Source organism: Panthera onca, chromosome D4 (genome assembly GCF_046562875.1).
Source record: "Panthera onca isolate mPanOnc1 chromosome D4, mPanOnc1 haplotype 2, whole genome shotgun sequence".
Lineage (NCBI taxonomy): Eukaryota > Metazoa > Chordata > Mammalia > Carnivora > Felidae > Panthera > Panthera onca.
The window spans coordinates 21,744,096-22,032,453 of record NC_138351.1 but is presented as its reverse complement, the minus strand read 5'-3'; the positions used below and the strand labels follow the sequence as shown (position 1 = coordinate 22,032,453).

Genomic DNA, 288,358 nt, shown 5'->3' with positions numbered 1-288,358 from the left:
AACACCTTCATACAGGTGCTCAGATCTTTGACTTTCCAGCCTCTCTTCTTGTCTAATGTACACATCGAAAACTCTAATTTCCCTTATAAGCATGGCTTTAGTTGTATCCCTCATGTGTTAATATATGATGCTTTTATTAATGACCAGCTTAAAATATTTCTAATTTCCATTGTCATAACTTTTTCACCTTTGGTTTATTTTAAAAGAGAACTGCTTAATTTCAAATATTTGAGGATTTTCAAGATACCTTTTTACTATCAATTTTTATCTCTTATAACCAGAGAACACACTCCTTATTTCAATCATTTGTTGTTGAGACTTACTTTACGGCCCATATGGCTTTACATAGTCAATTTTGGATAATGTTCCATGTGTACCTGAAAAGTGTCGCGTTCTATGATTGCTAATTGGGCCAAATTAGAAAATCATGTTGTGCGTGTTGTCTCTGTTCTTACTGAATTTTTGTGTCTATACCGTGTCAGTGAAAACTTCTAGCATGATAGTGCATTTGTCTCGTTTTCACTCTAATTTTGTCAATTTTGCTTCATACATTTTCAGGTGTCGCTATCTGAGTTATTCCAAATTGGAATTATTATATATTTCTGGCGGTTTGACTCTTTTTCATCACCGTGTGTTCCTCTTTTTTCTTTCTAACGATCCGTATTCTTTGAAGCACACTTTACCTGTTATTAGCTGTACTAACGTGAATACAGCCCACCAGCTCCTTCTGGTCAGTTCCTCTACACTTCCATTCCTTGTGTGTCATATATTAAAGTCATGTAAAACATATTTGATTCATTTTTGACCCAGTCTGACTATGACAGTCTTTTAATTGGAGTGTTTGTTCCATCTCTATTAAAGGTAATTCTTGAAATATGTCGGCTTAAACCTCTCTTATTTGTTTCCTGTCCTTTATTCCATCTTCTCTTCTTCTTGCTTTCTTTTGGATTTATCAAGTAGCTTTTATTATTCAATTTTTCCCCTTTGTTAGCTTTTAGTTATGCCTCCTTTTATGATTCTTTTAATGATTACCCTAATTTTCTCTCCTGCTTTATCTAATCTCCTGTTAAATCAATCTATTGAGTACTTAATTTCAGTTCATAAATTTTGCAGTGATAGAATTCCCTCTGCATTATTTTTTATAGGTTGTAATTCTCTGGTGAAATTCTCTATCCACCTATTTCTAAAGATATTAATTCCAGTACCTGGATTACCTGTGAGTCTATATCTTTTCTGTTTTTCCTCTTGGTTTTCAGTAAGTAGTCCTCTTGGCATATCAGGTAAATTTTTTTGAATGTCTGACATAATGTATCTTTAAAATGTGTAAGTTTTAAATGATGTTTTCTTCCTTCAGAGATAATTTACTATTTTTCAGACAAGCAGTTGAATGAGGAGTTGATCATCTTTATCCAATCAGAGATGAAGATGATTTGGAATTTGGTGTCAGTTTTTGGAAGATGGAGTCTATTTTCAGTTTATCTTTATTCTGAGACTTTAGCCCTCAAGAGACTCAATTTAAAGCCTGGGGCACTTTTCAGAGTTCCTCATTTTGAAGAGCAATGAATTCCAATTCTTGCCTTCCGAGCACCATGAAACTGTCAAAAGCTCTGTGCCTCTTCTGTTTGAGTTTATGCTTTATGCATCCCTCCAGATAGAACTCATGTTTGTTTGTTTTCTAGATGAGCCTGGCACTACTAACAACCTGGGATTTTTCTAACTGGTGAGTTTTTCCAGCTATAATGGTGAGTGTGCCTTTTTTCCCCCCCAAGTTCTCTGAGAACACTATTTTTCTCATCAAAGACAAAACAGGCCAAGTCTCCTTATGAAGGACATACACTTCCTTAAGGTACCAGGTGAGAGTTTTGACTTCAGGTTTATGTCCAAGGTGCTGATCTTCCATCCCATTCTCCTTGGATTACAAGCCTGTCTCCTGTTCCCCACATATGGAACTTCAGAACCTAGGGCCTAGCCTCCAGACTTCAGCAGATAACCTCAGGCAAAAAATATCAGCTCCAGTTGGCCCTTGTTTCTCTTCCTTCTCACTGACCGTTAACTCTAGTTATTTTGCATACTTTAACCCCAGCTCAGTCATACATCTTTAAGAAAAAAGAAAAAATTTTAAACCAGTGGAAATAGCATTTTTTGCATTGTCTACTGTGGAATGGACTAAAGCACAGCAACTGTTAATACCAGTTATTAGGGAAAGGGAAGAAAAGGAGAGTAGAGAGAGAGATTACTAAGTGTTTATGTTACTTTGTATTTTTTTCTATGTGTTTTATAAATTTGGGAGAGAACGTTCATGAGGTCTTTGCAAAGTATCTATAATATAGAGAAGAAAAGTTTTTAAAAGTATTTATCCAACTTACTGACTTTTCTAGGTACTTGTATCCTTGACGTAAGCTGAGCTACTGGAAAGGGACATTTTGGTACACGTTAGGGCATCCCTAAGAGAGCAATGTTTACCTTCAGCTTTTATCAAATCCCATCATATAGGCAAGCCATATGAAACTTAGTGTTTTATAAGTTATAAAAATGTAATTGAGGTGTTTATTACATCATTCACTGCCCTCAAGGAATTATATAATGGCTTAGAGCCAAACTCACACACCAGCTATGGCAACAAGGTTTGAGTCTTATGATGTGTATAATTATGCTTTTCTTTTTATCTGATCCCGGTATTTTATTTCTTTCTGGTTTGCTGTGTTACAAGCTGCCTTGAGTCTTCAAAGGAAAAAGAAAAGCAAATAGATTGTTTTAAATGCAGAAGAGCATTCTGGATTTCAAAGTTAAGCCTGCTAAAATATTATCAGGCTGAGAAATAATGATTGAACCACTTGTCCTATGAGTCTCTGTGGGTTACAGAGAGTGAAGAAAATTCAAGAAAAAAGTATTGATAAAGCTTTAATAAAAGATACAATTCCATGTAGGTAAGAATTCTGGATAGGTGAGGAAACGCTATGACAAAGTCCGTATTAATTAAATTTGGGTTTAGAAACAAAATTATAATTAATATCCTCTTTTTATAAGAAAGTGAACATAGTCTTAGATACAAAAGGTAGATCATCTGTACCATTGCATTTGTCTGACCTGTCATTCAGTTTTGGTTAAGATTTCTATTCATTAAATAAAAGATTAAAGGCAAATTATAAAAATAAAAATCTGTATAGACCAGAATGAGCATTAGTTGAATTACTTGAAATTTTTCCTTTTTTCTAATGAACTTTGAAATTAAACCTCAAGGAAAGTCAAAGTCACAAACACATTGAGGCATTATTGTCTCCTTTACCATCACTAATTTCATATTTCATATAAACAATTGGGAAGCAACATTTGTGCATTAAGTACTGTGAATCCTGATTACAATTCCTGGGTTTGAAAGACGGCTTTGCCACCCGCTACATGGGGAATGTGGTGCTGTTTACTCAGTCTTTCCACATTTCTGTTTCCTCACCTGTAAAACAGGGGTGCTGGGAAGTATCAGTATCATAGGATTGCTGCAAGAAGCTAAAAAGTTAATATTTGCATAGCACTTAACACAGCTCCTGAAACTTAGCAGGCCCAAAATAATTATTAGTTAGTAAACTACTAAAATCTTTCCATCAAAAAGTAGAAATCACTAAATATCATACCAGCGTTCTTTGAAACATTTTTCCTCCTTCTGCTAAATTAACCTATAACCTTTACCCTAACGACAAAGTTTGATTGAAATACTTAGGAGTGAGGTATTTATTATTTAATGTGGACTTCCTTATAAGGGGGTACAAAAAGTCAATACATACTCAAGGAAATACTATAAAGAAGACAATTTGTACACAATTGCCAGTTCTGAATTAGCTACAGATGTGGACAACTCATGTAACTTGATTGTGCCTAGATTTTTTTCATCTGCCAAATAGAAAAGTAATCAAAGTAATCAAAGTCTGATTTTTCTCCTTCACAAGATTACAGTAAAGTAATACACACACACACACACACACACACACACTCACACACACACACACACACTACCTTTGAAAAGACTGTACCAATTCTCTAAGGAAAGGAAAACAGAACTTACTGTTAATTCTGCTAGATGTTTCCTCTACATTATCTTATTTAAAACTGCTCGGGGCGCCTGGGTGGCGCAGTCGGTTAAGCGTCCGACTTCAGCCAGGTCACGATCTCGCGGTCCGTGGGTTCGAGCCCCGCGTCAGGCTCTGGGCTGATGGCTCGGAGCCTGGAGCCTGTTTCCGATTCTGTGTCTCCCTCTCTCTCTGCCCCTCCCCCGTTCATGCTCTGTCTTTCTCTGCCCCAAAAATAAATAAAAAACGTTGAAAAAAAATTAAAAAAAAAATAAATAAAAAAATAAAAAAATAAAACTGCTCTGCAACCCTATCAGATAAATACTATTATCCTCAATTTTCAGGCAAGAAAACAGAAGCTCAGGAGGCTTCGACGCTTGTCCACACTCACATGGTCATTAATCAGCAGTGCAGGATTTCAAACTTCCTCCATGACAAACGACTAACATAGTCATCATACCTGGCGAAGGCCTCCATAGAGGAAAGCGCTCAGTATATGTTTGGGGCCTTATTTATTGCTTAATACAGAAGCCAATGCCTTGAGTGAATCAGTTATTTATGAGTTTCTACTGCGCAACAGACAAATCTTGAAACTCATGTCCTTTAGTGGCTGTTCACCAGACTAAGATTTTAAGGAGGAAGGACTTCAGTTAATGTAACAGTTTCTGGTTGTTGCCATGACTACAGTCTAAGAAACAGAAACAAGCTTGTTACCAATCAAGGCAGATATTGGGTTATTTCTCCAACTACCCCTCATACAAAACGATTTTTAACCCTGAAGTTTAGGAAGCCAAGGAAGAGTTTTAACATTGGGCTCCCACCATAGTTTCCTATTTAGAAGCTGCCTTGTGAGGACTCATAGCAAACCTCATGCCAACCATCCCCAGGTCTGAGAAGACCCCTTCGCCTCCCCTTGCCTTCCTAAAGGGCAGGCGTGGCAGACAATTAAAAACTCTGAATGGAAAACATAAAAGAGAGTTTAATCATTGCCGAGTGGTAGAAATATCAGCCACGAGTGGTAGAAATAACAGCCTTGGAGCCCTTTTGAAGCAAAGCCAGGTGAGAAAGCCAGCTGGCACCAGCAGGAGAACATGCAGAGCCCCCATCTCAGTCCTCCATGGGAACTCTTTGCTAAATCTTTCTAATAACATCAAGCCTGAATGTTTATTCTGATACAAGAGCTTGAAATCAACTCGTTGTCAGGCAACAGACAGTGATAGTATTTGTCCCTTGTGTCCCCAGGAAAATGGTTAAACCCTAAAGATGTTAATAGCTCCTATTGTTTTTATTTTTTTTAATTAGTTTATTTACTCTTGAGAGAGAGAGAGCGAGCATGTATGCATGAGCAAGGGAGCAGCAGAGACAGAGAGAGAGAGAGAGAGAGAGAGAGAATTCTAAACAGGATTTGCACTGTCAGCTCAAAGCCCAAGGCAGGGCTCAAACTCACGAGCCACGAGATCATGACCTGAGCTGGAATCAAGAGTAGGACTCTTAACCACCGGAGCCACCCAGTCATCCTGATAGCTCCTCTCCTTAATGGGAAGGTTTGGAAAGCACGTTTTTATGCACATGGCGGAAGGAGAGCGGTGAATTCTGAGTCAGGCCAGCTCTGTCAGGAACAACATTGCTTCTAACCCTGCCGAAGCAGACAACGCGATTGTATATCCTCATTAATGCTATAATTGGTATCTGGAATCTGTTCAAAAATGCCGATTTCCTTTGTAACAGAGGATTGTGGCTGAATTTGGAGTTCTTTATGGTCTGCAGATGCTTGAGAAATTCAAATATAAAAACTGTCAGTTAAACATCTCATGAAAAGCTGTACCTTATACTAATCCAAAGGGACATGAACAAGTGCTTGAGGGGATAAAAATCCACTGTTTCGGTAGCTAACCACTTACAGAAACATTAACATTCTTGGACAGGGTTGCTCACTGAGTTTCTAAAGTAACTTAGGAGCTATCAGGATTCAGTTCTTAACAGACTTCAACACAGTAGGGGGAAAATTGTCAGTCACCAGCCTCCAGTATTTATGAATTATTAATGTTGGCTTTCTGGGTATTTTTTTTTTTTAAGTTTTGCTTTTGTGTGCGTGTTCAGCTGAGTAATTCAATAGACTGATGGAGACATGAATAGATATGTTAACTAGCACCAGGGTTAACCTTTAAAGTTCGTTAAAGCTGTCAGCTTTCAATGAAATATTTTCACGTTCTTTTTTTTTCCCCTGTGAGCTGGAATATAAACATTATTTGTACACTGGGATCAGAGGTGCTTGGGAGAAAAGGAGACTCCACCCTGTCATCAATTTTTTTTCTTTTAAACCAAGACTACAATAATGGATTCATCAGGAAAGGCATCGTTTAAAAAAAAAATTCTCGTTTACAAACCATGACACCAGAGTACATCCGTGGCCTCGCTTTGTTACAGTATTTTTTAACCAAAAAAAAAAAAAAAAGTGGGGGAGGGAGGATGGCATGTCCTTATGGCTACAAAAACACTTGGGGGAGAAAAGGTTTGGATCTGAAGAGGACAAGGCAGGGATTTTGGAGAGAGAAAATGGAGACCAGGGTAAAGCTGATGTAGACATCAGCGTGCAGACCGCAAAAGGAACAAAAACCACACCTCACGGTCATGGTGAAGATGCCATTTAAAGCTGGTAACCACCTTGGATCAAAACAAGGATTCTATTTGGAAGAGCAGAGCAATGAGAGGGCCCATCTTGAAACCAATTGTAGAGTTTCCAGTATCTTCAAGGATTTTGTAGCCACATGGGCTGGACGAACAAGGCTAAATAATAAACCCTCCCAATGGAAATCACCCTGCTCTGAAATCTTTCCTGTTACTCTTTAGCTGTAGAGTGTCCTGCTTTTCCTTGCTGAGGGTTGGCTACCATTTGGAATCATCTGCCACCTAATGTCACATGCCAGCGGTTTCCTCCTGCTCCGTCCACCCATCCAATGACTGTGTGTTCCTAAGACCTCCTTTTATCTCAACCCCCATCAAAACTAGAAGGGGAAAAACTGGAAAAGGGAGACTTGCTTCTTTTCAAAGTCTTTAACCGCCCACCAGTTTGCAAGGGTTCCTTTACTACGATATAGAATGAGAAGACTGCCTGATGTGTGACAATAAATGATGCAATTAATCAAATATCTCAATCTTTTTCTAAAGGGATCTCTAGTCTTCATTTTTTTTTTCCCTCCACTGCATTCCTTTAAGGTCAGCAAGAAAGATAAGAGAGTGATTTACCAAACTTTGTAAACGTGAAGAAAAATTGAAGCAAAGAAATGGGATTACTTGCCAGCATCCTAAGACTCCTAGAAATACTTGAACTCAACCCTGGAGTCTCTTACCAGGTCAGAGACAACCAGCTCATAGTGTAATCTACATCTAATTTTCAAAGTTTATGTCTACCAATAGGTGTACGATTCAAATTAGGGCACTAAAATAAGGCATAGATATTCTTTCTCAGTGTATATATGCTTTTAGGATTGCCCCTTGGCATTGCAACCAAGGCTGAAGAAACCAGTTTTGAGGGCTCAGAGTTTATTTTTTACTTTTCTTCCCCTCCTTCAAGGCCATTTTCTTTTTTTTCTTTGTATTTTCTGATACCTATCTTTTATTATCATTTATAATATAGCAGTATATATTAGAGACAATTTTTAAATTATTAATGTGCTTTATTTGTTTTGCAACTCCACGTCCATGTCTTAGAGAACCCATCTGCTTGGAGAGATGTGTTAGAGAGAGAAAAATGAAAATAAATACTGATGTAATATTCAGCATCTGACATCCGAAATAGGATTTAGCAGAAAGTCAATAAGCTTAAGAGCCATGCATTTTTTAGAAAGAAAGGATTTCCCAAACGCTTTTATTTCCTCCTTTGGTATATCAACAATCAATCCGGGAGGACCTACGCCTGTTGAGTTCTTGTTACTGTTGAGAAAATTCCACTTCCACCCGGGAACGCAATGGTGGAGAATCTCTTGCTCAATTGTAGAAGGAGATCAAAATGTAGGCAAAGAAAAACAAAAACTTCCCTATTTCCAGCTTCAGGATTTATAGGGAGCAAAAGAGGAAGAAAGAAACCAGATTCAAGTGTTCGGTCCCGTGTCTCTTGATGTCCCCCTGCCAGACTTTTACTCAGCGAGGGCGATTGCCCTATATAAGGAAAGAAACCTTGAAGAGAAGGGACTCTTGCCTCTTTTTCTCCACTTGGGAGTCAAGAAGGAGGTGACTGTGCAGAGAACCCCACACCAACATACAGCCACTCGGCTTAATTAAGAAAGCACACCATGTGGCTAGAGAGAGGGTGATCTGGGTTGACACCTCTGATCCCCTTCAGTCTCCATGGCATGTGGGCATCTGAGTTGAGAGCGAGCCAGACTGATAGGCACCTGCCATGTTGGGACATAGTGACATAACAGTAGAAGGTAGAACTGGGTGTCCTGGCCACAGGCCTGGGTGAAAGGCATGGTAGAGAACAAGGGTCTGAAACCAGTGTGCCTGCTACCACAGAGACACCTCAACCCCCTCATATACCCATAAGCCATCCGAGGAAGGAAAATAAGGGGAGATCAGTCCCAAGCAATTTTATCTACACTGAACACTACCTAAAGGAACAGTTTAATTTTTTTTTTTTTGATCAGACTAAACTTTATTCTAAATTGGATATTTTGTCACATCTCCTTCCTCACTCTCAAGAAGAGTTTCAGAATTAGCTCCTCAGGCGATTTTTTTGTATATTAAGCTGAAGAACCCTTGTCCAGTGCTCGCTTCGGTAGCTCATACACTAAATTGGAATGATACAGAGAAGATTAGCATGGCCCCTGCACAAGGATGACACATAAATTTGTGAAGCGTTCCATATTTTTGAAAAAAAAAAATAGATACAAACAGAGAGGGAGGGAGGCAAACCACAAGAGACTATTAAATACAGAGAACAAACTAAGAGTGGATGGGGGGTGAGGGGGGGAGAGGGGAAAATGGGTGATGGGCATTGAGGAGGGCACCTGTTGGGATGAGCACTGGGTGTTGTATGTAAGCCAACTTGACAATAAATTATATTCATAAAAAAAAAAAAAAGAACCATCGTCCAACTTTCTGGCCATCCTTGCAAAAAATAAAAGCTAAGTTAACCTTTGGATTCATTGATCATGAGAAGAGCAGATATTCTTGGTACTTACATTAGTTAGAATTTCTCCCTAAGGACCACTTAGCAAAAAATCCCATGCAAATGTTTTCAGTAGCAACCTTTCAGTAGACACACAAATGCACTTCTGGAAACCCTTTCTAGAATATTCTTCGCTCTATTTTGATGATACCTCAACAAAAAGTCATTTATTAAACACAATCTAATGTTGAACCAACATGGGGCGCCTGGGTGGCTCAGTCAGTTAAGCGTCTGACTCTTGATTTCGGCTCGGGTCAAGATCTCACAGTACAGCTCGAGGCCTGCTTGGGATTCTCTGTCTCCCTCTCTCTCTGCCCCTCCCCTGCTAGTGCACTCCCTCTTTCTCTCCCTCTCTCTAAGTAAATAAGCTTTAAAACAAAGTGTTAGTATTGAACCCAAATTACACAGCATAGGATAGAGTTTGCTCCAGAGGTAAGCTTTAGAATATCTGGTGGAATTCATGAAATAAATGGCTTTTGAACAAACTTCCCTTCATAAATATTATTTCAGCTTGGTTTTTGCTAAATGGTGGGTGGGTCCCAAGTTCAAGAGTATGCTTATTGTGGGACTAGCTTATGTCACTTATTACATAGAGACATATATCTAAGCAGGCAAGAGAGATTGTTCTGATATCCTTTTATAGAAATTGAGTCATTTAATAAGAACTCACAATGAAGTTTTAGTTTTTAGGTTTGTCATAACAAAGTACCACAGACGGTGTGGCATAAAGGTCAGAAATTCATTTTCTCACAGTCTTGGAGGCTAGAAATCCAAGATCAGGGGCTCAGTGGGATTGGTCTTTACTGAGGGCTCTCTCCTTAGCTTGCCCTAGAAGGCCCACTGTGCCCTGTGTCTTCACATGGCCTTCTCGCTGTGCAGCTGTGTCCTAATCTCTTCCTCTTAGAAGGACGCGTTATAGTGGATGAGGACCCACCCAGATGACCTTATTTTACCTTGACTACCTCTTCAATGACCTTATCTCCAAATACAGTCATTCTGAGGCACTGGTGCCTCGGATGATCTACAGGAAAAACTGTACTCTAAACACCGAGTGTCTGACTTCAGCTCAGGTCATGATCTTGCAGTCCGTGAGTTAGAGCCCTACACGGGTCTCTGCACTGACAACTCAGAGCTGGAGCCTGCTTCAGATTCTGTGTTTCCCTCTGTCTGCCCTTCCCCCGCTCACACTCTGTTTCTTCTCTCTCAAGTAAATAAGCATTAAAAAAAAAAAAAGATAGTCATTTCTTAGCCGAAACACTTCATATTTTGTACACTTGATATAGTTTACACAATGAATTCATGTGAGTTATTACTTAAGCATCCAGTCCTCCTTCAAGATCTGTAGGACCCGCTTCCTTCTGACCCACTGTGTGATACCCAGAAGACTTCTGACCCTGCCCACTTGGGCTTTCCACAGTCTTCATTTTTACCAACAGTGATAGGAACTTTAAAGAGGTCAGCTCTAACCTGTTTCCACGTTGATGGGATGGTGGGGTCTTCTAACATACAATGTAAAATATCCAGTCACAAGGATTGGTTAAACCCATTTTGATTCGTCTGTATAATGGAGAACTATTTTGCTTTTACCACTGATATCATAGAGCGACATGTTTAATTACTCAGTACTGTGGTAATTGAAAGAAAGCAAGTTACAAAAGAAGAGAGCCTCATTTTTGTAACCCACAGCACATATGTGTGATGGAACTGTCCACACGCAGAGCAGTTGCCTCTAGGTGCTTGGCTGAGGTATTTGCTGCTGGCAGCTGAGATTCATAGGAAGCAGAGGCACTGAGTGTACGATACGAGCTAACTTGGGAACTTGGTTTGTCTTTGATCCTTCCACTCTATTTGGCTTTAAGAACTTCAAAAGCTGCAAGACGCGTAAACTTTATCTGGATTATCTTGTCATTTGGAGCATTCAAGTGTCTGCTTCAATATGCCTTAGAATCACGATTGCCAAATGAGAGCGATACTTTGTGCTTCTCACATAGCTTCTTCCCAAGGATCCCAAAGCACCGGAGAAGTGTTACTTTTGCCTCCCTTCACTTCTCTCAAGAAACTCAGAATAAAGTCCTGGACAAGTTGACTCCTAAAAATTATCAGTCAATCCAAAGATAAACTGTTAAGGGCCTGCTTCCTCAAATAGACATCTTCTTCTTCATTCATTCTCTGATAACACATGAATCCCACAGACTACAAGAGGGATATGGAAATTAATAAAAATTCACTCCAAACAAAGGGCACACAAGGACACAGGAGAAGAAGTACTCGTATCTGAGAGAAAGTTGCCAAACTTCTTGGGCTCCTGTGGAACATACCAGACTTGTTTTTTCTTTCCATATCTTTGTGTTGGCCTTTCAACTTTTAAAAGCAAACGATAGTCCCTTTCTATTTAAGTTCATAAGAGGAATGCAACCAGAGATAAATGATTTCCCTAAATACAAGTCTGTACTAAGCTCTGTGATGCTAATTTATATCAGCTTTAGTGATTACTGGGTGGAAGCCATTTTTCTTAGCCCCCATCTTCCACTCACCAACGTGAGGCACTCACATGGTGCACATCCTGCCCAGGCTTATTGTGCAATCAAGTGGCAGTGACGAAGGGAAAGACTTTGGTCTTCTTGCCCTCACTCTATTCTGCTACGTAACTAAGCTACTTTTCTTTGTTATTTTCATTCCCAAATTACGATCTGGTCATACAGTTTCCTAAATATATATTTACTTTATGTAAAATCCAGGGCATTTTGAAAGACTGAATCATCTTCATTTATAGTCCATACTTTAAAGCCATTTTTTCGTTTGCTTCTTGATGCAATATAGTATTTTGTAGTTGATTTTGGCTTCTATGAAAAATTTGCTTGTTTATATGCGTGACTTTAAGAGCCTCGGAGATCTAAAGAACCAAGCATTACTAACTGTTATCTGGACATGTTTAAGAGACCTACTCACTCATTTAGCAAAATAAATTATAGTAGAATTTTTCTATGTATGAATGAATATATGTTATATTTTAAAAACTTGGATTTTTCTCCCTAGAATGTAGAACTTTTTGGTTTTATTTTTGTTCCACACATTTAACTTTGAAATAAGCGGGTTGCTACATACCATAGTAATTGTGGATGGACAGGGGTCACCAGGAAACAATAAAACTGTCAACACAAAGTAATGACAACTGAGCACAGGGTAGCAAATAGGACATGAGTGTTTTATGAGGAAAGGTCAGGAGGTACGAGTCACAGGGAAGAAAGATGGGTTTTGCCATCCAAACTGAACACACTTTACAAGTTAATTAGGCTTCTAGAACTTGTTCCAGATGGTGGAGAAATAGAGTGTGAGACAGATATATGCCAGCAAGAGAGGAGTCAGGGATGAAACGTAAAGTGAAGTCTGGTGTCAGGGAGATCCGGGAACAAGTAGGAGATTAGGGAGAGAAGGCAACAGAGATGTGGGACGTGGAGCAGCGAGAGATGAGGCCAACATGAAGCCAGAGGTGAGGGCTGAGAGACGGCACAGAGGACCAGGAAAAGGGAAAACGCTCAGTGGTCTCCCCTCACAGCATGGCGGTCAAGGCCGCAGCTCCTGCAATGAACTCCTTCACCAGCTCTTTGTGGCCAATAGACATGGAGACCGCAGCTAAACCTCAGAACCAAACACGCTGCCGTGCGGCGGGATTTCCCAGCTAAGAGACGTTGATTCAAAAACTGATGCGTCTATATGCTCTATGTGTCTCTACCTGCTGACTCTAAATTACGCCTACTTTACAGTTTTAAGGAATCCATGAATTCAGATTAATTTTAAATTAAAAAATTAATTTGAGTTATATATATATATCCCCAATTATATATACCAAAAATATATATCACATCAAGCAAAATGTTTATTAATAGAGTATACATCCTATATACACTCGAAATACATTGCAAACATTTCTTAACAAAGCTCTGTGACTTATCGCTACATCATGAGGCAGGGCTGGGACAAGGTGGGGAGAGTTCAGCCTTGACTTTGGGCACAAAGTTTAAGGGGGTGCCAAAAATTTTAGCGATCCAGGGAAATTATATTTTAATGCAACATTTTTAAACTCCCAAAGTGAATTTATCCATGATGAACAAAATATCAAAATTTTAAGTGAAGACAAGAACCCACCTTGACCTTGCAGGGCTCACCCTCACTCCCTCGTGGTCCTGTTGGATATAGATAACAGAGAGGGTGTTTGTCTGTTTGTTTCATGAACTTTCATAAATTTTCCATCTGAAGGCAGGTGTCTCATTCACTTTTGCCTCATTCTACTTCTGACTCTGGTGTGAAATCACCGACAAAAGGATAGGCCATCCTTAGTCCTCCTAACTTTCGCCCTGTGATACCCCCGAGCATTTCTGCAAAGCTGGACCAGCTGACGAGGCAGTCTTTATACACCCTCTGGTATCAGAGTCCCCTCCAGACTCTGGTCCCTGGCTGAGTTGAGCCCCACAGATCTAGTGACCTCATTCCAGAGAAAGAACAGCCAATATTTGATTGTGCTGATTGAACATCACCCAAGTCCAGTGTTCTCCCAACAGCCCATAAATTCCAGGGGCACTGGGCCCCTCTCCTTTTATTCTCATTATATCACCAGCATCTCCCACAGCTCCTGATACACAGCACGCAGCCAAGAAACACTTGCGAAATAAACAAGGAAGTCCTCCTTAGATTATACACAGAGGTAAATAAAAGCAGAGACAAAACAACCTCCAAAATAAAAGAAAAAGCTAACAGCAGTTGAAGAAATGAATTAGCAGGGCTGCCTAAATTGCAATTTTGAGATTCTGGATCCAGAAAATATGAAGAGCTTAGAAACTAAATCAGCCAACACGTAGATGTGGCTAGAGCAGGAGCTCTTGAGCCAAGGTCCAGGAGGGAAGTTGGCTGTGAAAGTACAGAGCCCTTGAAATTGACTGCAAACTGTACGAGCAGGTTTGGTATTGGGAGGTAAAAGACTCGTGCATCTTTAAAAGTCTTCTTCACATCTGGTTGATAATCACTCCTCCAAAGACTGTTACAAATGGCAAAGCTCATCCTGGACTTGGCCCACTGAAACAGTTCCTATAAAATACCACTAATTATGATGCATTCCACTTGAACCCAGTGAGATTTGCATCAACCCAGGGTTTTTTTGTTTTGTTTTGTTTTGGTTTGGTTTGGTTGGTTTGTTTTAGTAAAGCTGATGATACTGCTCTTTAAATTCCATTATTACTACCAGGCCCAAGTACACCTCTGTCCATAAGTGCCCTAAGAAAGTCCGTTTGCTCAGCTTGCTTGACAGCCTAGAGACCTGCCAGAGATGGAAAGAAAAATCATATCAAGTGTCCCCACAACAGCCCTTGTCTCTAGCCCTGCGGCAACTTCATCAGCCCCTGGTGGAAAAAAAAGGTCTGCGTGTGACCTCTGATGGTCTTTTCTTTACCTCCTCCCACACACACACCAGAGAAATATCAACGTTCTGCATAATACCTAATTTGGGGGAAAATACGGTTAGCATTACAAACGTGTACTCATTTCGCAGGAGAAGAGACAAAGCATTAAGCCGTTATATGACAAAAGACTCAGCAGTCATGCTAGAAGTGCAAGTCGAACTGCCTTAAAGTGGAAGAGAGGTGGAGGCATTTACTGGTTTATTAATCAACAGGGTTCCAGGGATCATTGGCTTCAGGCAAGGCTGGATCAGGGGCTCACACAGGTCCCCGGTACTGGATGTCTACCTGTGGTCCAGCTCTCTCCGTGTTGACTTCACTGTGGCTGCCAGTTACAGGGAGTCTTGGGCACACCCCTGTACCTCAGCAGCTGCAAAAGAAGAACATAATTTAATTGCTCAATACTTGCAAATTAAGTCCTGCAACTGAACCTCATTGTCCAGGTCTCTGATATATGTCCATGCTTATACCAATCATTGTGGGCAGAGGGCATAGAACATACTGATGGAGCAGACCTGAGTGACACGCCCTCATCTAAAGCTAGCACGCTACAAGGGCCTCCCTGGAACTGTGGGGCCTGAGACTGAGGAGTTAGCATGTCCTCAGAGGAAACTCCAAGTGCTGTCAGAAAAAGAAAAGAATATGATGCTGGGCTATTTAAAATAAACAAACATATGAAAACTACATTTGCAAATGGAAAAAAATTAAGCAATATGCCCAAGGTCAAATGGAAGTCAAGAGTGACAGGGAGTATGAAAATGTGTGTTTTGTTACTTCCAGCCTGGGTAGACATTCATTTGCTAGAGGGGCCGGAACAAAGTAGCACAGACTGGGTGTCTGAAACAATAGAAATTTTGTTCCGCGTGGCTCTGGAGCCTGGAAGTCCAAGACCTCTGCTGAGGTCTCTCTCCTTGGCTTATAGTAGCCATCGTCTATGTCCTCATATGGTCTCCTCTCTGTGTCTGTCTGCATCCTAATCCCCTCTTATAAGGACACCACTTAGATTAGGGCCGAAGGTAATGACTTCATTCTAATTTAGTTACCTATTTAAAGACCCTGTCTCCAAATACAGTCACATTCTGAGGTCCTGGGGGTTAGGACTTCAACATATAAATTTAGGGGAAAGAAGCACAGTTGAGCCCATAATGGTGGGTTTCATTACACCAAGTATGTTGGATGTAGTTTATATAAACACGTGAAGGTAAACCCACAGAAAGTGACCACGTGCACAGATCTGCCAAGATATGCACAGGGGGGCCATATGTGTGCCTTCTGGACCCTTACTGAGTGTGTCGGCATCCAAGGTGACCTGATGGTCAATGACCTTGTTCTATCACAAATTTCACAAGTAAACCTTATCTGGAGCCATTGCAACCTTCCCCCCACCCCCACCATCGAGTCAACCATTTTACAAAGTAGCGAGTTCTTGTGAAATTTTTTATCAAATAAGATAACCCTTTTACACCATTTATACAAATGTCAGTTTCAACATTATCTTTTTCACACTCCTTATGCATAGGGCAATAAGGAATGGAAAGTACAGAGATTAATTTAGGTAACAATTACCATAATTCACAATTGCATTAGCACCTATTAAGGTTCATTGTTCTGTGGAAATTTTAATGATACATTCCTGAGTGAATAAAAGCCGAAGATGATTGGAAATAAAATTGTTTCTATGTATGCTGACGGGACTGCTGAGTGTAATTATACATTTCAGAGGCGACCTGTTTTGGAGTTTACTCCATAATTTTATGTAAATGTTAAATAACTTTGTGTGTTCTTCCTCCCGGGTTAAATGCTAATTTGTGTTATTTCAACACAGGGAGTACTGCAAGGTTATTAACAGACTTGCTCTGCCAGCGAAGCCGACTTTGGAAAAATGGCTCCGCATACTTCAAAATGATAGAGGTATCTCTAGTGTTTCTTCCTTTTGCATCCTATAAGTGGGTTGCCAAACTTGTCGTTCTGAAAACAGCTATTCGGTCTTAAAATTTGTGGCGAAAACCCAAGACGTGAGGCATTTTCTCCCTAAAGGTAATCAAGTTCGTTCATAACGTTGGTTTGCATCAACTTGTTCAATCCCAAAAGAAAACAGGTAGAGGGTAACAAACCTTGAGACTCTCCAAAGTATGATCATTTTCATGTGTAGATAGGAGTGGCTCTCTATGTCCAGATTTCTCCCGGTTCCTAGAGACTAACACAGAGCCAGTACATAGTAGGCATTCTTCAGTACATGCTGACGGGAGGAAAATCCCCAGTCTTTACAAACCCTCAGGAAACCATCAAGACAAAAATCTGCTGAAACACAGAGGGCCTATTTTGCTTCTGCAGAAATGCTCACCCTATTCCCCACATATATATGCCCCCAAATCAAGAGAGGACCAGAACAGGCACACATAGAGAAGGCAGGGGATATAAAAAGCAACAGATCCATGTATGAGGGTTGGAAAACAGTAACACTTTCCCCTACAATTTCATTATCAGATCCCAAAGTCAGACAATCAAAGCGTTCCACTTTATTATGACAAGACTCTTTGGCGATGAGGTCAAGAAAGAGTCAAATTATTTGCTTTGGCCTCTAGTGCCACACAGAGGAATTGAGCGCCACAAAGGGATGTGAACTTTTGAAGGGGCCTCTAAGGTCGTCTGGGGAGAACAGACGCCCGGTGGTGTGAGAACCTTTACCAGATTCACAAAGCCAAGGCAATGCCAGCACTGGACGCCTGGGCTGCCTGACTCCCAGACCCGTGTCCTCCCGCCTCCCTGCACAGCCCAGCCAAGGGTGACCAGGCTGGAACATCCCTCCGGCTTCCTCTTTGCACCATGGAACGGTGTTGTAGGGTAAAAAGAATACCCGTCTCTGGTTCCGATGAGTCAGGATGAGTCTCAGCTCTTTGGCTTACGTTTTCTGTAACGTGGGTCAATTACTGACTCATCTGAACTCTATCAGCTCTTTAGCAAAGACATCTGAATGATCAATAGGATTTTCTATTATGAAATATCAACAAGGATCTGGGAAGCCCAGAATAAACTGAAAATGTGGGGATAGAGGGCTGCAAAGAAAAAAAAAAAATCCTGTCTTTATCTGCTGAGGATCTCCTGGGACTGGTTAATCTGGCCACAGAGGAAACGGAGAACTCGTAAGATGGAGAATTATCAAAAGGCTTAACATTTATTTGAGTTCTTAAAAATAAGACGGTGGTTGTGCAACATTAAATGTATGCTAACTATATTGTTTCATCCTTGTGACCATCTACCCTGTGATTTTCTTTCTTCATCTACACAATTTTTGGTTCTGCAAAACTCTGGAGATTAATATGTTACACTTCACAATTACTTAGTTATGTCAATTATTTCTCTCTTAGATATGTCAGTATCTAAAGTGTCAGTCAGCGTGTTGATCTCCCTATTGGCATAAAAGTTGGTCAAGTCAAGTCCCATTTGGAGAAACATTCTTCACATAAAATGTCATCACGGATATTGTCATCAAAACCACCATCAACAAACTGATCTCCTCTACCAAGGGAAAGCCTTACTCCCGAAGGAGACTTTAATCTATTTGCTGGAGACCAAAAGCCATGATAAAAGTCGATGGCCGTCTGAACTCCCAAGGTTGTTGCCTCAGTGACATTTCAGCTCCCGACTTGCATTTTACTTTCCCTTCTCCAACATCGCTTCGCCTTCTCTGTTCTCTCTATTCCAAACATGCTTATGCCTCCTGTTCTCCTAATGCAAAAACATGTTTCAGAGTTTCCTCCATCTCAAGTTTTGCCAACTTCATCCCAGTTTCACAAACACATATACAGAGATGTCACATGTAGTGATAACATGGCCTCGAGTAAGATAAAACATAAGCCAATAGTGGATAAATTTTAAAACAAGGCACTATTTTGGTGATTCAGACAGCAGATGTCAACTCAGAATATATAGTGACACATATCAGGAGGCAACTGCTGTTGAGAATTTAGGAACTACAAATAACTATTGAATCATTTCCCAAACAACTCACCATGCTAAGGAAAAAGTCAAAAATAGAAGTACATTCAGTACTTCGGTTTGTCTCCAAAGTTAGGGGCACTGATTATACTTATTTCTATTCTTATACGCTCTTTTACCAATAGGAGCTCATGTCTGCTTATTGTCACCAGACTTGAACGTGTCCTTCCTATCAATATCTGTCTTCTTGCTGCTTTTATTTTCCAGCAAAGTACGGAAATGCTTGAAAGTCTACTAAAAATTTATTTTTCATGCATCTGTCTCATCCATTAGAACCAAGCTGAATGAGAGCAGGGACTGCCTCTGATCTGTGATTGCTGTATCTCTGGGTCGAGAAAAGTCTCTGGCATGCGGTTAGACGGTGGATAACGTTTTTTGAAAGAATAGCAGATGTGTGCACACTGTGTGGTGGCAAAAGAGATGGTTAGATGATCACCTGCAGATGTCTGGCATCAGCTGCCTGGGACAGGCAGAACCTTCGGGTGACCAAGGAGTTGATGTCATTTTGGTGGAAATAAGGAGTATCACGGATCGGTTAGCGGTTTTTAAGGAAACTAGAGAATTTAGGGAGTAAAAATGATAAACTCAGGGCTTTGAATTTCTAGGTCAACATCTTGATACGGGACCAGAATGCTTCTGTGACTTCCCTACAAGTAATCTGTTTTTGTTTTTTTTTTCCTATAGACACAGGGCCAGAAGTTCTGAAAAACAAATTCTATATCAAATCTTTCTGGTAGCTGAATTACAAGTCAAATTGAATTCACATCCCTGAAGGGTTTCTGATGTTAAAGTTCCAGTGTTGGTTAAGAAAAAGCAGCATGCTAAAAATTGGACACATCCCGTGAAGCTGGAGACTCCGAACCCCCAAATTCCACTGAGGCGCCTTTGCAGGTAGAGGCCCTTCCTCCCTGACTGGTGTTAGTATTCATCTGCCTAAACGTGCCACAATGGCTTCCTCTGAGGTGTTTGCCTTGCAAGGAACCGCTGTTATTTCTGAAGACCCACACACCCTGCCTGTCCTTGCTTCTAGACTTGCAACCAGACCCGAATGCCACCAGACCCCAGAGCATGAGTTACAAAGTGTGAACCAGGAGAAGACGAGAGCCACACCAAAATCTTACAGGATTCTGTCAGCTTATACAGACAGAAACCCGACGTACGTGTATGGAAATGGATGGTAAGGGTGTTGGAAGAAATATAATGTTGGACAAAATTGAAATCGTGGATACGGGAGCTTGGAGCCGAGATTCTGAATTCGATGTGCCAGCTTGAGTGGCTCTAAGAATTTTCTTGGTTACTTAACCGGAACTCAGTAGCCTACGCTAAATGAAGACTAAATGTCAAGACCTCCTTGGTAGGTCGTAAAAGACAGTATCTAAGGCCCAGGGAAATTGGAATGCCAGAACAGATTTATCATCTAAGAATTGCTCACCCACCCCCTATCTATACCCAAAGAGGATCCAGAAGATCCTTCACCAAAGCAGAGAGAAATACCATTGTAAAGGGAGTGATAGCATCCTGGGAAAGCTCTCCGGTGGCTACTCTCTGCGAGCCAGTAATGCCTGTGGTAACCGCTGCTTCGGAATGAGGCTCCCTGAATTCAATGCAGATGCTGGAATCCAGGGTGGGAAAGAAGAAGCCGACTGCGGTCACCGTAATAGGCAGGGAGCTGAAGCAGCGATTTGATGGTTTCAGCCACAGAGATCTCTGTCGTTAGCCGATTTCTCATATATCCTTGGGACCGATTTGATTAAGCACAAAAGCTCTTGGTGCGGTGAATCACCACAACAGACATTCAAAGGCCCTCAACAAATTTCTTGACTTGAGTATTTTTGCACTTGCCTCCGCCCTTATTTGGCATCTTTCAAGTCCTGAGTCTGCTGGGGTTCTATGGGAAATTTTTAAAAATCATCTTGTTCGGAAATAATTGCAAAGGTACAGCAACATTACCAGAATAATAACGAATGGCCCCAAACTCCTCACTTGAATTTTCGTCTTTTTAACATTCTGTCAGGTTTGCGTACTCTGTATGTGCTTACATACATGCATATATACTTATATATAACATATATACATATATATAATTATCATGTTTTCTTTAACATTTGAGAATAAGTTGCCTACAACGTGGTACTTTACCTCTTAGTACTTCAGAGTATATTCCCAAAAGAAAGATTTTTTTACATGACCACTTCTTTACGGACTAAAGTTATCGACTTCAGTAAATGTAACATGAATACAAAAATTGTATTTATCTTCTCTCTGTATTTCAATTCTGTCAATTTGCCCAGACTGCCGGACTACCGGATCTGGCACGGTATCACCCACTGCATTTAAATATTATGTCTCTGTGGTGTCTTTTAATATTTAAAATTTTCCATCTCGGAATAGGCTGCAATTTACTACGGCCCCCTCTTAAGGGCAGCACTAGAAAGGGGTCACTTATTCCACTGTTGCCGAAGAAGACCTGGGACAGATGACCAGTGTGGCCAGCAGACTTCTAAGATGGCCCCCGAGATTCCCCACCTCGTTGGTGTCCATTCTGTCTGCAAGCCCTGAGACGGTGACATGATGGATTTTACTGCTGTGACAGCTGCCGCAGGAGTCAAAGCCCCCTGAGAGGGAGTGAGAGGGAGTGACAGGGTGGGGCAGAGGCAACAATGGAAGATAGTTGCTTCCAGGGGGATTGGCCAAAGAACCAATTTGTATAAAACTTTTCCTTAACTCCCGAAACTGTCCTTCTTCCTAGTCAGCCCCTACCCCCTCAGAAACAACCACTGAAATGATTTCTGCCATCGTTGATTAGATTTTCCTATTACCGTAGAGTGTAAACATAGCTTTCGTATGCACGGGAGATAAAGTGGGGTGGCTCGCTTTGTTGCCATATTGGCTCTATTGCAGTGGTCTAGAATGGAACCCACAATATCTCCAAGGGACACCTGGGGATGGCATAGTCTCTCTAATGGGGCGCCTGGGTGGCTCAGTTGGTTAAGTGCTGTCTCCTGATTTCAGCTCAGGTCACGATCTCAAGGTTCGTGAGTTCAAGCCCTGGCCTCCGGCTCCGCACCGCTGCAGGGCCTGCTTGTGATTCTCTGTCTCCCTCTCCGTCTGCTTATTCCTGCTTCTTCCCCCGCCCCCTTTTTCCTGTCTCAAAAACAAACTTTAAAAAAAGAAATATATGACTCTTAAGTTCTTCTATTTATTTGTTAGTTCAGTAACTTGAGTCTTCAGTTGAAGAAGAATTTGTCCACTTCACTTACACTGTAGAATTTATTGGCAGAAAGTTCTTCACAGTACCTCCAAATTTTCTTCTTAATGTCTCTGTGACACATCAGGGTATCGTTCCCTCTTTCATCTGTGATGTTGCAACAGGTTTTCTTTCATTTTCTTATCAAGCAGGGTTTATCAATTTTATTCTGTGCAAAGACTAAACTTTTCACAGAACTAACTTTTGGCTTCACTGATTTTCTCTATTCTTTGTCTCTTTTCTATTTCATTGATTTCCACTCATTTCTATCCTATGCTTTCTTCTGCTTTTAGTTGTATTTGCATATTTATTTATTTATTTATTTGGTGGCTTGCTTCTTACGGTAGATACGGGGCCACTGACTTACCCTGTTCTTTTCTGATACGTGAATTTAAAGTTATAAGTTATCTTTTAAAGAAAGCTTCAGCAGCATCTGGGAATTTTGATAAATTGTGTTTTGGTCGTCATTCAGTTTTGAATGTTTTCCAGTTTCTTTTGTTACTTCTTCTTTCTCCCAGGAATTATAAGTTACTGCATTACTTCATTTCCAAATATTTGGCGATTTCTGAGGTGTCTTGTTTTTATTAGTTCTAGTTTAATACCATTTTAGTCAGAAAACATACTCTGTAGAATTTTAATCACTTGAAACTTGCTGGAGCTTGGTTTATGACCCAGCTTTTGGTCTGTCTTATTCAATGTTTCATGTGCATCGGAGAAGAATGTGTTTTCTCTTTTTGTTGGATATGCTATTCTATACATTTAAATTAAATCGAATTGGCCAAAACATTTTTCAAATTTCTGTATCCTTACAGCTTTTTATCTGCGAGTTCAATTACTGAACCTCCAACTATGATTGTGGATTTCTTTATAGTTTTCTTTAGTTCTATCAATTTTTGCCTTCTGTATCTGGGGGCTTTGCTTTGAGTGCCTATAATGACTTTCTAGTTATGCCTCCGTGGGTTTTTTTTTATGGACTGCTTTACAGATTATAATATGATTTTTAATTTATCAACATTCCAGTTCACTATTTTCTTTCTCCATTTGTGCTAATCTGTTGTTTAAACAAGACCTTGAGAATGTTTTGACAAATACATTTTTCATTTCTAAAATACTACATGGTTTCTTTTAACATCTGCTTACCTGTGTTTATTATCTCTCCTTGCTTGTTTAAATTTGTCTTACTTCTTTTATTATTATTTTTTTAATCAGAGTTACTGCAATACCTTACATCTGAAATATTTTTTTAACAGAAGTCCTTGGGGGATCTGCTTCTGCAGATTTTCACTCTTGTGGCTCATGTTGGTGTAGATTGCATGACTGTTGGTTGTGAGTTTATATTTGCTTGGTTGACACTGATCAACCTTCGTTTCACCTTTGTTTCTACTAAGGGGGCACTTTCTACTCACACTTTCACAGATGCTGGTTTTAGGCAACTATGGGTTGCCTGGGTTAGCCTGATGTTTCATTCACCTGATCTGATGTTGACATGCGTATTTGCCCTTTGGAAGATCCGTCTTTCCTTTGCTGGCCCCTCACTGCTCTGGTTTCAGCACATGAATTTTTGCCTCTGTTTACTTAGAGGGGCTTCAAGACGTCTTTTCTTTCTTGGAAGTCCAGCACTGAACCCAAAAGAATATTTGATGCAGCATGCTGTTGATTTCCAGCAGGAAGGCCCTTGAGGGTACTTGTCTCACCATACTTGAATTTGAAGCCTGACAACATTCTACGTCTTCAGTCCATGAACATTACTACTGAATGTGCCACTGGGGCCCAATGCCTGTGGAGGCTCTGATGCCAAAGCTCCTCGTTTCAGCGTCTTAACACCCAAAAGCCCTCATCATCTGTCTCATTGTCTCCAGCATTTAGTTCCCTTTCATTTTCTGGTCAAGTAGAATGTCCTACAGTAGAATGGTTAAGTCCCCCCCATTGAATTCTCCTAGTTGTTCCATCCAGAATCCTCTGGAAAGAAAGCCAACCCCAGTAGAAAGGTTTGGTCCTTCAACACCACAGTTCTTTCATTTCTCCCCGCAAAGCCCTCTTTTTAGCAAAGTGTTTAGGCAGTCTGGGAGGAAAGAATACGGAGTATATTCAGTCACAGCCTGACACTATACCTAAAGTAGAGAGTATTTTTGTGACTCTCTGAAATCTGACTTCCATGATGATCTTTCCAGTCTGCTCCTCTGTCTAAATCCCAATAATGATGATGTCCAGGTTCTCCTTCTTGAGTGTTCTGGACTCCCAAAAATCAACAAGTGTGGCTTTTTAATTAGAAGCAACGGTACTCTTTGCCCAATCATATGGAGGAAATTTAGAGTGGATGCTGGTGACCTATGACCTCAGTTCCAAATTCAGCTAAAACTCCCTCGTGCACATAATTTTTTGCCCAGGGCCATAAAAAAACCTTCCTGGTAGTGATTAAGTTCATAGGGGCACAGGAGAATGTTTCAGAATGCTGGGATGCTAGCAGTTTTGTGAATTGAGTCAAGTATTAAAAAAATACTTTATTATGCTCACTCCCAAGAATGGCATTGAAACTGGGCAACACAAGTGCCATAAAATGTAAGTATTTATAAGCTACATTGATTATTGGGGTATATAGCCACATGAGCGTAATGATGCTATGGTACAGGTATGTATTCATTTTCCAATGAATACATTGTATGTATATACAGGTGTGTATTCATTTTCCAATGAATTATTATTCATTATCCAATATTATTCCTTCTCCCTCTTAAGAAAGTTTTAAATATCAGAGTAAAATAAAGTTTATACGAAAATGAAATACTTCAAAATCAAAGTAATTGTGTATAAACAAATTTCTAAAATGAATCATTAACCCTCACAATTTCACTTACAAATGTTTCAGTACATTTTTATAGTGAGCAAAAGTCTAACATATTAACGTTCCCCTTTTCTCTTTAACAGTAAAATTGGATACACAAAAATTCAATTTATTATATTTTTAAAAATTCATAAGCATTATTTAAATCTTTACAAGTTTCTTGCATTTTGCAAAACCAGCATTTTTGTTAAAAAGGCATTATATATTAACCTGAGACTTTTACTACAGCTTCTTACTGGTTACAATCTTTTTAGAAGGAAAGAGGACCTACAAATTTGGTAACTTTATCAGCAGGAATTAAAAAGGTTTCATTGTGATTATATTTCAATCTAAACATCTCTGTTGTCAGCAATGAAAACACAAAATGCAACTCAATAAAGTGTATGCTAAAAATTTTTTGCCCTGCACATTAAATTGACTTAGTAATATTCTTTTAGGAGGGTGTTTTCTTCTTTCTCTTTGCTGTACTAAAATCCGTGATGTTAAATCAAAACAAAATTCCAAATGAATTTTTAAGTATTCTTATGTCCCTACCCATGACACCATGATCAAAAGTCATATGTTCTGAGCACTTGGGTGGCTCAGTCGGTTGAGCCTCCGACTTCGACTCAGGTCATGATCTCACGATTGGTGAGTTCAGGCCCCACATGGGGCTCACTGCTGTCAGCCTGTCAGCACAGAGCCTGCTTCAGATCCTCTGTCTCTCTCTCTCTCTCTCTCTCTCTCTCTCTCTCTCTCTGCTCCCCCCCAAAATAAATATAATACCATTTATTTGCACTCTTCCAAAATATAAATAAAATATTTTTTAAAATATACGCTCTTCAACTGAGCCAGCCAGGCACCCCTGTCCCCAGCAGTTAATAGGTAGGTGGAATATAGGACAATTCTAGAGACCAGCTTTTATTTTTTTTTAAAAGAGCCCTAAACTCATGTAATTTTAGTTTTTTAATGAAGAAGATTCATCAGATGTGATTTGTTTTATACATTTGTAAGACTTCTTACATAAATATATTCACAAAGCAGAAAATAATCCTTTGACAAACCATGTTCATTGGCTTACAAATTATGACCCCCTTCCAAACAGGGCCAATCAGAGTCACTTATTATCACTTAGCAAATAATTATTCATCCATATTTCTTATAAAATGCCTCTGCTGTATTCATATAAAGCTTGACTTTTTTCCCCCAAGCTTATTTATTTTTTTAGTAATCTCTGCATCCGACGTGGGGCTCGAACTCACGACCCCGAGATCAAGAATCCCACGCTCTTCTGACTGGGCCATTCAGGCGCTCCTACAGCTTGACTTTTAGTAAAATTTCAAGGATGTTTCTAAACTGGGCTTGGATATCTTAGTTGGAACCATATTTTTGGTCTGCCATTTAACTGCCTGGAGTTCTGGTATGTGGCCCCTTAATAGCTCCGATATGATCCTCTATTGCCTCACCCATTTGCTTTGTATCAGCTTTAAATCTTGTTTAACTAAAGATCAAAACATCAGTGGCCACTCCCATCTTTCCCAATTCCAACATGAGCCTTAAAGGTGAATACACTGCATATTGTCTTCCATTTTGTTCACTTGAGGTCACTCATTTGATAACATATTGATCTTGGGAGGAAATAGTCAAGAATTATGCAAAGCATAGGACAAACTTTGAAAAATATCTCTTTATCGTCTATGAAAACACCTCAGCACACGCAGGCACAAACACACGCCCAACGTCTATGAAAACACCTGTGCACATGCAGGCACAAACACACGCCCAAATCATCACCTTCTATTACAGCAAATAATTAATTGTTTACTTTAGTTACCTTTTCTTAAAGTAACTCCATCAGATACAGGCAGGCTCCCATGGGCAGTTAGCGAAAACTCGAAAAGACCATTCCTGGTCTCCTGCAGAAATGAACAATGGGCCAGCCCATAACGCTAAGCCCATGTCCCCCAAAGCATGTTCCACACAATTTGCTGTTAATAAGTGGCAAGGGGCCAAATGATGCGAGAAACACTGGAGTATCAAAGTTAAACTGTTTTCACTGCAGGGTTTTTCAGAGTCTTTCATGGGCTCGTGAGTATTGTGAGTCTGCAAAAGCGCTTTGAAGATGTAGCGTTTCCCTGCTTGTCTTACTTTAACCCTGAGCATCTTGAGAGTCTGAGCAAAGCTCACTTTGGGAAAGGATGGATTGAATGGACTTTCTGGGGTTAGTATAAGAATTAGATGAGATAACGCACATAAGTGCTTGTCACTGAGCCTGGCACAGAGAGAGTGCTTAACAGAGTGAGTGCATAACAGACAGGTTTATGACAAGCTACACCATTTCACATTCATACTAGCAACGGGTAAGGATTCCAATTGCCCCACGTTCTCATCAACACTTTATTCAATTTAATTTTATTTTTATAACAGTCCTAGTGGGTGTGGAGTGGTATGTCATTGTGGCTTTAACTTACGTTTCCCTAAGAATTTGGTGATGAATCGGGGCGCCTGGGTGGCTCAGTCGGTTGAGCGTCCGACTTCAGCTCAGGTCATGATCTCGCGGTTGGTGAGTTCGGGCACCCCGTTGGGCTCTGTGCTGACAGCTCAGAGCCTGGAGCCTGCTTCGGATTCTGTGTCTCCCTCTCTCTCTGCCCCTCACCTGCTCATGCTCTGTCTCTGTCTCAAAAATAAACATTAAAAAAAAAAAGAATTGGTGATGAATATCTTTTCATGTGCTAATTGACCCTTTGTATATCTTCTCTAGAGAAATATCTATTCAGATCCTTTGCCCATTTTTAAATTGAGTTTTGCCTTTTTACTGTTGAGTTGTAGGAATTCTTTAAATGTTCTGACTACTAGGGGCACCTGGGTGGCTCAGTCAGTTAAGTGACTGACTCTTGATTTTGGCTCAGGTCATGATCTCATGGTTTGGGGGTTTGAGCTCCACGTCAGTCTCCGCGCTGAGAATGTTGAGCCTACGTGGAATTTTCTCTCCCTCTCTCTCTGCCTCTACCCCACTCATGTTCTCTCTCTCTCTCTCTCTCTCTCTCTCTCTCAAAATAAATAAATAAACTTAAAAAAATGTTCTGTCTACTCGTCCCTTATCAGACATATGATCTGCAAATACTTTGTCCCATTTTAGGGGTTGTATTTGCCCCTTTCTTAATAGTGTCATTGGATACACAAAGACTTTAATTTTGTCATGGTCCAACTGAACTATTTTTTTCTTTGGTTTCTTGTGCTTTTCAGAATCATCAGATTTTACAGTCCTTCCTCTCACGCTATCCTGCTATTTCTAAATGAGATCCTCTATGTAAAGTCCCTGCCACAGCATCTGACACATCATAGAATTTCAATAAATTTTAGTTCCTTCTCTCTGTACTCAAGAAGCCAGGATGATTGGATGGGGCAAACGTCTTAACTCACATAAGTTGGGAGAAATGTTCCAAACCCAAAGTGAGATCCAAGGGAATAGATTGGTTGAATCAGCCAAACGCAAAGGCAGGTTAGACATGGAGTGAAGGGACAGTCAACATTGTCATCAAGTTTTCCTGACAAGACACCTGGCAGAATGGAGTGATTATTAAAGGACATGAACTTAAGATAGAGGTTGGGATGTTAAGATGACGATACCTAGAGGTCTTGGTTTTACCAATCAGATACAACCAGGGAAAATCTGGAAGTGAGTGGGTGTCAAATAGAAGATCATCTGGCACTCATGGGGGCAGGAGTAGGGGGAGGTCTTCCTGTGGTAACTGTCGGGGGCTCCTGGCACCCAGGCTCTAGCACCTTTGGTGCTAAGTCGGGACAGCCAGTGGCATTCTTTTCCTGGACCAATATGGAGGTGCCCTTGGGCATTTTGTCTGGCTGCAATGTTTCTGGCTGTGTCGCTCCTGGTAGTCTCCCATAGAATCTATAAACTACCTAATCTCCTAAATAGTCTAGGAATATTTATTATCTTATAACACATATTATGATGTAATTTTATCCTGTTTATGTATTTGTCAGCTTTTAGACTTGAGACTGCTGATTCTCAAGTGGGGGTGTCAAGGGGACATATGACAATGTCTTACAGATACTTGGGATTGTTACCACTGGGGTGGGAGAATTGCTACGGATATCCACAGGATAAGGGTCAAGGATGCTGCTAAACATCCTACAATGTACAGGACAGCCCCCCAATCACAATGGATTATCTGAGCCAAAATGTCACTAGTGCCCAGGTTGCTCAACCTTGATCTAGATCACTTGAGGGCAGAAATCATGGCTTATTGATCATCATATCTCCAGAATAGTGTCTGATAAATCCTTGGTAAAAGAATGGAAGAACATCAAAGGCAGTTCTCTAATGAATATCATCATTTAGGGAGTGGGGGAAAGAGCATCCACGTCTTCATCTGAGTTTTGTCGTTCACAAGTTGCTTCTCCCATCCAATCCATTACCTGTTCATGTCCCTGAGGATTCTCTCCTTGGCCATTTTCTCTCGTCCTATTCTCTTTGGGGTCTTCTCTTGCTCGTAGATTTCCTAAATAATCTCTTACATTTGCACAACTCTCTCCTAATTATATGTTAAAAGACCACAGAATTTTGTTTTCAGCTCAGACGTATCGCCAGGCCTCCAGAACTGCCTACTAACGTGTGGATGCTAACAGACACCTTCCCCACACCAAACTTGCCCCCCACACACCATATGTGAGCAGAGGGCACCCAAATTCCATCTCCTTCCCAATCTGCTATTTCAGCAAATGAATAACTGAAAACCCTGTTACTCAGATCGGGCAGCTGGACTTCTCTCTGGCTCTCAGCCATGAGCTGTGAATTCCCTTCTTGAGTATCCTCAATAGATGGTGAATTTACACCCTGCTCTCCAACTTTACTCCTAGAAACACACTTCGGACCTGGATATTTTTTTGCTATCGCTTAGTCAGCCTTCTTGTCTATAGTTTTACCTCTTCTAGTCTTTTTATATAGGCACCTGCTTGATGTTTCTATAATGCATCTCTTGTCATATCCCTTTCTGTGTTAAGTCCCAAGACTTCTCTCTCTGGATAAAATTCAAACTTTCTTGCTCTAAAATGCAAGGGGACTTATGATGTTGCCTCTGCCTATTTTTCAGTCCGCCTTGGTAACCTTTTCCTTCTTTGCTCTAAGTGTCTTCTTCCAATTCCTCCTTGCACGTGCTGTTCCCGCTGTCTGAAATGATGTTCCCCTCACATTCACCTGGCTGTTGGAGAAGGGTAGACATTCCTCCTTACTATTTGTGATGATCATTTTTATGTGTTAAATTGATCAGATCGGTAGTACCTAGTTATTCAAACACTAATCTAGGATACCATACATACACATACATCCTACTGGTTCGGGTTCTCTGTCGGAAGTCTGACTGATATGCTAGCCATGCCTGTCAACCTGGCATGCTTTGTGCAATTCTGCACAAAGGAGGAAGTCTTATAGGAAACACTTAGTGCCCCCCTCTTCTGCCTCCCCTCTGTCTTCTTTCTCTAACTTCCTCTTCCCCATAGGAGAAGTAGTGCCCAACCCAAATAGAGCCTGGTATTCAATGGCTCATGTTTTACCAATAGTGGAATCACTCTGTCTTGTTATTTGAAAAAAGACCACACCCTCTTTCAAACCCCATGCCTTGGCCTGCACACCCTGTGGCCCCACAACCTGTCTTTTACAGCAAGCTTCTAGTCCTTGCCTATGGAGCTGTTTGGGTCAGAGGGTCAAATATTCATTTCCCCACATTAAGTCGTAACCAGAATTGCCATGTTCTGTAGCCTGAATGTTTGACCCCACAAAATCCATATGTTGAAATCCCAACCCCGAAGGGGATGGTATCAGGAGGCGGGGCCTTTGGGAGCTGATTAGGTCACGATGAGTGAGCCCTTATGATTGGGATTAGGGCCCCTAGAAAAGAGACCCAAGAGAACTAGCACATCCCTTCCGCCATGTGAGGGGATAGCAAGAAAACAGCTGTCAGTGAAGAAGCAGGCTCTCACCAGACACCCAGTCTTCCAGCACCTTGATCTTGGACTTCCCAGCCTCCGGAACCATCAGAAACCAATGTCTGTTGTTTATAAGCTTGCCAAAGGTAATTCACTGTAGCAGCCCCTGCAAACTCAGACAGAAGTTGGTACCAAGAGTGAGATGCTGCTGTAACAAATACCTAAAAGTGCGGAAGTGACTTTGGAGCTAGGCAAGGGGTAGAACCTAGAGGATTTTGGGGTGCATGCTACAGAAAGCCTACACTGCTGTTAAGGGTAATTCTGTGAACTGCAAGAAAGGAATGTTTACTGTTTATAAGCCACTCAGTCCATCTCTCATAAGTTGCTATAGTCCCAGTGGGCTAAGACACCATGCCTCTGAAGCAGAAGGCGGGCCATCAATTTCCTATTTCATTTCTCACAGGCTCTGGAGAAGCACTCACTTCTTTCTCGTTCCATCTGTTATGGTGAACGAGATGCAAGCCACACCCCCCTCCCTCCATCCACCTCCTCTGCTTCCTTACCGGGTGGAGAGCTAAGGCGGGTCTGGGAAGGCAAGGCCAAGGAGTCTGGACTTGGTAATCACAGGACCTAGCAGTTGAATATCATCTGAATCTGCCAGGCATCCTCAGCCAGGCAGCCACATGAGGAATCAGCACTAAGGGAGACTCACTGTTGATTTGGAACCTCAGAATGAATGAGTAGGGATGTGGTCAAGAGCCAAGATGGAGATTTCTCATCTGGCATCAGTAAGATCTTTTCACTTCTCCAGGAGTTCAGGGGCTCACAGAGTCTTTGACAGACCCAAGGTCCTAGAAAGAGTAGGGCTTTTCACCGATCTTAGGAGGATGTCTTCAAAAGGGTCCGGGAATATGTGCGGAGGTTTGAATGCACGGCAGTTTGGGAGGGCTGGGCATAGGAGCCACAAAAGATTATTACTTGGTTTCTCCCATTGGCCTGCAGCTGTGAACTTGATGCACCAGGAAGTGAGTGCTTAACAAGGGATCTTGTGCCGCCTCTTAAGCAGTTAAATTTATTCAAGGCGTGGGGAATTAAGGGGGAGAACATGAGAAAAGGGAAAGATTTGGGGTCATTATATCTCAGGGACCGCTCAGGCACGGGTTTGGGGGATTCTGACAGCCCCACACAGAACTGAAGGAACCCAGAGCTACTGCAGGTTTTGGGGGTGAAGCACACAGCAGACAGAGGTCTTTGCTTCTCCTCAGGATTCTGAGGAAGAAAGTTCCAACAGTAGTAGCTCAGACGAGAAGCTTTGGCCTTATGTAAGGCATATGGCAGTATGTTGAAGCTCATGATGGAACATTTTCCCAATTGAGTTTAAGTGAACATGTTGTATACTCCAGACAGCTGGCATAGAGTAACTGGCGTTCTGGCAAATCTAGAGGCAAGATGAATTTTTTCCTTCCTACTTTTTCTCTGTGTTACTTCCTCCACCAACTCTCAGCTTCAATCCATAGCTGGCTCAAGACAGAGGAGAACATAGCTTCTATTTGTGAAATGCTCTCACTGGGGATCAGACACCATTCATCTTCTGTACGGGCCCGGGGCGCTGATCAGTCATCTTGAGAATCGGGTTGACTTGATTCTTTGGAGATGTGGGACGCGTAAGAGTTCTGAGGTTGGATGAATCCACTCTTAGCATCGGGTGATCACCGTGGCAGCCCAGGAAGACGGCCCCACCTGCAGCAGTTGGGTGAGACTATCCAAGTCTGAGCAGAATGGGAAACGTAGGAAGAAGGTATTTTAGAGTTAAGTGTCTTTGGTTTACAAGAAAAAAGGAATTTGCACTTTTATTTCACTTCTAAACTCTAATTTCTTCCAGGACTTTAGCTGTGAAAGAAGTGATCCATTGTTCATATTTAGGGAATCAGTATTGTGCTAATTTGAATCTAGTCCAGAATCCCTGGTGAGCTATTCTGGCTAATGGGCTTGGTATAGTTTGAGATAAGAACTGAGTCTAAAATTCAACTCGGCCTTTGAAATGATGTCCGTATAGGACCGTCCTGTATCCTCCTGGCGTAAACGCTGAACTGCCCAGCTCCCTCGTGGCAAGAATGGGTTCTCCGTGTCCTGTTGGGTATTGGGAGTGGCACAAAAGGGACACGGCTGCTTTGACACTCTTCTGGCCCCTTCTCTCCAGGGACAGCCTCATTCTTCGTCCAAAGGTTTGAGAAGGAACAGAAAGCTGAGGAGAATTCAGGAATTCCTTGCCACCTCTTCCTCTGTTCATGCCTCAGGCAAAGAGGAGGGAGGTGCTCTGTCTCTCCAGGTGGGAGAGCGCTGGCAAAGGAGACTCTGTTGCCTTCTCCACTCCTGTCTTTATCCACTGGCCCTTCAGGGAGGGAGGGGATGTGGCCAGTCTTAGAGGGGAACTTGAGATCCTCAGCCTCACTGCCCTAGCAGGTGCAGTTACTGGGCTCACCCTACCTCTTCCAGCGACACCAGCGTGGTGGGTGGTGGGAAAGGCTAGGAGAGTCCCGTGCTCCCAGGAGGAATGTCGTTTCACTGACACTGTCTACAACCGTCAGCATGTGATGATAATAAAAAGCAGAGGGCTTTGGGTTGGTCGGTCTTGATATTGTTTACAGAGAATGCACCGCTAATTGGATGGATCGCCAACGTGGATCACTCCCAGCACCCTATCTTTATAGACTCTCAGGGAAGGGTCCCCTGGGCTTCCCTCGCTTACACCAAACCAGAGAGCTAGCTACTCTCTAGCTGACACCATCCCTCCTGCGTATCCGGGAAGGGCTTCCTCATACCCTACCTGCTTCTTATCTGCCCCTTCGACCCCATTTTCCTCAAAACGGCTGGAGCAAGATGTTAAAAGTCACTACCCCCTCCCATAATTTCTCATCAGACTTAGAATTAAACCCAGCCTCTTACCCCCAGCCCTCAAAGCCCTGTCCTCCTGGCCCTTGCCTGGTTCTCGAACCCTCCTTACTGCCTCCCGGTCACGAAGCTTCGGCCACACTGGCTGTCTTGGTGTGCTCAGGCAGATGTCACAAAACACCACAGACTGGGTGGCTTAGACAACAGACATTTATTTTCTCACAGTTCTGGGGGCTGGAAGACCAAGATCACAGTGGCAGAAGGTTTCTTCTAAGGCTTCTCTCTTTGGTTGACAGACAGCTGCCTTCTGGCTGTGTCCGCATATCCTCCCATAGCCTTGCCTTTTAACATCTTGTTCCAGCTGTTTTGAGGAGAATGGAATCAAAGGGGCAGATAGGAAGCAAGAAGGACATGAGGAAGCCTTCCCGGACCCCCAGAATGGATGCTGTCAGCTAGAGAGTAGAGATGGGGGTTGAGAGAAGTAAGCAGCTTTGGGATATGTTTGGTGTAAGTGATGCCCTCATTAATGCTAATTACTTCTTTCACGGCCCTGTCTCCAAACACAGTCACATTGGAGGTTAGGGCTTCCACATTTGAATTTTGGGAGGATGCAGTTCGTGCTATAACACTGGTCCTCCTGCCTGCCCCAGGACCTTTGCCCATGCTGTGCTCTTGGTTTGGAGGGCCCTTGCCAGTTCTTTGATTAGCCACCTCTTTTTTTTTGTCATTCAGTGTTCAGCCAAAATGTCTTTTCTTCAGAAAGACTCTCTGGCATCTTACCTAAATGGCCCTTCAGTCACTCGCTATCCCTTTACCCATTTTGGTTCTGCCCCAGGCCTCGTCACCTCCTGCTATACATCATACATCTGATCGTGCCCCTGCTTGTTGTTGCCTTTGCCCATTAGAATAAAAACTCTGTGAGAGCAGAGGCCTTGCCTGTCACGTCCACTGCTAGTCGCTCTGTGTCCCCCACTGTGTTCCCAGTGGCACATAATAGATGCCTAATAAACATTTACTGAATGACTGCAACAGAATGCCCATAGTGTTAAACCAGTAAATCAGTCCAGTATAAGGTAAGTCGGACAGCTTTCCACACTGAAAAATGAACTATAATTAGTGCCTAAAGATCTTCCTCTAATCAAATGAGCAGAGCATAACTCAAGGCCAAGTGACAGGGCATCGAGAGTAAAAACACCAGCAAAGCTATCGCTAATGCTCCTGCCAAAACAAGTGATGATCGCTCACACCATCATCAAAAGTGTGTGCCCGTGCTGGCTCCCTGCCCTCTCACAAATGACCTGTGGGATCAAATGTAGGAGTATTTATCAACTTTACAGGGAAAATGCTATCTGGTTTTAATTTTCAGTTAGTGAAGGAGTGAGACTGAGTAACTGTTCTTTTGCTCACTAACCAATTGTATTTCTTTTTCTGTCTGACATGTGTTCCTTTATTAGTTTTAGATTTTTTATTCACCTTTTACTTATTGATTCATAAGAATACTTTGAGCCTAAAATAAAACATGTTATTTACCGAGCTTACAGAAATGCATGTACTCTTTGACCCAGGAATTACGCTTGTAGGAATTTCACCCATAAACAGATTTGCCTTACCGCACAAAAATAATGCTCAAGGACATTAACGGCACTTTTGTTGTAATAGTCTCAAATGAAAGCCATTTAAATGTTAATAGGGATAGGTTATATAAATTATTCCATAAGGATACACAGAACACTGAACAGCTGAACGAAAGACTATAGTACATTTTCAGGTCCAAAATCCATTCAATTTGAAGCAAAGTGGCAAAACAGTATTTATAGGCTGATTCCATTTGTGTCTTTTGAAACAATGTTTTCTAAGCCTGGAGAAGAAATGGTTAACAGCAGTTAGTAGTAATAGTAACTAACACAAAGGGAAGTGGGTAAGAAAGGGATTGACGTTCCACTTTAAAGGCAAGTCCTGGGGGCGCCTGGCTGGCTCAGTGGATTAAGCGTCCAGCTCCAACTTCGGCTCAGGTCATGATCTCACCATGCGTGGGTTCGAGCTCTGCATGGGGCTCCCCAGTCTGAGCGCAGAGCCCGGTTCAGATCCTCTGTCTCCCTCTCTCTCTCTGCCCCTCCCCCCACTCCTACTCTCATAAATAAATAGATAGATAGATAGATAGATAGATAGATAAATGTAAGTCCTCCTCACAGGTTCAAGGGTTTTCCGGTTGTCATCATATGTTTGCTTTCGTTTTGCTTTGTTTTATTTCTTAGTTCAGGCCTTGGAGAAGCAAATCTTTCTCTTGACCCTGCAGCTCTCCCCAGATACTCAAAGTCGCCGGCAGCTGTCCAGAGATTTCCTGCATTATCCACTTCCTTGAAAAGCCCACATTCTTCTTTAAATTCTTCTAGAATCAATCTTGAGTCATCAGGAGGAATTATTCCTGCATCAGTCCCTTCCCCTGCTGCACATTAAGCCTAGCTGTGAGGGGAGACTGCATTTTCTAATGGGGCTTGTCACTCTGCATACGATATTATGCCACTTAAAGGGACGTTACAAGAATTCTAACCGCATTCGAGCATTTCTACGCAGAGCAATGGCTTACAGTGTGAAAACAGAGCATGTACAGCCCAGAGACCCTGGAATTCTTGCCAGACTTGAAGAGGTTTCCACTGGAGCTAGCTGTTCTGAAAGTATTTGGCATCTGAAACAACTGCTTTTTCGGTAGTTCCCATGTCTGCGTTCCAGGTGTGCATCCCCAGAAAAGTATACGCTATTTCATCCTAGGCACGTGGCTCACACCCAGGACCTATGCTCGAGCCACCAATCCACACTGGTCCCTAAGAGCATCTATTCACCGGTATGCAAAAAATGTCTCCTTGTATGTGAGCCATGTCAGGAAGAACGGATGGGGCACTGACATGAAATGAAGTGGCAACTCTTGCTGGAAATAACAGCAACGAATACACTTGAGGGGTATTCCTGGGCCTCACAAAACTGGAGGGATAAAAGCATAAAAATTCAGATTATTTGGGGAGCTCCAGGGTGGTTCAGTCTGTCAAGCATCTATCTCTTGGTTTCAGTTCAGGTCACGATCTCCTGGCTCGTGAGCTCGAGCCCTGCATCAGGCTCCACGCTGACAGCATGGAGCCTGCTTGGGATTCTCTCACCCTCTCTCTCTCTGCCCCTCCCCTGCTCACTCTCTCTGTCTCTCTCACTCAAAATAAATAAATAAACTTAATATTTTTTTAAATTTCCGATTATTTTTATCTTTTCCTTTTCCACTTCCAAGATTTAAAGAAGACAAGAATAAATACATAGAACTTTTACCAACCCGAGACTTCTGAATGGGGCCTGTGTCAGGGCGTTGAACTTACAGCAGTAGCCTTGACTCATCTACTCTCCACCATTTTCCAATAGCTATTTCCAAATCTACTCCGATGGGAGAGCCGTCCACACAGTCAGCCAAAGAAGATCATGCTTCCCTGGCCTCCCACCTCTCCCCGATTTCCAGACACCAAGGGTGAGCCTGCCCATCTCTGGCCTCACACGGCCGTCGGCAAGAGTGAAGAAGGCCTCAGAACACTCCTGGACAGTCGACCACAGTTCACTGCCCCGCAATGCTCCCAGCCTTGTTGAGGACACACAGGCAAACCTCACTTAGCCCTGTTCTCTGGTGGGTGCCAGGCCCCACAAGATGCTTAGAACTGTCAGTCATCTTTCATCTCCGTGGACTCTTGTCCTCAACCATCTCTGTATTTTCCCGTCTTCTCTTTCACTCTATGACCCCGCTCAAATTCCCAAAACCCTTCCACACTGCCTTCTGGAATTCGGGTTTAACCACCAAATTCTGGACTCTCCTCTCAGGAAATGACTTGCTTTTCACTCAGCCCTCTGAGGTGACGGCCGCTGTGTCCTTCAAGACTCTTGCAACACCAGGCCTGGGGTTGGGGGGTGGGTATCCTTCCTGTTTCATACAGCCTCCCTCCCAACACACGAACAACGGCAAATCCTCATCTTTGAATATCATGTCATTAGTCTTTATCACTCTATATTCCAATCTGTTACAGTTACTAACAGACCCCCCCTCCTAATCCTTTGCAGATTTTAGCTCTTGGCTCACTGCTACTTCTCCAACATACATGATGACTTCACTACGCATATATATATATATATAATCTTTCCAATGTCCTAGACTCTCAGTTTCCTGATGCCCTCTCCTCCAACTCTTACATCCTCCACTCTGCCTCAAGCAGTCACTTCAAAGGTCATACCTAGACTTACTGCCAGCAAATAGGACTCCTCTATAATTGTAATTTCAAGCATTCTCTCTTTCCAGCTCACTCTGATATCCCAACTCTAAGAAGCTTTGGCCCCACCGGGACTTATTAGCAATTGATCATATATTTTCATGGTCGCTTGGTTTTCCGCTTAGCCTAGGTTGTGAGACTCCGCCATTATATTACACCTTGGCAAATATTCTTCACAATCTTGTTTCACTATTCTCGTCTGGAAAAAACCCCCAAGCGAGGTTAACTCTAATCATTCATCTCTGTGCACCTACAGACATGGTCAGGGCTGGACCTCACTCCCTGACTGATCTCATTTTCAACTCCTGAACAGTGTCTTCAAGGAGGTTCTTTGTTCTTCCCATCAACATACATTTCTAGAAATCCATCAGTCTCCTGTTTACCCTGAACTTGCTCCCGAGTTTGAGATTACCACAGAATCACCTAGAAGATACATGAAAACTCAGATTGCTGGGCCTCCCTCCCCAGATTTCTGAATCAGTCGGTTTGGGGCAGGGCTTGAGTAACTGTATGTCTCAGGTGGTGCTGATGTTGCTGGTCTGGACCACACGTAGGGAACGACGTGCCCTGGATGACTTTTTCATGACTTTTTCTTTCTCCTCAAACCTCCAATACATATTGCCCATCCTTACTCTCATTTGATGGCTTTACTTAACATACACCACACACACACACACACACACACACACACACACAATCTAAAAACAACTTCCGAGGCTCCCAGCACCCAATCTCCTTGTGACCCGGAGCAATGCCCATCCGTTCTTTGCTCCCTCCTGCTATGATAGATGAACTATTTAGGCTTCTCTCTATAGCCAGCCCTCCACATGTATAATGGACTCTATCTCCCCTCTTACTCCATCCTAACTTGTGCAACTACCCGTTCTCCTAACCTTCTCCCTGTATCATGAACTTCTCCCTTGCCTCCCATGCCCACCAGTGTCAAGCACTTGAAGAGAACCCCCTCATGACCCCACATTTCCTTCTATCACCCTTTTACAACAACATTCCATGAAAACCTGGTGTCTTCAGGTTTCCTCAGACTCACCAGGCACAGTACCTACCTACCACACAGCCTTTGACTTGCTGTTGTCTCTACCTGGAAGATTCTACAAGACCAACTTGACCATCTCCTTCATGGTCTTGGTCAAATGTCATCCTCCCAGTATTTTCTCTCCCCCAAGCCCCACCCCTCTGTCCCTCACTGACCAGTTGTCCTTACCCTTCTTCTCTCCTGTATTGCTTGGGATCTGAAATTCCATCTTGGTTGGATTCGGGTGATAACGGACATTAGGCAAAACTAACCTCTTGCACACAGGAACACTGAGCTCTCTTTGACTGCATCTAAATTGTCAAGGCCTTCCTAAACAAAATACGTTTCTGCTTTTCCTTCGCTCTCTGTTTCTACCCTGTGTGATCAGTTTTAATACCAACTGGCCACTTTATAACTTTGTCTTGAATATTTAAGTGCCGTTGGATTATGGGGACTAGTAGGCTTCCCCGGAGGCCACTTCAAATGTAGCTTAATTCGTACTGGTCCATGTGGCTATGTTAATCTAAAATCCAGATATATGAGACCTGCCTCATCTTCCTTTCTGTTCACTTACTTTTCCCTATGTTAAATCGTATTTGGATAAGCTAGACAACAAGAAGGAAAAAAAAAAAAAAAAAAAAGACTGTGGCATATCCTACCCTAAAGGGACCACCACATCAGTGGCGTTAGAGGAATTCCCACATCATTCAAGAGGTACTCCAGTGCTCTTAAGAAACCCGGCACTGGCTGCAAGGAAGCTCACTGGCACATCACATCACCTGCAACACAGTGAATCAGACAGGAATGAATCTAGCTGAATCCATATGCCGTGTGGTCCCTGGGAAAGAAACTAATCAGTCAAAGTGACATGACTGATGGATTAACTTTAGGAATGAAGGACATGGCAATTTCTCCTCTGCACAGGGCCCAAATAAAGGGGAGGTCATACAAAAGCCGCAGCAATTAAAGAATGAAAGAATCACAGTGTAAATATTTGCGGAATTTCCCTATAACTCAAACTCGACCGCTTTGGCTTGTGGGGATAGTTTCTCTGTAAAAAGAAAAAAGGAATTCTCTGTGTAAAGGATTAAAAAGCCAGTGGATTTTAAATACCCTGGTTTCTCTACTTAAGAGATCAAATAAATAAATAAATAAATAGGACGTGCGGACACTTTAAGTGCCGTGTGTGTCCCCAGGTGGAAAGATCAGGCTTGGTTAAATCATTATATACTCCATCATTCATGTGTCATGTCATGGAAGGCGTCATGGGGAGAAAAAGAAATGTGCCCCTCCCCTCGTGCTGGCCGAGGGGACATAAATCGGTATTCAGGACTGAAATGACGAACCCTTCGGTTTAGAAGCCTGCAGGTTCACAGAAGTTGCCCTTTCAGTTGGTTCTCTTACGTTAAAATAAAACATACCAAACAGAAGCATACATTTTAAAGGAGAGGATGAAAAACATGTGAAGGTGATTTGATGGGGAAGACAAAAATCCCACCCCGGCCCTGCTTGGAAATATTCTGCCATGGAAGCTGTGTCTTTGTCCAAGGCCACTGTTTTCCCGGCCCCTCCTTTCCGGGATCACGTGTTTCCCCGGCAGCTATGAAAATGACCTGATACTCCCAAGGTAGCAAACATTCCACTGAGTTTCTGTTGCAGGCGCCTAGAAGAAATTTCCTGTTCCATTATTGTACCAAATGAGTGTTGGGCTAATCAGGGCCTCCTGGGGAGGAATGACGAATAAAGAGTACCCATCCCCTCGAGTGAGGCTCTGAGCTACTTCCAAATGCATTTATAGCCTTAATATAACTCAGGAGACTTCACCACCCACGTGGGAAACCAAACCCTTCTTCTAATGGAGTATTTGCTGAGTTCATCATGGAGCAAAGGAGGACCATTTCTGATAAGCATATTCTTTTATCTATTGTGTTCATTAGAGGTGCCGATGAGAGGTTTCAAAGTCATTTTTTTGTTGTTGTTGTTCTGTTTTATCGTTGCTCGGGATAAGACATATAACTTTTATCATGAGCAAGATGACCGTCAGGAGACACACGATTCCTGCCTGGTGCTGCCCAGGTGTTCGGTGGGGAGGAAGAAAAACATGGGGCATGCCCCCTGACCTTGCCACCAATACTTGGTGTGGGTCTTCCCCATTCCCCATTAAAGCCCCATTTAAAGAAGGCTTTAAAACCCCACCCACTTTGGGGCGCCTGGGTGGCTCAGTCAGATAAACATCTGACTTCGGCTCAGGTCATGATCTCACAGTTCGTGGGTTCAAGCCCCAAGCCCCGGGTCGGGCTCTGTGCTGACAGCTCAGAGCCTGGAGACTGCTTGGGATTCTGTGCCTCCCTCCCTCTCTCTCTGTCCCTCCCCTGCTCACACTCGATCTCTCTCTGTCTCTCAAGAATAAATACACATCAAAAAAAAAAATTTAAACTCCACCCATTTCGTGACCCTCACTCTTACCTCTTCGTGTGTCTTCAACATGCACCTCGCCCAGAGAAAAAGTATCAGACTCCTCATTTTCTCATAGGCAGATATTCTCAGTCCTTTTGTCTTGGTGAGAAGCTTGCTGATACTGCACTGAGAATCCCTGGGCCCCCACCTGCCTCTTCTTCTCCCAAGGGATAAGAAAGCTGTTATCACTTCCATGCTAATAATAGCAAATTTAGCACAATTGCCTTCTGATCTTTCAAACCACTACAATATTTTGAAGAGGAAAAAAAAAAAAAAAAGAAAAAGAAAAAGAAAAAGAAAAAACCTTGGCTCCAGAGGGAAGAGAAAGATTGTAGTTGATCAGACCTGTAAACAATTGTCTAACATTTGTATGTAGCAAGTAATCATGCTTTTTCTTTCTGTAATTAAAAGAAAAAAACTATTGCCCTCTCACTTTTGTCCTATTATTTTTGGAGAAACTGAGGCATCAACATTATACTTAAAAAACCTTCCGCATTTCCTGCCTGTCCCACCACCTGCTCTTCAACGTATTTCTGCCTTGGACATCAACCCCCACCTGGGAAATGCTGTTATAAAGAAGAAGCTAGATTTATAGAAACATCATGTAATGCCTAAGCAATTTGCTGGAAAAGAAGATGTAAATTTTAAGTGTATCTATGGTTCACATTCCAAGTGAGTGCAGCTCCCTGGGTCATACGAATTCTGTGTCCACAAGCATTAAAAATTAATATCATATGGGGCACCTGGCTGGCTCATCGGTTAAGCATCCGACTTCAGCTCAGGTCATGATGTCACAGTTTGAGAGTTCGTGCCCCACGTCGGGCTCTGTCCTGACAGCTCAGAGCCTGGAGCCTGCTTCGGATTCTGTGTCTCCCTCTCTGTTCCCCTCCCCTGCTTGTGCTCTATCTCTCTCTCTTTCTCTCTCTCAAAAATAAATAAATGTTTTAAAAAATTTTTTAATAAAAAAAATTAATATCATATGAAAATATAATCACGACACTATTTGGCATCTAGATAATACTTCGCATCTTAAGAACTCAACATCCCTGTAAATAGGTGACCTTACTTCACCTTCCTTATAGTCTTGGAAGCTAGAAAAGGCATAGTATGCTAATATGATCCCTGTTTTATGAAGGGAAAAAAAGGAATCTAAAAAACTCAAGCAGCCTCCATATATAGGATGGAATTGGAGCCCAAAGTTAAAATGCTGCATGGGAAATTCACTGAACTAAAACAGCTCCATCATTTATTACGTTTGAGAGTTTGTAAAGGACCTTCAAGTGCTGCTGGCACGTATACCTGCAAAATGCTCTCAACCCTCCAGATGAGCACATTTGCAACTGCGGTTTTCTGACCCAAACAAGGAGCAGCTGAACCAAATGAACTAGCGTCTACGTGTTCCGATTAGCTGGCCTCAGCGCTGCTCCCACGGGGACATCCCGGGATGTCCCTTGGACCGGCTGGGGAGGTGGGGACAGGGAGAGATGGAAAGAACCCTTGAGCACTAAGGGGAAAACCCAAGTGCTCCGAATATTCACCTTCCCTCCTTTTGCTTCTCAAACGTTATTGTAGATGAAATTAAGCCAGAGTGCAGTACGCATGGACCCAAATCCTTTCCTTTCTTTTTTTTTTTTTTTTTTTTTTTTGTCTCCGGTTCGGAAGTGCCAGACAGGCGAGCTGTGGTTTTAAGAAGCACCCCAGGTTTTAAGAAGCAAGGCAGGTGTGCAGCCATTTCCATTCCGGCTGCAAGCCCTTTTGCAAAAAGGAGCCCTTTGCAAGAAGCATTTCTCTCCTGTCCTTATAAATCAAATAAAGAAAAATAAAAATTTCTGCCAGGCCATATGCCTCTGTTCCTATCCTTCAGTGGGCCTAAAATAAAAAAGATTACCCTCTCTGTTCTTTCTCTTATCCCTTTACTAGGGGGAAAAAATAAATAAAAATAAAAAATAAAAATAAAAGAGCTAGAGAAAGAGAGAAAAATCAAACAACTGTCTAAACCAATCAATCCAACATTTCCAAAGGCTTTTGACCTGTGGCAATGTCAATCCCGTCTTTTTTTTTTTCCTCCTTTCTTTCTTTGAATCGATATAACCTATGATTCCGATCGCTCCCATATGTCAGTGCCTGCTGAAGGCACATTTTATTGTTCATAAAGCCCCGGACGATAATGAAAAATAAGCAAGAAAACGATAAATTCATCAAAGTTGCGAGAATATTCGAGGAAAAAAGGAATTTCCCGAGGTAACTGTCCTTGACCTGGCTCTTTAATCGAGTGAGATTTCATCACTTTATCTAATATCATGCTTCATGCTTCAGGCGTCCAGCAATTCTATTTTAGTGTGGTCTAATGGGCAGCTGACACATCCACTCAGCCCCAGACTGCATAATATGTGCTGACATACTGTGTGGTGAGCAGCCTTCCCCGGGCTGTTTATTTGGGCCTCCGGAGGAAACAAACCAACCAACCAACAAGCAAGCAAAAAATGTCATCAGGAAAGGGTGCTTCCTCCCCCTTTCAGGCTCACCTTTCCGGGTCTCGGTGGACTTCACCTGTGAAGAGGTCCGGGAGCCCTTGCCGGAGGGCAGGCTCTGATTTGGGGCTGCCTGGGTCTGCCTGTAGGTGAGAAGCCGGCAAAGGCTGGTTATGGTTGTCTGAAACCTGAATCTGGACGGTGTAATGAGGAGTGTCATTCTAACCGCTTTGCAGGCGGCTCTTCTCAGAACCCCTGATTCAATTTGATATTCTGAGGTTAACTTACTGTATTGCGCCCGAAAATAGGAATGCACACGGAAGGCTTTTAGACTTACTCAGTTCAGTAAGCATGGCAAAGCCATCAACAGCTATTTGTACACGTAGGCATGGTGGGGCTCACTTCGATGTTCTGATTAATGCTCGCTCCCCGCCCCCGCCACCCCCCCCCCAGTCGGACTTCAGAGTAGAAACCCCCTTGTTTTGTTCTTTTTAAAGTCAGCTTTTGACGTAACAGCTGAGAATATTTTCGCAGATGACGTAACACCAACACCAACACGCACGCAGGGAAACGCCACAATCTTTGTAGATTTCCAACGTAGGCAAACTTCAAACTTTTCTAAAAAGCACGAGGACACAGCAGGGACATGATAACTCTCTGAAATATGTGACCCTGGACTGAATTCAATACTAGAGAATGAAAAATGCCATCGAGAATATTATGAGAACAACTGACAAAACATGCACCGTGGATTACAGGGAAGGACTGTGGCAAAGTCGCATTTTCTGGATTTAATAACCTGCCGCGGTGAAGTAAGAGAATGTGTTTTCCTCCACGATTCATAGCGAATTCAAGGTATTAATGGGTAGGATGGCAGGAGGCATGCAAATTATTCTCAAAGGGCTTTAGAAAAATTTAATTAGAGAAAGAGGGAATGATAAAGGATATGTGGCAAAATGTATAAAATGAGCCCATGGGGGACGCCTGGGTGGCTGTTAGTTAGGCGTCCCACTTCATTTCAGGTCACCATCTCACAGTTCTTGAGTTCGAGCCCCCTTCTGACTCTGTGCTGACAGCTGGGAGCCTGGAGCCTGCTTGGGATTCTGTGTCTCCCTCTCTCTCTGTCCCTCCCCCACTTGTGCTCTGTCTCTGTCTCTCAAAAATAAATGAACATTAAAAAAAATTAAAATTAGCGAATCGTCATGGCAAGGCGAAATGCTTCTTGTCTAAAGGCAAGTAAAGAAATCCTGTCAAGCGGCATTTCACCTGGCTCCCTCCCCCACTGTGAGAAGCCAGCATTGCAACCATTTGCAAATTCACTTCCATGCTCTTGATCTAGAATTGAACCTTTGAACCGGTCATAACGTTCGCCTGTTTCTTTCATTAATAGTAAGTTAAAATCTTTAACGTGTGTTCATTCAAAACAAAATTTGTGCATCTGGATAAAACTCTACAATTTTCTCTCCCTCTTTTTTTTAAGATTCTTATTTCTTTAAGTAATCTCTACACCTCACACGGGGCTCAAACTCACGACCTCGGGATCAAGAGTCACACGGTCCACCGACTGAGCCAGCCAGGCACCCCTAAAGCTGTACAGTTTTCAAATTTTTTTTTTTTTTCAACGTTTTTTTTTTTTATTTATTTTTGGGACAGAGAGAGACAGAGCATGAACGGGGGAGGGGCAGAGAGAGAGGGAGACACAGAATCGGAAACAGGCTCCAGGCTCCGAGCCATCGGCCCAGAGCCTGACGCGGGGCTCGAACTCACGGACCGCGAGATGGTGACCTGGCTGAAGTCGGAGGCTTAACCGACTGCGCCACCCAGGCGCCCCGAGCTGTACAGTTTTCTTAACCAACCTTGCAACATTTCTGCACGTTTGAAATTCTTGCAAAATAAAGTTTCTAAAATTACCATACACAGCCAATGACAATAGGCAAGGAGTGTAGAAGAAGGAACACCTTCTGTATGTACATATTAAACAGGAATGCTCTTTGCAGGAGACAGTATGCTCAATCCAGAATCATGGCAGCTGTCAAGTTGGGCAAGCCATCATCGTCTAGACCACCATGACTAATCATAGCAAAGCTCTGTGATTTGTGGTCTCATTACAACCCTGACACGCCTACCTAGATCTCCCTGTATGCTATTCCTTACTTCATATCACATCTTTTATATTTAAGAAACTGGAATAGGGGCACCTGAGTGGCTCAGTCGGTTAAGCGTCCGACTGCAACTCAGGTCATGATCCCACAGTTCATGAGCTCGAGCCCCGCATCGGGCTCTGTGCTGACAGCTTGGAGCCTGGAGCCTGCTTTGGATTCTGTGCGTCCCTCTCTGTCTGCCCCTCCCCCACTTGCGCTCGCTCTCTCTCTCTCTCTCTCTCTCTTTCTCTCTCTCAAAAATAAGCAAACATGAAAAAAAATAATAAAGAAAAAAAAAAGAAACTGGAATATAACAGCTTTACATTTTCCAAAAAGATTAAATGTAGTTCAAATGGAGTAAGATAGCTCTATCTTGTGGGACTGGCCTTGTGGCCCTCATAGTCCATCTAGGGAGGAGGGGTCTTTTGCCCAAAATACTGGCAGTTGCAGTTAGGGAAGGCATGCGAGAATAAAGCAGTGAAGCCATCAGTCCATCAAGGGTTGAAAGTAGGACATCTTACCGAAGATGAAATAAGGACATTGTTCCGTCTTTTAAATGCCATGTTTCCATTCTGTGCAGGAGCACTTTTTTTTTTTTTTAAATGTTTATTTATTTTTGAGAGACAGAGAGCGACAGCATGAGCAGGGGGAGGGGCAGAGAGAGGGAGACATAGAACATGAAGCAAGCTTCAGGCTCCGAGCTGTCAGCACAGAGCCCGACGCGGGGCTCGAACTCACGAGCCGTGAGATCATGACCTGAGCCGAAGTCGGACGCTTAACCCACTGAGCCACCCAGGCGCCCCTATGCAGGAGCACTTTTAATACAATGGCTCAAAGATCCCTTTCCTGGTGATTCCTGCTTTGCTTTCTGTCTAAACCAGTACAATAATAGCTGTTATCATAATAGCCCTTATGTTGAGGCTTTAACAACGTTCCATATACTCCATACACAATCTCACATTATCCCTTTAATCTTCCCAATTCTCTGAGCCAGATATTATTGGTCCCATTTTACAGATGAGGAAACCGAAATTGAAGATCCAAAGACACCCAGAACTAATTAGTGGCAGAGTTAGATTTCGTATCAGGCTAATCTGGTTCTAAATTCAGGATGCTTAACCTCCACCCTAAGCAACCTCTAAACACAGATTTGATGAAAACGAGCTTAGAAATTCCTTTAAAAAGCTCATTGAAAGAAACAACACGAATTAAGTATTCACGATATAGTACTGTTCGTGTCATGGTCAAGAGTGGTTAACTGTGTTGTGTAGCATCATACTAATGAAATAGCTAGTTTAAATGAAGCTCTTTAAAAGCATTTAGAGCCAAAGTATGCAAAGCAGGGTCATTTTCCTAGATTTATTTAAAGTTACTAAGAAAAGGAAAGAAATGAGGAACTACTGTTTAATTTTCCATTTTGAAGACTTTAAAACTCTAGTTGGCAAGACCTCTTACTTTCTAAGAGGATAAAACAAAACTGACTGCCAAATGGTGAGAAATTAAAAATGCAGCTTTCAAGTATCATTGTTTTAGTGATTATATCAATATTTTCTCTACTAAAAGTAAGCATTTTTCCAAGTAAAAAATGTTTGATGTAAATGGTTTTTGCTAGCCAAATCGTAGATGGAAGTGTTCAGGGTCTGATATTGTACAGAAAAGGATTGTTATCTTAAATAGTAAGCCTTCCCCCATTTTCTGTGAATGCGCATCTCCCTTAATTCCCAAAATATCAAGTCTCACTAATGAGGCTCTGGAAAGGTCAAAAAGATCCTTAACCCATTAAAATGATAACTTGGGGTGCTCTTTCCTTTGCCACCTGCTTGGTAAGTCCGTCACTCAACTAATATTTATTGAATCCTGCTAACATTTATGGAATGGAGGTACATACATGTCCTCAAGAAGCTTAGAATTCAAAGGAGAAGATACACATGAAAAGTGAGCTGTAGTGGAGAGCAAAATGAAAGAACCCAAAAGAAAATATAATGAAGAAAATCACCTTACTCTTGGAGATGGTTCCTTCCTCACTCTACAATACTCTGGCGCCCCTGTCCATCATGTGGCCCCACTTCCTTCACCACGGGAACCAGCATATGACCTATGCTGGCCAATCAGAGAACCTCAACTTCCCAGTTAGGGGAAAGTGATAGAGCCAAGGTGGACGCGTGACCCAAATAGGGACACTCGGTGTCCTATGGTGGCCGGGGGGGTGGGGTGGGGCTGTGGCTGTTGATACAGATATTACGGAAGAGGATTTCTCTCCTTTTGAGATGAAGAGCTGAAAACAGCCTCTAAATCTGGGGCTTGTTAGAACTACTTTCCTCCCATGCATGAGTGGAGGGTCTGCTGAAGACTGAGAGGAAGGCATGAACATGAAGGAATCTAGAGCCAGGAAATACAATGAAGGACAGACCCTGAAACCATTAGCTGGGCACCACAGTCAGCCAGCTCAACTGCTAGATTTTTGGGTACATGAACCAATAAGCAGGTCCCTTATTCATCCCAACGTGTTTGGTATTTCTTTCCTTGAAAACGAAATCATCTCTCTAACACCAAGAGGATCCCTGAATAGACTTTGATTCAACTGTAAGCCTTTCTCCGTCTTCAGTATACTAATTTACTCCAGGGTGCTCTGGGGGCGGGGGGGGGGGGGGGGGGGGGAGGAAAGAACAGGTACTTTCAGGGGTACCCAAGGCTTCGGGAAGGGGTGATATTTGAGTTGAGCTAGGGTTTCCATAACTAGAAAAGTGGAGTAAGGACATTCGGGATGAGGAATTAGAGTGAACAAAGACAAAGAAACGTGAAAGCATCGGGTGCATTTGTGGAACCCGCCGGTTCCTAAATCTAATATATGTAGAGGGATGAAGGGGAAGTTGACACTGGGAGGCATTTGGAAGCTAGATGTTAACAATCTTGAAGTAGTTCAGACCATATCACATAAGCAAATAAAAGCCCTCGAAGGCTTTAGAAGACAAAGGGAAAAAACCTCTGTGATCTATCCTATTTCTTGGTAACTAACCCTGAGAAGAACCTGAAGAGATAATTAAATTAGGAAAGATTGGAGCAGAAGTCAACCCAGGACCCGGTAACAGGACTGGCAGAGAGGTGTTCGTGACATAAGACAGTCTCAGGAGCCTGGATAAAAGGGGACATATTCAAGAGACATTTCAGAAATAAAATTAATAGGGCAAGGTGACTAACATTAAACTGTTCGAATAGTGATATCTGCCAACAGAGAGTTTTAAAAAAAGAAATTGTGCTCTGATAAAGTTTTGAGGGAACGGTTTTCGATGGTTCAAAACAGCATCTTTCAGGCACAGTGCAACTAACCTTTGAGAAATGCTTAGAAACGATCCAAAACAGGCAGATGTACCACACTCACTCTAGTATCAGGAAGTGAAAGAATTTTACTTCTAAGTTTTGACTTTATAACACATTTTAAACTGCAGACAAATGAGCTGGCATAATGATAGAGTCACAAAATGAATTGCAAGTTGAATGTGAAATGATGCCTGCTTCCTTTGGGTTTTTGTGTGGTCGGGCTGAATCTCAGGACAGCAACCAAATGTGAACACAGACACTCTTCATTTCCTTCCTTCCTTCACTTTTCTTCCTCTTTCTCTTCTTTTTACGCTTTTTTTTTTCAGTCTTTCCTCTTCTCATACTCTCTCATTATAATTAAATTTTTTAGCTAGGCTTAGAAGGAAAATTTTCTTTTCATAATAGAAAGAAATCAGTGTGCTATTTGAAAATGGCAAAAGAACAGTTAGAAACGCTTTCTATGGTTTTAGGAGGGGGACAACTTGTAAATTTCAGGTAACAAATGTTTCTTGACTATTTGCCCCGCGGCAAACACAGTATCCAGTGTACTTTTCCACCCCGAATAGCCATTTAATCCAAGGATGCAGGGCTCTGAATCTTCGCTTGGAGAGATGTGACTCTTCTAACCTAATAATTAGACATTTCCTCCTTCAGGGACGTCTGGGTGGCTCAGTCAGTTGAGCGTCTGTCGGATTCTTGATTTGGGTTCAGGTCATGATCCCAGAGACGTGGGATGGAGCCCCATGTTGTGTTCCACACTGATTGTGGAGACTGCTTAGGATTCTCTCTCTCTCTCTCTCTCTCTCTCTCTCTCCTTCTCCCTCTACCCCTCTCTCATACACTCTCTTCTGCTCTCTCTAAAAAATAAATAAATAAATAAATAAATAAATAAATAAATAAATAAATAAAAAGAAACTTTCTCTTTCAGCAAGTTTACACTTCTAATCACAATATGAAATCTTAGGGTGGTTTCCTTTCCTGGATTGATTGTATTATCCTTTAAATTCAAATAGGGACATCAAGGGATATCCTAGAAATGTCCACAATAATTTTTCCTAAGGGGATACAAACGTTGATTTCAAGCTGTCACCCTGGAGTGGGGAAAGACAGCTCTCATAGCATGTTTTAACTTTCAGATGGATAGTCATCATTCATATTTCATGAGAATTTGAGCTAATAGCAGACTGTACTTATTCGGGACTGAGTGTGAACCAATGTGCACTCCTGTCCGGGGAGGGAGAGCAGGGAAGCAACTACAGGGTGGCAGCCTCTGACGATAAAAGAAAGGCGAAAAGGGGGAAACAGAAAGCGAACTGAGTTGTCAACGCTGGAAATCAGTGGACAACTACAGCATGAAGTCCACCATCCACAGAGGACGTTCACAGACATTTTTCTGAACCCAAAATCAATACCATTAAGGCATCGGCATTCATTTTTTTCTTAATTTAAAACAGCTTTTCGGGTAAATAGCACATACTGTTATTATTACCCTAAGTAATAATCTGGGAGCTTAAACTATGCACAGAAAATTTCCTTTGCATCTTCGAAATGCAAAAAGGAGGAAAAGTGGATACTTGCGACCAACCCCTAGTCCCCCCGCATGTACACACCAAGAAAGTAAGAAGTTAAGATACAAGACAAGTCTTAAAATCAGTTCTGAGAAACTTGAATGTGGTTTTCTTACATATAAAGTTGAGCTCATTAAGCTGTCTGAGATTAGCAAATTAGTTAAGACTATTAAAAACGATTTCCAGTAGGGGCGCCTGGGTGGCGCAGTCGGTTAAGCGTCCGACTTCAGCCAGGTCACGATCTCGCGGTCCGTGAGTTCGAGCCCCGCGTCAGGCTCTGGGCTGATGGCTCGGAGCCTGGAGCCTGTTTCCGATTCTATGTCTCCCTCTCTCTCTGCCCCTCCCCCGTTCATGCTCTGTCTCTCTCTGTCCCAAAAATAAAAAATAAAAAACATTGAAAAAAAAAAAAATTAAAAAAAAAAAAAAAAAAAAAAAACGATTTCCAGTAAAAATATTACTTCTAAATTCAAACACCACAGAGACAAATGTATTAATTAAAAAAATAAAAGCTACATCTCACCTAATCAAGCCTAGCTGCTCAAGAAGAGTATATTCTCATAATTTCCTTTTTAAACACGGTAACTGGGGTGCCTGAGTGGCTTAGCCGGTTGAACACCTGACTCTTGACTTTAGCTCAGGTCATGATCTCACAGTTCGTGAGTTCAAGCCCCGTGTCAGGCTCCACAATGACAGTGTTGAACCTGCTTGGGATTCTCTCCCCCCAACACACACACTCAGTCACGTGTTCTCTCTCTCTCTCTCTCTCTCTCTCTCAAAGTAAATAAATAAACTTAAACAAAAAAACTATGATAACCAACTAACAATTTAACAAAAGGAAAAGATAAAGAAATCTGTAACATATATTATGCTTTCACTTATCAGCAAAACAAACAAACAAACAAACAAACAACAAAACACAAAGTGAATGTGCTTTTACCACAACTGCTTAACCTTGGAGACTCACTGTTATGTTCACTCTTGCTCTGGGAGTTTTAAATGGCAAAAACATCCCTGGTTTCATTTGCAGTCTGAACGAGTAGTTCAAAGATAACAGTGACATTTGAAATATTTGTGGTTTTCTGCAACATTTCCTCTGAGAATTATAAATAAGTCAAAAACATTGAATAAGGCAAAGAGGACCCTCCTTAAGAACCACAGAGGAAGACAAAATCCAGTGAAAAAGTTAGTTGTTTCGCAGCACAGCCCCATTGACAGCAAGAACTCACATGGTCCACCTTTGTCTTTTGGCCGATTAATTCATTAATAGTAAATTGTATTAAACATCAACGAATTGGCATTCAGATTTCCACTTCTCAGCTAGTAACCATTGCCCAATTAATTCATTAATAATAAATCATATTAAACATCAACGAATTAGTGTTAAGTTTCCACTTCTGAGCTAGTAACCATGTTTGTTCAGTAATAGTAAAATTCAGGGTTTTTTTTGTTGTTGTTGTTAGTTTAGATTTACGTAGCTTCTACAGTATGTTTACAAGAATACAAAATGATTACCAAACAGATATTTACATATATATCTTTGATTGCTCCCTCTGTTGACCAACGTCTAAGCATAAGAGTTGGGAGACGTGTATAAAACCGTAAGATACGGGGGGTTTATGTTCTAGGTAAAAGGATAGTTCTGTAAACTGAGTCTCAAACTACTCATGCTACATGTAGTCATAGTTTCTTCATGTCTTTATTTATTCTTGAAAGACAGCCAGAGCAGAGCTCAAGTGAGGGAGGGGCAGAGAAAGAGGGAGACACAGAATCCGAAGCAGGCTCCAGGCTCTGAGTCGTCAGCACAGAGCCCGACGTGGGGCTCGAACTCAGGAACCGCGAGATCATGACCTGAGCCGAAGCTGGATGCTTAACCGACTGAGCCACCCAGGTGCCCCTGTATTCATATTTTTAAGGTGTGCGCACAGTGTTAGATGATCTCCCGAACTGTACGTTTTTAGACAGTAAGCATGTATAACAACTACAAATATTTCATGAATGAACCAGACCATCGGCCACAATGTCGAAACACTTTAAAAGAAACGTCATGAAAATAAGTTGTCTCCTTTACTCCTGGCTAAAGGCAATAAACCAAGAAAAAGGGAAGTCCTCCAAGCCAACACCTAGGCAAAAAGCAAAAGACTTCAGAAATTCAAGAGGAATGACACACATTTTAAAAATAGTATTTGATTTTAAATTAAAGTCTTAACTGAAAGTGGTTCTAAAAATCAATGTGCTCTGCTTCAGGGCAAGAGAAAGAATTGCAACACAGTTCTAAGTACACAGTAGGCACTCAGTATATCACTGTTGATTGATAGAAAAGCAATGACAAAAATCTCGTGTTTTTCTAGAAACAGAGAAAGGATCAAGGTTTTCTCTCTGTCTGGAAGTCCACTTTATCCTGCATAATGCGGGGGACCCACAGAAGGTATCGTTAAAGGGGCGAGGATGTAAGCAGGGGAGAGACTATGTTGGCAAAGACAAGAACACAGCTTCTCACTTCCCTACTGTCTCAATAAATAAATAAATAAATAAATAAATAAATAAATTAAGGTTTTTTGAAAGTGAAGGTATTTTGTGTCCTTTCTCCACGACATGGAGAATAAATCTGGGGGTGGCCTCCAAGCTCCCTAATCAATTGGTCCTCATTGTTCTAGGAAGTAGGTGAGGGAAGAAAGACATGGCATCCAATTTTGAGTAATTATCAGTCCCTTCGCCTCTCCCGATCCTCCTTAATATCCAAAAAGTAAACAAAGCGGGGTGACAGTGGGGCCATCTGGAGAACTCTGCACCGTTCCTTTAATCTTCCATTGAAGGACACCCGATAGGGGCCAGATAAATGTTACGGCTCGGAGGTGTAACTCTAACTTACAGAGAAGTTAAATAAATGATCGTTGTTGTAGACAACACAGAAGATTACAGGTGGTGCTTCCATAAAAGTTAAGGATTTTTTTTTCCAAGTGCACTGTCTAAGCAGGTGGGCTTGACATGCACATTCGCCGGATCCTGTGCAAAATCACCAGCGCTTCCCTGTCCGAAAGCGTTACCGTTAAAAGGGAATTATCCTACGAAGGAGAGAGGGCTGTGTGTATTTAACTTGAAAACAAGATTTGACAAGGTGACCATCTGTTTTCCCTTTCCCACTTAATTACAAAAGGAATGGTACTCGAAGCCAACTAAAATACCCGGAGAGGAATTGAGATTATGACGCATTCGTTTTCTCTGCAAAGCGCCAATCTAACGCTTGCTCGTGCGGCCACTTTGAAGAGCGGCCGAATCAGTGCCCGGGCATTGGCTTTTCCATCACAGCCACTTGGCTTGAAGCCAGTCAGCCTGCAAACAGTGACATCATTCAAAGCATTGTTAAAGGCTCCTTTTAGGAGGGCCAAATGCTCTGCCAGGTGACACCTTGTTCCATCAGCTGGCATGAAGTCATCTCCACCCGAGGCCAGTTTCCACTGGCAGAGTTTATTCTGTGTCTGTTTGTTTTCGAATAAAACATGCCTAAATACAAAAGTGGAGACATAGTTCCTTGTCATGGAAAGCACAACTGCCCGGAAGTGCAAAGGTCTGGACACCAGCCACAGGTAAGTCACTCCTTCCCCGTGTGACCCTAGGCAAATCACATAACCTCTCTGGGTCTCAGTGTCCTTACCTGTAAAATAAGGCTAGTAATAGCAATTCCATTTACCTTAGAGACTATTGGGGAAAGTTTCATAGGACAATTGGAAACTGATAGGTAAAATGTAAAGCATTTTACAAATGTAAAGCGTTAATACCAACATCAACAAAAACATGTCACAATGAACCTAAGAAGAATCCCATAAGGGACCTTTCTACATCATGAGTAAACACCCCACCAGTGGTGAAGATAGTTTTCCAGCTACCCTTTTTTAGTTAAGCGGGAATTTGCTGACCAGCTTCCAAAAGACCACGAGGATAGTCAGATTGTCTCAGAGAAGTTAATTACTTCAGAATCCTTGCACTTGTTATAGACAAGACTTTTGCAAGAGCAAAAGTGAAGTCTGAGTCCCTTAACTCTTTGGTATTTTCCTGCAAATATAGTGACCTTCAGTCCAGTGTTGCAGTCTCCCGTACGGGAGCCACCAGCCACATGCGCCTACTTAAATGGAAATTCATTAAAATTAAATAACATTAAATCTTCAATTGCTCAGTCATACTAACTGCATTTTAAGTGCTCAGTAGCCCCAGGTGGCTAGTGGCTACAGTATTGGTTAGCACATATAGAGAACATTTGCATCACAGAAAGTTCTACTGGACAGTGCTATTACAGCATAAAAAATGAAAGGCTTTACTCGAAGGGAAGTGGGAAAGTAAAGATAGCCTGTGCTTTCAAGTTCAAGCTTTGACTCAACTCTGCCTTTTCTTGGCCAAATGGCTTAAACCGCCCCCTAAGACTCAGGTTTCTCCATCTGTAAAATGGGGACAATAATAGTACGGTTTCATAGAGTAACTGAAAATTAAGGGAAATAATACAGGTAAAGTATCTAGCATATTACACACGCTCTACAAATGTTATTTGTTACTGTATTTCAGCGAGTCTGAGATGCAGAACTTTTCACATTTTAACATATCTCAAATTCGTATGTAATTTATAGTCGGTGCCAAAACAAATTTGGCAGAGGAGTGAGTTGTGACATAGATGTCAATGCCTGCACATGTGCAAATTAGCATGTGGATGGGAGGTTATAGATTCATCTGAGTCTCACCTAAGCTGAGATATGAGCCTTGTTAGCATGACATGTAGTTGAACCTCAGTTTAAATCTGGGCCCTAACTGTCATTTAAAATGTCTTTTAAAAGAACCTATTAAAATTTAACAGGGAAACAAATAATAATTATCTTTGCAGAACAGAGTCATGCTCTACACAAAACAAAGGCAATAAAAATTACCAAATGTCTTGGCATGGCTTTCTCAAAACTATAAAAATTCAGTGATGTCTGCTCTTGAATCCCAAACAGCTACCACTCTGGTACCAGCACCCATCTATCAGAAATCCCCAGTTGAGGGGCGCCTGGGTGGCTCAGTCGGTTAAGCGTCCGACTTCAGCTCAGGTCACGATCTCGCGGTCCGTGAGTTCGAGCCCCGCGTCGGGCTCTGTGCTGACCGCTCAGAGCCTGGAGCCTGTTTCAGATTCTGTGTCTCCCTCTCTCTCTGACCCTCCCCCGTTCATGCTCTGTCTCTCTCTGTCTCAAAAATAAATGCTAAAAAAAACAAAAAAAAAGAAATCCCCAGTTGATTCTTAAGAACTGTTTAATGTCCAATATATAATTCGGTGAAGGGGGAACATATAATCATGATTTTAACCACATAGGAACTGTTAATCTGGCCTGGAATACTGTGATACGCCTTTTGTTCTGAAATATGCTAAAGAGAACCAGATGATAGAAGAAGGGCCTGAGGTACAGTGGAGAAGTCACCATGACACTATGGGTGGTCTTCAAAATAGACCTAGGAGAATATTTGGATTTTGAATGTGAAAAAGCATAGGTTCAAATCAAACTTACGAATTGAGGAATACGTCTGGGGCACCTGGGGGGCTCGGTTGGTTAAGCATCTGACGTTAGCTTAGGTCATGATATCACAGTTAGTGAGTTCGAGCCCCACATCGGGTTCTCTGCTGTCAGCACACAGCCCGCCTTGGATCCTCTGTCTCCCTCGCTTTCTGCCCCTCCCCCACTCGTTCTCTCTCTCCCTCTCCCAAAAATAAATAAACGTTAAAAATAGATCTACATATATTGAAGAACATACGTCTATCAGAAAAAGAAAGGGACAGCTGGATGGCTCAGGTAATTGTGTTCGACTTTGGTTCAGGTCATGATCTCACTGTGGGACAGTTCAAGTCCCTGTGGCAGGCTCTGCACTAAAGCACGGAGCCTGCATGGGATTCTCTCTTTCCTTCTCTCTCTGCCCCTCCCCTGCTCACATTCTCTCTCAACAAACAAACAAACAAACATTTAAAAAAGAGAAAGGGCTGGGTAAATTTATGGGCACTTCTTTTTCCTGAAAAGCTATGATAAAATTCACGGGGTATCTAACAACCTATGGTGTCTGGTGTAAAGGAAGTGTGGGATTACTTGTTTCGCCCACCATCCAAAAAGAAAGCATCTCTCCGAAACCTTTGGTAAGCTGAAACGGCATAAAAAGAGCATCCTTCCCCTTTCCACGGTTTGCCACTTGGCTGACCCAAAAGACTTGCATCAGCACAGTAATGGCTTTTTTCCGTAAATCAAAAATCCGCTTCGAATTTCTCTCACTCAGTGAAAAGGAGGTACTAAGGTAGGTCTTTTCATACAAATGAAGTGCGTGTAGCAAACTTCCGAAAACCAGGGGACACCTGAATTAACTGTATGAGAAGAGCTGTATAAGGAGAGAAGAAAGAGACAAATCCCTGTATCTCCCGAGCTTAGCTCTAGAGGATAGTTTTTTGAGTTTATTTTCCCCAGTGTCATTGTTGGTAGTATATTTCATCAAATCTAATAATTTAGTTGAAAAACACCATTATTTTAAAAGCCACTAAGAAAAAAAAAAACCTACCAATTAAACTGATAAAAGTAACCTTCTTCTCAGTTAGAATTTTAGGTGTAATATTAATACCATGATGACATTTTTTTTTTAAAAAAGCCCTTATCTTTTAGGGTTACATGTTGAAATATTTACAGAAAAGATAATATGAAATCTGGGATTTGCTTCAAAATAATGTGGGAGGGTAGACGTGAAGGGGGGTATGTATGTGTAATAGGCAGACTTCTAGAATGGTTCCCAACGATCCTCACCTTGGTAGCTAACACCCTTATGTAATTCCCTCCCCTTAAGTGTGGGCTGGACCTAATGACTTATTCCCAAAGAACAGAATTTGGCAAGAATGGTAGGGTGCCTCTTTTATGATTAGGTTACAAAACACTGTGACTTCCCTTTTAGCTCACAAGCTGTCATGTTGTGAGATGCTCTACAGAGATGTCCGTGTGGAAAGGAACAGAGAGAGGCATCCCTTCAACAGCTCATGAGCCAATGACTCCTGTCAACAACCACTTGAGTAAGCTAGGAAATGGGTCCCTCCCACGTGGGATTTGAGGTGACTGCAGCCTTGTGAGATAAGCCAGAGGATCCAAATAAGCCCTATCCAGAGACCTAATCCACAGAAACTGTAAGATAATAAATATGCAGTGTTTTAGGCCACTACATTTAGGGTAATTCATTTTACCCCAGTGGATAAATATAGTATGCTACAAGACTGACCGTGGTCTGATGACTTTGGGGGTGAAAAGTGTATGGAGGTTCACTTTTTATTCTTTCTACTCTTGTGTATGTTTGAGATTCTCCATAACAGTGAGTGCTTCGAAAGCAATGAGTGAGATATGGTAATAACAATTCATTGCCTTTCCTGTCTTCCACCACTTAATGGCAGTACAGATATTTTCCATATGGCTAGGTTTTGTCTATATCTTCTGTTATGATACGTTTCCTACTCTGATTCGTCTACTGGGCTCCATAAGACAGTAAATATTTAGGGTCTGCTAAGTACTAATGAAGAAAAGACCTCACGCACCAGTTTAAAAAGCAAAAAAAAACCCTAAAAGACTCTTCTTCCATTTGTGATCACTTTGGAAAATGGCAACAGCATAAATGAAGGTAAGTGATGATTAAAAGGATACGTAAATAAAGAAGGGGGCAGGGAGGGGGGAGGAAGGCGCTCTGGCATGGGACTAAGAAAACAAAGATGAAGGCAAATGTGTTAGTTCATTTCCCAGGCTGTGCATTAATTGGTGTCTCTGCTTTTGTTTTGTTTTGTTTTGTTTTGTTTTGTTTTGTTTTGTTCAATCTGCCTGACTTTAGACTATTGCATTAGTTCTTAAATCTCTACCAGCAGGGCAAAAGGGAAAAAAAAATGTAATGCAGCATTCGATATTCCCCTTGTCAACACATGTAAGAAAATGTTAGAGGTGATGGAAACAAATAGCAAAGCTTAAACATTAAGTTAATTAACACAAATTAAATATGGAGTGGGGATTTGAATTCCTACTGATCGTGCAGCTTGCCGATACATTCGTCTTAAGTTTATAAGGTCACATCTCGATAAAATTTAACAAGTGTTTTAGAAGAGATATAAAATGTTTTTTATCAAACCCACGCGCAATTTTCTTATCTTCTTTTGACAGGGATAATTTTGAATTAGCTATTTGCCACTTTGTTCTCATAAAATGATTATAGGATGTGACTCACTGAGGCCTAAATTATGTGAATGTGCTAGAAAGAAATCTGCTGAGCATCAGCAGGGGACGAGTAACAGTTTAGTCCTTGGGTGCCGATTCTCTTCTGTTGTGATCCAGTCCCTATAGGGAGAAACTGTAAGTAGTTCAACATACAAATTCTTGGTGGGGCCACCTGGATTTAAATACAAGCTCTGTTACTAACTAAGGGTATAAGCATGGGCAGGTCCTGTAAATGCTCTAAGTTTTAATGTACCCGTCTTATCAGATGGTATGGTATTATCAGTATGATAATGTAGTTAACTTCTCTGTTGTAAGGATCAAATGAAATTGTGCATGTAAGTGACACAGCCCAGGGTGGGACACCATAATTGTCCCTCAATAAATGAGAGCTATTGTTGCTATTATTACCAAAACCAACAGAAGACAATCTTAGACCCTCGGCCACCCAAACTCATAGTCTTAGGACGTGTGAGTGTGAATTATGGTACAGAGTGCAATAAACCTCCTACTCCTTTTCAGTTGATATTTTGATGTTAAAATTTGGTGGAAGGAAGTTAGGAGGATGGGTTTATGCATATAATTTGCTTCCTTATGTTATTACAATATAAGATACTTCTAGGATCATAGTATACCCCTAATTCAGTGGTTTTCAGCTGGGGGCAATTGTGCCCCCTAGTGGGTCCCATGGGACAACTGGCAATTTGGGACGTCTGAAGACATTTTTTATTGTCATGAGTGGGAAGGTGTTGCCGGCCTCCAGTGGGTAGAGGCCAGGGATGCTACTGAAAATCCTACAATGCACAGGACAGCCCCACCTCCACCACCACCACGAAGAATTATCCAATCCAAAATGTCAAAGGTGCCAAGGTTGAGAAACTCTACCCTAGCTAAAGCCAAGAACAGAACTGTCCTTTTAGTTGGCCTTTTAAAGGTTTGGAGCACGTATTTAACAATAGCTAAGATGGCTTTTAAGCGCTCTTACTTTAAGCCAATGGAAATCCTCATGACTCTTTAATCCTACTGACCAAGATTTCAGAAGGCTTCTTCCTGATGCTGTTAATTAAAACAGACTTTACTTCTTGAGAAGAAAGAAGAAAAGAATAGATATGCCACAAATAAGCAGAACTGTCATATTGTTCCTCATTATTGTGACCTAGAAAAACTGATACGTATTATATTGTATATGTTATAAATATATGTGAGAGAAATAATTAGCATGGACCATCTTATACTTCCCTATACCAAGAGTTTGTGTACCAACCGACCCAACACTGTTGTATGTTAAGGGTGGGTAGGAGAAGGTAACAATTGAGGCCCTGCAAGATTTCTTCAGTAGCTCTCATCTTCCAACCAACCCTCCTCTCCACTCCAATCAAAACACTTCTAACAGTCTCTGTGGATATTTCTCCACTAACAACGAACAACAGATCCCCACCACCATCGGCTACCACGGCATTTCACACCACCTATCATTATTAGAGCTTGAAACCAGGAGCCCTATTTTTCCACACTGAAAATATTTGAATGGGCTGTCAAAAAGACAGAAATACGCCCCATCCAACAGCAACAAACCCTGTGCAAACAAATCAAGTGGTGCAGAAATCCTTTGCACAAGATGATAGGGAAGGCCTCCATGCTGACACTGTAGGCGAGCCAAGTTTTCATGTACTTGGATGGCTGACCTCCAACTTCTGACATATTCATTATATTCCAGCATGTCGGCTGCAGATTGCATTGAAGTGATGACAGCTACAAGACAGCCAACGAGGAATATGGCCATTCTGGCAACAGGTGGCCTTTCACTTGTACTGGGAAAGTTAATCTAGTTTATCATCAAAGTATATTATGTTCAAGGAGTGTCATGTTTTGAGAGCTCTAGTGACAGATCAAATAGAGAAAGCATTCTTCCGTGGAATGTGACATTTTGGGGAGACCAACCCTTTCAAACCACTTCATTGTTTATGCTTGATTCAGGTCTGTTAAGCTACTCCATTGTCTCAAGGTTTACATTATAGTTTCCAGCTTATGGATTGTGTTCCCCATCAAAGGCTGATGGAGGTGCCCACAATCTCACTTTTAATAATCAAATGCCCGGACTGCAAGGAATTTTTAATGGCCCTAATTTGTCAGTAGAAAAAAGTATACATGTTGAAGAAAAGGCCAGCAGCAAAGGTGTATTCGTATCCACGCAAAGTGACCATCATATTTCCTGGTGAATTTTCAAGTTACAGACATTCAAAACCAGCCTTGCATACCCCCCTTCAGAATACAATTGTTAAAAATAATCATTGAAATGAAATCATGTTCAAGGCTCATAATGGGGAAACAATAGCCCCTGGAGGGTACTAAATTCTCTTCAGGTTTAACCTTGGATTTTGGCAGGAAATTCCTCCCCAACCTCTCTCCCATTCCCACTAGAGTTGGAGATAAATGATACTAGATGGTAATATTTATTCAATCATCCCATTCCATGGCTGCCCTCCAAGTTGGATGATTATGTTTTGCTGCACTTTGGACCTCATTTGAAAAACTCTTAGTACTTCTAAAACATGGGGAGGCAATCAAAATTCTCATTTGCCTTGTGGAAAATAATTCTGATTTTCTTGAAAGTCTTCTAGGCAATCTGGCGACTCTTTATGAAGAGTCTTTATGGAAGAAAGAACAGGGTAACACTCTTTATATTTTTTTCATTCTATGTGAACTCCTTTTTGCCCAGGGACAGTCAAGACATTTAATCTCTAAAAGCTAATTAGTCTCTTTAGTCCACAACTACTTCTCAGCATTCAAAAGGATGGCAATGGTCCCATAAACATACATAGAGAAGGTTATCTATTCATAATACTGTCTCATGTTCTTGGACCCTACTTAAGGATCGAAGAGTAGGCATTACCTGACTCATCTCAGATGTTGATGATTCTGAAGCATTAACATTCCATCCTAGCAATCTGGCAAGTACCTCTTTGGGGATTAGTCAAATTGAGCACACTTTGGACCAACAATCTCAGAACATGCGATTCTTCTGGATACTGAACACTTCAGAGAAAACAAAATATTGCCAAATGTGAGGAAACAAAAGTAACATGTTTAGTTTTATTCTATGACCATTCCAGCCACCTGTTACTTAAAATATGGATTAAATACTTTGTTTAATTCAAAGAATCACTTACATAGCACTTAGTATGTAGTAGACATTGTTCTCAGTACTTTCATATGCATTAAAATATTTCATCCTCATAAAAATCCCATCAGGTAGATACTATGATTACTTTTTTATAGGTGAGAAAACTGAGGTACAAGGGCATAAGTGATTTCTCAAGACCACAGACCTAGTGACAGTCCAGGGTTGAATCTAGTCAGCCTTAATCCAGAGTCCACGACATTAACCACCACATTGTACTGTCTCTACCAGCAACATAACAGTATGAATAACCCACAAAATTTAATGAGCCATACTAAACACTGTGCATGTTATATTTAATCCCTACTATAACCCAATGAGAAGGGTCCAATTATCATCCCCATTTTACACATGAGAAAAATGAGGATTAGGAAGATTCAATCATTTGTCCAAAAACTCACAGAACCAGCCAGTGGTGGAGCTTGGGCTAGATATTGTGGAGGTGAAGAGATGACATAGAATATAATTTTGTTTTCAGGGGACTGAGTGGCTCAGTCGGTTAAGCGTCTGACTTCAGCTCAGGTCATGATCTAATGAGTTCGAGCCCCACGTCAGGCTCTGTGCTGACAGCTCAGAGCCTGGAGCCTGTTTCAGATTCTGTGTCTCCCTCTCTCTCTGCCCCTCTCCTACTGTCTCTCTCTCTCTCTCCCCCAAAAATAAATAAACATTAAAATTTTTTCAAAAAAAAGAAAATAATTCTGTTTCTCTGGTTTCTAATAGTTTATAAAAGTAGGTGCTCATTGGTCTGGGAGCATGGGGACATTTTTAGAAGTATAATCTTTCCTTTTCGTAAAAACAGAACATGACCCTCAAATTCTGGTTTGCTGGCTTTCCTCAGACATTATAGGTTATATTCCTAAAGAATTTGGAGATTTAGTTGTTACTTCATTAGTTTAATAAAACCCTAAATCTTCAAAAATACCCAAAGCTAATTCACTTATAAAAGGAAAATTTTTTAAATTGAATCCTTTCACGAATATAAAATTATATTGCCTTTAAGAATCTCAGCATTTGTAATTCTTCTCTTAAAAAAATAATGATTAGAAACACAAGATGTTGTCTTTAGAAGATGAAATGATGTCAAGGGATAAACCATTCTAGTAGATGTCATTGTTTTATCAGGAAGAACACAAGGTCTTAGGGGGAAAAACAACGCAAATTAAAAACAGAATAAAATATTAAGTTTAAAGACCACACATATGGTGAAATATTATGCAATCATTTAAAATTGTATTTTTATGGGCCTAGAATAATGTTTATTTATGTCAAGGGATAAAGCAGCATAAAATCTGAGTGTAAAGTACAATACAATTCTTTTTTTAAAAATTTATTCATTTAGTCATTTATATGCATATAAATTTCAGGTAGTAAATGTACCAAAATATTAACAAAGGGTACCCCTCAAGGGTAGGATTCTGAGTGGTATTTTTTTCCCTTATACTCTATTTTTTAAACTTGCTACAATTCAATATATGTTTATAGTCACAAATAATAAAATAACCATTATTAGAAAACTATGGGATAACTAACTGCCCCATCTACACCAATCCCCATCTCCAGCATCCACAGCCCAGGTCACAGCAGACTGGAGACCAGTTCTCAAACTGGATTGAAATAAAGCCTATATAACTGAGGAAACACATGATATAAAGCAACATGGAAGTCATTGCCAAAAGAGCCAGAAAAACAAATGAAGTCAATTGATGGATGTGACATCAATCACATGTGGAATCCTATGTGGGAACACAATAGTATCTACCTCATGGGATACATGGAGCAAAGCCTGAAGCCTGGAAGAACAGAAACGGAAGAAGAGAGCTGAAGCAGAGTGAAAATAAGTTCAGAAAGAGGACAAGCATTGCAGACTCTGCTCAGTTCTGCTTCCCGAACACAGCCATGTGAGCCACCCTGCAGGAGGGAAGTACAAGACCAGGATAACCCAAGGACCGCCCTGTTCCCTGCAATAACATTAAATTCAGGGCAGATCTAGCCTCCCAAGGAGCCCCCCACCACCAGATTCAGGCGTGACCAGAACAAACATGGTGGGCCCAACAGTCATAGCTACTTTCGGGATGCTGAAATGACAGCGATTTTAAGACAACTAAAGGAAGAAGAGAATATCTTGAGATTTAGACATTCCCAGGAAAGAGTCAGCCTTAAGTAATTTGCATTACATGCAGGAGTCTGTATATTTCTATGAAATAAAACTTTTAAACTGCATTGTTTAAATCTTTTATACCCTGTTTTTTTGGCTACTCAGTCAATCCATTGATTTATCGGGGGAAACGTACTACCATCCACACAATGCCTACTAAATTATCCCCTGCTCCTTGAAATTATTTCATGTCTTCTCTCTTAGGTTTTCATGTCCAACTTCCAATTTCCTGCTTCTACTGTGATCTTCCCCATCTCAGCAACCGACAACATTTATTTTTCCATTTCTCAAACTGGAAAACATGGGGCCATTTTTGACTCTTCGTTTTCTCCTGCATCAGACCCATGGGCTCTGTTTTTGAAATTACACCAAACTCTGACTCATTCTCATCCTCTCTAGTGGTCCAAACCATAGTCACCCTGTATGTGGATTATTGCAACAGCATACAAACTGGTCTTCCTGTTTATTTCCTTGTTCTCCTACAGTCTAAACTCTGCACCACAGCCCGAGTGATCCTTTCATTTTTTAAGCTTATTTATTTATTTTGAGGGAGGGGTGGGACAGAGAGAGAGAGAGAGAGAGAGAGCTAATCCCAAGCAGGCTCCAAGCTATCAGCGCAGAGCCTGCCACTGGGCTTGATCCAGGAACCATGAGATCATGACCTGAGCCAAAATCAAGAGACAAACACTTAACTCAGTGAGCCATCCAGGTGACCCCAGAGCGATCGTTTTAAAACAAAAGTATATCACATCACACCTCTGCTCAAGGATATCCCGTCTCACCCTGAAAAAAAAAATCCAAAGTCACTGTACTGGCCATCAAGGTCCACACGACCTGATGAATTATTACCTTTCTGACATCATCTCCTGCCACTTTCTCCATTGCTCACTCCACTCCTATCACACTGGCCCCCTTGCTTTCCACAGACACATTAAGCATTGTCTTGCTCAAGGTCTTTGCTTGTGCTAATTCCCCTGCTTTGAAAGCTCTTCCCCTATAAACCCATATTTATTATTCCTTCACTTCCTTTGGGTCTGAACTCAAACGTTATTTTTTTTAATTTCCCCTTACCCCCTATCAAAAATAATATTCCCATATTGTTTCTCTTTCTCCCCTTACAATATTTTACTATTTTTCATAGTTCATATTACCTCTCCAAATGTGTTTCTTTGCTTAGTGCCTAATTATCTAACCTCTGCTCCCAAAGAAATTAGACTGTAAGTTTCATGACAGCAGAAATTTTTGTCTGTTTTGTTCACCAGTGTGTTCCCCAGCGCCTAGAACAGAGTCTGGCATAGGATGGCTTTCAGTTAATATTAAACAAATGAATGAGTGAAATTTTGAGAACTCTAAGAGAATACGGTATCGAATCACAGACTTCCTGGTGAGTTAAAATGGTAATGGTTATGTAGAAATCTCTTTAACCCTAAAGACGCTTTTGCCCTTAAATTTATTTTGTCCAGATTAAACATAGCTAGCTAACCTACGTTAGGTTAGTATTTCTGTGATGTAACTTCTCCCTTTGTTTCCATTCACCTTATTTTTTTTAAGCCTTTTATTTAAATTTCAGTGTAATATTAGTTTCAGGTGTGCAATATACTGATTCGACACTTCATACATCACCGGGTGCTCATTACAAATGTACTCCTTAATCCTCATCATCTATTTCACACCTCCCGTCTGTCCATTCATCTTAAGTTTTAAAGATCATTTGTAAACAGCTCATACCTAGTTTGATATTTCTAGTGCAATCAAAAAGCTGACTTTCAATTAAATTCACACCACTTACGTTCATTTATTGTTTTATTTATTTATTTATTTATTTATTTATTTATTTATTTTGTATTTATTTATTTACTTATGCTTTCTATCTGTAATGCTTTTCCTGAATGTCTTCTACTGGTGCTTCTCAAAAAGTTTGCTGACCTTGCGTCACTACTTTTTAAGTAATATGTTTTTTTCTTTCTGGCTGCTTTTAAGATCTTTCCTTTGAAGTTCATGTTTTCTGTGTCTTACGGTGTTTCATTGTGAAGTATCCTGGTGTGGGTTATATTTTAGTCATTCTAAAGTCACTTATTTTAAAATCTCCTTTTGCTGATTCCATTCCCTCAAATTCTTCAAAGTTTAATTCAGCTGTTTGTTGAATCTGCTGATTCTTATTTGGGGCGGGTGGTTTTTCCTTTTCATGTTTCATAATTTTGAATCATAAATTCATGTTCACTTAGACTTGATAGGTAGGACTGCTGAGGACATAGGTTGATGCTATATCCCTCTGGAAATAGTCTCTGTTGCTTCTGTCAGGCCACCCAAAGAAATTACCAGAAACAAACAAAATTTTGAAGGGGATGCTACCTTAACAAATTCTTGGTTTACAGATTACCAAATCATACAAGTAGTATAACAAACCCATGTGGGCTCAGATTCATAATTATCGTATCACCAGGAAGACTTTTCCTCCGACCGGGAACCCAAGTCAAAGAGACAGATAAGATCCGCCAACCCACCCCCCCCCCCCGCCCCGCCCTCCCCACCTTGCTAGTAAGTGACTTTTGGTACGATGTTCATTTGTTTGCATCCATACCTCCCATGCTAATGTCAGGGTAATTTCTTTTAGGATCCTATACATGGGGGTTGGGGTAGAGTCAGTTTCTTTTCTAAGTCTTCTCATCACCTAGACCAGAGATTCCATTTCTATTTTCTGCCTGATGACCATTAAAGTGTTTGCCCACGGTCTTCAGACCCAGCACCCACCTCCATCACAAGGCAGATACAAGTTAACTCCCACGTTCAGCTGAAGTTCTCAGTTTCCTCTCCATCTTCGGCCCCTAGGATTTCTTTAGCTATTCTGAAGGTTCGGCTCTCCATTTAGAAATGTGTCTGTTATATTTTACTAAGCCGATTCAGCTGTTTTGTTGTTTTATGTCAGGCTCCATATATTTCCAGAAATTGAAATCTCAGTCACCTCTCCTTAAAATATAATATACCCGGGGTGCCTGGGTGGCTCAGTCAATTAAGCGCCCAACTCTTGACTTCATCTCAGGTCATGATCTCATGACCTGAGTTCAAGCTTGCTTGGAATTCTCTCTCTCTCTCTCTCTCTCTCTCTCTCTCTCTCTCCTTGCACTTGCAAGCTCTTTCTCTAAAAATAAGAATAAAAAATATAGTACACCCCTCCTTTTATAATCTTTTGTTACTGCAAATTCAAGCACCCTTTCACACGTAATTTACTATCAATCTCACTGTGGTTGGAGCTGGATCTTCTCAGAGGTGCACTGGGGTCTGGGACTCTCTTCCAGACCAGTGTGCCTTCCCTCCTTTTCTCCATCTTAAGTGTCAAACCCTTATTATGGTCTGAAGTCTTCTCCACCTAATCTGCTTCCTATCCTTTCACCATTCACAACATCTCCCCCAACAGGTCTCCAGTACATTCAATTCTGCCTTAGGGTCTGCTTCTCAGAGTCAAACCAGCACTCTCAGTAAAGATGAAGTCCGCCTTTACCATATTTTTGCATATCTTTGTCTCATAAAGTTCATGGTACTTTTGCCTAAATTGCAACAGGCTCTTTGAAGTTTCTGTCTCTCTGTGAAGGTGGCCTACCATTGTTATTACCCACTAACTAGACCACCGCACTTCAAACTCTGATCTGAAGAAACCGGAGATCCTAAAAGACTTGTGACTGGTATGATATCTGTGGGATAATCTTCCTGAATACTTGTCAACCTCATTTCAGAATTACCAGACTACAGGAATGTTCTAGAACCATCTATGGCCCAGTAAAATGAAAAGTCATTCGGGCAGAACACCATTCATGGTCCGTCCACGTAGAAGAGTTGTGCTCTATACATTCCTCCCAGAAATTCTCCACACAGCCAGTGCTTAGGGAAATTTCGATAGGATAAAAATCTCTTTGCTTTCAGGAATTTTCTCTGACTTGCTCTCAAAGCAGTTAGGGTGTTTCTCTCACAAATAACCTCTGGAAAAATTTCTCTGCATACATTATTTCTTTATCAAGTTATGTCTCGTCACAGAAATTTGATTAAAAATTTGGAATTGAGGTGGTGTTACTTATGACACTCAAGTAGTCCACCATCCCACAATTAAATCAGGGTTCAAAAAAAAATAAATCAATCAAGGGACACCTGAGTGGCTCAGTCAACTGAGTGCCTGAGTTTGGCTCAGGTCATGATCTCACAGTTTTGTGAGTTCAGAGCCCTGCGTTGGGCTCGCTGCCATCTGCACAGAGTCCGCTTAGGATCCTCTGTCCCCTCTCTCTGCCCCTCCCTGACTGAAGTGCGTGCGTGCTCTCTCTCCATCTCTCTCTCTCTCTCTCCTCTCTCTCAAAAGTAAATAAACATAAAAAAAAAAAAAAAAGAGGGGCGCCTGGGTGGCTCAGTCGGTTAAGCGTCTGACTTCAGCTCAGGTCACGATCTCTCGGTCGGTGAGTTCAAGCCCCGCATCGGGCTCTGGGCTGACGGCTCAGAGCCTGGAGCCTGTTTCCGATTCTGTGTCTCCCTCTCTCTCTGCCCCTCTCCCGTTCATGCTCTGTCCCTCTCTGTCTCAAAAATAAATAAATGTTAAAAAAAAAAAAAAAAAGAAAATAGTCACTTTAAAAAAATCAATCAATCAATCAGGTTCATATAAAAGATTCAACTTTTTGTGTTTATGCCCTGCACTTTTCATTTAAATTGTTCTTTGAATGCTGTGAACTTATTTTGTATTTCTTTGTATCCCATACGACACAGATGATCATTCAATAATATATGAGATGTCAAATTAAAACCTAAGAAGGATTTACTTTCTCAGTGAATGACTGTACCCTAGAGTTATTTATGGCTTGAAAGATTTATCAAAAACTTAACAAATTTTTTTAAAGTAATATACGGGGATTAAAGCATTTTTACTTAAAATATTCATGGATATCAACAAGTTCTGAAATACTGAAATAATAACTCTTTATTTTATAGATGATTCAAAATACAATCCTTATTTTTATTTTTATACAAATCAGTTTATATTTGAAATTACTGATAGATGTGGTGATCTTTGGGAAAAAAAATTAATCCAATATCTATTAGTTAAAAGTTCAGAAATTATAGTCAATAAAATGATCAGTGATCACATAATTCCATTTATTTCTTCAAATTAAGGCATTTTGCCATTAAAGTCCCATATTACCTAACTGACTACTCTTCAATTAACAGAATGCATTTTTAATTGAGTAAACAAGAAATTCAGTTTCACCAACGTGCTCTATTAAATAGTAACACTATACACAAACAAAACAACAAGATGAAAGGAGTAAGTATTCATTAACCTTAAGTGTTATAATGAAGCAAATATTAGTTGGATTGTTTTAAATATCATAACACCAAAAAAAGATTTATGTAGTTTTTTTAATTAACAAAAAGGAAATGATAAAAGGACTATGTGTTGACAAAGCCTCTATTTGTAGAAAACTCTTCCTCTTAAATTCAGAAAAACTATGCACCAAGATGTTCACATCAGTCTTATTTATAATAATTTGACTACAACCTAAATATTAGCTGTGGCTTGAAACATTTAGCAAATTACTTAACATGGATGGAATGGAATTTAATGATAAAAAAAATCTTAATTATATTCTAACCTACAAAACACAATCAGTGCTACATTTGTGGGATAACCTTCCTAAAACTCCCGGAACCTCTTTTCAGAATTACCAGGCTAAAGCAGCACTCTAGAACCTTCCATGACTTGGGAAAATGAGAAACTGATTTAGACCGGGCATTCTTTGCGGTCTGTCCATGTAGGAAAGCTTTGCTCTATAAATTCTCAGAGCAGGGAGAGTACAAATGCTCTCTTATCATAATAGGATCAAGGTCAGGATTATTAGTTCACATTGAAATAAGTAAAAATATTGAAAAAGAAGAAAGAAAATTTGTCAAGTAGACCCTAGGGAAGTTTTGCAAATTAAATAAATTTAGACTGTAGTCCAAAGAGTCAAAAGCTCGTCTTCCTTCTCATCTCTGTCCTCCTTGAGCCCTCTGCAGAGCAAGCAGCAATCAGTCGAGATGGGGAATTTTTGACATTCATTGGCAGGTAAAGCTTGTAAAATTGTCAAAGTCCAAGAAAGTTCTCTGAACTTCACTATTTCTATATCAAGGAGTAGTCTGTTCTGGAAAACACAGGAGATGGGGAGAGAGAATCCTTGAGGGCACCACAGATGAACCAGCTATGGGTTGGGGAAAGCAAAGGAGAGAAGGGGCAAACTCAGAGAAGAAAAGTACAGGGAACTGTGGAATGTTTTATTAGGTGCTGCCTTGAGGTGACACTTGCCTTTTGGTATTAAGACTGATGACCCAGATTGAATAGAAGCCAGCTATGTATTGACTCAGGTGACAAACATGTCAGAAGGTCCTTCTGGATCTGTGCATAACAAAAGATCAATTCACTCAAGGAATTTTCACTCTCTCCAATCCAGTCTTCCCACCTAGTGCTTTAGTTCTAGAGGTTCTTGTGTCATACAGGGTAACTAGATTAGGGTGTAATACTTGATTTACCATCCACCTTCATCCTGCCCCACTCAATCTCTACAGGGTTTCAGTAATTACTAACTAAATCACTGCTTTTGGGGAAATGCTGATAGAGGAAATATCTGGCCCATGGAGAAGAATGGTCCCCTTTCTCCATGGTAACAGATAGATGTTAACCACACCTGTGGAGAGGCATTCATTTCTGTGAAGACCTATGGTCCTCTGGGTGTTGAGAAGTCTCTATTCATGGTTGGTTGACAAACCCACAGCAAATACAGTAAATGCAACATTTCTGAACTCCTACTTATCACATCTTCATAAGTCAATAGCTAGAAATAACCCTGAGGGACAAAAGGGGGCAGGGGACTAAATGAATTACAAATGCCAACAAAACAAAATTCATACTGTTCAAAGACATCAGGTTCAATCAAATAGCACAATATGTTTATTTATAAGCATGGTATGTCCTCCCACATAAGAAAAGTATTTTCAGGTACACCCTTCCTGTATCAGTGCACAACTCACTCTCTTTTCTTTTGTGTAATATCAGGCTACTCAGCTTCATGGTCAGTGCCACTGAGGAGATGCTGGGGGAGAAGATAGGACCCAGAGGCCTAATAGAATGTGTATATATCTTTGTTGACCTATATAACTAAATGGTTAGTTGGTTAGTTATGCCATTTCCCCTCAATTTCTTCTGAGTCTAAAGGTTGGGGAATAGGAGTACAGCAGCAGGGCTCCTGGGTGACTCAGTCGGTTGGGCATCCAACTTTGGCTCAGGTCATGATCTCACAGTTTGTGGGATCAAGCCCCACTTCGGGCTCAGAGCCTGGAGCCCGCTTCAAATTCTGTGTGTGTGTGTCTCTCTCTCTCAGTCCCTCCCCCACTAGCATTCTATCTTTCTCTCTCTCAAAAACAAATAAACATTAAAAAAAAATTTTAAAAAGCACTGCAGCAGAATTGAATGTAATTTTCCAGTAGGTGAATTGCCACCTTCTCCCTTTATTTTAGTACTGGAGACAGATTAGGAACATAAAATAAATACAGCAGAATTGCAGGGAGCTCCTCACAATTTCACAATTTTTCCTCAAATGTTTTTTTTTTTAAGTTTGTTCATTTTTTGAGAGAAAGAGAGACAGAGTGTGAGCTGGAGAGGGGCAGTGAGAGAGGGAGGCACAGAATCCAAGGCAGGCTCCAGGCTCTGAGCCATTAGCACAGAGCCTGATGCGGGGCTTGAACTCATGAACCGCGAGATCATGACCTGAGCTGAAGTAGGCCCTTCAGGTGCCCCTTTTTTACTTTTTAAACAAACCACTCAGTTTAAGTGTGAACAAGACATGAGCAAGAAGACAAAAAACAAATCTCAGAAGAACAATATGGCTCTACCTACATGTTATTTTAAAATTCTGTACGTAGAAAGAAAAAAAGACTGGAAGGAAATACAACCAGATAACATTGGTTTTCTTTGGGGTTTTCTTTGTGTTTTAGGACTCTGGGTGACCTTTATGTCTTCTTTTCATTGTTCTATTTGTCCTAAATTCCCTATGATGAATAAGTCTTACTCAAAGCATTTAATATTTTTAATAAAATGTAATAAACACTTGTTTAGAAACTAGCCTATGTGGTGCTTTCCAGTCTTTTTAATCTTTTTTTTTTTTTTTTTTTTTTTTGAGAGAGAGAGAGAGAGAACATGTGTGAGCAGGGGAGAGGGGCAGATGGAGAGGGAGAGAGAATCTTAAGCAGGTTCCTTACTGAGTGTGGAGCCCAACGAAGAGCTCGATCCCACGACCCTGGTATCATGACCTAAGCTGAAATGAAAAGTCAGACACTCAACCAGCTGAACCACCTAGGCACCTCTACAGTCTTTTAAAATTGGCATTTTTAAGACTGTTTTTCTTTCAGGTGCCTGGGTGGCTCAGTTGGTTAAGCATCCAACTCTTGGTTTTGGCTCATGTCATGATCTCATGGTCCATGAGATCAAGCCCCATGTGAGCCTCTGCACTGAGCACAGTGCCTGCTTGGGATTCCCTCTCACCCTCTGCCCCACCTCTCAAAGAAAATGTTTTTCTTCATTAATAAGCAATCTCATTTTCATCACAATTTCATACATGTACTCTGAGAAGAATTCTGCCTCTTGGAATGAACACCTTTGCAATTTAAACTGGGCATTTCTAATGGAAAACACTGAAATTTTTTTTAGCAACCTTGTTCTATCTTGTATATATGTGTACAATATAGTGAAAGAGGAGTTCTTGGAATTACATGAGAAAGGGTACTTTCTGAGAATGAAAGTGTAAGTGGGATTCTAATGGCCTTATATACCAATAGTGGCAGTGAACTATTCATGAAACGTCACAGCTTCACCATAGAATGTTCTTTTTTTTTTTTTTTTTTTTTGAGGGGGGGCAGAGGGGCACACAGAGATAGAGAGAGAGAATCTTAAGCAGATTCCACAACTCATAAACCAGGAGATCATGATCTGAGCCAAAATCAAGAGTCAGATGCTTAACCAACTGAGCCACCCAGAAGCCCCAGCCATAGAATGTTCTTAAGAGTGCAACCACCAGGAGTCCTGACCTATATGTTTCTCAAGTGTCACTGTTCACGGGAGCAAATGCTTTTTCACAGTTTGTTATAGGCAGCATATTAAATACTCAATCTCTGGAATACTAATTTAATACTGTGTGGCCCCGAGATTGTATATTGGCTTTGCCTTAAGTTTCTTTTTGTTCTTCTTGGTGTAATTTTAATTCTCGGAGGTGTTCAGGGAATTCAATAAAGCCAAGGATATGTTTTTTTAGTGAGAGAGAGGAAATATAATTTTTTTTAGAAAGATCCCAGAGACCCCCTGGAGCACAGTCTCTCCCTTTTTAGATGTAGAGCCACAATCCCAAAGGCTGGAAAGAATAGCATACACCCAGAAGTATCCAGAGCAGTGATTTCAGCACTATTGTCTTTATTTTGCAACATTCAGGAGGCAGAATGGAAGGATCCTCCAATTATCTTAAGTCATGTCGTAGAATTTTTGATAAATTATCAGAAAAGTGCAATAGCTCAGAATGCATTTTTAAGAGGAGTGGTAAAAGGAACGCTCCAAATAGCCAGTACGAGACTAAATATACAAATGGAAAGTGGCCAGATCACATGTAAAAATGGTACTCTGAACTCTGACCTACAACCTTCAGAAACCCTGCCCAGGAAACCGAGCCCTCATCTTCAGAAAACAGCCCAGGAAACCAGCCTACTATGAGACTTGCCAGAAGTCGGACTGCTATCTCTAGTAACAATCCAGGAAGCTAAACAATAACTTCTGTAACAATCATCCCCAAATGGCCAGATATTGATTAATAACTGACAACTTCCCTAATTGCTGTCCCTGCTTCCAATTTAGGAACAACCAGAGAAAGTCAAATATGCACCCCTAACCGGTCACATAGGATGCCCACCTTCTAATTATCCTGCCTCTGGCTCCCCCATGCCAGCAGCCTCCAAGCAGGGCACACCCAAAGCCTTTTCTTTTTTCCGCTCTAAAGCGTTCCCACTCCTCTGCCTGCCTTTGAGTCTCTGCCAAACACAAGTGATGGTGGTTGACTTCCTTGCTAAAACATGCCCTAAATAAATAGCCTCAGCTCTTCTCATCTGATTGGTCTTCATTAATTTCCACACCATGAAAGAACAGGGAAAATGCCGTGACCAACTTGCAGAAGAATTCATAAAAAAGCAAAGCAAGTTAGTTACTGCAAAGTGTGTATCATGGAATTTATACCTAAATATGACATGCATGGCAATAAGCAGTCAAGCATTAAAGAGCACCCCCTTTGAGAACCTCCATGGCATTTTTTTTCTAATATACCCGCTCACACACAGTGATCTCCAAGCATTCTTAATTCTGTACACCATTAATAAATTTTTGCAAGCATTCCCAAAATATAGATACCTATTTGTGCATTTTATACATGTAGAAAATTTAGACAATTTGAAGGATGATATCAAGTGAAATAAAACTACTTTTAAATATTCTGCGAGGGGTGCCTGGGTGGCTCAGTTAGTTAAGCATCCAACTCTTGATTTCAGCTCAGGTCATGATCTCACAGTTCATGAGTTCGAGCTTCTGCACTGTCAGCACAGAGCCTGCTTAGGATTCTCTCTCTCCCTCTCTCTCTCTCTCTCTCTTCCCCTGCCCTGCTTATGCATGTGTTCTCTCTCTCTCAAAATAAATAAAATTTTTAAAAACTTCCAGAAATCATGATGACTTCACACTGTCAGTAGCTAATCCCTATGTTGCGAATTCATATGTGAAAATTGGTAAGTTTCAAGCCTTATATCCACTAGTCACTTGAGTAGATTGCTATTGTTTTTACCTCTTGAATGGCTAACCACACACTCACATTAGGAGTAGGTCTGCTCTGCCATGTTCTTGATGTCTCAGCTTAATCATAGATACTATTTTATCTGTAGTGTCTTTCCAGGAATCTTTTTAGTTCACTTTCCTTTGAAAGATCGAGATTCAAGCAAGATACTACCTTCTATAAAGCCACACAAACAGACCCATATAGGCTATAAAAAGTTTGCAGGAAGCTTGAAAACAAGCAAATGGTCAACCATCTATCAACGTCCAATCTTTTTGGAGTGGAACACTCCAAAATAAGGATGCAGGGTCAATCAAATTAAATATTGATAAAGCTAATTTATTTCTCACTTTAGATAATATGTTTGTAGAATTAGAAAATTAATAAATAAATAGAATTTCTAATATTTTCCTCCCACATCTCAATAGGTACTTCTGTGGAGACACGCTTTATAGACTAGACATTCTACTATATTATTTCACAGAGTTTGATCAACGAATGAACAATTATTTTTTTCTTTTCTGGAATTATTTGGAGGGGAATAAAGGTGAGGAGGAAATGAGGTGGTATGTGTGCTTACATTTTGTTATCTTAAATTTACATCAGATAAGGGATTGTGCACAGTTTTTTGTGACTACTGGCCTTCTGAGCTATAGGAGAAGGATGGCCAATCTGAAAAATAAAATCATAGAAACCTTAAATTCTTGTGATTCCAGTTTCCCTGCTTTCCTTCTTTGAAAAGTGGCAAGTCTAGTGTTCAGTGCATTTAGAGATTTAGTTCACGTTAAATCCGCACAATTATCTTATAAAAATTACGCATAAGTGGTTTGGTAAGCACATTAGCTGATCCTCACATACTCAAGAGGAGGCATGTCAACCAGATGTGCTGATATATATAACTTCAAATTTTCCAAGTACAGTCACTTACCTGCATTTTTAGTAGCCATGTTTGCAATTTTATTATTTATTAGTGATCTAAAATTCCCTTCTTTATTTCTCCTAGTAATGATAGTTTAAACACCAATATTTCAACCATTATAGAGTCATTCATAGGATGCCTATCTCTACTGATGACTGAACTTTTTAAAAACTTTTATCTACTTCTTCTCTGATATATTTGTGAAAGTCCCATTATCATTATCTCCCTCTGCCAACAAACTCCATTTGCTTTTTGGCTATTATCTTTTCCTTGTCAGTCATAACTAATGGGGCAGGATCTTGTTTAATTTTTTTTTCATCTGTTCTATTCCTGTCACGTTTTTATTTCCCCCTACATATAGATCTTAAAATAAGTCAAAGGAACCAGTTCATTAAAAAATTATTTGAATGCTTCTCACAGCACACAGCCTTTCATTTGGGTGTCAGTTTAAATTCCTCATTTCATTCTTATTCTCCCAACTGGATCTTTCTCCCAGCACAGAATACAAGGAAACTCTTTAAAATAATCATTCTTACAATCTGATATCCAATGTCATGATCTGTAAAACCAATTTGAATGATAGTCAGCCTTCAGTTGGCCATGGTAACTGGGGAAATGTTGGCCTGTTATAATTAATTGAAGGCCCTTGAAAGGAGCCAGAATTCATGGAAGGCACAGCTGTTCACCAAACCTGCTCCAAATTATATGCATTTGAGAGGAGATATCCCAAACTTTCCCATCTATTTTCAGCAGGCGTGATAATACACGTTAAGTTAATTGAAGGCAAAGAGTTAGCAACAATAGCCAACAGAGCAATACAGAAAACTGACACCAAGTCTTAAAAGTGATTACTTCTTGAAAGGCACACATGCTGATTGGGGGAGAAAAAAGTTGAAGGGGCACTCCAGTTCTATGTATCCCCTTGTGTACCACCTTAATATTTTAGGGCAAAGCATGTACTTTCAATAGATTAAAATAATATAAAGAAAAAGAAGGAATCATATGAAAACTAAGCACCTGCTTGAGGGGCGCCTGGGCGGCTCAGTCAGTTAAGTGTCCGACTCTTGAGTTCAGCTCAGGTCATGAGCTCACAGTAGTGAGATCAGCCACGCTCAGCGTGGAGCCTGCTTAAGATTCTGTCTCCCTCTCCCTCTGCCCCTCCCCTGCTTGCACGTGCGCACACACACACACACACACACTCTCTCAAAAAAAAAAAAAAAATTAAAAAATCACCTATTTAAGTGAACTACTGTAAAAACTCATTAATTAATTGCCTATATAATTAGCTATTTCCAGCAAACACAATATATTCTGAAGTTATGGTTAAAGTACAATTTGTTTCTGTGAATTAAATACAGCTATAATATATTTAAAATATATTAAATTTACATTTGTAATATGTAAAGTATACTTAAAATAATATATTAAAATGTATGTGTTTGTGAGGTGTTTTTATTTTTTAATTTATTTATTTTTGAGAGAGTGCAAGCAGAGGCAGGCAGGGAATCTGAAACAGACTCTGCACCATCAGCTCAAAGCGGGACTCAAGGCTCAGACCCACCAACCGTGAGATCGTGACCTGAGCCAAAGTCGAATGCTCAACGGACTGAGCCACCCAGCGCCCCTACAATGTATGTTTTTAAGTCAAATATATATTTTATATACATTGCATGTTATGTTTTAGGACCTTTTACGGTTGTAGTCTGAATAGGCAGTCGTCCGATTTCCAGATGCTCGTTCTAGACGTTCGATTCCCACCTGCTCCATCTGAGAAAGAATGGATAGGTTTATCCAGCTCATGTACACCAGAAGCTCTGGACTTAGAAGTCCCAGGCTGAGCTGATCACTGGGATCATGCAGGAAATTGAAAAGACGGAGATGACAGTGAAAATGTACAGACAAAACAGTGATCTTCTGGTTGCCTTTCAGAACGCTGGCAGGCAGACTCCTAACCTGCCCCCATGTTAGCAAACACTGGAGAAATTTAGATGACTCAGCGAAAAGAGTTGGAGAACAACCCCCTCCCCCCACCCCGCCCCGCCCCGCTGCGAGGGCCACCACTGACAAAGCCCCACCACACCTGCAAAGCTGCCATTGACCTTGAGTGCCTTGTTCTCAAATATGACAGTTCAGCCAGAGATCACCAGGGTTCACCAAGAACAAATGTGAAAATCCAAGATCAATAAACAAATAAGAAAAAAAATATTTTTTTTCTGTCAAAAAGCAAAGAACCCTTAAATAATTATAATAAATTTTCAGGACATTAGAAAAATTCATAAACATAGAACAAAAACAGAAGACGCTTTTTAAAAAGGACATGGAGAGAACTTTTTTAATGTTACAAATTAAAAACATGACAGGAAAAAAAATGAATGATCTAAAAAACTTAACCTCCTGTGCTCATTTATTCAGAAATCAAGCAGATGATGTATTCCACCAAAATGAAGAAATAAACTAAAAATGAGAAATACCTGTCAGATCATTCATCTTTGTCCTGATTTACATGTATCTATCTATCCATCTATCTATATATCCCTCTATCTTCTATCATCTTATTTTACATACTCTCTTGTGGGAATGATGTTATACTTTCTATTCTGTTTTTTTTTTTTTCATTTTTTTTTAACGTTTATTTATTTTTGAGACAGAGAGAGACAGAGCATGAATGGGGGAGGGTCAGAGAGAGGGAGACACAGAATCTGAAACAGGCTCCAGGCTCTGAGCGGTCAGCACAGAGCCTGACGCGGGGCTCGAACCCACGGACCGCGAGATCATGACCTGAGCCGAAGTCGGACGCTCAACCGACTGAGCCACCCAGGCGCCCCTCTATACTGTTTTAAAACTCATTCTCTCACAAAATAACACACCAACATCCTCTCGTGGCACTAAGTACAGATTTACAGGTTTTCATCATTATGTTAAACCCTGTCCAGTAAAGCCTATAAGCATCATTGCATTTTATGAATCCCAATTTCATCTATGCACAAGAAAAAATGATATCAATATACATCATGGAGATGTTTTTAATTGGGCCTCCTGATGGATGTGAATGTGTGGGGACACAGGAATCATGGCGATCCCTCTGCTCTGTGATCTCTATGGCCACACGTTGGAAACCACAACCTCGCCGGGAAACACAAGCCCCTTAGCAATGGGTAGGGATAAAAAGTGCGTACGATGAAAGCAGCGTATGTCATGTCACTTACTCATTTATCAAATATTCACTGTGAACCTACTATGTGTCCCAGCACAGTGCACCTGAAGGTGGTCGGATCCACAGGACTGTCAGGTACCGTGAGCGGCTGGGGGCCGATGGAAGGGGCGGGAAAAGGAAGAGAAGAGTTAAAATAATAACCAAACTATAACTGCGTCAAACTTTTGTGATTTTGACATTTTACTAAGGGCCAGCTCTGCTTGAGACTGGCCACATGGCCACCCAAATGACGTGACATTTCCTAGACTTTCTCCCTTCCTCAGAGGAGACAGGCATACTTTGGGACCAAACCCAGTGGAACATGTGCTACTTGTTATCTTTTTCTAAATTCTTTTTACTGTTTATTTATTTATTTTTGAGAGAGAGTGTATGTGTGTGTGTGAGAGAGAGAGAGAGCATGTGTGTGTGTGAGAGAGAGAGAGAAAGAGAGAGAAAGAGTGGGGGAGTGGCAGAGAAAGGGAGAGAGAGAATCCCAAGCGGCCCTGCACTGTCAGCACAGAACCCGACACAGAGACCAATCTCATGAACCACGAGATCATGACCTGAGTCTAAATCAAGAGTCAGACGCTGAACCGACTGAGCCACCCAGGCGCCCCCATGCTACTGCTTATCTTCAAGAGACCCTGCACCTGCATGGACTCAAGTCAGGATGTCTACAGTTCTGGGAATATTTTACGGGCCGTTGGTATAACCACCAATATCCTAGAAGGAATTTTTTTTTAATATCATAGAAGGAATTTTTTAAATATTTCCCCAGATGTCACAATTCCCTTCTTCGGAAAAATTTTACAAAGCAAATTCAGCTGCGGGGAGACAATCAGGGGACAGGGGTGATCAGAGAACCTCTCCTACTGTTAGTTGAGTTTTTGGAAAATGTTGAGTCAGACCTGGCCACAGTCCCGAGACAACATGTTTTGCGTATTTCTCAGCAACATAAAATAACAAGAACAAAACCTAAGTCAGAAATATGTGGAGCAAAGAGGGAGGCACTCCTCCTTCACTCAAAAAAAAAAAAAAAAAGAAAAAAATTAAGTTCTGGCAATTCTGTAAATCCATCCTGAAAATGACATCCTTATTTTGATGAGTGACAAATAACATCTTATGACTTAGAGCAGAAATTTATGTATATGTTCCCAGGATTAAATCACTCAGGATAGAGCATTTGAGAATTAAAAAAATTGCATCTCAGCCCCGTGCTCCTTATTAATTACGCTGCTAAGTTTGACATCAGTGTGCCTTAATGTTCTTCAGTGATGAAGGGGAAATTACACTGAGGTGCATCAGGAAAAGTGTTGGCCTACTCTGATGGATATCAAATAGAAACTAGAACAATGTCGTCCAAGCAGTAATCAAAAAAAAAAAAAAAAAAAAAAATGCTGCCTTTCCAATTGAGTTTCCTGAGAAAAAGACACTCTGATGATGAGAGCAGTTATTTAAAGACTGACTGACTGGAGGGGTTGGGAGCAGATACTATTTGATCTTTTGAACTGAGACGATTCGAGTAAAAATATCTGGCCAACGGGATCTTAGCGTGGTGCCTGCGTTTCTGTTTTGGTCAATCGATCAGTCGGTCAACATACCCTATGCCAAGCGTTCCATTTAATCCTTACAAACGAACCTATAAGCCAGGTTTAGTATCCCCACTTGCAAAATGAGGAGAATAAAACCAGAGAAGTTAAATAAGTTATTGAATGGGACAAATTTAAGAAAGAGCCCTTAAATACTACCAACTTTTCCTTCCCTGACCCTTGACAATATCTGAGGCAGATTCCATAGCTTTCCAGTCATTTTTAGGCATTAAAAGAGTTTCGACTTCAGGTGTTAAGAAGTCCAACCCGGTCCAAATCAAAAGGTCAATACTCAGGTTCCCGGGTGGCTCAGATGGTTAAGCATCCGACTTGGGCTCAGGTCATGATCTCACGGTTCGTGAGTTCGAGCCCCACATCAGGGTCTCTGGTGTCAGAGCAGAGCCTGCTTCAGATCCTTCGTCCTCCTCTCTCTGCTCCCTGCCCACCCCACCCCTGCTTCTTGTGCGCTCTCTCCCTCAAAAATAAGTAAACTTAAAAAAAAAATAAAAAGGTCAATATCTCAACTTTCAATCTCTCAGAATGTCCCTCCCCCGCCCCACAGAGATCACAGCAATGGTCATTTTACTTTTCATGCATTTTAAGTGAAAATTCTAAAACAGTGAAAGAAACCTGGCCATTGTAGGGAGGTGGGAAAGACTGAACTGTTTGGCAAACTTTTGGAGCAAATGCAGGCATGAAGTGGAGAGGTATTGGAGACATTTAAGAACTTCTCGCCTCCTGCACCACTAATCCTAACCCACGATTTTACAGACATGAGTGAAGAGGGAAGACAGCATACTCTCTTTTCCTCTCTTTAATCCAGCTCCTCACTTATTCGTGGTCACCTTACCTCCTCCAAGGTCAAGAGAACTAACTAGAATAAGTGGTAAGGGACTAAAAGCTTCTTTTTTTTTTTTTTTTAAATTGGTGCTTTTTACAGTTGTCTTTTATGTCTAATGGTCTTTGCAAAGCAGTCATCAAATTCTGGCCCTTCTATGGGGTTCACCGTCAGTTTTTCCAGGTCCTTCTCGGAGGCCTCCCATTGGACCAATCCTCAGGGCGGGGAGTGAAATTTCAAGCTGACCTCCTTTACTCCAGCTCTATCCCAGCCTCTGTCGGTACACCTCCTGCGATCTCTTTCTGTCAGGGCTGCTTCACCCCAGCAGACCGTCCTCCAGGACGGTATCCTTCCAACAGGGTTCACTCCCGGCTATCCTGCTCTGAGTCAACGTGGCCTCCGGGAAACTCTGGATGCTTGTCTAGCAAACAATGGAAATACAAGTCCCTCCCTGTCTTAGCCTACGTTCCGCAATAGTAGGGCCGGACCCAGAGGCTGGCATACGGGTAGTTCATGGACGGTCATGATGCCAGGGAGCCAGAGAGCTGGAGAACAAGAGAGCAACAGAGGGAGGAAATGCCTATACAGCTGCGGTTCATCAACTTGGCCCCCGCGAAGGACAAAGATGTGCCTCCTGTGAGGACAGACCACGGACCTTTATGAAATGCATCTCGGAGCTGGGGGTGGGGGAAACTGAGGAAAATAGGAAGTATCTATCAGTTGTCTCTCATCACCCATTGGCCAAGTGTGACCCCACCGGTATCAACTCTCCAGTATTCCAAGATAAGCACAACGAATTCACGGCCATTATATCAGAGAAGCCCCAGGGCAGGAAGAGAAGGCTGTACAGGGCGGGCCTGAGGCCAGGCCTTATCTCCCGCTACCTGCAGAAAACAGAGGAGACTGGAGCTAGGGGTAAGTGGCCAAGACTATCCCAAAGGGATGCGGGAAAGGTGCTCAGCACGCGTCCTCTAGTGCTCTCTCTCCTTTCCTGGGCGTTAAAGGACAAAATCACCGCTCTTAACGCAAACCTAAAATGAACATTTGTCAAAAATGGTCCTTAACTCATTAATTAATGAGGGAACACTGAAGACATTAGAACCAGTTCATAGGAGTATCAAAAGTGCAGTTACATACGCAGCTCCCCAGAAATCTGGAATGAAAGGAATTTGCAGAATGGTTCTAAAACTGGTGTCTTTGGAGGAAAAGACCAGGGAGCCAATTGAATACCCGTCAGACAAAATTCACTTGCATCTCTATGGACAGAAATCATTTGTATTACTACTAGTCAGTTTCCTGTAATTGACAGAAACTATAGAATTAAATGAGAACACAAATATATAATACAAATTAAATTAGAAAGAGAAATTATCTCTTTATAACTTAAAGAGAATGAAAACTTCAGATCCCAGAGAATCACATAACCTGGGAGAGTGTTCCAGACGATGCCTGGCTTCCATTTCAAAAGACTCAGTTATCTTTTCTGCCCATTTCAAGTCTTCCACAACTTTTCCTAACCAGTCCATTATGGGATACTCTGGTCTTTATTTTCTCATATGCCCATCAGACACTCTACCAGAAATTCACTTGTGATCCAACCCAAACTAATAGGTAAATCTCTACATCAAGGTCCACACACTACAACCCACAGGCCAAATATGACCAGTAGATGTTTAAAGATGAAGTTTTATTGGAATACAGCCACATTTACCTATTGTCTAGGACTCCCGTCCCTCTATAATGGCAGAGTGGGATTGTGGCAACTGGGACCACGTGGCCCATAACGCCTAAAATATTTACTATTTGGTTCTGTGTAGAAAAAAACGTGTCCATCGCTGTTCTAGGTCATCAAGCAAATAGCAGGATTGTGAATGTCAATTTTCCTTTCCATCAGATGGCCCCTGTCTTTAACAATGATTTTCCAGGGTTTGAGGCCAAGAAGGAAGCCAGCATTTTCTAATCCCCCGTGGGGGAGAAAAACCCAGCATTTTCTAATCCCGCGTGGACTCTTCAGAGAATTCTCCTGTTCTCTACCACATCAGCTCATTTTTCTCTTGCATAGACTGGAGCTGGGCAATGGGGACAGAGTTCAAAGACTAGTTTTACTACTTCCTAAAATATCTACAAAGAAATGTCTAGACCTTCCTTACAAAGCATGGGCACCCATCATCTTCAATCCATGAGCCTTAATTAAAATTCCGAGATCACAGGAAAGATGATGCAGAACAAGTTCTGTCCTGTATGTATCCAAAGACAAAACTGCTTATAAACCATTATGGCTGAGATTCAAATCCAGGTCTGACCCGGCCCCAACGTTTCTCTGCTCCTGGGATAGGCATGACTCACAAGCTTAGAGTCCACGCCATCTACTTCCAGAGCCATTTTGCTGTTATTTTAAAAGACACTGGATGTGGCAAGAGCATTGGGGTGAGAAAAAAATGTTTCAGGCAGAATGTTTGATATCTCCTCGTTGCTTCCCCCGCCGTTCAGATGGGGAAGGAAACACGGGTCGGCTTCCACACCAGCCTGGCGGTGCAAACGGACATCTGTCTCAGGACGGGATTTCTTACTCTTGATGGCAGCCAGGAGTGCTTTCTGATCCAAAAGAAAAACTGTGCCCGAGCTAAGAAATATGAGATTAAAATTCAAGCATATTGAAACTCAACTTTGAATTAAGTTTCTTTCTTTAAAAAGACAAAACACACACACACACACGCACACACACACACACAAAACCCTGCCTCACAACAACAGAAAAAAATCTTCATCTTGCTAAAGCACCAGGTGGGATGTTCCTAAGTAGGTGTTGGAGGGAAAGCATTCCGAAGCCAATGAGTGGAAGGTGAGAGGCGAACCACGCCATCGAGATGCCACATCCTTACAACCAGCCACTTTTTTCTTTCTTTTCATCCACGCAGAAACCCATGCCACGCTTCCTTGTTTCTCTAGTTCTACCAAGACAATAAGAGGCTCAGCTTTTCAGCTGGTTGTCTGATGCCACAGATGAGGACTGTCAATCTGTGTGTTAAGACTGTTTCTTGGGCTGTCTGGAGACCGTAAATGGTTTTCCTAATTTTCTGTGAAGGTCATTCATCCAAGTGTTTTCACTTAGGGAGGTGAGATGTTACATTGCCAGCAATTACAAGGACACTTTGGCCCACTCTTTCTTGACGCATCATGAAATCGAATAGTCAATGGGTAGCATGCATCATTTGGGATTCGTGGTGTGCTGGAAAAATGCAAGGCTTCTGGCTTCAGATTTGGGTTCAAATCCCGGCCCCGTCATTTACGAGCTGGGTGATCTGGTGCAGATTGTCTCACATCTTTGAACTTGCACTTTCTCATCTGTGAGTTAGGGATGATAATCACTCCCTAATTTTGTTGCGAGATGTGAATAAGAAAGGTTAGGGAAATCTTTGCACAGAGACTGACACATGCTAGGTGTTTTGATGTGTTCCCTCCTTCCTACTTCACTGTGCTTTACTCAGCAGTTACCATGCCTCAAAGAAATTTTATGAGTTTTGATATCGCTCCTACCCAAACATGCCCTCCACTGTGTTAATTTCTCCTGCCTATTTTCTATCCCATCCCTATCACAGATGCATTTGTGTTTCTCATCGGTTTAACTGGAAGCTTCTTGACCAAGCAAAATAAAAGGAAACTCAAAGTAGCTGCCTGCAATAAAACCCGTCACTATGGTTGGGTGTGATTTAATAATTGGCCTAAAGGTCTTTGGTATTAAAATACCAGAGAGTACCTCAGGAGACACAGTTGAAGATGATTAGTCCTGACTGGCGTTAGAGAACAGCAGAACGGGGATAGAAGAAGAGGACGGGAAGCTTTGTAAAAGTTAAGCACCTCTTTGTGTTTAACAGACCACCAGCTGCTTTGGTGGAAAACAATTTCAGAACAAAGCCGTTTGGTGTCTTGAGTTCAAAAGGAAGAAGAGTCCTAAACAGCATGCCAATAAAAGATAAAAAACAGAGGTGCCCGGGTCGCTCAGTCAGTTAAGCGTCTGACTCTTGATTTCAGCTCAGGTCATGATCTTACAGTTCGTGGGTTCAAGCCCCATATCAGGCTCTGTGCTGACAGCATGGAGTCTGCTTGAGATTCGCTCTCTCCCCCTCTCTCTGTCCCTCCTGCACATGCTCTCTTTCTCTCTCTCAAAATAAGTAAATAAACTCAAAAAAGAGAAAGAAAAAACACAAAGTCTAGAAGCAAATAGTCTAGGAAAAGATGTTGGCTGTTTGTTTTGATTTTGATGGACCTTTTTTTTTTTTTAAAGATGAACTGTTTTGCATTTCTTTAACTTCATGTTGATTTTTAAGCTCCTCAATGGATAGAAAGTAAAAACTACGTGACAATTTAAAATTTGCTTTTCCACGTCTTTCCAAACCAAATAATTTTGCAAATTACATTAGGGTTAGAATTCTGGAAGCCAAGAATGTCTTTATACATAACCCAAAATAAGGCACAGTCTCTCTGCCCAATATAAATATCACCAAAGATGTCTGCTTTCAACTGCATGAATGGTTTTATGCTATTTTTCCTAGTTATTCCTCTGGAAAGTCCCTATGAACATTACCAAATAACTCCAGTCCAAGAAAGAAGTCAATCAAGATAATCTAAAGTCCAGAAACCTGGCCCACAGGGATCTGGTACAATCCACAACGTGCGAGAGCCAAGTAGACCAGAGTAAAAGACGACACTTCCTAGTTCTTTCCCTCCTGGCATCTGCCTCAAACAGGTTTTCTGCCATTAATAGCTGTCATCACAGGGGACTTCCCAACTGCATCCTACCCAGTGCAATATGTGTCAAAAAGGGAAAATTATTTTCTCATCAATCATGCTACCTTAATACCAAGGATAAACAGATACTCTTTCCAAGTTAAGAGGTAGGAAAAAGTCTGCTGGCTCAAGCTGTTAACCAGTTTCTCAGTTTTTCCTAAACATTCGTCGTCTTCAGAACACATATTTTATGTTAATGTAAATTTATACAATAATATTTGAATTTCTGCGATGATCATTGCCAGTTGAAAATAAAATTCACAAGCATAAAACCACTAAAAATGTTAAGCTATAACTGTATCCCCGGCTCTCAGAAGAATGCCTGGCACACAGAAGGCACTCAATAAATGCTTGTGGAGTTAATGACAATCCACAAGAAATAGTAATTAAGCCCAGAGAGAGGACAAGATCACCCTTGGAGCGTGGGGAGGGAGAAAGGGAAAATATGGGAAGAAAAAGGAATAAACAGGAAGGAAAAGAGGGCCTAGGGAGTAACCATGGAAACCAGCAATAAGTAAGGGATGGACAGAGCAAAAAATGGCAATAAAAAAACTGAGCCTGAGAAACCAGAGAGATAGAGAAAAGCCTCAAAACATAAGATTGTGGAGGGATAAACATTAACTTCATTTAGGACGGGGCACAACATTGCCCTTGTCCACCAGTCTTTTTCTTTCTGTACAGTCTTTTTTTGTCTTTTTTTTTTTTAATGCTTATTTATTTTGATAGAGAGAGAGAGAGAATGGGGGAGGGGCAGAGAGAGACAGAGAATCCCAGGCAAGCTCAGCACTGTCCGCATAGAGCCTGACTCAGGGCTCCAACTCACCAACTGTGAGATCATGACCTGAGCGGAAATCAAGAGTCAGACACTTAACCAACTGAGCCGCCCAGGGGCCCCTGTGCAGTCTTCTTAATAAATAAACAGATCTATTTTCAACTTCAACTTTTATTTCTGACCCTGTGTATCAACAAATTTAACATATCCATAATGTGACTCTAATAGAAAAGAAAGAAAAAGAAAGAAAGAAAGAAAGAAAGAAAGAGTAAAATAGAACTAATGTAGAAACATTTTCTCTCATATTAAGAGAGATATATGATAGATGGATAGATGATTAGATAGATGATAGATAGATAGACAGATAATAGAGATCATGAGAGAGAAGAGATACATCAGTGGTTCATCCTTGGAGTATTGATGTTATTTTTTATGGAAAGTAGCCCGAATAAAGTAAAAGCGTCCCAGCAAACAATGCTGTCTACCTTTTTGCAACCAGTCCTGGAAATCACAGCATCCCTTTTAAATACTCTATTGTTTAAGGCACTCACAAGTTCACCCAAATTCCAGGGAAGAATTAGACTCAACCTCTCGATAGTGGAACAGAAGGTTCCTGTTAAGGAGCATGGGGAACAAAGGACATCGCTGTGGCCATCTCTGGAAAATACCATCTGCCACAATGACTGTCTGAAGCTTCAGGTGGGGGCAAAGGCTGGAGTCATCATTACCTCTAGAGGCTTTACCCCTCCTGCCTTTCACTGGGAGCGCCCCTTACACCCAGACCTTGAATTCCTCAATTGCCACAGACTTTCTTGCTCAGCTAGAGTGGCTGCGTTCAATACCATCAATTCAATTCCTCAATCACTCAGTTTCCTGACCACGGGGGAAACAAACACAGCAAAACCACTTACTCTTCTTTTTTTTTTTAAACATTTATTTATTATTGAGAGACAGAGCATGAGAAGGGGAGGGGCAGAGAGAGGAGGAGACACAGAATTGGAAGCAGGCTCCAGGCTCTGAGCTGTCAGCGCAGAGCCCGGCGCAGGGCTGGAACTCACAGACTGAGTGATCATGACCTGAGCCCAAGTCAGACGGTTAAGCTTAACCGACTGAGCCACCCAGGTGCCCCAAACACTTCCTCCTCTATGTTCAGGCCTTGTGGAAGAGAAAAACTACCATGGACCGAAACTCCTTCTTGTCATGACGGGAGCTTACGCTCTTCCCCGCTCCCAATCCCGACAGAATTAGGCCCCCCTTCCCTTGCACCCTCATTCTGCAGCTCCTATCCTGGTCCTTACCAAACCGTACCGCAAAGCACGCTTTGATTTGTCTCCCAGTGAACTTCCCAACGAGCCCTGGAAAACAGGGATGATGTCTCATTCATCTTTGTGTATCCAGGCCTCACCCTAACTAACCACTTCTGTCTTAGAAGTCATAACGCTGTAACGTAAAAAGTCGGGACTTAGCGGCAGAAAACCTGGATTCCTATCCTACTTCTCCAATATACCTGGATGACACTGGCAAATTCACCCAACCTCTCTGAGCTTCAGTTTTCTCATCATGGACAGGGGGATATGGCTACCTCACTGCCTATATCACACAAGGGTTATTTTGAGAATCAACTAGATGATATGCTATAAAATTACAAGGCATTATTTTCCAATATTAGTTTCTAAATGAATATAGATCTTTACCCTTTATTGTCAAAGCTTACAAAATGTCAGTACTTTGCACTACATAGTCTCTGACACGCTGTTGACTTTAAGTGTTTGGGGTCATAAGTCCAAGCTACGCAAAAACTCTTAGAAATGAATTTTAATGAACTGATCAGGAGGGTAATACAGATATATAAAGTGGTTTCTCCACAGAGTATTTCCATTTAAAGCAGGAAAAAGAAAAATAGATAAAGTATTTCTATCTATAAATAGATAAAGGATTTCTAAGGCGCACAGACAAAATGGAAAAGGTACAGTGAACCACTATGAACACACTGAAGAAATATGCAGCTTCTTCCCAAGAATTTGCTTGGCATTTTACATTTAGAGATAGACTTTTGTTTTTTTAAAACGTTTATTTACTTTTGAGAGAGAGAGAGAGAGACAGAGCACTAGCAGGGGAAGGGAGAGAGGGAGGGAGACACAGAATCCGAAGCAGGCTCCAGGCTCTGAGCTGTCAGCGCAGAGCTCGATGCGGGGCTCGAACTCACAGACCGCGAGATCATGACCTGAGCCGAAGGCGGATGCTCAACCGACTGAGCCACCCAGGCACCCCCAGAAATAGTCTTCTTAAGGGGCGCCTGGGTGGCTCAGTCGGTTGAGCGTCCGACTTCGGTTCAGGTCCTGATCTCACGATTCATGAGTTAGACACCGCGTCAGGCTCTGTGCTGACAGTTCAGAGCCTGGAGCCTGCTTCGGATTCTGTGTCTCCCTCTCTCTCTCCCCTCCTCCGCTGGTGCTCTGTCTCTCTGTCTCTCAAAACTAGATATTAAAAAAAAAAAAAAAACTTGTTTTTGAAGAAAAGAAATACTCTTCTTAAAAGTACTTGCCAAGAAAACACATCATCGGCCGTCACTCGCGTACTACAGTTTTTCAGAGAAATAAAATAATTTGTCTGCAAGTCAATGAACATTTGCTACTCCAAAAGCAATAAAATTAAATCATGCTAATAGCTACTCCCTCTTCTTCCAGTCCTCACATCGTACTGTTTTAACGCAACAAATACTTAAATATCAGAAAAATTCTGACTATTCCACACTAACACCAAACCGGTACACTATCTCTCTGGGGGAATGTGCAGAGGCAAAAATGTAAGCAAATATATGAAAAGTCAAACACAACTTTTGTAATCATTATCTCTAATGCAGAGAGATAGTGGCCATAAAATTAATGAAATACAGCTGAGAAAAAGAGTTTAAGAATTACGTGCAATTAGTTTTCGCGGAGGGAGGTTTCCAGCCAATCTTAATTCCATCAAAGGGTATGATCCCGCTAACACTGACGTGGAGAAAACCTGAGGAACTGGATTTCTGTCTCTAAGATTGATAAAGACTAGGAGTCCCCAGTCCTCACAGGGACCTAAGGAATGTAGAATATCACCAGGTGATTCGGGTGGTTAAGCAGGCTTGGAAACCATGACCTGAGTTACAATCTCGTTGCCAGCTTCTTCCTGCCACCCCTTGGCTCTGTCTTCCAAAGTCTGTAGCCCCCATTTGGCTCTGTGCCTCTTTCTTCCCTCTCACTTGTCATTCTTACTCACCAGTGATCCTGGCACAATAATACCCTGATATTGTCAGAGTTCACAGTTACCGTTTTTGACTCTTTGGGACCAAAAGGACCAAAAGTGATGAAATTCATCACGGTGCCAAAGCAGGACTTTGAATCATCTGTTTGCAAAGCTTTTGCGAGGGCAGGAGTCACTTTAGCAAGGGAGTATGGCCACTTACAAAGTCAATGTCAACTGTAAGCAATGCAGGTGAAGGGACCATGAGGGAGACCACTATAAATACGACTGTCCTTAGCCAGAAAGACAAAAGTTTATAGAAAAGCCCAGGGGGTAGGTTGGTTGCATTTCTAGCCATCCCTAGGTCCTTGCCCTTTGCCAGGTAACTGCAAGGCTTTCTGCTGTGGGCAGGGCGATCTGCCCTGCCCCTCCCCTTTGGGCTCAGCCACAGGACTTATCTGGGCCAGTAGAATGAAATATAGGGTTGCCAGATTTGGCAAATAAGAAACACAGGACGTCCAAGTTGAAAATAAGAGTGCCAGGAGCACCTGGGTGGCTCAGTCGGTTAAGCATCCGATGGGCTCAGGTCATGATCTCACCGTTCATCAGTTCGAGTCCCACATCAGGCTGTATGCTGACAATGCAGAGCCTGCTTGGGATTTCATGTCTCTTCCTCTCTCTTTCTGCCTCTGTCTCTGTCTCTGTCTCTCCCTCTCTCTGTCTCAAAAATAAATAAGCTGAAAAGAAAAGAAAAGAAAAGAAAAGTGTGCCAGTTCCAAGAACTCGGCCTCAAGAGTTCCTGCAGATTTCCACCCACTTTTACACCTGTATCTGCCCGAGCTAGCCTGCTATAGGAGAAGATTTATGTGAAACAGAGCCAGATCTCCTGTCAATCCCAGACGAGGTGGGCCTAGATTGGCCAGCATTCACTCAACCTCCATTGAAGAGTGAGCCCAGCCAGATCAGCAGAACCATCTGGCCAATCCCCAGGAGAACTCTCTGACATATACATAAACAACAGACATTGCCTCATAGAGGCCCCGAGCTTGTGGTTGTTTGTAATGTAGCATGATGATGTTAACAGAGAGCACAGTAGCCCACAAAGTGAAGTATGCCACAGTGGGATTTGTGACCTGGCTGACTGCGGGTTGTGATTCGTTACCGGGGTGACCAGTGAGTTCCCTCTAAATGCCAAGGAATATGCACCTCTCCCTTCCCACCTCACCCTGTACATTGAAACACCGGGGCCAAAAAAGATAAAAATTAATTTCTCTTCCTCCCCTCAATGAGCTGAAACCCCCTACCCGCCCATTACCCAACCTGTTAGAAGTGCTGGCATTGTCTAGGACAATATAAATATAAATAAAAAGGACTGGTCCCAACAGGCTTATTCTTCTGTGGCTCTGAGGCTGCCAGGCCCAAATCGTGTACCTCATGTCCCTGGGCAGGGGCAGAAAAGAGGCACATATCTAGTTGATCAGAGCTACTTGGGATAATACGCACGACAGCGTGTTAGCATTGAATTCTTCCAGCCTCTGCTTCTACAGGGTGATACAACGGATGTAATATGTCAAAGTGGAAGCAAGGTAAGACCTTCAGCTTCACATACAACCATTTGGAAAGGCCTCGAAAACTTGTCCCATGAATCTTGAAGCTTTCAGTCAGATCAAAAGTATAAAAGGAGACCAAGGAGATTAGCAAGGTTTTTCCTTCCCTTTCCATTTTTCTTTTCCTTTTCGCAAGAAGTGCTACCGTCGTGTGAACGCCCATCCTCTTTATCTGGGAGAATGGCAGGGGTACCATCTTCCACCCTGAAGGGTGTAGAGCGAGAGGCTGCTAGAGAGTTTCAGGGACCCCTCAGAAAATTTGGAAATGGCAACGGCTATACACGAAGGACCAGTTTCCAACTCATGACTAAGAATGCCAGGATGAAGTGTCACCTAAGGCCTGCCTTCTGCAGGGGCAATGTGTCCAAAGAGCAAGGAGCTGCCTCACTCTTCTGGTGCTAACACTGGGAGAGTGCTCTGTGATGGGGTCAGCCCGCATCCTCAGGGCTGGCGGGGCAGAGGATCCGGCGAGGCGGTGTGAGCCATGCCAGAGAGAGACCCAGCCCATCTGGCTGCCTACGGGAAGAATATCCCAGCAGAGGAGTTCACTGGACAGCCAGCAGCTAAGGGGAGATTCCACATGGCCCACTGGAACAGAGGTGAATCCACACGGGGAACGGAAGCTATGGGAGAAGAGCTCAGCGGAGTACTTCAAAGAGCCCAAAGACGTAGCCACGGAGGAAAGGTCTGTGTTAATCATCGGCAACCTAATTAGGGACGGTAGCTTCAGGCCCAGGGATAACTAAGCTCCCCTCCCTCCCTCTCCTCTCTTTGATGTTCACAAAAGTATACATGGAGGAAGAGGTGAGCAAGGAGGGCAAGGTGAGCAAGGGAGGTGAGCAGGGAGGGGGTGAGAAGGAAGGGAGATGAAGAGGGAGGAGATAAGACTAGAGGAGAGCAGGGAGGGGAGCAGAGAGAGGGTCAGGAGGTAGGGGAGGAGGCAAGGAGTAAGTGGGGAGGAGGGGTGAGGAGGGAAAAGAATGAGGAGAGAGGAAGGAGGAGGGAGGGGTGAATGGGGCGTGAGGAGGGACAGGAGTGAGCAGGGAGGGGAGTGACCAGGGGGGTGAGGAAGGAGGGGTGAGGAGGGAGGGGAGTGACAAAGGGATAAACAGGGAGGGGGGAAGGAGGGAGAGAGTGAGGAGGGAGGAGAACGAGAAGGGAGGGAGGTGAGCAGGGGGGTGAGCAGGGAGGGGGTGAGTAAGGAGGGAATGGGAAGGGAGGGAGGTGAGCAGAGAGTGAGTAGGGAGGGGATGAAGGAAGGGGGGAGGGAAGAGAGGGAGGAAGGAGGTCTGGGAGGTGATCTGAGAGGTGAGTGAGCAGGAGGTTGAACAGGGAGGAGGTAAGGAGGGGAATGGGAAGGGAGGGGAGTGAGCAGGGGGTGAGTAGGGAGAGGAGGAAGGATGCGGGAGGGAGGGCTGGGAGGTGAGCAGAGAGATGAGTGGACAGAGGTTGAACAGGGAAGGGGTGAGGAGGGAGGGGAGTGAGGAACGAGGGGTGTGAGAGGTAGGGAAGTGAGCAGGGATGAGTAGAAAAGGGAGGGAGGAAGAAAGGGAAGAAGGAGGGAGGGAGTGAAGAGGGAGGAGAGGAAAGAGGGAGGGAGGTAAGCAGGGAGGGGAGTGAGTAGGGGCTTGAGCAAGGAGAGGGTGAGGAGGGAGGGGAGTGAGCAGGGGGTGAGGAGGGAGGTGAGGGGGGAGGGAGTGAACAGGGAGGGGTGGAGACAAGAGGACCACGCCTGAAGCAGGTCAGAACTGAAGGAAGTCAGACAATTGGATGCCTTCACGTTCAAAGTTTTGATTAACATCTGCGCCATGACATTCTAATTACTGAATGGAGACTGTGTTTGCAACCTAAAGTGACCTTGGAGTATCTTTTATATAAGATTGGAGGCAAAAGCAGTAAGATGTGCCAGAGTTCACATCCCCGGGCAGGAGACAATTAATCCCACTGAATCAAGCTTAAAGGTTTGTTGGGGGAAAGACTGTCATGCTGTGTTTTGTTTATGTCACAAGCAGTCTTGTTACGCTCACCAGTTACATATGGTTGAAGCTGTGTTTTCTACTCTTGATGATTTACACGTGCTCTTTCCAGTGTCTTGCCCGCGCTCAGGAGTAAGTGAAATTCCTTTGTTTCCAGTCATTGGATCCGGGCTGCGACCAGAAAGAGCCTGTAGAAGATGAGAATTGTTGGGATCTAAACTGCACCCAGTGGACTGTAAGGACGAGGGGACATCTCACACCTCCGCCCACGTCTTTACTGACCACGTGGACTGAATGAGTCGTATCCGCTCTGGCCACCTACTTCCAAAGACCTCTCTTCTTCTGTGTCTTCCACAACCCACGTGGCCCAGCTGGGTCCCCAGCAGCTGAAGAAAAACCCTTTCACCCAAGCCCTTATTTTTCATCTCCATGTGTTTTTATAAGATTTACGTACTACAAGAATTCCATTGAATAGGCAAAAGCCAGGCTTTCTTGAGAAGGTAGAGATGAAAATTAGTATCCAGATCTAGAGACTGCCATTTAACTAGGGCCCCTTCCATATATAGAACATCCCATAGATCTTAAAACAAATGGCCAGAAATAATGAGAATACTAAGATAGAAAGAGAAGAATCACTTATTTTTGAACTATTGAGTCTTACCCTTAACATATACCAACTGATCATAGGTTAGTATTCTAAAACAGCAATGAGGGATGCCTGGGTGGCTCAGTCAATTAAGTGTCAGACTTCAGCTCAAGTCATGATCTCATGTCCATGAGTTCAAGCCCCCCGTTGAGCTCTGTGCTGACAGCTCAGAGCCTGAAGCCGGCTTCAGGTTCTGTGCCTCTCTCTCTCTCTCTCTCTCTCTCTCACTCTTACTCCCCACCCTCGCTTGTGTTCTCTCTCAAAAATAAATCAATAAACTTAAAACAATTAAAGAAAACTTTTCCCCTGGAAATTGCCACCTTCAAGTCAATAACCACAAACCAAAAACAATTTCTAGCAAAGAGGACACAAAGAAAGCTACACCTCCCTTTGCCTCAGTTTCTCTGTTTGTGCAGCGGGGATAAAAGTGGTGCCTGCCTCTGGAGGTGCTGTGAGGAATTAATGAGCTCAGACCAGCAGAGCGCTAAAAAATACTGTGTGGCACACAATAGGCACTCGGTAAACGTGCACACAGGACGGCTGGATAAGAGGCCAGCCAGCCATCTCTCTGCGGCAGCCTCTGATTCAGAATTGACACCCAGAACGCTGCAGAATGGCCCGCCTGGGCGGCATGGGGGACGCTGCGTGGGACCCAATTCCCACCTCTCTGCTCCTAACCCAAAGCACACACCAAGAGAAACGGGAGGGCTTTCTAAAGAAGGAATTCCTCTGCAGTAACGCGTCAGCTCCCCTTTGCATCCACAGCCACCTCTCGGAGCCGTTGCAGTCGCGGTCACAGGTGTGGTCATGTGGCTTTGTAAATGACCACAGGTCGCACCGGTCTTCTCCTTGGCTTAACAGGCGCCTTAGGTGCGCCCACGCTCCCTTGCCTGGGATCACAGTGGAGGAGTTTGGAGAAGCTGTATATGGATCCCCTTGTGCACCTGCTGTGCTCACTCCTGAACAGAATGAGATCAGGGGGATTTAACTTTACCCTTTCTGCTTCAAGGGAACACATATCCAGAAGGCTGCTCTGTAAAGGAAAACCCATGGGGTGCCGGGGTGGCTCAGTCAGTTAAGCGTCCCACTTCAGCTCAGGCCATGATCTCACCGCTCGTGAGTTCGAGCCCCACATCGGGCTCTGTGCTGACAGCTCGGAGCCTGGAGCCTGCTTTGGATTCTGTGTGTGTGTCTCTCTCTGCCTCTCTCTCTCTCTCTCTCTCTTTCTCAAAAATAAATAAACAAACAAACATTAAAAAAAAAAAAAAAAAAGGAAAGAAACCCAATATTCTGAATGCCTTCCTGGGCATTTGATACTTTTCACTTTCTCTTCCCTGGTTTCCTAGAAACTTCTGTACCAGATCTGGAGATGAAAATGTGTCCTAAGGAAGAGAGAAGAGGGCTCACCTGTGGGGCCTCCACCAGGCACCCAGCGCTGCTGAATTGTTTTCTATCAAGTAATTCAATTAAACTGCACAACACATTATTAGAAATTCTCTAGATCTTCATGTCAGCTTCAGTTTCTACTTTCTTTTTTTTTTTTAAGTTTATTTATTTATTTTGAGAGAGAGACAGAGCAAGCAGGGGAGGGGCAAAGATAGAGGGAGAGAGAGAGAGAGAGAGAGAGAGAGAGAGAGAGAGAATCCCAAGCAGGCTCCACGCTGTCACCACGAAGCCGGAATCGGTGCCCAATCTCACGAACCGTGAGATCATGACCTGAGCTGAAATCAAGAGTCAGACGCTTACCCGACTGAGTCACCGGGGTTCCCCTATTTCTGCTTTTTTAAAGGAGTCTGGTTTTTAGCTCTTAAGCAGAATACATGCGATAAATCTTTAAAAAAATATATATATATATGGAGACTAGGTCTGAGGGGAAGTCTCTGGGGAAGGAGTTTCTGTTGGCCCCTGGTGACTGAGCAGGAGCACGTGGATGTCCATGTTACAGATGAAGAAACTGAGTCTCAGTGAGGTTAAATGACAACTAAAGGTCACGCAGACACTAAGGCCTCAGGCCGGGAGGATTAGCACTCCTATGACTTCAAGTTCAGAGCTCTCTCCTTTCCACTCCGCTGTTCTCCACTCTCAACCAGCGTCTACGGTGCGGGCAGGAAGTAAACAAAAGGCAGAACGGAAAGTGGCTACCAGAGCTCGTGTCCAGGGGTCCGCCAGGCAGAAGAATGCAGGCCGGAAGCACCTGGCCTGTGGTTAGGTGGTCACTCCTGAAGCAGAGAGAGGGACTGTTTGAATTTTTCTCGGGTCTGCTTTGTGCAGCGTAAAGATAGACGGAGACAGGAGGTGAGCCAGCAACTCAATGGCAAGACAAAACAGCAAAGTGACGCTTCAGCAGTGAATCTGAATGGGGGTTCTCCGCGTCTTTCCTCCAGGCGGAGTGCACTATAATTCAGCCAGCACCACGGGGAAGCCGGAAACCGGGCGAGCCAAAACCCCGAGGAGGACGTCCGCTGGAGTCTTGGAGAAGTCTCCAGAAGGTCCGGCCAGGATAAAGCTGAACGTGTAAACCCCCGAGTGAGGCAGCCTCGGATGAGGCCTGGAAACAGGAGGGCCGCCTGCTGCCCAGAGGCAGAGTGAGGTGAACCGGCCTTACGGCAGATATTCTAGGCAGAAAAGAGCTTATAGGTGTAAGAGTTGTGGGTATAGTCCTACCTCGTCTGTATCTACATATGGTTTTCCCTCTGCTAATTGAATTTCTTTCTGTAAACTTGCATTTAGAGTGCTGATACGTTTTCCCATCCCTGCTTATCTGTAGAAGATACTCCCTGGGAACGGGAGAGAAGATAATAAACCAGAGAGCGGTTCTGAACGGTTCACTTCTCCCGGCCTAATCCGGTGGAGCTGGTACTCAACGCTCTTTGCAAACTTTGATTTTCTTGCTTGGTGTGTGGCCTTGGACAGCTGCCAGGGCCTTCCCTCCCCCACGAAGAGGCAGCTGGAGCTGCAAATGGGAGCTGTGGCTCCAAAGCTGATGAGGGACATAACTGCTCACAACAAGTGGACTTCTCCAGGATTCATGAGTTTAAAAAAGATGCAGCCTTCACATCCAGAAAAGCGTGCTTCCTGGAGAAAAGTGAGATAATAGATCATTAAAGCAGGTTTTTGTTTCTTTTGTTGTTGTTATTGTTAAGTTTATTCCTTTATTTTGAAAGATAAAGAGGGAGGAGGAGGAGGAGGAGGAGGAAGAGGAGGAGGAGGGAGAGGAGGGAACGAGTGGGGGAGGGGCAGAGGGAGAGAGAGAATCTTAAGCGGACTCCATGCTCAGAGCCAGACTCAGGGCTCAATCTCACAGCCCTGGGATCATGACCTGAGCAGAAATCAAGAGTTAGATGCTCAGCTGACTAAGCCACCCAGGCACCCTTAAAGCAGTTATATATATATATATATATATATATATATATTTTTTTTTTTTTTTTTTTTTTTCCTTTCTTTTCTAAAAACTCATAATGAGAGACAGCCCAGATGAAAATCTTGGTTTCCCCTTCCAGGCACTTTTTCTATTTATCTCCCTGTGTTATTGGAAGTTCAAGCTGTTGTGTATGAAGGCTGGAGGTCTTGCCTTAAAGGATCATAATTAAGTGAGTTCCACCCTTCTGTGGTATCATAGCTACAGCGTGAGAAGGGAAATTGCCTAGAGTTGAGACTTGTTAAATGAAATTAAAAATATACACAGTATAAACTATCAAGTACAGACAGTATAAACTCTAAAAGGTAGTGGAGGGTGGGGAAAGTGCCCAAACTGTGATAAAACATAACGGGAAGAAATGTGAAGTCTTGTCTTGTATAGACTGGACCACCATCTTAATTCCTTCACTGTTAGGTAATAGCTCCTTACTGTTCCTTCCTGGTTTTCTTTCTTGCTGTTACTGCCAGAGCAGTAACATTGGAAAAACAATATCACATGGATGAATTTCCAACTCTTTTATTTGGACCCAACATGGCTGTTTGGGCTGGGTATCTCATTTTGCGTAACAGATGGATTATGTGAACATTCGAGGTAATTTGGACACAATATTATAAATGTGTAAGGAGGGGAGCCTGGGTGGCTCAGTCAGTTAAGCGCCTGACTTCGGCTCAGGTCATGATCTCACGGCTCGTGAGTTCGAGCCCCGCATCGGGCTCTGTGCTGACCGCTCAGAGCCCGGAGCCTGCTTCGGATTCTGTGTCTCCCTCTCTCTCTGCCCCTCCCCAGGTTACACTCTGTCTCTCTCTCAAAAATAAATGAAGATTAAAAAAAAAAAATGTGTCAGGCAATGTCACTGTTTAAAAGTATTTAGATACTCAGCAAATTATTAGGTGGACCCACCTCTGCTTATTTTATAAAGGAATCAATCTTTTTGTACAGGCATTATCACTTCAAATATATCTGAATTTTCACATACCGAGATTTCCTACAGCAAGGCAGGACTGTGTTTTATCATCTCGTTACTCCTGATTGGCCTGATATTGTTTAAGAGTCTTGTACAATTGGTATTGCTAGTATATATAAGATGTTAAGTATACGGGGCCTGACCCTGTAAGTGAGAAGAGAATAAATTGGAAGCCACTGGGGTACAATTTGGTATATTAACTCACCCCTGATCTAAATTTTAGCATAATAGAATGAAGTCACAGCTGGGTGGAGAGAATAGTCCCCCGCCAGTCAGGGTAGCGGCTCGTGAGAGAGGGACCGCTCACTCCCCGGGGGGTAATAATATGGGCAGAGGGTAAAAGTTTCTTTAGCTTACACGTGGCCACACTCAGGCACTCCAGCCCGATTGCATCCCTTAGGATATAGGTCTACTTATAGATAACAAAGATCCAAAATAATGCACATTTTAAGAAAGTAATTTATTTCTCACACCTAAATGGGTGATTCACGCCTGCCTGGTAGCTCTGGGGGCGCCCGGGTGGCTCAGTCGGTTAAGCATCCAACTTCGGCTTAGCTCACGATCTCACAGCTCGTGGGTTCGAGCCCCGCGTCGGGCTCTGGGCTGACAGCTCAGAGCCTGGAGCCTGCTTCGGATTCTGTGTCTCCCTCTCTCTCTCTCCTCTTCCCCTGCTCACAATGGCGCCATTACCCCAGCCTTGCACGGCCCATTAAGATTTTTACAGGAGACAGAAATAAATTTTCTAGCTTTCCAGCCTCTGTCACTGGAGTCTCTGTTAAATGCTGATGCCACTACAACCCACCTAATACCCGCATCTTACGGGAGCTTTCCTGGGGGCTGGGGCAAGGTCAGTATTTTAATTACTAAGGTTCAGCGATTAGCCCCGAAGCCTCACCACTGGCCCTTAGCATGTGCACATTCAGTAGCTATTTATCTAGCCTCCCATCTTCCCAACGGGGCTCCAGGCCCTTAGGGCGATGCGAAATGAACGCGCTCTGCTCTTTCCCTCAAGGAAAGTATCAAATTGAGGAAGGAATGAAGGGAGCAAGTGTTACTGAATGCTAGGAACATGCCAGGCAGGCTGTAGTTGTTTTCCCGTGTGGTAGATCACCTCACTTGTCCCCAACAAAATTTCTGTGGAGTTTCGCGTCGTAGATGTGGGTGCTGAAGCTGAGGGTTGTGGAATGTTGCCCAGAGCTGCGCTTAGAACAAGCAACGGGATGGAGATCTGGGTTTTGGCTCCTGACTCATGAGTCAAGCAGTCACCAGGCTGCTTCGGGGACATGCATATGTGGAGCAAGAATGCAAGGCTCTGTGTGACAAGGGCCAAGCACTTCAGATGCTTGACCTGGCGTGTCCCTAACTCTTCTTGGGAGGCCGCCTGCCATTACAGTTTTCTCAAGGTTTCTATGGGGCCATGAATAAGCAAGGAAGAGTAAGCCTCTTAAACATGATGGTGTTTACACCTGCATCATGGGCACGAGAGTGTCACCTTGCGGGTCTTATAACAATGACTACAATCCTCATTTTCTTTTCTTATTGGAAAAAAATATATATATTCGATGCACAACTTCCCTTCTGACCATCATCTTGCCTGCTTATCTACTCTGGACTCCAGCCTTTTTCACTCTGGGCATTTCCCTCTCCACATTCCACAAACATAAAGTAGCATTTGGAACCTGTATTCTCCTTCATTCAATGGGCTTATTATGCCTAACTGACCCTAAAGCATATAAAGTAGCCTGTCCAGAAATTTACAGAATTCTTATATCATCTCTTAAATCATATCACACCTTCTGCTAAAAAATACCCAGCTCTTAAATCATTTGCAGAGGTAAGCCAAGGTTCAAAATCCCAGACAACCATAAAGTCTGAATGGAAAGAAAAATTTAAAATCAGTTGAAGCATTTATATGTGCTCGAATTATAATTTTAACTCTGAATGATCACCTACACATGAGCAGGCCTGGCTTGCCTACCCATTTTGAGAGTAGTAAAAAAAAAGATGGCAAGCCTCTCTTATATACCAGGAGAACTCATTCCAGAGAAGTATCTGAATTCAGCCCAGCAGAGGTCTTTGCCAGCAGTAGCTTTGCAGAAAGGGGCTGTGGTCCCTTACATTATTTATAGTGAAGGAACACTACTTGATGAAACTAAAAACCCCCAGATCCTACCGGCTTCACGAAATAAAGGCTTATTTATTTCTCGTATCATCATCCTCTTGGGTTTTCAGCGGCCAGCCTTCACTGAGGTGATTTGAGGACCCAGGCTCCTGCCATCTGCTTGCCTCCTCAGAACGGTTCCTCTGCTTTGGGCCCAAAGCCAAGGGAAGTCACAAAGTATGAGATACCGTGCTGCTCTTTTACGGCCAGGTCTGGACATCACATCATGTCCACCAGGATCCAGAATCCAGAATCCAGATTCCCTGACCCAAACCTAACTGCAGGGGAAGCTGGGGAACTCTGCCCCACCCCTGGGGGCAAGATTTTGGCAGCAGCCCTCACCACCCATGTCTCATGGGTGATATGTATTTTCTCACGCCTCTGATTGCCTGGATGCAGGTGTGTCTGACATCTACGAGGCACTGGAATTCTGACACAAAGGAAGGGGCAGATCTTGGCCATGAATTTGTAACTACTAGTGGCTACCTTTTCAAATAAGCATGGATTTCTGTTGGTATCCCTACCCACCATCCTCTACCCCCCTTTACTGCCACCACAGCCTGACTTTCCCCAGTTCTGGGAAGTGGACCACTGACTATCTTTCCCTTCGGCCTCCACAACGAGCAGAGAAGGCCCACAGATAAGAAGTTTTACTCCAAGTATATTGCTTTTGTTTGGAATAAAAGCATCCTATCTCCAGAAGGGATTCTCTGTTAAGACCATCGAGAAAGACCCCTTTCCGGGGGCACTTGGGTGGTTTAGTCGGTTAAGGGTCCAACTTCAGCTCAGGTCATAATCTCACAGTTTACGAGTTCGAGCCCCACATCAGGTTCTGTGCCGACAGCCCAGCACCTGCTTCGGATCCTCTGTCCCTTTCTCCTTCTGCCGCTCCCCCCTCTCTAAAATAAATAAACATTTGGGGCACCAGGGTGGCTCAGTCGGTTAAGCATCCAACTCTTGATTTCGGCTCAGGTCATGATCTCACAGTTCGTGAGTTCGAGCCCCACGTTGGCATCTGTGCTGACAGTGTGGAGCCTGCTCGGGATTCTCTGTCTCCCTCTCTCCCTCTCTGCTCCTCCCCCACTTGTGCCCTCTCTCTCAAATAAATAAAAAATTTTGATAAGTAAATAAACGAACAAACATTAAAAAAAAAAAATGAAGGCAAGAAGCGTTCCCAATTCGGCACTTTGTATCCTCATCAGAGGGAGACTGGCAACCAGGCCTAACTGTGTGTTCTTCTGCGGCTCTGGACGGGAGAAACAGCGATGAACTCAAAATTTGGCCGTTGTCCTACGGAAGTCATTAGGGTCATTGGGTCTGTTCACGAACATTCAGGTGCTCTTTCCAGCGACCCGGTACGATTGCACTTTCCTAACCACTTCGGTGGGCGTTAGCAGGGCCGCAGGGGTTCGCTTGGTCAATAAAGATGCGTTACCTGGACACACCGCTTCCAGGTAGGAATTGGAGGAGCCAGGGCGGGACTCACTGTGTTCCTTTTCCCCTCCCCCCATCCCCTTAGTAGGCGATGATCGGGCGATAATTTTTCCCAAAGACATTACTCATAAGGCCCTTCCCATAGCAGCTCTGTCAGCCTGGGTCCCTGAGTCACCACAATAGTCAGGAGTATCTGATGACTCTTGTTGGACACATAGCTGTGAAAGAAAAATAAACCTTGCTTCACTAAGCCAGTGTGAATTAGAGATGGCTAGTTACCCAGAATAACCTAATGGGACCTAACAGATACAGCGCTCGTGATTTCTTTCTAGGACATACCCTTTTTCCGGTTACTTTTATGGTGTTATGAAAAATTTCATGCTTGCAAATGATATATATACCACCTCTGTCTGATTTTTCACATGCACTCGTGTAAACATCATCCAGTTTCAGAAATAAAACAAGACCAGTTCCTTCCAGCTCCACCAAGCGACTCTCCATTGATTACTCCCTTCTTCCACCACCCGCCCCCCGCCCCCCGAAAGACGACAGTTATCTTTTTTCTTTCTGTTAATAATTCACTTGTGTTTCTTGATCATTTTATCTCTCATGCATATTGCTTAGCTTTGCATATTAGGTAACTTCATTCGACTGAAATCTTACTGTCAGAATTTTTCTGGAACTTGCTCTTTCGCCTAATGTTATGTGTTTAAGATTCATCCGTGCAGATGCGTGGAGCTCTATTTTACTCACTCTTGCTGCAGTTGTGTGCATATAACAATACGAATTCGCCCCTTCTCCCGGTAGATGGCTTTGAATGTCCCGTTGGGAATTTTTGCCGTTAGAAACTACGCTAATAAAAATATTCTCGTGTATATCCCCGTGCACATGTGCGAGAATATCTGTAGGGTGTACACCAGGAAGGAGAATGCTCTATTTTACTCCATAAGATCACATTGTTTTCCAAAGTAGCTGTTGCAATTCATACCACCCCAGCTTGTGTGAGAGCTCCGTGTCTGACATTCCCACCAACACTTGTTACTGATGGCCTTTTTCTTTGTTTCACCACTGTGGTGGCTGTAAATGGTAACTTATCATGGTTTTAAATTTCTTTAAGGCATACTTTCATCACAGGTGAATTCAAGAAACCAAGATGAGAAACTGTTCAAAACAGCTTGTCATAGATATGTTTATATGTTTATATATATATATATATATATAGAGAGAGAGAGAGAGAGAGAGAGATTTATTTTTTAAGTTTATTTATTTATTTGGGGTAGGAGGAAGTGCAGAGAGAGGCAGAGACAGAATCCCAAACAGGCTTCATGCTGTCAGCACAGAGCCCGACATGGGGCTCAATCCCACGAACCGAGAGATCATGACCTGAGCCAAAATCAAGACGGAGCTTAACTGACTGAGCCACCCAGGCGCCCCGCCATAGGTATGTAGAAAAATTGGATAAACTTCATACATTAGGTCCCTTCTTATAGAAGAGGTCAAATAGCTGGAAAAGGCCCCATCGTTCATTTTTGGACATCAGAAAATACCAAAGGGTTTATGCTACTGTTTGCGTTGTAGGTTAAACAGCTATTTCTTAAATGGTTCCTTTTAGAGGGCTAACAGTATTATCTAAAGCCATGGGAGAAACAAATACATTTCAGGGAAATTATAAACATTTCTTTTATCTTACCAGATAAAGAGATTTAGTATAAATCCTAATGTACCCACTTGGCTGTACACAATTTATAGCAGATGAAGAGTTTGAAACACTTTTATGTAAACAATCATAAATTTTTTTTGAAGGTTGCTAAAAGGCTGTGTGACACTCTTTGTAAGTGGGGAGCATCTCAGAATAAGAGCCGGTTCTGGATAATATCAGAATTCATTTCCCGCTAGCAAAGCATCTCCATTAAGCACTTTCTTCATCTCTGAAACCTTTACTTTTATGTAATGTTTACATCATTGACACCTCCTCTTACTGAATCCCTAATATAAACAAGAGATGTAATAAGCCCTAATGTACTTTAACAAGATTTTAAGAGATGTGCCTATGAGATGACGATAACCAAATGGGGTGCAAAGTAAAGCAAAATTTTTATAACACCTCAAGCCCATCTGACATTGACAACTCTGAAAGTTAAGTCCAGGAGAGAAACATTGTCCCTGTGTTTACTCATCAGTTAGAATTTGACGAACTCCAAATGTTATCTGGCCAGCCAAGTTCTGTAACACAGCCTTTAAGCAGAAAATTAGAAACTCAGTCCTATTTGGAAGACAGATGTGAAAATAAATTTACTTTGCTCCATATCTATGTACTCAGGGCAACTGTGAGTTTCATGAACCACAACAGTAATGCATGAAAAGCAAACCTTTGTAATTCACCATCTTAATCCCATAATGTAAGAAGGCAATCCATCCAAGACTAAAATTTTGCTTGGTCTGTTTTAGCTGAAAAGCGTTCTTTGAAAGTGAGCTTAGTAACTGACCAGCCTAGGTTGAAGGGGTAGGGGTGGTGGGCGGGGGGGGTGGGGGGGGGGTGGCGATGTCTGGTCAGCAATCATCTCTATGATTCTATTCTCTTCTTACAAGATCGGAGGTATTCCGTGGCAGAGGTCCGTAAGGTCCAGGCAGCAACAGCAATCGTTCCAGACTGAGGAAGGCCAGTGTACTGGCTTACATGAGTGACACTCAAAGCGTGGTCTGTGGACGGGTGCAACCCCATGCAGCCTCCAATAAGAAAGGTAGAGAAGTTGAGAGTAAGCATCTAAAACTCGTATAGCGATGGACGCCCCTGCAACAGCATAGCAGGGAGAGCTAAATTTGTCTTGCCGAACAAGATGTTTTACAAAATAATGGGCTAGTGACAAATTTCTAAAAGTAGGAAAACAAAACACTTGCCCTTCATCACGGGTAGTTTGAGAAGCACGGGTCTCAGGGTATGGTTAAAACTCAGACTCTCGATCGCCAATCCCAGAGATTCTGATTCAGGGATTCGAGGTGAGATCCGCGAACCTGCATTTCTAACAAGAACCGAGGTGGTGCCGATAGTGCTGGTCAGGACCACATTTTATGTGGCGATGGTCTAGATCAGTCTTAATACCAGCTGCTCCCCACTCTTCGTCACTGCTGACTCACAAACCTGGACATTTTAATTTTGTGGTCCCAGAAGGTAAGACCTTTCAGATGTTTCTATTTGGCACCTTCTGTGTGTTCAGGAGAGTGTGGGAGTTACCATTTGTCACGCTCCCAGGGTTCTGCTCTTCAAGACTTTTCCATGTCATCCCCTTCTACCCTCTCAGAACTGGCATTATGGTGACATTCTCCTGAATTTTTAGAGCTTCCTCTTTCACTGTTTGAAAGCTTTGCCAATGTGTTAACAGCATACACATGCTGGGTCTCATAACCAGAGCAGGCAATGCCTTCTGGAAATAGGGATTATAACTGGCATCAGTACTGACCTGAATTTTAAGACAGACTCATAAAAGAAAGGAAAGGCTTGCTCTCCAGGACTGAAAACCCACAGTGCCTACCACCCAAGCTCCTCAAGTAATCTATGAGGACTCGCCTGAGTCTCTTTGCTGCTGCTTCTAGAACATCCGCCAATCTAAGTTCTCTTCCGAATGAACAAAGCCTTAGCACTTAGGAAATTAACTGTCTCTGAAGGCAGTTAGTCACCTTTTCTCCTGTGAATTTATAGGAAGAACAACTGGGAGCCCTTCCTGGGCCCTTCAAGACTTCCATCAGCACCCCTGCCATAGAAATGCAGGGGCTTTCTGCAGTGCAATTCTACAGCTCAATTATCACAGGGTGTGGCAGGCTTTTAGAGAGATTAAACTACCCTTTCTACCGGAAGAAAATGATGAATTCTCAAATGAAACCCCTGTAATAATAATCCATTTGCTCAGCTACGTTTACTCCTATTGGCCAATTATCTAGCTCGATCCCCATTGTTTGAACAGATGCCTTGGAATTCTGGGAAAGATGCACAATTCGGAGAGCCGCTTGTGCGTGCAAAAGGGGGCTGCGTCCTTAGAAGAGAACGTTCTCCAGAGTCTGAGAGATTGAAAACAAATCTGTAAAGAGAAGCCATTTCAAGGAAGTTCTGAAAGAGCATGCTTTAAATTCTGAGTATATCCCAATTATGACAGTTTCTTTACTTTGACGTAGCTGCTACTAAATATCCACTGATGCCCCTCTGTGCTTCCACCTCATCTGTAAAATGGGGATAATGGTAGTACCTACACCATAGGGTTGTGGCAAGGACTAAGCGAATTCATACATGTCAAGGCTTGAAAATAGTCCTTGGTGCCAAGTAAAGGCTGCATAAACTTTCCCGGGATCTCACCGTTATCAAGGGTCTTAATAACTAGGTGCACTTGGACCTCAGCCCACCCCACCCCATACCCACTCCTGGTAACTTGCATCCCCTAGTCTAAATACTGATATTATCCAGGCTGGCATATACTGGTAAGACCATAAACCAACTCCGTCCAACAGAAATATAATATGAGTCCTACATGTAATGTTCATATTTTTTAAAAGCTAAAAGGGGTGGAATTCATTTTAACATTTAAATATATAATAGGGGCGCCTGGGTGGCTCAGTCGGTTGAGCGTCTGACCTCGGCTCAGGTCACAATCTTACGGCCCGTGAGTTCGAGCCCCGCATCGGGCTCTGTGCTGACAGCTCGGAGCCTGGAGCCTGCTTCGGATTCTGTGTCTCCCTCTCTCTCTACCCCTCCCCCGCTCACACTCTCTCTCTCTCTCTCTCTCTCAAAATTAAAAAATCTAAAAAAAATTTAACAATTTAAAAATATAACCCAATGTATCCAAAATATTATTATGTCAACATTCCATCAATATAAAAAATTAGTGAGATAGTTGATGTTTTTTGTTTGTTTGTTTTTTTACAGTAAGTCTTCAAAATGTGTCTACCTTTACACTTAAAGCATATTCCAGTTTGAACGCTGCATTTCCGTTGGGTGTATTTGCTAAGCAGGTAGAGCTCATCAAACGTTCAGTTGAAGAAGTAGTTTCACTGACCCGAGTTGTTACCAACATACTTGACACTTTTCCAGTATCTGAAGGGAGTTTTCCAATCGCTGAATTCAGTATCAGTTTTTTTAAGTTTAAACGGAATAAAATTATACATTCAGTTCCTCAGTCACACTAGCCGTATTTCAAATGCTCACAAGCTACCTGTGGTGAGTAGGCACCATCTTAGGTAACATGGGTGTAGACTTTGAAAACAAACAGGTCTTCCACTTCATGATACGGTCCTGGACAAGTTATAGGACTTTTCTTCTTTCTTATTTACAACTTAGAAATCTACTAATTTGCAATAGAAGAAAATATAATCGATAAGTATATTAATACATTTCTTCTCTTTAGTGTTAGAGAGGTTAATATATCTAAAACGCATAGCACAGTGACAAACAGACTGTAAGAGGGACTATCAGTGAATAGGGACTATTTTTTTCCTTAACATTTTATTAAGAAAAAATTGAAATGTCAGAAATGCTAAAATTGTACAGGGAATCCCCACATACCCACCCCCTCGATTCTATTAATTGTTAACATTTGGTTATGTTGCTTTATCACATGTTTATGATACCTCCATTTTGACCTCAAACTTTCTAATTGAGTAAGTTCTTTCCAGCTTATCTCTCAACTCAGGCAAAGACCTTACAGGCAAAAGCACACCCTGTTGGGAACCAAAATTACTCCCTCCAGCAATAGGGACTGCCCTGAGCCAGCAAGATCCTGTGTTATTAACCCCAAGACAGTGATCGACCTGACCTTTACTACCTACACACTCACCAACCTTCGTCGCACAATCTCCTTAAGTAAACCCAGAAGTACCTTCAGTGCTTTGGAAACAGTCTCTGAAACATTAGTCTGTCTTCCCCGTGTTGGCCTCACTGAAATAAAGTCCTTTCCTGTTTCGCCGGCACTGTCTGTCTGCCTTTGGATTTTGTCAGCAGCGATTGGCCAAACCTGGTCTGTTTGGGACCCCGGGACCGGGTGCTCTTGCCCCCCTGTGCCCCAGCTACATCTAGCTATGCATTCGTCAGCCTGCCTTACTTCTCATGTATCTCAAAGTAAATGCAGACATCAGTATTGTCCGTCCTACAGCTCCAGCTTGTGTGTCATTAACTAAAGTTCAATATTTTCTCTTTCCTCTCTCCCTCCCCACCCTTCCCGCCTCCCTTTTTCTGTGACTCCCTGTCTTCCTGCCTTATTTATTTTTAGGTGAAAATACACATAGTGAAATGCACCATTGAATGAATGCTGACAGTGCATATACCTGTGTAAACCAAATCACTATCAAGATACAGAACATGTACATTATCCCAGAAAGTTCCCTCACACCCCTTCCTCGTTAATCCTAGCCCTTCCTGTCCTGCTCCCTTCCCCAGGCAATCATTGTTCTGCTTATCCCCTACAGATTAGTTTTGCCTAATCTAGAATTTCAATCATACAAGATGTAGTCTTGTGTAAGGCTTCTTTCATGTAGCATAATGTGTTTGAGATTCATCCGTGTTGTTATATATTTACTCCTTTTTATTATTGAGTACTAATTGTGGCTATTTTTTTTTTTATTTTTTTAATGTTTTACTTATTTTTGCAACAGAGAGAGACAGAGCATAAGCAGGGGAGGAGCAGAGAGAGAGGGAGATACAGAATCCAATGCAGGCTCCAGGCTCTGAGCCATCAGCACAGAGCCCAGCGCGGGGCTCGAACCCATAAACCACGAGATCATGACCTGAGACCAAATCGGACGCTCAACCGACCGAGCCACCCAGGTGCCCCTAATTGTGGCTATTTTTAATCAATAGAGCTCTTGACCCGACCCACTCCTCCAAGCAAATCATTCCATTCCTTTACAACTTAAAAAAAAAAAAGTCTGCATCCTGTCAATCCAACATGGACCTCTCTAAGGCTTTTAGTTTTTGATACTCAACCCCTTAGACTTCATGAAAGAACGTCTTCTTCATATGACATCCTTTAAAATGTATGTATAGTTGGGAGGTCTGAGCCTTCTATGGAGAAGGCAAAACCTTCCTAATTCCTTCAATTCTATGTACAATGATGTTTTAGTTTCTTTCAATGTCCTGGCCATTCTCTTGTGTTCACTCTCTTGGCACCATTCGTAATTCATATGTATTTGTTTTCTTGTTTATTGAATCTCTTCCCTAATGAGTTGTAAGTTCCACTGGACAACATCTTGTCTATTTTATGCACCTGGATACACCCAGCACCTGGTACAATACCTGGTATTTAGAAGGCCCTTGACAAATATTTTTTGAATGAGTAAGTGAATATATAAAGAAGGAATTCTCCCATAAGCATGTTTAATTTTTTCTATATGTTAAGTATATATGGGGACAGTAGACAGGTGTTGGGGGGGGGGGGGGTGAACAGTGGAGCTTGACAAAAACACAAATTTCCAAGAGCCATCCCTCAGGGAATGTGCCAGACAAGGGCACTGACTCCATTCCTGGCTGGAAGTATTGATGGGATTTTGGAGTGATGGGGGGGTTCGGAGGCAACTGGCCAAGAAAGAAGTCTTGAAGACATCTTTGATACAAAAAGGTGATTTTATTAAAGCATGGGGACAAGACCCGTGGGTAGAAAGAGCTGCACTGGGGTTGTGAAGAGTGACTGCTTGTATACTGTGGAGTTGGGGGAGGTGAGGTCAAGAGGAAGTTTCTTAAAAGGATTTCCATATGCTAAAGAGGGTTTACAGATTACTGGAGGCCTAGCTATTGTCAAGCTCAGGTTGTTTTTCCCTCTAGCAAAGCATTATCATGAAGATAGTAGGGAATTCCTGGAGATTAGACTAGTGATAAGATTAGCCTTTTCTTGTAATATTACTAGGATATTTGTAAACTGATGGAGATTCTACAGTTTAACCATTTCTTTTCTGTCCTTTCCTTTGTTCTTAGGCAGCCAGGAGTGCCTGAGGAATGTCACACATATCCCATCTGGGTTGGGGTGGGGTGGGGGTGGTGATGGGTTGGGGGGTGGGTGCTAGCTTGTGCTTGGCCCTCAGCTTATGGCCCCTCATCAGTATGCCCTTGAGTCCCTGTCTCCATCTCTTCTCCAGTGAGCTGAATGGATAGCCTGAAACTCCCCTTAAAATCTAAACTCAGTCATAATTAGCTGGGCCCTTACATTTATTTTCCAAGCCTCCGTAGGTCCCCAGCATTAAGCATGTGCTGTGCTCTTTTCCTCATGCCCCAAGTCCAACTGTGTGAGATAATTTTTTAAAATATTAATTTGTTTTTGCCATTCTTGTATTTTTCTTTCCCCTCTTCCAAGCAGATAGCCAGGATGCTGTGTTCAGCTCCTTGCTTTAGAGGAGTTTGTGATTCATAAAAGCAAACATTGCCTTTAGACATCGTGATCCTCTGGCTTGTTTTTCCAGAAGCATAAGATTCCTGAAGGAGTCATCTGGGGGTGGGGAGAGAGGGGGGAATCTTGGACTGTTGCTAAAGGAAGCAGAGATGTTTCCCCCAGACTGGAAAGGGGTTGGGGTTGGTAGACCCCTCAAAGAGTATAACCCACACCCAGCTCTCCCAGCACCCTGGAGGGGGCAGCACCCCAGAAGGGAAAGGCTGTGGTGCCCTGGAGAGCCTAGACTCCAACCATCAGGCTCCCATGAGCAATGCTGACACTGGGTTCCTGCTTTGCAAGGAAGAAGCTGCAGAACTGCCTGCCTAGCTTGGATCACCTAGCTTGGGTTACCAAACGTCAGTGGTCAATGTGATGTCTGAGCGAGAGGGTCGATTTGATAAATGGCCCTAGAGAAAGAGAAGGTGGGAGAACATTCCATCTTTACACCCTTCTCCATAATAACAAAGATTAGATTTCTTGCCAGTGAGGAGAGATGAAGATTCAGGCATGCATTTGATTTGCTCTCAAAAAAATAAAGACTGCACATTTTAAGCACTTGAGATTGTGCATAAGATTTCTACAAAGAGGAGAGAAGAGAGGAATAAGAGGGAGAAATTAGGCTGTATCAAAGGGAGGAGAACAAAAAAGTAGGGAGAAAACGAGGGGACAGAAGGCAAAATATGGCAAGAGTTCAAATGGAAGCCCATATGCCATAGATCTCAATCATTATAAGATATAAAGCAAGTTAACGAACTATTAGAGAATTCATATTCTATCTTCTTCCTTGACAAGTAAGTATTCACAATGATAGAATGAAAATTCTTTTTGAAGCTATGGTTTTTACATGACTGAAAGTCAACAAACTCTCAAAGACTGGATTTAATTATATTGTACATGTCTGAGTGTTTCCTTGATGGGCTAGTGATGTTTGATAAGTAATAAAATAACTCTCATTAATTCACAAATATATTCCATACAAATTTGCTTTTCTTGCCTTTGTTTCGCTAAAACACTAATTATATTGTAATCCACACTTTCATGTATTTGTATTCTATTGACAGTAATGGTAAAATAGATACATTTCTTGAAATATTATAGTTCTAAGGTAATTTCTTTATTATTAATTTCTGTTTGGAGAACATTCACTCTGCTAAAGCAGTAATAACTGGAGTTGTTAACAAAATTCCTTAATCTATCATGCGCAACCATGATATTTGGATTGTGTCCAATAGATTATTGTTACTACAAAAATTAGAAATTTTTTTTAGCATTTATTTATTTTTGAGACAGAGAGAGACAGAGCATGAACAGGGGAGGGGCAGAGAGAGAGGGAGACACAGAATCCGAAGCAGGCTCCAGGCTCTCAGCTGTCAGCACAGAGCCCGATGCGGGGCTCGAACTCACAAACCGTGAAATCATGACCTGAGCCAAAGTCGGACGCTTAACTGACTGAGTCACCCAGGCACCCCAGAAAAAAAATTTTTTTAATATTTATTTCTGGGAGAGAGTAAGTCGGGGAGGGGCAGAGACAGAGGGGGACAGAGGATCCAAAGCAGGATCTGAGCTATCAAGCTGGCAGCAGCGAGCCCGACGTGGGGCTTGAACCCACGAACCATGAGATCATGACCTGAGCTGAAGTTGGTCGCTCAACGGACTCAGCCACCCAGGAGCCCCAAAACACTATATCATATTTTAATTTCAATATATTAATCATCATATCACGGTTTTCATCATCTTTTAAAGCAATATCTAGAACCACGTAATAATGTAAAGAAAAATACTTCTCACATTTTATCTACCTCTACATCTATACAGATGTAGTAGTAATTTGGATTATTTAACTTTCAGAAAATGTTCCACAGACTCTATATGCTAGCGCTCTGAACACTGTGCTAATTTGTAAATACCTCTGGAACCACAAAGAGGAATAAGAGAGTGGATGCTCGGCACTAATGGGAAATGATATTTGATCGCACGAGACGCTATCACACTCATGCTATCAGAGAACAATAATTTGACAAGTGAATTAATTTGTCTTTTCTTTTACCTAAGTGCTTCTGCCATTCAAATCTTGTCACCAGGTGCAATGCAATGTTTGTTTCCGATGTATCAGCAGTACAGCCCGGAGGTCTTTATGGCATTTTGATGGAGTCCTCTTTATCATTTTAAGGGCATAGGGCAAAGATGGGAGGTATTTCCCCGGGGCCTGAATGGTGTTAATACTGAGGGTGGATGTTCAGGCTTACGCTGACCCAGCACTGGACACGGGATCCCAAATGACAGAGGTGCCCCCGTGTTCTTTAATTCACTTATGTCTCTTTGAGACAAGTAGGGCTTTCTAAAGGGCGAGGCCCGAGAAGGACCACTTTGGTCTGGTGTAAGCTCAGTACTGATAAGGAGAAGGGAGAATGAAGAGAAGGAAGGAGACACGAGAAAGAAAGGAAAACAGGTGAGAAAATAGATGAGGAGGCCACCTCTCCCATCTCCAAGAAATTAAAGCCTCCCTCTGACTCAGTCGAAAATACTCCTATGTGCTAAGGGCATCCAGTGAAAACTCTTCAGCTCACCTCCATTCAAGAGCCTCTCTAAATAAATGCACATAAATATGTAAATACATATTCTCTGTAATTTTTACAAAGTACATATAACACATGATGTATTTTCTTCTTGTTTTTCTACAGCAAGTGGGGTTATTTTCTTCTTCCCAATTTTTCTTCTGCTTTCCCCTTCCGTCTAAGACTCTCTCCACTGATGGAGTTTGGGAGATGCAGGTGTAGGGTGGTGGAGACAAAAAACATTGTATGTGGCGTTGCTGGTTTCCAGAATCAGGATTTCAGGGAACAGTAGGAATTTGACCATTTGCTGAGGGGGAAGGGTAAAATAGGCCTTTAAAAATAAATACCAGCCCTCTGTAATGTCCATCAATTCCTGAGAAAGACATTTCTTTTTTTGTAAGTTTGTTTAATGCTTATTTATTTTTGAGAAAGAGAGAGAGAGAGGGTGAGGGAGAGCACAAGTCGGGGAGGGGCAGAGAGAAAGGGAAACAGAGGATCTGAAGTGGGCTCTGTGCTGACAGCAACGAGCCCCACGTGGGGCTGGCACTCACCAAGTGCGAAATCATGACCCGAGCCGACATTGGAAGCTTAATCGACTAAGCCACCCAGGCGCCCCGAGAAAGACATTTCTAACACAGATACACACAGGCATGAAGAACATACACTTAGACGAAAGACTACATCTTTAAACTGGTTAGTTTTTTGTTTTTGTTTTTGTTTTAACTCATTTATTGCATCTGTGTATTCATCTGTGTGTGTGTTCAAGATCTGGTGAAAGCTTCTTCAGGAACATGAGCTGGTCCTCGGACTGACTTTCGGGATCCAGCACCCACATGGGTCCAAACGAGCCGAGTGAGAGAAGCCCTCGCAAGATCTCCGTCGAAAGACCCCACAGAGGGTCTGATACCACAGGACGCATTGTTCGTGCCCAGGTTGGTGAGATTATTGCCAAACTGATCAAAGTCTGGAAACCACCCAATATTATTCCTGGCACTGGCTTCTAAACATCCCCATGATGGTGGTTCCTGGAACGTTAAGCCATCAAGATGCGTTTGGCTTATTGAGGCTTTAAGCATAAGAAAAACAGCAGTGTACCCATCTCAGTGGAACCAGAGACTAGGAAAGACACACACACACACACACACACACACACACACAGCGGTCGCTGTGAGAAATATGGCCAGGGGAATAGCACAAACTCTCGTCCTCTAAGGGCCTGAATGAGAGCTGGACGACGGCAGTCCCGGAAGAATAAACAAACACTTTTCGCCCACCCTGAAAATTGAAAGGCTCGGACAGCGTTGACAAATGGCTTCCCTCCCCTCTGTAAAGCGGGTCTGGTGCCCAACTCTACAGCAGGTGGCTCTGGACAGAACTGCCAGCAGGTGGCTGGCCACAGACTCCACCGCTTCTCTGTACAGGTGCAGAGACGAAAGCCACACCCCCGGCTACGTGGCAAAGGCTCACTGGTCCCCTGGGATGATTAGACTCTTGGGGCAACCCACAGGTGTGCTGACCGTGGGCTGGTGAGCTCCAGTTGGGTAGACTGGTCACACCAGCTCCTGGCTACAAACTTCGGGCCGATCACGTCACTTCCCCGAAGCTCCATTTCCCCGCCTTTCCGTTGGGCTGATACCGCCTATATGACTATGTTACTGTGGGCATTAAGTAAAAGGTCGTAAATGCAGTAACTTCTTCAGCAGGCACTCCTCCCTCTTTTCTAATGACATTATTTTCCTACCTCACTGTGAGTATCCCACAATTCTCCCCAAATTTCTATCGGCCCATCATCCCATAAAACGGTTACCACCGTCCAAAAATAAGGAGGAGGAAGAGAATGCCTGTCATCTGGGAGGATGTGTTGTTGCCAAAAACTAACGGGGATGGCTCCGAAGCCCTGTGACATTCCAGAGCTCCCGGGCCTCCTCCCCGCGCACTTTCGCCAACCCCACAACCCTAGCCCAAGGATGAGGATTATTGCGATGGGCACATCCCCGCTCTTCAAGGAGCACGTTCAGAGGGTGGCTATTTGCTTGGCCCCTTCCTTCCTGCCGTCGCTACTTGCCAGCTCACGACAGCTGAGGTGTCCCGTCGAATACCCAGTGACCGCCTTCACACTCACGGGAAAAATCACACGGAAGCCCCCGCCTCTGCAGCATGAACCAGATTCCTTCTATTTATAAGCAGCAGCCCCACGGGCAGGCTTCATTCTGTAACTTGCGGTTCTCAGCAAGCTGCACCAGAATAGAGATGTGTTCATACTTTCCAGTCACCCAGATTGCCACTTCAAAATGAGAGTGATAGACAAATATGGTGCAACCCGTTTATAACATTTTCCCATGTTTAACTTCCAAATCTGAGAGTCTTGAGCACAGTTGCCAAAAGCGATTTTTTTTTCTAAATGCAATATATATATATTTTTTCTTGGGCTCTTAAATGGTAACTGAGCTTTCCCCCTCCCCACCCCCCCCCCCCCAGCCCCCTACTGTTTCTTCTTAGAGGCCAAGAGTTTTTCAATCTCGGTCTGCAATACCTTGCCTGGGCTATCACCCAAATGGCTTTCACACTTAAAGCGAGAAAGAATTAAGTGCTTCTGCGGTTGAAAAATGGTTCTGTCTGCCTTGGAGTCACAGAGCTCTCTTTACTGAACTATCGCTTTGAGGCTCCAAAGCCGAGTGTGCCAGTGAGCCCACGATGGTGCCAAGAAAGTACCCAAAGAATAAAGACAATCCCATTGTTTGTCCATCCGGAGCACATCCGGGTAGGTTCACCTCATTTTCACCCCCCCGATGTGTAGAGAAAGGCATTGTTCACAGCTGTTCTTTGGTTTTCCTACAGGGAGTCTAGTGCAAAACTCAAAAGCTCCCGTCTTAACATCATTTCCACACAGTAAGGACAAGCTGGCTGCTGACCACATTTTCCTAGTGAGTTAGTTACAAGGAGATCTCACCTGTGCTTCTAACATGACGGTGAACTTATTATTTTTTTTTTTTAATTTGATAGAGAGGCGGAGAGAGAGAGCATGTGAACACGCACTAGTGGTGGAGAGGAGCAGAGGGAAAGAGAGAGAGAGAGAGAGAGAGAGAGAAGAATCTTAATCAGACTCGATGCTCAGCGTGGAACCTGATAGACCCAGGGTCTATCCCACGACCCTGGGAATGCGACATGAACTGAAATCAAGAGTCAGACACTCACCTGACTGAACCATCCAGGCACCCCAACGCTGAACATATTTTAATGGCAGGAAAAAGCAGTCATACTGATCTCCATCAATGATTATTCCCTTTGGAAGGCTAAACCAGTCTCTTCATATCTCGAAAGTATATATTATCTGGTCATCCACGTATATCTTTTATGAAACAAGCTTGTCAAGGGGAATAATTATTTGAATCAATTGGCCTTAAAATCTTTAACTATTTCACTAAGTGTTACTTATTGTTATGCCCCTGTAATGGTAACCTTATAAATTCTAAGTTTTGTTTAAGGTCAACCTTAGGGCTGCAGAAGGTGCCTTGCTTGTAAGAAACTCCAAATTTCACTTCTTTGTTGCCGTGTTTTCTTTTTTAAAAATTAACTGTAAGTGTTCCGGTAATCATTTCCTTTAAGTGTTTCCCCTTCCATAACTACTAAGCAAGCTTAATGATGTTTTCCAAAAGCAACTCAAAAAATTCAACAGGGATTAGTGAGGCCATTAAACAGTAAAAGAAGAACAAGAACAAGAACAAGAACAAGAAGAAGAACAAGAAGAACAAGAATAAGAAGAACAAGAAGAACAAGAAGAAGAAGGAAAGAAAAAAAAAAGTAGAGATCAGATCTATATTTGAAACTGAGAAAGGGACAGCCCTGAAAATCATAGAGTAGTCAGCTTAGTGTTCATACCTGGAAAAATACTAGAACCAATCATCAAAAAATAAATTTGCAAACACCTATCCGATCACAGAATACTAGGTAATAATCAACATTGCTTTGTAAAGAACAGTCTTGTCAGAACCATCTAATTTCCTTCTAAAACAGAGTGACAGGCCTGTTGGATCAGAGGAATGAAACAGGTATAAGAGACCTTGAATTTCACAAAGCTCTTAATTCTGTCTTCCACGATACGCTCATCGACAGATGACTTCAAACCAGAAGAAATTTGATGCACAGGTTTACTAAAAAAGCACACCTCTTAGTGTTTCTGCACCAAATGGGGGGCGGGGGGGCGGGTGGTTGGGCAGGGGATGTTGGGCACAGGATTGAGTGGCTCCTGGACACTTTAATATGTTCACCCGTCCCAAACACAGCCCTAGCAACTCACAATGGAAGAAGGACGCGTCTCATGGCTGCTGCTTGGTGCATTATCATGACTCTCAAAGGAATGGATGGTCAGAGACCAGCGTATTAGAGAAGACCACCTCCCTCTCCCTACGAAGAGCCAGTTCCCTAAGAACAATATTAAGTAAGGGATTGACGTTGTTTGAGAAAGATTTCGTTACAAATGACTCTGAAGGTTTTATAAATATGCAAAAATAATGGCATACATTTCATTTTGGAGATCAAACTACGTAAACTCAAACCTTAGAAAATGCAAAAGGAGTGGTCTATGAAATGCAGGGCAAGTGAAAAACATGTCATATTCTTAAAATATCTCTGGGGTAAAATTTTGAGGAAGATGAGGAGCCAGAACCCAGCAGTCAGGGTTTGAGAAGTGACTTGGCTATTTACTAATTATACAATGTTGGGTAAGTTATTGACTGTTTCTTGGACTTCCATGTCCTTCTATGTAAAACGGACCTCCTAAATCTTCCAGAGTTGAAATCATAAAGGAAATTTCATATCTTATATATTTATACATACAAGATATGAATATATAAATATATATTCATATATACAATGTGTTTAGATATTTAGGTATATAGGTACTTTCTCCAGAGTTAGGCATACTGGAGGCATGTAATAAATATTAGTTCTTCACTTCCATTCACATGTTGGATAATCCACCTCGAGAAACTAACTTATAGTGGTAGATTCAGTGAGATACATATCAACTTCTTATCTTCTGCCATCAATCTGAAGTGACCAATGGCCATTTGATGTTTACCCCATGATTCTCATACTTCACCCCCTGTTTCCATATTTTAGATAACATACTCCATCTAGTGTTTGGCTTATCATATGGAAAAAAACCCAAATTTCCAGGGGATATCTAAGGAGTTGCCTGCCCAATCACTATACCCTTCCCCTTTCTCCAAAGCCACATGACCATGACAGAAATGTATTATATCCTTGGCATCTTGACCACACCAACTCATCTGTATTGGGTATATGCATCAATATAGGCTAATCCTTACCACTGCAATTGACGATTCCATTGGTGAGTTTCTGAATGGGCCTTCAGAGTCTTTCTGCAGAATTGGATTTGAACTAGAACTCAGAGAATTTCAGATTAGTCAGCCTCTTCTTTGTTGATGATGTCTATTGGGCCAGTGGAGGTGTTTCCCACCACAAGAAAAATCCAGGCTGTCCTAAAATAAGAGAATACTCTGAGAACAGCAAAGAAGACTGACAGGACAAGACCCGTCAACATTTAAACCCTGATTCTGGTTGTTGCAGTTGTATCCCTGCCTTCCATAACTCAGTTCTTCTAACTTTTGGATTCCCTTAGCCAATAAGCTCTCTGTTTCTACTTATGCCTTTTTAGGTTGGGTTTCTTTCACTTTGTAACCAGATTTCAAAAATCACTGTAACTAAAATCCTTTTAAAAAAATTTTATTATACTGTCAGATATTTATGTAAAGTAAAATCAAAGAAATTGTAGTTTTGAGTCAAGGTTTATATATACTATCAAGATTATTTAAGCACATTTCCAAAAAGTCTTTCAGAGAAACTTCATTAATTTCAACTCCCCAACATATGAGAATATGTTATCTATATGTTCCTACCATTGGATTGAAAAAAATATATATAGTTTCCCAGTTTGAAAGGTGAAAAATGGCATCTTTGTTTCATTTTTATTTGTACAGTTATAAGTGCTAATGATAGCTATTCACTTCTCGTATTTGCAGAACGTTCATTTGCGTCATTTGCCCAATTTTCTATTAGTATGCTCTCTAACTGATTTGTAAAATCCATTTATATAGAGAGAGAAATATTAAAGCTTCGTCATCAATGTTGCAAACATGTCATGCTATTTTGTTATTTGCCTGGATACCTGTGCTTTTCTCCATTAAGGGTGAGTTGAAGGTTAAATAAAGACCTACAATACCCATTCCTTTTTTGAGAAATAGTACTATAATTGTTCTTTCAGGGGATCCTCCAAAGCAACGATACCCACCAAGTTTTACATATATTAATTAATTAATTTATTTATTTATTTACTTATTTTTAATTTTTTTTTAAGTAGGCTTCACGCCCAGCATGGAGCCCAATATGAGGCTTGAACTCACGACTCTGAGATCAAGATCTGAGGTGAGATCAAGAGTCAGAGACTTAACCGACTGAGCCATCCAGGTGCCCCTACATATCTTTAAATCATTTGAATATGATCAGAATATAATCAACACCTCAAAGTTTTCATTAGCCACTTCAAATCTCCAGATTTCTTTTCACTTCCACCCTCCCAGGGAAAAATAATGCAGTTGCCTTTTAAGAGTTGACCATTTTTCCATAAAGGAAAAGCTCCCATACCATTAGTAGGTTCTAACCAATCTTGACATCTTTCCTTGCTGACAATTGTTCTTTCTTTCTAGCAGGTCAATGTCTTTGGTCCTCTTTCTTTCTGCATTGTAACTAAAGAAGGTGTCGTTTGTATAGCTTCGTCCTTTGATGTTAAAAAATCTATTTAACCAATAAAAATTCTAAGAAGTTACAGCTATAGGACTACTACCGTTACAGAGAAAAAATAAATAAATTTGGCTAGAAATGAACAAGGGACCCTGAAAGTCACTATTGGTTTCATAACAGTTTGCAGGGCGATTAGAAATAAAATGCTATGTGAAGAAAACTGAATAATAGAGCTGAATTAATGTCAGAGGAAAAACATTGACAAGATCCAAGTTCCCCAACTCACACCTGTCAGAATGGCTGAAATCAAAAACACAAGAAACAGGAAGTGTTGGTGAGGATGCGGAGAAAAAGGAACCTTTCGTGCACTGTCGGTGGGAATGCAAACCGGTGCAGCCACTTTAGAAAACAGTATGGGGGTTCCTCAAAAATATTAAAAACAGAGTTATCCTACAATCGAGTAATTCCACTACTGGGTATTTACCCAAAGGATACAGAAAACACTAATTCAAAAGGATATAAGCACTATTTTTATCGCAACATTATTTACAATAGCCAAATGATGGAAGCAACCCAAGTGTCCATCAAGAGATGAATGGATAAAGATGTGATATAACATATCCAATAGAATATTACTCAGCCATAAAAAAGAATGAAATCTTGCCATTTGCTATAACATGGATGGAACTAGAGAACGTAATGCTAAGTCAAATAAGTCAGTCCGAGAAAGACAAAGGCCTTATGATTTCACTCATATGTAGACTTTAAGAAACAAAAGAGAAAGACAAAGGGACAAATCCCCAAACAGACTCTTAACTATAGAGAACAAACAGATGGTTGCCAGAGGGGAGGGAAGTGGGGGGATGAGTGAGATAAGTGAAAGGGATTAAGACTATACTTACCTCGGGGCGCCTGGATGGTTCAGCGGGTTAAGTGCCTGACTCTTGGTTGTAGCTCAGGTCATGATCTCACGGTCCGTAAGTTCAAGCCCGCGTGGGGCTCCGTGCTGACAGCATGGAACCTGCTTGGGATTCTCTCTCTCCCTCTCTCTCTGCCCCTCCCTGTCTCGTGCTTCCTCTCAAAATAAATTAATAAACTTAAAAAAAAAGTACACTTACCTTGACAAGCACACCTGAAACTAACATAACACTGTAGGTTCACTATGCTGGAATTAAAATTTGTTTAAAAATCCAGGTTACAGAGAGCTTTGTGCTTAGTATCTCTTGCTGTATGACAGGTTACCTCAAAACTCTGTGGTTTAAAACAGCAAAAAGTTATTATCTCACCATATCTGTGGTCATGAATCTAGGAGCAGCTCAGCCCGGTGATTTTGCTTCGGGATCTGTCATGAATCCCCCAGCAATGTGTGACCTGGGGCTGTAGTCACCTGGGCTTACCCAGGACTGGCGCGCCTGCCTCCAAGCTCGGTCACATGGCAGCTGGCCAAAGGCCTGAACTGCTCATCGCATGGGCCTCTCGATGGGGCACTCACAACACGTCAGTGGGCGGAGGGAGAGATCCACGAGGGAGGGAGAGAGCAAAACAAAAGCCACCGTGTCCTATAACCTAAAATGCCATCCCGTCTGCACATTCTGTTGGTGACGCATCAATTCCAGTACCATGGGGGAGGGAGCCCACACACGGGTGTGAATACCAGGAGGTGGGGACCGCTGGCCGCCATCTCCAAGGCTGGCAACACCAGCCTGGGTCAAACTTATTTTACCTCTGTTTCCTCTTAGATCTGCCAGTGTTAATTCCGAAGATTCTGTCCAAGCTTGTCTTCCCTCTCCTACTACACACTCTCCTTATACCCTCTTCTCCATCCCCATGGATTTACCACCATGTGAGTACCGAGGACTATCTCCTCAGCCTAGATATTGTTCTCTTGGTTCAGACATGGATTTTCACTCTCCTGCAGACCTCTTCATGTGTGTGTTTGATATGAAATGCCACTCCCCACTCCTCTCTTCAAACCTGCCCCTTTTCCTGTCTCAGGGGATGACGCCCTCATCCACCCAGTTGCCCAGGTTGCGGACCTGGGCCTAAAGTTTCACTCCTCTCCCTGCCCCCCTCCATACTGCTGGGGCTACTGCTATGGTTGGCCCTCCTCCTTCCAGGTCACTGGTAAAAGAATATACCAACCCTGGCTGCTTGGGTTTTAGAGATGGGCTCTACGCTGGCCCATTCAGATTTCCTTTCCTGAGACTTTGAATTCTTTTTTTCTTTTTTTAAATATAACTTATTGTCAAGTTGGCTAACATACAGCGTATACAGTGTGCTCTTGATTTTGGGGGTAGATTCCCGTGATTCATCGCTTACATAAAATACCCAGTGCTCATCTCAACAAGTGCCCTCCTCAATGCCCATCACCCATTTTCCCCTCTCCCCCCCCTCCCCATGAACCCTCAGTTTGTTCTCTGTATTTAAGAGTCTCATGATTTGCCTTCCTCTCTCTCTGTTTGTAACTATTTTGTGCCCCTTCCCTTCCCCTATGGTCTTCTGTTAAGTTTCTCAAGATCCACATATGAGTGGAAACATATGGTATCTGTCTTTCTCTGACTGACTTATTTCACTTAGCATAATACCTTCCAGTTCCATCCACGTTGCTGCAAAAGGCAGAATTTCATTCTTTCTCATTGCCAAGTACTATTCCATTGTATATATAAACCACAACTTCTTTATCCATTCATCAGTTGATGGACATTTAGGCTCTTTCCATAGTTTGGCTATTGTTGAAAGTGCTGCTATAAACATTGGGGTACAATGTGCCCCTATGCATCAGCACTCCTGTGTTCCTTTAGATAAATACCTAGTAGTGCTATTGCTGGGTTGTAGGGTAATTCTATTTTTAATTTTTTGAGGAAACTCCACACTGTTTTCCAGAGCAACTGCACCAGTTTGCATTCCCACCAACAGCGCAAGAGGGCTCCCGTTTCTCCACATCCTCGCCAGCATCTGTTGTTTCCTGAGTTGTTAATTTTAGCCACTCTGACTGGTGTGAGGTGGTATCTCAGGGTGGTTTTGATTTCTATTTCCCTGATGAGGAGTGATGTTGAGCATCTTTTCATGTATCTGTTGGCCATCTGGATCTGAGACTTTGAATTCTAAGTGAATATACTTGATAAGTCAGAGATGATTGGAACCAACCCATTTTATGGCAGCACTCCAAAAAAAAAAAAAAAAAAAAAAGGCTCCTTGGGCTTTTGAAGATTCTGAAGAGTCAAAGCGCTCTGTTTCTTGGATCCCCAGACTGCTTGTTTAGCTCGCTCTTCTTCTGGTGACCTATACTGAGAGCCTTCCCAGAAATCCCATTTTTGCTTTAGTTGGTCAAAGACACTTTCTGTCGCTTGCCCAGTAGAACAGAAAAACAAACATAAAGACCTCATTCAGCATGCATGAAGTCACCCAGTCCTGGCCAGCTCCATCAATGACATCTTCAATGTCTCCAGAGCCCATTCACATCTCCATTGTCACTCTCTCCGGTCACCATTGTCCGGTCACTCACTCTCTCAGGTCACCATTGTCTCTCCCTTGAATCGCCCCACTTTCCGAAGCAGTCCCTGACTACAGTCCACTGTCTTTCTTGTCTATTCTCTTCATTTCAGAGATCCTCATTGCCTTTAGTGGAAAGTTGTAAGTGCTTACGTTGCTCACAAGGGGCTTCATGGTCTAACCGCCCTTGGATTTGAAGCACAGCAGCCATGCCAAAGGGCTTCTGAGTTCGTTGACGTCTCCATGATGTCACCTCTGGGGATTTCCACTTATTTCTTCTGCATTGAGTGTTCACTCATATATGTGAATTCCTTATCTGACCAATCCCTACGTGTTCTTCAGGTTTGGGCTTATATGTCACTTCTTCTGGAAGCCTATGCTTATCCTAACTTCCAGAATCTTACCCTGACCCTGTAAGTCTGGGCTATGTTCCCTTCCATGTGGTCCTAGAGTGTTCTGAGTGTCCCCGGCATCCTATCCATCCAACTACGTGGTAATCACAGAATGACTTACTTGAAGTTCTATTTCATTCCTAAGCTCTGTGAGGTCAGGGACCATCTCTTTTCTGTCCATTTCTGTATCTCCAGGGTCTAGCTCAGTCCCTCAAAACGTGGTGCAGCTATGTAATAAACATTTGTTGAATAAATGCGCAATAAGATTTTAACAACTCAGTTTCAGCAAACTTTATGTTTTAAAGTAAGATGTAATTTGAGCCACAAACATAATGCTAAAAGAGAGAAGCATCTCTTGTAAAGATATGTAGCAAAGAGGGTGACCTCTGAGTGAAAGACGCAAGTTTTTCCATCAATATCCCTTTAATATTGGGAGCTACACACATCTGATGGGGGGGGGGGCGGGGTGCATTTGCTTGGACATCAAGGTATGATCCTAGTGGAATAAAACCCAAGGTTTCATTTTTTAAAAATTTGTTAAAAAAATGTTTGTTTTTTGAGGGAGAGAGAGAGAGTGTGTGTGCTAGCGGGGAAGGGGCACAGAGAGAGGGAGACAGAGAATCCAAAGCAGGCTCTGTGCCACCAGCGCAAAGCCCCAGGTGGGGCTTGAATTGCAAGATCATAACCTGAGCCGAAGTTGGACGCTCAACCGAGCCACCCGGGCGCCCCAACCCAAGTTTTCTTTTAAAAAACTCTCCTCCATCTGCATTATAAAAAGTTGTACAAATATATTTTTTTCAACACCGTTGCCAAACGGCTTGATTAGTGCCACATTTTGCGTGGTCACTTCTATACGTATGAGTTAATCAAATCATAGCCCTGAGAGCAAACATCCACCGAAAAGGCTGTCTTATCACAGCATGAGGGAAGGTGGGTGATGCAAGGGGAGAGCTAACATTTACTGCCTCCTGCTGTGCCTGTCACTGGCATGGGATGCGATACATCATCTCCAAAGAGAGAAGCGAGCAAGGCATCTGTGTTCAGTTCCGGACGTAGCGATACCTCCCTGGACTGTTGGAGATTTCAGGGAGGATTTTTCAGAGACCACAGATGAACGGGATTATAGTTTTGCCACATCCCTAAAAGACGATCCTGAAAATACTTAAAACACTCATAGCTGCCCCGTTCTCCTCCAGGGAACCAATTATGCCCTTATCCAAACAGCTGTGCGTTTCTGCACTGGCCCTCTGGCAGCTCTTGTTTTTCACCGGAAAGCAATTCGGAGAGTACCTTAACCGGTCCAAGTCCTGTGATGAAATCTTAATTAAAACTCTGCAAAATCATCTCCCCGAATTCCCCAAGAATTCCTTTCTTGGCGGTCGAGAGCATTGACCTTTTTAATACAGGTGTGTGATATCCAGCACTCAAGAGTACATAGTCAAACTGTCCCCAGACTAGAGCAATAGATCAAAATGCCTTTTTGGGTCCAGAATAGCGGCTCCTAGGATTTCAAGCAACGTGTGTCCTTTGCCCCGCAGTTCAATCTGTCCTGTGAGCACGACTCCTGTTATCTCAGTACAATTTTAACATGAACGTAAACAATTCTGCTTTAACTACCATGGTTGGGCCTTTATGAGCCCATGAATCAAAACACACACCGGTAATCAAAGAAAATCTTCCCATGTGGTCCATCTTTCAAACAAGACTATTGTGCATACCACAAAGTGCTTTCCAAAAATAAAAGAGGGGCACCTGGGTGGCTCAGTCGGTTAAGCCTCCGACTTCAGCTTAGGTCATGATGTCACAGTTCGTGAGTTCAAGTCCCATGTCGGGCTCTGTGCTGACAGTTCAGAGCCTGGAATCTGCTTCAGATTCTGTCTCCCTCTCTTTCTACCCCTCCCCTGCTCATTCTCTCTCTCTCTCAAAAATAAACATTTAAAAAAATTTTTAAAAATAAAAAAGGGGCGCCTGGGTGGCTCAGTCGGTTAAGTGTCTGACTTCGGCTCAGGTCATGATCTCACGGTCCGGGACTTTGAGCCCCACATCGGGGCTCCCTCTCTCTCTGCCCCTCCCCTGTTCATGCTCTGTCTCTCTCTGTCTCAAAAATAAATAAACGTTAAAAAAAATTTAAAAAAAATTAAAAGAAGGCAAAAAAAAAAAAAAAAAAGGAAAAACCCACAATATTATATCAAGAGTAATACGTAAGAATAAGATCAAAAGTAAAAAAAGAAAAGTTTAACGTTTGGAAGAGAAAAAAACCCAAACATGGTTTAGGACATTTCCAACCAGAAAATTTGAAAGGTGCTTTTGCCATCACATGCTTTTTGCTGATGCTTTTGTTACCATTAAAGTGGACCGCTTTTAACAATGCCTCTTGTCTAAAGATCAGACTTTTAGTCACATAGAAAATAGCATCAAAGCAAGAAGCAAACTTCTCAGAGCTGAGAGCACTAGAGCAAAGCCCAGGCCTCTCTCTACCCTTTTTGTTTTGTTGTGTTTTGTTTTGTTTTGTTTTTAAGAAAAAGTATGGGATTTTTCTTGGGCTTAATGAAAGTAGTTTTCAGTAACTGATCTGAAGAAAGGATGCAGAGAGCATGTAGAAGTAGCCTAACCCAGGGAACATTCTGGGCAACCTTGTTCCGGTCCCTGATGTGCTACCAGTGGGGAGACGTGAAGGACACTGGCTCTGGTGTCATTCAAGCCACTCAACCTCTGTGGATCTGATTTCTCATCTGTGAAATGGGGATAATAGGCCCACAAATCCCTTATTTACAATTCCAAGATGGAACATTCAAAGAATATCAGAATTTTTTTGTGATACATTTGGAACAAAACTGCCATGAACGGAGTTGTGGGTGTTCATAGTCCTCACTAAACTCCGCTTGGTAGGAACATTCACGTTATCCTTAGAACTATGAGCGGGCTTCACTATGGAGCGCTGCTCATATGATGTCCTATATGGTGCATGTAACATCTGACCTTTTCAAAATCCAAAACCAATCTCTATTCTCAAATATGTGTGGACCCAAGGATTTCCAGGAAGTTTTGAGAACTCATGCCTTTGCTTCGTGGGGTTGTTCTGCAGATAAACATGGGGTTCTGTGAATAAAGCCGTTAGCTTCGTGGTTGGCCATGGGGTAAGAGATTCACGTCACTTGCTCTAGTTTTCAGTAAAGAAAATAACAAAAGCATAGGTGCTACATAGAGCACAGCAAGGTAAGTCTTCTTTTGACTTTCTGCCACCAGGAAAGTTTCTAGCATCTTTTGGGGCACCTGGGTGGCTCAGTCGGTTAAGTGTCGGACTCTCTCGTGGTTCGTGGGATGGAGCCCCACGTCGGGCTCTCTGCGGACAGCACAAAGCCTGCTTGGGATTCTCTGTGCCCCCCTCTCTTTGCCCCTCCCCGTTTACAACATGTGCACTTTCTCTCTCTCTCTCTCAAAATAAATAAACATTAAAAAAAAGTAAAGTTTATAGCATCTTTTGAAGGCAATTAAAGGCAAAAGAGAAGTTCAATAGTGTTGGACATCTGCCCGTCTAAAAGGCTTTTCTTTTGAGTTTTGGTTCTTGAGTAAACTTTGAGTTATTTGGAAAATTAAATAGCACGGACTTTTTCATTTTCTAAAATGCCAGGTAAATCACGAAGCATTAAATCACTCACAGCCCAAAATGGAGAAATGTTAAAGTTTTTGAAAAGATAAAGCTTGGGAGGGTGATGTCAGCGAGGTGGCTGAATAAGTCCCTGGCTTGTGTCCCACCCTCAACAACAATGGCTAGGCATCTATCCACAGACAGAAGAGCCTTTGTGGGGGCTTTGAGGTCCAGGTAGGAGCCTGGGAAACCCCGGAGCCGCCCAAGATCGAGGAGAGCCGTCTTGAGAAGGCAGGTCGGCACCCAGAGGACTGCCGGGCCCATGGGGAGTCCTGGCAGCAGAATCAGTGGCAGCTACGGCCCCATTTGGCTTTGGTTCTGTCCCAGCGCCACCCAGCGACCCGGGAGGAGTTACGCCCACCTGTGCATCGGGTGATAGGCACGTAGACCTCGGGAAGTGGCCTGCGAACCAGCTCCAGCCGCTTGGCTGGAGCCCAGGAACCCTTGGAGATAAGCCCACCCAACTTAGTAGAATCTGAAAGGGCCCTGTAACTGGGCTGCATGAATAGTACGGCTGCACCCCTGAAGGGCCTCGTACAAAACTACCATAGTATCCAGCAATCATACTCCTGGGTATATGTCCAAAGGAGATGAGTCACTACATTTTTTTAATGTTTATTTTTGGGAGACAGAGAGACAGAGTATGAGAAGGGGAGGGGCACAGAGAGAGAGAGAGGGAGACACAGAATCCAAAGCACAACTCCAGGCTCTGAGCTGTCAGCACAGAATCTGATGCGGGCCTCAAACTCACGAACCATGAGATCATGACCTGAGCCGAAGTCAGATGCTTAACCGACTGAGCCACCCAGGTGCCCCGAGATGAATCACTGTCTTGAAGAGACATCTGCAACTCCATTTTTATTGCAGCATTATTTATAACACCCAAGAAATAGAAACAACCTAAATGTCTGTCCATCCACACATGAATGGATAAAAGATGTGGTTTATATACACAATGGAGTATTATTTGGCCTTTACCAAGAAGGAAATTCTGCCACTTGCAACAACATGGATGGGCCTCGAGGGCATTATTCTAAGTGAAACCAGTCAGATGGAGAAAGACATATGCTGAACGATCTCACCTATATGTGGAATTTCCAAAAGGCCAAACTCATGGAGAAGAGTATAGAATAATGGTTGCCAGGGGCTGAGGGCAGGGCGTTGGTGGAAATGGGGAGATACTGGTCAAAGGGTACAAACAACTAATTAAAAGGTGAAGAAGGTCTGGGGAACCTACTATTCAGCATGGTGACTATAGGTGACAACACTGTCACGTACTTGAAAATGTGTCACGAGAGATCTTACGTGTTTTCATCACACACACACACACACGCACACACGCACCCCATTGTAACTAGGTGAGGGTGATGTGTTAACTAACCTTATTGTGGTGGTCACCCCCTAATACATGCATGTATCAACTCATCAAGTTGTAGATCTTCAACGTACACAATGTTATAGGTCAATTATATTGCAACATAAGTCGGGGGGAGGGTAAGATGAACCTATATAAGCTCCAACACCAACCTGCCTTATCTTATTCGACCGCGCAGCTCTGGGGTCAGGTTACAAGCTCCTATGAGTCTTAAAAACCAAACGGCAGTGTGGGAAAGACTCCATAATAACACTGTTCTCTGTTAACTCCCAGGAAAACGAATCTCCGGCGCGAAAAGCACAGATTCAAGCAAACACAAAATGCTGGGGGCTGGAGATGCCGTCTGCCAAAAGTCCGGAGCTCAAAGCTGCCCACACGGGGGGATGTCTGCAGAGCCACACGGCCCAGACCAAGCACCTCAGCCAAGCCTCCCAAGGGGAAAAGCAAGTCCGCCCCTGAGGGATCATCGCCAAATCCTTCACTTTTAGTCAGCCTGAGTCACCACTAAAGCTCCCATTGGGGGCACTTTCTGCCTTGTTTTTGAAGACCACAGCTCGGGAACGAGTGTCCGTGAACCAGGGCCTTTGTCCTCAGAGCAACCTTCACAGCCGATTTGTGCCCAAGAGGCTGTTCGTGTTCCACTAAAACACTGAGGCCTGCGGATGTCGTGCGCAGTGGCATTGACTGATTCTCGGTGTGGAAACTTGTGACTTTGAATTTCCTGACTCGGCTGTAAAGCCTGAAATCACATTTCGTTAACAGTGACTGTCTACTTGGAGGAAAAACAAAAGGGGCTGTTAATATCTGGAGGAGATTTAAGAACAAAGTTGAACGGATGGTTTCTTCAATTACTCCAGAGACCATCTCGTCTTCGTTCACCTGGCAAAGACCAACTGGCTCCGGGGGAAGGTGCTTCCTTCTCAGCAGCACTAGGCTTTTCTGCATTAGATGCATGATGCTAAACACTTGACTTCACAGACGTTGAAGTGAATAGTATTTGTTTAAGCTGAACTCTTGAGGCCAAGAGGCATCCAACTGAAGTTCTTCCAAAAACAGGAGGTTGTCCTAAGGAAAACTCCTTTGCTGGATGCCTGGCGGTCCAGGGGTCTCGCTCCAATCCCCGATGATGGTTCCTGCCGGTGTCTCTTCCTGTCCCTGTGCTGCTGGCCTTGCGAGGAGGAAGGGCACACACTCGGCCTGTTTTCTGTGATGGAGCCCTCGAGAGAGGGCCAGCAGCCTTCTCTTTGACTAAGATCCCACCATGACTCATTCTCTTGCTACTTCTCAGCCTCCTGGGAACACAAAATCTCTAGTTCAACTCATGCTTCCGGCCACATGACACAAGGGAGAGCCAGCGTGTTACCTCTGGTAGTTTCTTTTAGAAGCAGCTGTGGAGGTATCTGGTAGGTTGAGAAAAAGCCAGTGAGGTCTACCTAGGTCTGTGGAGAAACGCTGGGCCACTGAAAACCATTTGGGCATTATTTGAACTCCACCTCAATAGAGTCCAAAAATTTACTGCCTAAATTCTCAAAATTCGAATAGAACTCACTGGTACCTTCTGGCGTGTGTGTTAGTGTTGCTGGGCTCAAGTCAGTTTACGTCTTCTTCCAAGGTAACATAAAGCTTGTTAGTTATGAATGTTCTCATCAAGCCATGATGTCACCTTAATGGTGACACCCAGGCTCAACGAGGTCATGAGGGTTGCCCTTGGGAAAGTCTACTCAGCCACAAGTGGGTTTTTGTCTTGCATGTACCACTCTCCACAGTAGGCACACACGTCCTAGGGACTCCAAAGATGATTTATGATTAAGGTTTTTTCTAATGTTTATTTATTTTTTGAGAGACAGAGAGGGAGGGAGAGAGACACAGAGCATGAGTGAGGGAGGGGCAGGAAGAGAGAGGGAGACAGAATCTGAAGCAGGCTCCAGGCTCTAGCTGTCAGCACAGAGCCCGACACGGGGCCTGAACTCCCGAACCGTGAGATCATGACCTAAGCCCAAGTCAGATGCTTAACTGCTTAACAGACTGAGCCACCCAGGCACCCCTGTGATGAAGTTTTCAAGAGATTCTGCGATGCCTAAATCCCAAGCCAGCTAGCTGGCGGGAAACTTGAAGGGCAGAGAGCAGCAGGTGGGTGGAAGACTCCAAATCTGCCACGCTGGGCAAATGGCACAGACTTCCAACTCCACACCTGGAGCCTTGGGGGTGGAGGTCGGCTAGCCCTCCTTGGGAGACAGGGGATTTGGACAAATTGTCTTCTTCTGCTTCTCTGGGTACTTTTGTGTAAATCCCGTACTCTGGCACCCAGCCTGTCGAGGCTGTTGTGAGATCAGAAGGGACAATTTTTGTGAAAACGCTTGTACTCTTGGTTCTCCTCTGGACTAAAGGCAGCCCTAGGAATTCTCCTTCCCTGCAGGCCAAACACGTAAGACCCAGCAGAGGATCTCCTTCCCGGGGGACCAGAGACATCCCCCTACTAACTCCTATCTGGGACCCAAAAGATTGTCACTTGCTGCCAAAAACCCAAACGAAAAGGAAACTGAAGTTTTTGATAGCAGCTTATAACGAGAGTTGGTTCGCACCATCAGGATAGCACTGTTGTTAAAATGTTGTAACGCGTTAGTGAGAGGTTTTCTGATGTGCTCGGGTTACCAAACCTAAACCATTTCCATGGTCAGTCCTCAATCAAAGCTGGCACCGAAAGGCAAATAAATACAATTAGCTCAGAAGAGGTATGGTTGGGCCCCGCTGCTTCTACTGTCGATGTCCCGGCGAGAAGCGACCCAGAGCTTGTGGGACGCCGCTCCACAGATTGCTCAGGAGCTGGAGGGCTACAGAAATGAGCCTCCAGAAGTATCGAGGCTTTTGTTTTGTTTTGTTTTGGTACCAACGTGTTTATAACTGTAATTTCTCACTTAATGCTGGGCAAGGAACTCTACACATTTCCTTACAGCTGCCAAAAAGACCCAAAGACAAATACTCTAAGTCGCATCTTTTGTTTCTGGGTTATACAGCCCCAGGGGAAGATCATCCAGATTGAGGATGCATATGGCCCATGATAATGGAGGGGACCACCGATGGTCTAGCTGCTTACGTGGGCACGGCCTCTCTGCCCAGAATGCCACCGTCTGACCGTGGGGCATCAATTTCCCCTGCTCGTGGCTGTGACTTCCCGGGATTTCGTGGCTGCGTGAGACGGTTTAAAGCTGAGTTTCTTGAGATCTCATGGCTTACAGGGCTGCAAGTTAGTGTCGGCACACACCCTCCAGAACAAGGCTGGACCTTTAGCAGCTTGTTGGACACGAAACCGCCTTGCTAAGAAGTGGCCCAAGAGTGAGGTGTTTCTCTGTAAAAACTTGAAAGATCTTGGACTTTGTCACGGCACGCTTTATCTGCCAATCTCGGCACAAAGTCTTGATGGCTTCTTCAGTCTGAGTTTCTATTTCTTGCTATTTCTACGTGAGTCAGTCTTCCGGTCCCACACCACTGTTCTTTGACTGGAACCAAGTTTTCTCTGGTTCCGGGTGTTTCCTATCTCAGTAGTTCTTCAGACTGCCAGACCATACTCGGAGCAAAAACCAATGTAAACCAAGGTATAATTACAACATCAAAATTTTTGTGCAGATCAATCCAGGCCTGAGATTTCTATCGAAGACATAAAAATCTAATCTGATAAAACCTGGGCAAAGAGAGGAAGCTGATGTTCATTAAGTTTCAAAGGCTGAGTCTATATGTGTGCATCCACCTCCACTTTTAATCCAGTAGAGAACAAGCCAGTATTTTGGATCTCCCTAAAGAGACAAGTGACGGGCAGCAGAGACTTCACCACCCGACACCAAAGGGGAAATTCTACCTCCTTGAGGCAGTACTTTCTCCTTCTAGAGGCATAAACATGGTATTGTCATAGTCCTTGTACTTGAGGGATTTTTTAAAAACTCCGGATCTCTATACTTTTAAAGAAAGCTTAGTAAGGCTACACAGAAATGGGAGCTAAGAATCCTTTAAAATGTTATCTGATGCGGTAGCACTCACAGTACCCACACTCCGAAGCAATGCTTCCAACAGCGTGGGGGAACACCGCTGAAATCTGGCACCTAAAGAGTCCGTCTGGGTCACAGCTGATCACTGAGCCCACTCCAGTCCACGGTGGGGCCTCCAACCCCAGCCTTCTTTCTACCCAGCGGATCCCTAAAATGCCAGGTTTTTGAGCCTCAGGAATTTAGAATTCTCCAAGCCCCTCCTCATGTCCAATGTTCACATGCCCCACTAGATGCAGCCCGTAGGGCCTCATGCTTTCAACGACTCCCGTGTATTACACCGGAAATGTTTCTCAAACCCAAGTGGCTAGACATGGTATGTGGGGGCTAAATCGAACAGTCCAATATGGTAGCCGTTAGCCACGTGCAGCTACTGGATCCTTCAAATGCAGTTAGTGTGACTAACAAACTTACTACACCCCCCCCCCCCCCAGTTGATTTCAACGGAGTGAAATTTAGCCACAAACAGCTAGTGGAACCATACCGAACAGCGCAGCTCTAAAGCATTCGAGTAACACTGACAACGTTTCGAGAGACCGTATTTGTACAAACCAAGGAGACACTCAATAACTGTTTGGTAGCAACACGTCCTCGATAACGTCCATCTGCTCTCCCCTCCCGTTCTTGTCAAGTGAAAATAAAAACAGAACTAAGACGGCGGTAACAATAAAGCCCACGCGACCCCCGTCTCCCTTGAATAAAACTAGTAATTTTTAGCATATAGGAGTGGCAAAGTCACAGACAAAAAACAAACCAAAGTCAGCACAGCAAAGAATTAGAAATAAGCGTCCTAGAAGTTATTTTATGTTTAATGCTTAAAAGTCTGAATGCACAAACAATCTACCGTTATAGAAGTACTGGTGGTCAATACAATGCATTAGAACTATGTACAATGCACAGTTTAGTATCAAAATCTTTCTACACTGTAGAGTTTTACGAAACTGTTAATGACATCAAACACTAAGCACTTAAGACACCATTTTTTTTTTTCTGCTACCACATTAGGAACGTCAATGGACAGTCCATTTCAACTTGCAGCATCCATCCATTTCTAGTATGAAATTAAGTAATTTTCTACTTGTACAATAAAGTTTATCTACACAGTTCTCTTGATTTTGATCCATAGCAGCAAAGGCACTGTACATCAGCAGATCCACAGACTTAAAAGATTTTTAAAGCATTCAAACAAAAAATAATAATAATAAAAAAAAAAAGGAGTCACATATCATAGTTGAACAGCAACAACAACAACATAAAAGATAACACAATGTTTCTGGCACAATGGCACAGCCCGCGTCCATTTCGGGGACATCCAACTAAGACAGGGAAAGAACCGGAGGTAAAGAAAGCAAGTCCTCCTCCCAGGTGAGAGTCCATTCTTTCTGGTTTTCAGAGGGAGGTCCTTGCAAATCTCCTCTGCTGTCCTCGTTTTGTAAAAGACTTGCCTTGCACAGCAGGAGGAATCCTCCCCTGAGTCTGTGCAGTTCCCGAAGAACATGCCAAAAAATAGCCCATAATTTCTCGTTAATGACAAAATTGCCCAAAGGTATACACCTCCCTTTGCAAAGAAACGTGGCAAAAATATCCGGAAGGGATTAAGTTCTCTCTTTAGGCCAGATTTAATTTGTTCATCTGTCTATAATACAATAAAAAAAGGAATTAAAAACTTATTACAAAGACACTTGTCAACGAGTCAAAAAAGAAAAAGGAGAAGTCCAATTACTTTTATCAAATAGAATCTAAAGCTATAGATATATTTGTTAAAGTTGTCCAAATAGACTCAAATGAATACGACGTGGCCTGTCAGGTTCTAATCGTTCAAATTTCCAAACATTTAAAGTAGAAAACAAAAACAAAAACAAAAACCTAACAACACAGCAACATATTGCTTCCATATGTAATTATACATTTCACGTCTCTATACAGTCCTTAGTCTACATTTAGTGACATTTTTAATCAATTATTTTAAACCTTCCTTTCCCCTCCTTTGCCAAAAAAAGGAGGGGAGGGGTATCAAATACAACGCATCTTCATTATCAATGCAGGAGCAGACAGCTTTATTCAGTCAAAGTTAGAAAGCCTTCTTTAAACAAAATAAATATATTACAGATATAATACATAATTCAAGATTCCGTCACGGTTAAGTATGGTTCTTCCATGTTCTTCCGAGTAGAGAGCTGAAGATTTGGTATCACAGGTTCTTAATGGGTATTCACAATTCAACAGCGAGGAGCAAGTGGGGGTAAGAGGCGGGATCAAACCCCACAGCTGTAGCCAGCGTGTGGAATCCTTGGTTTTAGATGCAGGGGAAGAGGAGGACAGAACAAAGTGCTACAGGGAGAAGGGGTCCAGTTCGCATGAAGATTTGTCCTTAATAAATAACTTCATAAACCGTGGCCTTCTTGTCCCCAGAGCCAGTGACAATGTATTTGTCATCCACAGAGATGTCACAGCTAAGCACCGATGAGGATTCTTTGGACTAGGAAGGAAACAGACACAAAGGTTAGGTACTCAAGGACAAACCCACGAGGCAGGACTAGAAAACACACGGGGGAAGAGTGTGACACGTCCCGCTGTCCCGACGGGAGCACCAAGGCAGGAAAGACGGGCCGGGCACCTCCTTAAATGGCGGGGCCAGGGGCACTCCTCCGGAAGCCGCCCCGAGCTAGGCTACGGGCTCCTGCACTGGGGCCGTGGGGCAGCAGGCAGGCGGGGCCGAAGAAGCCACGCCCGGTTCCCGATCCTGTGCTCCACACGGTCAAGGGCGGGAAACCCTCAACCTCAGTCAGTCGGCTTGGACTCAGGTCGAGCTGCGGAACACCGGACAAGTCACTCGACCCGTCTGAGCCTCCTTCCCTGACAAGCAGGTAAAGACATCTTGCCTGCCCGCCACCTCAGAGGGTTGCCTCAGAGTTCAAGTGGAAAATGGCATCAAAAACACCACATCTTTTGACATCGGGAATGTAAAAATATTTGTAATAGAAAGTCTCATTTTGTCCTGTGTGAAAAAAGAATGCCAGCTGTACACACTTAAGAGTTCTGGATACCGTCTTCAACTACACTACCTTCAAGGAGTTCAATGTCAACTTTGAACTGAACTGTGCTAAACAAAACCCCACAAGATTTTATTTTATTTTTTAAGTTTATTTGAGAGAGAGAGAGAGAGAGAGAGAGCGCGCGAGCGAGCATGTGGGGGAGGTGAGAACGAAGGGGCAGAGAAAGAAGGGATGGAGAGGGAGAATCCCAAGCAGGCTCTGTGCTGTCAGCGTGGAGCCCAACAAGGGGCTCAATCTCACGAACTGTGAGATCATGACCTGAGCTGAAATCAAGAGTCAGATGCCGAACTGACTGAGCCACCCAGGCGCCTCTAAACTTCACAGGATTTTAACCGGAACTCTGAAAACACACACACACACATACACACACACAAAATCTGACATGCAGATGCTAACCCATTATCAGTGTTTCTCAAACTTTTTGGACTATAATCTGTAATAAATCCGTTTTACTTCACAACCCATTATACACATAAGATATTCACACACTTGTAAAACATCCAGGCACCTGGGCGGCTCAGTCGGTTAAGCATCCGACTTCGGCTCAGGTCATGATCTCGTGGTTCGTGAGTTCAAGCCCCGCGTCGGGTCTGTGCTGACAGCTCAGAGCCTGGAGCCTGTTTCAGATTCTGTGTCTCCCTCTCTCTCTCTGACCCTCCCCCGTTCATGCTCTGTCGCTCTCTGTCTCAAAAATAAATAAACGTTAAAAAAAAAAAAAAAAAAGATCCACTCTAAGATTTTATAGATACACACACACATATATACACACACATACATATACACATACATGTACATATATTTAAGTCCTGGTTGGGACCACCAGAAAGGGTTTAACCCATAATACAAAAAAAATACTGTATTAAATTATAAACTTCATGGCAGCAAGAACTAGCTGTTTTTGTCCTGTTGATTATCTTGCACAGTATTTTCACTCAATATATATATTTTTGGATTCAACTGCATTGATCTACTCTATGATGACTTAGTACTACTCATTCGAGAAAACTGCAAATCTGTTTCTATTCCTAAAAAAAAAAAAAAAATTCGAAGTACAGGTTAAAAAAAGGTGGTCTTCTTTAACTTGTCTATGAGATTTACACGTGACAGCCAGAGAGCAGCGAGACTGTGCGTGAGCACACAGGGTACCATGCCTACCGTTTGGTCCTCCTAGAAATAATTTCACACTCTACACCAAGGACCACTGATTCAGTAAGAATACACATTTATGAAATTAATCAAGATTTACTAAACTTTTCCGGAACACTCTTCTTTGGGGAAAAAAGCCCAAAGAAATAACAATCCTAATACAAGTATTCAAGCAATACGCTCAAACTTTTTAAATGTAATAAGCATTTTAAAGATGTAACCCCCACACGAAAATCACAGAAGATGTAAAACCTCTACTCTCGTGTATAAACGGGACTGAGGTGTGAAGAGCTAGCGTATCAGGCTCGGTGTCTCGGCTCTGGGCTGAGAACTGGAGACCATCCCCGCCCTCCACGGCTTGTGGCTAGGACACGAGCCTCCCTCACGCAGGGTATTCTGGTCTGTACGACAGGTGAATCACAGCACCTACCCCTTAGAACACTGGGGGCCTTATTAACCTGACAGAACGCACAGAGCGAGCTTGGGTGAACCACTGCCATGCAGCGAGCACACAGAAGTGGTAGCGAAACAAGTTAATGTTACCTGGAATATACTGGCTCCGTAAGGTGTTCTCCAGGCATTCAGAAGGTTGTCCTTTCCAGTGCTTACAAACCATTTGCCTACAGAAAGAGGGGTTTTGTTCGTGTGACGTCATCAGATATCGGAGATGTGCTTTATATAGAGCACCCAACCATTCACAGAAAACCCATCTCATTTGCAACAAAAGTTTCTCTTCACGGGAAAAATAAAGCTCACTCTCCTAGATTTAGTGAGTTATTTATACTTACAAGAAGGGTAAAGTGGATTAGTACACAGCATTAGAGACATAGCAAGTATGTGTAAGAAAGTAATGTAATTTTGAAGAGGGACACGGTAATAAACTAAAGGGGTGGAGTAAAACGCATCAGCAGGAGGGCAGAAGGAGGGATTCTGGCGGCGGACGGGAGGGGACTACTCACCACAATGGGCAAACTTGAGCGACAGCACACAGCTCTCATGGAGATGCAGCTGGTATTTGTCTGGCTTAGTGACATGTAGCACTTCCACGTTACTGTTCTCCATCCCCACTGCGAGCCACTCTCCAGTTGGGCAGTAGCCGAGAGAAAAGATCTAGAATTAAAACAGGCGATAGTGACGGTGACTAGGGAAGAGCACCTCCTTTAACCGGGAGGTACTGTTTCTTCTGGGGATAGATACTACTCCAATTATGAAAGACGTCAAGATAATTTGAATTGTATGGGAAGAAATCACAGCCAAATCCTAAGGTAATGCGATACATCTCCACAACAGAATTTATTAGCCATTTATGTAAAATCCAATATATTAATCCTTTAATAAAATAAACACTATGCTATTTTGACAGAAAACTATGAAATTTTCAGTTATCTAACCTAGAGTCAAAAGTGACTTCATCATCTGGTAAACGACTTAAACCTTAAGCACGTCCTGTATTTCACAAGACCATGGCGTCTAAAAGGTCACGGGCACAAGACCAGACCTGTGAGGTGAAGTCATGCTGCTGTAGCTGCCGCCCTTCGCGCAGGTCCCAGGACCTGACCGTGTTGTCCAGGCCGCCCGTCCAGAGCTTGGTGCCGTCATTAGAAATGTCAATACAGCTGGCCCCATCTGTGTGGCCCTGGAATTGCCTGAAAATGTCAAAATGGAGTGAAAACCCCTGAAAAGTTAGTTTTTAGGTGAACTCAACTCAGAGTTTGAAAAGTTAGTTTTTAGGTGAACTCAACTCAGGAGTTCGTCAGTGCAGCCACCGTGGAAAACAGTACGGAGCTTCCTCAAAAAATTAGAAGTAGAAACAGCATATGATTCAGGACTTCTACTACTACTGGTATTTACCCAAGGAAACACCAATTCAAAAAGATGTATGCACCCCTATGTTGACTGCAGCATTATTTATAATAGCCAAGATACGGAAGCAGCCCAAGTGTCCACTGATAAATGGACACGACGTGGTATAGATACACAGTGGAGTATTACTCAGCCATAAAAAAGTCCTTACCATTTGCCACAGCATGGATAGAGCTAGAGTATAATGCTAAGTGAAATAAGTCAAAGAAAGATAAACACCATATGATTTCACTCATATGTAGAATTTAAGAAACAAATGAATGAACAAAGAAAAAAAAAGGATGAACAAAAAACCAGACTCCTAGAAAACAAACTGGTGGTTGCCAGAAGGGAGGTGGGAGAGGGGACAGATAAGCAAAGATGATTAAGGGTACACCCACATGATAAGCACTTAGTAATTGGTGAATCATTATTTTGCATATTGAAACTAATATAACACTGAGTGTTAATTATACTTCAATAAAAAAATTTAGAATTCCTCAGGGAGCAATATCATTGCCAGTCTTATAGATTTCATTTGGAATTACTGTATTTTCTAATTATTCAAAGTAATAATAAAGCATATACATAGACTGAAGTTTAGTTAAGATGTTGTATTTCCTGCACTTTTTATTTCTGAATACTTAGGAAGTACTCTTCATACCAAAAAACGATTAATATAACCAATGGGAAAAAAAATCTCCAACACAAGTAAACAAAAGAGAACACACAGCTACATGTATATGCACTAACCAAAAATACTTTAAGACCTATTATATCATTGTGATATGAAGGAAAGAATTAAAAAAAATTTTTTTAACATTTATTTATTTTTGAGAGAGAAAGAGAGCATGAGCAGGGGTAGGGGCAGAGAAATAGATAGGGAGACACAGAACCCAAAGCAGGCTCCAGGCTCTGAGCTGTCAGCACGGAGCCCAACGCGGGGGGGCTCGAACTCACAAACCGTGAGATCGTGACCTGAGCTGAAAGCGGACGCTTAACCGACTGAGCCACCCAGGCGCCCCCGAAGGAAAGAATTTAAGAAGTCAGGAACATCTTCCCTTCTACAAAAGCTATGAGGAGGGCAAGGGAGCGGCAAGAGCGAATTTTGCCAGGGCACAACAATGCAACTGTACGAGGCCACGTAAGACAAAACGGCCATGCTCTCAGGTAAGGCACATGGAAAGAAACGCAGTGTGGTTCAGCTGCCCCAGGAGCTGGTGGAATGTACAAAAGACACTGGGGGAAGGAGAGATCAGAAGCAATTTCTTGTAAGAGCCTTACCCAAGATGAAACAAATGACAACTACTTTGTTTTTGGAATCATACTTAGAGCTCAGTCCTGCAAAATATCTGACGGATGGACAGTGGAGGCCTCTTCTCCTGACACACTCCCTCGAACTCACAGCTAGGCTTGATTACAATCCTCTCACACCCTTCGGCGGATCACACCTCTTGCTTCCTGCTCTTGTGGGTGCTGACATCTGGAGACTCATTTCAGGGCTTTACCTATCAACGCCAACCCTATACAATTTCACTTCTTAAAACAGACATCTCAGTGCATCTATCCATCCTCCAACGTGGGACTACAGATAATCTAGACCATTTCAGAGCAAGTAGCACAAAGCCTGGGCCCATGGTAGGTGTTCGATGGTTATCTGCTGAACGAATGAATGTGTGGGCTACACGTGGCACAAAGGACAGTGCCATGCGCTGTGAATCTTCTCAGTGAGTGTCTATCCACAATAATGGCTGGTTAGCAAGCACAGATGGCAAATTACAGATGTCTAACGAGCTCATGAGGTCATGGGAACATTATGTACATTAATTATGTAAAAATGACCTCATTTTTTAAAAACCCAAGTTGGTGATGCTCAGGATAACATCCAAAAAAAGCAAAGAAAGAAAACAAGCCCTCATTTTTTAAGATCAGAAGTGTAGAAAATAAGATTCTACATTACTAATTTGTTTCCAGCATCTTAAAAGAGGCCTGTTCCTAACACTTTTTAGTACGGTAATTGTTATTTCATCTTTTTAGACGCACACAACTCTTTGGCCCAGAGTGGTAAAATCGGCTCCCCTCGTGCCCTGGTAAGGGATCTTGCCGACTCACCTCACCAGCGTCTGGTTGTGCAGGTCCCAGACCGCGATGTTGCCGTCACTGCAGCACGAGAAGCAGACCTTGGAGTCGGGGCTGATGGCCAGGGCGTAGCACGCAGGGGCCGAGGACGTCAGCTCCGCCTTGATGCGCGGGGTCGGAGCCGCCAGGTCCCAGATGGACAGAGTGCTGGCTTCCCCTCCCACGATGAGGGTGCGACCGTCAGGGAGCAATCGGCAGGAACGGATGTAGTTATCCCTGTTCTGTAGAGACAAAAACCATCAAGAGATCACTCATGAGGAAAGGAAAACAGCATTAACATGAGAGCAGAAATCCATAAAAGTATTGTGTTCCCTCCTGGTTTTAATGAGCCATTTTTACTTATGACAATGATAAAGTGGATTAATGCTAGAAAATTACATGAAATTAGGGAAGTACTTAAACTTGATCTACAAATTTAGTGCTGAGATATTTAATCTTAATTAGCATGAAAATGCAAAGATCTAGACCCAACTCCCACCACCACCAAATCACCCAGCTGCCTCCGTCATTTGCACACAAAGACACATGCACACAACGCGGGGGCCCTCACAATCCCGGAGCAGCCACATCTGGGGACCTGGGTCCCCTGGCACACTCAACCTGGCCAGTGAAAGGTCCTCCTGCCACCGCCAGAGGGTCAGGGGTCAGAGACGTGGAGTCTCCTCCCTTCCGGCCTGCGTTAGCTGGCTGACGGGCGGCCGGGGCTGATCAAGCATCATCAACCGGGGGCAAGACCCCATCGAGGACTGTTAAGGGACAGGAAAAAAAAGGCCCCTTCCAGCTCGTTAGGCTCTGGGAATGCTGTGTGCGTCAGGCATGTGACGCGGACCTAACACTGCGCTGCGGCGAGAGCGCTACCGCCGGTCTAAGGAAGAACGTCCAAGTGAGGTTTCAAACACAACACAGGGGCAGGTGCCCAGGAGACAGCTAAGGGGGTACTCTAGTCTCGTCTCACAATGTGACAGACTGAGAGAGCCAGGAGCATGCTCACAGAAACCCTCCCGGGCTTCGACTTTTCCTCACCTCCCTTACCAGACAGGAAAGCAGGTGGCGGGTCGGTGCCCGTGCCCTGGGCCGGGTGAATGGAAGATGCCCTGGGGCACGTGCCACCAAGACCTGCTGACTGAACTGAAAGATGCCTCCTGGGGAACTGAAAGATGCCTCCTCAGCAGCACTCTGAACCTCCACGCGAAATGCCACCAAGCGGTGAGGACAACTACCCACTCGAGATCAACTCCGTGTGCTGCTTGTACACCCAAGTCTCTCACTGTCCCATCCTATTTCTGCATCAAGTTCGCTCACCAGACAGTCGAGCTGAGACACGGGGCTCTTGTTGCCGGGGTGGCTGATGTCCCAGACCTTGACGCAGCCCTTCCCGCCCGTGTACACGTGTCTCGTGGGGTTGCTGATGGTCACCGCGCACACCACCTCCCCGTGGTTCAGGGTGTTGATCTGGCGTGCGTGGCGGGGGATGCCGGGTCCGATGAGGGCGTCGGGGGGGAAAGGGACGGGCTGCATCTGACCGTCCGCGGTGACGTGGAAGGAGTATGCTCTATGGTAGTGGGGAGGAGAAAAAAATAGGAAGAGGGGAATGCAAAAAATGTTACTTAACTGATCATCGTAACGAGATGAAAAATAAAACATTTGTGGTGCTACTTGTGATTTGCAAAGAAATCAAATTTACCTACTATAGTAGAAAGAACATCATTTTCAGAGTCACAGAGCTAGCTCTATGCCGACCCTTCACTAGCTGCTGTGTGACCTAAGTAGTTACTTAGCCTTTCTGAACCTCAGTTTTAAACTTCAAAAGGGGGAGCATGCTACCCACACTTCCTGGAGAATTAAACAGGACAGCCAACGTCTAGCATAACACCTACTCCTTCAGGGTGCTCAGCAAACCTGCACCGCTTTCTGCTATGGGTCATTCAGAAGCCTGTGAGAAGATTCTGCCTGTCTCTCAATTCGATCAAGTGGTTTACTAATGGGGATCAATAAGCCCAAGTTATCAAGCTTTAAGGAGTTAAGAGCATCTAGGCCTACGTTGTGAAATGACTGACGTGCCCTACACACAAACCACAGACTTGACCATCACTAATTCAAGTAATTCCCAAGGGAGCTGGAACCTGAAAAGGTACCCTGTGTGACCACCACAGACGCCGACCTTGTGAGCACCTATCGGCAGCTCCTTTTCTAGTTCATTTCCAGGAAAAGCTCTATATGGGAAAGCATTTGGTTCCAAAATGCAACTTAAGTTAGAACATCTCCCTCAACACACCCCTGTTTTTAGGGTGCAGAGGTTAGGAAGGGCGCCTCAGTGAGGCTACTGTGAAGCAGGGGCTGGGGGGAGAGGGCTGGACCCATCCTCTACCACAGGCGATAGCTCATTTTGGAAATTATGTCATTCTACTTTGGCGTGAAGCTTTGGAATGCGCTCTGTTTATAGAAAGAAGTTAACAAAAGACGTACCCGGGGAAAGCGTCTGTGGGTACACAAAGGATTGGAGCTTGGACTGATCAGGGAAGTTTTAGAATCAAGCCAGTTTATGGTTCCTCAATGCAAAAATCTACAGCCTAGTCACCTAAATTCATCAAAATGCAGCCCGTTACTGAGGGGCCCTGAGTGTCCTCAGAAAGGATGATGCGAACATGTGGCCGTGGAAGATGTGGTGCCAGGTAGTGGAGGGCTTTTTCTTTCTCTGTGAACAACAGAGAAAGGCACAGGACTGGGTTGTAGAAGAAAAGTAGTAGGTCAGATTGCTGAGGGGGAAGGAAGCAGGAAACTAGGAAGATAAGAGACAGAAGACATTGCCTTGTCAAATCAAAAGGACTTGGGAGATACATAGGAGGTGCAACCCGAGAGAGAAGCACTGAGGAGGGCTCTAAAGCTTGGAACCCAGATGACTTAGGTAGCCCACGATACATCAGTCAAGTGTCAGGGAATCATGACTGAAAGGTATGCACGCAGGGAGGAAAATGGTTTGGTTTTCTCTAACGTGAGGGCAGTCAGGAACCCTAACAACTCAGAAGGAAGTCAAGTAATGTGATTCAGGAGAGAGGTTAGGTTAGAAGGACAATGTGTTAAGTTTTTTTTTTTAGTGTTTATTTTTGAGAGAGAGAGAGAGAGAGACAGAGCGCAAGCAGGGCAGGAGCAGAGACAGAGGGAGACACAATCTGAAGCAGGCTCCAGGCTCTGAACTGTCAGCCCAGAGCCCTAAGTGGGGCTTGAACCCACGAACTGTGAGACCATGACCTGAGATGAAGTCAGACGCTTAACCAACTGAGCCACCAGGGAGCCCCTGTGCGTGCTTATCGACTAAAAGTGACAGTTGAAACTAAGGGAACAGAAACAATAATCTTGCGGCAGATTACGCAGTCAACAGACTACATGCAGGATCTAAAGGAATGCTTCCGTCTACAAAACCTTGACCAGCAAGAGCAGTCAGAGACGTGGATAACTGAGAGAGATGATCGAGGTCGGGGAGGAGAGGATGGTCAATCAAAGAGATTCAACCATTCAACACGGACTTTTAAAGTTTCTTTATTTTGAGAGAGACAAAATTCCAAGCAGGCTCTGTACCGTCAGCATGGAGCCCGACATGGGGCTCAAACTCAGGAACCACGACATCATGACCTAAGCTGAGACCAAGAGTTGGATGCTTAACCAACCGAGACGCCCAGGGGCCCCTCAACTCGTACTTCTTGTGTACCCAGCACACCAAGCACCACGCTGGCCGGACTGGGGTTACAACAGAAAGAAAAAAGCCATATGCCCGGTTCTCCTGAGGTTACGGCCTGGGGAGAGTGGGCGGCAGGTAGGCAGAGGGGCAGGTTCATTAATGAGATATTCACATAGAGAAGTATTAAAATGTTAGATGGTCAATGCTATGAACAGTGGAAGTGCATGGTACCGTGACAATCTGACAGAGTGAGGAAATGGTGTAAAGAAGACGGTGTGAGGAGGTGTGTGACAAACATGAAGGCCAGAGTGAGACCGAATGCTTATTATCTACTCGGAAACTATTAATTAAGTGCCTAGTATGAACCAGGTGCTATCAGGTGCTGGGGAATCAGAGGTGAATAAAGTAGACCAAGTCCCTATCCTCCAGGCCCACATCTAGAATGGAAAGCAGACATCATATATAAGGAGATAAATCAGTAACCTCAGACTCCATCAGATGCCGACACACACACACACACACACACACACACACACACACACACGAGCTGCACAGGTCTGGGGCAGCGTACGAGCACAGACATGAAGGAAGGACACAGGCCCTGCACACATCGAGGGGGTAACGTGCCAGGAAGAGGAACAAGACACAGTGCCTGAAGCAGAACCAAGTGGGAATGCTCGCGTGTACTCAGTGGAGAGGGGCAGGCTGGAGACGGGAAGGCAGCGTTAAAAAGGGCCCGGCAGGCTGTGAAGAGGAGTGTGGGTGTTATTCTGGGCAGAAGGGGAAGTCACAGGAGACTCAGGGGCAGGAGTGGCAGGATTCAGTTAATGTTTTCAAGTGCCGTTCTGGCTGCTGGGTGAGGAGCGGATTGTAGGGGGCACAACAGAAAAAGGGAAACCAGACAGGAGTTCTGTGCAGTGATCTAAGGGACAAGCCAGTGGCTAGGGTTTGGGAGACAGTGAGACAGCTGGGAACAGATTTGCAATGCAAAAGATCACTCTGGCCAGGTGGAGGTAGAGAAGGGTGTGCTGGATGGGACACTGGGACTCTGGAGATGACACAGGGAGGGGCAGGGACGACATCTTCCTTGTGACCCTGTAAGTAGGTAACTGAACTCAAAGGGAGAAGCTAGAGGGGACATGGTCCAAGCCACGACACGAGGTTACTGGGGGTTGACCTTGTGAACACCAGAGTCACCTGGGATGATGGCAGGTTCCGAGTGGAGGAAGACCCTAAGCCAAGGGTCCAGTCTTTAATAAACTGGGAAAATCCCCCAACAAGGTGGAAGGGGGGGAGGGTACAATCCAATCGCACAAGCCTGAAAGGGTTAGAGTTTTCCCAAAAAGGTAAAGGAGTTCGGTTCTAGAACACACTGCAAGGGGTGCAGGGTGATGACAGCCTTTATTACCCCACCACTGGCCCTGAGGATTTTGGGATATGAAACAAATGAAGGGGCATCCCCTCAGAGAGGCTCCCCTTGGGAGAGAGCTGGGTGTCAATCAGGCAAGGAGGGAAAGGCAGCAATACTTGGAGAGAAAGGCTGAGATTCTGAGGGATGACGAAGGAGGAAAAGGCTAATTGATTTAGCAATTAAAGAGGTCATGAAGACTAAATCTTAAAAGAAGGCAGGGGAAGGTTATTCCAAGTTTAGATGGTGTTATACATTCTTAATGATAATTTACTTGAAAAGCCATCCCTTCTCTCCTCTCTAGTATCACTAAATGGTTTTTAAAGAGCTTTGAGAATTAAAATAGTTAAGAAACTAGGCACACAACTTCTTTTGAGGTTTTTGATAGGACATTCTTCAACTCAACCGTGACCACTCTGTGAACACCTACTATGTTCCTGGAGATCCTTTAAGAAGAATTTCAAGAACCTACTTGTGTTAAGGATATAATATGGTCCTCTGTTTGCTGTTAGCACACGTAAGATACTCAAGACTGGAAACGATAAAACTCTAGTACACACTTATCAGATTTCAGCAAACTCTTTGATGTGTAGCTAGCAAGGTGTACTGAAATGTGTACTGAAAGCCAATCTTTCTAAAACTCAGAGAAACCCAGGCTTGAAGCACTATTCTTTCTCTGTCTCATTAATTTCATCAGTAAGGACCTTTTAGCCACATGCTTGGATACAGACATCATGCTAAGAATACAAAATCAGGGAAGGCACTGGTCTTGCCCACTAGGGGCTTCTAATCTAGGAAGTATGATGAGAAAAGCATAGAAGTGAGCACAATACCAGGCGGAAGATAAGAAATATAGGTTCTGTGGTGGTTCAAAAAGAAAAGACAAAGCTGACATTTCAATAGTGACACGGTAGTAGAGATGGGTTTTGTGGAATGGAAGGATCTCACCAAAGAGGGAGGAAGACAGAAAAACAATTCCAGGGGTGGAAACGGCAGAGAGCAAGGGCTCTAAAAGGAGAAGGTACAATGATGGAAATTGCTGGACTGGTTTTAATCCAAGGATTCATTTATTTAATAATGATTACACAGAGGAGTGGTTGAGGGAGCTGGCCCGAGTACAGTCTGATCAAATGTGTACATACATGTATATATATTGATATGTATCTATATGTATAGAAACTCAATGTATCGACACCTAACGCTATAAAGGGGAGGGCCTAGAATGCCAGCCAGACAACTCGACAAACAGAATTCACTAAATTCTTTTATTTTTTTTTTTTTTGAAGTTCATTTTTTATTTTGAGAGAGAGGGAAAGAGAAAATCCCAAGCAGGTTCCATGCTCTGCACTGGGCCCAACACAGGGCTTGCTCTCAACCACCGTGAGATCATGACCTGAGCCAAAATCAAGAGTTGGACACTTACCCGATGGGAGTCACCCAGGCGCCCCTCACCACAGGGTTTTTCGAGCGAGAACAGGTAGGACATCACTGGGGCAACTGACAGAATAAATTTGACAGCAAGGAACACATGGGTAGGAGAAGTAAGAGACAATTATTCCAATAATCTAGATGCAAGGCAGTGGGGGACCTGAACTAGGCTAGGCTAAGGAAGCCACACTAACAGTAACAGCGGATATAAAATTCTGTAGGACATAATGAATGAGATGTGAGGAGGGAGCCAATAACTGAGTTTCTGAGCTTAGGAAACAAGAACCAGAATGCCAGTAGTCCTGATGAGCAATTCGGGAGGAAGACCCAGTGTGGGGAAGCATCGTGATACGATGAACCTGACGTGCGAATAACACACTCAAGATGTCCGAGATGTCCGGCCATTTAGTAGCAACGTAGGGCCGGAGGGAGAGGGTACAGGGCACCAGAGAATACGGTGACCCGCACTCTTCCAAAACACACACACACGCATACGCACATGTGTGCGCAGCAGGCAAAAGCACTAAGAACTAAGGATGGCTAAGGAAGACTGTAAGGAGAACAGAAGCAGCTTGGACTTTCTGACAGAACTATATACCTCCAACAGTCAAGGCATCTGCAAGTGGCTCTTTTTAAAACTTGTGCGCTGAAGATGCTATTTAATCCGAATCACTACCTTTCTAGGAAAAAGCAGCATATTTAAAGAAGGTCCCTGGCCTTCCCACCCCCACCTCCCTGACCCTCTCTAAAAGGCCCAGTTTTGTAACGGCGCACTTATCTTTCTCATACTTTGCAACACTTCAAGTTTCCAAGGTCTCACAAGACAGGACTAGGCCTTGAATTCACAACAAAAGGTCTGGCCACTGAACTTTATGAAGTATGACAGAAAATCAGGTTCTAAGTAGCATATGAACCCACTAGTAGGTTAGCCGACCAACAAATACTTGTTGGTGGCTTACTGTGTGTCAAGCATTGTTCCTATCTTGAAAAAGCCCGCTTTTATAAAAACAAACAAATACAACAACAGGGAAAGATTTCTGAATTGTGAGCAGCCTAAAACCCATAAACCTGAGGTCTTCTGTCACAGCTACATTCACATGCCATAAACTCATGATATAATTAGTACTAGGGTTTTGACTGAATAGTTGTATATATTTACAGATGCCTCCTTCAAGTAGCAGGTGAGGGAAAAAGTCCGTTTTGGGCTTATGTTGAAATTAAACTATGTTGTCGTTCTAATTACATATTGAGTGGAACTCCTGCGAATTCACCAGAACAGACAAGAGGACCCAATGTGAATTATTCGAGAAAAGCTACTTTATTCATTAGTTTGGAACATGCATTTAATTATAACTTTTGATAACATCTAGCAACTCATTCTGTAAAAATAATTAGGATAGAGATACACGACTGTTTTAAGTCTGTCTGGAGAAAGGCCATTTACTTTGTGTGTGTGGTAGGGGAAAAGCCTTTAGGTGATTTATTATGTTTTGTGCTCTAGCACAAAAATATGAGTTGCTTCTGTTGAAAAATAAGCACAAAACAAAGTTTCACAATTCTGTACCTTAAGATCTGAAGAGCCACCTAATTGTTACAATCATTTCTTCGGTAAAAAATCTGTAATAAAAATATATTATCTCTATATGCATACATGAACGTGAATTTACATGTCTTGATGCCCTCTTGTATAAAGAGGCACCAATTGACAGGGATGTGGAGTCTAATTTACTCAATCTAATCATCTTGGGCCACTTCTGCCCGCTACAATATGTTCTATTGCAGAAGCCGCTGAAAAACTGATAATACCTTGGGGCAAAGCTAACCAGGAAATGATGCTGCAACTGACTGAACTGCGGCCCTATACCAAACACGGTGCTAAACGTACAACATCTTATCTTCCTCCATCCTGACGCCCTGCCTGTCAGGGAGGTGCCACCCCTGGTTTACAGATGAGCTCACAAAGTTAACCAACTATCCCAAGGTTGCCCACTGGCAGAGTAAGAATTCAAATTTTCATCTGTCACACTCCACAACTCGCTCTGCTGACCACACCTTGCTCTCTCTGGGACTCCTAATGTCATTTGCCAATTGCACTGGATGTGGCTCTATCACCCCCAGGAACAAAACTTCACAACCATCCTCAAAGCCATCAATCTGCCCCAAAGGATCCCAACAATTGTACAATGCTAAGAATCAAAATGAGGGGAAGGAAAGGAGCCCAGCTTAAGGCTCCGAAGTGCCTCCTCAATCAGATTAGCTCTAACTCGACAGTGGTTGCAACGGCCCAAACCTAAACCAAGACGGGCATCTTCTTTCTATACTCCTGACACACCTCCGTCTCCCCGCCATGGCCCCTGGGCAGCAGCTGAGCCAAGAAGAACCAGCTCTTCTGTTCCCACGGTGATACTCCAGCTCCGGTGCAACAGCTAGTTAACCAAGTGGTGACTGTGCGGTACTTGAACCTGGGATCACACCTTTTCCCTACAAAAACCTCTCCCATCTCCATGGGTTCATATGGGACTCACAGGTACTGGAGTTATTTGATTAATCCTATGACCTTGTTATTTAGTCACTGCTTGAAATACACCAAATTTTCACCTTCAAATACATCAGAGTTCTTAGTCAACAAGACTTGTAAGTCAATCAACAACTATTTGCAGAACACAGGCAGGCACACAGAATTTTATGGTAATGGGTATTTATACCTTCGATTCTCAGGGAACTCAAAGTCTAATTTGCTTTGCCTCCCTTATTAATCAGTCAAATATTTACGGAGCAACTTGGCTATGGAGCCAGCATTGTGTCTGATGCAACGGGGAAGTTTAGCACAGATCTGGACAGAAGTAAATTACGCATGGGAAACAACAAGGTGAAAACTAAGTGCCTGAGTGTACAGGAGTGAATAAAGAAGCAATGGGAGATCAGAGAAGAAAGAGACCGGCTGGCCCACTTGTGCTCTCTCTCTCCCCCGCGCCCCCATTCATTCACTCATTTAAAAACTATATACTGTGAGCACCAACTAGGAACCAGGTACCATTTCAGGCACTGGAGCTACTTCTGTAACTGAAGAGTAAAGCGTTCTGCTCTGCTCTCACGGAACTTCCATTCAAGCAGGGAGAGGCAGATGATGCCTACAGACAAGCATAAAAAAGGCGAGCAGTTGAAAAGAACAGTGATGGGGAGAGTAAGGGAGCGATGGATGCTATTTTAGATAGGGCTGTCAGGGCAGAACGCTCTAATAAGTGACATTTCAGCAGACACTTGAAGTTGAGACCATAAGCCACAGAAAAAGCACTGCAGGCCTTCCAGTAAGAGCAAATGCCCCGAGGCAGGCAAGCCACCGGGAAAGCCTCTGGGAGAAGGGACTTAGCTGCAACGGAGGGTCACGTGTGGACAGGAGAGGGCTGTGAGAAAGCAGCAGCCCGGGGAAGCAGCGTGTGCACGGCGTGGAGCGTGAGAGAGGCGGCCAGCACAAAGAGCCGTGAGAGTAAATACACACATGTGACTAATAAGGCGGGGAGGGTCCGCGGGGATGCTTCCCCAAGAGAGGACGGAGGAAGCAGGCTGCGATTTTAAGGAAGGAGCCAGTGTTATTTCACAGTAAAGTCTTTGTACCCGGAAGACGAAGCCAGAGAGCAGAGAGAACCGTGCACAGGTAGTAAGAAAAAGGTAAGCTGGACTGAAATGAAGGACGTGGAATGAGATAAGGCGAGAGAGTGGCACATACAAGAGGCCAGAAAAACCGATGTGTGCGTTTTGCCTTCGTAACCCAAGGGGCCTGTGAATACGGATGCTACAAATACCTCGCTCACGGGACAAGAAGCCAAATGAGCAAGCCACCTTTTCCACAAACACAACTGAGCATAAGACCACACTTCTTTCTTTTCACAGCCTTTGAAGTTTGGCACATCTTTTCCCAACACGCTCAAATTGTGAGCATCCAGGTTTGCACATAAGACGCTTTTTTTCAAGGCAACAAAAGAATTCAGTAACAGACGTGGAGAAGACCTGACTGCTGGAGATGCTTCGGTAATTTGCATTTCCATATTAGAAGCTCCAGATTTTAAATTGAAAATACAAAACCCCACCTCATTACTGCTTTCCTTGGGTGAAGAGAAAATGGAAAATTCTTCGCAAGGCAAAAGCGTGAGCCTCAAGAACTCCCCCACACTGCCTAGCAGTGCTCAGTCTGAAGGGCGGGCAGGGGCCCGGGGCCCAGTGGGCACGAGGCACAGGGGTACTCACGGTTTTCCTCCCGGAATGCCGGTCAGGTTTGGAGGTATTGCTGGCACGCGCATGTGATGATGTGGGTCAAACCCAACCTGCAATTTTCCCAGGCAAGACAACAAAAACAAGCACGGTTACATGAACTCATCTCAGCCTACCCGCTATCTCCCTAAATCCTGGGAGAACACAGCCTTTAAAATAGGATTTTAAAAATATATATGCAGCAACATCTACTGGGGAAAAGAGAGGACGTTTATGATTTTAGTGGTAATCTATTGGGGGGGCGGGGGGGGTGAACCATACATGAAAAAAAATTATTTGTGTAAGTTTTGAAGCTTATGATGGAAACAAAGGGTTCAGTGCATTCATTATTATTTGCTCTGCTCTTGGGGGTTTAAAATTAAAAGAAAACATAAAATAACAAAGACAGTTCCTCACCTTAGGAAAGAAAATGGATCTCACGACAGAACCGCATGCAGTTTAATTTACAAGTATGACAGGTCCCCTTACAAATACCTCCACTTATATAGACCACATTCACAAATCTGTCTGGCAATCCCACGGGCTGAGGAAGAGCCTGATTCTGTAAGGGCCACACGCGTACCACTGGGGATCTCCCGTAGGCGGCGGCGGCGGCGGCGGCAGCGGCCGCCGCGCTCATCTGCGGAGAAATGTTGTGCAGCCCAGCGTAGGCAGCGCCTGGGCTGGTCAGCTCCCCATTCATCCCAGCGTGGGGCACGATCCCAAACGGGGTTGGGTATGGACAAGGGACTGCCATCGGGGTCCTTAGGCTTGAGGCTACAGACCGAAACGGAAGGAGGGAAGAGAAAAACCAAGAACACAGATAACAGTAAGTTAGTAAAATGTTAATACACACGTTAAAGGAGCCAGGATTCAAATGAACTTATTGTAATATTCTCAAAAGCCAAAAGGCATCAAGGTTCAGATTAAATAATTCTAACAACCTTACAATGCTGGTCATTACTGCTCTGAAGGTACTGCACTCTTTAAATTGCTTTAACTTCTTTAAAAACAAGAAGCATAAATATACAGAAAACCTTTCTTCTTACTAACCCAGGGGGTCGACTCCTGGTGGTTTTCCAGGCACAGGCCTCAATCCGGGAGTGGAGTTACTGCCTGGTGTGGGTGCATCGGTTCGTGGAGTAGGGGTATTGGATTTTGAAACAGGAGTGGTAGATTTTTCATTCTAACAAGAGATGGAATAGAATATAGTGCCAATTAGAGCACAGTTTTAACAATGATGTTAAACATTTAAAAAGGCAAATCAGAAGGAAGAAAAAAATGGAAAAGGTTCTTCAGCTTGGGCCTTCACTTTCATAATTAAAAGGAGCAAACCAACAAACAAAACGAGTTCACCGAGTTCATAAAACCAATGTTCAGGAGGACATAAACTGAAGCCGAATTTAGGGCAGAGTAGATGATTTCTAGGAAACTGGTCTGAGCCAGACAGACGCTGACAAATTGTGATGTCCTGACTGTGACCGACCGCTTGCTGGTTGCTCTGATTTAAAGCTGGTTGAGCTGGGTTCCTGGTGGACTGCTCACGTCACAAGGTTTCCTGGCTAACGGGTCCCGTTAAAACAGACCCAAGCCTGAACTGTCACAGAGATCAGCACAGAGGAGTTGCCAATACAAGAAGGCCAGGAGGAAACAACAGAAAAAAAGAATTTAACATAGCCCTGTGCCAGACACATCCCCTAGGTTGCGGACACACTGAGGAATTTTCTTTCCTTTAGCTGTAAACTCAGAGGTTAGATGAAAACTGAATTGTCTTTTTTTTTTTTTTTTTAACGTTATGTTACAAGGAAAAAACTGGTGAGGAAAAAGGAAGACATACTACACAAAAAATGCAATTAACTACACAGCCACAGAAGAAGGGGGTATGGAGAGATTATCCTGACTTGCAAGCAGTTTCATTTTTGCATCCATGATTTGTGGTGTGAGTCAAGGTAGACTTTTGTAAATGACAGATTACTTCTTAGATAGGAAGGGAAAATTATTGCAGTCGTATATAGCTTGGTAATTCAAACAAAGCTAGCAACAAAATCACATCTAAGCCAAAAACGAAATTTACCGTAAACCATAGGTGACAAAACCATCCCTGTAACCCCAGAGTGTATTTCTTCATCTTCCCTAAGACACGTTTCACTCAATTTCCCCATATCCCTCCCCTATCCTTGCAAAAAGAGTCATAAAACACACATCTATCACTGGTAAGTCAGTAAACCCATTCTGCTCCAAAAGTACTTTTGTCGATTAAACTTGAATACCCGGTAGAAAAAAAAAAAACAAAAAAACAAAACTATGTATGTTTACACACACACACACACACACACACACACACACATATATATATTTAGAAATAAGAGTCCTATAGAAAAATATGAAAAATAGAAAATTTTCAATAATCAAAGCCAACCATCTCGAAAGAGGCAACGCCGAGAAAGATGACGAAGACCAGCTTACAAGGCTAAGCTCTTTGGATTTGGAGGAAGGGGTGCTGCTGGAGGATGCGATAGACGCTGGACTGATGGGGGCATCTTTCTTGAGCAGGCGCGTCTTGTCCAGACCATTCTCCCTCGGGGAATGTGCTGGGCTCCCTCGAGGGGAAGATGGATCCTACAAAGGAACGAAGGGCATTAATGCAGGACGGCACATTTACAAGGTTGGAGTACTTGGGTGTGGACGTCTCTAGCGGAGAGCGTGGGGAAGTGCACAATGTTCTGTAATAGATAATAAAAGACTCACCAAGTTGCTCAAGAAAATACCTGGAACTGAGCTCAAAGAAAATACAAGATTTATGGTACAGTCACCCCTTGAACAACATGGGGGCAGATCTGTGCAGGTCCACTTATATGCAGATTTTTTTTTTGATAAATTAACAGTACAGTACTATAAACACATTTTCTCTTCCTTATGATTTTCTTAACATTTTTTTCCTCTGGCTTCTTTATGGTAGGAATACAGTATGTAACACATATAACACACAAAATATGTGTCAATCGACTGTTTATGTTATCAGTAAGGCTGCAGGTCAAAAGCAGGCTAAGTTTTGGCGGAACCAAAGTTCTACACGGCAGCATCATGTGTAGACTAGCTGAATCACTACGTGGTACACCTGAAACTAATAGAACACTGTGGGCTAACTATATACTTAAATTAAAAAAAAAAAAAAAAAAAGGCAAGTTACATGTGGACTTTTAATATGCGGGAGGCTGGCGCCCCTAAACACCCCCTCCACCACCTGCATTGTCCCCGGGTCAGCTGTACTTATTTGAAAACAAGAATCAGTACCCTACACATCTGCAAGCTGCCTGTCTGCGAGACCTGCAGGCTGACCACAGAGGTCTGGTGTGCATTCATGGTGATAGCAAAAGGCACTGATACTTCATGGAAAAGAATATCAATACAAAAAGGATTAAGACAGAAAACTAGTAATGCATAAATTCTTCACGTAAACAAAAAGCGGGTCCCTTTAGAAACTAGGCACACACTCTGCACACTAACTGCTTGGGCACGAGTCACTGGGACAGCGGGTGAGAGCAGGAGGTTGAACGTACCTCATTGGAAACGTCAACCACCAAGTTGTCGTCGCTCTTCTCAGCGTCGCTGTCCTGCATTGACAATGGACAAGCATTACCTCCTTCCCCAGTGCACAGGCACAAAGGACAGATTTACCCTAGATGAGTCCAGACTAATTCCTCACATCTTACAGAAATGAACTGCGCCAAACGGGGCTAAACACTTAACGATGTACTATGTTCTTTAATCCTCATGGTGATGATAATTATAAGGGAGGTAATATGATAATTCCGCTTCACAGGTAAAAAAACAAACAAAACAAAACAACACACAACAAACTGAAGCTTATGGCTTGCTTGTTACTCCAGAGCAGAAGTTAGCACGGCCGGCTAAATCCAGCCTATAGTTGTGTGTGATTTGTTCTCTCAGTGTTTTTGTGGGTAAGTAGCTACTCTTTTAAAATTGGGATTTCATTCTTACTCATTGCCAAATAGTATTCCATCGTGTATATATACACATCTTCTTTATCCATTCATCAGCTGATGGACATTTGGGCTCTTTCCATAATTTGGCTATTGTTGAAAGCGCTGCTATAAACATTGGGGTACATATGCCCCTATGAATCAGCACTCCTGTATCCTCTGGATAAATTCCTAGTAGTGCTATTGCTGGGTCACAGGGTAGTTTTACTTTTAAGTTTTTGAGGAACCTCCACACTGTGGATGGAACTGGAGTATTATGCTGAGTGAAATAAGTCCGTCAGAAAAAGATATCAAATGTTTTCACTCATGTGGAACTTGAGAAACTTATCAGAAGACCATGGGGGAAGGGAAGGGGAAAAAATAGTTACAAACAGAGAGGAAGGCAAACAATAGGAGACTCTTAAATACAGAGAACAAACTGAGGGTTGATTGCGGGAGAGGGGGAAAATGGGTGATGGGAATGGAGGAGGGCACTTGTTGGGATGAGCACTAGGGGTTGTACCTAAGCGAAGAATCACAGGAATCTACCCCCAAAATCAAGAGCACACTGTATACGCTGTATGTTAGCCAACTTGACAATAAATTATATTTAAATAAATAAATAAATAAATAAATAAATAAATAAAATTGGGAGATGTCACATGGGAATTCAAGCTTGCAGCCTTGTTTTGAGGCCTACAGTCTTGCAGGGCAGCTCCACAGTGGGCAGAGAGGGGACTGCCTGCATCCTCCCCAGTGCCATCCAGCTTGTTCCCTTCACTATGTGCCCTGGAGGGCCAGTCACCGAAGAAAAATGAGCTTCACCCATGCTGGACACACATTTGGGTGCCTCTGCAAGTTATAGTCAACAAAACCTGCTTTATTCCTTAGCACAAATTCATTTTAGGCATTTTACCAGGTTTTCTATGATTTTATATTTTTCCTTAACATTTCTAGTTGACCAGAGAAAATCCAGCCACCTTGAAATACACAGAGGGAAGTAAATACATCTATAGAAATGATATTATGGAACACCTAAGATGTCTTCTATTAGCTTCCAGATAAAGCACTGTGTTCACTCACGACACGTGTGCACGGACCTGCACGCACAGAGGACTTCAGCTAGCCCACTGAGATCCAGCTATAAATGCAATCACTAGCTTCTTCTCCTAGTAGATGTTTTTTTTCTCTTGTGTTCTAATTGTGGTTGATAACAGTCAAAGGGTAAAATAGCTGCTGATAAAAAGCAGAATAAACTGGCCTCCCCCAAAGCAAAGGTGAATGAACCTACATAACGAGCTGCGATTTCCTTTTCTTCAGTTTTCTGCTTTTTGCTATCAGAGGAGTAGTCAGTGGAGTTTCTGTGCTTCTCGGCACCTCGGAAACTGGCTGATGGGGATACTGAAGAACTCTGGAGTTAGAAAAGAAAGCAGCATTGACAAATGACCATCCCTTTAACAGTGAGTTCTTCAGTCACTTAAGACTTAATGTTCCTCTTCTTCATTAGTATACACTTGCAAAACTGTTTAGGAGGAGATGGGAGAGAAGGCAGGAGGTGAAAGGAAGAAGGCAACAGAGGTGTAGAGAGAAAACCAAGGAGAAATGGAAAAGGGAATGAGGGATAAAAGGAACGAACCGTGTAGAGACGTGGCAGAGGGAGCCAAGGAATAAAAAAGGAGGCAGGGACAGCAAATCCAGAAGACAGAAGGGGTCTGGTCCAAAGGAGATGTTGATTACACTGGCAAAGCATCTTTAGAAAAGTGAGAAAGGAAGCGGATAGGGAAAAAAAAAAAAAAAAAAAAAAAAGGAATGGGGTGCCTGGGTGGCTCAGTTGGTTAAGCATCTGACTCTTGATTTCAGCTCAGGTCATGATCTCACAGTTCCTGACTTTGAGCCCCACATCGGGCTCTGTGCTGACAGTTAGGAGCTTGCTTGAGATTCTCTGTCTCCCTCTCTGCCCCTCCCCTACTTGCACTCTCTTTCTCAAAATAAATAAACAAACACTAAAAAAAGAAGAAGAAGAAAAGGAAAGAAGAAAAAGGCAAGCCACCCCCCCACCCCCACCAAGTTTGCTGGCTGATGGGAAGCCAGTATCTTAAGCCATTATAGAAACACTAAATACATTAGAGTTCAACCTGGAGAAAAATTAGTAAATCTTCAAAGAAAAGGGAAGAGAGGTACTCTTTGGGAATTTGAGCACCCAAAAATGGCGATCATGTGACACTAAGGTCCTATTTACAGAATTTTGCTTCGTCCCTTGTCTTGTGGGCATGGAAGATTCAGAGTGGCAAGTAATAAGAACAGAAACAAAACATCCGCAAAAATTCACTTTGTTCCTTTCTGACTCCTACAGTTTTCATAAGCTTGCTCTTTTTTTTTTGTTTTGTTTATCTCTGGAAACCCTGGAACCCCCATTAGGACCAGGTAACAGAAAAAAACAGTCCCTCCCTCTTGGGAACACGGTCGGGAGCGACCCGTATGGGTTCAGGTGATGTCCGTCATTTCTGCCCTTCCAAAGAGGTCCCAGGTGGAGGAGGCCCACACGTCAAAAATAAGCACTGAAAGCACAGAGAATGGATGTGTCTGCCATTGAGGCCAGGTGGCTACCGGTAGGCATATTTAGATAGTATGACTAGTAGGCATATTTAGATAGTATCTAAAACCAGATATGAAGAAATGAATAAAGTGTCAATGGAAGCGGGAAGCAACCTTACAAACTGGCTAGTGACTCAGCTCCAGACAGACCCAACAGGAGCTAGCTAGACATGAAGGTGAGGTGTGAGAGAGGGAGCAGGGCTGACCTGTGGAGGGTAGGTCGTAAAGGCCAGAGAAGCCAAGTCCTTCATCAGGGCACCAGCACAGGGCTCTGTGCGCTAGACTGACCCAGGCTGGATGGTGGAAAGAACATTTGTGGAGTTAAGAAAACAAGTTTTAGGAACAGCAAACAATCTCCACCAGAATATCTCCGCCTTGCCATCTGAATCAATTCAGGAAACTGTTCCGTACAGCTCTTCCTCATTGATAACTTTTACTCTTCTCATATAAAACTAACCTTTGTACTTTTTTTTCCTCCTTTATCTTAGTCTGATGGTATTATAAAGATACACAACACTGGAGCGCCTGTCAGCATGGAGCCTGCTTGGGATTCTCTCTCTCTCCCTCTCTCTTTGCCCGTCCCCCAGCTCATGCACTCTCTCAAAATACATAAACTTAAAAAGAAAAAAAGATACACATTTATAAGGGCTTTTAAATTAACTATGGGGGAGGGAGTGTGATATCCAGAACTTGTGGCCCTGTATTCCATTTCACTTCTTCCGAACCTTAACGCCACATTCTCTTCTGTGGCTAAACTTTCAAAGTGTGTTGTTAGAGGAAAACCAATTAACTTCCTTCCCTCCCCCCGCCCCCCCCCCCCCAGCCCCGCCAGTATCTCTACCAAGACACCACCCCCTAGTGGTCAGCTGTGCTGATGGCAACTCCACCACCAGCTTCAAAGGCAGGAAGGAGAGGGGGTAGGGGTTTGGTGGCAAAGGAAGACGAGAAGGACAGTGAGTGGGTTCCCAACGACAGGGCTGGGTATCTCTAAACCCTTCCTTTGGCATTCTCTCTCAGCGCTTTCAATGAATGCAATAAATTGTAGGCATCAAACCCTGTAACTATCCCTATTCATTCACCCTTAAGCTTAATGGCAGAAAAGATGGCACGCGTTACTCAGTAAGGCGGAAGGCTGAAACAAAACATTAGAAGCCAGATAATTTTTAAAACTGGACTGCTTCATTTTCACGTATTTCCACGCAGTTCCAACCCTTGTTCCTAAGCTGTAAAGACTCGGTTCAATGCTTCTGCTTTATTTTCACACCATGACTAGGTTTTTATGACCATTACTCCACTAAAATCATGCCTGCAAACATCATCTGTGAGCCACTACCTACCATATTTAATGTCAGAACCCCATATCTAGTTCCCCTGTCTCCAGTCTATCCTCCACATTTCTGGGGTTCGTATTTCCCCAAAGAGAGATTCAACCACTTCTCAGTCTTCCTTAAAAACAACAAATGGTTTCCCACTATCCTTAGGGGAAAACAAGAATCCCATATCTGAGCGTGGCTGTTTCCAAAGCCCTTCAGTCCATGCCCTAAACCAGAGCCCTGGCCTTAGAGCTCAGCGCCACGAGCTTGGTGTTGCCCAGTGCTCTGTGCATTTTCATTGTATCTGTAGCCTTTTTTCCTGGTTTATGAGAATGCCCATTTTCCCTCGGTATCTTTCTGTTGAAATCCTCATTCTTAAGAACCAGCTCTAATGTCACCTTTTAAAGCTCGCTCACACTGGCAGGCAGAATTAATCACTCCATTCCTCTTTGTTCCCTTAACACTTTGTTCACCCAGTGAGTAGAGCCCTCGCAATCAATATGTGGCTATTTGTTTACAAGGTTACTTCCCACCACGGTCTGTGGCTTACTTGGGGGTGGGGGCCCCCGGCACAGTGAGCAGCAGAGAACTGCCCAGAAATGTTTTTGAACATCAATGAGCAAATATCACTTTTGTGCTCCTCAATCTTAACCTAAAATTCAAGTGACACATGCCCTTTCAGAAGACCACTAGGCTGGACGGTTCCACAAGAAACCATGCATTGCAGTGAGAGCTGAGCAGTGACGCCCCTTGGAATTAGCAGCAGGGAAGTTCTGTGTCTCCTTCATCTCTATTCCTCTACCTACTCCCACATGCCTTCATCCGACTCATGTGATATCTTACAAAAAAAAAGAAAGAAAAAAAACTCTACGTGTGCATGATTATCAACAATCTGAGTCTTTTGATTCTGACACCCTCTACTGATAAAGTCATTTCCACTTTGTCCGAAAGGAAAAATTGATTTTTAAACAATTATGAAATGCTTTCTTAAAGATCAATACTTAAATGGTAATGTTTATTTATCTTTATGCTTTATACTTACTTATTGACATACATGTACAGACAGCTTTACTTAACTGGCTGGTTTCTGGCTCTGTGGGCAGTATTTTATTTGTGAATTTTACTGCAGAACAGAGTTATATGTTGGAGTCTCCTGGTAGAAGGATAAAGTAGTTAATTATCACTAGCATTTAAAGGTTAAGCTACACAATGGGCACCGGAGCAATCCGCGATGTTCCAATAACATAATTGCTCTGGAATCAAATTGGACTTGGCACAGACTGCCATCACGAATCTTACACCACCGTTCTGCCACTGGAAGGCCTCTTGGATCTTTGCTGAGCATGTGAACAGGAGGAGTTAAATAAATACTTGTAAAGACAAAGTCATGCTTTCACTACGAAGTACTTCTATTTCTCTATCACTACTTTACAAGCTTACCTACATTAGATTTCCCCTAGCTTGCTACACAGGAAACTTACTGGAGCTGCATCATGACTCTGTATAAATCTACAAACTCAGAAACATTTTCTCATTACAGTTTGTTTGATCATGTGAACGTATCAACAAATTCATTAAGAAAGGAGGGTCATAACAATCAGAAAAAGTGGCCTTTTTGCCTCGAAGGCAAAAGACCTTAAATGTGAATGCTTACTAAAAGCTCTGTATTTTTAATTTTTTTTTTAAATCTCTATTTATTTTTGAGAGAGACAGCGCACAAGCGCGGGAGGAACAGAGAGAGAGACACAGAATCTGAAGCAGGTTCCAGGCTCCAAGCTGTCAGCACAGAGCCTGACGTGGGGCTTGAACTCATCAACTGTGAGATCATGACCCGAGCTGAAGTCAGACGCTTAACTGAATGAGCCACCCAGGCGTCCCAAAAGCTCTGTATTTTTAAAAACAAAACACTTGTGTTGGGATATTAAAAAGAACAAAGCAGATGTTTAAGGAAAGAAAAGGAAGGAGGCAGACAAAAGACCAGAGGAAAAAATAATAAAAATCTGTAAGTCTTATGATATGGAGATCCCAATTGCTTTGGAAGCAAAAGGTAAGCTTTACAAGAGTTACTCCTAACATCATAAATCATATTTTATCTTCAAATGAGAAAAATGATAGATCCTGGTTTGAAACCCAACCAAGACTTTACTAAGGTTATTACTGACCAAGTCAGATGGAAAACAGACACGTCCCTCAATTGAAATGGATGGCCCCGTCCCTTCACCTTTACTCCTCTGCCACTTCAAAGACGACCACGTATGACAAAGAGTTCTATAAAGCACACCATCGCCCCCCAAAAAACCCCAAGAAATAGTGTTGTTACAATTAGCTAATTTTAATAACAGGTAGCACAGATTTTACTAGCAGGCAATAGCATCTGTCTGGAGTCAGACTGCCTGTCTAGATTTGAGTCTAGAGTTTTCCACTTAATAGCTGTGTAGCCCTGGGGATGCTGCCCAGTTTGTCTCTCTGTGGTCTGGGACAAGAACACCCCGCCCATTTCCTCACTGGGCTGCGCTGAGGACTAGGAGAAAGAACCTACGTAAAGAAGTACAAGGCAAGGTCCCAGACACAGAACTGAGCCCCTCAGCAGCAGCAACTCGGCACTATGACGGAGAACTGCATGCTATTTACTACAGAGCTGGTGTGGACCTTCTATGTGGAGCCCCACATAAGGATTATTCTTGGCATCTGTGTAGCACTAGCCCTCAGCACAGATATACAGATGGTCTGTGATGATAGGGTTTCAATAGACTGCTACGAACCAAAACACATCTCCTTTCAACAAAGTAAAGGTTTTGGTTCGATACTGCAGGCAGGACTAGAAATACCACCTCCACGTCGGACTTTCTAATTTGATTTCAAACGCACATCAAGCTAAGGCTGCTTGCCATTCACGAAGTGCAGTGGGTGTATGTCCCTGCCCGCTTCCAAGATTCCAACCAGAAGGAATGGTTGAAGAACCATGATCAAAAACTCTCAAACACATTTGATATGGTCTGTTCATTAGCTACAGCCTTCGAGCACCCCATCTACTTGGTACCAAAGAGTAAAACCATCAGATAAAGGGGATAATGATGGGACAAGAGGATACCATGAAAATCCGGCTGGGGTTTTGCCCCTACCTTACAACTGCTGTCCAGGCCTCCTCTATTCTCAAAACCAGCCTGGTTTAGACCATTAATTATACTGTCAGTCTGACTGTAGTTCATTCAGTATGGGAATTAGTTTAGATGAGGGACAATTCAGAGGAAGTCTGTTAATGGCAGTGGGGGAGGGAAGGATGGAGAAGTCAGGCTCAAGAGGCTGGCTGACCCTTCACTGGTGCCATAACTAAAGTCCTCAAGCATCATTTCCTCTGCCAAAAACAAAAACAAAAAAACAAACCCTAGATGACTAAAACAGACATGAATATTGTTGACTTTCTTGAGTTCAGAAAGGCCAAGGTACTGCTGGAGATCAGCAGGGACTCTGCCCACCCCGCATCCTAAGCAGAAGGGCCTTCAGGAGGAGCCCTTCAATCATGAGTCACCCTGCCATCGATATGTTCACTAGTCCTCAAAGCATTTCAGAGTTATGAAATACTTTAAGTTCTGAAGTGAAAGTAGTATCCTGAATCACCTATATTTACCAAACACAGTAGCATACCCCAGTGCATTCCTGACTGAGGTTTTATTGTACAGTATTACACAAAATGCTTATTATTTACATTCATACAGCTCTTTAAAACGGATACAACATTGTAACATTGATTATCCCACCCATTAGAAAAACAACCAGAAGAGATGGAGAAAATAATCCTCAATTTGGAAAAATTAAAACATAAAACATATTTGGCTAAAATATATACATCTTACGTACTGACTCAGAACACATGCAAATTTATGTAAATTAGCTTAAAATTTATAGCATGCTGCTGGTGAAAGACCTGAATATGGTGGGGCTCTAAGCCAGTCACCGGTGTCAGTTTACTGCTCATTACAAGTAAGACTTTTTTAAAATAACCTGCTTGATTAAGGAAGTCATTAAAAACACAATCTGTATATAACCCTCACAGAACTTGCTTTTTTCAAATTAGCATAAATCAAAATTCACCTTCAAAAATGACTGGGACTTTCTGAAGACCTGCCCTTGTTAAAGTATAATCTCCATATAAAGTAATGAGTCTGTTCTTAATAAATGTTTCACCTTCCACAACATGACAAGAGCAACACATTCCTTAAAATGTTCTATTGTTGTCTTTGCTTTTCTGCTTCTCTCCTGGTAAGAGAGAGATACCTGGGTCAAGATAAATGTCTCTGGCAGATAATCAAAACTCAACCAAACAAGAGGAGCTGAAAGAGGAAAGATTAACAAGAGAGGCAGTGTCCACAGTGGGTACGGAATGGGTCCTAGAGTCAGCGCAGGTGGGCCAAACTAGGCTGTACCGCCCGCTGTGTGACCTTGGACGAGTTAATGAACGTCTCTAAGCTTCAGTTTCCCAGTGGGCAAACCAAAGCTGAGTGGAGTCCTTGCTGGGAAGGCTGCTGCCAAGATGAAAGGAGAGTGCATGTTGTGAACGCAGTAGCTAGCCTGTGAAGAGCCGCTACTCCTATGCTAATGTGGAACCACCACACAAGGTCAGTGTGCTCATGGACTCTTTCGGCAAGTATCTGCTGAATACCCACTAAGCACGGACAAACAAAGATGGATGAAACCTACACCTTGCCCTCCAGTAAGGCCCCGGGAGTTAAAAATACTTAGAATACAAAAGTCCCACATATCTTTTCCTTCGTGCAGTAAAATACACAGCACTTGCATATTCAGTCATTCATGTTTTGTTTCCATGGCCTCAGCATTATGTATTACTTGGTCAGGATAAAACGCTATAATAATTTATAAGGTATCAATAGAATTGATTTTAAATTAGGACATTATCTTAATGTCCTCCTGGGTTTTCTTGAATGTTATTTCCTCTTCCTGGAATAAAGCTGTTGGCTCCACCCCAGAAATTTCATTAAACAGTTACTTTAGCTGGCGAGCTGAGCTGCTGCTGCTGTGTGATGCTCTGACACCAAAGACACAGGTCTGGTCCTTGTGTGGCCACCTCAGCTTCCCTCTCCGGACAGCCACTGTCTGCCCGTGGGCCAAACTGTGGGTTACATGAGGAAGCAACTGGGAGAATGAGAGGGGACAGGAGAAGTGAGCCCACAGATACTGCTCAGAAGTCCCATCTCTGATCCGGACTGATCGCCCCAAAGCCGCCGCATGCCCTTCAATCCAATGGGCCTCCTTAAAGTCCACAAGACCTAACATTCTTACGTGTGTCTGTCCTCCGTCAAGAGTTCCCTTCCCTCGTAAACAGACAAGATTTATAATCTTGTACGCGCTCTGTAAACTACAGTCACGAGCACCTGCCACCTTCCTCTGGGAATTTTTTTTTTTTTTTTTTTTAGTACAGCACCCATAAAATACATCCTAGATCATTCATTCACTGCTGCCTTATAATCAATGTTACCAAGTCGCGCTGACAACTACGACACGATACGTGAGTCTGACTGCCCTAAAAACAAAAAGGGGGGACTGGCAAAAACTTCCTTCCTACATTTTCTGGGAAGGTGACTGACTTTGGACCTACACTTGCACTGTGTTCTGTTCCTGAATCCAAATATCAACCGACTTCTACCAGCTGCTTTGAAAGAAGCTGAAGTAGAGCAGCTGCTCCAGAAAAGAAGTGACTCAGCTCGAAGACTTGGCAAAAGCTATGTCTTAATGGACCAGAATCCTCATTTTAGTAACTATTAAAATTTATTGGAAAAGAAAGCCTTTTCATGTTGCTATTTTTTCCAGTAAACTGTTTTAATCTATTTCAAAGACTAAACCTTTTTTTCTTCCAAAGAGTGTTAACTCCACAGAGCCTCCTATATATCCTTATGTATTACGGATGCAAATATTCTCTACAACATCGGAGGGTAGTTCCGCAGGAACACGGAAGGAAACAACAGTGTATCAATTCAAAGGCAGGCTGCCTTACAGTTTTGAGGGGGCTCATCGGAAACTCCAGGTCTTTGTCTGCCACCTCAATACGGCAAAACAGTTTTCAGTGATGACTCAATTTGGTCGTAAGGTCCTTCACTAAAACACTCAAGTGTGTGCTCTAGAACAGACCCAACAAACATAAACATCATGTGAGCCACATACGTATTTAGACCTTTTCTAGTAGCCAGATTTTTAAGAATTGGAAACAGTAAAATTAGTTTTAGTCATACACTTAAACCGCCGTATCCCCAAATACCATTCAACGTACAATCCATATCGAAACCAGCACTGAGACATTTTACGTGATTTTTTTAGTACGAGGTCTTCAAAATCTGGCACGCGTTTCACACTTGCAGCCAGTCTCGATTTGGACTGGCCACGTTTCCAGGGCTTTAACAGCCACGTGTGGCTTGTGGCTACCATACTGGATGACAGAGGTCTCAAAGATCCTAAAGCCACAATGGGAATCATGCCTATTAATGTAAGAATCTGGCACTTCACAGAAGTACAACAGGCCTGACCCGGCCACTGCCTCCCTTCTCCAATCTGAGCTCAGAGTCTCTTTGTCAGAGAGCCGGACATCCCATACTCTTTCATCCCACAGCATGGGCTTCTGCCAAGAACTCTTCCCCAGTCCAAGTGGCTAGCGTTTTTTACCTTTTATGTCTCAGCTTAAATGCCACTTTCTCTGAAAGGTCTTGTTGGTGATATTACCCAAGAAGATCTCTCCTGGAAATCTCTATCATAGCCCCTTATTTACTTCCATCCTAGCATTTATACTACAGCCATTATTTTATTATTTTCTTGTCCCTTGTATTTGACTCGAGTTCCACGAAGGCAGGGACCATGCCCCTGGTTTGGTGCCTCAATGAATAGCTGCTGAACAAATCAGTGAGTACAAAACTTGATCTGTTCCTGTATCCACACGCATGCCTACGTTTGCTTGTTCCCATATTATTTTCGTGTTACCCGGAGAGAAGAAGTTGTGCGTTACCAAAGGGCAAAAGCTACTGTGCCTTATTACTTTGTGTTCTCAGCACTCAGTATAATGACTGTCACAGCCAGAAGAGCAGCTGCCTGGGGCCGGGGGGCGGGGGGACGCCAGTGCAGGTGTGGTGTGTGTAGGCACACCAAAGGAAGGAGGCAGCCTTCAAAAGTCAAAAGTGGTAATTCTGAAAGTGATACAGTGACAAGACAATCTTCAGGATTATGCCGTAAAGCTACTAAGAGGAAGCAGTACAAAAATTAAAACTGGGACAGAGGGCGGAATGACGCCAGGTGGAAAGAGGGTCAAAGGTGGTAGCTTTACCCTGGTTGTTCCCCACCAGCAAGGGCACAGGATCTGACCTCTGGGTGAACACACAGGAAGTATTTGTTGTTGCATAAACGTGACACTATCAAGGCCACCAATTTTTCTTATTCTGAAAGAGATAAATCTTCTACACAAGGGAGACATTTTTCAACGGGCTCTCCTTCGTCTTTCATCATGTACTCATCACCTGCCTGTGACCAGGGAGAAACAAATCTTATTCAAGTCTGACCACTGAAAAGGCAAGATTTAAATGAATCCTGCCTGACAGACCGACCACAAGAAGAATGCAGGCATCAGCAGTTTTTCTGTGGCTGCTCATTTAGAGAATAGTGATCCCTGGGGATCTCCTAGAAATGTTTATCTCCCAAGGAGGGATGTGGTAAAAGGAAGGGGAAAAAAAAACCACCTTCAGTCCTCATGTTTTTTTAATGGATAGTAAGTCACCACACACAGGTGATGAAAGAAACAGCCCCGTATAGGGCAGACAGACATAATACTTGTTTTTTTAAAAAGAGCTTTACAGTGGCTGATTGTTCAGTCACAGATGACTAGAGTTTTATGTAAATTTTTAGCATGTAAAGCAACATACAGCATGAGTATCAATCAGCTTAACAAAGTGATTTCAGTATACTGACGAATGAAAACAAAAGAGACACAGACACTCGGAGATACAATTTCCAATCTTTCCCAAGAAAGGATTTCAAGCAGCGGCTTTCATTTGACAAGCAGATCTAAAGATGCAGGGCTGACAAAACACATAAAACACTGGAGAAACAGGTTGATTCGCCAAGTGTGTGCCAAGCAAGATGAGTCTGGTCTAACCAGGAAACCACACTCCTTCCACTAACCAGCGCCGACATGTTGGTCGAATCCCACCCCCTCCCACCACTCGATCATAGGTCAGAGAGCGAAACTGTAAGGGGCCTTGCAGAACACGTCTCAGAGGTGTCCACTTGCCACCGCAAACAACTGTGGGTGCTGGTCCCCGGCTCCTGTTCTCTGACCTTGACTTTTCCTTCCCTCCCACTCCTCACCTGGTCCCTGCCCTGCCATCAACACCTCTGTCAACGCTTAAGTCTTGCTGGTGGCAGCGTGGGCTAAAGAGGTTGTTGACCCTTATTCTAACATGTCCTTTTAGGTTAATTACTTTTGTATACTCGGTGTACCCAGTGACATTTAATCACTACGGCACTACTCGAGTAAACAGAAGTGAATGGCGCCAACTGCAATTTGGCATCGAGCTAAATGGTGCGGTAATAGCAGCATGCTGAAAACGGACGGCGAGAAAATGCTCTCACTCACCACGGTGAGAAATGAGGTGGACACCATTTGATCAATCACTATTTTATTAAAAAGCAAGCACACTAGCCCAGTGGTAGGCTTTTGCTATTTAATACTAAATACGGCTTAAAGGAATCCTGCACTTTGTAACATATGGACGGTCCAGTAAGTGCCAGCTGACTGCCTGGATGACGACAAAAGTAACTCAGAGTGTGGGTGTGACTTTCACGGTGTGGATGTGTCCCCTGTCTCCCTCTCCACAGGCACCCACGCATACACTCAAGCACATGTGTCCCGTGGCAGGATAGCCCTCTGCTAACACAGTCAACCGTCTATCCTCTTGCTAGCGTTTGGGTGTGTAAATACCCGGGGCACAGAAGTTAGATGCAGAATGTCCTAGAACTCTGTATATACATCAAAGCATCCAGTACTAGATTAATCAAATGTCATGCCATAGACCGTGAGCCACTGAAAGTCTGCGAAAACACATGGCCAAGGACTTCTACTGGGAACGGAGAGTGGGTCAGAGAGGCCATCCGCAGCCCTGAACGGAACGAGCCAGAGCAGAGGGACGGAGGGTGATTTTGTCGAAGTGCTTTCAATACTGGCTGGCAGATGAAAACATGAGGCCTTACTCCTCTATCTAAGGAACAACAAAGACTTCGCAAGCACAGTCTCATGCAGCGATGCCAGTAAAATCCCACAACATTAACCGAATGCTCCTTCTGTACCGGCAGTGTGGTGAGACACTGGGGACACGAAGTGAAGACGGCACCAGTGCTTCGGTGCTGTCGAGTCTAGAGGGAAGGGGATGGAATGGAATAATCACAAGCTGGACAGAGAGAGTGCTCTGGTTTCAAATCTCAGCTCCAGCAACTTAGTAGCTGTGTGATTCTGGCAAACTAACCCCGAGGCCTCAATTTTCATCCCTGTAAAATAAAGATACCTGTCCTACCAGATTGTCATGAAGATGAAATGAGATAGCCACATGAAATGGCAAGCATACTGACCTTTCTTTCATGCGTATTTCTGGCATCTGCCCGAGAAGCCACAGGCCAAGGCTTCGCCAGCAGCCCAAGCAGGCAACGGGAGGCCTGGAGCGCGGCCGCACTGTCTCCTACTGGCCTGCCTTTTTGACAGAGGCAAATGGGCAGTTCTTCAGGTTCTGGGCAAAGGCCACCCCACTACTTGCCCAGATTCAAACGTTTCAGCCAGCAGATTCTCTAGTTTGGGCATCTACCTGCCCTATTGGCTTGGTGCCCTCTTCAGAAGTTCTGCTCTTTTCTCTCATTCGTAGGATTCAGGTCGAGCACACCTTCTGACATGACGGTGAGCCGGGGTAGTAGAATAAAGTCTACGCTTGCAACCCCAACCTCACCGAAGTTTGACAAATGACCCTAAGGTGAGTAAGGCATCAGGACTGGTGGGGTGGGGTGGGCCAGGCACTCTGCTGGGCTGTAAGGCACTGACTGAGCACACAGTACCCCTCAGAGCACCCCTGTTTTAGTAAGGGGCATCAAAATAAACTTATTGATATAGTAATAAAAAATTAGTAAGTGCCAACGGCAACATGTTACAAAGGAGATAAACAGGATGCTAACCTTCAGCGTCCTGACAGGGTGGCCAGGGACTGGTTCTCAGAGAGATGACATTCAGCTGACAGTGGGAGCAAAAGCTGGAGCCAACCAGGTGGACGGCCAGGAGAACGCTGTGGACAGAGAGGCAGGAGGCCTGGGTGCCGACCCTGGAGGGCCAGCATGAGGGCTGGGCTGTGCGGGGCTCAGCAGGCCATGGGGAAGTCTGTTTAATTCTGAGTGCCACTGAGGAGAATGGGGGGATGACACATGTTCTCAAAATCGGTCAGATCTCTGGAAAGTTCTATGTTAGAGGCGGACCAGAGTTAAGACTTTTCAGAGCACTTAAAACCGGAAAAGACCACCTTGCTCACTTACCTCCACCCCCTGGTAATTAAAAATAAAAACAATACTAGGTGCACAACACAAACCTTGCAATTATACTAAAATTAAAACAACAGCATTTTGCTTCAGATCATCAAAACTGAGCTTTCATCACTTCTGTGTCCCTGCTTTTACCAACCCAGTTAGCAGGGAGGCAGTGATCCAGGGCAGATGCAGGTGACTCGGACTGGAGGGGGCACTGGAGAAGGGGCGAAGAGGATGGATTCGAGAGATGGGGAGGTATGATCCGGCGACTCACTTCACGCGATCGTGTATGTGTCACACACACAAGTATGTGTATGTTGCAGGGTGTGTGTAGGTATATATATGTGTTTATAGAATCAGAATGGAAATCCAGCTTGTCCACATACTTCACTCATCTTCACCGTGATATACGTTTGTACTGGAAAAACAAAGAGCTCCTGTCCTTTCCTAGGTATCCCACAAGAATGCGCTTAACCTTAAGGTGCTCATGGGACGACGGGGAAACATGTGAATGGCATCCTCCAGGTTGATCACGGAAGGGGGTGGGGTGGGAACACACAATTGATCTAATCAACCAGAATTACATTTCCACAAAGTGGTACACTAGATATTTGAGAGAGACGCTGCAGAATAAATGCTGATCGCTACTCAAAGAAACTTAGAAAGAAGGAAGGAAGACCTGTATCTGTGATAAACAGAAAACCGGGTTATAAGAGCATGTGAGACATTTTGGGGGGTGAGATCTACCCACTGAGACTCCTATGGGAGAGTAGGCCAGGCACTGCCTGGGAAGGAGGAGACAGTGCTGCCAGGGTCCACACCTGGGCTGAGGGGATTTCAGGCATGGGGGGGAAGGCGAGGCTAAGTCCAGGAGGAAGAGGAGGAGAGTAAGACACAGAGCAGCGAGGACAGAAAGGTGCCCTTTCTCTGGGATAGTGTCACAGGATGAGACAAGCAGGTGGGGGGCAATTCAAGGACTAGGCAGTGGTTCTCAGCCCTGGCCTCATGACCGACTTGCCCAAAGAGCTTAAAAAAAAAAAAAAAGCCTCACCTGTGCCCTGCCCTGGAGCAAAAGAGTCAGAATGGGGAGTGGGCCTGGCCAATTTTGCAAGCCCCCGGGTGGGTGGCTCTATCTTTGAGAACCTCTGACCTCAGGCGTATTCAGATAATCAGCAGTGCTGCGACTGCTGTCAATTAGTACTCCTAATCAACTAGAACCACCTACCTATTAATACCAAGTCACCTCCAGCCCTTTCAGAGGGCACAATGAGCCCAGGAGCAGCAACAGCATCCCAGACTTTATCTCCCTGTGGCTGTTCTTGCCGGGATGACCCACATTTAACCGGTAAGAAATAACATATTTCAAAATCATAGTTTGGAGTTGGGAGAGAGAAAACAATCACAACTGTGTCACAAGATGAGGCGACATGCTCTTTACCCATTTCTGAACGCCTGAATGTGGTGTTCCCATGCATGACTCTACAATGCTGACAAAGTGATGTATTTTGAGTGCCATAATTAAAACGATAATCTCAATAAAGTGGGCATTATGAGATAATTGGCCATCCTCAGGTATTAAGTAAACTGTGGTAAAAGCCAAGGATACTCATCGCCAAGGTCAATTACAATAATTGCTAATCTGAATCACATTATGCTATTGTAAACCCCGCTTGATTTAAAACACACACACACACACACACACACACACACACACACACACACACATCAAAAACTGATTTAACACACACCACAGGGAAATGACCTGAGGAGTTCTTGTTGTTCTTGTTGCCTGACTACTGGTCACTGAAGAATTCGTATAATCAACTTTGTAGGGTCCCCACTTACATCCTATCCCTTTAAACCACACCTGTTTCCTCAGCTCTGCAGTCTGAGCTCATTAAGGAAATGTGCCTCTCAGACGTTAGGTGGCTCAGAACGGTAACATATAGGAAGACAGAGTGGCTCCAAATTGATAATAAAATTAGTCCAACAGAAAAACAAATACCCATTACTCCTTGAGAGTAATTTTCCCTGCCTCGGCACGTTACAGGAAGTCTTCACTGACTTCTGCAGAAACCGAGTCTCTCAGATATGATGGGTTTTAGCTTGTGGGAAGTTATTTCACCCTCCACATGCCACTGTCAGCTTGCCTAGTAGATCGACACTCAGGCTCAAGTAACCAATGGTCAACCAGAAGTCAGGAAAAGCCCGGAAGACAAGCGGGAAAACAGAATGTGTGACCTTCCTTCGGCTAATTGGAATGTGTTTGGCAATCGAAGAGTATAAAACTTCTTTTTTAAGCTGTGATTAAACATCAAGACTTTGATGTTTTATACGGCATTCTTCCCCACTAATTAACTGCACTAATGAAGTTAATTAGTGGGGAAGAATGCCGTATAAAACATCAAAGTCTTGATGTTTAGTGTCACCATCAGTTCAACTAAACAGTAATAAAGAAATAATTTCTTGAAGCGCATTTATGCATGCTCAGCACTTCGGTTTACAAGCTCCGATTGTAGGATAGGAACATTTTTCAAAATATCCAAAGATGCTATCCACGATGCAATCCAACTGCACTGACAGCAACAACATACCATTTAATGTAGTGTAATTAAGTGGCCAAGAACGCCACATAAAGCAAAAGAATTGAGACATTTAATCATAGTTATGAGGACAGTTATAAATCTACCATTACTGTGAGATGAAGGAATGGGGAAACCCAAGGCGAACAGCCACACGAAGAACTATGCAACCTGAAGGCTGATGCTAATTAAGCAGTGGATAGCGGGTTTACACAAGGGATCAAGACCCCATGGAGAGTGGGTCTAGACAAGGGATCAAGCTATCAAACAAGACGTGCAGACAGCAGGTCCTTTCAAGCACTCCTGGATGGCACCTCGTGTCCTCTGCCCTTTGGTGGAACACAGTGAGCGGGGATAGCAATACTGGGATGTGAAGTCCACCGTGGGCCTCCTCCACGTGAGGCTAATGGCCGCGACAGGCTCTGCTGAACAAGGCTGGTAAGTGCTCCTCTTTAGGGGACAACATCTAGTCCCCTACTATCTTAAGTATGGCCCACTGTCCAGCACCGTGGAGATCCCCTTTGAGAGTCTGTCCAAAATACACTCCTGACGGCCCTGCCCTGTATCTAACTAAATCTGCAGTTAACTCACATTGTCTGTTTATCCTCATTAAAATATTTGACAAGCACCTGTCTACTTCAGCCTCCCCCCCACCCCCTCCTTATACAGGAAGAAACTCGAATCCCTAAGATGAAGGAGCTCAAACTAACAGGGCAGATACTGAAAGACGACCCTCTGATTTTAATAGGAGGCCCAGGAAATGGTGCCTGTGTGCTGCGTCAAAAGAAACCATATACAGAGCAACAAGGCATCGTCAATAAAAGAGGACAGAAGGAATGACAGGAGAATGACAAAGGGGATTGCTTCATTAGGTAGGACAGGTCTGGGTTCAAATCTATTCTACTTGGGCCAAGCAGTCTATGAAACAAGTATGAAGTGAAAATTTACAAACTCTAGAAATATAAAAGATGAAAAGGACATTAAAATGTGTATTGAGAAAGAAAAGCTCTAGAGAAGGAAAAGTTGTGGAGTCTCCACTTTACTTTTTTGAAGGGCGATGGAGACACGAGAGGAAACGTGGCATCCGCGGGGCCACCGCACAGGCCTGTGGAGAAAGCGGATGGACCACCCCGGGCACCATGAATTGTGCTCCTGCACAACCGTACGTCGCCACACAAACTCACGAGGCGATGACAAGGACGCGCAGATTGTCGCATCACCTAAGGCTGCATTCTAAAGGTCAATCAGGATTCTAGACAATGACAAAAAAAAAAAAAAAAGAACAAGAAGGCAGGCTACATAAAAGTCACTGAGGCAATTTCATCATTAATCATAGAATGAATGTCTCTCTCCCCAGTGAAATGTGAGCTCCGTGAGGGTGGACACTGGTCTTTTTCAATACTATATCCCCAGAGCCTAAGTACGGTGCCTGTCCTTGGCTAGCCACTGAAGAGCAAAATTTTAACAACACTTAACAAAGAACAGTCCTGAGGCTTATTATGTGGAGATGCTCACTGTATTAAGCATCATTTAGCAGTTGCTACACTGAGTGATGGGACAAAACTGACAGATAAACTTGACTCTTGGAGGCTACATTAGTTTCCTAAGGCTGCTGTACGAATTCCCACAAACTGGATGGCTTAAAACAACAGAAATGGGGGCGCCTGGGTGGCTCAGTCGGCTGAGCGTCCGACTTCGGCTCAGGTCATGATCTCGCGGTTCATGGGTTCGAGCCCCGCATCGGGCTCTGTGCTGACGGCTCAGAGCCTGGAGCCTGTTTCGGATTCTGCATCTCCCTCTCTTTCTGCCCCTCCCTCACTCATGCTCTGTCTCTCTCTGTCTCTAAAATAAACATTAAAAAAAAAAAAAAAAGAAAAAAGCCCCACCACCAACAACTGAAATGTCTTCTCTCATGGAGGGGGAGGCTAGAAGTCATGGTCAAGGTGTCAGCAGGGTCAAGCTCCCAATGAAGTCTCTAAGGAAGAATCCTTTGCCACTCCAGCTTCTGGTGGTTGCTGGCAATCCTTAGTACTGCTCTATCTGTGGCTGCGTAACTCCAATCTCTGCTCGTCTTCATATGGCCTTCTTCTCTCTCAGTTTTTGTACTTCCCCGCCCCCACCCTCTGGAACAGTGGCAATGTCACTGAAATGTCTCAGGAACTATCCTATCTAGATGACTTTCTCACCACATGCACGTGGTCGCAGTGTCAAGGCAGAGGCACTGGCTTTTTAAAGGTTTCCCACCTCCTCCTAATTTCTTTCAGAGTCTTGCCTCATCTCCAGCATTTTAAAGTACTAAGGAATTCAACCTGTAGCATTTCTCCAAAGGAACAATATTTATATTGCAAAATGATGAACTTGGCCCTCCAAAACATCCTCTTACTCAAGAACTTGAATGAATGAGGGCAGCAGCAGACAAGATGCAACAGACCCATAAAAACACTCCTCATGTGATGCAGACACAGGGCTACTGGGTTGAGGGTGAACTAAGAACGTATGAGCTTTTTCCTTTAAAAAAAGTTTTTAAAAGATTAATGATATGCCTAAATAACTGAGTGATATAGAAACTGCCTAACAACGTGGATGCCAATAGCTCAAATCAATAAAGTCTCAATCTCTGAGATCCTCTGGACTTGAAAATACTTTTTGGTAAGTAATAAGCAAACTCATTTTTAATTCAAGCCAAAGAAGCAAAAAACCAGAAATCATGCTCCCTTACATCCTAATATGCTGCCAAGTAGTTAAGTGTGATAACTGACTTTCAGACATATGACCTTCTGTTCAATTCAAATAAGTTATCTTTAGATGTTTTGTGACGACTATTCTTGTGATTTAAGTACCTCATAATAAAATCCATCTTTCATTTTGCTTTTGTTTAGGAAAGGCTTGAATAATACCCTTACAACAGTGTTCTGGCAAACACTTTTAAATTATGTAATTCACCAGGTTCAACTCTGCTGGTACAATCACTTTCAAAGAAGATGGTTATAATACATTATCATTACAGCTATACAATCCAAGTTGAATTTTCCTTGGCTGAATTCCTAACATTTTAATGCTGAAATTGATCTGTTTTAAAAACATCATGTGAAGGGTTTTTAAATACCATACATGCCCAAGCTCTTTATTTTAAATGCTTTAGAAATGAGCTTGCATAAACAGAAGAAAAAAAAAAAATCTGTTCTCTAATCTAGCATTAAGCATATTTTAAAGAACAACAGGCATGTTTCCAAACAAACTACTGTAGTATACAAATTACCCAGCAGGGATGAGGATAACAATGCTTCTTATGTGGGTTTAGAACCTAGAGAAAGCTGACATTTCATCAAAGTTGTCTTGGAAACAATATTCTTTGTATTATTTAAAACACATGAGGTGCGCATTTGGGCGTGGGCTATTTCTTGCAAAGCAGATTGTGAGGCTGCCAAGTTTCTAGTACAGTGACGAGGAAGAGGAGTGTGTAAGCACTGAAATTATGTAAGAGGTTCACAAGAACACAGGACCGCCAGGACTCTCGCATGCTATACTCTCTGGTTCCCGCTCGGGAAGATTTTCCTTCACCGCTGAGACCACTGTGCAGACGTGACTGCAGTACTGGCCATGGCTTTCATACCTCCTTGTATCCACATTTGGTAGTGCCTTGTCATACTGATGCTAGATTCGGTCGTGTGAATTGCTTTGGTCAAGAGCACAGTATCAAACTTGATGCAAAGAACCCTACTCCTGCCAGAAAAAGAAGAAGAAAAAAAAAAAAGAACAAGGCTTGGCTAGCCTCCTGGATGGCTACAGGCGACATATGGGGAGCACCAGGTTATCTCAGCTGAAGACATTCTGGACCACCCAGCTGACTTCAGACACAAGAGCAAATTTGGACAAGCTCAGCAGACCAGCCAAGCCCGGCCAGGGTGGAAGAACTTGCCCCACAGCTAACACAAAAAGTAAATTAAAGAGAAATGACAAATAGTTTTCACTTTATACCACTAAGTTTTGGAAAAGATTATTACGCAGCATTGCTAACTGATATAACCATTTAATTAAGAATTAGCACCATAAGAATATATGCCCCTTTCACTCTTTAAGCTATATTAAAAATAGATGAAAATAATGTAAATTAAAAAGCAAGCTCATTCCTTTCTGGTTCCCAGCCTTATCACTTCTAACACCTCAAGAAACGAATCCACATATGTATCAATGGTAAACTCTCATAAATTCATTATTGCTTCACCAACACCAATCACTCTATAATTTTCAAATCATTTCCACATATATCATCGTATTTGCCCTCTCCAAAACTTTGTTAGGACAGTATTATCACCACCATGTTAGTGATGAGCAAACAGAACTCTAGTGAGATTAAGGGACTGCTTGAGGGCGCACAGCTAGACACAAGTACAGCTGGGGCCGGAATACAGGGCTTCTGACTCTAGACTGGAACTGATTTTCACTAATACCCTGACACGAAGTCAGGAGAATAGGACAAGGTCAATGAGATTACTCACACTTGATCAATTCATGGAGTAAAAAGGCAAGACACAAAAAACTAGATATTGAGGTAACTGAAATAATTTAGAAAAAAAAAACAGAACAGCTCACGGTATAAATCCTAAATTACACTGATATTCCAAGATTACGTAAGTTAGATATGTATTCAAATGCCACTTCTTTTCACAGCAATAAATATTTTCCCAGGTCATTATTTTTGAAATAGTTCTCAGTATGTGCGCACAATTTTGTGAATCAAAGGAATTTCGAAGAGAAAGGGGCCACGGTAATGATACCTCCATAAAACTAGTCAGGACAGGCACTGTGGAAGCTCTATAATTGGTTCTCTCCACACCTGAATATTAAAACAACTCTCAACTTCAAGTTTATGCTCAGCTTACTTCTACATCTCATCTTCATTTAAATTTCCTCCTGAGGGGATTTTCAAAAGGAAATAAAATAACCTTTTAGAGTTATCATTTCACATACACAAAAAGTACCCCGTAAGCCCTAGGAAGAAGGACCGTGGAGTCCACGGACTCCTGAAACCAAAAAAGAAGAGGCAGAGAGAAGCAAAGGATTCATCTGAAAGACAGGGAACAGTGAGCTGGGAGTTAAATTAATGGTCTATATCAAAGGTTGGCCAGCTTTTTCTATAAAGGGCTTGCTCCCATCATTTTAGGCTTTGCGGACCACATAGCAAAGCCTATGCATGTTATTTGTTTACAACCCTTTAAAAATGTAAAAAAAACAGTCTGAGTTCATAGGCCACAAAAAAGGAAAGGAAAAAGAAAAATAAGAAATGAATTTGGCCATAGTTTGCCTGTGTCCTCGTCTACATAACTGCAAGAGAATGTGGTGTATTCCTACATTTTTATATGACCTGAAGCATATGACCACAACAATCCTATCAAGTTTCCAGCATTCTCTCCCCAGGGAGAGAGATGGGGTCTGCATGGTATGACCAGCTGCTCCACCTGGGGCCGTCCCGCCACTCTGAGATGACTGGGCATTTAGATTTTTGTTATTTTAAATGCAAGAAGAAGGTCACAGGTGGTCATGTTAATAACTTCAGTTACCAGTCAACTCAGTCGCATGGCTGCACTTACTATGCCTGAGGACCCTGGACGGAAGCCCCTGGCGGACCAGTCTGGAGGAGAAGGAGACCAGTTGCCTCCCTTCACTGGTTTATTTGAGACAGTAACAAAGAAAGGACTGCTGTGACAGAGGCACCCTGACAGCAATCCCGGAATGCTCAAAGCAGAAAAGGACAAGGTCTTCCCCCTCAGAGCATTCCGTCCCTGGAAAAGCTCGAGATAAGATAAGCACACAAGTTCTAAGGCTGCACTTGAGAGCCTGCAAGTCAGGAAACCCTTCGAGCCAGATGTGCTTTCAAAGTCAGTAGTCGGGCAATTTGAGAAAGGCAGTATCATACACTTACTGTACATGCTCTGGGATAACAGCCCAAGGCCAAACATTAATATTTCTATCGTCAACTCAGTTTTGTTACCAAATGAGACTCAAAGAAACACTTTGTTTTCAGAGCTCTTTGGATTTCGGGGTAGTGGGTATGGAACTGTCGTGGATAAGGGTAAGATGAGGCCTAATCCCAGAAGAGTCTGTAAACTTACTTTTTCTTTCTCTTTCTTTGAAAATAAAGTTTTAACTTAAGAAAACCACAGAATATGGTGATTCCAGAGCCAAACTCGAAGCAGCCGTCAACTTCTGCTACACCAGCACAGCCTTCTTTATGGCACCAGATCTCAGCAAAGACGACAAGTTACCTGAGATGCACGTGAGGGGAGTTCAAGCTCATCAAGATTTTACTCTTAGTAATGTTTTCTTGCATACCCAAAATCTATTAAAAAAATCAGACCGAAAAAATACATAAAATATTCCCCAGGAGGTGGTTAAGGAAAGAATATAATTTTCTTAATAAATTATCCATCAAATCACTAAGTACCCGTGGCTATGTGGCTAGAAAAGATAATACACTTCTAGAATGGGGCCACTGTAATGTGGACATTCGATCTTCAATTTCCAAGAGAACATGCTCCAAAACCCAATAATATGAAAGCTAGAGATCTTCTGACCTTCTCAGTATGTATGTCCTGTCATTCTATGAGGAAAGAGCCTATGCCCAAATGACCTTTGCTTCCGCTACAGTGCCCTGTATGAAGCAAGCCCTTTGTCAAAACCTAACAAATCTATCCAAGCGATTTTCATTTGTACATCTAAACATGAAAAACAAACTATATTGTTCATTAAACCGGCAGACTTGGTAAGTTCTTTTCACCACAGTGGACGGAGTATATCCAAGACTCATTTGAATACATCAATACATTATTTTCCCCAGATTGAATCTGGTTTTTTAAATGCAGACAACAGATTTAGAGAACTCCTGGTCCAACTACTTTGGTTTTAATACTGAAATAAAAGCAGGGAGAAGGACTTGTCTGAGGGCCTATAACTAGTAAGAGGAGAAGCTCGGGCAGAATGAGGTCTGCATGTGGTTTCTGATTCAGGTAATGAAAATCTGCTGATAAACAAGGATGTTTACCCAAGACAATGTGTACAGATTAAAGCCTACACATTAGTTCTGGTCGTACTGCATTAGGCTCACAGAGGCAAGATTATGAGGAAACAAAGCTTCTAATTATCAAGGAGGCAGGTCCACACACAACTGGATGAAGCTCGTCACCCCTGAACTGAAGCATCCTGATCCTGGGCAAAGGCTGTGCCCAATTTCTTTCCTGCCTTATTTCATGTATTTCAGAATATGGCTAACATGATTTCCTGCTAATTTCTCTAACAAATACGCGGACTTTATACAATGTAAAACAGCTCTCTGAACTTGTGCAGCAAGTGCATCCCACTCACTACTTGCTTTGCCAACAAGCTTCTGATTTGATCTTCACCTTTATATACAAACAGGCATTCGAAAGAGAAGAAAGAAATTTTACCAAGAGCACCTGATAAGGTTAATCTCTCATTAATCTTCCTCCTTAAGTTTCCGAGTTTGGCAAACGTAAGGATCCTCCTCCTACACTGCCCACTTCCGATTGTATAGGCAAAAGAGTGCCCACCACTGGACCACATCGATACAGAGGTGAAATTAAGGACAAAATTAAATTCAAAACCCAGAGGGAGTTTAATTGTGAGGATGCCACAGCTTAAAAGTTTGGGAGAGTAGAGGCTGGGTGTAAGTTTGTTTCCAGAAAACAAAGTAAAAAATTAAATCTGGCACTGGTCATATATAAATTCAAAATACAGAAGTGTCTTACAAAAAGCTTAATGAAGAAATCAGGTTATCAGGACCTGTGATTATCAACCTCAAATATTTTTTTTTAATTCCTGCCATGTCATCTTGTCTCTGCTATTACCATCGTCTAGTCCTTATAAGTAATTAAAATTAACATCTTGAAGGAAAAGAAAGGACACCCTAAAACGAGATAAAGCAGGAGAAGCACGTGGCCCACTAGTAAACTAAACTGGGGCTTCTGCACCATGGAGTACTGCCAGCAAATTGAATAAACAAATTTGAATAAACAAAATACTTCCACATATACAATAAACAAACTTCACAATACTTCATTACACTTATCATATAATACTCCATAAACGCTAGGTCTTCAAGAACCCAAGCAGTCATGCAATGTGATGGCAAAACTGAGGCTGAGAGAGAATAGAGGACACCCCCAAGGTCAGATAACAGGAGCAGAATCCCTGAATCTCAGCCCAGTGCTCTTTCTACTGTATCACCAGTTGGCTTTTTTTTTTTATTTCTACGTATTTTATTTTAAAAAATAATAAAGTATACTCAAGGAGTTAGACTTCTGAACCAAAATAGTTTCAGCAGTGACAAAAGCAATAATTTATTTACTTTATCTGTTGTATCCTTTGCTGGAAAAGACCTTGGGGAGCAAAAACAGTGAAGAATCCCATTAATTAGAGTCTCTAAAACAAACATCAGTGGCAATTAACAGGCCATCAAATATGGCAGTAGAATAAAACAGTATAAAATAGTGTTCCTTCACTGCCACTCTACCAGGGAAAACTAGCTTTAAGCATCTTGCAAGATGCCTGGGACCCAATCACATCAAAGTGGCCGGTGTAGGACGCTCAGGCACCATCTATCTCTCCTCACTGCAGTTCCCTAATGTAAAGCCAAGATTTGTGTTTAAAAGAAAAGCAGAATGACTAATCAGGGTGGCATAGACAGTGCTTCATAAACAAAAGAGGGATCCTGAAAATGATTCAAGCCCCCAGTCATAAATAGCTGTTAATGATGGGGCGCCTGGGTGGCTCGGACAGTAAAGCGTCCGACTTCGGCTCAGGTCATGATCTTGCAGTTTGTGGGTTCAAGCCCTACGTCGGGCTCTGTGCTGACAGCTCAGAGCCTGGAGCCTGCTTAGGCTTCTGTGTGTCCCTCTCTCTGCCCCTCCCACGCTCATGCTCTGTCTCTCAATAATAAATAAACGTTAAAAAAAAAAAAACACAAAAACTGCCCATAAATAGCTGTTAATGAGTCCCCCACTGTGGACTGACAGGATAGCCTTGTATCATGCTTTATTTTCATTTTAAATAAATAAATGTAGAATAAAGGAGATTCCATTTCTGTTAATTCTTTTCAAGTGGATCCACAAATCGACACAAAATTGCTCTTGTCAGGCCGTGGGCCCCCTCCACCCCCCGCCCCCCACCCCGGGGTTTGGTATTTAAAAGCAGAAATCGCCAGCATATGCAGCCCCTAACTTAATTCTCCGCATTATCCTCAACAAACTGATACAGCACTGCAATAAAGCATTCACTGCCCCGTGGTTCCTACCTAAGTGTCCCATGTGTTCTGTCCCGAAGGTACCAAGTCATCCTTTCCTGGAGGGGGGAGGGGCAGCAGCAGAGAGAAGGAAAGGACTGGAAAGGAAAACGCAGAACAGTCCAAAGAGGCCAAAGGGGCCTCTGAGTTATGAAATACAAGTGGTCCTTCCTCAATTTGTGTCATAAATCTCCAAGTCAGCTGATGAAAATAACAGCCAAAACAGTAAAAGCTTGAGCATTTGTGCATCAATTAAGGAGGAGAAGTAAGCATAAACAGATTTAAAAATTACAAATTATTGGGGTGCCTGAGTGGCTCAGTCACTTAAGCAATCCGACTTCGACTCAGGTCATGATCTCATGGTTCATGAGTTCAAGCCCTTCGTTGGGCTCTGTGCTGACAGCTCGGAGCCTGGAGCCTGGAGCCTGCTTTGGATTCTGTGTCTCCCTCTCTCTCTGCCCCTCCCCTGCTCGTGCTCTGTCTGTCTCCCTTTCAAAAATAAACAAACATTAAAAAAAGATTACAAATTATTACAGACATTTAAGTTAGGAAGTACTGTATCATCACTAAATGCAGTTAGTGGTTATGTTAAAAAAAAAAAAAAAAAAAAAAAAGGCAAAACAACCCTTGCTTCTCCATGAAAGAAAAATGACAACAAACTATAAAACCCAAATTAGGGAATTCTATGACTGCAAGAGTATTCCTGTTAACCCCCAACAAGAGGATGAGGTGACAAGTTAAACTCTTTCTCCGATTTTCATCTGCATAAATTTTAATTAGTCAGATAACAGATTCTGAGCTGTAAGAGGAGGAGGATACATCTGCTGAATATGAGAAATTTAACAGAAAAACACACACAGGATTGTGTGATAACATTCCAAAATGTTGAGAAACAAAAATGGCCTCAAATCACCATTATTAAAAGCACATACCTTCCCCTGGTGAAGAGCTTCCACTCCTAAGGACATATGACAGCTAAGCCACACAGGCGAACACATCACAACAGCATCATTACACATGCACAAAATCACATCTATTTAGTGTGGATTTCCGTGCATGTGACAGACAAGAAAGGGAAGAAGCTCAGGTAGGAGCCCGGCTGTCTTCCTAAGGGGCGGGCACCGTGCCGGGTCTCCTCGAACGCGTCTCTAATCCTCATACTAAAATCCTACACCAAGAAAGGTACACTCAGATGAGACTGAAACTGACCCTAGTGCAGAGACGAATAGGATGGGCCCTGGACACTAACCTGATTCTAATCAGCTCATCGGACAGATTACATTCCAGGTGACCACGGGCAAGTCTCTTAGCCTCGCTGTGTCCCACTTTCCTCAGCCTGTTAGGACTAAAGCAAAGGATGGGCGCAAGGTAAGGACTCGGCCAGCACGGAATAAATACACCCTCAGTGCTCATTATTTTTATTATTATTGTCCAAGCTCACAAAGCTGACAGGTGGCAGAGTTGCCTCTAGAACCAATGACAGTGGCTACAAAGCCCGGGTCGCTTCGCTCTATACTAAGCAGCTTTCCGGCAATTTTCATAAACATGGAGAAGAGCAAAAGGCCACCTCCCTCAACAGGAAGGGAAGCCTGAGGCATGTGTCCTACGAGGGGACTAGACAAGGTGAGGGCAATTAAGAGGAAGATTCCAGGGGTGATGGGCCCAGGGACAGCCAGAGGCAAGAGCCAGAGCAACCAGAACTGCCCAGTCTCCAAGGCCATCTCACTGAGGAAGGCATAGCATACCTGGCCGGGATTGGAAGCAACGGCCACCAGGGCTCAGGGGCAAAACCCACTCATGTGTGACGATGACCATGCGCCCTAACTACATTTTGAGTCTATGTTTTGTTTCACATTTACTACTTTGGAGCAAGATGCAGCCTGTGGTTTTGGTGGCTGACAATGAGTAAAACATGAATTATACTGCAACTTTAATTTTTGTACGGGGAAGTTATTCATGAAAACTTTTCTAGATATAAAAATAAAAAAAACCTAAAATATGCAAAGTAGGAAATCAGACAGAAACATTTCACTTGAGGTGGAATCCTCCCACAAAAGCAAATACTTTGATATGGACCTATGCATAAAGTTATCTGAAAGGGAAACCACACTTTAAAAAATCATGTAGTATATTCTAAAGGCAAACAAACATTTCTGAAGTCACTCCCTGCCAATTTACATACATGGGATTCCAGGAGGTAAATCATGAAGGAAAAACCTCTAAGACTTACCCACATTATTTTGCCTTAATGGAACTGGGTTACATTTAATATTGTTTTAAGTAAGTGGACTATTGGTTGGGGTCTAGAAATTGTTTGGTTGTAAGGATATTTTTGTTGTAATGGTATTTGTTATCATCAGATCTGATTAGCACATCTCCCAAAACAAATGTTGTGACAACCACTAAAAAAAAAAAAAAAAAAAATCAGGATCTCAGGCCAACAAAACCAGCACTTTAAAAATTTCCTTCCTTGTTGGATGCAAAGACTGTACAATTCTGATATTTATTCTGAATATTTCAGTGATGTATCCTACACGTATTTGAAAGCCAAAGGCACATAATTTATAGCAGGGTTTCTGAAACCGTGCCCTTTTCACTGGTTGCTGGCATTTAAAGCATGTTTTCACACATCTTGCAATGTTCTAAGACTATCCAAATTGATTGGAATTACATTTTTAAAGCATTTTTAATTGAGTTCCTGGGCTGAGAGTGTTCTACACCCCACCTGCCCTCACTCGCACTTGTTTCTATAACAGAAGTCGAATGTGGCTGTAGAAAGTTTCCACTTAATCGAGTCCTTCTTCGCCGGGTATATTCCATTTTCTTATCTTTTAAATAAAATAAATCTCTACAGAGAAACATGGTTGCTGTTCAGTTTTGATAACCAGAAAAATATGAACTCTTCTTAATCAAATTTCAAACCTGAGCTAATAAGCACTCAAAAGTGGCATTTCAGGGAGCAAAAGGTAAAAAGACCCAAGAATTCTCGAGCATAGCTGATTCTTGAGCCTTCGCGGAGACATGACTTTCCTAAAAACAAAGGTTTGGTAATTAGGAAGAATGGACTGCCTCAACTTTGGCCTGATGGCTCCCAAATCCTCTGTCTCACAGGAAACAGATTATCCAAGAAAATGGCTCTAAACATCCAGATGGGGTAATTCTCTAGAAAGAGTCATCTGAAAGACACCTTCTAAAGCTTTGTGAGACCAGCTGTGACCCCTGTGGGGAGCTAAAGTCCTGTCTGCTCAGGGGCCCCTCACCTCCATCCCCAGTGGGAGACCTGCCTAGGCCAAAACTCTCCCCACCAGGGCAAGCACCACGCAATGCCCAGTTGTTACCTTGCTTTCCAAAACTCTGGCCCTTTTGTCATTCCTATTAAGAAAATTCAGAATTCCCTGGAATCCCGGTAGGACTCTCTGAGTAATGTGAATTCACAGTCTGGGCGCCCTCTCCCCACAACAGGAGGGGTCCCTCATTTTTGCAGGCTCTGGAGGACACGGGACACGCATAGCATCACGGAAACGGCACGTACCAAAAAATAAACAGGGAAGGTAAATACTGTTTCAACTGCCTCAAAAGCACAGGCTATATACAAAAGCTTCTAGACTAACGTTCCAGAGAAACTGAGGTGAATCTATCTCCTCTCTCTACTGAAGACACGGCAACCAGGTAGCATACTGAGCCTCTCTCTTCTCAACATTTGCCATTATGAGAGCACTTCTCAGATACGGGTGGTGGCAGTCCTGGGCCTCCCTCGCTGGACCCAGGCCCGCCGTCCGTCATCCCCCAGCACTCCGAATGCCGCTAACATCCTTTTTCCCCCCTCAGATGCACCCCTGCCAAAGCCCTTACCAAGACTGACTCTTGTTGCCTCGTGAGATTTCTCTGTTAACTCAGCCTGCAGACAAGGAGCTGCAAATAAATCAGCATTATAGTGCAGGGATGTGTGTTCCTTCCCCGAACAGTCAACCTTATTGACAGGGATTAGGTGTATGAGTAGTAAAATAATGAAAAGCAGCAAGAGTCTCTCCTGCTCCACAAGCATCCACTGGGTATACTCCCTCTCCCCACACAATTAGAGGAACGCCGGAATTGTTACGGTTTACAACACTGGAGGGAGAGGTCCATTTTACAGATAATCTGACATGAAAGTAAAAAGAGGCTCTCTATAAAACGCAAAGTAAACCTCGGGACCACCGTCCTCAGGCCAGCCCTTCAGTGCTTGGAAGGCTGGTCAGGAATACCAGCAGAGTCACGTTGAGCTGGGACAGTAAGGGAATGCCTCTTAAAATGAGGATTCAGGCTGACAGGAACCCACGAGGTTCTCCCCACTTGGTCTCCAATTTCATCTATTATGAGTGGCAAGAGGTTTTTGCTGTGAAATACATAAAAGTCACGCTCTCAGCTGAGGTTGAACTATACCGAAACACGAAATCCCCTTTGGAATTAAATGTGTGCTCAGATCAGCTAAAGTTAATTCTCAACCATCTGCACGTACAAGATCCATTTTGTAGATTTTTTTGCAGCAAAATTTTAATCCCAGAATAATTTCCCCCACAGCCTAACACATTTCTAGTTTGCTGCTTTCTGCTGTCAGTCTAGTGTTTGCTTGCGAAATGCAAGTTGATTTAAATATTAAATCCCAAAAGAATAAATGAAACTGAGTCATTTTCAAATTTTCCGTATTGTGCGCTAAAAAAATACTAACAGTAAGATTCACTGGGTGCCTACCAAGTGTTAAGCACCCATGAACCTTTACCACTACATTCACTTCTGTGTCCCAGGAACTGGAAGACAGAGAAAGAGGTTGCAGAGAGGTCACAAGGTTGGTAAATGGCAGAGGGCAGTGTTTGAAGCCAGGGTATCTGACCCCAGAGCTTAAGTTTCTAACCGGTATCCCTAACACTGCTTTTCACCTGTGGGATGGTTAGAGGTCACAGTGTGTCACACGCACAGATGTGGACAGGTCCCAACATACACCAGCTTCCCGACACGAAGAGATGTGGTTCAAACAGTGTACAAAGAGTCATCCTTTACGAGGATGTTATTTCAGCTTTAAGAGCACAGCAGACATGAACGAGGGGTGGGAAAGGAAGAGGAGGAGGGAAGACTGAGGCAGAGCTGACTGTAAAAAATGTCTCTTCCCAAATACGCTTACCCCTGCGGCCCCTCGGCCACTGCCTGAGGGATGCAGTGTACCAACCTACTTGTCTCAGCCTAAGTCAATTTCTCTTGAACTCCTTTCACTTCACTTGTGAGTCTTTTATGGTGTTTCTGCCCAGGTCTCTTATAATTTTGGAGTCCTGTTGAGTCAAGTCTGTGGAGTCTAGGTCTCTCTCTTTTCTTCTTCCAGCTTGTGAACGATGGTAAACTTCTTGCCTTCTTGTCTTTTCAAGTTTTCTAACCTGCATGAAGTCCCTGCCTCCTCCCTGGAGGACTAACCTCTGTCAGAAACCTCAACTGCTCAGGTTGGAGCATTTCCCCATTTCAGGGGAGGCATTTATCCCCACTCGATACCAATCCTTTCAGGCATTTCTTCCTTGCGAATTTCACATCTAGGTCCCTGCCCTTGATCATCTCTATTGAAATAACCAAATATCCAGGAGGTGAAACCTGGAGAGCATCTTGCAGTTCTTTTTCGTCAACTGCAGAGCACCATCACGTAATGCACTCCATTTTCCTCTACTCACAAAGTCCCCTCCGCTTCTCAAGTGACCAGACACGCTGCAAAGACAGAAGCAACCTGACATTCTCCCTTTTAATGTAAACTCGGTACTTGCCTAGTCTTTCCCACCAGAATTCCTTATGATTTGATCATGAGGTACTGGAACAATTACACAAAGGTGCAATCTATTCTTTCTGTCACTAGTAGGGGAGGGAAATCAGGAGAACAGAACCCAGAAGAGGAAGCACCATTCTCCTTGCCCCAACAGCGGGTGAAGCAGTATCAACAAAAGGAGGTCTTAACTCAAGGTGCCCAGAGCACTTCGGACCAAAATGAAGGACCAGACACACAAAGGCATGGGTTAGTTTTTCTGACCATTCACACACACTTTTAGTGAACTTTTCAATTATCCTACTGCTGAAATGCACTGCCCCAGAGGGCATCTGAACTTCCTATATACAGTTTCTGTCTCTCCCTGCTCAGGTTTTATAGACACTTTTCTGGCCTATGTATTCCAAACCCTCTGCTTGCCAGGGAAGGCAAGTTCGGCAGCGTCATCCGTCAACCATATTGCGGTCAAGTTTGCTGGTTGGTGCTTTTAGACAACTCCCACGGACCTATTTAGAGAGACCTTTCTCCCAAGCACACCCACCTCGACTGACCATCTGGCCACTGAAAACAGTCCACAGCTTTTGAATCAATACTCAAAGGGAACCTTCCCCTCCAGATATTTTTAGGGGAGAAAATGCATACAATCCTCAGCCAAGAAGATTTTGTATTTTGGTTTGTGATAGGGAAAATACATGCACAAATGAAGCCTGAGGAAGACTAAATGCAAAATGAAATCATCGAGCAGAAGGACAGCGGCTTCTCCAACACTCAATCATTTCCAGTCACACTATGTTGTCCAGTAACCTGCATTGATAATTCCTCATGAATAAAATGCCAACATTATCATCTGCAGCTATGTTGTTGACATGCTTTTGCTATTTCACTAAAAATACCATTAATTTTCTGGCTTCACAACAGCTGAGCTACTCCCCATTTGAATATACAAAAGAGTATTTTGTTTAAACCAAATTAAAAGCGTTCCAGTAAATGACTTCCATTTTGCTGGCTATACTATTTTAGCGTATACTGTTCTTCTTAATCCTCCCCACCTCAACGTCATGTCTGTCATCTCCCCAATCCAATATACTTCCACTATTAAAAGTGTCGTTTTTTTTTTTTCAAGTTGGGAAACAGGGAGTCTAGAAACTATTTGGGTTACGGCATTCCTGACCAGCAAAACGGCTGAAGGGCAGTGGTCTAGTGTGGTTTTTTTAGGGTTTTCTAAAACATGGGGGCCTCCTTAAATCTCTCACCTCTGTGAGCCAAGGTACATAAACAGCAAACTATTTTCCTGTTTGGGATGTGAAAAGAAAACTACACACACACACACACACACACATACACACACCTTCCATTTCGCATCTAGATAAGTTCCGACAGCCCCCATTTAAGTCGGAATGAAAACCTCTACTCCTGCCAAGCCCTCCTGGCATCTCACCACTTTATTTGTTCCCATTTGTATCTAATGCTTTTGTCAACAGTTCAACAAAAGTCAAAGCAAACAACCCACTGCAAACACTGGGGGTAACAGCAACAAGCATGAATCCTTCACAATTATCCAGCCCAGCTGCTCCAAAGCTCTTCCGGGCCGCTTTCATTTACAACAATGTCAACAAAAGGCTGAAACCCAATAACCAGATGGGTCAATATGGCCACTGTGTACCCTCTGGAGGAGGAGACTGAGCTCCTCCTTTGCTGCTTCGGCAAACATGTAGAATAATTCAGTTAGATGGACAAGTGCTTGTCTAATCATTTGTTATGTGAATTATTCAATGACTTTCCACGTAAACTACTAAACAGGGCTCTTCAAATATTTCCACGGCGCCTCCAGCTGTCCGATGCAGAGGCACATAAAGGAACAAAAGCGGATGAAAACAGAAATCATGACCCGAGTGAGTTCCCAGTGATAATCTCTAGTCTAAGAAAGCCAAGTCTTTACAACTAATCCTTTTGGGTCTAACCTTGCCTGGCATTGTCACTGGAGGCCTAAGCTTCACTAGGACCCAGCCTGGGGGTAGAGCTGAGCAGAAAGCCACTTAACTCAGCCATTCAGGGCAACCCACGACCGACCATCTATCTTTGACCTTGTTCAACTTTAGAAGTTTCCCCCTGCCTTTCAGAACCACTGCCGAAAGGTACAACATGCATTTATGGTTTCTAATGGGGTATTTTAAAAGCATAATTAGAAATGTATTAACAAGCTGCAAAGCATAGTTTAAAAGTACCTGTTCCTAAAGACTGCATTTTAGAACATCAATGCCCTGGACTAATTTTGATAAAAATGTTGACGTTTATTTAACAAAGAATGACTCTGAGATGTAACTGTTCCAAATCCCCACTTTTCCTTTCTTTCGTCTTAAATGTATGGCTTATAAAATCACACAAAAACCAAACAGCCTGGCAAGAGGGAACCCTGACTTGGGGTCTGGGCCCTAATCCAGCTGAACACCTCCCTCAGGACCAAAGGGACACACACCCCCCCCCCACTCTCTTACCTCCTCCCCCCTCCCCCGGCATGGGCCCTGAGCTGGGCACTAGGACCCCGAAATTCCTGACCCTCATACAGGGTTTACCAAAGTGTTCTTCTTGGAGCCTCTCAAGGGTAGACTAAATTGTCGGTCTGAGCATACCTGGACCTGAGGGCAGCCACTGAGGTGCAACGTTTTGAAGTGACAGCTGGGGTGTCTACTAGAAAAGCACATGTGAGGGGCCCATGTGGTTCCAGCATTGAACTCCAGGGGGCCTGAGAACTTTAAATTCAATGCTGGCCTTTCACATAATCATGAAGGTGTATTTATTAACTGGATTTATAACTCTTAAATATTTAGACACGTATTAGACATTTGCACCCTTTCCCAGGCCCGACAAATGTTCGGGGCAGGCCCAACAGGAAGTTGGCATGTAGTCTGGGGAACCCCATCTTTTGATGAGATCACTTCTACCACCAAACATTTCACTGCAATGCACCGAAAAACCATGCGAGAATTTTTTTCCCTTAAAAACCTTTCGATGTTTACAGATCCAGACACAATCCACAAGTGGAAGGAAAGTACTGATATTATTTCTATAAACGCTTTAAAAACACAAAAAGCTGAAGAGTTAAAAATTCAAGGATTATGTTGTTTGCTGGGCTAGTCCATACAGTAAGGAGGCCTTTTCCCTTCTAGATTATTTGTATTTGCTTTCCTTTTCCAGCCTTCAAATACCCAGGTTATAAAATTACTGCTTTTAACACACTTGGTTAAACACAGGTGAAGGGAACAAGAGATTCAAACTCGTGTCTTCTGCTCCCAACAGCCAGAGGACTCACTGCCATTTATTACTCTACTGTGGGATTCTCACTTCTTACCAGAAGTGTCTAAGAATTTTTAGTTCTCGGCATAAACAATTGTGCTTTCAAAAAATAAATACTAGTCTGGAATATGAAAAACAACTTGAGAATTCTACTTCCTTCTAAAGATCTTTAATAACCCCCATAACTGTTGTATTTCTGAGGCTGGCTTCCACGTATCAACTAGAAAGTTGGTAACTTTAATAAAAGATTCCTGAAAGAAGACCATTTCACCTGACCTGAAATGGAGCTATTTACTGGGAGCAGCAACAGAAAACCATTTTTTTTTTTTTTTTAATCAGAGAAACCACCTGAAAAGCAAGTTGAGGGGGCTCAAACACCATGAGTCTAACGATATAATGTTTTAGCCCTACAGTCCAATTGCTTTCCTGATTCCTACAAAACTATCGAAATACCGATAAAAAGGCACCATCATCAAGGCTGGGAGTCTACAGAATATTGCCACTGGCAATGCTGTCAGTGTCTGCGGGAAGGTTCCAGGTTTGCATGTGTTTGCACATCAGCCCTGGCAGTTTCCTGGGAAGAATGCCTTCAAAAGCTGTCCTCCAATCATTGTAGACTAGTTTTATATGCACATTTTAAAAGAATTCAGGACCAACCAGAAGCTCAGAAAAACGAAGGGGAACTGTCCAGTAATATATTTTATTCTACTCAGAAGGCAGCATATCTGTCCCATACTTTAATAGGAAAACAACTGGAGGGGAAGGGATTGTATCTAATCTCCACCACACACCCCCAAAGGCGCAGTGCAGGTCTATTTGCCCTCCAGCTGCCAAATCAATACCTACCAACAAACTTTCAATATTTTATTTTGACCGCATTGCTCAATTTTCAAGCTCATCTATCAACACCAACACCAACACAGGTTTCAAAGTCAGGAACCATTAAGATAATAATTTGGGGTAAGCTGGGTAAGCTGTCAAAAGAAAATCAGGAAAACTGTCCAGCTACAGAAGTTCAGCTGTGCGTTTTTAATATCCAAAGGCAAACATACCCAATGACAGTTCTTTCTACTTAGATGACCCTCAATATGAATGACAATCAAGCAAATCATATGGACTAGCAGGTACCATGGACTTTTATCTTTTTTTTTTTTTTTTTTAAAGTTTATTTATTTATTTTTGACAGAAACAGTGGGAGCATGAGCTAGGAAGGGGCAGAGAGAGAGAGGGAGACACAGAATCCGAAGCAGGCTCCAGGCTCCGAGCTGTCAGCACAGAGCCCGACACGGGGCTCGAACCCACGAACCGCGAGATCATGACCTGGGCCAAAGTCGGACGCTTAATCGACTGAGCCACCCAGGCGCCCCACCATGGACTTATATCTTAACACACTTATTAAAGCAATTCCTCACCCTACATACTAAGCACAGACTACATCCAACCTGGGACACCTTTCATATGTAGTATTCTTTCATTCCTCCCCAGGAAGGAAACAGGTGGAGCCACAAAGAAGAATGGAGGGAGACCAAAATGAGGGAGAATAAGGAAAAAAGGAAGAGAAGAAGGGAATTGAAAACGACAAGGGTGAACCAAACAGTTCACAAGTGAGCATCTGTCACTGACAGGAGGAACTGAGCACAGAGTCTGCGGAACGTGCTACAATCTGGAAGGAGGGCGCCAGTTTGAAAATGGGAAGAACTGAAGACAATCCTGTTAGGATTGGGGGTGTAACTTATCTAACCAAAGTATTATTGCTGGACGCCCCACTCTCTAATTCTCTATTAGTCATAGTTTGCTCGATGTTCCCAAGGGCAAAACTGTCACGAGCTCAGTTTAAAATTTCCTAAATAGGGGCAGACTAGGTTACTACCAGATTTTATTATGAAAACAGATTCCAGCCTAAGCACCCAATTCGGGAGCCTCCCTCTGACTAGCCCAATATGGTTTGGTTATAATCCCCGGGCAGAGGCTCGGCCTGAGGCTAGGGCAAGGGTGTGGGGGGTAACTCAGAGGCCGGTCAAGTCCTGATCACTGTGGTATAAACACAAGCGATTATTTCAATTTTCTCCAAAGATTATTTTTTCAGGGCAGCCCAATAAACCCAATAATGCCCAGATTTACTAGAAAATTTTTTATTCATTTCCCCATGCACCAGAAAGTAAGCTAATAACATCCCACCGAGAGTGGTGTCAGGCCAAATCCCTCTGCTGCTGAATGCACTGGCAGGATCAATCTCCCTTCGCTGGCCATCCCACCATCCACTTTAGGGCAAGACCCTGGGGACCGCTCCAGATTACCCCTCCACACACAGTGTCACAGGCACAAGCCAGAGTGGCCCAATCAGTGCCAAGAAAAGAACAAACTAAAAAAGATTAATTCACAGATGTTCATGCATTTCACATACACTGTGCCCCATGGTCCGTTGCTAGGGCAACGGGAGACCACCAGTGCGAGCTTTATTGGCTTTATGAAGTGCGTCTCGGGGACTATAGTCCGAGAAATGCTGCATAATAATAGTGTGGCTTTTCTGAAGCCTTGTTTTGTGCTTATCCACATTTAACCTTCTGAGCATTATGAAGAGGCATCGTTATGCACGGCCTTCAAACCCTCCCACCACCACCACCAAACTGCCCCAACTTTCTACCTAGAAGCATTAAAATGTATCTCCTGGGGGTCCATTTTGGGAAGATCCACGTTAAACTGCTCAACCAGTTGCACTAGGGAAAAAAAGACCTACAACCATTTAAAAATCCCTCTATTCGTAGTGCCGCCGACCACACCAACGATTTCTGAGCAGCACAGAAGCTACTACAAAAACCAAAACGTGCATATGCCCCCGACTTCCTATGCTCGGGAAAGACCCTTGCTGCTGAATATCACAGTTGGTTTTAACCAGCAGGAGGACCAGCAAGCCTTGTCAGGCCAAAGTCTCTTCCCAGGGGAGAGAACTTTCTGCAATGATGGGACTGTTCCACACCTGCACTGGGAAGGCAGTCGCGGCAGCCACATACGCTACCGAGCACACGGAAGCGTGGCTAGCTGCTGCCACGAAGCTAGTTTTTAAAATTTTATTTCATTTCAACAAATTTAAATTTGTAATGCTTCACGTGGCCAGTGGCTACCGTTTCCAGGCAGTTTTAGAGGCTTACCGAAACAACTAGGTAGGTTTTCAAAAGTTCACGAAGTGCTGTCTCTTCACGCTTTTAGTTTCTGCTTAATTAACACAAATGTGACTCCAAGTAAACGTACACAGCACAGCATTCAGGGCTGGCCATGGCTCACCGTGCTGGCTCCAAACAGCCGCTGGCGGCGGCCTAATCAGCCCGGTTCTTTGTCCAACGGGCCCGGGATGGAGACTGACGTCCCCTCCCCCCACACCCCACCCAGGGCGGGAGGTTAAAATCACAAATGTCACAACTCTCAGGGCAGTAGCACAGATCAAGTGTTAATCTAAAGGGAAGGGGTGGGTGAGGGGGAGAATACAGGCTGGCTGGGCGAGGGAGGATCTGGAATGAAGAGGAGAAAAATAAAGCCAGTGAATAGATCAATAGAAGCAACAGCTTACATTCAGATTCACAGGAGAAAGAACACACCGAGACAATCATTTCCTGGGAAAAGCTCAAGCCTAATGAGAATTTACTCTGCTCCTTTATGTGACAACCAGCCCTTTTGTGGCACGGGCTTCCTGACTGACAGGAACCCAGGGCCCCTTAATAGGATTTCCATATTATTTCCAACACCTGCCCAGAAGTTATTTGTTTACATTGAAGGAGGCAAGATTCTCAAATCAGACATCTGCTTCTAGTTCAGGCATATCTTAGGAAACCATCTAGAAAGCAGCTTTGTTACCATGGTGACATTTTTATTTTCCGCCTTTAGTTGGCTCAAAACATTAGCATTTCCAATTTTATTTTGTTGTTCAAAAGGCCAAATGTCGCTCAAGAAAACAGAAGTTTAAAGAAAGATAAATGAAGAGACTACTCAAAAATTTCTAGAATTAAAATGACCATAGGAAAGAGTAAATCAAAACGAGGCGTCATTACATTGCCTACTAGCTTCTCTCATTGGGTGGCATCGCTAAACCTGTTTACCTTCCCCCTCCCCTCTCCTCTTCCCCTTAAAAATCTGAATACTCAGCAACTTGGAAAACACCAATTTTGAAAGACAAATTCAAGAATCCTTAGGGTGTGATACAATTAAATAATGAGGCCATTTCCATGAAAAAGAATTCCCCTCGCTCGACCCTATCACCGTCTTAAGAAAGCTCACTTACAACAATAATGCTTAAGACATTTTAACTTCCACCTCACTGCAATTCAGTACGGGGGCGAGGGGTGTGAAGGAAAGGAAAGTGTAAGCTTTTCTTGAACATTCAGAGGTTGAGGAGGGGATGGAATATTAAACAGCGAGGGAAGAAAGGTAGATGACGCAGGGGTGGGTTTCGTGCAAGGGCATGCTGTTGTTCGCAGCCTGCGGCTGAAGCTGCACGGCTACGGGAGGCACTGGACCCGGGGGTGGGGGGGACCGTGTTTATCCACCACCTTCAGCCATCGCAAAGAAACAGGAATCTAACTAACTTACGGGACTAGTGCTGGAAGCCGGACATGCTTTCTAAAGCATACAGAAACAACTGGATTGGTTCCGAGTAATGCATCTGATAAAGCTAAAGTAACGGTACTTTTGTTCACTTTTTAGGTTCAAAGGAAAACAAGGAAGCAGTTCAACGCTAACATTTAAACTTCCGATCTGGCAGATCTAAGCAGCATTTATTGAGTCTCAAAATACGATTTTATTACTGTCATTTAATGACAAGCTTATTTAAAGGAATCTAAAATTCTTGCAGAAAGCGCTTCTCAGCCCTCAGCACCCTTCCTTTCTACTCCTCTGTCACGACACCAGAATGGTGTTCAATCCTGCCCCAACGTGGCTGGCATGGCCATAATTAGATAAGACTCCTCTCTACACCTGACATTACAACCCTTAGTAGTGATGGCCCTCAGGCGTAGGGAGTCTTGAACTCCAGACACACATGAATTACTTTAAACCACCACAGAGTAAAATACGGAAGTTGGATACAAGTAAATACAATGATTTCCAGCAAAAATGATCCAACAAAGCATGAGAGGCACGAATGCACAGCCACCCTGAGTGGTTTTATAATTTTGCCAGAGTAGGTTATGGGTGTTACTGTAAAACACAAAAAAGATGGTGAACAATTCTTTGGAATACTTTTTTTGCAAGAACTATCTACATTTGAAGAAACAAACACTTTTGAAATTCAAGGGCCAGTAAAATTCATCTCAGGCCCTTCCACAAAACTGAAATGTTAGATATTAACTTTTCAAGAGATGAAATGCATTCTAAGTAAGCAAATTAGACACGTTAAACATCAGGATGAAAATGTCTAATAACGAAGAGGGATGGTTCATGGAGATAAAGAAACCACCCTTGCCAAAAATCAGCTGGGGAAGAAGCCCCCCACCCCCACCCCCCGTAATTATTCCTTCTGCCTGGGTGATCGGGGGAGGAGGGCACAGCAAAGGAGCGGCACCTCTCCCCCAGTCACATCATTAATCCATTTGTGCCTGCCACCTGAGGACCAGCTATGCCCTAAAGATATTTATTCATCCGTTCGACAAACAAACAATTACAACATATTTTCTGGAATTAGGGCACCTGTTACATTTCACACAGCTTACACGCCTGGAGGCAGGTATCAATTAATACTGAACAAATTACTGCATCATAAACCCACAGAACAAAAGTTCCCAGTTGTCCCTCGATAAGGTAACTCTACATAGTAAAATGCACATTAGAAACAAATACTTCTACAAAGAACAGAAAAGCAACAATGATACTCAAACATTTCATTACAAATTACCATCTTATTTTGGAAAACTGAAGAGTTAAACATTAAATGCTTGAGAAGCCTACTTTAAAACACTAAACTATCCCCTAGGCACCCCACTCCCAAAATGAAATAAAACTGCCACTTGTATTTACTTGGCTAATGGTGTGGCCAACTTTATTAATGAAACATACCCTATGGTATAAGATTTTTATTGTAAAGTTCACTTGTAGGGCAGAATTAAATTACCTAAGAAAACATCTACATTCCAAATGCTTGAAAAAAATACCTAGCAGAATAGCTTTGCGATCCAGGGACCTGCCCCTGTGACACAGCTTAACCTAGAGGGAGAGAGGATTCCTAGCAGGGTCAGGATTTTCCTAACTCTATTACAATTCCTTTCTTAACTAATCCTTGATGTGTCATCCTGTACAGTTCCACAAAGAAGATTAAGATTTTTGCCCTCAAGGAGCTAAAAATTTAGTGGGAGAGAACTTTATTCTGTTGGAGCACAGGGCATGTAGGACACCACGCACAAGGAAACAGATGTACTTAACATATTTTAAAAATCGTACTTAAAAACCTATTTTTGAAAGCCCATCTTGAGTCATATTTATGTTGGGAAAGTGGAGTTGGATTTCAAATACATCACAGTGTGTGTGTGAAGGTTAAGGGACACAAAGAGAATTCCATTTATCAACGATCAGCATCATTTGTAATACACCTTTGTGTATTAATAAACCTCATTAGATTGGTCATCGCCAACACGTACACGCAAACCAAGGGGTCATTCTTCTACCCATCCTCCCATCGTAAGAAAAAGACATTTCCCGGTACGATTCAGCAGAAAGTATTCTTGCCACCACCAGGAAGCACAAAGAGACATTTAGAATATGGACCGTTCTACAGGAAGCCCAGGCCAGGTTCGTCAACCAGTCAGTGGCAGAGGGAAAATTTTAAAAGTGAAGGAAACACCTAGATTAAAAGAAAGCTGAGGGTATTACAACAAAATGAAATTGATCCTATTTGGACCCCATTTCAAGCAAATAAATTACTGGAAATCATCAAAGAAGTTTGCTTGTAGGCTGGATATTAGAAGCTATCAAATAATTATTTTTACCGAGTGATTAAAGGCATTACGGTTACCAAAAAAATGCCCATTATTTAAAGACATGTGTTCACTTTACACACTGAAGTACATAAAGGCGAAGGCATGCTGTCTGGGATTTGCTTTAACATACTCCAGCAAAGGAGGAATAGATTAAAATGTGGCTGTAAATCGACAGCTCTTATACCTCCATGTTAAGTATATGGAGGATCTTTGCACTATTATCTCTATTTCTAAGTTTTTCAAATTTTTACTAGCAAAAAAGAAGGCAGAGTCACCCCAAAAGCTTCTTTTTTGAGGATGGCACTGCCTATGTGACCTTGGACAGGGCCTTAGCACCTCCTCACGTCTGAAAGACGAGCATATGCCAGCCTCCCACCTTCGCCGCTGAAATCTAAACTGAGCTGCACGTGCAGCAGTGGGACTGAGTAAGAATCCACCGTATTTTTCCCTAGGTTAGAGCGGATAAGCTGCAGTGTCCGAGTTACAGCCCTTATTTAGATACATCCTTTTCTCAGAGTACTGATGCCTGAGGGGAAAAGAGGAGACAATGCAGGCTCCGGGAGAGTTTGGTTTAGTGCTGGTGGTGTTTTGTTTATACCCTCTCGCTAGTGTTTTATAGATTTCATCTACTCCTCTTTTTAATCTAGTCTCCTATCACTTTATGCCTTTGTCTTTCTATAACATGTCCTTCTAAAGTCTACAGTAATGAAAGATGGGAATCAATCCCATCAAGCTTTCTCCCACACGGTAAAATGCCAAACATTCCCATCTTAAACAGGTGCATAGGGGCGGGGAGGGGGGGCAGCGTTAAAAACAAAACTGACTGGGCCGTTGGGTTATCCCCTCTCGCACTGGTCCCCCTTTCTTCTTTCTCAAGTGGCTTCTTCTCCACTTTCCCCCACACGAGACATGCCAAAGGGTTAAACGTATAAAAGGCACATTTTTTTTCAGACTGATACTCCTTTGAGACAGGAAGAAAAAACATTATCAAATCATACAGGTCACACAAGATCCTGGAACAGAACCTTAACCATTAAGTCTTGGTGTACCAAGTAAAGTGGCAAACAGAAGTAATCATTCTGTTAATTCAAGCTAAAAGCCCACTTTCACCTGTAACACCCAACTAATGAGGTAAAAGTGCTTTCTTGGCCTGAATCATACACTTTAATTTTTATATAAAAACAGTCTTAGTCTAATTCTCCATTGACAAACCTTTAATGCCAACAGGAAAGAATTGGAAGCAAGAAGAAAAGCAACGTATGATGTTTTAATCATCTACATAGAATGAACACCAAAATAGAGCAGAGGCAGAATACACAAGCACTGCTTAGATACGACTAATGAGCAGATCATTCTGAAAACCGTGAAACAAACAAACAAAAAGAATTCACGTAGGAAATGGAGGGAAAACACAGTATATGCACTCACCGAAAAGCATTTTGGTTGAAAAATAACTACGTGTAAGTTTAGAAAAATAAAGTGCACCACCCATACTTATGCTAGCAAGACTTACAAAAATTGTAAGTGCCATATTGGCGGACTGTGTGGAAACATAAACACGGCATTTTACGATGGCATGCTGTTTCTGGAGATTAATCTGGCAGTGTACAAGTCACTAAAGATGATCATACTCTCAAGATGAACATGGCATTTTGGGGAAAACAATCCAGTGAAAATAGTAAGATAAAACCACCACCACTTTGGAGGAAACAAATGTACTTGTGCTGTATTTTACCAAAAAACATGGCAAATCCTTCACAGGTCTGACTCGAGGAGGTTACTGCATTTGGGATACATAATATGTATTAAAAGGACTAATGAAATCACCAAGTTTGCACAATACCAATTTGAGAGGGGCCACGGAGTTTACCAATAGTTGGTGAGAGTGAATTTTGCTATTTTTCTATTTCTATTTAAGCTGGTCTTGATTTGGGTATCTGTCATTTGCGAGACGGTAGCAGAGTTGTATAGACATTTGGGGGTAATAAGACTAATTGCTCAACCTCAAATTCCTACCAAGTTTTGGGTAACTTGGCCTTCATACCTCTGATTCATCATCCTCACCATCAGCCGCTCAGAGAAAAATGGGAGAGTGATGTGAGGAGCCTAATGATTTCTCTTCATGAACTGGTGCCACCAGCAACTGGGCAGCTCCTGGCAGTATACGGGAATGCCACTTTGGAGCCAACCAACTTTTACCCCTTTACCCTCAGGAGGCACGGGCAGTGTGAGGTTCCACCACACTAGAGAATGTTCCCTTGGTTTCGCTTATGATGCTTCAAGGCATGAGAGAAATGGTACCGTATGTGCCGGAAGATGGTGAGAAAGCCCCCGGTCAGGAGAGAGAAGTGGGAGCCCCACTGCGGGAGCTTCTTGGAGAGCTAAATTTGGGCCTTCCAACCTACCACTAAGGATAAGAGTGGATCACGGTCTGTGTTTCTGGGACCCAGGCTTGGGCATATGGAGTTAAAGAGAGCCAAACGAAAAGCAGGTGCCCTGGGCCCTCGCGTCAACAGCCCTACAATACACCCCGTTCTGGTTTCTTGTCACCAAATAAACCGATTCTTGGGCTTCTACAGTGCTTTCTCGTTTAGGTCCATATTTACCTTCTCCACCCTTGTTGAAAAACTTCAGATACAGATCTGTAAATAAAAGGCTTAGGAATGAACTTGGCTACTGGAGCTATAGAAAACAAGATCAATAAAGCCAATAGCATAGGTTTAGTGGCCACAGAACCTCCAAGAAGAGAAAGGAAAAGGAAGAAAAAGGCCCAACACTTTCACAAGTGAATTTTTCTCATTTTACTCGACATCTAAAAAGGTAAGGCACCTTAATTATCTGAATCTTTACAGTAAGTTTAAATTACATTTTATGAGCTATTCTGAAATCTGCCCTGTTTAATAATCTGTAACGTCAAGAAAACATTTTAAAGTGTCTCTCACAATTAAACCCATCCACAACCTTGTATAAATCAAAATTTTGCTACCATATCAAAATGTTACACTGGGGCTGTAGAACATTGCCCACATCCTCATTACATGCAACACTAATTACTACCAGCAGATTCAGAATTTTCTGCACATTAGAGGCTTTTAGAGGAGCTATAAAAAATTTCAGGCACCATTAATTTAAATTTGTATTGAAATTTCCTTTTGACAGATGGCCAAAAATTACTTATTATTTAGAGCACCAGAGCTGCCTGTTTGCACATTAGAAGAGGAAAGGGAAAAATTAAAAGCAAGAAGGAAATTTATGTCACGTTCATTACCTGTTAAATGTTAAGGAGCATTATCCTGCATGAATAAATTATTTCATACAAGCCTGACTCCAGCTGCAGGCAACTAGCACGCTCCGGCTGATAAAAAACCATCTCGAGTCACACAGCAGACAATCATAAAAAGCCCCTCTTAACCAGGAGCCACTTAAGGGAGGATGAGGACGATCAATGGAACAAGCAACTAACTTTCCCTGAGCATCACAGAACACATTGCCGAAAATCAGCCAACTTGTTTCACCTTGCAAAGCCACAGCACAACCCCAAAGCTGACACAACTTCCAATATGAGAACGGTAACCGACAAGAAACATCTATTTATAGCTACCATTCCATAATAAATCAAGGAAAATCATCCACTTCTATTTGCTTTTTGTTTTCCCCCTGGCTGCTGGCTATATAGACACTCACTCCCAGACTCATCCTGAATGATTATAGATGATTTCAAAATACACCCTACTCTGGCACAAGGGAATATAAAATGTAATTGACGCAAAAGTGTGCACCGGAGTATAAATATTTTCATAGTCTTCTGAGAGTGGGGCAGGACAGGAGCTTTTGTTTAGTTCACTGGCCTGCCTGAAGGTATGTATTTATCCTAAGAAGGCAGGGAGTGTTTATATGCCTGGCCTCAGAGTAACTAGACAGGCTTTCCAAGGGCTGCTATCAGCTAATGCTGGCGGATGCATTTACTCACTACTTCTAAGTACACGTGTGTGGAACACTTACCACACTCAGATTAAAACTGCTCTTTTAAAAAATCTACATACTGATATGCATATTCTACAACAAAATACACAACTGTAAAAGCGTAAGTAAATAGTTCAGTGTGTGCAGTTTCGATTGTAAATGTTGACATTTCTATGGGTGTGCAGATGCCCTTTCAAATTACAAAGACTCTTGAAGGGTAAAATAGATACACTTAATTTTTATTTTCCATTATGTAAGGGTTTTGGAAAAAAGGACAAGGAGTCAAGAGGCGTTCAAAGGGAGAGCACATGTGGTTTCAGGGGAAGATTTTAGTCTTCATAAACATAACTTCATTAAAAACTACAAGAGACAGAGCTGCTTATAATCCACAACAATCAACTGTTGCAAAATATAAGGAAAAGAACTGACAGCATCTGTGCATTGGCCGATGCTTGAGAACTAGGCTTTCCTTCTAATCTGTACAAAATACAGTACATATTACATATATAATTATGCGTAACACACGGGCATATTTACACCGTGGCTGGCTCAAAAGTGATCGAACAATTTTCATATTTTCCTCATGTCCTGCCGTGGTGGCCTGTTTTTCTTGTTTGCTTACTATATAAATTCAGGCATCCTGAGTACATCCCATTCTGGGGTTACACAACCACATCCAAATTATTAGGCCCCCAATACTTTTCCTCTTTCCCCACAACTTGTCTATAAAGAGATATAGAGGCAGATAAGAGAGATGCAAAACTTAAGGAGAATACCTTATTATACCAGGAAACAAGATGTTATTAATGGGGTCATGCCTTTTAGATCCAAACAAAATTTTTTAAGTTTATTTATTTATTTTGAGAGAGAAAGAGAAAGAGAAAGAGAAAGAGGGAGAGAGAGAGAATCCCAAGCAGTCTCCACGCTCAGAGCAGAGTCCAAACGGGGCTCGATCCCACAACCCTGGGATCGTGACATGAGCCAAAATTAAGAATTGGACGCTTAACCGACTGAGCTACTTCCGGCGCCCCGAAGAAAAACGCTTTAAAACAAATGTTTTGTTAAGGAGTTTTGTAGGATGGAATTGTTTTCTAAAATGAGACTAAGGTACATTTCTTATAAATCAATTTATTTACTCTTCATTATTATTTATCTTACAGCCAAAGCCTAAGTGAAAAGAAGTAGTTATTCTTCGTCACACAGCAAGACGTAATAAAATGAGCACTGCAAGCCAGATCTTCTGTAGGACAATCTTGGTCTATAAATCAGATTGTGACAGAAAAGAAAGACTGAGATTTTCAAAAACCTCCCACACACAACTGAAAACAGTCAAAAAATGCAGCTGACCACTATTTGGTAAAGCCCACCAAATCATTCTGTACATTTTGAAGACTCCATTTCTAGATTTATTCAAATCATTCAGAGACCTAGTAAGCCATTCCTTAATCTGTGGGTTTGAGTCCTACCTTGATGGAGTCTCTGTCTACAGGCAAAACGGCAGCAACACAGGTGGTGGGAAGAAGGGAAAAGAAAAGTACCAGTTAGTTTACGTAAGATTATCCATTTATCAAACTTGATCTCTGCTAAATAATAAATGGCACAGATGGCAACTTTGCACTCAAGTTCATTATTAATGCCATTCGACCAGATCCACACGCAAAGTGCCAATCTACCTTTAACACAATTTAAGAGGCCAAAGCTGGATACTCAGATTATTTATACTCCTTATTGACTTGTCCACTTATAAAGATGTTTATAGTCACGCTTCAGCTCTGCATCACAGCATTTAGGTAACTGGATGACAATATTACAGTGTTTCCAACATCAGAGATGGGAAATTTATGTTTAGGTGATAAAAATCATTTACCCAAGATTGTAATTCATGGTAATGACACTGAAAGAGGAGTAGATATGAAGTTTTAATTACAACCACACCCTTCTAACGAATGAACCACCCTTGTGCTAACTAAATTCCCACAAAGGAATGCTGGGAGAAATCTCCTCGTTTACTTTTCTGCCACTGAATAATAAAAATTATCGGTAAGCACCATACAAACAGACGGTCACATCAAAATATCTCATATACTTTAACGGAGGGAAGAAACCAATCTAGAAGGAGCACAACTGTCCTTTAAATCAATTATTTGCATAAACAATTGTGCTGTTCTTCTAGGAAGAGATGAGTTCATTTCATGCTTCCAGACAGCCTGTGTGAGAGAGGTAGTTAAATCAACAGATTTAATTTGGGCTGCACTTTCTCAAGTACTAAGACTACTAAAATTGTTTTCTCACCTGCAAGATTTTTATCGCACCAGATAGGCTGATCTGATTTATAAATAATAATTGGCTCTGTTAAATTATCAAGTAGTTTCTATCAGTAAGTCTTTTCCCAAAACAGAGGAGGTCAAAATGAGCTATTAATGCCACTCACTATTTCAAACATGGAGCACTGTGGGATTTCATTACTGATCTAGACTTGGGGAACATAGGAGGTAGCACGGGGTCAAACGCAGTAACCAGGAAACAGGAGCCCTTGCCTTTGGGGACTGCATTAACTCTTGCTAACCGCTAGGGTATCATTTGGAAAAAGACTGCTTCCAATCATTAATTTCCCTTCCAGCAGAAATCCTGTGTCGAGTCAGTCACTGGTAAAGTTAAATCCAGAGCCAGAATGCACAACGGTATCCAAAACCCACCCTCAGTGGCAGGCAGGTAACAGCAGATTGACATCTTGAGGGAATCACTCACCTCTTTGGTGATCATTGTCATGGTGCTTCTTCTCATCTTTAATTGGAAGGTGGGACTGGCCTCCCAGGGCACTGGAGAGGGCCAGGAGGCCAGCGCTGCTCCCAATGGGAGGAATGGCAGGGGGCTGAAGGCCGGAAGGGTGTGGGGTCAGAGGCACCGGCAGACCATGTCCATGTGACAAATGCTGGGCCTGGAGTTGTTGCTGCTGTGAGAAATGAGACACAGATATTGAACTTGTTCCCCACCTCCACGTCCCCCCACCCCCCGCCAAAAGAAAAGAGGTGCAAACAGATCATGGAAAACCCAGCACCCATGAAGGAAAGGTTCCTCTTTTGTATACCTAGTTTTTAGAAGGAGAGGGAGGGAGATGTATAATGGAGAAATGCCCTTAGATGTGGGGATTTTGCACTTCACTATGAAGAACTTAATTCTCACTGAAATTAGCTAAGTAACTTTTAATAGCCCAAAGTCAGATTTCTTCAAAATGTTCATATTTTGTTCTCCAAAACATAAGGCCTTGCTATCATACATTTCTAATCAAAACATATACGTGACTAACTGTTAGAGCAGTTATGGCGAACCAAAAAAAAAGCTGAAAATTGAGAAAATTAGCGTTAAACAGTTCTCCCAGAACCGCTGCACAGCATGCAGCAAGAGTTAATTTGAAAGAGAAAACCTGAATTAACAACCCAGAAAAGGAAACTGGTTGCAGCCACCGTTTTAAGCCCTTTAAGTGTCCTCAGCGGTACTTGAGCAAATTACTAAAGAAAATCTAATGTAGCAAGGCCTGGGTCCTCCTGTAGGCTTGCTCAATAATGCTGAAATAATTGGGCACTCTGTGCACGTTTAGTGATGCTCGAATGGAAAGCTAGAGGCCTGCCCTTGTACTCTTCTCTAGCGGCCGCCTCTGTGTTGTGACAGGTTTATCTGAGGGGGACTGTGATGCATGCACCAGTAACTGTGCTGACAAGAGTTTAAAGTCATTTTTACCAGCACACTGGCAACACATGGAGAAAGCCCTCGAGAGGCTGGAATGGGAGTGCTTGACCTCAGCAGAGGCCACATCAAGCTCAGCTACAGGAACTGCTCTGGGCAGGCCTTGCTGCCTCCCAGGAGTGGGCAGGAGGAGGGGGAGGTGACAGGAGGGCGTGAAGTTAAACATGTCCCTCAACAGGAACCCCCTTCCACTGGAGACCCTGCTTAACAGTGCTGGAGGAGAACAAGCGCTGAGAAATTCTCAGACTGACTTCTGTAGTGATTACATTTTAATTAATGCCTCTAAATAAATCACTTGTCAGGTCTATCCTATGACAGCCAAAGAGGCTTCTATAATCTTTCCAAGTAGGACTGCACAAAATAGCTTTTAAAAAAATATGTGGGGCGGTGTATGCTGCTGCCCTTTGCTGGCAAAAAGGATCCTGAAATGCTTTTTTTAAAATGTGTATGTAGGGGCGCCTGGGTGGCTCAGTCAGGAAGGCATCCGACTCCGGCTCAGGTCATGATCTCGCAGTTCACGAGTTCGAGCCTCGTGTCGGGCTCTGTGCTGACAGCTCGGAGCCTGGAGCCTGCTTCGGATTCTGTGTCTCCCTCTCTCTGCCCCTGCCCCTCCTCTGCTTGTGCTCTGCCTCTGTCTCTCTCTCAAATAAATAGATACTAAAAAATTAAAATTACGTATATTTATATGTAAAAAAATATTTCAATGAAAAAAGTATTTTTTTCTCCTCCCCAAGTGACTTTTATTTCCTTCCTCATCCCCTCTACGTGTCTTCCTGTGTCTGACTATAAAAGTCAAAGTATAGCACTAATTAGCTCTTTTCTCCAATTGACCCACAACTATTTTCTGGCTACATGCAGTTAAGATACAATCAATAAAGTAATGACACTTTCAAAGCAAGTTTACGTGTATAAAACAGAAAAGCTGGAGCAGCATTCCAGACTTTCCACCAACTCACACCCACCCTGTGGTCTTGCAAAGCACGGACTGTCTGGACAGTTCAAAGTAATGTATTTTTTCATGTGAGTAGCCAAAATCATGTTCATGACTCTTTATGTACTGTCACTTAGTTGTGACCAAAAAAGTATGAGCACACGATCATATGTTCTAGATGTGCACGAAATAATGTCTATGATGAAAACAAGGCCTTTAGGTAAATATATGGCAAATTTATTTCAAAACCTCATTCCACTGAAATAACCACACAATGCTCCAATTCCCTTTCTCCTCTAAATCGCCTAATACTTCGTGGGTATGGGTCGGGCGTGTAGCCACTTTCTACCTCAGATCAGAGTTCAACTGGCAAGCATTTATTAAGAGCCTGCAAATGTGTCTCTCTTCTCACCTTCCCTCGACTCTAAACTCTGGGAGTCTACATCCGACTCAAACCCTAGCTCACTGCAGGCACCCAGACTCAGAATATCTGGGCAACTTCAAAATATATATGTCTATTTCATTAGACAAAAAAAAAAAAAAAGCAAAAGCAAAAGCAAAGAAAAAAAGCCCTCAGTCAAAAACAAACCTTCAAAGGTGCAGGTGTTTCACTGTTATTTTTTTTCTTGCAGGACAAAATAGAAACACTATCATCCTCATGTTTCCAGTCAACCAGGAACTTTTCAAAGGCAGAAAACACAGCCCTAGAGGCTGGTGCGCAATATGCACTCACTATTCTACCTCAAAGCAGCTCTGATACCACCTGATCCTCCCTCCTCCATGTCCACCTGTGAGGAAGGAGGGGCCCTTTTCCCTTCCAAGGCTGAGACCCTTCCCCACCTCCCCAGGCCATCAGGTTGTGGTCGGCCCCTCTTCCCTTCCATTGCTGTCGATTCTCCAGCTCCCTCCCCTACTCGTGCTCTGGTGGTTCTCTCACCCATCTTGTCCTTCTGCTAGCAAGCCGGGTACCAGCAACCCTAGCATTTGGTTTAAGATGAACTGCCCGGTGAACGCTAAAAGAACCCGAGGTAGCGCTTTTTCAGGAGGGAAAAAAAACACTCTATTTTAATCACTTTTTGTGGCCTCCATTGCCCCTAACACAGTGCCCTGCACATAACTGGCATTTGATAAATGTTTGTTAAATTTAATTAAAATAACCTTCTTTTGCCCTCTTCAGCTGCTGGCCTGTATAGATATATCCTTGATTTTGCACAGCCAAACTTTTCTAAAAACTAGTGTAAATTTGCTCTCTCCACTTCTCAGCAACCCCCTCCTATACACACATACACACACGCCCTCTTCCTCCTTAACCCCTATAATTTGGATTCCAGGCCCACCCTTCTCATACAACTGACCACCTAGATAGCAATTATTTCAGGATTTTACAATTTTCTTTCTCTCTGACACACATGCAGCCACAGACCGCACACCCTCCTTGCCGAAACCTTCCTTTACCTGCTTCAGGAATACTGTAATGACCCCACGGCCTCTCTTCACCTCTCTCAATGCTCAGCCGTTAGATATCCTTTTCAGCTTTTTCTTTTCCTGCTCACTAAAGAGAACAGTCCACAACTGTCTGCTCCTCTCCCATACTCTAGTAGCCCAGGTCTAACTTCTTGCCAGACAACTCTACCTGACAGCCCAATATTCCTGGAAAATAAAAATGTTCAACACAAACGCCCTAGGTAACTTCCGCTGGCTCAAGTTCATCAACCACCATCGATTTGTTTTTCTTCTGTGCTCCTATATCCATTATCACCAAATCCTATCAATTCTCAAATAATTCCTTAAATTTCTACCACCACCATGCCCGGCAGACCCTTATCATACTTTGATGACAGCAAGCCTCCATTAGCTCACTTGAATTCATCCTGCATCACCACTGGCATGTTCTTCCCCTCAATTCCTGTCATCTCCCATCTCTTAAAACCACCTCACCCTGATTTCACCAAGTTGTAGTCAGTCACCCATCCCAGCTCACCTCCTGTTTCACCTGTTCTGCAAGGGCCTCTCAAATGTTCCGTGTCTACTACCTCACAAGGCTCCCTGCATCATTCACTGCGTGGGCTGCCTCGTAAAGGTACTGTCATTCACCTTTTTATGGCTAAGAAGACCTTGGGCTTGCCGGTGAGACTGAGAAGTTCTGCAGAGAAGAGACCAACCTCAAGCCTCTGTACCCCTGGCACCTAAACTCACCCCTGTTGAGTCATAGGACCATACATTTAAAGCTTTGGATAATTAGATTTCCACTACATACGAAAAGAGTTCCTACATACCTTTGACCTGGCTTCCGTTAAAGTTGATAACTTACATAAACCACAGAAATGATCAAAACTAAAAACTTAACGCAGTAGTACTGCGTTACTATTAAGTAATTACCATGGTACTCCTGTTACTATCACGGACTTGGTTCAGATTGCTCTGGTTTTCCCACTAAATGCCATTGTTGTGTCCTAGGATGTCACATTGCACTGAGAAGTTGTGACTTTTCACATGTCAGCATACCAAAATTACAAAGCCCTTTCAAATATCCTAAGAATGGCAACATTCAAATTACAGTCACGTTGTTGACTAGAATATGCCTGGAGAGTAGGAGAGAAAAAAAAGAATGAGAAGGGGCTACCATGAACCCATTTCACAAGTCATCCACTATCCACACAAAATATCAAACAAAAAAGCACACTCAGTAGGGTACCCTGTAGAAAGGTGTGATTTTAAGCAAGTGTTTAAAATACAAAATTTTAAGTCAAAAAGGAGATTAAATAAGTCACCCAAAGATATACGACAAAAATGTAAAACATATGCAGAAATAATACAGTACGCTTGAAAATGTTTGCATCGATGAACAGACCACTTTCTGTATTAAGCGGTCACGTTTAGGCTTCTTTCTCAGTTCACACTTAGAAACTACCCTACAAGGAAGTGGAGTGGCAGTGCACACTGACACGAGTCAATAAAACAAACATACAAGACACCGTCTTCTTTAAATAAAAGCACTGAGTCACCAACCAACCAACCTTTCCTCGATTAAAAATAAAATGGCTTCAATCTGTCAAATTTCAACTAACATTCAAGAATTCAATACAAAAAAGAATCTCTTGTCAAGTCTTCTCATCAACAGAGGAAAACTCAAAGCAGGTTCCCAGGAAGAGGCCGCAGGTTTCACTGGATATTATTCCAGATCTGAGAGTTGCATAACCTAATGGCCTGCCCTACAACCTGAGCAAAGCTTGCTGATGGGGAATCCATGGCGTCCTCTGTCCTCTGATCTCTGCCCCATCCGTGCTAATTACAGAGCAATTAACCTGCAAAGGTTTACTACTTTATCCTACAGTCATGCTAAGAAACGTAAAACTTCCTTATTAAAGACAGAATGAAAAGAAATGTATGTAGAGTACATAGTTCAACACTGACCTGTCGCTAAAATAATTTAAGATAAATCACCATTCTAATTACAAACAAAAGTTGAAAAATAATGACTTGTAAGATAAAAAACAGTCAAAAATCAAAGAGAAGGGCATAGACTATAGTACCAATTAAACATTAAAAGAAAATATACTCTGTGTAACCATTAACTGAGAAAAAGGTACTGAGAAAGATACATACCTTGGAAAAATTCCTCTCATAGAGCTCTCTAGACTGTTACTATCTTTAAGTTGCTTATTTAAAAGGGGGGTGGGGGTGGCGGAGAGGAAAAAAACAAACCCAAAACACTTTATCTCAACCACAATACAAAATAAAAATCCTCCCCCCCTTCCCTTGATGGGCCATTGAAGAGAATAAACGTTAAAATGGAGTGAACTTTAAACTTAGACAAGTAAGCATTCCATTAAGATAATTAATTTAATTTTGAAAAATAGCCAGTAATTACTTCTGAAAATATACAGCAATGAGGTGGTAGACACAGCCTCAATTCCGTTAATAGCTTTTTACTGGAGTTTCTGTAACAAAGAATTATTTCCCTGCAGTTTCAAGTTTGGAACGAAGGGTAGAAAGGGACTTGCGAGGGAATCAAGTTCACAGGAAATGTCTTTTGAAATGTTGTCCTACTGCAAAAAAGGAGTTATTTTAATCAAATGACACCAGCTGCGGGAGCACCAGGGCCCGACAGGCCAGTGACCAAGTAGGAGCAGGTAAGTCAGAGCCTCCGTGCAACACAGATCCCTGGCAATCCTGGACAGCTCCAACTGGACACCAGACAGTTTTCTTATCCACCACCCCAGCGGCAATGAGCGTACTTAGTGCCTTCATTTCTTTAAAAAAAGAAAAAAAAAAGTGCCTGGCGAGCCCACTATAGAGCGTTAAGAAAGCTACCTAAATTAATGGGGAGTGATAACTGGGACAATGAGCCAACTAGGAGGTTTTGTTGGGCTGGCGAAACTTGAGGCACGTAAAGCATTATAAAGAATAATAATTGTAATAGATTATAACACATCTTAAAAAACAAGTTTCCAGGAGTGGGATCCTCGGCACCCAAAGAAAGGTGGGGCTGGGGGTCATTCTGGGGCCCAGGACTAGGGAACGGCTTCCAAATTGACAACATCCTTCCTCCGGCTGGCCAAGGTGTGTGCAACGGAGCGGGTGTGACTTGAGCCAACCAGGAGCCACTGTGCTGACAGAGAAGCAACAGGGGACCCAGTGACCTTAAGAGAAGCCTGGGAAGGGGAGGCAGCAGACTGAAATGGAGCGAGTCCAGGGAGGGGCCCAAGACTGGGCTGGTGTCTACATTCTGTGAACTGTGAAGACGCCCTTCTGTGAGGACACTGCCTTGGGGGCTGGGCTGAGTCTGGGAAAAGAGATCCGGAATGGCACTCAGGGATGTACCACAACGAGGAGGCATCACAGCCACCCAGCTGGGATCACTGCCATCTATGGAGGCAAGGGCCAGCCACTTAACATTTCTGAGCCTTAGTTTCTTCACGTAAAAAGTGGGAACAGTTTTAAAATCTATCCCCTGAGGGTGCTGGGAGAATTCTATGAGGTCACGCACATAAAACCTTTAGCACAGTGCTTGGCAGGTAATAAACACTCAATAAATGGTGACTGCTATCACTGGAAAAAGGTATCCAGAAGTACACACACACACACACACACACACACACACACACACACACGGTGGGGTGGGGGGATTCTTTTTTACGGAATATTAACTTACAAGGAGAAAGAATTTAAAATTTACCATTTTGCCGCTCCAAATGTGTTAACAGCATCAACAGAGGCTAAAGCCAATGGGTAAAAAATTGTTGGGGGGCCCAGTGATTCAAGTGTCAAGTATCAGCCCACAGATTACTGAGCTTCCCCAATAAAGTGATACAACTGTAAATATACAAGAGCACCTAGGTAGTATTTTTACGAAAAATACTTAACCTGAATCTAAACATGAGGAAACAATCAGACAAATCCAGATTAGGAGACATGCCATTAAGACTGGTCTACAATCTTCCAAAATGTCAAAGTCACAAAGTAAATGGTTCAGGGACTGCTGTACCTTAGAGAAGATGGTAACAAAGACAGCTGTGAGTATTGAGCCATAGACTGGGGGGAAACTGCTAGGAAGAAAATGTGCTACCACAGACATTTTGTGATGACTGAGAATTAGGAATACAAACAATACACTAGATATATACAGACGTGTGAACTGTATCGCCCTTCTATAGGAAAATATCCTTGTTCATACAAGATGCACGCTGACGTATCACAAGGCAAACCGCCCTTGTGACTTTCGGCACACACAAAAAGGCAAAATGTTAACTACCGAGTCTACGCGATGAGTATACGGTGTTGACTCAACTATTCTTTCCACTTCCCTGTAGTTGTTGGGAGGGGACAGTAAGATGTGCCCTCCTGGCCAAAAGATGGGGAGTTCTTGCTTCCAACAAGTATCTTTAGCAAAAGCTTGTAAGTGAATACGTGGAAAGAAACAAGAATAAAAAGAACAAAAGAAAGAACTTTTCAACCGGAGTTTATCTGTAACTGACTCCAACAACTTAAAACATGAATGAGACTTACTGCCCTGGAAAGAACCTGCATTGAGAGCAACCCAAGGAAGATTATCACTGTGAGGTGGCTGTTTCTCACGGTCCCTGGGCTGGTCTTTAAGGGGAAGACATGTAACAAGCAAAGCAAGTAATCTTGTGACTCCTGTGCCAAGGACTCTATTGGATTACCTTGTAGTTTCATTCACAGAGTGATAACGGCAAGAAAAGCAGGGGAAAAATCCCCCAAATCCGATTTATTATGTTAAATTTCCCATCTGAGATCCTGTCAGAATTTTTTCTGAATTGGTCCAAAGTTTACCAGGAAAGGTAATTCTAAGCAAATTAATAAGAGAAATATAATTTCCTGGAGACTTCTTTAAGCTTTTGAAAGAATTTTTTTTAGAGATTTTTTAATGTATTATCTCAATGAAACCAATGATTCTATTTTGTGTTTTAGTCATTAAAGTCACCAAGCTAGGGTGTCTTGCTCAGAGAAGTTTTCTTTAGTTATTTCAGAGTCCTTTTAAAAAGTCAAGCTGTGTTTAAAAAGCGATACGCATTAGGTTCTTCAAATAATCATGCAATTGACCTTCAAAAGTAGAATGAGTCACAGAAGATACCGAGATGTGCTGCTCTCCAAGATCTTGACCAAAGCTCCTATGTGTGCTATTTACATGTGTACACACGTGTATGTGCAGGGAATATACACATAAACAAAAGAAAATTTTAACAAACAATATCAAATAGTATGTGTAGCTCACTGTAATATTTTCTGTTCTCTTCTACTTCTTAATAGAAAATGTTGACTATGGTTCACTGAATTGATTTCACTGCACACTCAGTCTGACTCACAATTCGAAAAACACTGAACCAGGTTCTGTGATATGTGTGATATTGTGATTATAATAAGAATTATATATTTGGTCTCTGTCCACTATTTCTGGCACAGAGAATCCTTGAGAGATTTCCTAAGCAAGGAGACTGGAGCCAAGGTGTCTTTTGTTACGTTAATGAGGTGACTTTGGGAAACCACCTAAAGATGGATAGGGGTGGCTGCTAGGAGAACCAACCATGGGATCAGAAGATTAGAACTTTCAGCCTCACTCTCTGACCCCAAGGGAGAGGAGGGGGCTAGAGATGGAGTCACATCACCAGGGGCCAATGGTCTAATCAATCAGATTACAGATTACAGAGACCAAGCCTCTGTAAAAAGTCAAAAGGATAGGGGTAGGGAAACTTCCCAGTTGATGAACACATGGAGAGTTGGAGAGAATGTGCACTAGGAGAGGGCATGGAACCTCCACACGCTTTCCTCATACTTCGTCTTATGAATCTCTTCTATCTTTCTGTCCCTGAGTTATATCCTTTTATAACGCATATGGGTAATCTGGTTAGGTAAAATGTTTCTCTGAGTTCTGTGAGCTGCTGCAACAAATGAACAGAACCCAAGAAGGGAACTATCAGAAACACAGGTGACAACCTGGAGAGGGCAGTGGTGGAGGGAAGATGTCTTACGGGGCTGCGGCGGGAAGCTATGTCCAGGTAGACAGTGTCAGAAATGAGTTGGACTGCTGGAGAATCGCTTGGTGGAGTGGGAATCCTCCCACCCCACGGAATGGGGTATAGAATTTTATAGGCCAACACCCACACATGTGAGGCCCAAGGTAAGTGTCAGTAGACTTTAGTGACCAAGGAAGAAAATGAAGTCTGGTGGGGAAGCCCAGTGAGCAAGGGAGAAGTAGGATAGAATGTAAATATGGGAATCAGATCATGGACAGAAAGGACTTCAGACTTTCACGTAAAAATAAGGAGAACTTGAGGCTGTGATGAGTTTTTTTTTGGTTTTGTTTTGTCTTTCACATTGAACTTTTAGTTTTCCTTAATGGGCATAAGCTGGCTTGTAATCATTTGGTGGCTGCATGTGCTGGCCAGTACCTTCTCTCAGTTTCTGGGCTTGGCTTTCCATTTTAAGATACCTTTTAATACACAGATGTTTTTAATTTTAACTGGGTAACATTATCAATCTTTTTTTCTTACGGTTTGAGCTTTCTGTGACCCATTAAGAAATACTTCTCTACCCCAAGATAAAGATTCTTCTTGTTTTTTTCCCGAAAGTCATCAAGTTCTGTCTCTAATAAGCTTTTTGGATCGACCCTGCAAATGGTAAGTGGATCCAAGTTCACTTCTTGCACAAGAATAACCAACTATCCCCCCTCAGTAATAGTTACTAGTGGCCATCTTTCCCCTCATGGATCCGCGTGGCCCTCTGACGTATATGAATGGATCGATTTCTGAGTACTTTATTCCACTAGTCTAAAACAAAGACGAATCAGTATTGCGAGCCAGAGTATTAAATAATTTGAAAATGTTAGAAGTGCAGAATGCTTCTGTGAGACTGTGAGAGTGGCCACAATGAAAGAAGAGAGACGAGCTGGGAGGTAATACAGGGATTCAGATCAAAACGCAAAAAGCGTTGCAGCAGCGTCAGCTGCCAGGAGTAGGAGTGAAGATAAGGTGAGGCAGCACTGCAAAGACACGGTTTTGGAAGGAGAAGGGATAACTGACGGCATCCAGAATCCCTTGTTAACACCAGGCCCCCAGTAACTGGGTGGAAGATTGGCCTGTTCACTCAGATGGGGCGGAAGTGACGAGGGGCGGGCCTACAGATACAGTTTTATGACGTACTTTTTTCTTTTTTAATTACCTCATTTTCATAAAGCAATTTTAGGTTCACAGAAGTTGTAACTTCTTTAGATTAGAACAGTTTTGTGCATGAGGAAGACAAGCAGAATATAAAAAAAACTAAAAGTCATGCAAAATCCTACCAGCCAAATTATGGCTAATGTAATCATGAGCCCATCGAGTACTTCTGTGAATGCATATATAAGCATTTTAAAACACAAATAACACCATGCTATCTGGAAGTTTAAAGTTCTTCTTTTCCTATTTAGTGTGAATCAAACAACTTTTTCCCATATCCCTACTTACTGTTTTGACTGCATCACTCCTAACGGCCGCATAGTATATGTCACTGCATAGCTATAGGAGAGTTCACTTCAGGGATCCTCATTTGTCTGGTTAAAATTTAGGTTGTTTTCGATTTTGATGTATATACGGAGTCACCATGGTGTTACAATGTATCAGTTAAGGCAGTTCCTCTGCAAGTCATGGAATACCCAAATCAAAGTGGTCTGAATAACAGAGGTTTTTATTTCTCACTTAACAAGTCCAGGGTTAGCTGATCACCTGGCAATATCAAGGTTTTGAGTCAACATGTCTCTGGTTCTCACGGCCTCTCTCATATCCCATTTCCACACCAAGATGACTGCCAAAGCTCCAAGTGTTATCTCATCCTCACACAACCATGTTCAAACGCAAAAAGAGGGCAGTTTTCTCTTTCTGGGTCCTTCTGTTAAGGCGAAAAAGATACCTCCTTATATCTCACGGCTGGACTTGGACAGGGTCACTGGCCCACAGCTGGACAGAGCACCTAGATGGCGTAGGCTCCACAGCAGGAGGCAGGCTGAGCCTTCAAGAAACAACCAACAAAACCCGCCTTGACATCTATCTTTACTCACAAGCCGGTCTGTGCCTATTTGCTGAAAGAGACCCCAAACCGCCCAGGTAGACAGCAGCTGAAACTTCTCCTTGCAACAGTTCTTTCTCCCAGATATTCGTTTGTACAGAGATGCGTCTACAACCAAGAAACACCCGGGGTGAAAATACACAATTGCCACTTTGCTTCGGAGCCACAGCGGCACTGCCCCTGCTGGTCAGAGAAGATAATTCGGGTGCCTGTGTGAACTGTCACCTTTTCATAAACCCGCCAAGGGAAAAAGATGTATAAAAATCACAAGGGACATAGAACAGCTGTGGAGCTGCCTTAAAAAGGGTTCAAGAATGTACCATTTTGAGTTTTCCTTAAAAGGTTTGTAAGGGTCAGTGCTAACGGTTGCTTATTAGAGCAACACGATTATTTCAGTGTGTAGTATTACGATACCTCATGAAGCCGTTACTGTTCACAAGCAGAATGGACAAGATTTTCTCCAGATGGAGAAATGGAAGCAGAAAAAAAAGTACACGGTTTATCCTAAGACAATAAAAAAATTTCAAAAATAGGACTCCCCCAAATATACTGGCAATCCCTATAGATTCTTACGTCCCTCTGCCTGGCCCTCCTCTGCCAGTATCCCCTTCCTTTTTCACTCACCCACGGCTGCCTATAGTTCACTTAGCCTCACACATCTGCTTTCACTGGGTAACTGCTACCCCGATGCTTGGTTCATTACCCAAGATTAACATGATTTATCCATCTTTGGATATACCCCTCCCATGAAATCATGAGCACCGAAGAGGCAGGGACCAATTTTTAATCGTCACTGTGTCCCCAGAACTTGAAAGGGTGCTTCTATGAACAGGAAACAAATACAGTATTCTGAAGGAATATTTACTTGCCTGTATTTTTTTAATAGGACTATATGAAGGGAGCTGCTAGCTCCAGTTAATGCCTCTTAATATAAACAATATTCCAGGCAGTCATTACCATTAACTGTCTGTTAAAGCTAAAATGTTAACGTGGCTAACTTATTTTCCATATCTGTGATGATATCAACAAAATGTAGCTTTGTTTTCTGTTGTTGTTTTGTTTTTGTCTTTAAATTTGAGTGAGAGGAAAAAAAAAACCATGAGCGGGGGAGGGGGAGAAAAGAAGACGGGGTGGGGGGCGGAGAGAGAGAGAGAGAGAAAGAGAGAATCCCAACTAGGCGCCGTGCTCAGTGGGGAGCCCGTCACAGGGCTCAATCCCACGAACCGTGAGATCGTGACCTGAACCAAATCGAGAGGCGGGCGCTCAAGTGACTGAGACACCCAGGTGCCCCTTTTTGCTTGTTTTTTTAAACCATCAACAGTTCAAAAAAATTCCCCCACCCCCTGGGCAATATAAGAAACAAATCCAGTAGAAGCTAGCTCCTGCTCTCCAGGCTTCTGAACAATTGTCTAGCAATGTCTCCTTTTATGTCTCCTGCTACAGACAACTGCTTTGTAGCTGCATGCATTCTGCCAGGTATTTTACTATTTCACATCAGGATTCTGCATGGCTCCACTCCCATTAAAACATAGGCTCATACATTTTTTGTGTCATGGGACCTTCCGGGAAAATAAGTCCAAAACTTCTCCTCTAGAGAATGTACACATATCCCATCCACCCACCCAGAACTGTGTCAAAATTTCAGGGAGCTAATGGACAGCCCATATCCAAGAAGATCCAAGGACCGGGTTTAAAATACCTGATTTGGTAGTGGTGTTTATAACAACTTTGATTCTTACGTGTGAGAGTACGTTCCAAACAGACAGGGAGAAACACCGGATGAGTCAGGAGTAGCCAAATAATCTGTGCAACTCATACACTTCGGACAACTCAGACTAACCAATTAGCATGTGCATCAGGCACACCCCATTTCCATTTCCCTCGCTGAGCTCCGGGCACTGAACACTGGACAACCCTCTAGTGGATCCTGGGATAAAGAGACCATTGATCCTAGTGTAAAAGAAAGACGAACACAGAGTTGAGGGAACAAATAAGGGACAAGGTCAGATGTGTGAGCTCTGAAGTTGGTCTAAGTTTGGAGCCCAGTCCCACCACTTCCTCTCCTGTGCGGCCTGCAGAAAATGACTTATCCCTTCAGAGCCTTGGTTTCACTTTTGGTAAAGCTGAGAGGGTAATACTATCTTCCGCATGGGGTTGATGTGAAGATTAAACAAAATAATCCATGTGAATCCTTTAACACAGTGTTAACCCAAGACAAATAAGAAACACTTGCTATTTTTTACTTATCTGTCTGGGGAAAAGAATATGAGCCTAGGGATGTAAATCTAGAGAAATAACTATGACTCAAAAGGCCTTCTAGTTTTAAAATAAAAAATCCAGTTACCAAAAAATAAGCTTAGAAACCATACATTAGAAAACCAGATAGTGTTTTAGTGGCTATCTGCTCCAGCCATGCAGCCTACAGGTGAGAAAACTGTTAAATGAAATTCCTAAGAGCAAATTACGAGTGACACTCAGGATTGTGTATTTTCTACCAGTCGGAGAGATAGGGGTCAAAACACAAAAACTGCTCAAAATGGAGTATTTGTTCACTTAACAAATATTTATTAACCAGATATTTATTAAACATAATAAACTGCTGTGTGTTTAGTGAACAAATAGTTACTGAGTACTTACTGTGCAAATATTTATTGAACACGATGAGCTACATTTGTTCTAGGCAACACGGCAGGAAAAGTGAACAAGATCTCACTTGCTAGTGAAGGGAGAGTGATGCATTCATGAACAAATAAACAGTAAATGCCGTGACAAAAATAGAACCGGCTAACGGGCCAGAAGATGAACTGGGTAAAAGAGCTAGTACAGCCTGCTGGCCAGGCAAGGCCTTTTGCAGGAGATGTCTGAGCTAGGACTTTAAGGCGCACGAGGACGACCATGTCAGGACGTGGAGGGCAGGCCTTCTAGGGGGTAAAAGAGCTGATGCACAAACCCTCAGTCACGAAGCAGCTGGGGTGACCCAGGGACAGACAAGGCCAACGTGGAAATGCGGGTGGAAGACAGTCAAATGAAGAGAATGAGCGCTATGTGAAGTCACAGAGGTGGGCGAAGAGTCAGCTTACACAGAGCTTTGTAGGCCACGGGAAGACACTTAGACTTCGTTCTAAGACAACCAGCAGCCCTCCCGGACACGTTTTAAGCAGGGGGCAGCACAGGACCCAAGCTGTATTTCCAAAGATCACTCCGGCTACTGCAGGAAGAATGAAGTATAGACAGACAGATATGCAAACGAGAAGCCCTACTAGCAGGAAGCTGCAGGAGTCTAGGAGAGGGATACTTGGGACCAGGGGAGGGCAGCGAGCGCGGTCATCCTTGACAGGACAGTCTGGAGGTAGAATAGACACCATTTTTGACAGGAGAGGTTTTTTTACTGAGCTTCGATTCTTTCCATTCTTCTCTCGGCCAGTCTCGAGGACACAGATAATAAAGACCTGAGTTCTGAGGGGTACTGGAAAGAGGGCAAACAAGAACAGCAAAGAACAGGCACAAAATGGAATGGCGAATATCAATAATGAAAGCTACAGACATCAAGATAGTATGTCATTGGTAAAAGAACAGACAGTTTAATGGAACAAAATAGAGTCTAGAAGTGGACCCATGCACATATAGTCAGTAGATCTTCTATAATGGTGCAATGGCAATTTGATGGAGAAAAGAGTTATTTTAACAAATGTACTAGAACAACTGAATCAAATGTCCATCAGAAAGAAACAAACAAACTCGACCTATATCTCATACCATAAACAAAATTAACTCAAACTGGATCATAGGCCTAAACATGTAACTTCTAGAAGATAACCTACAACATTTTTGTGGTCTTGGGTGAGACAAAGATTACTGAGAGACAACACCAAAAGTTAAGAGTCATGAAAAAAAAAAAATCATAAACCAGACTTCACCAGTGTTAAAAATTTCCACTCTTCAAAAGATACTGTTGAAAAAGATGAAAGGATGATTGCAGATTGGGAGAAAATATTTGCAAAATATATAAAGGACGTATATCCAGAGAACTTTTTTAAACACTCTCACAGCTTACTACTAATAAAAACCCAGACTCAAGGAAAAAGTGTGGCAAGGTATGAGCAGAAACTCCTCAAGGAAGATACAGAGATGGCAAGTGAGCACCCAGGCCCTCAAACAGCAGTGGCGGTTACGGAGATGCATGAAAACATGAGGCCACCATCACTTTTCGGAAATGGCTAACAGGCTCCGAAGCCTACAGTTCCTCGTGCTGCTCAAGAGGCAGAGCAAAAGTTCTCTCACATGTACTTGTGGGACTGCAAGACTGCACGGTCACTCTGGAAAGCCCTAGTCCAGTTACTTTGAAAATACACGAACCGTGTAACTCCACAATCCTGCTTCTAGGGATTACCCAGAAGAGAGGAAAGCTTCTATTCACTTACAAAAACTTTAAAAAGTCAGTATGTTATTACTAATTGGAACCTTGTTCACAGTCACCAAAAACCACAGCTAACTGAACTGTCCTTCAAGGAGTAAATGGCTAAGCAAACTAGTCCACCGGTACACTAGAGTATCGTTGGGCCATGCGAAGGGAACTATGGACACGGCAAGCACACGGACCAACCTCCAACGCGTTATGCTACATGAAGACGAAAATGGAGAAGACCACATGGTGTACCTACATAATTCCATTGATAGGACCTTCTCAAAAGGTTCGCTTTGGGGGAAAAAATATCATGGGCACGTGCCAAGGGCTGGGGTACGGAAAAGAACTGGCTATCCATACAGAACAAGGGAATCTGGGCAGCAGGGCAGTAGGGAAATATTCTCTATTTCAATAGTGGTGGTAGTTCCATGACTGTATTCGGCTGTCCGAACCCACAGAAGTGTATGTAAATTAGTGAAAAGATTTATCAATAATGAATGTGGATTGCTAGATTCCTAATTCCAAACATAAAAAATATAAACTTACAGATGTACGCAGCCTCATTTTTATTATGTTTTCTCCTATGTTTCTCTTTATTCTGTTGTCCTTGGAAACTCAAGTGTCATTAAAATTAAAATGTGTAAATTAAAAGTTGATTCTGTGTAGTAAAATGTAAAACCAGAAAGCTTACAACTACCAAAACCTTCTTAATAAGGGTGATTGATTCAAATGTAATTTGAGGACCATTTCAAAATACACTTCAGAAAACGTTTAACACTATCATTCAAAGAGAACATAAAATGTGCTCCTTTGATACGATGTGGTGAAGGTACTCAGCTGTTCGCTGAATGAATGGGGGAGCAGATGTAATCATTAAATTATTCTCACCATTCAATAAAAGGTTCTAACCTTTAGAAGAACGCTTAAGTTCAGAAAGGCATTCTCAGGTAGAAGGTTCCGAAACGGAGTTCCTAGGGAGCTCTGAGGAGGACACAGAGCAATAGTCCTTTGAAGTCTAAGTCCTTAAGCCCTTGAGGTGCCTGTTTGGGGGGAGCCTGCCTCCTCTCCCCCCAGCTCTGAAGGCACAAGTTCTGGCTACACAGGAGTTGACGACGCTACTTGTAGGGTTGCTACCGGAAAGACGGAAAGACGGAAAGACGTCAGTAAGAGAATCAGAAAAAGGGACGCAAAACAGCAAAACAAAACAAACTGCTGGCCAATAAACAGGGAAACCCAAATGTAAGCTTGTAAGCCGCCTCCAGTGAAACCTGCTCTTCTGTGTAACACTTCCACCCACACCCTGGACCTCTGCACAGGCTCAGCCTGCTGCGCTCGGGTGTGCTGGGTGTGAATGAAACGCGGCCTCCCGGATCTGGGAAGCTCCACTGTCTCCTCAGTAGTGGAAGCACCAAGCCCACAGGCCTTAAGCTAAGTCACATGCACCCACTCAGACACATTCTGCAACTCTTGTCACACTTTTGCTGAGCTCTGCCTTGAGCGGTGGAAACATATATTAACAGGAAGGATGGAGAGAGGGGCTCCTTCCTCAACAGAAAGAAAAAGAGTGGTAGCCCTTCTGGTTGCCAACAACGAGAAAAAGGGAAAAAAAGGAAAAGAAAAAAAGAAAGAAAGAAAGAAAGAAAGAAAGAAAGGCTGAAAGAAAAACCAACTAGCTTCCAGAAATGTCTCCCAGTAACAGAAATGTACAAAGTATACACCATAAATACAAATTAGAAATCTTGTTCTTTATCCAGGTTTCTCAGGGAGTTCTGAAGTGGAGACAGAGCTAAAAAAATTACTTAAATATATGAGAGTCTTTGCTATGAAAGAAGGGAAATTACTGCCTCTTAGATCCTCATCAAATTGTAGCACAAAGATTAGATTATGACTGCATCGCTCAATAAGGTAGCCCCCTGATCCACAGTAAATGAATCAGTTAAAACAAAACAAAACAAAACAAAACAAAAGGCGAGGGGCAAGCACACCACCATAAGATACAGAATGTGTAGACTTATAAAACTGCTTCGGCTGATGTGCAATCATGGGTTTATCACACTTGTGAGAGCAGGTGAGCAAAGCCCTACAAGTGCAGAAAACCAACCTCTTCCCCCCAGGCCCCAGCAAGTTGTGTCCATCGTGCAGTCAGCATATTTTATAAAGTCTTTAAACCCCAGGCACACTCTTTGGTAAAGACTGTAACAAAGGGGGAAAGACAACCTCTGATGAAACACGAATCTATTTTATAGCTTGTTTTTAACTTTATTCCCTATTATGTACGTTTAGAAAGTATCAGCAGCAATCAGCTAGAAGAAAGAGAAAGGGAAGCTCACCTATAAACTTATGGGAAAGTATTTACTTAAAAAACAACGTAAAAGCCGAGGTGTTAAGGAAAATGTTTTATGCACAGAACTCATGTCAGAAAACAAAGCAGGACTCTGGCACCTGAGAACATGTGCCTACCTATACCAGAAAGCCCCTGGAAGAGTGTGGGCCTATGAAGTGAGTATCCTTGTTCATCCAGGAAGGTGGACAGACAGGGCTCTGGCTGCAAGTAATTTTGAGAAATGATCCCAGAACAGGAGAGGGACCTAGGGCAAGTGAATCAGGGAAGAAAAGAAACTTGTAACTAAAGCCGTATTCTTGAGTAGCTGTATTCTACCATGGGCGGCTAGCTGAAACCCCGTCCTGGCACCTCAAAACTGCCCACCAACGGGGCAGGAGGCGGGTCATTTCACGGGCTGTTTGCCTGTGGGCCCAGGACTACCCCACGGGGGTAGGTATCAATACCTCACCCTCTCACCCTGCACAGGCGTAAGTGAAGAGTGGATTCCCCACAAAGAGCACTGGGAAATGCAAGAGGTCTGCAGTGTCTGAGGGGAGGCGCTGTCAAACCCTGGGAAGCCTGTGGTTGCAATGGCAATGGCAATGGCAATGGCAATGAAAACGCCAGAAAGGAAGGCTGACCAGGGGAACGTGGTAACCCTGGAGGGACACCATTGCTTCGGCATGGCGGGACTGGCTATCTGTGTCCAAAAGAGGACAACAGCACGATTCCTGCACAATTGGCAGTGCCTCTAGAAAGCCCTTTACTGGGCAAAAACAGAGGGAGGATGAAAGCATGGCTCCTGATACTTAATACAGTTTTGTGTTTGTTAAGAAAGTGAAGTCTCTTTAATTTTACTTCAAATTTGTGTTACTGGAGGCTGTGATATAATGGGCAGGAACAAACGCACACACGTTTTTATAAATACCCGCATATTTATATCATTCAGTTTTTTGCCTAATGCCCAGTTAGCTTAAAAAGACAACAAGAGGGGGCACCTGGGTGGTTCAGTTGGTTAAGCATCTGACTTCGGCTCAGGTCATGATCCGGCCATTCTGTAGTTCGAGCCCTGCATCGGGCTCTATGCTGACAGCTCAGAGCCTGGAGCCTGCTTCCGATTCTGTGTCTCCCTCCCTCCCTCCCTCTCTCTCTCCCTCTCCTTCTCTCTCTCTCTCTCTCTCTCTCTCTCTCTTTCTCTCTCTCTCTGCCCCTCCCTCGCTCATTTCTATCTCCCTCGCTCAAAAACAAATAAACATTAAAAAAAAAAAAGCACAAGAAAAATTACGACAACAGCATGTCTAAATGCCTCTGAAACTTAAAATGGCAGTTTTGAAATCTACAATGGAAAAAGAGGGACATACATTTTAAAACTGTCATACTGTAAGACCCTCTGCCAAAATGCCAATCTGGAATATGTGTATGTGTGTGTGCACGTATACGTGTGAGTGTGTGTGTGTGTGTGTGTGTGTGTGTAATTTAAGGGCCAATCATATGACAAGGACAATAAAACAAAATGCTAAGAGGAAGAAAAAACCCTTGAAGGTATTGTCTTCCTTTTTTTAAACTAACTCAAACACATAGGATGGTAAAGGCAAAGTCATTTAAATCATTTCCTTAGTAATACAAGTAATATTTAAATAGATTTAATAGTGCTGCTCCAAACCAATGAATTATGGGTTTAAAACCTATTAAAATGTAATGTTTTTTTCCTGAGCTGAGAGGAGAGAGATTTAAATCCACTGAATTTTAATATTTCAGCTTGAGCTGCAGGAGGTAGAGAAAGTCCAAATGAACTATTCCATCAGCACCATTCAAGCATGAACATTTTAATCAGTTTTACTTCCTTGGAGTTCTCGAACACAGTTTACGCTGTCATTCTGAAAGCACTTAACACAGAGAGTGTGAAAAACCACCAAGGCTTGTTATTGCCTTCACAATTGATGGCAAATAATTTTGCAGACTTCCTATCATTAAAATGTCACTGCTAAAAATTGAGGTTCAGCATTTCTTGTGCTAAACTGCATTTTCCTACAAACGCCATGGCATACCTGTTCTTAAGGAATTTTTTTAAGAGGGTGGGTTTTTTTTTTTTTTAAATGCATATTTCTATCTTTTTTTTCCCCTCAAAGAGTTAGGTTAAAAAAAGGGTGGAGGGAAATCCAAAGGAACCCCACTTTCTATTTTTACAAGCCAAATATTTTCTTCTCCAATGTTCATACTAACAAAACTTTTTTTTCCCCTAATGGTAGCTTCTTTAGTGAAATTCTTCTGAGGTTCCAAGCCAGTCTCCTTTATGAAGCATAACCACATTCACACAGCATGTGCTGATTATATAGTGTAATGGATTTAAAAAGCATTTTAAGACAGTCAGATGACTCAATTTAATAATACAGGAAATGAAAACATCATTTCTAATTAGATCATATTACTGATTTAAAACTACAATTTGTGTGCTGTTCCAACAGTGTGATCTCGCAGAGATTCTAATTTAAAAACACAGTGGCTAGTAGGACACATGACAAGATCAAACTAGATACATAACATTCCCTCAGCCCATTTAGGGGAACTCCGGGAAAGCTTCAGGGAAATGTGAGATATGACCAACTCAAAACAAAACACAAAATATTGACTGTAAAATACAACACAGGAATTTTCCTGGGTTTTTTCCTTATAAATAAAAGATAAATGATATTTAACTTATTTCAATCTATCAACAGTTTTAAACTGAACATGACCTGTGAAAGAAATCATTATAACTGTGTTTCATTCCATTAAACACAACTAGCTTATTGTCAAGAGAACAAGCCGCCTCTCCAGGTTTCAGGCTCACTTCAGCATTTTGCATTTAAACTGCATGGATCACTGGTTTGGCTCATTTACCAATGAAGGTAGAATAATATTGCAGAGTTAAAAAGGTGCTTCATCAGATTTCATTAAATCTGGGAACATTTGCGCTTGTCTGGATGGTGTGCATACATATAAAACAGATACATACGTAGTGATAAACAAATGAAGGTCTGTCTGCAGGGGCTTTAGATGGGTCTTTGCCTCTTGAGAGGAAAATTTTCATTCCCTCAGGGGAGAAAACCATTGCCGACTACATTCCCAAAACCAAGTACAAACATCTTAAGACTGACCCCCCTCATCACTTTGGGTAGCAAGTCAAAACAGCACCACCTAACAACACAAGCCATGAGAAGGGCAGGTGCACTGAGAATTCCACAATGTTACAAAACTGAAAACTACTGGACTGAAGGCACCGGAGGGCTGAAACAGACAAAGACCACACACCTCAGAGAACAGTAGCAGCAGGAATGTATCAAGTCAGTTTGTCATGGGGCTCTTCCTTCTCACTTGGGTTGTGGCTCCCTAAAACTGCTGGGTTTGTTTTTCTATTTCTGCAATCTATTTTTCAGAACAGTCAGATTATGTGACTGTGACTCCACTTCCTGCTCAAACACAAATAATCTGGAATCCTCCCCGCCCCCCAGATTCACAAACCGCTCGTGCTGCTTTGACAGCTTGCCCCTCTACTGAGTTAGCTCTTCAAGTAAGTTTTTAGGTCACAAAATTAAATTTGCTGTATTTTAATAATTGGACCCATATATATACAATATGTCTGTCAGTAACTTGACTACCGTCTAATAAATCATCCTTTCCCTGAGAAAAGGCAATCTGCCATCCCATTCAAAACAAAGTATGTAAAATGAAATAGATATGAAACAGTATTAAAACTATACTTGATTTTGCACTGAAGGGAAAGGAACCTGTTCTGACTTTCAGATCTTCCCTCACATTTTTAAGCAACATTCAACATAAAACAATGGGTTTTCGATTTAGATTAATCTCTCCACTGTACAGACGGCAACTAATGAGACCGGAAAAAGAAACAAAACAGCCAGAAACAGCTGCTGCCAACCAGTCCTAAGTAAGGTAAGATGGCTACTTGCCTTGTAATAGTTCACAGGGACAATGAACACTAAGCCAGAAGTGACCCAGCACGGCCCCCGCCCGGAGTCCTCCCGTAAAGCATTCTCTCCTTCAACAGCAGACAGTGGTGGAGTGCGTGAGAAGGGCAAGCTCTCTATCCCTGGTGACCTTAGGAGGTCTGGTGACCAAAACACATCCCAATGGGAAGCCCACGCAGGCTTCAAGCAAACACAACTGGAATATACATATGTACCTAACTTTAACGCTTTTTCAACTTTTTAAAAAATGTGACATACTGCTATTTTCTGGAGATTTAGGAAATAAAAATTGTAAAATGTATTCATCTCTTCCCCATCCCCAGAGCTAGAAAATGTGCTCCAAACAAATCTACATGGCTTGTTCCGATTCAGCCTTCTTTCCGAGAGGGCACTTCCGAGGAACTAAAGGTTATTACCCCTTCCCATTTACTGTCTTCCAATTTACTACCCGTATTTTCTTATGGTCAGAGGGACACACGGTAAGAGCTCAAAATAGGCCATTAAAAAACAAGCTCCAATCGGACTAGTGTTCCACCACCATCGCCAGTGAGCCCAGAGTTCTGATTTCCTTGTTAAAAGACAGAGGCATAATTGAAGCAATATCTTCACTCCAGATTGATTATCAGGCGACCCTTATCCGCATCTTCACTCAGCAATTTGAATTTTAATGAAAGTAAATGGAATAATTAGCATTTCAAAGTGTGTTTGATACACTGAGGGGAAAAAAAAGAGAAAAGACTTTTGTGTATAACCTATACACAAAAGAAGTATTTGGGAGGGGGCAGAGAGAGGAAAGCATAGTTGTATTGTCTTCATTAGAATAATCTAAGGAAAGGCTTGTACCAGCTGCATAAATAGAGATGGATACCGTGCACTTTTCAGCGAAGAGTTTCACCTTTATTATCCCTTATGCTGTAGCACCTTATTTATTATTTGTTACCTTAATCCGAGAGAACAAAAATCTAAGTGGAGTCGGAGTGACTGTCCAAACTCATGAATTCCAGTAGGATTTCTATGCAACATTAATGCTACATTCGCCAGGAAGGGTTTTCTAACGGGGCCACGGATTCTGCCTAAAGGTGCACCTTTCACCTACTATTCCTACCACAAATGGCCACTAGCCCTTAAGAACCACTCATCACAGGGGAGGAAGAGGAGCAGGGAGATTAAAAAAAACCAAAAAACGTACAATTTATTTCACCTAAAATGGTATTAGTCTATATTTGTGGAAAGATCAACATTTTAACATCAGGGCAATCTCCATCTTTTTTTCAGGCCTAGCCCAGCAACAGGAACTGATTGCAAAGGTAAGAAATATTATGAAAAAAGAACTACCCAGGCTCCTTGGGGAGAATTTCTGCGAACATGTCCACTGGAACTGGTGAGAATGTGATCCAAAGTTTCTGAGGCAGCCATCCAATTTCACGAGACAGAAGGCAAAGTGCTTAATTCCACTTTGTGGTCCTCTATTGCCTTTTGCCCTTTTGATGGCACAAAATTTAAAAAGAGAGAGCAAGCGAGCTGATGACACACACTAAGATCAGAGCTAAAATGGAAAGGCCACGTACCCCAATGATGGCGTTCAGTTCGGCCATGGTCACCTGCTTGGCCCGTTCCACAGCCTGCACCACTTGTTGCTGGTGCTATAAATGAAGATCAGAAACAGAATACAATTATTTGCTTTCTAGTCAGTCAAGAACAGCTTTTCCTAACGCGTCCTCTAACTTCAATTACATGCAAAACAGGCTTTAGGGGTCTCCATACTTCACATAGAAGCCCCGTGGGGGCGGCTGACTGGACGTCTAGGGCAAGTTGGGTCTCTACTGCGGAGCAGGAACCGCAGGAACAGGGCATCTGACTGCGCCCCTACTACGGATAGAAGCAGCTTCGACTTCCCTCTGACGTCAGAGGTGCACTGTGACCCAACGTCTCCCACTGGCGCTGACAAACAAAACACACCCCGTCCCACCTGCTTTCTTTGTGCCCCCTTTTCTCTGCCCTCTACATAAAAAGTCTGAAAATATTTCCTAGCAGTACTTATTTTTAAAATTTCTCCTGGTATTTGTTAACAGTAAGGACTAGAAGGCCACTTAGAATTAAACGTTTATCTTCTGGAAATGTGAAAAGTGTTCACGTTTTAATTCCTGCCGTGAAGGGCTGCATATTTATAAAAGAGATTAAAAATGTACAGCTTTGACTAGCAGTCAAGTTTAAGGACTTCAGGGGTTGCTTTCACCTGCAACGGAAAAACTAAAACCTACAAGTGTGTTATTTTTCTTTTGGAAAACAGGATGGAAAGTAGAGGAAAATCACTCTGTCTAGCCATGGTTCAATTCTAAAGAGAAGGAGCAGGACCAGGGTATTGGTAAGTTTTGTAATATTAAGAAAAATTAAGTAGAACAGGAGTCCCTGCACGAGGCACTCACTTGCATCTGGACATTCACGAGTGCTTGCACAAGTACCCCCAAATATAAATACTATTCTCCACCAAATGCACTGCAACACTCTAGTATCTACACACTCGAACAGGTCTCCTCTGGACTATTTTCAACTAGGTTTAGTGAATGAAGAGCCAAAAAAGACTGTGCTACGAAACAGGCACTCCTCTGCATGGCTAGGGAGAATCTGGTCCTGTGGGACCCCAGGTGAGAAATGTAGCTGAAATGCACAGGAAGCTTAGCTAACCTATTGTCATAATACATACAAAGAGGTAAGCCATCAATTATATATGAAATTTCCCTTGGGCTACCTGGTACTACATTCCAAAACTCTCAAAGATGCAGATACTGAGATTAACTAGGGTGACCAATATTTCCACCTCCCAGCTGTGTAGGGTTAAGGGGAGGGTGTGGGAAAGGAAACTGCCTTCGTTATCCACATGTAGTGTTTTCACCCTTGATTTCCTAACGGAGATGTATACTTTATGCCTATAATCTAATGGAAAGAAAATTGTCAAAAGATCACTGCATTTTAAGATTTTACTAAACTCTGAACATTAAACTATGTACCTTTGATTTTTTTTTTTAATTGTAAGAGTTTCAAAACAAGGGCTTAAGTTACAATCCCAAAGTCTTTCTAGATATCTCCATCCACTCTTACTGTTGAATAAAATATCTGCCAAAGTGAAATAATTGATTTCCTTCTTTCTTTGAAGACAGTGAAAGTCCTAAAGATTTATAAAGACACGGGAAGGAACAGAGAGGCATACTCAATAAAATGACCAGTAACAGCAGTTTTTCCTTGAAGCTAGACTAAGCAGTGTGTTAACCAGTCAGCACAGAGCTCATGTCTAGATTTAAAGCAATCCAGTTGTCAATGTCGGGAAAAAAGCAGTACTTGGAAAACAGAGAAAAAGACAACATGTAAGACGACTCTGGGATTTTTCTCATATTCAAAGTGAGCATACAGACAGAAACTATTATGGGATTTTCCACCTTTTACTTTCCAACATTCAATAACGGCTGCTCCGAACGTCCAAGAAACTGAAAACCAAAGGACCACGTGAACATACATCCAACCAACCACATATCATTCATTCCACTCATGCAACCATCCACTCAACAAAAGCCTTTTAAAGCGCTTACTCTGTGCAATTTCTGTATATTACTGAACTACTTCCACATTAGTGAAATGTCATCTGCTTTTTGTTAAGCATTCAAAGAACAGTTCTGGAAGATATGCAGAAAATACATCTATTTAGGGGCCTTTCTACCATGAAGACTGTTCAACTCTTGCTTCATAAACTGGATTCCAACTGCCAAGATGGGCAAAGATGCCTTAGGCAGTAGGGATATCTTTCTGGCTCAGCATTAAAATATCAAGTGCATTTACCGAGAAAACCAGAAACACAGCAGTGAACCGTAACACTGACATCTGATGCTCCTATAGAAACTCTTGCTAAAAAGCTAAAATGACAATGGAAGTCATGATTCAGCTCCTTCGTTTTCTCTCCTGACAGTGGCCATGGGCTAATACCACATCTGAACTTTACCTGTCGTTCAGGATCTTACTTCCCTATTTCTGCTCACAACTGTGAATCATCTGCTGTTTAAGGACCTTTTGAACAGAAGCTCCCTAAGGCAAGGAGTGCCTCCTCCCCATGGCTCTGAAAGCACCAGAAACACCTCCACTTCGACATAGCTCACCCAGCCACATGGTAATAACACCAGGTAAGGTGAGAAAATTAAAACTCAGGAAAGAAGGGGCAAGCGATCACAAAAGAAAAAAAAGGAACACTGGAGGAAGAAGCCCCAGATACCCTCAGAAACTGACCCAGAGGTGGCATTTTGTTTTCTGTTTCCAAATTTCAACAAATAAGCTGACTCAGAAAACAGAGCGAGTGTTTGCATCTTAGAATCCTGATGGCTTTCCCGTTCTGTGTGCCATCTCCTCCCCTTCTCTTCCCCTTCCGTCCCTCTTACTCCCACTCCACCCGCCATCTCCTTTCCTCTCCCACTGCCTGCTTCCCCTCTGCCACCACAAGTGACGACAGTGCCTCCAGCCCCAGGCCGGCCTGCAGAAGGCATCAGCGCTCTGGCCTCTTACTGCTCGAACTGCTCACTCATAGTGGGGCTCCCATCGCAACTTTCTACAGGCACCACCAAATAAAATGCTAAGGCAAATACATCGATAAAGTCTAAGGCAAGGGGGGGAGGGGGCTCTAACTGGGATTTGCAAGAGAAAAAAAATGCCCAATTATTTATTCTTTACAATACTGTGATTTATAATTTTAGAAAAGAAATCCTTAAAAAAACAAAACGTATAATGTGATATGGCTGTGCGACTCTAAATTTACTAAAAATCATTGAATTGTACACTTAGAACAAATGATGTGTAAGTTACATATCAATTACATACCGTAATTTAAGGAACACCAGCATGGATGGGGGGAGGGGAAGGCCACGAAAATGAAATTCTATACATTAATCACCTGCCTACTTAACTTTCATCATAATTTTTTTTTTTGCATTTGTTCAGCAAAGTACTGAGGATAACTTTTTTTAACAAGAAAGAGACTGAAACAATAGAAGTCCTAAGTCCAACAAAGCCTGCTGAGAAACAGACCTTAACAAACCACCGAGATGTGCACGATAGATATTTAACGTATGTTTTTGGGAAGACACAATGACAATGCCCGCCAGGCCAATACTTTAGGGTATGGCGATAGATGTAGTCCTTCTAATAACAAGAAAAAAACCCTCTACATTACAACTTAGAATTTTGTTTTAATACTCACCCATCCTCCCTTACCTCCCTTACTAATAAGGGTAGTGGGGAGTTAAAGGCAGAGGTGTAAAATGAAGTAGGATTCTTCCAATGAACCACTGACATTCCTGACACGTGGAGATGCAAAAGTGAGCAACTGAAATATTGGCCCCACCACCGCTTGGAGAACTCCCGGACATCGAGCATCTTATACAACACAGGAGAGCAGGGTAGAAGGAATGCCTAGCGCACTTCCTGGAGCATTGGGAAAGGCTTTGCTTTCTTATTCACTCATTCAATTCTTTATTAAGAACCTACTGTGCACCAGGCAACTGTGGCAGGCACTAAGACGAGAGTCATGAACAAGACACTTGGTGAATGAGTAACATGGAGCTTGGTAATTACAACCGGAGAGTAATCTCCATGACGAAAATTACAGGATGCTATGCAATCACTTAGTGGGGAAATATCTCGTGGGATCTTAGGGCTGAGGGAAGATTCCCTATGGAACCGAGACGTGAAGGATGTGCAGGAGTTCTGTGGGGGAAGCAAGGAGAAAAGAACCCCAGGCAGAGAGAAGAGCATGGGCGAAGTCCCTGAAGGAGGAAGGAGTTTCTCAGTCAAGGAAGAGAATGAACGTGTGGCTGCAAGAGAAGAGTAGGGTAGGGGAAAAGTTGGGAGAGACAAACGTAAGGTAGGATTTTGAAAGCCTTCTTGGGCCTGGCAAGACACACGTGCAAAACTTTCAGGTGGAAGAGGCATCCACAGAAAGAGCCGAGGCCAGCACCCAGAGTCACGTGAGGACAGCACGGGCATACCCTACTGAACCCCCAGGGAAATCTGTAAGGTGGGAGGAGCCCAAAACGCTGCCAGGCTTTGCCTGACATGCAAAAAACTTGGACTTTATTCTGGTTAAAAGTCTTAAAGCAGCTGAGTGCTATCAGTTCTGCTCTTTAGGAAGATGGACCCGGAATAGTAAAGAACAGTAATGAAGCTGGATGACAGGGAGGTGAACCAGACAGGAGGGAGAACAGGTAGAAGGCTAAAGCAATTCTCCAGGGTGAAAGAGAAACCCGAACTTGGACCAAATGCCCCTCCCGCTCATGAGACTCATTAGCCACATGTACAGAGAAAGCCACTCAATCAGAACTAGAAAAGGCCTTCAGAAATCATGGACCCAGAAGGCTGTAGTGCCCCAGGCACTGTAACAACAAACCGACCCCCTTTCCCAAATGCCTACAGATTTCCAAATGCTGCCCCGGCGGAGGGCATCCGGGTGGTGGCGTCACAGTATCAACCACAACCCAAAAGCGTTTCCTCTGTCACACCCAACAAGCAGTCTCTGCTTCATCATATCCTCTGGAAGGGACCTCACTACCTCACGCACAAGCTTCTCCCACTTGGGGATAATGGGCTCTAATACTGATTAGAAATCTCTCCCTCCAGAACTTCTTCCCAGGGGACCCAATGTTGCCTCTACATTCTCCTCCCCTGGAGTGCACTTCAAAGTCATGAAAACGACATATTGGATGTTCTCACTTTCTCTACTCCAGGTTAAACATCCCCAGGCCGCTGGCTCTAGGCCACTTATCCTCTGACCACGCCTCTGGTCATGTCCTAGGTGACAAGAAAGAATAGTCCAGGTATGGCTAAAGGGGGTCAAATCTGAGTGACAGGGTCACTCCGTATCCAGTAAGTCAGGCTAAAATCCTACTGGGCCTTTTCAGCAACTCTACCTAGTTTACTAGCACAAGTAAGCTTTAACTTCCAATCAGCCTTTCCTCAATGGTGGCCCAAGAAATGTTAGTCCCGCAAGAAATTAGGCGTTACTTGAAACACCTGTTTAATTTGGCTAATGCCTGGTGAATGGCAGATCTTCCCTGAGCTGCGAATCTCAAAGAGAGTGAATATACATGCAGGGTTTTCCAAACAATTTTGGCTGTGGAACCTGGGATTAAAGCTTGGGAAATGCTGCCCAAGGCTTTTTCCTACTGACCATTTAGCCTAACCTTCTCCGTTCTCAGCCACATGAGGACAGAGCATTCTTCACGGACCTGTCCAAGTTCTACAGTCTGTACTTTCCACCAGAACTTTCTGCAATGTTGGAAACATTCTAAATCTGTGCTAATAACATGGTAGCCACTAGCCACATACAGACGGATACTGAGCACATGAAATAGGGCTAATGTGACCGGGAAACTTAATTTGTAACCTTATTTAACTTTGATTAATTTTAATTTAAATCTAAATAGCTACGTATGGCTTTGGCTACTATATCAGACATTACAAGCTCTATTTAAAGTATTATAAAGCTTAGCTCCAGTAACAACCCAATCACTATCTACCTGAAAGTCAAAGAAATGAGGTTTCTCAAATGCACCTTAATTTTTTTAGACACACACAGATATAGAGCTTGGCACTGTTGCCTTTGAAAGGAGGCCGACGTGGAAACCTGCAGAAAAGTTCTCCCTCCTGGGAATCATTTACTTGCTGAGGGCAAGCAGGCCATAATGCCACCGTAAGGATCTCACCAGACATCCAACTGTCACCAAAATGCATGGTCACACAGAACGAGCCAACTGGTCAAACCGTGGAACACGGGACAGCATTATAATCCCTGATGCCTCATTCAGTATTGTGAGGAAGGAAAAATAAAACAAAACAGATTTTAAATGAAAGGCTGTCTAATGTGAGTAATCAGAAAGCGAGACAAAATCCATTAAAGTCCCAATCTAGGCAGATTAGTCATTTTTGGACATTCCTTATATACACAGCACTGTCGTAACACGTTACCAGCACTGACAAAACGGCCCTGACTGGAAAGCAGACATGTCCTGTGAAGGCTGCTGGCATTTAATGAACGATCTCTGAAGATGGTCTTACGGGTGTCACATACTTATCAGGGGATCTCTGGTGATTTCAGCCAAGCTCACCTACATCAAACCATGTTATCACAAGCCACTGATTCCTTACAAAGTTAACAAGCAATAAGATGAGTTAACCTGGTGCCATTATGAGGCGAGAACACTGCCACCAGTGCATGTAACCACTGTATTTTGTTCATTTCCTCCCTGAGGCGCAATATGAAAGTGACTGATCACATTTTTCAACTTCCATTTTACAATTATTCTATACATGCAAAATGTGGTTCAGAGTAATTCAGTCCCCTATTAACCCAGGTACCAACAAGACAGCATTTGAGAAACACTCCTATCTCGTATTATAGAAGGGGTATGTTTTCCATTAAATCAAAAGGACCAAATTTATGGCATGTCCAAAATAGAAATCGATGCATCATGGCTATTCTTGCCTTTTGAAATTGGAATTTAAATCAACACGTATTATCACTATTATGTAATTGTATACTATTTTCTACTATTTAAGCGCAATGAACAACCAAATAAATCTACAGAATTCTAGAGGAAAACACTATTTGGTTCTACTCATTAGATAAGCTAACAGGGTAATAAAAACCAAGTTATGAGTTAAAATTAAATTTGCACCAGAAAGCATTCAACTTGGAATGGTCTCTTTTCCCTAGGTAAAGAGAAGAATAAAAATAAAAGGCTGAAAAATTTCACTCTTAATTTCCCTTTTATACCCTAAAATTTCCAATGACCAGAGAACTCTTGTCAAATGTGGTCAAAAGAATGATTTAAATTCTTTATTTCATTTACTAAATCAAAATTTTCACGCACAAGGGAAGAAACAGCCAGTTTCTGGTAAGCCCAGGCCCCAAAGCCGGGCCCCGCCATGACCTCGCCTCAGCTTGGAGAGGACGAGTCCACAGGGGTCCTCCACCAGCCTTCTAAGCAGTCCTGCTCCCACTTAAGTAACTCAAGAAACAAGAAACGGGGGTTGAGAGAACGGGCACTGAAGGGGAGTCCGAATTTACTAGCATCTTTCAATGTTGCTGAGGCCCCGTAAGATCTACAGGTCTACAAGATAGCTCCTGAAATCACTGATGAAGACAGAGTCCGCCCATAAGCTACTCATAAGAACAAAACTAACTTCAGCTAAGCAACCAGGTATTTTGACCATAGCCAGTCCCCAAATGGACTGACAAGTTTGTTTTTCTAGATAGCTTCGCAGGTGAAATACAGACCCCGTCCAAGACCACGGCGCCTCTGGAGGTGAGTCTACAGGGTAAACTCCGTTTGGATCTTTGCTTGCTGGCTGAGAAGATTCGGGTGTTGCTAAACTGGAAAATTAATTTTTGGAGCTAGAAGGGAATTACCCTCGGGGCTACCTAATATGCCTCACTGAGATTTTTAGCTAGTTGACAGCCCTGGGTTCGGTTTTAATTTACATTTCTTTTCCTCTCTAAGAAGGACATTGGAGAGGAAGATAACTAATTCATTCTTCCAAAAGGCAATGACTAAACGGTGGGGGGGGGGGGGGGGGGGGGAGGCTTGGTTCCAGGTCTTCTCAAAAAGGAAACTCAGAGCTTTGCTGCTCCGCTGCACCGATCCCTACTGCCGCCCAACAGCAGGAGGGGTTATGGTGTGCTAAGCTGAACGTGGGTAATCCCAAGTAATCCTCGCGGTGACGGCATGCCGCCCAGGCTATTATTAACCTCATGTACAGATAAGGAAACTGAGGCTTAGAGAGGCGAACCACTGGCTAAAGGTCACCCAGCTTTACTTGGTTAGAGTAAGCCTTGCAATTTGTAACAGGGAGGCCAGGACTCAACCCAGATCCAACTGTCATCATTCTGGCATCTCCTGCTTATGGAACTGCCAATGGGGAGTTGATTATTTATAGCTCCTCCCCTGCAAATGAGACCCAAAGCGGGAGAAAGAAGAACTTCCTACTTACTACACTGAGGTCTGCCTTTTAAAGAAAAAACTTGTAGGCTGGAGAACAGAGATCAGTCCTACCCATTCCTAAGAGCCAAAAGAAAGTGGGAGAAAAAAACAGCTTCAGACAAGTGAGGACTCACTCATAAGCTTTCCTTAAATTCTGGTATTAAGGCTCTTACAAAATTTTGAGAACTTTTATGTGATAGTGACTCACTTTAATGACAAAAGTTGGCAATATCTTTGTCTAATGTCTGGGACTTCGGAAGTAGCCGTATATGATTGCAACAAGCACATCGTTAAAATATACATTGGCTGTAACTCTAAAAAATGTTTTTGTGAAATCTAACAGGAAAATGTTTTTTTCTGTGATTGTTTCCTGCGATATGTAGACACGTTTCAAGTGCTTCTGAACTACAATTATGCAACTCATTTCTAAAAAAAAGGTCTTGCAGGGGCGCCTGGGTGGCTCAGTCAGTTGAGCATCCGACTTCGGCTCAGGTCACGATCTCAAGGTCTGTGAGTTCGATCCCCGCATCGGGCTCTGTGCTGACAGCTCAGAGCCTGGAGCCTGCTTCGGATTCTGTGTCTCCCTCTCTCTCTGCCCCTCCCCGGCTCACGCTCTGGCTCTCTGTCAAAAATAAATAAACATTAAAGAAAAATTATAAAAAATAAAAAAAATTTAAAAAAATAAAAAAAAGTCTTGCAGTTAAAACTAAACGTATATAATAACTGCCATTCAGTATTATACGTGTGTTTTTAAATTTTAGAAGATGGGGTACACTAGCCACAAGCAATAAATATTAAGCAGGTACACTAATGAGCATGTGGGGGCTAAATTAAAAACAGGCTTCTCAAAGTATGTGAATTTACCTCTTGTTCCTGTCAAACTCCAAAAAATCCCTTCAGCTACCGTCCTGTAGCTTATGTATTAGTCTTCAGGGAATGTTTTTCTTTTTTTCTAAATACAATCATTTAATTTTTAAATAAAAACGTTTTAAAGTAAATTCTAATGCCACAGCTGCCGTTTTGGCAGTGAGACTGTCGCACAGAGAGCCGGTGTTAAAAGATCAGATTAAGAGCCTTCAGTCCTGGCACCGAGTGCCGCTCGCAGCCATGCAAGAGTGATTTTCCATGCCTCTGAAGAGACAGGAAATAGAATTCATCTTCCTCTAATAACCTGCCTCTTCCCCTCCCTCCAGATTACGGTCCATCTGGCCTCGGGACAGAAGCGAGGAGTCTGATGCTCGCAGAATGCCCAGAAGATGAGACAAGGTGGGCAATGTTCAGACACAAAACATCAGAGAGGCCTGGGTTAGACAGGAAGAAACGTGTCTGTGGCCCACACACGAAAAGATAGACACACACCTTAAGGAACTGAAAAGAGAGGAGCCAATTAAGTCCAAAGTAAGCAAAAGAAAAGATATACACAGAATTAGGATTCAGAAAATTATGACACACGTCATTCATAACACACAAGTCAAGGATTTCAACCAAGAAATGTGCAAAGTTTCGGGGAAATAAACAGTAAGTGGTGAGATCGTGACACTGTCTCCCCAGCTAAAGCAGAGAAAAGGAGTTGTGAGTAGCTCCCCATGGCTTTCCTCTGCAGGGTCCAACTTCCTTGGCCAAGTGATTCCAGTCCAGTCTTGCTCAGAACCACTACAATTACACACTCCCTTCCTGCTGGGCCCGCTCACACAAACAACGTAACTCATATGGGAAAGCAACCTATTTGCAAATGAGCTCCACCAACACCCCCACGACCTCCTTCCACGGCCGTGTATAAGCCCACAGATCCTGCAAAAAGGCCTCGGGAATAAGCTCTACCAGTGATTCTATATGGGGGTGTATGCCTGCAAAGGCCTCAAGTCTAATAGTACCTCAGGGATGGTTCAAACTCTCCCCTCTACCTTGGGGTGGAAGACCTCAGCGTGGCTGCAGCTCTGTGGGTTACACATCCTTCTCCTCCCCCGCCACGAGGCAGAGCGGCCTCCCGCACTGGTATGGACTGGGCAAAGCGTAGCTCTGCTTCCTAAAGAAATGCAAACAGGCCTCTTGACTCTGCCTCCCACTCCACCCAATCCAGTCACAAAAGCAAATCCTGAGAAGAAATAGGTAAACAGGGATATAGCGGGCAGTGGTTTTGTGGTCACAGCGAAAGGGGGAGAAAGACAACTCATCCTCTGTTGTTTGTGGTCCAGCAGAGCATTTGAAATCAGGATATTAACTCAGGTCCACGGTTTGTGAACGTGAGCACCTCCGTGGGATATGTATCCGATGAAAGGTACCCATGGTTACCGAGGTCTAACCTAGTTCAAACCAAGTAAGAAGTCGCAGAGGAATCCACGTATGTATGATACACGCCCATGCGCAAATGCCCGCTGCACGCTAACATCAGCACGTGCCCACTGGTAGGCAGGCAGAGGGACCGCTCTCCTGGACGGCAACGCCACAACACATCGGGAGAAGTGAAGGGTGGGACAGTGCTCCTAGCCCACGGCACAAAGCTCAGTGGCTGCGAGACCTGCAGACAGCCCGTGAGGTAGCTCCTTGCCTTCTGACGGCTGAGCTGACCCGAGCAAATGAAGGATTCAGTAATCCCGAAGCAAAAGTGATCTCTTTCTAGCACTTTCACCTCAACTTTGCTAACTACCAAAAGCCAGCGAGCAAACCAGAGGAGGGGGAAAAAGCCACAAGGAAGCCACCGCGCACTAGAAATGCACCTTCCTGTTCCCACACAAGCGTGTCTGCGGACAGCGTGCACTTCCACGGTGGTGAGCAAGAGGAAGCGTGTGAGCCATCCAACAGGCCGTGGCCATGCATGAAGGCTGCGGTACCCAGAGCACGGAGCCCACGGAGCCCACCCCGCGCGTCTTTTTCCAAGTGCACACACGTTGCTAAGACTTCATCGGGTAAGAAGTAACTTCTGTAAAGCAGCCGGCCAAAAGTTACATTACTTTGTCTGCTACGGAAAGCACTTTCTACGGACAGGTCTTCCGCCGGCTCTTAATGCCCGGTGACAAAAATGTAGGACAAGCCCTTCTGGGCGATTTTTCAATCTACCCTATTAGATGCCATTATGAAAACCAGTCATAATTCTGAGCAACACTGTATCGTCCAATGACAGCAACACATTTTAACAATTGGATTTTGCTTCACACATTAGAAAATGTTCCATTATATGAACACAATTATATTCCGCTGAATGTTAATAAGATGTAGAAGTTGGAATGTGAACACTGTATCTTAGAAATGTGCCATACAAACACCAAGAGACTGACAAGGCCAAAGAGACAGTTCCACGATCTCTTTTCTGCAAAACCACTAAAATGGCACCTTCTAGCCCAGCGCCTCAAACCAACTGCCTTACCTCTTGGGACAGGAAGGGAATGACTTGTGCACAGATAGCATTCAGCCTCTTGACAATCTCTGCCTGTATAAAAATAAAAATAAAAAATAAAATAAAAAGGAAAGGAAAGCAATAAAGAGAACAGTCAGCTGGTTACACATTCCCGAAATATTAACAGGATGATATTAAAACACACTTTATATTCTGACTGGCGTATTTCCTAAGGAAGAGGAAAACTCTCATCAGCGAGCCCATTAAAAGGAGGCAGTGACAACAGTGCCACATTAATAGCACGATTTATTAACCAGCATTCATCTTAAAAAGTCAACCTTCAAGCACCAGGACAACATAAAAAGGAATTTGATTTTCATGACTGGGAATCAGTTTTCAAAAGTCTTCAATAAGACCCTTGTTAATTCTGATGTGTTTATTCATAAAACCTTGAGTTTTTGGAGTTTTGATAGTAAAGATACATTCTTCCTCCATCCCAATTTCTCTCAGTTAGTAATTGGATTTCTACAGCTGTGGTCTTTGCTTCAAGTCCCCAACCTCCCAAAAGAATAGCACCCAACCAAGTCAGGTAAGTTGATTAATTCAGATCCTTAGTTATAAATTGTTGGGAAATAGTGTATTTTCTCCAATCGTGAAAATCTCCAAATGTGTCCCGCCAGGGCTTTCACTGTGCAGAGGTGTAGAACACAGTAAAATTTTCCTAGACTTAGCAGAAAGCAATTTGTATGTATATGAAAACTAACCTTGCGAACGTTAATTATTCCTATACTATAGAGCTGTGAAGTTCCAGCAATATCTGGTAATATAGTCTAATCTCTAATAATTTAAGTATAGAAATTTTCTATCAATAGGATACTACAGTAATTAAAAAAAAAAAAAGACATACCCCTCCCCCCCCCCCGCCAACTTTTCTTTAAAAATTTACCCAGAGCTTCACTCATGTTCATCTTAATTTGTATTATCAGATGGCTCCTTATACACTTCGGTACGGGACATGTAAGCACAGGGTTTTTGTATACACATATATGCAAAATAGCTTATATTTTAATAACGGGGTGGGGTGAAGGACAGGAGAGAAGTGTTGAGAGGCAAAAAATGTAAAGCAATTACTATTCCTGAGACATTCTTAAAATACATTCCATCCAGGGTCAGTTTCTCATTTTATAAGAGGACAAAAATGCTCTTTTTCTTGCGAAGTCATTACCAGAATGACAGCGACACTCTACTTGTGCAATCTAGGTTTCCTTCTTTCATCAGCAACCCTTTTGACTTTGCAGCTATGCAATCTTTTAAACGCCAGCACCTTAAAAACTCTGCCAGCCAAGAGAAAACACAAATTCACCATGAAGGAAGTTTCAAACCTAAGCTTTCCACCCCAGCCTGCATTCCTAACAGGATGGACAAAAACCCAGCACCAATATGCAGCAGTGAATAAGGACCCAACTGCGCTGACCTGATTTAATTTACTGCACTGGCCCCATGGAGCATTTAGCTACCCTTTAAGAATGCTTAAACCACCATGAAAAGCTGCAGTGGGAATCACCAAACCACTCTCCACCTGGACGGACATACCACAGTGGTTATGGGGTGAAATTCCTGTGTGAGCTGAGAAAATAGAGTAGCATTCACCAGACCGAAAGCACTGCATCTCAAAGGCATTTGGTTGTTAAGCTTTTTGTAGGGAGAGGTGGAGGGGGAGAGAATAAAAGATAATGAGACACTTTGGGGCAGACCAAACTGATGATTCTAATGCTTAGAACCATCTGCCAAGCATATTTTCCTCATTATGTTGTTTACATAAATAAAATAGTCCCTTGCTAGGAGGGTTTAAAAATGTGTGGGCACATAAGAAAACGGAGTTCTTTAGTTTGCCTACATAATCTAGGCAATAAAAACTACTCTAAGGAAACTTACCCATCAGGCAAAATAAAGACCAAAAGGTATTTATTTGGCCTCTTCAATTTTGGACCCAGGCTATTTTAAGTCTGAGCAACTTTGGGAGGAAAAACAGCACACTGAGTATTCTTAAGAATAAATTAAAAAAGTTCATTTATTCCCGTATATTTAACATACATAACAGAAAAAGGGGAGGATCTTCCAAACTTTTTCTCTATAGGTCTCCTTTTGTTCAAAAGACTTCTTAATTTCTTTAAGTTGTCATGCCAATGGATTTTTCATGGTCAGGCTAATTGGCAGCGGGGGGGGGGGGGGGGATGTGTGTGTGATTTCATAAAATTAAGCAGGTCATTCCTCACTTTGAAAGCTAAAGTTGCCTCGGAAACACTGCTGCTTCCATGGTCAACTAATTTTGCCTCTTTTGTTCCACAGGACCCAGCTTTAGGGAGGCATCATTTATTTACAGGCCTTTCCACTGGGCTTCAGTGATCAGCCAATAATACTGTGGACACACACTTCTAATGGCCTGTGTTTTGAAACTGAGTCTAATCTAATGGCGAGGGGCCCAAACTCCTTTTCCAGCACAGCCATTAAAGGATGTAGGTTATTGCTGTTGTCACCATTGATATTTGTCATTGTAATGTAATTAGGGCCCTAAAATGATGCATTACAGCCCTTGGCACAGCTTCTATTAAAATCTTTTCTTCTGCTCACTGAACTGCGACCTGCTTTCTGATGAATAACAGACAGACAGCTTTAGGGTAAGGAGCAGATTCATCAAAGAAGTATTTTTCAGCTTTGGGGAAAGAGAGGGGAAAAAAAATAAAAAGGCAACCTAGGAGGAAAAGCACTAGGGGAGGAAAAGCCACAATACACATTTGAATTTCATCTGACCACTTGAAATTCTGATTGCGTCTGATGAATCTTGCTTAGACAATATATCCCCAGTCTTCGAATCACATGGTTAATCAGGGCTCTAATCTGCTATCCATCAGCCTACGCCAGGGCTGCAGCTTCCAATCAGATTGATAGGTGATGTGGCTCATGCTTCCCTGAGCAAGTACATTCACAGATAACCCATTTCAACAGGCAAGATTCTGAAATACTGCTGTCAGGGCTGCTGGCTCTGTTCTCGTGGTATTCGAGGCCTTACGGACACTGCCAGACTATTGTCTGTAGATGCCCACGATATTCCAAAATGGCATCAATGGCCCCAGTGAAAGGACGATTGTGCCAAAACAAGACAAAATCATTTGTTTTCACAGCCATAATTTGTGAAATCCATTAATAATCTTTGATACTTCTATATTATGTCTTCCTCTAGCCATCAAGACGGTCATTTAAAAATAAGTTTTACATGTATTTTCCTTCTCTCAATTCACTACCATTCTATGAACTGCTCCTGTAATTTCCCACCTTTATGCCACCCTCCAATAAAAAGAACCAACAAATGACCACCCCCCCCACACACATGCACACAAAACCAACAAATTGGGCAAAATATTTTAGAAAAGGGCATCCTATGAAAATACCTTGGCTGCGCACTCAGCACTTGGCAAATGAATGCTGACAGTCTAACTAACTAGTTAGTAATGGAACAGAAAAACACAGGCAAAAAGCTTTCATCCCTTTTTCCTTCACACTCCAACTCAGTAACTATCGGAAGATGTATTAACTACCTTGCAACATGGGAAAGCAACATCAGGCATTGAAAAGAATGCCACATTTCAGTCATTAGATTAAAAAAGTAACAAATCCTGGAGAACACGATATCAAATACATATTTTCTTTATCACTTACAACAAATGACATTAGTCATTTAAGTAAGACAAAAAAACTGGCTAAGCCTACCCTTGAATTGAATTACATCCCCTCAAATAGTTGTAATATAATAAAAATCTAATTTTTATTTAGATTACTTCCGCCTAGATGATTTCCTTAAAAAATTAAACAAATTTTATTTTTATGACATAATAAACTTGAAAGAAAGTACAGATAACTTTATTTTAGTAATCAAAGAGATGTATCAGAAGCAATTATTGGCTTAAAAAAACATTTCTTGGAGTTTTAGTCTCTCATCAAAATAGGAGCCATACTACTACCCAGTACTGTTGAAATAAAACAGAGTAACAAAACATTACTAAGAAACCATTTTAGCAGCCCAATCAGAAAACAACAACAAAACACAACCAATTATAGTTTCAGAAGAACATTCTTGAAGAATAACATTTCACAATTAATTTGCTTTCTACACAGGTTTCTTCGCCAAAAACATTTTCAAGGGAGACTCCGTTTTTTTTTTTAAGTTTTTATCAGGAACATACATTCACCAATTATATAAAACACTTCTAAAAAGTGATGAAAACGTTCTTCTTATTCCATCTGAAATCCTTTCTGGAGGACGTACAAATAATCTTGCAAGCCTCTCCTTCACCCAGAACCAAAGATTGTAATTTTTTATTTCAATCAGAAAATCAATTATCTTCATTTGTTCATTGATCTGTTCCAAATTTTCTAGGAAATGGCCTAACTTCGGGAACTGATCCTGCTTGCCCCTAGATTAAAAAGTCAGAGGACTAATGAGAAAGTCTTTCCGAATGACTAAAAATCCAGACTAAACATAAGGAAAAATACTCAAGTAGGACTATTTCTCTAAACTGACAATCCAGGTTTGATCTTGTCATCAAAACTGAACTTTACGTACGAAAGAAAGAACATGTAATGGACAAAACTAATTTTATGGATTAAAAAAAGAAAAGCCAGATTGGAATAAGGCATTGAGATCTAGATCAAAGGTACCGTCCACATTGCTGGCAAGCTGGTAAACTAGACGGCTAAGTTTTATTTTAGTTCACGTACTTATTTTGCACAAAATATCTTATATTGCTTAATAGAGCAATAAATGAAGTGATACTGTTATAAGAAGCAAGTTAATAAAACATATATCAGTTTCCATAAAGGGCTGATTCAAACTAAGACTTTTTTTTTTTTTTTTTTTTTTTTTTTGGTGCAACTATTAAGACTTTTAAAAGCTGTCATCATCCCGCTTCCTCTAATAAGAAAGAGGTACTATCTTGGAGTACTCAATTAGTCTTCCCTTGAACGATATGAAAGTGCCAATATTCAACTAATTTTTAGCCACCACCCAACCTCCGCCTCCCCCAGGGAGTTGAACTAAAGCAATGATTCTACTGACAATAATACCGCAAAGCGGTGTCAATCTGCTTTGTGCTTTGAACTCATATTTATGCTAATTTACTGAGCGCTAAGTATGCTATAAAGTACCCAGTATGTTGTTCAGTTAATTGCATACAATGAAGTACCTCATTTGTTTGTCCTAACAAGATATATGGGTGCTACCATTTGTGGCGCCGGTACAAGAATACTCAGGACAATGCCTTTCCTGAAGAGTATGGCGGTATGCCTGCGTTTCATGAAAACTATTCCAATCTGTCCCTAAAGGCAAGGCTGTATTTTATTGAAGTTTTTTTGCAATGATTAGAAAAAAGTGCCCTTTCCTCTCATCTCTTGAGCTTTCTAGGTCTTTCAGGGAAATCCAGATAGTTGCCTATTATCCTTACTACACCTTCTGGGCTCTCGTTATTGTGTTTAAATACTACTCCAAGCATTGAGAGTGATGTATTATCAAGGTTAAGAACAATGATCGTTGTGCCAGACATCCAATTACTCCTACAAGGTCAAATCATTTCGGCTCTCAAGTCTGAAAAACACTGTAACCAATGTTATCGTGATTATGTTCCATTCCACCAGAGGGGAGCGGCAGGGAAAATGGGGGAAAAAGATGGGAGGGACAAGTGGGATGTCAGGAGTGGGAAGAGAAAATGACCTTCTCTGGTGGGCTTAACTTTAGCCTTCATGGAACACGGTGTGCTGGTCAGAGAACCTGATTACTCTGAGTCCTATGACACTCATGTCAGTGTGTCATAGCAAAGACCTGCCTGCTACTTTCTGATTTCTTTTTTCTCATTCCCTGTTTCCAAATCAATCTCTCACACGCTCTCTCTTTTCACCTTACTTACTTTATGTCATTTTCCTACTGACATAAACATACAAATGCCTTCGTAAGTCGATTTACAAGTAAGCGTTTTCATACTTAGTGATAATATAAGGGGACAAATATTCCTTGTGCCCACGGTAGGTGAGTATCATTTACCTTGAGTTTTCCCAACACTATCTATGTGATTAAACGGTATGTGGGAAACTTTGGATACTGGAATAAAACCAGCAAGACAAATAAAAATATTAATGGTTCTTCAAGTTCTCGTCAAGGATATGTACCTCCACGAAAGCAATAAACCGCCTTTCATACACCGAGAGCCATGCTCTGCTTCTCAGTCTATCCTCTTACGTTAGACTAAAGGCTTCCTGGTCCGTTTTCTTCTTACCTCCATTTTGCATAAAATCTGTCTATATCTACGTTCTTCAGTATTTCTTTTTCTCTCATCCTTTCAATTCTAGCACGGCCTCTACTGGCTTCCCCTCGCCCCTGCCAATCATATAAAATCTCAAGTCTCTGAAGCCATCACTGTCAAGATACCCTTCTAGCCCCTTAGACTCTTTTCTTGCCTTGATAAATAGCCAGTTCCTATCAGAACCAGGCTGCACTCCTCTGCTGTTTGCACTCATACTGCTCGGCCAAACACCCCCCACTACCAGCCGGGTCCAGGCAGAGCAGGCAAGTGAATCCATGGGCCTCTACCTAGCTAGAGCAGAAAAGAACAGGATCCCCAAGATGGGGGTGAATAACCCATGCAAGGATGAGGGAGAGACCCCGTGCCTGAAAGTCCCAGGACTCGCTGCCGACTCACCTTTTCTGTCTCAGCCCAAAGACACCTCAGGCATCTTCACTCCCCATCCTCTGATTCCTTCTCCCAGTCATTCTCTGGCCCACTACAGCCCTTTCTTCACTGCATTTATAATCATCTGAAATCATCTCACATGTTTTTGTTTACATGCAGGAGAGCAGTGCTCCTCAAACCTTAATGTGCATACTAATCACCCAGGAATCTTGTTAAAATCTAGGCTGGAGTGAGGCCTGACCATCTACACTTCTAACAAACTGCAGAGACACAGGCGCTGCGGGTCTACAGGCCGCACCCTGAGCAGCAAGGCTCTCAGGGTGCGGTCTGCAGGCGGACCGCAGGCTCAGGGAAGGCAGAGATCTCGGTCTGCAGCCACCTTGAGGAGCGAGCAGAAGGCACTCACAAGGATCTGCTGAGTGGACAGAAGCAACCGCAGTTGAGTCAGGTGGCGGGATCTCCTCAGATCTCTTGCAAGCACACTAAAGTTGAGAATAGTCTGGAGCATTTCACCCAGAAAGGAGTATCTATCTGGAGGTCCTGCTTATACTCTGATTTGGTTTGTTTACCTTCCCAACACACATCTTTTCTGGCATTCAGGATGCCGTGCTGCTCAAAAAGAATAATAAGTAATCTCGGTGGGTGACAAGAGGAAATGCAAATCCACTCTGGACAATTCCTGGCTGATAAGTAAGTGACTAAAACTTCCATTCCAAAACCTTAGCAGGATATGTGTTTTAAAAAGTATTTGAGAAATACGATAAAGGCGATGCCACTCAAAGCTCCCTCCTGAGATTACTCACACCAGACTGATCACCTCACCCAGCTGAACTAGGCTATTTGTTAGACAGCACAGTGGGGGAGCACCTCGTATGCGGAGTTGGGTTAGATCTCCACAATGGTATCTTCAGAGTAAAACAGTGTGATAACTCTTAGAGTCCAAGGAAGGGCCCAGCCCGAGCCAGGCACTGGCAGCCATGCTCTCCAAGGAAGTACAAGAGCAGTTCCTGGTAATCAGCGCATAGTGGGTCACACGCACCCTCCCACACGTGCAGTGCCGTGCACACATGCCGACCCCACCCAGAAGGAGGACAGTCAGAGCCAAGCTTGGGGAGCCACGGTCACAGCCCCAGCACGAGGGCTCGGGCTCCTACAGAGAAGGCACCATTGGAATGCCTTCCAAACAAGGACCAGAAATCCCGGGGATCCATGCATAGATTCAAATATGCAAATCCCCTCCCCACCTTCCCTGACAAGCCTGTTTGAATACTCTCACTGGAGGGGGATGTTGTTCCCCTAGAACCTACTAACTCCTGATGCATTTTGTGTGTTCTTTGTCCTCCGTGCAACATATCCCACACAGAAGTCCACCATCACTCAATGACTCCTCACCCAAACTCTCGTAATGACTCACATAGGTGTGAACCCCACAGGCTGGGAGAAGCCAGTGTTAGGCTGGTTAAGAAATTTAAAACAAAAAAAAAAGAAAAGGAGTCCCACAGACTGTTGTCTCTCTATATTCAGAAAAATAGCATTATCTCTACAGTCAGGCTCATATCTTAAAAAAAATTTTTTTTAAATGTTTATTTTTGACAGAGAGAGAGAGAGAGAGAGAGAGAGAGAGAGGGAGAGAGTGGGAGAGGGGCAGAGAGAGAAGGAGACACAGAATCCGAAGCAGGCTCCAGGCTCTGAGCTATCAACACAGAGTCCGACACGGGGCTCGAACTCACGAACTGTGAGAATGTGACCCGAGCCAAAGCCGGAAACTCAACCGACTGAGCCACCCGGGCGCCCCTCTTTCTTTTCCTTTTTAATACTTTACTAGACAGGTTGAGAAAATTAAAAGTACAGGAAACTCCTACCATCCCCTTTTGCTCCAGTATCCCTAGTTACTTTTCAAATGTATTTCAAGCTGCTTTTAATTAAATTGCGCAGGCAGTTTAAACATTTAAACGTGTACCTTAGAAAAAGCCAAACCCACAAATGTATGGCTGCCTTTCTGTCCATTCAACAAATATTTGTTAGGCACCTACTATTTGTCAGGCCTATTTTAGGTGCTGAATGGAGACACGGGGGTGAACAAGACAAGTAAGTTCCTGCTGTCACAGAGTTCACAGTGCAGGAGGGGGAGACAGAACCAAACATAAAAGTATATGGAGAGGAATCTGAGAAACAAGAAGTGCTGAAGAAGGTAAAATGGGCGGGGGAGGGGGTCTAAAAGAGAAGCCTGGGATGGGACGTGGATCTGCTCTGGATGAGATGATTAAAGAAGGACAAATAAAGAACGGACTTGAGAGCGGAGATATGGCTGGAAGCAGCATCGCCCAAAGCAGGTTCCACACGGAGTTTGGCAGATGTTATTAACAAGTGTTGTATACGTAAAGCACTCCCTGACCAGATACCTCACGGAGCTCAAACAAAGTGAAACAGGTTCCTTTGCTGTTGGGACATCTCAGACCTTTCATTTGACAGTGTTTAGTCACAAAACTTTGGAAAGGAGGACAGAAAACACACGGCATCGATCAGACCTGTTTGCAGAAGCCTTTCCTCTCAAAGCTCTTAGAACGGATCCCATTTTGTGGGAAACACTGAGCTGGTTGAGGGTTTCCAGGCCTGACTTTACACTAGCATTACAAGTGGATCCTTCACAAACACCAACGCCCAGGCCTCACCCTAAACCCATGAACTCATGCTCTGGGAGGGTAGAACCCATGCTTCAGTATATTATTTTACAGCTCCCCAGGTGATTCTAATGTACAGGCAGAATTGAAAACCATTAAGCGAGAGCACAGGATGCGTGAAGTAAAAAACAGAGTGGAAAATAAGGACAGAAAGGGCTCATGAGGTCAGACCGTGGAAGGTCCAGAATGCCACACTAAAGAGCCTAAACTTTATTTGCAAGGCAGCAAGGACCTACCAAGGGCATTTCTAGGAAAGCTGTGATAAATACCAGACAGGAGGTCAAGACATGCCAGTGCATTTCTGCCCTCCACCCCTTTCTTGCCACTGATTATACTTGAGTGGCTGTGGAAGGATAGAAGAGATTTATAACCACAAAACATACCACAAAAGGAAAGATGGAGGATGAAAGATAACTTCAGAATAGGAACAATATGAATTCCCACAGCACCACAAACTTAGGAAATTCAACAAGACATTTTCAGATACCAGCTCATTCATTCACTCCTACTCTAAGCTAGCAGCTGTGGTAGAAACAGCAGAGAATGCTGAACTGATCTGGACTCCAGTGTTTATAACCTAGGAAAAGCAAAGACCAAACGGAAATAAACGTGGTAACAGACAGCATGGGGCATCTAGGTGGTACGCAAGAGAGCCCTAGATACGCAAGGGTGAGGACGAAAGAAATCCCTTCTGGCTGAAGTCTTTGAGGAAAGAGCCGCATGTGAACCAGGTTAATTCCGCAGTTCTCAATACCACTCTGCTATCCTACCAGGCACTGTGTCAGACACAGTCTGAGAAAAAGAGGAGTGAAACAAGACAGGATTCACAGAGCCCATAATCTAGCAAATGAAACAGACACTGAAAAAATACAAAATGCAGGGCATTTAAAAATGCTTAACAGAGGTCTCTGTTTCCCTGAGTAACTGAGGGTGAAATGAGTCTTATAGACAAAGGAGAGAGAGGCAGGGAAAAGGGCGACAACATTCCAAAAAGGATCGGCCTGTGGCACCCATGTGGGACATTCATATTCAACAAACAGGACAAGGGAAAGAAAGGGGGCAGCAGCAGCACAAGATGAGGCTGAAGAAGCAGATCCAGAACAGCCCAGCATATTGCGATTATCTCCACCCAGGTTAGCCTGTCATGAAAGTCACATATGGAGGCTAGATGTGCCAGTCACGATCATCGTCGTCGTCCTAACATTCACCGAGTTTCCCCTGCACCAGATAGTTCACGTCAGTGCAGAACAATTCTAAGAGAACTACTCTGTCCTCATTTTACAGATAAAGCCAAAGAAGAACAACTCGGGTAAGTAATCTACCATGATCAGATAGCTGGAGAGAAGTAAACAGATGCAAGAATAACTGAGGGCAGATTCCAAGAGACTGACTGGGTGTGGCTAATGAGCAAGAAGGAAAGGCAATCATCACCTGCCTCCAGGTTTCTGGCTTGGCAAACTGGGTGGATGGTTCTGGCATTTCCTGAGATAGAGATCACTGGACCACGAGCAGGCTTGCGGGGGAAGATGTCGTTTGCAGACATGTTGAGTTTAAGTACTTGTGAGACACTGAAGGGAAATGAGGACTCGGTTACATACAACGGTCTCAGAGGAGAGATCCAGGCTGTAGAAAAAAATTGGGATTCGTCTACTAAGCAAAGTGGACAAGGTCACTGAGGAAAAAAGAGGATAAGAGCCATGATGGGAATACTGACTAGATTTCCAGGAGTGGAGAAGGGCCCCTAAAGAATAACCAAATACGGGGGCACGTGGGTGGCTCAAGTCGTTGAGCATCCGACTCTTGATTTCAGGTCTGGTCATGATCCCAGTGTCATGGGATCCAGCCCCAGGTCAGGCTCTGCACTGAGTGTGGAGTCTGCTTAAGATATTATGTCTCCCCTCCCCAGCTCATGTGCATGTGCTCTCTCTCAAAAGAAGAAAGAAAGAAAGAAAGAAAGAAAGAAAGAGAAGAAGAAAAAAAGAAAAAGAAAAAAAGACCTAATATGAATGGATAGACATTCAAGTCTCCCTGAGTCCCATAAGCCCCCATAAGGCTTGGTGACAGTGGGAGGAAAGGAGACACACTGCAGAGGGAAAATCAGCAGCATGTTGTGACTTCCCTAGACCTGGACAATGAGAAGAAGTATGGAATCCATGACTCCAACATGTAAAGCCTAGGTATGGGGCTACCACTCATTAGGATAGGGAAGTCCCAAGGCTAGTTTCAAGGTTTGTTGTGGGGGACAGTTATGAAAGGCAAGGGGAAAAAGCTGAACTCAAATGACAAAACATTCTGGAAAGCACACCGATACTGTGAATGATACAACTGTGGAGTCCCAAATCCTAAAATGACTCTATTTACTAGTCCAGCTGAACCATGACTTTAAGCAAACCCCTAAGTGATATGGGACTCTGCGTCTACACCCATGAAATGGGAAGAATACCCACTGCCCATATCTGGTGGGCAGAAATATTTATGAGGATACACTTATGAATAAAATCCCTTAAGGTAAGTAGTTCTGTTCTAAAACAGAACTGAGATTAGATAGTGCTACAAATTGAGTAACTGTATTGTTAGGTATCTATTCAAGCTTAGGCTCTTCCCGTCCCTCAATTAAGAAGCCATCCCTCACTAATTTATACTACACCAGGGAAGGGCTTCGGATCTAAAGGGGCAGGGTGGGGGGCAGACTCAATGGCACAGTAATAAGAGAATAGTGCCTCCCAATTGATCGGGAAGAGGAGAGAGGTCACAAGCCCAGCCCCAGAAAATGTGCTGCTTCTCCACTTTCTTGCACTATGACCCAGAAAAGACATTCTCAGTATTTATGTTTCGCTACTGGCAAAGGATCTCTCTTCCTCTTTTCTTGGTAAACAGATACTTGCCCTGGATGCAGTAAATTTTATATATAGTAGTAAAGAGTAAAGAATAGCAGGCTGCAGGGAAAGGAGGAGAGGTGCAGGGGAAGTCAGGCTTAATTTCAAAGCTTTTTGTAATTTAAGACTACAGAAAACAGGTGAGATTTATAGAAATATGTTCTTTCCATTAGATAGATGACGAAAACGAAAAACAAAAATTCTAAGTTATTAAATTAAGAATTCAGAAGTACTCAGAAGAATTTAAATGAGTTTTGCATTAACCAAAGAACAAACTGCAGTGACTGAACGGCTCCCCACTTGAGAATCTGTGTCAACTGCCTTGACTTAACTTACTATTTTTGCACCATGTCCCTAACCAGCTTGAACTTGACTTTACCTTTCACCTAACTTGCTTTTAAATTTACTTTTTTTATTTTTCAGGTTACACCTTCCTTTATCTTATGAACTCCAATTTTCTAGTCCTAATAAAACCGCCCTGATAAACCCACTGATTAAATATCGTAAAGCAGTGCTAATGAAAAGTAGTCAATCCTCACATTGTTATCCATCATCAAGAAGACAATGGTCTTGTGCCAGAATTAAATCAACTCAGAGTTGAGTTCAGCTTAACTAGGTGGAATTTTTGTTGTCGTCCTTTGGTTTTTTGAACAGTGAAGACATTCCCAATGAAGAAAGCAGTGTGCTGATTTACAGTCTGGTACAAACTCCTTACTGTTAACGCCCATCTGTGGCAAATTGTTCGCAGACCTGCACCAGTCCACAGACCACATGCACTAGCACTGTTCTAAAGCAACACTCCCACGTTGCAAACGATAATTTCTTATTGCCTGGGACTTTAGAAAAAGAGGTAAGTATATTCCTTCAAGGCAACAAAATTCTCCGACAGAGCCCTGAAAAATGGAGCATTCCTTGATCCCTTCCTGTGTTACGTGGAGAAGCTACGTGTCCACAGTTACACTCACTGGCTTAAGGGCAGGTGATGGCCTAGAAATCAGTTCTGCAGACACCCTAGACCTCAGTGGGGTCTTCCCACTGCATCATGCTGCCTGCTAGTCGGATGCTATGCTACAGCCAATTGTAAAGGACTACAATTATAAACAGTACTTTTTTCTTTCTAAATGACAGGGCTAAAGAAGACCATGGCAAACACTCAAGGATGTTTGTGCTTCTTCCACAACAAAATACACTTCAAAATTGGGAGTTTTGCTTGTTAAACTTAAGTTTGATAAATTTTCTGGGGACGCCTGGGTGGCTCAGTCGGTTAAGCGTCCGACTTCGGCTCAGGTCATGATCTCCAGGTTTGTGGGTTCGGGCCCTGTGTCTGGCTCTGTGCTGACAGCTCAGAGCCTGGAGTCAGTCTATGTCTGCCCCTCTCTCTCCCTCCCCTGCTTGCGCTCGGTCTCGGTCTCTCTCTCAAAATAAATGTTAAAAAAATAAATAAGTAAATAAATAAGTAAATAAATAAATAAATAAATAAAATTTCTGCAGAGAATGTGCTCACATGACAAATCAAGTTAAAACAAAATGTACTACTGCATGACTTTTTTTTGCCCATTTACCTAAAATACTGCTCAGGAATTAGAGGTCAATATGAGCAGGGCAGACACTGGAGGATGAGAAGAAAGAGGACAGAATTTGAAAGTGTAAGTACCTGTCACAGTGGGGTCTCAGAGAGCAGAGGAGGGAGAAATGGAAGTGCCTCCCTTCTCTGTAACAAGGTACCAACCCCACCAGTGACCAGCTGGAGTCCAGGCAGGCTACCTAAAACAAGGTACTATTAAAACGACTTCAATTTGCTGACCTGTTACAGAGACGCGGGTCTGGAATGTAAGCAAGGCCAGGTTATGCAGATTATCACACTAGCTACCAATCCTGACATCCTAAATTGGGGGTGTCATTCAAGCAGCACATGGACTCCCCCATGTACGATATCAACTACATCATGGAGACAGTAACAACGAAACACAAGAAATTTTAAACATTCCTTGGCTCCTTGCTACTCAAAATGTGGTCGGTGGACCAGCAGCATCGGCATCACCTGTGCATCAGAAATGGTGAGTATCAGGCACCACTCCAGACCTGTGGAAACAGAATCTGATTTTAACATGATCCTCAGTGACTTGTGCACACACCGAAGCTTGAGAAGTACCACTTTAGTTCACTGGTTCTCAACCCTGCTGCACATCGGAATCACCCTGGAGCTTTTAGAAAAATGCTGATGCCCAAGTCCCAGGTCGTGGGGCCTGGGAACCAGCATTTTATACAACACATTGGTCCAGTTCTATCCCCTCGTTTTATAGGTATGGATGAGAACTGAGACTCAGAAAAGTTAGGTAATTTACCAAGATCACAGAAAGTTACCAGCTGAATTTAGAGGAAATCCTAAAAAAGTATTTAGGATCATGCTGCCCATAAAAATGATGAAGAAACCATTAAGTTAGCAATAAACCAAAATTAATTTTAAAGAACTAAGGTTTCATTTTACTACACATATACTTTTTTGTACTTTTATTTTTTCATTTTGTTAATGTTTATTTATTTTTGAGGGGGGGGGCACGAGTGGAGGAGGCACAGAAAGAGAGGGGGACAGAGGATCTGAAGCGGGCTCTGCAATGACAGCTGCGAGCCTGACGAGGGGCTTAAACTCACAACCGCAAGATCATGACCTGAGCCGAAGTTGGACACTCAACCGACTGAGCCACCCAGGCACCCCAACTGTTTTGCACTTTAAAAAGAAACTGAACATACACCTGTCTATTTTATGTATCTTTGAACCCTGCCCAGTATTTTTCGATGGTGGGTAGGCAGACATAATTTTCCATCGGCCACAGAACAACCGGTAGAGACAGCGAAGCCTCAGCCTTGGATGGGCTTCTGCCTAGGTCAGCAGTTAGCCTCAGAGTGGAAGGATCATGTGTGATTCTTTTTCTAAAATGTCTTTAATATGAATATACTACTTTTTTAGCAAAAAAAAAAGAAAAAAGAAAAGCAAAAGCACTTTGAAACTGCCTTTTAAAGGTCTTTATTTTACTTACATTGAAAAGTTCAAAAACAAGGACAGTCGCTATGTGCTGATTAGGAAAGTTTCCAAAAGCACAGCACTGGCTCGGGGCACATGGGAGACGAGAAACTTTTGCCACAACTGCTGACCCCTCTGGTGGTTGATGATTATGTCATGACATTTCACCCATAAATTCGCACAAGATGCGTAGAGGTGTGGTGGGAGGTGGGGGTGGAGCGGAGGAAATTAAAAGCTGTGGTCAGACTTGAAAAAAAAATTACCCCAGAAAAGCAACGTATGTTTCTGACAGTTGAAAACAGACTGCATGACAGACAGCAAAACCACATTTCCGCATGTTTTTTTTTTTTTTTTTTGGAATGGATCTGTGGTTTTATGCCACCAAGCAATATTTTGGTTTACCAAAATGTACACTATGGCCTTTTTAATTTCATGTTTACTTAACTTTCCTTACTATCATTGCTGTTCTCACTCAACTACAGCAGTTTAAAACAAGAGTCTAGGGCGGGGGTTTAAACTACAGAATATGCCACATTACAAAAAAAGAAGAAAATTAACCACACACATTAATTTGCACTAAAAGCATCCATTGTAATTTCAGTATTTAGCTCATACATAATAAACAATGGAGATAATTACTTGTTTTGAAATACAGTAGTTTCTCCAGACAATTACAGACTCAGCCTCACGTTTCCACAAAATTTCTCAAGACAAAAAGGATATGGAATCACTGACCTATCCAGTTGCTGGCCAAATGATATAAAAATTGAAAGGAAACAGGAAAAAAAAAGAATGACTGGAGCAAAGTCTCCACAGCGGATGCATAATTTAGAAGATTCTGTACCTATTTTTAATGTTTAAAAAAAAAAAAACTTTAAAAAGGAAAAAGTCAAAAATCAGGTAATTTGCAAACTCCCACTAGTACGTCTATAAAGGTAATGGCAGTAATCAAGCAAAATGACGAAGAACAACACTCGCTCTCATACACTGCCACAAAGGTCAAACATGTTCCCTAAAATGGTAAGTTCCTAAACCCACTGTCCACAAAGAGCTGCCTGGCAAAGCCCATCGTGGCCTGGGTATAGAATAATAAGGCACAAATACAAGTCTTATGAAAAAGAATCCTTGAGGTTCTTGGCAGGAATACAGATTTGGCAGGAGATGAAGGGAAGATGCGGCTATGAAGACATGGAAGGCCAGAGAAGCAACAAACTCACTTTTCTTTCCTCCTCTTCCTTCTAGCACTCCCTCCTCCCTAGGCACCTCACTGCCAGCATAATCAGGAGCAATTCCCCTCCCCCTCCCGGAGGTTTCCTTTTCTATCAGTGGTACCATGATTCTGCCACGCTGCAGTGGTCAATGTCTTAGGAACGAATGCATTTACACACCCGCCGTCCAATGAACTGCTAGGTCACTTGGGTTCCTCCTCGCCAGTCCCACATCCCTCCTCAACCCTGTCCCTCTCCAGTCCTGTGCCTCTCCACTCAAATCATTTCAGCTAAAATTCACTGAACATCTGCTGTCAGGGCCCATGCTAGCTGCTACACCCTCGCCCTCCTGGCTGATTAAAACTTCGTTTTGCCTTCGTCCAACAGCTCACATAATATACTAGCATTCAAGGCCTTCTGTAGATGAATCCCACATCTGCCTTCTCAACCATTCTCTCCCCCTATCCCAACCAAGCTAGAAATGCTAACCAGAACCTGAACAGACACGGCCCTTTCCCATCCGTGTATGTGGCTTCCACTTGGAATCATCCCCTTTCCCTTCTTCTTAAGTGCTCCCCCCGCTGCCCCCAAGGTCCAACTGAAATGTCCCTGAATCTGTCTCAAGAACAGCGCTCTTAATCACTCCTGACTGCCCCTCTTCCGTCTCTGTCAGAGTGCCATGTCAGAGAACTTGTTTTGTTCACACTGGTCCAAATGCCATAAAAAGATTAGAATCTCCACAGAGGCAAGCCTGTCCTCTCTTCTAACTCCCTAGACCTCAAAGTGTGCCCCGCAAGTAGTGGGAGGTCAATTAGCATTTGCTCAAAGAACAATTAAAAGCCATCAGGGCTTTTGCCTTAATTCTGAGGTCTCTTGACCAAGTAGCTCTCTCAATGTAGGAGGAATAAAACAACCTCAAGAGGGTTAACTTCTTGCTCAGGTTTAAAGTCTTTAGATTATCATCTTAGCTTCTGTAGGTCTGGTTCTAGATATTTCTATTTGAGAAGCTACATATTTCCATTTCAGATAGTTAAAGCTTGGGGTGCGCCTCAAACAAACAAATGTGGCAAAAGTATGCCTTCAAACTGGAAAATCAAATACAGGCATACCTCATTTTACCATCTTACCATGCTTCAGTTTCCTGAGTTTCGCAGATATTGTATTTTTCTGCAAGCTGAAAGTCTGCGCCAGCCCATCAAGAAAGTCTATCAGCGCCATCTTCCCAACAACACTGGCTTGTTTTATGCCCGTGTCACATTTTGTTAATTCTCCCAATATTTCAAACTTTTTCATTATTCTTCTATTTCTTAGGGTGATCTGTGATCAGTAATTACAACTAACTGAAAACACAGATGATGGCTAGCATTTTTTACCAAAGGTGTTTTTCAATGTAAGTATGTGCATGGTTTTTTCAGACATAATGCTACTGCACACTTAATAAATACACTACAGTATAATAGAAGCCTAATTTTTATATGCACTGGGAAACCAAAAAATTCATTTGACTTGATTTCAGTATTTGCTTATAGTGATGGTCTGGAACTAAACCTGACAATACCTCCAAGATACGCCTGAATCAAAGAAAAAAGTGGGATGTATAAATCTAAGTGGGGAAGCTGGCATGAATACCATCTAACAACCCAAAAGCAACAAAGATCTTACCAGAATTTTTTCTATATGCATCCAAAATTGATGCAAAATATTCTGAATTCTTGCTTCGATTTTAAGAAAATCCTATCAGTTCTGCTTAGATCTGGTTACAATAGGTCCCAACTACGAGCCATCTATGAGCATTTGGAAATACACAGCCATACTAAAAAGCCAGGTCTTTGTACATAAATGTATTATGCCTGACCCAGCCTCTCCTAAATCTGCCACCTTGTAAATGGAAGGAAAGGCTCACAAGGACACAGAGCTGCCAAACTGTCACCTCCACATTCCTGGAACCTACATAAAGGTAAAAGCTTAAGAAGGACATTCTGGAATTTTGCAGGACACAATTTCTCCATTAAGAAGCCCAAACAAGGATTCTGTGTTCTCCAAGTTAGCCAAAAAATATTCAAGCAAGTAGAACTGTGGAATTGCCACCATGTTTTTTATTGGCCACTTTAGGTTAACTATATTTTTTTGAGGTTAACCAATGTAGATGTACTTAGTGGTAATAAGCCACACTCCAAAACAATTCTATGTCCCAAAAAATCAAAAGCCTTTAAAATAGTCACCCACATTCACAGCACAGCTCAACGGAATATGGAGCGGGGGGAGAAGTAAGCCCAAAGTAAAACTTCGGCCCACTGACCAGTGCCGATGCATTCAAAAATAAAACAAATCCAGTTCGGGACTCATAGGCTACTGAGAAAACTCAGGGTTCCATTTTGTTTATTACAATGTGACCAGGACTAGACAAAGCCAAGATAATGCCCTTTGACCTCAGCAGGAGATGAAGTCAAAGGGTAGAAGGGCTATTTTCCAGCAAGATCTGCCCTGATCCCTGAACTGGCACAGATCAAGCCAAGGTATCGTGCTCAGTTCTCAAGTGGTTCCAGTCCATCATATACATCTTGGTACCAACCAGACGACCGTCCAAGAGAATGGCTGAAATGACCGACAACATTCAGCATGGACAAACACGGGCTCACAAAGGGCAAAACTATTCCCTGCAAAAGGACTAACACTAATTCTGGGGCCCTCAATGGGTAGTCAGGACAAATGGGCCTCACCTAAAGCCAATAAACTTCGACTAGCCCAATAGTCCCAATGAAAAAGCCTCCTTCTAAGAGAAAAGAAAAGAGAGTGGTTTACAGAAGACCATGTAATATCCCCATTCAGAACCTGAAATAAGAGCCTACTACCACCAACCCTACTGTGCTTGTCATCCCAAGAAAATCTGAAAAGATAAGCATGGCTTGACACGTTCTCTCAAACTGACTGAAGTAACTAGGGCAGCCAGGTAAGGCTGACTCTTGGCCTCTAGCCATCCCACGCCAACAGCGCCCCTAAGTTGTGACAACCAGAAACACGTGCAGACACGGCCAAAAACGTCCTTGGGAAAAAGGAACCGCCCCAGTTTGAGACCACTGCTCCAAAGAGTAGTTCTCAAACTCTTTCATTTGGGTCTGGGTTTCCTCACTGGATCGGTGGGTGCTTATGGACTCTTCTCCCACAGAAAAACTTCTGCAAAGAAGTTCAAGGACCGTGTGGATCCTTTAAAACCCAGTCAAGGAATTCTCCATCCCATTCTCATCCCAGGCTGGCTCTCAGTGCGTTAGCTCTCTGGACACTCCCATGTGGTTGTAAAAGGTACCGTCCCTGTCCTAGAGACTTCATAGTTAGAAGTACAAAAAAAATCAATAGGCCTGTGGTCATCAGTCCATGAACCAGCAATGAAAATCTGCAATAAAGATGAACCGATTGGTTCACTAGCCCAGTGCATGTGTTCATAAAAAAAAAAAAAAAATTGTCGGAGCACCCTGGTGACTCAGTCGGTTAAACGTCTGACTCCTGATTTTGGCTCACGTCACCATCACACAGTTCATGAGGTCGAGCCAGGTGTCGGGCTCCACGCTGACAGTGTGGAGCCTACTGGGAATCTCTCTCTCCCTCTCTCTCTGCCCCTCCCCTGCTCATACTCTCTCTCAATATAAATAAACTTAAAAAAAAAGCACTGGTATTACATACTTTTATATTATGTGTAATAGTAATATTACATGAATCAGTGAATTCTGACCAATCCACTAATTAACTGTGGGACTTAATCATTTGACTTTTGCATCTCATTTTATTCATCCACAGGATAGGGAAAACCCTTTAGCAAACATTATTGACTTAAATAATGGATGAGAAAGTACCTTGTAAAATATATAAAGTACTACATAAATTTAAATATTCATTCCGACTCCTAGTCTCATCAGGTTAATTTTGGGCTAAAACAAACAAACAAACTCAGAGAATAGATGTTTAAAGAGACTTGCTAAGACTAAAAAGAAGTGATAGTAAATCTCAATTTCTAGTCATACGGTCACAGAAAATAACAAACCAAAACCAAAGGGTCATTTTAGACCAAAGGAGCTAAAAGGGATCTCAATGTTGCTTTCTACTAATTGAAACTGAGAAAAGTGTGGTCCTGAGAAGTTAAGGTACTCAGCAGTATCACACAGATGGTCACTGGTAAGGTGAGAACTAGAACCTGAACCCCCTGAGTGGGCCAAGTATTTGGGGGGGGGGGGGGGGGGGGAGAAAGAGAGCGAGAGAGGAGAGAATGCTGGTAATAAGTGTATTCCAAACCCAGCGTTTGGAATATGGCAGAAATATCTATTATACCAATGATCTGAAAACGGAGCCAAACCCAGGACCTATTTCACTGGTTGGTTGATCTCAAGAAGTTACTTGATTTCTGTATCTCAGACTCTTCATATATAAAATGGAAATAATAATATACTATAATCTCATAAGATTATTGTGAGATTAAGTGAAGTATTATTCACGCAATAAGCTCTCTAAAATCACTTACTGTTACAATCATGACTCTTTCAGTAACACTATACCATCTCCACTAATAAAAAACTAACATATCTTTAAAGTTCCTTGTCCCTGGAAAAGAACTAGACACTGGCATTTTTACTGACTTGGAGGGTAGTTAGCTAAGCACACCACAGTATGGTTCAGACCCGTATCTCCCCACACTCATTCAAACCACATGTGCACTGACTTATTAATAGTAAAAAGGATTCTTCAGATTAACACTGACTAGTGATGTAGTGATGTTCAAACTGAATTTTAGATTCAGTTGGGACGCATTCATGTTTTCATCTTTAAAAAGGCAGATTCCGCATGCTGAAATACATATATTCTACTTTATCCTAACTCGCTCCCGAAGGGCACGCCGAGCTAGGCCGCTTTTACTTCCCTTTCCATCTGTCATTTTTTCCACGAACTTAACAAGTAGGCACCACAGGCCTAACTAGGCTTGGAAACTCCACTTTTTGTTATCCTGCAACCTAACTATTAGGCCTTAAAAATAGGAGATCACACATATTCTTGGCTAACTCAATCTGAATGTGAGCATTCCCTCGTCACCAGATATTTCTTGAGCACCTTCTGTGTGACAGGCACAGTCCTCAGTACCAGGGACACCACGGAGAATAAACACACTGTTCCCACGAAGCTTACATGCTAGTGGGACAGGGGACACTGGCGAGAAACAAGGCTGTATCAAGTACAGTGTGTGTGCATAGCATGCTTGAAGAATGCAGGAAAAGCCAGTTTTATTAAGCACTTTGCTAAAAGTGGATCTGGGCTTCATACTTTAATCTGCGATGGTAAGCCTCCCTTTGGGCAGGGCCCAAGCACTGGAAGGGTAGAGAAGAAAAGAGAAAGGCTCTGTACTCACACACAAACGCCCAGATCAGGGCTCTAGCTCGAGAGGACCCCTAACACTCCCTGGAGCCAACAGCATTCCCGAGCTCTTCCCGCTGCATACAGCCAAGAACGTCACAGGAACAGCACACTATCTGTTGTCTGGAAACGGCACGGTCAGTGAAGGGAGCCCTGGAAGGGAAGTCAAGAAACCTACTTCCTTTTCTGCCAGTTACTCTCGCTATGCGACCTCAGGCATGTTCACCGACCTCCGTGAACCCTAGGCTCCCCGCCCGCATGCTGATCCTCCTGTACTGTGACACTGGGCTAGTCTCTTAAGCCCTTAAGCCTTAGTGTCATCTGTTCAAGGAGGCCAGCGGAATGACACTGCTTGGCAAACTGTCGAGTACTCCGCTGACAGAAGCTATTTAAATAAATACACGGATCCAAAGCTTGCTACTTGCTTTACAGGAACATCAGGAAGATTAAGGAGAACATATAAAATGCCTTAAGCTCTCTGTAAAGAGAGAGTGTTACGGGGTACTAGTGTTCATAGTTTCTACAATTACTATTCTTTCCAGTTATATTTCCTTGTATTTTCAAATTCCTTAACCAAAATCATCCACAAACCCAGAGACGCAGAATACAGAGCGAAAATAAGAGCAGTGTCCTAATTAGAATACTGCTAAGTGGAATAAGCTTGCTAAGAAATCAGGAAGCAGATACCCATCTTCCCCTCCTCAACCTCCCCTGCCAGGGCCGCTGCCCAGGCCGGGTCCCCGCAGGGGTCCCAGGTACACCATGGCCACCCAAACCACAGCCAGAGCCGGGGTCCCTAGCTGGGAGTGCAGCCACGCTTTCTTTCCGAGAAATGGGAGACGCTCCCTTCGCAACACAAATCCTGAAGTACCTGTGAACAAAGTCCTCAAAAATAATGACCAAGGGACACAACTCACCAGAAGACTGAGTCCCTAAGGGGCATTCAGGAGCATCTGTCTTTCGCTTCTCTGACAGTCCAGTTAAAAAACCCACACCTTGCCCTTCATCCACCTGCTGGATGGAGCACAGGCAACACAATGAAGCCCTCCGAAGAAAGTTTTGGCCGGGTGGTAGAGAACCAGCAAGGGCCTGGCACAAACACTGGGTCAATTCCAATGAAAACAGAGTATATAGATTTGTGTTGACGAATGCTGGCTAAGTCCCTCTTTACAGATATAAAGCAACTACCACTGACAGCTGTTACTGAGGCAAAGTCAAAAACCTGCAAAGCCCTTCTCACTTAAAGCACGGCAATATTAATTTCATGAATTCGGTCTGCAGTACACTTGGAACGAGTCAAGTCCTAAGCCTCACAAACTGTCCTTATCAGTGTAAACACTCTGATTTACAGAGTTGCTCCCCCACCCCCACCCCCACCCCACATGCTGTCTCCTGCTCTTCTCCAGTAGCCCAGTTCACAAAAGTGATAACCCAACCACAAGACTACTGGATGTGCCTCCCTTGCTGGTGTGCTGGGGCTTTTTAAGGGGAGGTGTGAAAGGGGATCGAGCCAAAGTACCTTCTAAAAATCACATCCCCTTCACTGGCTCCATGGCCGTCAAATACCTTCCTGCCATCCTGACGTAATAAGCCAGACTACCCAGTCACGTCAAAGGTAGTGAAAATGTCCTCGTTAAAAAACAGACCAAAAATAAATAAGTAAATAAATAAAGCCCACAAATAACTTTTCTAAGTCCACGTTTTAAACATCTAATCCCCAACGTACTTTACCTACTCCATAACACAAAAAGAAAAAAAAAAAAAAAAAAGTGAAAATTCTAGGAGAGAAAAGGTGGAACCGAGGTGTGAGCACAATGGCCGCCGCCAGCAGGGTCTGACTTCACTAAGGCTGCAACATCACCTCAAGGCACGAGATAGTTCAACCCAGCTCAAAGGTATTATTACTTAGGTCACAAAGAACTCTGCCCAGAAAAACAAAAAATAAAATCAATATCCAGGAGGGATTAAGGGGCAGTGAGAAGGAAATATCCCTTTGTTTGAATGCTCTAAAGAAAATCTCTCACCAGTAAAAGCAAAATATTTACCTTCATTTAAAAGTTTTGAGTTGTATGTGATTTCCTGCATCTAAGAGCCTCTTTCTGAACTACAAAGAGGCCACAAAACATCACATTTTCCCCTCCCCATTTTCCCCTTCAAAAACCCACAAGATGGTGATTAAAAAACAGCCCCTTGTCTTCAGGCATAGTTTTAGAAGCCACAAGGAAAAGATAAAAGTTAAATGGAAGAACAAGTCTGTAAACAGATGAGAAATAGGTTGCCCACGGAGGAAGCAAACTCAGTCTTGATAAGCAGGCAGCTCTCCTTGCTCCATCCATGGGAGATTCCCAGCGAAAGAGACCCTCACCCCCTCCCCCACTGACAGAGTCTGAAGGACGCTCCAGGGGCTCTGGGCATGAGCCCGGAAGTTCAGTGACTTAAGGACAAACCCCAGGACTACACCAGTCTCCCAGGCGCTCTCCATTCCCAGAAGGCCCCGGGGGCCTGAATCTCCAACCCAGGGCAGACCTATCTCCCAAGAAACATCCTCCCAGGTAAATTCATCTGAAGTTCTGAATCCACTACCTAATAACTACATCACCTCGTGCAGATCTCATCCTGTTTAATCACCCTTTGATTGGACATAATCCCTTTCTTAGGATCACCGTGAGAATAAAGAATTCTGGCAGTGTGCCCAGATAAGTGCCCATGCCGGATACATAAAAAACGTTCACTTCCATTGAGAGGAAATCCCAGTTCCACTCAACGCTCACTACTTTAGGTGAACAATCTTCAGATACTCTAGAAGACCTCAAAAAAGAGAAAATTCAGAACTCAACGCATGAGAAGATGAGAAGAGAAAAAGGGGAAACCCACACCATTCAGAAAACACCCCTCATTATGCACCTACCCTGACAGGTTAAATTTCCTCCTCATACCTCTGCTTCTCTTCAAAGCCCTGTGAGAAGTAAAGTGACAGCTTACTGGGTCCTGCCCAAGGCACTGCCGCTTGTATCAATTGTCCTAATGCTAGATCCTCTCCCAGTTTTGGAAAAAAATACGTAATTTAAAATCTACAGACATCCAGATTTACTAAGCAGGACTGAAGTTGGGTCCTTATCCCCAAATGTCCAGATCAGACAGGCAAGGGGTAAGAAAACACCACCATCTGGTTAATATTAATTGCGAAGTATTATCCAAGTATCACTGAAGGCTCAGTAACCCTGCACTAGAAGAGGTGGCTTTAAGCCTCGATGAAAAACACACACAAAATCACAAGAAGCCCCTCCCCCACCCGAGCATGCACACGCTCTTCTAATTGTATCTGGAGGTTTTCTGCACCATCGTCGAAATCTCACTTGTAATCTCTTTTGAGATTTTCCAGCGCCGTAGTGTCCACCCACTGTTCACCAACCTCAAGACTATTACCCTAATGTTGATACAGCAAAAGAAAGCTCTGCCAGTAAAATTTTCATCGGCTTATTCCTTTCGGCTAGAACATCCCACCTTTCGTAATAGTTCACTTTCATTAGTATACAAGAGTTCGATCATTCATTTCTGGAAAAAATAATTAGTCACTGTGCGGGAAGACAAGACACATTTTTGCCTACATTCTCAAACACCTATTCGTGCACCTAATCCTCCTAATCCAAGCGCTTATTGTCCAAGACAAAAGGTGTGTAAGAAACTAGGAATATTTTTAAAAAATACTTTTCTTATGGGAAAGCTGCTCTAAGCAGAACTTTAAACAAACGGACCTCCATCGCAAGCACTGTTCCCAAATAAATTTACCGCACCCTCGCATCAAGACCACTCAAGGCTGGAATGTGATGCCAGTCATATATTACTTCAACCTCAATAAATCTCTTTTTATTCCTCAAATCCTGGGCTACTTTCTCAAATAGTTCACGAAAAAGCACCAACCTAATTAACAACAGCTTCCTCTGCAACAGTGGCCTTGATTTCACTTATTTACACATTAACTGCAGCCTCCTTTTGGCCAATCCAGTCTATTCTCTGTACCATGCCGAGCCTTTTATCTGCCCTGGACAGCATTTTCTCCAGCAGATGAAGTAGATGCCGATTGATTTGCTGTCGAGCATGGTAAATTAATAGCAACAAATTGCTGAGGGCCCGTCTCGCTGCTCCACCATGCTTCGGCAGTTTTGCTTTATTTGCTCCATGATGGGCAGCAGTCGGCCTCTTCAAGTCAATTTCTTCTTAACAACCTGCAATACTTTTCAATGGTGAAAATAGAGCTGTTCCTTGTAAGTCAGAAATCAATATCCTATTGCCCTTAGAAAATGCTAAACAAGCAGTATTGGCAATCCACTTGGTACTAGAGGGTATCAGATATAATGCAAATCCATACTGCTTCCCTCCTTGTAGTTATTACAGTTTGCTAAAAGGTTCCTAATGTCATTTATCATCATTTACCATCGACCAGAGAGGCTATGATTATGATATCCTATCAGTTGGCAAGGCCCTTTCATTTCTATTCAATTAATATTTTAGCAGCACTCAAATGGTTGTGGCCCAAGTCTCGTAATAAAATTTACATGGCTTGGAGTGAAACAGGAATTCTCCTGCTCTGATTAAAAAATAATAATTATATTTACATATAAAAATACACACACACACATATACACACATGCACAGAAACACACAAACGTGTATATTGAGAGTACAGTATTTACTTTTTTAGGTTCTAAGTGTTGTAGATTTCCAAACTTTTCTAATTCTAAAATTCAAATACTAAGCTAAGTTTTTTTAGAAGCAAAAAGACCTTCAGATTACAGAAGACTGACTATGAGAAAGTCACAAGATGTCCTCAAAACGTGGTATATTCATCTCCGTTCACAGCTCCTCTCGGTGGAATTCACATACCTACTGTTCCTAATCAACATCCGATATTCACTTTTTAAAGAGGTAACTGCTGCTGTCAGATTACATCAGGGAGGTCTTCTTTAATTACAGCATTACAGGTGAAGGATGGGAATGAGCAGCATTTAGCAATGTTATCAACTGCATGCATCACCCTGCTGTGCCCACAGTCACTGACCCATTTAGAAGCCACACTGCATTTATAAAGAGGAACAATCAATGGGGTGCCTGGGTGGCTCAGTCAGTTGACTGTCCGACTCTAGGTTTCGGCTCAGGTCATGATCTCACCATGGTTTTGTGGGTTTGAGCTCCACATGGAGCTCTGTGCTGGCAGCTCAGAGCCTGCTTGGCATTCTCTCTCTCCCCCTCTCACTGGCCCTCCCCCATTCGTGCTGTCTCTTTCTCAAAATAAATAAAACTTAAAAAAAAAAAATCATCAAAAATAGTAACAAGTAAACCGTGAGCCAACTGTCCCATCCACCCCAAAAAATAAACACAAAACCCAAAAACCTCACTGGGAAATCCTTAGGGAACACAGGCCAATGTTCTTTCAGTTAAAAAAATTCCATTATGCAGACATCACAGTAAAACATGTGCCATTTCTAACTATGTCCCATTTGTCATCTTCGTGTTCATGCTGGAACTTGAGACAGTGGTGAAGCATTAATTCACATTATGGCCTACAATGCTCCATTCTAACTTTTCTGGGTTTGTTTCCAGCTTCCTTGGCTCAGCTCTATCGATCCTACTAAAGAGTAGCAGAAATTAGATTCATATTTTATGCTCTAATTCCATGTCATGTCACCCAGTTCTCCTTTAAAAAAAAAAAAAAATCAACTAATTCTACCAGACTAATGCTATTTACTCAGTTACCAAAATTTAAATTAATTATGTTCTCAAACATAATTGTTAAAAATTGGCAACATTATGCAGGCTTAATTAAGATTAAATCCAATTTACTAAATGTACTTTAATTGGTACTAATTACATTAGCTTTCATTTCAGAATGACAAATTCCCCATAGATTTCACTCTATAGTCTTCTATCAGAATCAACACAGGGTGACTGACGACGAACATCATACAGAAAGGGGAGGGGCCGTAATACCAGACCCCCACCCTGTCTGTCACCGCTCTATGCTTTTATCCTTTTATCAATTTGCTAAGTCACAGAGTCATGACTCCATCACAGCCATCATTTTCTGTTCCAATGAAAAATTTCTCTAAAAATAAATACTCTGTGGCTGGCAGCAGCCAAGAAGAACAGGAGCGTTAACCAAAAAATACACAAAGGTTTCAAATATCAGGGCCACCAATTACTAGGGTACTTCCAAGGACTCCGGGGACTCCTACTCTTGAACCCTTCAGAGACACAAATCTAATAAGTGAATAAGCCTAACCCGATCTCGAGAACTAGGCCCAATTATGCCGCAGGGCAACTGCCCTGCATTATTGCTGCTTTCCATTACGAGGGTATCCAGCGAGTGCATCTGGAAGAGAGGCCAAGAGGAACCAAGGCTGCCTGCCTAGGAAAACAAATAAAGACAGATATGCCTCTGTGCTTAAGGGGGGAAAGAAAGAAAATATAATAAGTAGGTGGTTTGCAGGGCTGTCTGTATTTCATAATGTGATAAACTGCCCTCAGGATTCTTGATATGATTGAATTTTAAAAGCAAGGGGGAAAAAAGAAAGGGAAAATGTACTCCATTCTCAATTTTAAACGGACGGCATGTGAGGCCACCTGGACAAGAGGATGACAGAATTACGGAGGTACAAAATGTGTAAAATTAAGGGATCCCACACACAATCCCCCCCTCCCCAGAGAAATGCATACAATCAAATACAAGCTCTGGGTCTCTCAGAACTGTAAATGTTATGTATAAAGAGATCTGGAAACTAAGTGTTACGGTAAATAAGACACAGGAGGAGAAATAAAGGAACATTAATCATCTGGTTCAATCTTTAAAAAGACACTAATTAATCCTGGGATGGTGGGGTGAGGACAAAAAAAAAAAAAAAAAAAAAAAAAAAAAAGACACGTACAAGATCCAGACCTAAAATGACACGTAATGAGCATAATTAACAAACAATCTCTCTCATATAATTTACTCCTGTAAGGTACAGCTAAGAGGAGTCCATCCATAAGCTTGATGGATTTTTTTGAGGGGATATTTTAAGACGCAGCAAACTATATTGTATTAACCCTGACATACGTAAACAGCATATGATAAAAACAAAAGTACCTGAAACCAGGTCTTCAGCTTAAGTAACAACTCCCTTTTTCCAACTTTCTGTTTTCAAATACTGTTTATCTGATGGCTTTTTTAAAACACGCATCTTTTAAATATCTACTACCTGTAAGTATGTGATTATATCCAGAAAGGAATCCGTAAGTACTAAAAGCCTAATAATATGTGACCATTTTATAGGTTATAAACTTAGAAAATAAGGAGATCTACCACGAGCATAAACAAGAAATGAAGAGCATTAAGTTTTCCCTCATCTTTTCCCAGCAGGTAAACGCATACACACCTATTCTAAAGTAGCTGATGAAACAGACCTGAAGCACTTTCACCAGGAGATCACTAAAAATAAATTATTGCTGCCAAACAATATTTTTTACATATATGCTATTTTTCTATCTAGAAAATTTAAACCAAACCATTTAATTCAGTTGCCCGCATTTAAAAAAAAAAAAAAAAAAAAAAAAGCTGTTTGAGTCATACCTCTCAACACTTTCTGACTAATCATTATGGTTTTTGTTTTGTTTTGTTTTGTTTTTTGGCTGAACTAATTACTAGATTTGAAGACTCAGTGGTGTTGAACCTGATCACAACCTCCTATCTGGCTCAATTTACTGCACAAATTTTGGAAGTACAGTTACAATTCCTAGTAAGACCCAACTAAGTAGCCTCGGGGGACTGGTACAAGGATTTTATTTTACATCAATTTCTTTTGTAGCGCTACAGATTTCATTCTGATCCTCCCAGCTCACCCTCTATCCGTTCTTTCACACCAAGCCAAGGAAGGTTCCACACAATTTACAGTTTTCTTTTTAATATTCGCTAAGAAAAGCCCTGTCCTAGGACAAGTTTGCAATGCCTGAAATACACACATTAACTCTTTCAAAAGAAAAACAAAACCTATTTTAAAATTTAGCATCCTGCCTTTGAAAGTGTACAAAGTTTAATATGAATTCAGACACTTTAAGTCATGTTTTTAAATGATTAAAATTAGGGTAATATGCAAAAAGGATGGGGAACCACACCTGAAAAGATAGCATTGTTTCCCGTACAGTCTTTTAAAATACAGACAGCCACAAAAACGTGCAGAATAAAATTGCAAAACATACAATTTTCTTTCTAAAGTATACGGTATTACTGTCATTTCAAATGGTATAAAGAAGTAACTTACCTGCTTGTGCATTTCTATATTCAACCCATAGGACATCTCATAATACTGTCAAAGAAGGGAAAGCAATTAATTTCGTGCTTTTCATTGGTCTCCCTAGTTTGTTCCCAATGCTCCAACTGTGTTTAAAACAAACGTAAAAGCCTCACCTAAACCAAAATAACCATAATACTTATGCTGCTAAAAGAGGAACGCTTAGCTTAATAAACTAGAAGCCACCCTAAGACACAGACTCTAGGAAAATAACTCACAAAAATCAAGTTCACACATAGCATTCTTAACATCTCCAGTTCTCTTTATACATCACAAACAGATGCATCAAAAAGGTCCGATGAAAATTTGGTACCATATGGACTCTAATTCCTAGGCACAGCGGGCAAGTTAATGGCAAGAGTCTCCTACAAACGCTGACGCTTTGAAAGAACTGTTCAGAAATGTGTTGCTACTTCAGAGTTCTCTCATTTTTAGTGTACTGCTCATGTTCATACATTCAAAGGAAAAGGGCTTGATAGGAAATGAATGAGTTACTCTGAAGCCTTTATGAACAAGCATAAAAACATGCTTGGTAAGACTTCTGAAAAAGCAGATCTGATTTTTTTTTTTTCTTTTTTGGATGTGTAACGTAACTGTCATTACAGAAATTCTGGCAGAACAAATCAGTTACACAGGGGCCGACAACACTCCTCAAACCAATGGAACACCACAGAAATTGAAAACACACAAAACACATGCAGAGACACACAAACTAGTAGCCTAAAAAGCGGGAAAAATTTGAAAAAGGGTCTGGTGTCTGGGTATCTGTCATTCTCTAAGAGAAATGAAACATTAAAAATATAACTGTGTACGGAAAAACTGGTTAAGATTGTTTGGAACAAGAACAATAAAACAACAAAGAAAACCACTAACAGAAAAACATTTTGCCTGTGACTCTACACAAAACATAAAGGAGGTTTGGGTTTGTTTGTTTGTTTTTTGGGTTTGTTTTTTTTTTCCCATCTATAAAAACAAAGCCCAGAGGATTATACCCCACACAGCTGAACTTTTTGAAAATGAAATCAAAGCTGGTTGTCAGAGGCAAGTTCTAACATCCTGGAATTACAGGTTGCTAATGGTCACATTCCCACAACCTCAACTACGCTGGCACGGAGACTGGATCTATCCTACAGCCTCCAGCAATCTGAACATACCCTTCCTTGCTTTTGGTATCCTAAACTAATAGGCACTTTGAATCTGTGACACAGTTTTCTTACCATGACATAATGCCGCTGCATCTCGGTCTTCTCACTGGCCAGTTTCTCACATTCCAGCTTCAGGCTGTTCAAGACATAATGAAATCTAAATACAATGCAGACCTTGACTTACGTTCTTCAAAAGTAAACACACATTCCCTCCTCTAAATCATCACCTACAAAGCGCCAAATCAACTATCTTAAATACCGCCCTCATTACCGAAGGAGAGAAAGGGGTGACTGGAAGGAGCCTGGACTTGCCCTTTCAAGAAGGACCAAAAGTGGGGGTTTTGTTTAAAAAAAAAAATCCTCTGGCCCATTTAATTCCAGAACCGCATTGAGAAACGAACGTTCACTAAATTCATTTAATGCAAAAAGAAGAAAATAAACATCAAGAATGTCTACACACCCAAACACAAATTTAAGTCCCCCAAAATGTCACAAGGGGTTTTTTTTCTTTCATGTTCCACGAAGAGATTAACGAAAATATGAATCAAGCATGTCTTATGAATGATGTCTTATTTGTTCCCTCCAAAACAGAGACAAGTTTAATACCACCACCCAGGGGCAAAGTGTGGATCGGGTTCAGTGGCTTGCTTAGGTTCTTGCATTTAAGAAAGAATTCCACGTCATTAGAAAGCCAGTGAAAGAAAAATATTTCAAAGGCACTCCAAGTCCAACGGTCGTCTCTAAGAAGAAAACATTTTTTCAGCATAAAAGTAATGAAATCGCTCACTTGCGACTTCCCAGGGCTCTCAGCTCTCGGTATTTCAGTGGAATGGCAGAAAAAAGTGAGACGGAATCAAGCCCGGAGTAATAAAGAACCAAGGAAGTCAAAAGGCCCCAGAATCTTCCCAACCTTCCATTCTCCTGGCCCCAATAAATCAATATCGAAAGTTTGGCCTCAGCATTTTCCAAGTCTCCCCAGTTTCGATTGTTCTGCCTCCTTTTTATTTATTTATTTACAGAAGGGAAGAATGTTTAATTTCTTTACACCTGCCTAAGGAAAAGAGGCCTTGCCTTGCCCTTTCTGCCCACAAGTAAAAATGATAATATCATCCCCGCGGCGGCCAAAAAAACAAGGGGGGGGGGGGGTGTTTGTGTGTGTATGTGGGGCGGAAGGGGGGGGGGAGAGACAAGAGCTAAGCAAACAGGAGGATCAGCTAAAGTCAATATCGTTACCTGTGGTATTGAGCCTGTAAAAACTGAAACTCTTCCTTAATCCGATCACAGGACTCGGAAATTGTAAATTTAAAGGGTTGAGCAGGCTGATGCGGTGCCTAAAGAACAATAAAATATTTAATTAGCCCACATCACAGGCGAGGCAGATATGGAGAAAACACACCACGCGGCGCTAGCGGGGGTGGGGGGGGGGGGGGTCACCGCGCAGGCAGGCAAAGAGCGATTAAAACTCTCATCTAGCTCCCCCACCCCACCCCCGCCTCGCCGCACAGCCCGCCAGGGGCCGGTTTCGGGGTGGCCCCGGGCCCCCGCGTCCGCCGGCCCGCCCCGGACCCTGCGGGTTCGAAACCCCGCTCCGCTCCCTCGCCCACCGCAGACGCCCCCACCAGGCGTCCGGCGCGCCGCGCCCACTCCCTCCCCACCCGGAATCGAAACTGGCCCGTCGGGGGGACTCGCGCCATGGCGTCTGGCCGCGGTCAGGTCGGGGGAGGGGGGACGCAGCCGCCACCCTCCGCGGCCAGCTGGCGGGCTCGCTCGCGCGTCCCCGGGGCCCGCGGCGCGAGGGGCCGGCGCCCCGCACTCTCGAGCCGCAAGCGGGACCAGCCGCGCCGCCGCCGAGGGCGCCCTCCCCGCCCCGCCGCGGAGTCGCGCCTCCTCCATCGCTCGCCACCCCCCCCCTCCCCCGGAGGAGTCGCGGGGACGGCGAACCGCTCGGCGCGGCTTCCAGGGGCTTCAAAGACAACAATAAGAAAATGGCTACAACTCAATTGCCTCTCCGCACCCCCTCGGAGAGTGCCACCGCGCCGGGGGGTAGGGGGGATGACGGCGGGCGGCTCCCCGAGCGGGCCGCGGGGCGCGGGCCGCCCTCCCCGCCCCTCCGGCCCCAGACACAACTCGGCGCGCAGGGGGCGACGCGGGGAATCCCCCCGCGCTCGGCGAGCTCGCGCCCCGCCGCCCGCACTCACCGGGTGTCTGGTCTGCGGGTACATCTTGCTCAGATCGCGAATCATCCAAACCGATTTAGTTGGCTGCGCTGGGCAGAGGCGCGCGGCTCATTGGCTTTAATGGCCCCGAGGAGGAGGAGGAGGAGGAGGCGGCGGCGGAGGCGGCCGGCCAGGTCCGAGGGGCGGCTCGGGCGGTCCCGGCCCCCGCCGGGTCTCGCGTGACGCGGGCGGCAGGAACGCGCTGCGGCGGTGGCGGCGGCTGGGTGCGGGCGGCCGGGCCGCTCGGCATTCCTCGCGGGCGTCACTGGCCCGCCGCGGGCATTGTCCGGCGCGCGTCTCCCGCGGCAACGCTCCGACGTTCGCTCCGCCGAGGCGCGCCCGCCGAGCCCGGCGCCGCGGCCGCGCCGCTCCCCCGGGCCGGGAAAGTGCGAGCTCCGCGCACCAGCGCCCGCCGGCAGCGCCGCCCGCCCGCTCGCTCGTCCCACTCCAAACTTTTTTTTATTTGTCTTTTAATTGGTTGTTATTCCTCCGAATGAATGATCTCTCTCTTCTTTCCTAAAAGCAAACACAAACTCCTTTGGTTCGGAAGAGGTCTCGGCGGTGCTTTTTGGTTTCTCTGGAGATTTTTTCACTTCACAGCAACGATCTTTTAAAAGGCACCTTTTAGCTTCTTTTACCACATCTCATTTCCTTATTTTTCTTCCTTCCTGTTTTCTTGTCTTTTTTTTTAACCCCAAATTGAAGGGGATTATAAAAATAAAAGAGAGTGAAACGCTTGCGGCTTTTTTTTTTTTTAATTCTCTCTCCTTTCAAACTCTGCGAACACCACCTCAAAATAATATACAAGTGTGTGAGAGAGGGGGAAGAAAGCAGCCAACAGCCCAAACACCCGCTCAGAACAGCTCTAACAACACGCTCTGTGTAGGTGACTTCTTTGACCAAATTTAGCAGCAGCTAATCATTAACATTCTGATACATATTCACAACCGTCCGTGGAGGGACCGCAGAGCATCCCGGGAGATGTAGTCCACTCCCAGCGACCTCGGTTGAAGATTCGGCCAGATTGACTACAATCACCGGCCCGCCACGCGACTGCTCTGGGGCGCTCTTCAGGCGCCCCGCCCACCCTCGGCGCGGTAGGCGTCTCCAGCAACCAATCAGAGGTGGCTGAACATTAATCGCCGTTCTGTGTTACTGCCCATCATTTCACTGCTGACAAATGGCGAGCCAGAGGGGAGGAGCAGGCCGGGCTGGAGCCCACGTGGGGGCCGGGCGTCGTCTGCGGTTCGGGCCAATGAACGGAACGGGATGGGGTTAGCGGAGGCGGAGCGGAGACGGCCCGCCCAAGGCGGAGCTTCGCCTTGGCTGACGTTCCTTAGCGCGAGCGTTCGAACCGGGGAAACATTTGTTCAGCTGTCAATCAAAGTAACGTGGGCCTGGGAGTAGCGGCGGCGGCGGCGGCGGCTGCTGCTGCTGCTGCTGCTGTTGCTGCTGCCCTGGCTGCATCTTCAGAACTGGGTGTTGGTGGCGGTGGTGGCGGCAAAATAAAGAGGGTGGAGGGGGCGGTAAGGCTAGAGGCTGGTCAGAAGATCTCCTTCCGAGTCTAGTCCTCCCTTCCGCCCCCCTCCAACCCAAACAACCCTCGGCCCCTTGCTCCTCGGCCTCGCCAGGAATGCGGACTAATTAGGGTCCAATGTCTCCTTAAAGAGACAAGCTCGGCCTTGTGTAACGCGCCGAAACCCCTGTTGAGACAAGAGAGGGAGGATCACACCGATCCCACTTCGTTCGGTTCACATCAATTTTACGCGCCGCTGGAGCCGGCATAATTTTCCGTGTGAACGCGGTCTCGGGCCCCTGTTCTTGTTTAGAGCAGGAGACGGAGCTGCGAGAGGCTTACTGGGGCAGGGGGCCGGCGTACGGGTGGGGAGGGCGCCCCTCCGAGGCCCGAGGGGCTGTGATTGTCGTTTAACCCCGAAGTGCGGCCGATTTTCTCAAGCAACTATGCGAGGAAGCGCCCCAAGTCGCTCTCCTCGAGAGCCGCGGGGGCGCAACCGTAGAGCTTCGGGGTGGGGCTGGAGGCCCGGGGGCAAGGGTCGCCAGATTCCCAAAAGAACTTTGTCGAGAGGGCCACTCTCCGCAGACTGCAGTCGGTCAGCACTATGGCAGTGTCAAGGGGGTACCAGACGCAGGTACTGGACAGAAAACGCCCCTGCGCCCCTGAGATGCTCCTTCCCCCCCGGATCAGTAGGAAGGAGATTGCCCCTCTTTTTCCTGCTCTTGGGAGGAGCAAGTCAAGATTGACGCGGTTGAAACCCGCTAGAAGGCCAAGCGGACCACGAGAGAGGGTGGGTCGGCCACCCCTGGAACACGGTCCGGGAAAGTGGGGGTGGTGCAGGGGCAGAGGCCGGGGAAGGGGCATTTTTAGGAAAGGAGCTAACGAGGAGGGGACCGACTCTGTGACAAGAAGGGGCCCGAGGCAGACAGCGCCTTCTTAGTCCTCATCCAGCTGGGGTTGCTCCCTGGTTTAAGGGTTGTCGGTGAAGCTGGTAGCCTTTCCTAGTAACCCGTAACCCTCTAGCCTTTTGGGGGTGTGCAGGAATTCAGAAAAAGTCAGATTGAGGGTTGACTAATTTAAGGGTCTGTTTTGGACGTTCATTTCTGAGTGTCTTTTGCCTACTCTATCTTGAGACGTTGGCAGAGATGGTTCAGCATTAGTGGAAAACCAGTCTTCTTAATGATATCCCACGCCTCAGTGGACAATCAATGACTTACTGTCCAAGTTAGCACATTCTATGGGCTTCTTCCTGTGCGGGCAGTGTGGAAGGCTGGTGCAGAGGAAGGCTTTGAACGTCTTCACAATGTAAACTCCATCCCCAAACACTTTCAGCAATTCAATTCAGCGAATACTTTCTCTGTCCCCCAAAATAAGAGGATGGGCAGTTTTCTGAACCTCCTCTGTCCGATGTGTCCAGTTCAAAATGAGATGTGCTGTAAGAACACACACGAATTCTGAAGAGTTAATTAAAAAAAAAGTAAAGTGAAATAGCTTAATAATTTATGATTACATGTTGAAATTCTAATATTTTAATATGATTGCTTAAACAAAACATGTTGCTATAGTTAATTTTTGTCTGTTTCTTTTTTACTTTTTTAACCCAGATACTAGGAGAGTTTCAATTACTTGATGGAGCCCACATATTTTCACTGGACAGCACTGTTTTTGAAACATTCCTAAGAACCCATAGTTAGAAGACTTAAGTGATACGGTTTCTACACTAGGACAGTGAATTTTCTAAGAACACCAGCAACAATCACGTTTTATTCTACGGTTGGTTATTTTCTCCCAGTGGAGCTTTTCAATAGTTGGTTAAATGACCCACAGCGCCTCTGTAGGAAGTTCCGTGCTATCTGTTCTTGCCAGAATGTTAGCAAGTTCCATAAGAACAAGAATTTGGTTATGCTCACAGCCACGCTCCAGATACTGTCCGGCACATAGTTGGTGCTCAGTAAATATTTGCTAATGGCATTAATGAGCAAACCCCAAGTTGTATCAGCATGGAAAGCTTCTGTATCTTTTGGGCCATATTTATTAAGATTCTGTGCAGTTATTTCCTAGTACGGGGAATGTGAATCCTAATAACGGAAACTGAAGAGCTCGGACAAAGGGAAACTGCTCTGTTAGGAAATCTCAAACAGCTTATGGCAGGGACCTCTCTCCCAAACTCTCTCAATAGTTCGTGTCAACAGAAAGGTGATAAGACATCAGGATGTTTCTTTACTTTTTATAAGTGCAGTTTTAGAATACTGCCCTTGGATATGTTTCACGTTTTGCTCATTTGGCAGATCTACATGACAGTGATGTCTCAGAAAGATGCCAAATGAAACAGCTGGTGACCCGGCAGAACACAGAAAGCAGGACACAAAAACAGCTGCTTTTGTCTCTTCTGCTCTCTGCTTGTGCTTCTCTCTCTCTCTCTCTCTCTCTCTGTCTCTCTCTTTTAAAGTATTTATTTATTTAGTTAGTTATTATTTATTATTTATTTATTGGAATCTGTACACCCAGTGTGGGGCTCAAACTCACGACCCTGAGATCAAGAGTCACGTGCTCTTTCAACTTAGGCAACCAGGCACCCCTGTGCTTCCCTTGACTGCACTTTTTTCACATACTGTTAAGCAAGCTGTGAAGTGGCCTGGCAGGGGTGGGGGTGCAGGGGGTGGGGCTCGCCTTACACACAGTGGTGAGCTCCGGAATGTCTCTGTGGGCAGGGCTCAGCACAGCATGCCTGTTGGAAGCTAGGCCTGGAGGTTCCAATCTTAAAGTGATACATGCAAAGCAAGCACATTATTTTCTCTTATGTTATATGTTATAAATTACGTATTCCTCTTTCAAGCATTTATTGAAATAATTTTTTTTTTTTTTTTTTTTTACCTATTATGTGCCAGGATAAGGGAACTGAGCAATAAATGTGGGTATTTTTTTAAATTTATTGCCTCACAGCTTCAAATTCATCCTCGTTGCCTGCTGTGTGAAAATAGATCTGGGCCCTTTCAACACTTTTCTTTGCCAGCTGGTACCAAAACTTTGTCAATAGAGGGTGCTGGGGAGACATTACAAGGGGAAAGGGTTTTGCTTCCTGGTTCTGGTGTGCAGGCCAGGCAGATTGCCACAGCACAGGTGACAATCCATTGCACCCAGCAGCCAGGAGCTTCTTCCAGGACTCTCCTCACGTAGTTTCGGACCAGAGTGCCTCTGGGGAGACATTCCCTGAAACAGCTTTCTTTGGCACCCCAGAGGATGGATTTCTAGTAAGTTCTGGAATGTGGATTTCTGGCAAGTTCCAGAAAGCAGACTTCTATCAGGGTCCACCAGCTCCAGCTGTGCCATTTTGAGCAAGGTCTGGATTTCAGCCATAGGATGTGTGTGGGTCCTGGGGAGGCTCCTGCTTGAGTCCTCTGTCTCAGCCCTAGAGGTACTGACTGTTCCTTATATCTGCTATTTGTATATTCTTGAGGGTTCTCTTTACCTCTTACTCACCACACCCTCCTTACTCCCATGCCCTGTCATAATTAGTAAGTCTTTATATTGAACTTCTCTTGTTCAAATTGCTGTGTAATTGGACTCAGGCTGATGCAGTAAACAACATATGCAGAGTCTCTCCCCTTCGGGGACTTCCATTCTGATTGAGAGAGGCAAACAGTTGAACGAGTAGCAGCATGACATGAAAGCCCCAGTGTGTGCTATGAAGAGACATAAAGCAAGGTGGGCAGAGAGGGGGTGACTGCAGTAGTGGAACCAGCTGGGATGGCAGGATGCTCCCCAGAGGAGACAGTTAAGCTGAGGCCTGAGTGCCTCGAAGGAGCCAGCCATGGCAGGGACCACCGAGCAGCCTTCTTAGGGGGACTACAAAGTCCCTGTCTGCAGAAATGTCGGTGAATTCATTAGGATTTCAAAAAGACTGGTATGTGTCAGGGTAAATATAGTGTAAGATCAGGTCACAGCCACATCGATGGGTCCGGATCACATGGAACTTTTGACATCTGGCAAAGGCATTTGTTTTGTATTCTGAGTGTAATGGAAAGCCATTGTAGGAGGAGGAAGGATGGTAAGAGGGAGTGACAGGATGATTACAAACATGAAAATGGTCTGTAAGTGCCCTTATTCACTCTTGGCCTAAGATTGAGAAAACATCCTTTTCCATATGGAAGAATACCTACTACTTTTATTTGGGGCAGCTAACACAGACTATGGAGATACACCTCCCCTTGGCATTGGCGCTGCCTCCCCCCACTGTTGAGTGATGGGTAAATTTTCATTTGAATAGAGGCCATTTATGCAATTCAGAAATGTCAAGCAGAACAGCAATAATCATAGAGAATTAAAGACATGGAGATTCATTTCTAGATCAGCAACTGATTTGCCTCATAACTGACTTGGCACCACCCTCCCAGCTATGATAAGATGGGCCTGACTGCATAGTGTACTCCTTATGTGAAAAGATGTAGTCTATCAATGTCAAAGAGAATGCCAAATTTCTGAACTTGCCTGGTGAGGTGGAGACTTTTCTTTGCCAGCTGCCTTCAGGTTTACTGGTAGAGATTGCCAAACTACCTTTTTGTTGTGATGTCTTTTCTCAACTTGGTTGAAAGGCAAGTGGGCACCCATTGCTTTTGGAGGGAAGGGTAGCACTTGGCTCAGGAGTAGGGTGGACAAATGCATATGGGGACTAAGGAGGTTTCCTGGGAGAAAAGAATTCTTCTTATTGAACTGCTACATTGTTTGAACCCCTTCAGATGGTCCCTGATTACGTTTATTGGCAAGAAGGAACACTGAAGCCTTTCTCTTCCCCCCGCCAGGGGTTGGGGCACAGACACAGTGGGGTATGGGGGGTTGTCTAGAACTCACCATGCAGTCTACAGGAGAATGGACCAGTGACCTAGGTTTGGCATCAGCAGCTACAGAGGCAGGGGGTTATGGGTCTTTCTCATTCTGAAAGAAGCCTGGGTTAAAGACAGGAATCCCCTTTGGCTTACTCATACTAGCACTAATGGAGTGCTTTGGGATAAATGGCTGTATGAGGATGATAGAAGTCAGTAGAGGACCTCCTTATGTCAGCAATAGTCCTGAGTTCTGGGAGAGAGCCTGGACTTATGGCTAGTCTGAACAATGAACAATTGACAATTTGTCTGAATATTTAAGAGGAGCTGTGAATTTATTTATATTCCAAGCTGATAAAGCAAACTATATTTAAGAAATACACTATTAAAAATGACCCTCTTGGGGCACCTGGGTGGCTCAGTCCATTAAGCATCCAACTCGGGATTTTGGCTCAGGTCATGATCTCACAGTTCGTGAGACAGAGTCCTGAGTCAAGCTCTGCGCTGACAGTGCAGAGACTGCTTTGGATTCTCTCTGCTCCTCCCCTACTTGCACACATATGCGTGCACAATGTCTCTCTCTCTCTCAAAATAAATGAACATTAAAAACAATTTTTTTATGACCCTCTTGCTCAAGAAAAGTTCACATTATATTTACTTTCCTGGAATCTAGAAGAGACCTTTAATAGATACATCTGTTCCATACCCCTGCCTTTAAGCAAATGGGGTATTATTATCCCCACTTTAAAGATTAATCAGCTGAGGCTCAGAAAGAAGTTACTTGCCTGAGGTTATACGGTTTACAGGTACAGTGGCAGAGATCAAAACTTCTGTCTCCTGCCTCCTTATTTCAGACCTGTCTAAAACCTGTTTTCCACAAGTGGGTATGTGATTTAAGCACTACCCATCTCACCTGCATGGTTTACTCCTTTTCAAGCAGAGGTTTTCTTGCTAAACTGGAGGTGGAGGGTGAATCAGGGAGATGACTGTGTTGCAGCTGCCAGTGGACAAAACTTGAACCCGAGGCTTCCCACGGATGCTTGAGGAGAACCTTGCTCCCTCCTTTCCTCCAGCCCCCACCCTCAGAGTCTCTGCAGGCTGGAGAAGCACAATTCGAGGGAGATCAAGGGTGCTGAGGCACAAGTCGTTCTCCACTTCCACAACAGCAGGGTTCACGGCCACTCAGCTGCTCCCGCAGCCTCCCGTAGGCCCCCCACTCGTGCTATCACAACAGCCTGTAACGCAGATATTCCAGGAACAAAAACTGGGTTTACTTTCTGAAGCGGGTGATACAGGAATGGGGTAGGGGTAGGAAAGTATAACTAGATACCATACTGCTTTGCATTAGAAAATGATTCATGAAAATCCAGTGTTCTTTTCACAACCAGGGCTCAGTTTACAATTTATCGTGATCTGGTCCACTTTGGTTCGTCCTTTCCACCTTTCTGATTCCATCTGTATGGTGTCTCCTCCATAATGCGGGGAAACATTTCCCCATTAAATGCAAACGTTTGCAGCCCCCAGAAAGTTTTATATCATAATTTGGGAGTTGCGTGGATCATACAGAATGGATTTGGGTTGAGGATCCCCTGCTAAGCATGATCACTTTTTCTTTCCCCTTCTTTAATACTTTCAAAGAAATGAACTTCTGGAGGGAACGTTTATTGGGGGAAGTGGAAGCTGACACGTTTTGTTGAGAATCGATTAGTTGTCTTATAAAGTGACCAAAACTGTAAGGCTCTAGAATCTTAATGCCAGTATGTTGGCTCCCACTGCTGTAATTTAATTCAGGACTCGTCCTCAATATTATGGAGCCTGGAACAATTCTGGTAAGTCACATGACTTCCTTTAACAGAAATCCTTGTAAAATAGTGTGAAGGAGCCATCATTCATAGTGTAGTATCTAGTCTAGTGCACAACCACTTTTAGGAAAGACTAATTCTGGGAAATTTTCATTCATGGAGACACCTTATACATAACCACCACTGCTTGGCTTTATATAGAACAAGATTTAAATGGTTTTATTATGGATTTTTATTAAATATGTCCACAAGAGAGACTATTGGATACCTTATTTCCGTATGGACCACAAGCGTTTACATAGTGTTGTCACACATTATTATATCTGGTAATATGTAAAGACACTGAGAGATGGGAAGAATGGGTATTAAAACCCCCATTTTACAGACTAGGAAACTGATGTTCAGAGAAACCAATTGCCTCTTGAAGATTATACAACTAGTAAGCACATGGGACTCAAACTCGAGCTTTCAATTTCATTCTTCCCACTCCACAAGAGCTGCCTTTCAATATCCTAGGTTAATTATAAGGCTTTGTGCTTTCCAAAGTGCTCCCACGTGCCTCTTCCTTCCTTACAAAATGCTGGTAGGCAAGGAGGGCAGGTATTGTGACCACCTTACACATGTGAATACTGTAACTCAGAGAAAAGTGACGGGCTTGACTCATCTGTGTATAAATATAGGTACACGCCAACTCTACAATGTAAATTTTTATGTATAGCCGTATATAATAACAGTTAATATCCTGAAATATATACAGCTAGAAAATATACAGGGGTGCCTGGGTGGCTCAGTAGGTTAAGTGTCAGACTCTTGATTTTGGCTTAGGTCATGATCTCATGGTTTGTGAGTTCGAGCCCTGCGTCAGACTCTGTGCTAACACCGTGGGATTCCCTGCTTGGGATTCTCTCTCTCTCTCTCTCTCTCTCTCCCTCCCACCTCAAAATAAATAAATAAACTTAAAAAGAAAAAAGAAAATATATAGAAAGGTGTTATCTGTATAACCCATGAATCAGCTAGCCCATGTCCCCATCTTGCAGACTGCTGGATTTCTTGCTCTTATAGCTTTCAACAGGAATGATTCACCACCAACCCATGTACAGTAAAAAATTCAGCATCCTTCTCAGTAGCTCCAGGGATGCTGGAGGGTCTCTGTTTCTCTTTACCATCACTGCTGAAAGCTTGATCTCTATGTGATGCCTCCTGCTCATCTGTCCCTTTTCCACACGAGGCTATCCTTCCGGACATCCTTCAGTCTTCTGAAGTACCCTTGACACAAGCAGTCTGTGATGAACACTTTTACTGAAGGTTTGGGTGACAGAGGGAGTTAACAACTCAGTAGGGCAAACAAATGAAAATAGAGTATTAACCATCCCTGGCCCTTGGTTATCTCTACCCCCTTGACCAGCTCAATTGCGGACACCATCCAACTATTGTTCAGTCTAGCAATTCTCCTTCCCTCCTCCTGCCTCATTTCGTAGGACAGGCAGTGATAGCATGGTTGGCATACCTTTCCCTAGTATAGTTACCACTGTGTAGCATTTTCACACTGGAAGGTTGATTTCTGAACCCAATTGTTGCAACATCTATGTAGGAAAGAGAGATGCACAGGAATAACTCACTCATTCTTCTCTTGATTTGTAACCCAAACCGAGGCACCTTTTTAAAAATAATTCAGTGAGAATTTAGAGCAAAATTAAGGCTTGTGAAAGGGAAGCCATGCTGGAAATAATCTTATAATCTCCAGGAATGACATTCATCAAGGATTTAAACAGCAGCATAAACTATTTCTCCTTTACAGGCTTACGAAATTTGGTACTTAACACTTTCTTGAAAGGAAACAGTTTGTTTTTAATTCCTTGGAGGATTTTATATTCTGTGAAAATTTTAAGATGTGTAATTAATCATGCGGAAAATGATTTATTATGATGGTAATTGTCATGTATAAGTATAGTTTAATAAGACATTGAAAATGTAAACTAAAGAATTGTCAAATATTTATTACAAATTGTGTTTAGGAGCATTTTTACAACATTTAAATTGCTATGCAGCCCTGTTCCCTAACAACTTGCTCCAAAAGCAGTAAACACATGAAAAAATTAGTCAGCTTCAGAAATCAACTCTAAGCTATAAAAACACTGGATGGTAATAACTGTACTGGCAAAAGGTATGCTAACTGTACAGTTCCCATCAATTCTCAAGCAAACTGTTTACGATAGCCTAATACAAACAACCAGATTTAGCATTTACCTTTTGAAAATTTGCTTTCTCTTGAATGAAGTATGTTAGTCACATACATTTTTGAATTATTTATGCAATGCTTAGGAAACTTTATAATCAAAGTTGCATCAAAGTAAGTTTAATTAAATTTTTATTATCTGTAAAGCTACTGCATGCACAACTAGAACTTGACTAATTATTAAAGCCAAACATATACAAAATCATAGCTTAGAGAGGAAGCATAGCCAAATAAAATACTCACTAGTCAATTCAACTGAAAATTTAAATAGTGATCAAAAGGGATGTGTATTTTGTTTTTGACATCTCAAGTATCAAGACTTCCGGTGCTGGAAAGCTACTGATTTCTCTTACGAACCTTGCCGCATGGCCTTCTGTTATATCTTAAGAAGGACCTGTATTTATTTATTCCACAGCTGAGTTACATGTAATCGACCCCCACTGGTAGCTAATGTTTACTTCTCAAACCACATTCTTTGAGAAGTCCCACGAAGTGTGCCCAACACTGTCATATAAATGATCTAATACAATACCTTAAATTCCATCTCATGTTTATTTTAAAGGTGAGGCCATAGACTCTTGAACAAGTTCTCTAACTTGCATAAGTTCATCCAACCTGCAAATTGCACAGAAAGATTCAAACTCAAGACCGTTTCTCTAGACAGTTTTTCAGGTTTGTGGGTTGGTTTTTTTTTCTGCTGCTTCCGAACTACCCTTTTCTAGGTCAGAAAGGAGTAAGACATTTAGATACATACTTGTGAAATAAAATATCTTGTTTTCTTCATTTTGTTTTCAAGGAATAAGTTGTGGCTAATACTGCGTTTTATGTGTCTTTCTATATTGTGTCATCTTCTTTGGAAGAATTTTGATGTGAACCAATGAGTCAACAAATGTTTGCTAAGTTTTTATTTCCTCAATTGAACAAGATTAAATCCTAATTCATTCAAATTGTTTTGATGTTCCAATGAATAATCAAATGACCCATTCTCTAAGCCCATCATTTTTATTTTTAATTCTTGGCAGAGGAATAATCACTAAAATTAGTGTTTAAAATATACAACTAGGAACCACACTTAAGTAATTACCAAAGCCTATTGTCAACATGGTACCCTGAGAATTTCGGCATATTTTAAGTTTCAGGCGTGATGGCATGCAAAAAATCCAGTCATAAAGGAAGTTATGAATAGTAGAGACTAACACAAAAAGACACACATATACATGTGAGTCTCAACAGTTGATTTCATAAATAATTTCCTGCCTGCTGATGACTGCACCCAAATCTTTCTTTAATTATAGAGGAAAACTGATAATAGTTAATAATATAGTTTCATTTGCTATCTTTCTTATATTTAGACTAATAATCAGTGTTCTAATATACTTGTTTTGATTAGATAAAAAATAAGCAAAGCAAGAACAAGGCATTGTATTGTTTAAGAAGATCCTTGACATATTTTAGGTTAACTGTGTCAAAAAGATCCTTTTTTCTCAGCAAGGTTCATTTGAGTCTACTGAAAAGAAAGGAAGAAAGAAAGAAAGAGAAAGAAAGAAAAAGAATATCATATTCATAACTGTTTTTTGCTAACAAACTTAAATTTATGAGAGCTATAGATGTCAGAAAAATCAAAATTTCATATCAAAGTCGAGGACAGAAATTCAAGTGTTTGTTTTCTGAAGGGCTGCTGAATACATTGTCCAGATTGTACCACGGAAGGCTGAAAGCAAAACACGGGTGGGTCTATCAAACAATCCCTGACTCTGTTTATAACAACTGAAGCTGTGCCTTTCATATCAGAGTCCCATCAGAAAGGGGAGGGGGAGGAAGAGATAAGCTCCTGAGTGAAATAGTAGCCTTTAACAACAACCAGTTACTTCCTGCAATCAAACCCATGCTAGCATGTGGCTTGTTCAAATAAAAATTACTGGACTGGGGCCAAACAAGGAAAAAGTAATTGATAATGTGTTTTTTTTCAGAAACCATCCATCCATCAAATGTGTCAGTCCTTCATAATACTTTATTTCCCTTCTGAACAAAGATCTTTAAAATTCATTGTGTGCACTTAAAAACAAAGTGTCCTTGTGCTGGTTTATAAAGATTCTCTTTTACTTTGGGTTTGTTTTGTTATTTGATTACATTCCCTCCCATCCTGCATTTTTTTTTTTTTCCCAGATAGTTGCTGGAAATTTCTGCCATTCTTAAACAAAGCATCTTTGTGCTGTATCAGCTTGCATTTTCCTTGGATTGTATTTGGATGATGCCTTTTCACTGACTTCAGCACTAGAGTATTGTGGCCATAGCTTCAGCAAGTAGATTGTAACAAACAGATTCGTGGGCCCTTTTTGTGTGTCGCATCCTATTAACCTGCTGGTAGGAAATGTTACAGAAAGTGAGGCACAGGAGCGATTACAGAAAGAATAAAAACCTGATGAGGAAATACTGGATTATACTTGCAGCAGGAGAAAGCCATTAACAGTTAGTTAGTATTAAAACATTTTTCCCCTCACCTCAAGCAATCCCTCCAACATATGGGAAGATCTTCTAACTGAAACATTTCATTCATTTTCAGAATCCTAAAGATCAATTTGCAAAATTAACAATAGCTTAGCTCACCATCAGTCTCCCAAAGAAATTTCTATAATGTGAATTTCAGTGATATTCACTCACTTCTGTTCTTGATGACTTCCATATTAAAGTCAAGTGTAGGGGGATTTAGTGCCACACACACACAGACACACACACACACACACACACACACACACACACACAATTTTGCCCTAATGGTAAAGATCGCACTTCAAAATGCATATTTAAGGAAATATGACGGTTCCCCTTAAATTATATTTTAAATGACGGTTCCGTGATTAAAACACTGCAATTGAAAATATGAGAAATAATTAATGAGGCTTCTGTGAAGAAAAATACGACGGAAAAAGTCTGTGGGGTTCTGTAAGTTTTTACTTCATTCAACTACCTATTTAAAGTCAATGCAATCATAGTATGCTCTCTTTTGTATTCTTGGAGTACTCTCAACCACTGACCTGCAATTACTTTAGGTTTCTATTTAGATTTTGTCACCAGTGTCTTGGGACAGGCTAGCCAGGAGAGGGGACCTTCGAGAGAGTTGTTCCTTGTGCAGCCAGCTAAGGCCTGGCTCCTATTAGCTCACCAAGCATCTCAATAAAGTTTCCTTTTAAAGAATGCCAGGAACAAAAAGCTTCAGTAGTTGGACAAAAGCGCTCCATTACACGAAGTCTTGCCCCTGGAATTACTCTTTGGGCCTTCTCCAAAATAATAATAATAATAAAAAAAGTAATATTTATACAATATAATAATAACCATTTTCATGTGTAAACTCTACTCCGCCTAGG

The 288,358-nt window shown here is 42.9% G+C and overlaps 1 protein-coding gene, 1 long non-coding RNA gene and 1 other non-coding gene across 15 annotated transcripts; 2 read left to right on the top strand and 1 right to left on the bottom strand.

Moving 5' to 3' along the window:
- Positions 1-8,826: 8,826 nt before the first annotated feature.
- On the top strand, positions 8,827-8,932 carry LOC132663992 (U6 spliceosomal RNA). Its single transcript, XR_009603366.1, has one exon. It is a non-coding gene; the product is annotated as a U6 spliceosomal RNA (small nuclear RNA).
- Positions 8,933-91,663: 82,731 nt separating this feature from the next.
- LOC132663898 (uncharacterized) lies at positions 91,664-97,960 on the top strand. Its single transcript, XR_009603314.2, has 2 exons — positions 91,664-92,902; positions 97,570-97,960. It is a non-coding gene; the product is annotated as an uncharacterized LOC132663898 (long non-coding RNA).
- A 36,292-nt stretch (positions 97,961-134,252) lies between these two features.
- On the bottom strand, positions 134,253-276,221 carry LOC132663591 (transducin-like enhancer protein 4). 13 transcript variants are annotated; one of them, XM_060609997.3, is made up of 20 exons: positions 274,602-276,217; positions 273,637-273,734; positions 272,476-272,539; positions 271,229-271,273; positions 241,047-241,109; positions 229,238-229,312; positions 205,483-205,687; positions 204,201-204,217; positions 157,695-157,814; positions 155,981-156,034; positions 154,887-155,039; positions 153,474-153,606; positions 153,004-153,197; positions 152,418-152,494; positions 142,963-143,212; positions 141,634-141,881; positions 139,178-139,325; positions 138,639-138,789; positions 138,223-138,299; positions 134,253-135,956 (listed from the first exon to the last, which is right to left on the bottom strand). In XM_060609997.3, exons 1-20 carry the CDS (start codon positions 274,644-274,646, stop codon positions 135,849-135,851), a joined length of 2,325 nt encoding a protein of 774 aa, XP_060465980.1. In that variant the 5' UTR covers positions 274,647-276,217; the 3' UTR covers positions 134,253-135,848. The 13 variants fall into 13 exon arrangements, with proteins under 13 accessions (XP_060465980.1, XP_060465981.1, XP_060465982.1 ...); XM_060609998.3 differs by having other exon boundaries at positions 205,483-205,684; positions 274,602-276,215; XM_060609999.3 differs by lacking the exon at positions 274,602-276,217 and adding an exon at positions 274,059-274,268.
- Between the last annotated feature and the right edge of the window lie 12,137 nt (positions 276,222-288,358).

Coding starts and splice junctions, on each gene's coding strand:
- LOC132663591 (XM_060609997.3), bottom strand. CDS start 274,646: ATGATTCGCGATCTGAGCAAGATGTACCCGCAGACCAGACACCCG. Junction 273,735..274,601: donor ACCCGCAGACCAGACACCCG/GTGAGTGCGGGC, acceptor ATTGTTCTTTAG/GCACCGCATCAGCCTGCTCA. Junction 241,110..271,228: donor ATATAGAAATGCACAAGCAG/GTAAGTTACTTC, acceptor ATTTTTATACAG/GCAGAGATTGTCAAGAGGCT.